Genomic DNA, 288,358 nt, shown 5'->3' with positions numbered 1-288,358 from the left:
AGAAGACAATTAAGTCTGATTTGTGAATTACCTCTTACTCCAAAATAAATTCCAATGTATCAAAGAGGTACCAAAAAAGACACCAAAAGAATTAATGGGAATTTTCTCTTGTTGTTGTTAATCATCTCAGAGTGGGAACTGTCTTTTAGAGTTTGACACAAAACCCAGTAGCCTTAAAAAAAAAAAAAAAAAAAAAAAAGACTAGAAAATGGGGCTATACAAATAAAACAAATTTCTTCATGGAAAAAATACAACAAATAAGATTAAAACATGACAGAGAAGAAAATACTTGTGACATATCACATACATAATGTGTACCTAAACACCAAGAAGAAAAACAAACCTTAGTCGTCCAAGTTGAATATGAGGAAGAGCTATGAAGAGCTCACATAAAAGGAAATACAAATGATTCCTCAATATTAAAATATGCTGATTCTCACAGCATCAGAAGAAAAAATCAAATTAAAGTTATAATAAGATACCTATGATATTGACAAAAATAAAAGTTTGAGGATGCAAAGTATCAGGCAGGTTTTAAGTAATGGGGATTCCTAACTATTGCTCATGGAAATTTAATTCATACACTCTTTATCAAAAGTAAATGCACATGCCCTTTCACTCACTGATTCCACTTCTAGGAATTTATCCTGCAACTGCGTTTGCACATATGCACAATGTTGTTTGCATCAGGTTATTTAATATCATTGCATACAATAAGGAAAGATCATGTGTAACTCAAATCTACAATAGGGGCCTGGTTAAATAATCAAGATCACCATATAGCGGAATGATCTGTTTGCATTTGGAGGGATGTGGAAGGCTTCAGGCATTGATATGGGAGTGTCTCCATAAAATACTGCAACACAGGGTTACCACTTAAAAAATGAGGAATTTCTCCATTCATCTATCCGTCTGTCTTTGCATCATCTATCTACCCATCTATCCATATATCTCTCTATCTGCTTATAAATGCCAAGGATATCTCTAGAAAGACACAAAAGAAACAGCTAACAGTAGTGCTTTGGGGGAAGAAAACTGGGGGACTAGAATAGGAGAGACACTCACTTTCATATTTTGTACCATTGGAATCTATAAAGCTGATATAAAATGGCACTTATTTCTATATATAAATGCTTGTCAATGACCATGCTATGAGTCCTCATGAAGTAGTCAGATGCTTACTTCTACTGAGAATAAGTTTGGATTTAAGAACTGATCAGAGGGAATTATGTACAAAAAGGAAAAGAAAATGAAAGATCACAGATATGAGTAAATGCTAAAATGAAAACCACCATTTGGATAAGAATGAACAGACCTTTGTACAGGATAAGAAATAGCAAAAACATGACCTTGAGTAAAATAGAGATAGTAGTCTAAGACAAAGTTTAGATTATCCCAGTAGAAAAATGAGAAAGTGTCTATTTTTTTAGATGAGCAATGGGTCCTACATAAATGTCTGCATGGCATTAGAAGACCATACAAGGTATGGGGTAATGCTCTGTGTTGTGTAGGACTGTCCCCTCACTGCAGAGCATCTGTCACGCCTGGCCCTGCCCTCCAAATGCCAGTAGCCCAGTGGCATTACTCAGTTATGGCAGCTGAAGACACCCCATGAATTTGCAAAAGCACCCTAGTAAGGACCAGCTGCTTGCTCTATGTCTAAGATGCTCAAATTGCCTTCCACGTTTCTCCCTTCCTCCCTTAGGGGCTTCTTCTGTAGACGACGAGGTGGGCTTGTCAGAGCTGGCCTTGGAGGATGCCTGTGTATTCTGCTCTTCCACACCCAACTCTGCCTTATAAAGGCCCAAGGGTTGGGACAAAGAGAAGAGCATGGAGGGAGGGAAACAGAGGCACAGAGGATGGGTTTGCTCTTGCTGGAGTATGGGTGCATCTGAAAAGGGAGGATGTAAGCAGAGGGAGATGAGGGAGCTGGGTTACCCCGACCCACTGGGCACACTCAGTCTCCACCTGACCCCTGGGCTGGGATCTCTGAGCAGCAGACACGGGGTCTAGGGGGCACACCTGGAGGAGGGGCATCCTGAGCAGGCCATGTTTGAGAAAAGGGGTGCTTAGTTTGAAAGGCTGACAGAAAGTCAATCCAAGAAGGGATGTGTTTCCCCCGCCAAAAGAGGGACACTGTCTCATTGTCTGAAGGACTCCTGCTTCCTCTGTTGGAAGATTTTCCTTTCCTTGTCTGCTGATAAAGAAGGCTTGCAGAGCCCACTTCCTTTCCTTGTTTGCTGATAAAGAAGGCTTGCAGAGCTGCTGCCTGGATGGGCCCAATGTCAGGGACCCTAGTCTGAAAGGATGTGGTCATGCAGTCAGTCCAATAATGGGAAAGCCCTTACCTGGAAACACAGCCTCTGTTTCCTGTGCTTAGGGATCCTGTGACACACCAAGGCCCTTCCTGTTGCCACAGCAGGCTGGAGTTGGCCACATTCAAATGGGGACCTCTGTGTTCATCTGGCTGCCACGTCGTCTATACCTCTTATACCAGGTGACTGTATTGCCAGTTGAAATGAAGTCACAAAAACGAAGTCTAAACTCCAGTGGTTTTAGTTAAATTCCAGTTTCATATCCAAGATCAATCTCATTTCTTTTCCTTACCTTCAGTAGGCTTTTCCTGTGGATTGAGGAAGCTGCAGGGTATGTTTGGGTGGGGGATGAATGCCCACTCTGATTTTTCGCTTCCTCTTCTTTTGGCTCCTCCAGGGTTGAAATCTAAGGACATGGAAGCACAGGGAAAGAGGCAAACATTTTCTTCATTAATCGAGCCTGTTGTTGGCTGTGGCTGTCTGGCCATCACACCCTTCTCTGCAGGAGTCCAGATACTGTTCCCTGTGGGGCACAGGTGTGCATCTTGGGAATTCTGAGGGGCTTCTCTTGCTCCCTGCTTCAGCTCCCTGAATGGGTGTCCAGCCCATGGCTTCCTGTTGTTGGGTCCTCTCACCTAGTGGCCCTTTGCTGTATTAGATAATGGCAAGGCAGTGTGTCTCAGGGCACACCTGGGTCCACAGTAGCTGCTGCCTACTTGACAGGCTGTGTGTTGGAGTGTCAGCTGCCTCACTACCACTCTCCTCTGGCTCTCCTCTCTTCCATGCAAGTATCATTTCTTCTGCTCAGGAGGGGATGCAGCAGTTTAACAAGTTCTTTGCAGAAATAAACATCCATCCTGGAATTGAGTACTAATAGATCAAAGCAAACATTTACAGTGCCCTTCCTATGTGCCAGGCTTTGCTCAAAATTACCATCCATGTGTGTTCGTCTGCTCAGGCTGCCGTAATGGAATACCATGGGCTGGGTAGCTTAAAAGCAGAAATAGACCTCACGTAACCCTAATTACCCTCCAAAGGCCTTTCTCTAATTACCATTACATTGGGTGTTAGGGCTTCAACATATGAATTTGGGGAGATACAAATATTCAGTCCATAGCAACATGTAATCCTCACAATAACCACACGAAGTATCTACTGTTATCTCAGTTTTACAGATGGGAAAATGAAGTATGGGAAGGTTAAGTAACTTGGTCAAGGCTACACAGCTGAGGCAGCATAACTGGGATTTGGACCTGGACAGGCTAGCGTCCCTCGGTTTTGCTGGAAACATCTGTGCTATGCTGTCTCAGCGGCAGGTGCTGTGTCTGTAATCACAGTCAGTCTCAGCCAGTGCTCCCCTTGGATCCTAACCCCTCACTGGAGGGGATAAAAAGGCTACTGTACAACTGTGCACCTCAGTAACTCAGAGCTCCAAAGATACTCTCCCTCCAGCCATGGTTATCCTACAGAGATTGGGGGAAGGGAAGGGACGCGGGGGGTTGGGAGTGGCTGGTGGCAGTAGAGCCTGCTCTGCCACCTTGCATTAGATCTGGGTAGAAGTAGGGTCTGAGTCTAACTTTGAAAGCTTTCTTTATGTATGTATTTGTATCATTTTCTAGGGGGTACATGTGCAATTTTGTTGCATGCGTAGATTGTGTAGTTGTCAAGTCACTGCTGTTAGGGTATCCATCACCTGAATAAGATACACTGTACCTATTCAGTAATTTCTCATCAGCCATCCCTTCACCCCCTCACCCTTCTGAGTGAGTCTCCGTCGTCCATCATCCCACTCTCTACATCCGTGTGTACACGTTATTTAGCTCCCACTTATGAATCAGGATGTGCGGTATTTGTCTTTCTGTGGAGGCTCTCTTTAGAACATGGCATTCTCAGTGCCTTTTTGTTGCCAGATAGGGGTTCTGGTTGTCAATTCTGGGGTACCAGGAAAAGTCTCTTCCAGTATCCTGTTACATCTGTGTGGGAGAGAGACAGATGGATGTTAAACCCCAAGAACTGGCTGTCTTTACTTGAGGGAATGGAGACAGAAGAACAAGTCAACTTGACAAGATTCAGCAAATCCAATTACCTGTCACTGCTCTGCTCAAGTCTCCTACGTATCCCATTACCAGCACTGTGGAGCCGAAACTCTTAGGCTGGCTTCACCCTATTGTTCCCAAGTACTTCCTGCTTCAGCCCAGAGCTTTTGCTCCAACCCAGCAGCTCCATGCAACTCCTTCAAAACCACCATTTTCTGCTCCTCCTTTAGGGATATAAACTTGAGAGGAGATAATGGATTTGAACTGCTTTGTAAGCCACAGGTTGCTACACTAACAATAGCCAGGAACCCAGGTGGAGCAGGGTTCAGTTTACAAAGTCTTTTAAATCAGTCCTTAAAGCAGCCCTCTGAGTAAGGAATGACTGTTCCCATTTTCCAATTGAGGGCACTGAGGCTCAGAGGGCTGAGGTGGTTTCTCCAGCCCCCCTGGCCAAGAGTTGCTGAGCTGTTGTCAGATCAGGGCCTCTGACTCCAGACCTTGCGCTTTTCCTCTTAATCTCTGGAGAAGCAGGAGAAGGAGGGGGAGGAAAAGGGAGGAGGACGAGGAGGAGGAGGGGAAGGGAGGAAGAGGGGAAAAGGAGGAGGAGAAGGAGGAGAAGGGAATAAGAAGGAAGAGGGGAGGAGGAAGAAGAGAAAAACATAGGGAGGAGAGGAGAAGGGGGGAGAGGAGGAGAGGAAGGGGAGGAGGAAGAAAATGAGGGGAGGAAGGGAGGAGAGGAGAAAAAGGAAGAGGGGAAGAGGGAGAGAAGGAGGAGAAGGAAGGGGAGGAGGAGGAAAAGGGGAAAGGGAGGAGGGGGAGGACGAGGAGGAAGAGGAGGGGAGGAGAGGAGAAGAAGTGTTAGGGGAGGAGGAGGACCGGAGGAGGAGGGAGAGTCAGTGGCCGTCTCTGATTTTTTGGCGAGCCTGAAGCTTCTAGGATTGGTTGACTGCTTCGTGGGGTGAGCCATCCAGTCTCTTTTATGAATGTCGTGTTGGAAACTCATGTTGGAAACTCATGACTCTTTAAATTTCTAGGTCAGGGAATTTTTATTTCTATTAACAAATACAGTGAAAAAGGAAGTCCAGAAAGGGGGCCGGGTGGAATCTCTCAGGTTCACAGTGCAGGGAAGATAAAAGCTTGCCAGACACCTAATCACCATGTCAGAATGGCAGCCCCACACCTATACCATTAGATTAGGTTTCCTCAGGCCCAAGGAGAAGAGCAATAGCGAACATTGATCGGGCTAATCACTTTACATGGATTATCTCAATTAATCCTCACAACAACCCTACAAGGTAGGTGTTCATATCAGTCACACTGTACCAGAGGAGAAAAGCTTCATTCATTCGTCCTTGTCATCCAGTCTGTAATCACTCGGGGTCTACCTGGGAACAATGAAGCTGGTTGTGCAGCTCTGCTCACAGTCAACTCCTGTTTTATGCAGAGAGAAGGGAACAGTGGATCAGGTACTGATGAGAAATGCAAACATCACTTCAATTTAGCATTGGGACATATGCCTCGCCCTGGCATTTGAAAATAGCTGTGTATGACGTTTGGAGAATTCCCAGTGCGGTAAGAAGAAGCCAAATGAGGAAGCTACTCGGTGACGTTCTGACCGGAAAAGGATGAGGTCACTGGCTTCCCTCAGTGCTGGCAGTGGTCTAAATCACCTCCCAGTACCCACTTCCCCCTCTTTCTCCGCTTCCCTTCTCCCCACTCTCTTTTTTTTTTTTGGAAATGGAGTTTCCCTCTTGTTGCCCAAGCTGGAGTGCAATGGCGTGATCTCAGCTTACTGCAACTTCCACCTCCCAGGTTCAAGCAATTCTCCTGTCTCAGCCTCCCTAGTAGCTGAGATTACAGGCATGTGCCACCATGCCCCACTAATTTTGTATTTTTAGTAGAGATGGTGTTTCTCCACGTTGGTCAGACTGGTCTCAAACTCCCAACCTCAGGTGATTCACCCGCCTCGGCCTCCCAAAGTGCTGGGATTACAGGCGTGAGCCACCGTCCCCAGCCTTCTACCCACTCTTATTATTAAGGTTGATAATATCATTATTAAGGTTGACAAAATTATTGTCGCTAAGGTTGCCAGGCCTTAGTGCATACGTGTGAGCCCTCAGTGACTGGTCCTTCACAGCCACACTCTGTGGGATGCAGAGTCTGTGCTGGGGCCAGCTCGGGAGAGCTGACTGTTAAATTTCAGAAATGCTGTGAGTCACTTGTTAAACCTGTTACTAAAAATAAAATTATATAAACTTACAATGAAATAGATTACGGTAAAAACAAAGGTAATAAACACAATAGGGGCATTAAATATTTACCAGCACACCACTGGAAGTACTATTATCCTTTTTGTGAATAAGGGAACTGAGGTTTTGGATAACGCCCATGTCACACAGCTGGGAAGTAGCAAAGGCAGACCCGGATCAAGCTGTCTCCAAGACCCTGTCTTGAGTTAGCTGCTCTTCCCTCTGACTGTGCTGTCTGCCACATTTTGGTTTCATCCAGTTCTGAGGGGTGGGACTGGTGACTGAGAGACTTCGTTTATAGAAACTAGTGCTAGGTCTTGATTTGTCTCATAGGGGAAACCACCACCACCACAAAAATACACTGTGGCAATAGCATTCTAGTCTTCTCTACCTATGATGTAAAAATGTGTCTAGGGCCAGAGGTCCCCAACTGCTGTGCCAGGAGAGAGGGCAAGGGGTCAGCTCTCCTACTTATAAGCATCCATTCATTTTCCATGGCGTCTCTGCCTCTCAGCACTAAGATCCCGGGAACGTTTGGGGCCACAAAGCTTCATTCCCAGAGATAAAACTTACCCATGGGGACAAAGGGGTCACACTCCAGGTCTTTTGCATAGAACAAGAACAAGAGAGGACTATCTCCAGAGGCCACGGAAATGTTAAGAGATGGGAATGAGGAGGTGCATGGTGCCTCTTCATGGCAAAGCTTCAGATCCATAAATATATCCACTGGAATGCAGGACAAAACATAATGTATAAAAGATTGAATAGAAGATATATTATGCTATTGCATAGCAATACTGTCTGCAGGAATTTATAGCTTCGATATATTCCCCATTAAAAGTGGTTCAGCTAGCTGGTAGAGAAGCTCAATTCATCTTCCATCTGTTGCAAACCATCAATATTATGGTTTACCCATTTAAACTGGAAATGGGACCAAATATTTGGGCTATTTATAATGAAAATATGAAAATCTTTGTATTCGTGTTCATCGCCTAACTTCTCCAGTTTAATCAGAAGTCTGCTTATAGAGAGCTCAGAGAAGATTTCTCACCTTTGAAATCTCGAGGATCCAAGAGGCAGGAATGAGGAGGAACACTGGATCTCAGGTTTCTTTCTCAAAGAGCGAGGCAGGGTGCCCCTAGCATGGTGAGCAGTGGTGGCAGTGAAAACCTTTAGTCACAGGAAAGCCAGGAGGGCGTTTCCACCTGCCAGTGTTTACATGTTCAAGGTCAGGAGGGATGGAGAAGCTAGAAGGTACGAGTATGGAGAGCCAGTTAGCATCAAAGTGCAGTTAGGCTGAGCCGGGTGGTGTGTGCCTATAGTCTCATCTAGTTGGGAGGTTGAGACAGAACAATTGCTTGAGGCCAGGAGTTCAAGACTGCAGAGAGTTATGATCTCAACACTGAAGATCCCCTCTGTAAAAAAAAAAACAAAAAAAAAAAAAATACAAAACCAAAGTGTAATTAGCTGAGCCTAGCACATTCCCCATATATTAGGCTACATTCATAGGGAAAATGCCAGCTCCAGGGAGCTATCTTTGACAGTGGTGTTGAACCCATTGTGGTGAACTGTGGTAATTGTGTTATCAGAATTCCCATGGATCAGACTATTGATCCTCAGGATAGGCAATACTGATAGTTGGCAAATGTGTGAGAGGACTTTGGTTGTCTCAACGTGGGGCCCAAGGCTGCAATGCCTACGGCAGTTCTATGCAACAAAAAGTTGTATGCCTCATTTCGCTTTTTTCCTAGAACAGCTCTTCCCATTCCCCTCTCCTAGACTCTTCCACTCCTCGGTTTTGCTCCGGTTTCCACTATCTGCCTTAAACCTGCCTCTTGGTTTCTGATTCCCTTAAATCTATCACACTTGGGCTGTTCTCTGCTCTGGCGTCTTGTCTCTGCACCTGCACTCCAGGGCATACCCACAGCTCTGAAGGAGACCCCACTGTCAGCTGGGGTTGTCTGAGCTGCACAAAGGCCCTGTGAGCCCCCGCCCAGCAAGGGGATTGAAATGAAGGGTCACCTCTTTAGTCATTCCTGCCTTGGCTTCGTTCCCTTGGTTGCCTGCTCTCCCTCTGTACTCCCTTGCTTTTACCATCACATAGCTGTCCAATCTCACACCAGCAGGATTTCCTTCATGAGCTTAGACATAAGTAGGATCAGGCCCTTCACTATATTTGAATCCAGGAAGGCCCCTATCTGGGCAGCACCTTCTTGCCAAAGGCTGCTTGTTACATACATACACACACACACACACACACACACACACACACACACACACACACACGTAGGCAGAGGGCCCTTCTGTGGCCTTGCACTCCACACTGGCCTCAGCAGCTCCTGCAAGCCTTGTGGTATGGGAAAAGGTCACTCTGGCTCAGCACTGGCATTCCTTGTGTCTCCCTCTTTGAAATACTCAGAGTGTCATTCTGCCCTTTTGATGTGTGCCCAGGGCTTTCTGGGCTATTTTTGAACGCTTCTAGCACTTACTCTCTCTACCACTTGTTAGGATGGTTAGTCATCACTGTCTATGAGTGTCGCCTCCTGACAGTGTGGAGTGCAGACAAGCCAAGCAGCAGCCGGTGGGCCTGGGAGGAAGAGACTCAGGCTATTCTGATGAGCAGCTTGGGACCGCTGGAAAGAGCCCGGATTAGCATGCAGACCCAGCATGATCCAGGACATGCAGTGGGGTAAGGAGAAGAGCAGAGCATTCGTGGTTGGGTTTCAAAAAATTAGCTCTGCCAGTTTAACATCCTATTCAAGTCCTTTGACCTCTCTGAACACCACTCTCCACATCCTCGACAGAGAATAGCCACATTTTTAGGACAGATATTGACTGTCAGCTTGCATAGTTTCTCAGGAGGATACAGGATTGGAAATATACCATTGATTTTTCTGTCTACACTTACTGTTCCCCTGGATGGAGAGATTAGGAGAAAGACTCTTGCTCAATATATGACCAACCTCCCCCTTTTGAGTTCAGCTTTCTCAGTAAAGAAACCCATTCTCTTTTTTTGATCCCTGTTCCCAAGCAATGAGCCACCTGGTCCCCTGCCCAGGGCCTCCCTGCTTGTACAGGTCTGGGGACCCTTTGCCTGCTGCTGTGGGGCCCTAAGAGACTGGCCAAGAGTCTGCAGGGAAGACAGTTTTATTGGATGGGAAGAACTAACAAGAGACTCCATTTTGGTCCCAGGTCCAAGTCCAACTCAGCCTGACTGTTAATAAGGCTGATACTGTGATTTTCTGTGGCTCTATTTCTTAAGTGGCCAGTGTCTAGAAGGCAGGAGTCCATATCTCTCACAGCTCAATGCATACTACCCTGACAGGATGGTGGTGTGAATTAGAGTGTCTACAACATTTCTTTTACCAAGTGGTGTCCATTATTTAAACACATGGACAAACTGAGTAACTTCATGAGGTCATCTAGGCCAAACATTTTATTTTTGACCCTCCTCTCCTAAAGAAAGGTGATCCTTGGGGTACCCGTATTCTGAGAGTAAATAGTTTTCAACCCTTTATTTCTTAAAGTTGTTTTTATTGCAGGGTATGCATTTAATTATTTTATAGATAATAAACAATTAACATTTATTGAGTAATTATATATAAGACATTTTCCAGATGACAAAAATGAAGCACAGGAAGGGTGTGCAACTTCCTCCAGACAACCAGTTGAGAAAGAGGCAGAGCTCGTAATCAAACCCAGGCAGGCAACTCCAGCATTGATGCTCTTAACCATGCTTCTCTACTGCCTACCATATATGAAAGACTCAGGCTGAGAGCGATTACTTAAGATGCCCAAGCTCAAGAAGGTAACATTGAAAGAGCTAGGGTTTGAATTCAGCCCTCTGTGTGACTCCAAAGCTTGGCTGTGCCTGGCCTCAGCAAGTCCCTTCCATCCTGGGCTGTTCCCATCCTGGTGCACAGCGGGGAGCCTTCGGTCCTGGCCTCTTGCTTCTCCCTGCCCTGCCACGCGGCCAGAGGCCACTCACACCCCCTCCTTGGAGACTGCAAGGCTCTGCCTTGTTGGACCACAGGACAAAGGAAAAAGAAATGGATTTTCATTTTTTTAAACCAACATCACCCACCCTCCAGTAGTCCCTGCATTCCCCTCCCACGCAGATGGAAATGAACTAGAAACTCAGTTCCCAGAGACTACAAGCAGCACATTTTCTTCCCATAACTTGTTATCAGCACTTTGAGCCAGTCAGAGATGATTTACTGGTATTCTCTTCTGCAACTTCCCTCGAAAAAGCTTGCACTATAGTCCAGTCCCCATGCTTGGCCCATCCACGGTAGCGAAGCAGCTGATGGAGGTGAAGATGTAGGAAACAAAGATGAATAAGCTCACCTGCTCCAGCAGCGAGGGCCCAGCTGGCAAGGAAGGGTGGGTGCCAAGATCCCTCACAGCAGCTTGTGAGGGTCTTCAGGGTTGGATTACCGGCTTTAGCTTGTGTAGCTTGTGCAACACACACGTATATATCCACGGCATATATTCATGGGCATCTGTGTATTGACAATGGAGATCAGCTTGCACCTCCATGTGAACATGTCTGTAAACCCATGGGGAATATTGGGTGAGGGCACAGACCTCTGTAACCACAAACATGTACATGCATAGGAGGAGGCAGGTGGCCAGGTGTGCAAGGACTTGACCTCTTCACCTTTCTTTGCTGCTACAAGATCTTGGCACAAGGAGCCTCCTGTGGCTTTGGGTAGGGCTGGGGTCTAGGCAGAGGGACTGGGCTAGAATCTCTCGTGGAGATGGGCAGAGGGGCTGAGTCCTGCAGCGACCTTTGTTCTCCTGCTTGTTGAATCTAGTTTTAGCTCTGCTCTCTTGTGGAATGAATAGGCTCAAAAAGTATTTAAGAGCAGGGGTCCCCAACCCTCAGGCCACAGAGTGGTGCTGGTCTGTGGCCTGTTAGGACCTGGGCTGCCCAGCAGGAGGTGGGTGCAGGTCTGTGGCCTGTTAGGAACTAGGCTGCACAGCAGGAGGTGGGTGCAGGTCTGTGGCCTGTTAGGAACTAGGCTGCACAGCAGGAGGTGGAGGTGAGCCACGGGCATGTGAGTGAACCTTCATCTGTGTTTACAGTTGCTCCCCATTGCTGGCATTACCGCCTGAGCTCCGCCTCCTGTCAGGTCAGCAGCAGCATTAGATTCTCATAAGAGCACGAACCCTATTGTGAACCGTGCGTGTGAGGGATCTAGGCTGCACGTTCCTTAGGAGAATCGAATGCCTGATGATCTGTCACTGCCTCCCCACCCCCAGATGGGACTGTCTAGTTGCAGGAAAACGAGCTCAGGGCTCCCACTGATTTTACATTATGGCCAGTTGCGTAATTATTTCATTATATATTACAATGTAATAATAATACAAATAAAATGCACAATAAATGTAATATGCTAGAATCATCCTGAAACCATCCCTCTCTACTCCCACCCTGTCTGTGGAAAAATTACCTTTCACAAAACTGGTCCCTGGTGCCAAAAGGCTGGAGACCACTGCTTAAGAGGATGCGTCTTCATATTTCTGAATCACACAGTGCCTCCACCCAGCCTTGACTATTCCCAGATCACTTTCTCCAACCACAGTGAGGTGGCACCGCCACCGACTGGCCCAAGACATGCATGCTCATTCATGCTCCTGCCTTTGCGCCTGCCATTCCCCTCACCTAGGGTGCTTTCCCCATTCCCAACCTCCGCTCCAAACACTATTGGCCTTGCCATGACCACCGCAGTTTAAGGTGTCTTCCCCCAGTGGGGCTTTGTCTGAGCCCACTAACTCTGTCCAGCTTTTCCTCCTCGAATTTAGTGGCTTCCTGTTGCTTGCTTTAGACTTCTAAATGTATTGTCTTACAGTATTGGCTGTTTGTTTTTATCTGGGTAAGTCTTGTCTTCTGCAAATGGGGAAATGCAGCTAATGACAAAGGAGGAAAAAGAGTAGCTTGACAGTGGAGAAACTTGGACCACACTCCCTCAGCCTTGCGTGGAGGTCAACATTGACAGGGATAAGGTACACACATCAATTGTGTGTACCCTTGATAGGATGTGCCAAGAATGGCTCTTCAGCTGTGATCTTCCACCCCCAAACTCATACCCTCAGTCTGATCATGAAGAAAACATTAGAAAAATTTCAGTTGAGGAACATTCGGTAAAATATCTGACCAGTATTTCTCAAAAATGTCCACATCATCAAAAACGAGGAAAGTCTGAGAAATTGTCACAGTCAAGAAAGGCCTAAGAAGATGTGATGATTAACTGTAATGTGGTGTCCTGGATGGGGTAATACCAGAAAAACGAGGACATTAGGTAAAAACTAATGAAATCTGAATGAATGGTGGACTTTGGTTAGTAATCATGTATCAATATTGGTTCACTAGTTATGATTAATGGACGATAAGATTTTAATAATAGGGGAAACTGGGTGTGGAGTAAATGGGAGTTCTGTATTGTTTTTCCAATATTTTTGTAAATCTAAAACCATTCTAAAATAAAACGTTTATTTTAAAAACATACAGCTCACCTGTGATCCCAGAGCTTTGGGAGTCTGAGGTGGGAGAATCACTTGAGTCCAGGAGTTCAAGACCAGCTTGAGCAAAAGAGTGAGACCGTGTCTCTAGAAAAAAAAACAATAAAAAATTAGCCAGACATGGTCACATGCACCTCTTGTCTGAGCTACGTGGGAGGCTGAGGTGGGAGGATCGCTTGAGCCCAGGAGGTCGAGGCTGCAGTGAGCCATGATCACGCCACTGCACTGCAGCCTGGGTAACAGAGCAAGACCCTGTCTCTAAAATTAATTAATTAATTAAAAGATAGAGTAAAAGGCTACTTAAAAATATTTGTCATCATAGGTGGGATAAAAATCCCATCAAAAGAAATAAATGCATATAAGAAAAAAAGAAAAGAAACTGCAACCCAGCCAATGATGATGACACATGTGCTATGTGAGATGCTGTGTTGGGTACTTCAACACATCTTAATTTACTCAACCCTCAACCGCCCTCCAAGATAGATCTCAGGGTCTGTTTTTTTTTTTTTCTTTTTCTTTTTTTTTTTTTTTTTTAAATATAGATAGGGTAGCTGAGACTCAAGTTGGGACTTGTCTGAGCTCAGGTGGTGAGTGGCAAGGCTGAGATGTGAGCTCAGGTCTGTACGATTGTAAAACCAAGCCTTTTCCCACTTCTGCAAGGCACATCTAGTTTTGAATCGTTACAGCTGGGTGTTCCTTGACAGCAAAATCCACGCCCTGTACTTTTTCTCAGTCCTCTGATTCTCCTACATTATTGGACACTTAATCCATGCTGAGTTAATATTGATAATTAAATTAGATTAAATGTATTAAAAACACCTAGTACATTGCAAACCCTCAGAGGGAAAAAGGCTTGTTGGTTTTTATTTATTCTAAAGAAATGGAAATGAGCTTGGAGGCATCATCTCATATTGAGGCACTTGGTCTCAGATCAGTTTCCTATTGCTATGCCCTGAATGTTTATGTCTTTCCAATATTGTTATAATGAAAGCTAATTTTTAATGGGATGGTATTAAGAGGTGGAGACTTTAGGAGATAATTAAGTAATGGAGGTGGAACCCTCAGGAATGGGATTAGAGCCCTTATAAAAGAGAACCCAGGGATCCTGTTGACCTCTTCTATCATGTGTGGAAGCAGTCAGAAGGTGCCATCCATGAGAAATGAGCCCTTGCCAGCCCCAGGATAAGCTGGTGCTTTAATCTTGGACTCCTCAGCCTTCAAATCAGGGTCTAGTACAGTTCCATGTGTATAACAAGGCTCATTTTATGCATTAACCTGCTGGTGAGACCTTGGCACAGATGGTAGGGCCAGGGATTATGATGACAATATTTAACAATTGGCTCAGCATAGATATCCACCCATCAGAATCAATACTAGTCTTTAAAAGGAAAAGATGGAGAAATTCTGGCAGCTGCTGGCTAAATGCCAGGCCTGGGTCATCTGAGGCTGTCTGTTCAGGAGCTGTTTAGTCTTTTTGTGCTGTTATAACACATGCCATAGACTTGGTGGCTTACAAATAATAGGAATGTACTTCTCATAGTTCTGAAGGTTGGGAAGTCCAAGGTCAAGGCACTGGCAGATTCCATGTGCCATGAAGATCCACTTTCTGCTTCATAGTCAATGCCTTCTTGGTGAGTCCTCATATGGCCAAAATGGCAAGGGAGCTCTCTGGGTTCTTTTTTATAAGGACACTAATATCACTTATGAGGGCTCCACCCTTATGGCCTAATGACCTCCCAAAGGCCCTCTCTCCTAATACCATCTCCCTGGGGGCTGGGATTTCAACATATGAATTTTATAGGGACAGACATTCAGTTCACAGCAGGAGCCACGATTGGGAGGAGCCCTGAGCTGAGAGGCTACACCTACCTTCACCTTTACTCTGTGCTGGTGGAGGCAATGGCAATGCCATATAGTGATATCAAAATAGCACAGTCTTTGGAGGCAGGCAGATAGTCTGGAGCCTCACTGTAATATAAATCATTGATTAAATAATGCCTGGTTTCTTCCCTAAAGGATGGAGTAGGAGGAAAAAAATGTTATAGAAGGTGAAAAAGTATGCCTTGGAACCAAAATGATATGCACTTTGAGGTAAACACATACCAGTTTCTTTGCTGCGGAAATGGATAATACCACCTCACATGGCAATGGTGAGGATTAGCCAGGAGCTTGCAAATTATTTTCCTACTTCGTAGAATATAAGTGAAAAGTCCACCACACAGTAGGTGCTCACCTCTGCTGGTGGGGTGAAGTCTGCTGCCCCCCACCTTAGGGCGCTTTGGTCTCTGCCTACTCGTCCTGGGGGCTCAGCCCTCTGCTCTCTCTCCTTTGACCCCACTCCTCTCTGTTCCCATTTTCTGGGTGCACAGAAGTTAGAAGGATGATGTGTGGAGAGGGTAATGATGGCCTCTTCTCAGGGAAGGATGGTTACTGGAAGTAAGAATGTGACTTTTGACTCTTAAATTTCTATGTCCTGACTGAGAAGGGTCCCCTTGGCCTTCTCTTCCTGCCCCACACCTGCAATTACAGCAAGTGCTGGAAGAGAAAACTCAGGCCAGTCCTTCATCTAACAGAAGGTAACACTGAGGGCTGAAAGGGAGAGCATCCTCTTCCCCGTCAAACAGCTGATGACCACCAGAGCCCTGACCCTCTGACCCCCTGCCCTGTAACTTCTCCTGTGAGCCACACCTCCTTCCTCTTCCTGGCTTTAGACAGGAATGACATTGATGGCAACAAGATGTCAAGTGGGATTCTCCTGCTGTCTGGGAATGGGGACTAAGGCCCAAATCTCAGCACAAAGGACACTAAGTTCCCCACCTTCTAAGTGCAGGGAGTCCCTGCAGCTGGGCCAGCAGAATCCCGCAGGGCTTACCGTGGAGCTGATGCCTCTACCGTGCCCACCTCTGCCTCCCTAGTGCATGCAAGGGGAAGACGGTGAGAAGGGAAGTTGACTCTGGGGAAGAGGAAAATGATTTTTTCCTCCATGATGAGAGACGGAAGCTGTGAGAGAATCATTCATATTGACCAGGGTTCCTACGAAGAGGCAAGACAAGCATTGTGTGCCCAGCCAGTGTCTGCCTATCCTGCAGGCTGGCTGATCGGTCCCCGTGTGACACAAACAGGCAGAAACAGAATGAGAGATGGCCTGTGGTTTCCCCATCTGATAAGGATGACAGAGTCTCTGGAGTTCCCCACCCTAGACAGGTGGGGTCAGCAGCAGGAGGTGAGAGGAGATGGCAGAACTGAAGCCTCCCGCTGGGGGAATTGGGCAGTGGAGCTGGGTCCACGGCACCACAGTGTGTACTCCCTGGGAGCTGATGTGGTGATGCCCGCTGCACAGAGGGAGGTGGGTAATAGCCGGAGACTCAAAGGCAGCCCCTGGAGGAGGTCTGCCAGCTGGGTGTGTCTCTGTTGAGGCCATCCCTGGGGCTGAGAAGAGGCAGGGATGCCCAGGAGCCAAAAAAGCACTACCTCACCCCAGGGTCCCCGGGTAAAATACAGGATGCCCAGTTCAAGTTGAATTTCAGATAACAATGAATATTTTTCAGCATAAATATGTCCTAAATATTGCCTAGGAAATACCCTAAAAATGCATTTGGATATTTTCATTCAATATTCAATATTCATCAGAAATTCAAATTTCACCGGGCACCCTATATTTTTATTTGCAAAATCTAGTAACACAATCCTCTCCATCCCTATCACACACACACTCACACACACACACACACACCCGAGGCTGCTATAGCCGCAGGAGGGGAGCTTTGATCTGAGTTTGAGATTGAAGTTTTAAATGAACAAGACCGAATCTTAAGGACCACTGTGATACTGTTCTAATAAATGAAAGTGGCTGGTAGGCGATGGAATTGGGCCAAGATGCCATTCAGGAAGCTGCTGTCCAGTGAGAGAGTCAGGGCTCTGAGAGAGAAGTGTGGAGGGAGATTTGTAAGAAAAATAAAACTGTTTCCTAGTCATGGCCCCCAGGGCTGGCTGGCTACCCTCTCCTGCAACAGGACTCTGCTTTTGTAGCCCTTATGACCTCCCTGGAAGATGCCATTTTCTCTTAAGTTCCTGTTCCTGCAGTGGATGGCATGTAGCTCTTTTGTTTTGTAGGACCGGGGGCCCTTTAAGGCTCCCTGTATTCCCCTCTCCCAGGTGAGAGGACCTACACTTCCGTCAGGGCAAGACTGGAGTTGCAGAAGATGGACAGGAAGTTGCTAAGGGCACACGTGGCTGACTTGACCATTTTGCTCTGAATTTAACTTATTCAAGGCTTAAATGCTAAAAATATGAGGCTCACAGGTGCTTCCTCCCAATCCTGGACTGGAAAATGTGGCCATGCCTCCTCTGCCCACTGATGTCACCCTCAATCTAACACCTGGGCCATTTATCTCCCCTTGGCCTGTGCTCTCCCTACCTTCTTACTGCGACCACTACTGTTGTCCCGCCAGAACCATCACTGCTCATAGCCTCTTCACCTGCCAGACTGGTTCCGTGTTCTGGGTGCTTGTCCTTGTGAGCAGGTTGCTGTCATGCACCCCAGGAGCCGCCCTCTCCTCTGGGGCCCCCGTGTGGTCTTATGGGTGCCCCCTCCCCATTTTTTCCAGCCTCCTTGCCGCAATGCCTATGCGCATGTCCGTGCGTCTGCTCTCTGCCTGGCCCCGTGGACATCCTGCAGAGGGGATGGGGCCTCTGGGCTCAGAGCTGAACCTTGTTGCCCTCACCTCCCTGTGCAGCACCTGTTATCAATCACTCCTTCCACTGAGCGTTTGGTGACAGTCAATGGGCTATGGGATGCTGGTGGACCTGATTTCTAGAGGGCAGCCCCCAGGGTGGGGAGTTGAAGAGGGCAGCGGGGGCTGGGTCCAGTGGGCCTGAGCTAGGCTGGGCTGGAGTGAACCCAGACAGCAGGACTGACAGGAACTTCACTAGGGAGAAGAGGCCCCAAGGAGAGCCAGAGGAGGTGTCTGGGAGAGAAAATGTGGTGGGAGTGCCCAGAGGGAGGGAAATCCAGACACGGAGGGAAAAGGGAAGGAGGACGGATGTGTGTGGAAACAGAGGGGAGAGTACAGAGAACGCAGGGTAGACAGGTGTGCAGAGACGGAGGGACAGAGAGAAAGTCCAGCTGGAGGAGCTGCATTTTCAGCAAGCAGAGGTAATTTAGCTGAGCAGGGTATTTTTAAGGGAGAACGTGCCGGCCGTGGCCCCAGACTGTGTGTCGAACACACATGGCGCCATCCTATCAATCCCTCACACATCACTGACTTCCTCCTTCCGAGCCATTGCAGGGGGCATTGCAGTGTCCTCCCCGCTCTCCCACCCCTAAACTCAGCCAGACGGTAACACCATATGGGCTTCCTGATGTTCCTGTGTGAGGAAGTACAAAGAATCAGCTCTCCCCCACTCTCGCCCCCTCGCTTGTCTTTCCAGGGCCGCTCCTGGAGCTGGAGGCAAATGGCCTAGAGGCGCCTCCCTTGCCCCGCGGTTGCTTCCAGCGCAGCTACCGGCAGTCAGCCTCGGGAGAGGGTAGAGCAATGGAAAGGTGCAAAGGGCAGAAGGAGAGGGTCATGAGGAGTGACTGTACGCATGTCAGGTGTGGGGAGGGAGGTAGGGCTGTGGGTGGGGCGGCATGATTGACGTCATGAGCCCAGGAGATGCAAGGCTCTGAGGAGTCACCCAGTTTATCAGCTCCAGGGGTGTTCCTGCTCCTGCCATTGGAGCTTCTGGGGCGAGGAGGGTCAGAGCCTGAGTCCATCCCTCCATCCCCAGGAGGTCAGCAGTGTCTGAGGCCTCGGTGAAGCCTACTGGGAGTCTGCCATTCTAGACTCTTCACTTGAAGGCAGCCTGCTTTGGCATCGTGAGACTGTGATGAATGTCTTCTATATAACCGTGATGATGTTGATGACAAGGGTGGTGATGGTGATGAGCTCCCATTTCTTGAGAACTTACTCTGTGCTGACAGTTTTACATATAGGAACCCAGATAATTCTTACATGCTCCTATGAGGTTGCTACTATTATATACATAGTTATATAAATTATACACACACACACACACACACACACACATATATATATACATTGTATATATTTATAAGGAAATTGAGGTAGTGGAGATATTGAGTTACTTGCCCAAAGTCACACAGCTAGAATGGAGGAACGCATGATACTATATGCATAGTGTCCACATGTGGAAAGCTCCAATGACCAAGGTCGTCTTCACCATCATGTGCACTCCTCCAGCCTGGCAGCCCTGAGCACCTGGGCAATGGGATGCATTCTCATGGGGACACGAGGACGCATGAACTGTGGTGCCTTCCTGTGGGCCCTGGACAGCAGCACATCCTCTCTGACTGGAGCCCAGGCTCACAGTCTCCCTACCTGGGAGAAAAAGGACTTTGACCAACATTTGGATTTTGTCCCGAGGCTGGCTGGATGAAGGAGAAAAAAGGCAAGTGGCTGGTGGAGAGCCAAACAGATGAGCACCAGTTAGTTGGAGAGCCAGGTGAGAAGCCAAGTCCACCAGGTCTAGGGAAGCTGGGCCCTCTTTAGCACATGCTGCTGATTGTCTATGCAATTCACACCCTGCCTTCTCCTTTCCTAATGGAGCCTGCACTGAGTTTAGACATCCACCATTCTCCACTTAGTTACCTAATTTAGGGCTGCACAGCCATACCCTGTCCTAAGTGCAGACGATGGGTTTTGGCAAGGCATAACTTGTGTGTGTCAGGCATCCCGGGCTGATGAGAGCTGCAGGGATTGGAGAGCCCCTGGGGAAGTTCTGTTTTTTAAAAAGATGGCAAGAATGAATGACTCCATGTCTATCTCAATGAATGGCAGCTGTCTTGTGACCCTGATGGGAGAGACCTGGAGAAGATACCCTCATCTTGAACATTCTGAATGTGGCAGAGCATCGGAAACAAAACAAAGAACAACCTCGTCCTGTGAGGACTTGAAGCCAACAGAGCCACCTGTCTTTGGATTTTCCATGCTGTGAGATTGTAAAATTCCTGGTTGTTTGAGTGAGTTGAGGTGTACTGCCCATGATTGTGTTTTGCCTTGTTTTTGGTTTTGTTGTTTGCAATGGACGCCCCAGCCTGGGATGAAGTGGGTGTGAACTGAGGAAGGGCGAATCTCTGCTGGACCCTTCTCTAAAAGGCTGGTGAGCAGCTCCACTTCCACAAACCAGAGTTCAAAAGGTCCTGCTGCTCAAATTAGAGTTTGAGAATCATCGCAGGGGATCGCCTGGACTCCACTGGGGGGGCAAAAAGACAACAAAATCTGTGGCTTTCTGAAGGTGCGTGTCTTTGCTTTCTTGAAAGGGGGATAACAAGTATGTTTTCTCTTGGGGAGACTCTAGAACTCCCTATACTCCCAGACCACAGAGAACATTCCCAGAAGAAAGCCTGTAGGATTTTTTCTGTGCTTTGACTCCTCCTTCCAAACCCACCTTTAATTTGACCTTCTCCCCTGTCCTAGCCCAAAGCCTGGAGCATGCACTCCAGGCAAATCTCCTAGGATGTGGGCAGCCTGAATCTCTCATCTGGTGCTTAATAATGTTGCAAGTCCCGCAGGACCCTGTCTTAAAATCTTGGTGCTGCCATGTTGTGGGTGAGACTGGGCAGCCATGGGAAAGTGAAGCCCAGATTGCTTCCTCAGAGAGAACTGTGGTCCAAGAGGAATGTTTTGGACATCCTCCTGCAGTGGAGGGGACTTTCCTAGGGACCATGCATTATTCTGAGAGTGAAAAAGAAGTGGAATAGAACTCAGAGGTCATTAAGTCCAGCTCTCTCATACTCAGATGAGAAAGTCAAGGACAAAAGAGGGAGGCATGTTCCCAAGATCCAGTGCTACCCCAGCAACACTGTTGCCAGACTGAGCTGTTACTATTCCCCATGTCCCCACCCCCATTTCCTGTGTCTTCGTCTCTTCTCATGCTCTTTCCTCACCTGTGAAATGGGTGTTTGGACTTTGTAAACTTGTGATGAAGATTAACTGAGAGCCACTCCTAGTTCAAACTCCTGCACAGGGTCTGGTGCTCACAATAAATGCTTGATGAATGGCTGTTGGCTTTCCTTCCCTTGAGAGGTCTTCAGTGAGGGAGCTGAACATACATGGCTTAGAGACAGGCATTGGCTCTTCTGCTGACTGCTTGGGTGACCTGGGAACGCTTCTCCGAACTGGACCACAATTTTCTCAAGAGCAAGGAGTGAGCCAGGGATCCTCACTTAAATAGCCACGTTCCTGGATCAGAGAGTGCTCGAGCCACAACTTAATAACAACATTAAGGTTGTTTAAGAACCTTAAGAGTTCTAAGAACCCATTTATTGGGTCTAAGAACACATTTATTAGAGCAAAAGAGAAGAATAGGGTTTTTGCTGTTTTAAGAGGATTGGCAGAAGGCAGGAATCAAGGAAGAAAGTGGAGCAGGAAAGCCCAGTTTCACAGTCCTGCCTCCAACTGAGCCAGTCCCTCAGCAAGGTCACTGGCCCCCCATTGTGTCCTTCATTGCCACCAAGCAGCCTTATTAAGTGACTATTGTGTATCAAGAAAGTGCAGTAGGAACTGGTCAGCTCTGGATGGACAGAGGCAAAAGTATGTAGGCATGAGAGGCAGATGGATATCTAATATCATAGCCGAGTATTGGAGCCAGGGCAGAGGTGGGACAGATCAATTACAATTGGGGCAGACAGAAAAAAGCCTGGCCACTGGCCCCTGGATTCTCCTGGTGGGAACAGGGTTTCAACCTCCCTGGCAAGCCCAGTGTGCAGAGTGCATCAAGGCATTCTCGCAAAAGGATGAAGCTTAGGAACACACTTCCAGGAGGGATGAAACCCAGATAACCAACCTGCAGGCAGTCAGCCTCAAATACCCTGCTGAGTTGCTTGCAGGGTGTGGCACCCTAGCCACTAGTCGTCTCCCCCAGGGCTAGGACTGAGTGGCATGCAAAGGCTAACTGGAATCCTAAGAAACGCACGACGAAAAGATAGTGTATCAGAGCAGGAACTTGGTACGGGGATCTAGGCAGGACACAAAGGTGACTGGAGAGCAGGTTTGGGTCGCAGGGATGCTGTCACATAAAAGGAAGGGTTCATTTCTCAGCACTGGAGCACCGCCTCCTCCTAACATGGAAAGTAAATGTAGGCTCTGTCTAAGATAGCCTGCATCACAGTTGGTCATGGAACCTTGGGATAGCATGAGCCTGCAGTAGCTCTGCTAAGAGGAGGAGGATGGCTGCAGAGGCCCCAAAGGACCCAACTGAGGAGCATCTCCCTCCTAAGAGCTTCCAGAAGCCAGGTAGCCAGCACAGGCACAGCCCCATGACTGAGTCTTTCTTTTTGGACTTGGGGGTGTTTAAGTCTCTTGTGGGGGGCCCACAGGGATTTACGCAGGAAATGTCCATAATTAATTTGAAAGGAGGCCCCCTATTCTCTCTTCTCTTTTTCTCTATTAAATGTATTCTTACACCCTGTATTGTCATTAAGCTGTGACTCCAGCACTCTCTGATCCAGGAACATGGCTATTTAAATGAGGGTCCCTGGCTCAGTCCTTGCTCTTAAGAAAGTTGTGGTCCAGTTATGGACCTTTCTAATATCTTTCTAGTTCATTATGGATATTTCCTGCTTGAATCCTTGCCTGCTTCTCTTTCTACTCTACGAAAGTTCTAAGGGAGATTGCATCTACCCCCAGGGCTTTGGGTGGCCCCTGCCAACCACATGTCAGGCTGTCCCTGCCAGGCCTCGCTCCTGTGCTGTGGAGCCACCTCCTGGAGCTGCTTTCTCAGCTTCCTCTCTTTTGCAGCTCCCAAGCCCTGGAGACTCAACCGCTCTGAAAGTGAGCCTGTCATTTCCCCCTTGCAAATCTGCTTCTCACACTGAATATTTTTATTCAGCAAATGTCATTGTCATCCACCCAGTCACCAAACTGAGTAATTCAGGATTATCCCCTCCTTTTATTTTCTCTTCCCTTCCTCTTACCTCTATCATGGAATCATTTCCAAGACCTGCAAATTCCACCTTGTAAACATGCTCCACTCCCAGACCACCCACTACCCCTCCGGCCCCCATCATTACGGTAACAACCTTCTGCATGGATTCTTCTCTCATCCTCGGTCTTGGATGACTTCCCAACCACAATTCCATCTCTCCTCCTTGCGATGGGAGTCCTGTTTCTAAAGCACAGACCTGATCATGTCACACCCTTACATCATATCTTTCAGTGGCATCCCAGGCTCTCTGGGAGAAAATCCAGACTCTTTAGCATGATGCGGAAGGTCCCACTCCTCTCTTTAATCATCTCTCACTTCTTCCCCATGGAAACAGTTCTTTTGGCCATATGGAAGTACATGTGATTGCAGAAATGTACTTTGTCTTTTAAGTGGCCTAACCTGTGTATATTTTATTCCCTGTTCTTAACCTTCAGAAGTCCACCCAGGCATCGCTTCTGTTGATCAGCATTCCTTGGCTCTGAGCAGGATGCGGTACTGTCGCCACTATCCTCCTCCACCAAGGCTGGGAGAAACTGGCCCTTCCTGCCCCACTCTCCGAGCAGAGCTTGGTGTCCTCTGTGCTTTCCACTATCAGAGCATTAAAAGTGCTAATTTCAATGCTTGTCGTCTAATTGTATGCTTCCAGGCTGTGCCGTTTATCTCTGCACCCTGGAGCCTAGCACGGTGCCTGGCACTTAGGAGGCACTTAGTCAAAAGCAGATGAATGAATAAATGAGTTCACTGGACACACTTCTATTTTGATTTCTGTGTTTGTCCTTGGGAAACAGATCAAGGAAGGGAGATTTCCAAGTGTCTTCCCTTTGGAGGCTCCTATACGGCAGACACACACACCTTCCCCTCCTCTCCTTGGGGAGAAGGCCTGGGGCCTCACACAGCTGCGTCCTTAGCTAGTTAACTCAGAGGACACTCCTTCTGCCAGATGCTGCTTGGGTGAGAGGAACGGCTTCTAGCCTCCTCCATTGCAGCAGAGAAGGTTCTAAAACTCCACAAAGAGAAAAGGTTGGCTTGTTGCTTCCAGACAAGAATTAATAGGTGCAACCCATAATCCTGTCTTGAGGGAGATGAACGGAAAAAGGAGAGGGAACATAATGGCCAAATCCACCCGTCTTGCTGCCTGAGTGCCTCTCTGGTGTTTGAAGTTCAATGCATAGAAAATGAGCAGAGAGGCTCAGGAGTCAGCACTTTGGGGGAGTCCGGCACGCGGCAGCCTCCAGGGAAGCTCCAGCTCACCCCTGCCGGCCAGCGGAGGCGCAGAGGAGATTAAGGGAGCAGAGCTCAGCCTCGCTTTCATCCCATCCACTGGGATGGCAGCCGCTGGGGATATTTAGCCTGTTCTGGTACCTCTGACCAGAGGAGTCAGACAGCCACTCGGTGCTGAAGGAGATTGCTGGGATGCTGTGGTACAATCCCCTTCACCTTTTCAGGTGAGGAACCAGAGGCCAGGCCAGGGCAAGGGACTCTTCCTCTGGAGTCACACGAGGAGAGGAGGCTGACATGGGCGGGGTTAGTGGAAGGGCCGGTTAGCGCACAGAAACATACAGGAGCCTCCCCATCTCGACAGCTTCAAAGTGACTTGCTCCCCTAGGCCCGTGCTGGTGGGTTTGCCCATCCCACTGGGGACTTATCCTGAATGCTTGCCCATCTATCTGGGCACAGAGCAACTGTCTCAAGCTCCTAAAGTGGTGTGGGGTGTGCTCCTCCCAGAGTTACAGGCCCTCACCTGAGCTGATCTGGGGGCCCTTTTCAAGTAGGCCTTGCTGCTTCTCCAACCAACCCCAGCATCAACCCCTGATGCCCAGAACAGCGATGGCCGTGAGGGAAGGGCTCAGCACAGGAGTGTGGATGACTTGGATGATATTGATCATAGTAGCAATTGTCAGCATTTATTGAGAGTTTACTATGAACCTTGTACTTTGGAGACATGACCTCATTTGTTCTTCCCAGCAAGTCATGACAGGCTCCTGCTCTTATGTCATGGGGATCACAAAAACACCTGCCCCTCAGTCAGGGTGAAGATAGAAGGGGTTAATACCTGGAAAGCACTTTCACAATGCCTGATACCTAGGGAGTATTTAATTAATATCGCTGACTTATTCACCCCCTACACATTCATACATTCATTCAACAATTCATTCAACAAAGGCTTACTGTGTGCTCCGTGTTGGGAAATGTTCTCATCTCTGGGGATCTGTCTGAAACTAAACACTGTGCCCACATAAGGATCAGTGCAAGCAAAGGGAGACAGACAAATAAGTGAAAGGAAGACAATAGGCTAGATGGCAATAAGGACCACAGAGAAAGATGAAATAGGGAGGTCAGAGGGGAAGTGCCAGGGCTGGGGTCGGAGAAGGTCTCGCTGAGAAGGTAACATTTGAGCGAAGTCGTGGAGCAGGTGAGGGATGTGTCCTCACATGTATATCTGGGGTAAAGGCTTTCCAGGTCAAAGGTACTAGAAGGGCAAAGGTCTTGAATCTGGAGTTGCACGGTCAGTTCAAAAAATAGGATTAGGCTGGTGTGGTCTGGGCAGAGAGGACAAGTGAGATGAGGCTTGAATGGGGGCCAAACTGTGAGGGCAGAGCCTGTGAGGCCTTGTAGGCTCCAGGGAAGGTTTTGGCTTTTTCTTTGAGACGGAGACCCTTTACAGGATTTGACGGGTGCAAATGACTTACATTATAGTAGGATCACTCCACAACCTTCCTGCAGCCGTACACTGGGACCTAGGGAAGCTTAGTGATAAGCCAGGAGCTAATGCAGTAGAGGGGTTGGTAGCTTGGAGCGAGGTGGTGGAGATTTAGGTGGAAAGTGGTGGTTTCCTTGATACATTTTGAAGATATATTTTGAGACTGGGTTATTGGGCAGGAAGGACAAATCTGAGAACTCTGGCTTGAGCAAGCAGGAGAATGGAGCTGATGTTCACTGAGATGGGGAGACCAGGAGAGGCCTGGTTTGGAGTGAGAAATCAGAAGTTGAGCTTCAGCCTGCTAAGTTTGAGACTCCTATTTGATATTCAAGCAGAGATATCAAGTAGCACTGGATATAGTATTCTGCCATCCAAGGGAAAGGTATGTGCTGGAGTTGTAAATTTGAGAGTTACACACTCGCTTTACAGTAAACAAAACTGAGCGTGGCAGCAGGTAAATAACCTGCCAAGGGCTAGTAAGTGTAGTCGGGGGTGAAGCTGGAGTTCGTATCCACTCAGCTTTATTTTCTACCCTGAGGCATCCCGAGGACAAGGGCTGAGTCTTCTTAAGGATGGGGAGGAAATAGTAAATGTGACTCAAAGGCTGTCCACGCAGGATGAGAGCAGGGGAGACAGGGTGACCTAGAACTTGGCAGGCCAAAGACAAGGCACTGTCCTAAGAGCAGTCCAGTAGTGCTAACTGGATGGGGGCACAGAGCCCTGTTGGTCTATGTTTGGTCTGTGTGAGATGGTTACAGCTAAAGGATGGGAGAGTATTATTTTTTGGTCTTGCACGCCCCGTGTGCTGAGGACATGTACCACCTATCCAGCATAGTTTTAAGTCCAACAGGAGAATGCAAAGTGATCTATATGCCTGGCTCTGCCCTAGTATATGCACCATCTTAGGAAACACTTATTCTCTGAAAGGTTAGGGGGTCAAGGGAATGCTTTCTATTGTATGGAGTCTCTGGAGCTAGGAGACCTTCTGGGCACACCCTGCAACCTCTTCTGGTGGAGTGAGCATGGATGAGATCCCTCCTAGGTCTGGTGGTTAGGATCCTTCTTTCAGAAGTCTGAAAATTCCCAAGGGGGCGTCCAGTGGAGTCACCCCTCCATGGCCAAGGTCATGATTGATGGAATGCTTGACATGATTTGAAAGGCAGGAACTCACCCACACTCCTCTTCCTGCAGCCATCTCTGCATCACTCTGCTCTTGAGGCCTGGTGCTCCACCACTGCGGCTGCAATCCCAGGCACTAAGGCCTGTCTCACTTTGAGTTAAGATCTCACTAAGATCTTCTGCTTGTGAAGCTGTTATTAGCTGTTATTGCCTCGGCTTAAGGGATTATTGCAGCCAGCTGTGGGCAGGCATGTGAGGGGAGGTGGGGAGAAGCTCCAGAGCAGGGGCAGTGAGGAAACTTGACCTGAATCAAGGCTTAGGGCCTGCAGGAAATGGGCAGACTGGGCAGGGATGCTGCGGGGCAGGGTCCTGGGAGTTGGAAGGAGGAACATGCCAGAAACCCTAGTGAAGGAGTCATATGGAAGCCCCTGTTGATCGTGTTGCACAGACAATCTTGTCAAAACTGATCCCCTGTGCATATGTTAGTGTGTGAATGTGGGTGGTGTGTGTGCAAACATATGTCAGATTGTGTGGGTGTGAATATGTGAGTATGGATGTGAGATTGACTGTGTGTGTGTGTGTGAGGGAGTGTGGATGAGTGTGGAGGTCTGTAAACGTGTGTGTAGGACTGTGTCATAGTGTGAGTGTGTGTGAAATAGTGGGGATGAGAGTGGGCATGTGAACTTATGAATGCATGAATAACTGAGATAATGTGAGTGTGTGTGAATGTGTGAGTGGGTACATGGGTGGGTATGACTGTGAGATAATAGTGTGCAAGGGATGTGAACATGTATGTGTATTACTGACATAATGTGAATGTGAATTCTGAGGGTGTCTATGACTATCAAGATAGTATGTGTGAATGGTGTGTGTATATGACTGTGAGACTGTGAACGTGAACGTTGGGTGTGTGTATGCCTATGTGTGAGATTGAATGTGTATGACTGAGTGTGAATTTGGAGTGTGAATTCAGAGTATGAGATCGTAAATGTTGAGTGTGTTAGTGTGTATGACTGAGTGAGATAATGTGTAAGTATGAATTCTGAGTGTGTGTTTGACAGTGTGAATGTGTGAGTGTGAATGTCAAATATGTGTACGACTGTGAGATACAGTGGTGTGTGAATTGAGTGTGTATGAGTGTGGGATAGTGTATGTATGTTAATGGTGAGTGCGTGTGTATGTGTGAGACTGAGTGAATTCTTAGTGTGTATGACTGTGTGTGAATTCTGAGTGTGTGCCTGACCGTGTTAGTGTGTGTAAGTGTGAATTCTGAATGTATGTACGACTGTGAGATTGTGTGTGAGCTAGTGTGTGGCTGAATTCTGAGGGTGCATGATAACTGCGTGTGATAGCATGTGAGTGAATTTGTGTGTGAATGATTGTGTGTATGACTGTATGTGAGATAGTGTGAGTGAATGCGGTAGGAATGTGAAAGCATGGATGTTTGAGGAAGGAGGGGTGGACATGGGAAGAGGTTCCTCCCAGGACAGCCCTTGACTAACCTGCTCTGGGTGATGCCCCATGGGAACAGACAGGAGGCGTCCCTGGCACCTGTGTCTGCATCTATAATTTTGAGAGCTTGCACCCTGCCTCCCTTCCTTAAGCATTTACTTCACACCCTTGCAGAAAGCTTTCCTCATCCCAACAATGAAATAAAACACAAAAGGCACAGGCTTGTGTGGGGAGATCAAAGCCTGCCCTCCTAGCCTGGGCTCCCCACTCACCTCCCGCCCCCTCCCCACCCCCGCTCCCTCTCTTTATTCTGATCACTCGTCTTTTCTTCAAAGGCCTCCTTTCTGGAAGAGGAATTGTGCACACTTTGTCTCAAACATGCTGTATTTTTTGTTAACAGCAGCATTGCACCAAAAGAGATCAAATGAGGGGCAGGGAAAAAAGAAAAAAAAATCCACCCCCCAAATAAATAATTTCACCATCCCCAACCTGGGAAAGGGGGGCTTGAGGAGAGAGTACAGAGACTTCAGTCCCCCTTAGTTCTCCCCGTGCAGTGGTCTGGAGGAGCCAGTGAGGGTCTCTCGGCATCCGAACACCATCTACTATTTTACTGACACTTTCTAATTCTGCCTCTCCTCTGATTCTTGCCTAAAATTTTTGGCTGCCCTGTTTGTGGGTGAGGGAGTGGCGATTAAGGAAGGAAACAGCATCCCGCCTAACTGGTCTCTGCCAGGCCTGAGCCCCCAGCCTCTAGACCCTGCCGTATTCACACATACTGATCCAGACAGAATTGCATTTTGTTTTTAAACTAACCTGTCAGGTCTGGTTATATTGCTGGTATGTATTCTTTTCTCTTGCATTCTCCCTGAATTCCCTTGTGTCCTTCAGGCTGAAAGTGTGGTGCATCTAGGTTGCAGAGTAAATTCAGCAGAAAGAGTAATTTCCAACTCTGTTAGGATGTAGAGTCTGGGATTCTAGGACCCTCGGAATTCCTCGCAAGTGAGCACAGATGAGATGGGCCCGCGCAATGAGAGTCAGACTACCAGGGATGCTCAAAGGCACGTGGCCCTGCCCAGCCAGCCCTCTGCTCAGCACAGCAGGAGCAGCTCTGTAGTTCCCTGTGGGGTCTGAATTTGCACCAGATCCCAAAGGTTATCAGATGAGTGAGCTGACCAATGAAGGCAGGAGAAGTAAATAATCAATATCCTCTCTTTCACTGAGCACTTGATACTTTTAAGTCACCATAGAGGCTGGGCATGGTGGCTCACGCCTGTAATCCCAGCACTTTTGGAGGCTGAGGCAAGTGGATCGCCTGAGGTCAGGAGTTTGAGACCAGCCTGGCCAACATGGTGAAACCCTATTCTACTAAAAATACAAAAAAATAGGCTGGGCATAGTGGCTCATGCCTGTAATCCCAGCACTTTGGGAGGCCAGGTGGGCAGATCACCTGAGGTCGGGAGTTTGAGACTCCCGAGACAACATGGAGAAATCCCATCTCTACAAAAAATACAAAATTAACCAGGTGTGGTGGTGTGTGCCTGTAATCCCAGCTACTTGGGAGGCTAAAGCAGGAGAATCACTTGCACCTGGGAGGCAGAGGTTGCAGTGAGCTGAGATTGCGCCATAGGACTCCAGCCTGGGCAACAAGAGTGAAACTTGGTCTCAAAAAAAAAAAAAAAAAAAAAAAAAAAATTAGCTGGGCATGGTGATGTGAGCCTGTAATCCCAACTACTTGGGAGGCTGAGGCAGCAGAATTGCTTGAGCCCAGGAGGTGGAGATTGCAGTGAACAGAGTGGCACTACTGTCCTCTAGCCTGGGTGACAGAGAGAGACTCTGTCTCAAAAACAACAACAACAACAAAGTCACCGTAGAATTACAGAGATGTGTATGACCAGTGTCTTAGTCCATTCCAGCTGCCATAACAAAATACCCTAGACCAGGTAATTTATAAACCACAGAAATTAATTGCTCCCAGCTCTGGAGGCTCAGAAGTCCAAAATTAAGGCACCAGCAGATTCAGTGTCTGGTGATGGCCTGGACTTCTTAGATGGCTCCTTCTGTGTGTCCCACATGGCAGCAGGGTAAGGGAGACAAGCCTCTATTATAAGGACATTAATCCCATTCGTGAACCCTCCTGATCTCATCACCTCCCAAGAATCCTTTCTCTTGATATTATCACAGTGATGATAAAGTTTCAACACGTCAAACAGCAACGTTAAGACCACAGCAATTGGTCTATGCAAGTTAGGCATGTGTATTTTAGCAGAAATCTTGAGAATGGCAGCAGGGAACAAGCCAGGAAGGGACTGTAGATCCAGAAGCAGTGGGGTCCTGGGGTAATAGACAGGGAAAACCCCAGGGAGGTTGTGTCTGCCCCTGGTGTTGAAGGCCTGGCAGGATGTGAAGGTGCATGGGTAGGCAGAGAGTTGGCAGGAAGCATAAAGAAAGGCCTGAGTTGAGAAGAAAACAAAGTATGGTGAAAGGCTCCACTGGAGTGGATTCCTTGCAGAGGAGTTAGGAACTGAATGGCGGATTCTGGCACAGGCAACTGAGCATCCTTCAAATAAATATCACTCTGGGTACTGGAAATCAATGGACATTCAGTGTTTTGAATAAAGACCATTTCCAAGGTCATATAGGTTTTGTCCTGTTTCCTTCTAGGAGTTTTATAGTTTTTCATTCTACATTTAGGCTTTTGGTCTATTTTGAGTTAATTTTTGTGGAGGATATAAGTTCTGTGCCTAGATTCAATTTTTTGCATGTGGATGTTCAGTTGTTCGAGCACCATTTGTTGAAAAGACATTTTTCTCCATTGTATTGCCTTTGCTGCTTTGTCAAAGATCAATGGGCATTTAGTGTTTTGTACATGGTATGACACTCAAATAGTCGAAAACGGTATGTGGAAGTTGGTGAGTCTCATGTGCACCCTGTCTCTCAGCTGCTCAGTTCTCTCTAATGGTAACCTGCTTTATGCTTCTTGCATGTCTCAGAGCAATTCTTTGCATATCCAAGAACTTATGAACACTATTGGTTAATTTATTTGTGGATATAAATGGGTATTAAACACATTGCTATGCATCATTCTTTTTTTAAACTTAAGACTCTATTTTTATTTTTTATTTCCATAGGTTTTTGGGGAACAGGTGGTATTTGGTTACATAAATAAGTTCTTTTTTTTTTTTTTTTTTTGAGTTGGAGTCTCACTCTATCACCCAGGCTGGAGTGCAGTGGCACAATCTTGGCTCACTGCAACCTCTGCTTCTTAGGTTTAAGTGATTCCCCTGCCTCAGCCTCCTGAATAGCTGGGATTACAGGCATGCACCATCACACCCAGCTAATTTTTGTGTCTTTAGTAGAGATAGGGTCTCATCATGTTGGCCAGGCTGGTCTCGAACTCCTGACCTCAAGTGATCTGCCCATCTCAACCTCCAGGAATAAGTTCTTTAGTGGTGATTTCTGAGATTTTGGTGTACCCATCACCTAGCAGTATACACTGTACCCAATTGGTAGTCTTTTATTCCTCACCCTCCCTTTCCCTGCAAGTCCCCAAAGTCTGTTGTATCATTCTTATGCCTTTGCATCCTCAAAGCTTAGCTCCCACTTATAAGCGAGAACATAAGATGTTTGGTTTTCCATTTCTGAGTTACTTCACTTAGAATACTGGTCTACAGTTCCATCCAGGTTGCTGCAAATGCCATTATTTCATTCCTTTTTATGGCCAGTAGTATTCCACGGTGTGTGTGTGTGTATGTGTATGTATATGTATATGTATATGTATATGTATATGTATATGTATATGTATATGTGTGTGTGTATATATACACACACACACACACATATATATAGTATTGAGAAATTTTGATTATATATACACCAAAATTTCATTATCCACTGGTTGATTAATGGGCATTAGGGCTGGTTCCATATTTTTGCAATTGTAAATTGTGCTGCTGTAAACATGCATGTGCAAGTATCTTTTTCTTATAATGACTTTAAAGAGTCTACTTCTAAAGAGAAATTTCAAGTTCACTGCAAAATTGAGAGGAGGATACAGAGAGTTCCCATATAATCCCTGCCACCACACATACACAGCCTTCCACACTATCAACATCCCCCAGTAGAAGAGCACATTTGTTACAATCAATGAATCTCCATTGACACACCATTATCACCCAAAGTCCATAGATTATATTACATTAGGATTCGCTCTTGGTATTGTACATTTTATGGGTTTAGACAAATGTATAATGACATATATCTGCCATTTGATATCGAACATTATGATACATCATCACACAGAGCATTTTCGGTTCTGTAAAAATTCTCCATGCTGCTGCTATTCATTCCTTCCCTACCCCTAACCCTTGGCGACCACTGATCTTTTCACTATCCCCGTAAGTTTTGCCTTATCCAGGATTTCATATAGTTGGAAACATACAGTATGTAGTCTTTTCAGATTGGCTTCTTTCACTTCATAATATGCATTTAAGGTTTCTCAATGTCTTTTCATGACTTGATAGCCATTTCTTTTTAGCACTGAATTCTATTGTGTGAATGTATCACAGTTTATCTATTCACCTACCGAAAGAAATCTTGCTTGCTTCCAAGTTTGGCAGTTATGAAAAAAGCTGCTATTAACATCTGTGTGCAGGTTTTTTTGTGGATGTAAGACTTCACCTCCTTTGGGTGGATACCAAGGAGTGCGATTGCTGATCATATGGTAAAAGTATGTTTAGCTTTATGAGAAACTGCCAACCTGTCTTCCAAAGTGGCTGTCCCATTTTGCATTCTCACCAGCAGGGAATGAAAGTTACTGGGCCAGCCGCGGTGGCTCACTCCTGTAATCCCAGCACTTTGAGAGGCCAAGGTGGGTGGATCACGAGGTCAGGAGATCGAGACCATCCTGGCTAACATGGTGAAACCCCGTCCCTTCCAAAAGTACAAAAAATTAGCCGGGCGTGATGGCGGGTTCCTGTAGTCCCAGCTGCTCAGGAGGCTGAGGCAGGAGAATGACGTGAACCCGGGAGGCGGAGTTTGCAGTGAGCCGAGGTCGCGCCACTGCACTCCAGCCTAGGCAATAGAGCAAGACTCCATCTCAAAAAAAAAGAAAAAAAAAAAAAGTTATTCTTGTTCCAAATTCTCATCATCATTTGGTCTTGTCAGTGTTCTGGATTTTGGCCACTCTAATACGTGTGAAGTGGTATCTCATTGTTGTTTTAATTTGCATTTCCCTGATGATGTATGATGTGCAACATCTTTTCCTATCCTTATTTACCATCTGTATGTCTTCTTTGGTGAGGTGAAGTATTTGCTAAGATCCTGGCTCCTTTTAAAAAGTGTTGTTTTCTTATTTTTGAGTTTTGAGAGCTATTTGTATATTTTGACAATAATCCATTATCATATGTATCTTTTGCATATATTTTCTCCCAGTCTGTAGTTCGTCTTCTCATTCTCCTGACATTGTCTTTTCAAGAGCGGAAGTTTATAATTTTAATAAAGTCCATCTTATCAATTATTTCTCTCATGGATCACGCCTTTGGCATTGTATCTAAAAAATTATGACCATATCCAAGGGGTCACGTAGGTTTAGTCCTTTTACCTAGTAAGGTTTTAAAGTTTTTTAATATGCATTTAAGTTTATGATCCATTTTGAGTTAATTTTTGTGAAGGATATAAGATCCGTGCCTAGATTCAATTATTTGCATGTGGATGTTCAGTTGTTCCAGCACCATTTGTTAAAAAGACATTTTTCTTCATTGTATTGCCTTTGCCCCTTTGTCAAAAATTGGTTGACCATGGTTATGTGTGTCTATTTCTGGGTTCTCTATTCTGTTCCATTAATCAGTTTCTCTTTTCTTTCACCAATACTACACTGTCTTCATTCCTGTAATTTTATAGTAAGTCTCAAAGTCTGGTAGTGTCAATCCTTCAACTTTGTTCTCCTTCAATATTTTTTTCTTTTTAAGTTTTTATAGGTTTAGAAGGGTACAAGTGTGGCTTTGTTAAATGGATATATTGCATAGTTGTAAAATTTGGGGTTTTAGTGTAGACTTCACTCCAGTAGTGTGCATTGTACCCATTAAGTCATTTCTTATCCTTCATCCACCTCCCACCCTCCCACACTTCCAAGTCTCTAATGTTTATTATTCCACTTTGTGTGTCCATGTGTACACATTATTTAGCTCCTACTTATACATGAGAACATGCAGTATTTGACTTTGTTTCTGAGCCGTTTCACTTATGATAATGGCCTTCAGTTTCATCCATGTTGTTGCACAAGTCATGGTTTTACTTTTTATGTCTGAATTTTCTGTCATATATACATGCATACATACATACACATATATACACACATACTGTATTTTAGAAAATCTAATCATTCATTGATGGGCACTTACATTCATTCCATATCTTTGCTGTTGCAAATAGTACTATAATAAACATAGGAGTGCAGGTGCTATTCTGGGTCTTGCCTCTCTCTAAAATTTTAAATCAACTTTTTAATATGTATAAAATAACTTGCTTGTATTTGGATTAGGATTGCATTGAATCTATATGTAAAGTTGGAAAAAACTGACATCTTGACTAGATTGAGTCTTCCTATTAATGAACATGGAACATCTCTACTTAGTTCTTTTATTTCTTTCATTAGAGTTTTGTAGTTTTTTTAAATGCAGATCTAGTACATATTTTGTCAGATTTATACCGAAGTATTTAATTTTTTGGAGTGCCAATGTAAATGGCATTGTGTTTTTAATTTTAAATTCTACTTATTCATTGCTGGTACATAGGGAAGCAATTGATTTTGTATATTAACCTTGCTTCTTGTAATGTTGCTATAATCACTTAATAGTTTCAAATATTTTTGTTGTTGATTCTTTCTGATTTTCTACATAGAAAACCTATCATCTAAGATCAGAAAGTTTTATTTCTTACTACCAATCTGTATATCTTTATTTTTGTTTCTTTATACATAATAAGTTTACATACTTATGGGGTACATGTGATATTTTGTCACATGCATGGGATATGTAATGTTCAAGGTGATGTGTTTAGGGTATTCATCTACTCAATGTAATTATCATTTCTATGTGTTGGGGCCATTTCAAGAGCTCTTCTGAAACATTAGAATGTATTCCTTCTATTTAGCTGTGTATTTGTACCCATTAACCAATCTCTCTTCATCCCTTTCCATCCCCACCTACCCACACTTCCCATACTCTGGTATCTATCATTCTACTCTCTACCTCAATGAGACTCACTTTACTAGCACCTACATATAACTGAGAATATGTGATATTTGTCTTTCTGTGCCTGGCTTATTTCACTTATGATGACCTCCAGTTCCAGTCATTTTCCTGCAAATGACATGGTTTTATTCTTTTTTATGGCTGAATAATATTCCATTGTGTGTATTATCATATTTTCTTTATTTGTCTGTTGATGAACACTTAGTTCGAGTCCACCATATCTTTGGTATTGTGAATAGTCCTGCAATAAACATGAGGGTGTAGTTATCTTTCTGAACAGGCTGATTTCTTTTTCTTTGGATAAATAACCACTCTTGGGATTACTGGATTATATGGTAGTTTTATTTTTAGTTTTTGGAGAAATGGTCATACTGTTTTCCATAGTTGCTGTACTAATTTACATTCCCACCAGTGGTGTGTAAGAGTTCCTTTTTCTCCTTATCCTTGCCAGCATCTGTTAATGTTTGTCTTTTCAGTAATAGCCATTTAACTGGGGTAAGATGATATCTCATGGTAGTTTTCACTTGCATTCTGTGATGAATAGTGATAGTGAACATTTTTTCATACACGTGTTGACCATTTGTATGTCTTCTTTTGAGAAATGTCTGCTTATGTCCTTTGCTTTATTTTTAGTGGGATTATTTGTTTTTGACTGTTGAGACATTTGAATTCCTCATATATTCTTGGTATTATAATGTCCCTTCTCAGATAAATAGTTTGAAAATATTTTCTCTTATTCAACGAGTTGTCTCTTCACTCTGTCGATTGTTTCCTTTGCCTTGGATAAGCTTTTTAGTTTAATATAGTTTTATTTGTCTATTTTTGTTTTGTTGCCTGTGGTTTGGAGGTCTTAGCTGTAACATCTTTACCTTGACCAATGTCCTGAGGTGTTTCTTCTATGTTTTCTTCTAGTCGGGGTTTGGGAGCTTATGTTTAGTTTTTTAATCCATCTTGATTTTACTTTTGCCTATGGTGGGAGATAGGGGTCCAGGTTCACTCCCTGCATATGGATATCCAGTTTTCCTAGCACTGGTTATGGAAGAGACTATCCTTTTCCCTATATATGTTCTTGGCACCTTTGTTGAAAATCAGTTGGTTGTTAAGTACATGGATTTATTTTCAAGTCCCTATGCTGTTCCACTGGGCTGTGTGTCTGTTTTTATGCCAAATACCCTGCTGCTTTGGTTACTATAGCCTTGCAATATATTTTGAAGTCAGATAGTGTTATGCCTCCAGCTTTATTTTGTTTCTTTGTTTAGGGTTGCTTTGGCTACTCAGTCTCTTTTTTGGTTCCATATTACTTTTTGATATTCTTTCTATTCCTGTGAAAAATGACATTGGTATTTTGATAGGGATTGCATTGAATCTGTAGATTAATTTGGATAGTATGGTCATTTTAATGACATTAATTCTTCTAATTTATGAGCATGAGATGTTCTTCAATTTGTGACATCTAAAATTTCCTTTATCAGAGTTTTGTAGCTTTTCTTTCACCTTCTCAGTTAAATTTATTCCTAGGCTTCTTTATGTAGCAATTGTAAATGGAATTCCTTCTTGATTTGTTTCTTAGATAGTTCATTATTAGTGTACAGCCATGCTACTAATTTTTGTATATTGTTTTTGTATCCTGCAAGTTTACTGGATTTATTTATCAGATCTAAGATTTTCTGTTTGGTGGAGTCTTTAGATTTTTCTAGATAAAAGATCATGTCATCTGCAAAGAGGAACACGTTGACATCCTCTTTTCCAATTTGGATGCCACTTATTTCTTTCTCTTATTTGATTGCTCTGGCTAGGACTTCCAGTACTATGTTGAATACAAGTGGTAAAAGTGGGCATTCTTACCTTGTTCCAGTTCTTAGAAGACAGACTTTCGGTTTTTGTCCCTTCAGTATGACATTAGAGGTGGGCTTATTATATACGGCCCTTATTATGTTAAGGTATGTTCATTCTATCCTGTTTGTTGAGAGTTTTTATCATGAAGGGATATTGATTTTATCAAATGCTTTTTTTCTGCATCTATTGAGATGATCCTATGGTCTTTGTCTTTCATTCTGTTGATGTGATGTATTGTGTTTATGGATTTGCATATGTTGAACCATCTTTGTATCCTTGGGATAAATCCTACTTTTTCGTGGTGCATTATCTTTCTGATAAACTGATTTTGTGTCTGTGTTCATTGGGGACCTTGGCCTGTAGGTATCTTTTTTTGTTGTTGTATCCTTGTCTGGTTTTGGCATTTGGGTAATGCTCACCTCATGGAATGAGTTAGGGAGAAGTTCTTCATCTACAAATTTTGGAAATAGTTTGAGGAGACTCATTGTTAATTCATCTTTGTAACTTTGGTAGAATTTGGCAATGAAGCCATCCATTTCTGGACTTTTCTTTGTTGGAAGGCTTTTTGTTACTGATTAAATCTCATTACTTGTCATTGCTCTGTTCAGGTTCTCTATTTCTTCCTGATTCAATCTTCATAGGATGTATGTGCCCAAGAATGTATTCATTTCTTCTGTCCCTAGGCCCCCCAGTGGTATGTGTGGACACTGGCTGTGTTGTGGTAGGCAGGAGCAGGGTGATCCCCAGGCCCCTGAGGGAATGCCTGGGTGGGAGCAGCAGCAGCTACACTAAGGCCCTGTTGCTGAGAGGGCAGGGTTGTTTCTTTGCCAACAGCCATAAATAGATGGCTTGGAAGTGCACACTTCAGCCCCCAGTGGTGGCTATAAGCAGGTTAATATTTCCTCAGAATACTTTTAAATGCATAGTAGTCCTGCTACTGTGAGTGGTGGGGTTGCTACCAATGACTCACTCTTCAGCCCTGGTAGCAGCCAGCAGTGGTGTCCAGCTTGGGGGCGGGGGATGTCAATGAGTCTCCAGGGATTTGAAGATGCAGAGACTATTGGGCCGTAGGGCAGATGCAGTTTGTTGAGTGCTAGGCTCTCAAAATGGTGCTGTGCTGTAGCTGCTTTGGACTTGGAGGAGTGTAGGACCCAGTTTGAGCTCCCTTAAATGCTGTTGTGTTGTCTCCAGGCAGCTGCCTATGTTAGTCTTAGGGCCCACATGTATTGAGCCTCCCCTGTGGCTAGGACTGTAGGAGTCCACGGTGGAAATGTAGAGTACTGGAGGTCATTCATTTCCTCCTTTTCTGCACTGGGGAGCCTCTCTAGGCTCCCAGCAGATCCTGGTAGAGTAGGCCATCTCACTTTCCTCACCTTTCTCACCTTACTTATTTTCTTTTACTTCTCTGTGAGTTATCTGTTGACTAGACCATGCTTTAGATGATCTAGTTGAAGTCTTAGTATCTACTTGCTATTTTAATTCTTCTTTATGGAGGAGGTGAGTACCAGATGTCTAGTCAGGCATCTTGAAGCCTCTCCTTCCAATCTGTATCTCTTTTAGATCCTTTTCTTGTGTTATTGCATTAGCTAGGATTTATAGGACAATAATGAAAAAGATACACCTTGTTTTTTAAAACTAAAAATGTATCTTAAGTTTTTATCGTATAGTTAATTATAAAAGTGTCCTGTTATTTTAATGGCTACATAATAGTTCATTGTAATATTGTACTGTTTATTTAGCCAATGCCCTTCTTGTGGGTGTTTAGATTTTTTTTTTCAATCTTTGCCTTTTGCAAAAGATGCTATAATTAATCATCCTACATATTCATTAATTTTGCATGAGCATGTTACTCTGCAGAGTAGGTTTAGTAATGAATCACTGGCTCAAAAGATAAATACATTTTAACTTTTATAAATATCATAAAATTGCCATTCAAAATGTCATAAAGTTGCATGATGACTTACAATTCATGAAAACAGCTGGTTTGTCCTAATCTTGCCAAATAGTGTTATTATATGTTTTATTTGTGGCTAATACGATACATGTAAACATGGTTTATTATTGAGATTCCATTGTACTAACCTTATTAGGAGTGGGGCTGAATACTTTCTATTTAGGAGCTATTTGCAATTTTTTCCTATACATCGATCTTTGCATATTCTCATATTGAGTTTTTGGTGCTTTACTGATTTGTGGGAGTTCATTATATATTTTTTGGATAAATATTTGGATATTTTGCGTGTCATCTTTCTTTTGATTTTTTATGGTACTTTTGTTACCGAGAAAAAGTTGAAATTAATGTAGCAAAATTTATCTTGATAAATTATAATTGTACTAGAGTCTTTTTAAATGGCTTTGCCAAGTTGAGATTATTTTTTAAAAACATGTTTTCTTCTGGTACATTTGTAATTCCATATTTTGTATTTAATGTGCTGATTAATCTATAGGGTATAAGGTAGAGATTCTAATTTTAATTTTTTGTTGGATGGCTATTCTGTGAATACAGTTGATTGAATCATACATCTTTTCTCTACTAATATGTGAAACCACATTTATTACATACTACATTTTTAAGTGTATTTGGATATATTTCTGGATTCTATACTCTGTTTTATTGATATGCTTATTCTTTTTTGTTTGTTTGTTTGAGTCAGAGTCTCCCTCTTGCCCAGGCTGGAGTGCAGTGACACAATCTCGGCTCACTGCAACCTCTGCCTCCTGGGCTCAAGCGATTCTTGTACCTCAGTCTCCCAAGTAGTTGGGATTATAGGGCATGTGCCACCATGCCCAGCTAATTTTTGTATTTTTAGTAGAAACCGGGTTTCATCATGTTGGCCAGGCTGGACTTGAATTCCTGACCTCACTTGATCTGCCCATCTCGGCCTCCCAAATTGCTGGGATTACAGGCGTGAACCACTGTGTCCAGCCTGATATGCTTATTTTTGATTTAGTACCATACTGTATTAATTGCCATAGCTTTGTAATATGTTTTAATATCTGATAGATATTTATGGAGGTTCTCTTTTGATCTAATATGGCCAATTGGTAGAGTCCAACTATCTTTTCATTTTTGGAATATACATCATTTATTCATGGATAATTATTCTTTTGGTCTTTTGCCTGATTCTCTACGTTACTATTTCATGTAGAACGTACACACTGATATTCATCAAATGAAAGTAGTTTGCAGGTTTATTTTGTATTTGATTTGTCAGGTTTTACTATCAATGCTATTCTAACTTTATAAAAGTAATTTGGAAGTGATCTTTTGTTCTTAAGATATTGAGCAATTTAAAATAGTATTGGAGATATGTGTTAGTTACATGTTAGACAATTATTTTGTGAAACTTTTGGCATTACTTTTTTCTTGCAAGAGCTTCTTGACATTAAAAAAAAAAAATCAATTTCTGCCAGGCCTACCCTCCTAGCTACTCAGGAGGGTGAGGCAGGAGGATCGCTTCAGACCAGGAGTTCAAAGTTGCAGTGCATTATGAGCAGACCTGTGAATAGCCACTGCACTCAAGCCTGGGAAACATAGTAAGACTGCCATCTCTCTTTCTTTTCTTTTCTTTTCTTTTTTTTTTTTTTTTTGAGACGCAGTCTCACTCTGTCACCCAGGTTGGAGTGCACTGGCGTGATCTTGGCTCATTGCAACCTCTCCCTCCCAGGTTCAAGCCATTCTCCTGCCTTAGCCTCCTGTGTAGCTGGGACTACAGGTGTGTGCCACCACACCTGGCTGATTTTTGTAGTTTTGGTAGAGATGGGGTTTCACCATGTTGGTCAGGCTATTCTCAAACTCCTCACCTCAAGTGATCCACCTGCCTCAGCCTCCCAAAATGCTGGGATTACGGGCATGAGCCACGGCATCCGGCAAGATCCCCATCTCTTAAAAAAATAATAATAATCAAATTTCTTCTTTGGTAAATGATGTGTTTAAGTTGTGTATCTCCTCTGTGATCTACTTTGGCAATCTACGTTTTTCTAGAAAATGAACCATTTTTTTTCAGGTTTTCACATCTATACACATATAATTGGATAAGATTATATGAATCTTTAATTTCCTCTATATCAGTTTGGTAGGCTTTTCTTAAAAGTAACCTCATGGAATATTTTAATATGATTAATTAGATGTTTTATGCAAAAGGAAAAGTTAAAATGTGAGATATTTGCAAATGGCAAACTTTATGATCATCAAATGAAGGATACAGTGGTGGTTCCATACTACTACCTTGACAAGTTTTTGAGATCTCATCATTTAATGATCAAATGTCAAGGATAGATAGTGGTTTGTTGTGCCAGTTGAGAAGAATCCTCACCTCCTTTGCGGGTTTCATCATTCCCATTTTATTGATGGTCAGTGAATAGGCTAAAGGAGTCTAACCTAATTTCTCCCACTGAGATGATCTCTTTCCTGAGAGCCACTTATTCCCATGCCCGGTCTAGAGTCTCACTTGGTCCTTTACAGTCTCAGGCTGGTCTTTTTCTGATCCTTCAAACCAACCCAGGTACGAGTATGAAGATCCCCCTCATCTGGCTCCTTTACTGTACCCATAGCTTCCCTGTGGATCTAAGATAGATAAACAGATATGTATCCAAGAACCTCCATTCAGCCTTCTCCCAGGGAAGAGAAATGTGAAATGTCAAAAAATTCTCTTGTTCTTACAATCTGCTGGGACCTTCTGGACAACACAGATGGTCCTTGCTCTTGATTTACTGAGTTGGGAGGTGTTTCCTTCCCCGGCAGATTCATCTTCTCACTCTATGAGGGAGAATGCACAGAATGCTATCCTGAATTCAAGTAGAATTTGGTCTGTAAGCTCCCAGAGAGAGACAGGGCCAGGATTTTTATCTGTGTGCATTGAAAATAACTGTGTGTTCTAATATCTGAACAGTCCTATATATAAATATGGTAATTTATTTGTGTAAGGGTGTGTGTGTGTGTGTGTGTGTGTGAGACAAAAGCTGATGGTTCCCAGAGAAAGGTACCCCTCTCTTACCTATAAATATAAGCCAGTGAATATGATAAACAATTTTATCTAAAATTTAACTAAAATTTCATTATTTTTAAAAATAATTTCAACTAAAACGTGGAGCCGCTAATACACGCTACACATTGTGCTGGGTGCTTTGCTACTTATTGCTGGGTGTCTCTGACCTAAAAAGGTACAAAGAGTATTAAGAGACCTTTCTTGTAGAGAGAGATAGCAATGAGACGTCAGAAAGCTTTCAGGAAGCTGGAGGTGGGCCCCAGACTGAGGCACACTGGAAAAGGGTGTGAGACATTGACAAGGCGTCATTCCCAAGGCTGCACTCTCCATCGATTTGGTTGGCCCATCTTCACTGACTAGAGCAAAGCAGTGTTTCTAAAGCCCTTAAGGAGCCAGGGACAAAGTGTAAGTAGCTGGTAAATGGTATTGGGATGAAGGTGGAAAGAATGCTCTGGTGCCATGAGGCACCACCACCCCCAACATATCACTGTGTATTGCTAGTGTGTAGGGGAAGGCACGATACATTCATCTATTGCAAGCCAGTTTTTCCACTCAGGTTTCATAATGGCTGCCCAGATTCTATCCTTCAAGACTGCTTTCTTATGGTTCTTTCTTTGACTGCTCATCTTTTCCTTCTTTCTTAGTGATGGTCCTGACCTCTGTATATTTCTATAGAAATGGGCAAATAACCTCTACAGTAGCACCCACCACAGTGTGTGGCAATGACCTCTTTCTATGACTTTCTCTTCCCCCACATCCTCAGTGCCTAATCCAGTGCTTGGCACATTGTAGACATTTAGCAAATGTTTGCTCGAGAAGTGAACCAAATAACTTCATAATGAATTCTGTGCCTGAACCTAACTGTATCCTCAACACTATCTGAATGGTTGAGACCAAGCCTTAAACACTGAGTCCATTCACAGAAATATGATGAGTATATTTGGGACCAGCATTGCCTCTGCCTCTCCTGTTGTCCCAGGATTTGCTGGAGATGCATGACAAAACAGATGTGCCAGGGCAGCTTTGCCTCATGCCTTATTAGGGAATCTGTTATGTGAATCGACTTGCAGATGAGGGAGTTTACTTTTGCTTGTCTGGGAGCACCAGTCAGTTGCCTGGAATCCTTAATCAGGCTGCAGTGGGGAGGGATGGAGTGAGCCAGGCACACCCTGAGCAGTTGATTCCAATTTGTAATTTGGAAGAGCAGCAGTGGATTTAATTATTCCAACATTCTAGGTCAGACTTTCTCTTTTTTTCCAAGCTCTGGGCACACCTCCTTGGCTTTTGTTTTACAGCTGATTAAGGTATTCTTTTAAATGAGAAGTCATGCGTGAAAGACAAGAGTTGAGGCTAGAGCCACAGGCATTATAATCTATGGCTACTTCCTTATCAGATGCTAGACTCATAAAGACCATCACATAGATTTTTAAAAATTGTACTGGATTACTCTGACGAGGCTGTGTGTGTAGATGAGGTAGGGTTAGGTGGGTGGGTGTTATCTTGAGGTCTCTTGGATTACTGAGGCTCCTCAGGTGGCTCACAGCTCTGTCCTTCTGCGCTCACTGACCTGGCTCTTCCCTCATTGGAGGAGAGAAGGAAAGCATCTCAATCATGAATTTCCCCAGCACATGACCGACCAGTGACAAAGAACCCTTGGGAAGATGGATGGAGCTGGAGTAACTGGGTTCTGGCATACATGAATTAGAAGAGTTGTTCAGACAGAGGATTCACAGGGTGGGGTGCCTGTCAAAGTCAGCACATAGAGCTGGAATGATGGAGACATTTAAGAGCAGCGGGTGTACCAGGGCGCTCATGAGAACAGCATGCTGAGCAGCAGGACACGTGCATGTGTTCTGGGGTATAAATAATGTCTAATTAGTAACTAAGCTTTGGAAGAAAGCTTTCAAGATGGGATGGCAAGCATGGGCATTACCTTCTGGGGGTAGAGGCTAGGGAGAGGCGGGAGGCTTAAAAAAAAAAAAAACAACTCATTTCTGCCTAAATGAACAGGAGATCCCTAGAAAAGGATCCCCTGAATCTTAAAAATCTGAAAAGGAATGTTAACCAGTCTCTGGGTCCAGTCTTCTGTCTCCAAGCCGCTGATTGGCAAGGGGCTGAAGCCTAGCAGAAATCAATAAGGAAAAGCTTCCCAAAGGGGCACTAATGACTCAACTGCCAAGACCATGACTCATCCTAGTAAAGTGATGAGCAACTAATTCCTGGAAATGCTACCCGCTTGGTAGCTAGTTATTTCCCTTGGTTTTACTTTTTCCCCTATGTTTATCCATGTCTCAAGATGGGAATGACTTCATGAAGCCACCTGGTTAGATCCTCACAATGCCAGTCTCCAAACCAAAGATGTAGGTGTGAAAAGCACAGACATCAGGCCCCCCGCTCAACCTGTAAACTCCCACAGTGAAAATTCCATCACCCATTACTAGGCAAATGACTTCTTGTTCTCTGGGAATATCTCCTTGATTCTTTTGAGATAAACATATCCAGTAGGTTCATCTCTCTATCTAAACATTCTTACTTTCATTTATGCATATGAATATATAAGTGTGTCTCTATATATGTATATGTACATGCTTATATGTATATATATTTAGTAGAATATATGTAAATTTAGTGGACTTACATATAATACAATATTATATGTATATATTTTACATACACCCACATATACCCTATTACAAAAAGGTAGCCATAAAACTGCCCTGCCCTCCTAGTAGAGAAGTTAAAAGGTATACTCAAGGATAAATTATTAGATAACTGGATAAGGTAAATTACAAGGGAAACCATAAAGTTCCACGTTCTAAAAAGTGAGAACGACTGGGGTCTGAGGAGGAGGCTCCCTGGTGCCTGGGTGATTTTGGAGGCATCACAGAGGGAGGAGCATGAGCTGGGTTTTGAAGGATGGGCAGAATCTGTCTATTTGGAGAGCAGGTGGGAGGCATTCATTTGAGTGTTTTGTATTTTGGAGATTCTCACGCTTTTCAGAAGCATTGTTCTTCCCCCTCTACCCTCTACCACCATCTTTGAAACAGCTTCTTTTGTTCTTTCCTTCCCAAGAGGACATGTAGCACATGAGAATGTTTCTCCTGCTGCCTGCTTCTCATCTGGAATAGGCTCCTCTGTGATTGCATCTGAGCACAAAGATAGCTTCCCCACCAAGATAGCAATCTCAACTTAAGGGTTGGTAGAATTGGGTTTGAAGATGAGGGCGCATTGCCTGGATGGTCCAGGCAACACTTCCTTTCACTCTTAAAAGGATTCTTATTTAGATAATAAGTTAAATGTGCCTGCCACCTACAACAGAGAGTGGGAGGAAAAGGAGGGTGAGTGGTATTTGTCTTTGACAGAAACCTTCCTGGAAAAGTATTCAGCCTTGGGGTACAGCAGTGATGGTCAATACCCCGTTGGGCTAAAGACGTAGCACCAACTCCTTCAAAAATTCAAAGATGATTCCATCAGAATCCAAGTGACTGCCAGAGGTTCTCAAACCTATCTTTCTGTCCTTGGGCCAATGACACCTGCCTCAGAGATGGCTGTGCTCTGACTTGGTGACATCTGGGCATGGAATATGCCAACTGTGCTCACCTGCAGGCTCTGCCCAGCCAAGGCCAAGGCAGGCCCCTGAGTTAGCCTCATTGAGCCGCAAACAGAAGCATTCCCCCATATCCCCCTCCATGTCCTGCTAGGATCTACACTTATACTTCAGAAACCAGATGGAAGTCTAAGAGAAACTATACCAACAGTTAGATGCCTGGCATTCTGTCCCTCATTGGCCATGCATTGTTAGGAAAGGTCACTTCCTTCCTATGTTCCTCAGTTTTCTCACTGTAAGTAACATGAGATAATGCTGCCAGACAGGCAATCTTTTTTTTTTTTTTTTTTTTTTTTTTTTTTTTTTTTTTTTTTTTTTTTTTTTTGAGACTGAGTTACGCTCTGCAAAAGGCTGGAGGGCAGCTGTGAGATCTTGGCTCACTGCAACCTCCACCTCTGGGGTTCAAGATATTCTCTTGCCTCAGCCTCCCGAGTAGCTTGGATTACAGGCATGCACCACCACACCGAGCTAATTTTGTATTTTTAGCAGAGATTGGGTTTTACCATGTTGGCCAGGCTGGTCTTAAACTCCTGACCTCAGGTGATCTGTCTGCTTTGGCCTCCCAAAGTGCTGGGATTACAGATGTGAGCCACCGTGCCCAGCTAGCCAGGCAACTTTTGACAGTTGTTTGTAATGTCTGAAATGTTTTTTGGTCGTCAATTGCTATTTGGGGTAAGGGCTTTATGTTGCTGGATTTCTATGAGGGAGCTTAGCAAAGAAACTTTCTCCTTTCTAAATCCTGCTCTGGCCTCTGGCAGGTTCTGGAATTATCTCCCTTCCTGATTCAGACCTGATTTGGGGAAAGTCTCTTCCACCAGCAACCACTACTGAGCAGGAAGGAAAACTTCCCAAGGGATGGGGTCATCCTCTTAGAAGTCAGTAAAAGCCTGTAGTTCTAGATTCTTGTGCTTATCTCAAAGGAGACCTGAGAATCATCTTAGGTAAATGCATTCATTAGTAATTTTTTTGTTTTGCATTTTAGGCTAATATTTATTCAGCATCTTTCTGTGCCAGGCACTGTGCTAAGATCTTAGCATTTATGATTTTATTTCATCCCCCTGGTATCCTGTGAGGCAAGGTATTGTTATTATCCCGATTTTACAGATAAAGAAACTGAAGCCACACCCATAATAACTGGAGAAGTTAAGGTTCTAACCCAGTTTCATTTGCCCCACAACCTTTCTGTTTTTCACGTTTGGTACGGTATTCATAAATTACATGAGCTTCTGAACACTTTATTATAAAATAGGCTTTGCGTTAGATGATTTTGCCTAACTGTTGGTGAATGTCAGTGTTAAAAGCACGTTTAAGGTAGGCTAGGCTAAGTTATGATGCTTAGTTGGTTAGGCATATTAAATGCATTTTGGTGTAAATATGTTCAGCTTACAATGGGCTAATCAGGATGCAATCCCACTGTAAGTCAAGGAGCATCTGTATATGTTTAGGCTCACTCAGACTGAGCTACTGGTACATTAATCATGATTCCAGGCAAGAGAGTGAGGACCCATGACTATTACCATTCCCTCCAGCATCTTCCTTACCACAGGCTTCCCGAACTATCTAGTTTGGTGAATCACCAGCCCTTTTAGGTGGATTGCCCAGAGATGATCTCATTGATTATCCCCAAAAGACACTCTTGAGAGAGAAAGATGCTCTGGAGAGACAGGAAGGCTCTGATCAGTGAGGTGGCTGGCTCAAAGCTAACAGGCAGTGGTTGTTTTGAGATTTTAATGAATCCTAGGGAAGAAGGAACTTGGAAACTATCTGGGCCAGGAAAGACCTTTCCACTCCACCTGAATATTCAGTCATTGAGTCAGGGGGTGTCAGCTCTGTCTCAACCCTTCCCACCTCAATTCTTGCTGCTTCTCCAGATGCCAAATTCTATTCCAGCCATTCAGAACTGCTCATCTGTCTTCAAACAGGTCACTGTTCCTTGGCCTCCATGCATTTGCAGATGCTTTTTCTCTTCCTTTCTTCCCTTTGCTAAATCTTGTCATTCTTTCAGGACTCTGCTCAGAAGTCCTCTTGCCCTGAGAAATGGGCCCCGCTCTGTTCCTCCCTCCTGCCCTTCACCTTGAGCACTCCCCACTGGCACACACACACACACACACACACACTCAGTGCTGGGTGTGTGGGGTTATTATCCCCTTCCACACTAGATCAGGAGGTGCCATGCCACCATCCCTGCATTGCACTTACCCGTTGCTCAGTGTCTGGCTCTTGAGATGTAGATATACATCCATGCCTGAGGATGCGTGTTTACCTCCAGGATGTCTACCCCTCTTTTCCCACATGCTAGTGCTACCAAGGTATGAAGAGTTACTCCTCTAGGGAATATTTGCTCTATAAAGGAGGAAATAGAGGGAGAGAGCCCAGTGTGACCCAAAAGTTGCACTGGAAAAGCTAAAGTGATAGCATCATTTTGGAAAATGACAAGCAGGTGGGAAAATGTGTCCAGGTGTGAAGAGACTTAGGGTGACTCCCAGCTCCTTCATGGCTAACACCTATCCCGTCGCTCTGAGCCTATCTCCTTTCCTGCAAAGGAGGACAAAGGACAAACTCTGACCCTCCAGGGCTGAGCTGTGCCTCTAGCCAAGGTCTATCCAGTGACAAGCTCAGATGTCAGAGCAGCTTGTCTCTGTCCACAGAGCAGACCTTCACTCCTGTCCGTCATCTGTGTTCATCTCTGCAGCCCTCTCACCCTGCTTGCCCTCTTTTTATTTATGCCTCCTCTCTCTTGTTCCCTCTCTGTCCTCAAAGCTTTAATTTCCATTTTTCTTGGCGGGGGAAGAGGTTGAAGACTGGGGGGGCCTGAATCAGGGAGTGCCTCCTCACTCGTGAGCCCAACTCCTCCCCACCACACCTCCAGACTGGCATGGTGCCTGCTCACCCCTCCACTGCGGTCTGCTCACTTGGAAGCTAGCATGTTTCCTGCTGCAGCCTGATTAGATGATGCCACGCAGCCCTGTACTGCTGAGCCACTTCTTAAATCAGATGCTCACTTAGCACAATCACCTCGTTATGGAAAGCTTAGCACTGTTGTAATTTTATGTGTACTTTGACAATTGATTTTGGGGTAGAGAAGAATTCAATTGTTGTGGGGTTTTACATGTTGAGTTTGCATGCATATTATATTTTTAGAGAAACAATTTCTGGCCATGGAGGTATTTATGAGGTTGGAGCTCTAACAAGAAACCCACAGCTGGTGCGACAAGGTGGGAGGCTTGCTAAGAGAAAAAAAACGAGAGAGCAGGTTGGAAAAGTTGCTAGAAGAAAATTTCTCCTCAGTTTCCATCCTTGGGACCACATGCAGGGTCTGTAAGTTTGGGAGAGGACTTTTGAGGTTTTCACATGTCCCTGTTTTACAGATGAGGCCATGGAGGCTCAAGCTAGTGGTATAGGCCCAGAACTATACAGCCCCCAGCTAATGCTGTTTCCTCTGACCTGTGTTAAAGGTGACTCTTCCTGGATGGGTCTCTTGGTCGCTATTACTAGAATTTCCCTGGTAATGATCTGCCTGGCTACAGGGCCACTTTGATGTTCCACAGTTTTCAACATTTTTAGAACTGAGCACTTAGCTGCTCTTACCATGGTCTTTTCATTCAAATACCATGGAGGAAAGTTGTGTCCCAGCTGGTGAGGCTCATGATGCAGAAGCTGGTGGATTTTATCCCCCACTTCTTCATGGGTATCCCCCAGTGTGGATGGTTGTCATTGACTCTCTTTCATCCTTGTTCTCTCAAAATCAGCCTCTTAAGAGTTTATCCCACTGATTTTTCCTAGGGGGGGTTATTTGTTTCTGTGACAAGGTCAACCTTCCTCACTGCCCCAGCATAGCTTCCTGGGACCTCCTTCAATTCCTTCTCCTCCTCCGTTTATCCCATCATTTACACATTGTCCACTTCAGGGCAGTTAGAAGTTTGGCATAATATCCTAACTTTAACATGCATGGTAAAACTAGGGTCCCTTTCTGATTTAAGTGAGTCTGAGGGTCCTAGAAGGCCAAAAAAAAAAAAAAAAAGAAATCTGACCACATTGTGCTGCTGGAACAAGGCTTGCATTTTCTTGTAGGCTTTTATCATCAAACCAAACAAAACTCCTTCATAGTGTCAGAGGGAGCATAGCTCGCTGGCTCTCATTCTATAGATGCAGGCCATGGGTGGTTCCAGGGGATCTGGGGAGGAGAGGATGGATAGAGCTGTGAAAAGCACTGCACCTGCTGCAGAAAAACAACTCCAGTGCATATGGTGGGGCAGCAGTACTATCCCATGGGTACAAATTGATGGAAGGGATGGCGGAACATATGGGGTTCTTGGGTTACAGAGGGGTGATCTCTGTTGGCTCCATTCCTTCTGGGATTAGCACGGAGTAGTATTCCTGAAGAGTACAGGTTTGGGAGGAGAGAAGATCATCCAGGAGATCGTGAGATCTCACAGAGACGTTATTGTTATGAGTTGAACTGTGTCTCACAAAAAGACCTGATGAAGACTTGACACTCGGTACCTCAGAAAGAGACCTTAGTTGGAAATAGGGTCATTGCAGATGTAATTAGTCAAGATGGAGTTATAATGGAAGAGGGTGAGCCTTTAATCCAATATGACTGTTGTCCTTATAAGAAGAGGAGAAGAGACACAAGGAGATGCCATGTGACAGCAAAGGCAGGGATTGGGGTCATGCAGCTGCAAGTCAAAGCCTGCTGAGGATTGCCAGCAACCAACGGGAGGGGAGGAGGGTGGTGTGGCTCTTCCATCAGGTTCTCATTCAGAGCCCTTGGAGAGAACCAACCCTGCTGATGCCTCTATTTTGGGCTTCTGGCCTCCAGAACTGAGAGAGAATGTGTTTGTTGTTTTAAGCCACCCAGTTGTTTTAAGCCACCCACTTCACTATGGCAGCTCTGGGAAACTAATACAGTTGGCCCTGCATATCTGTGCATTCATAAACCATACCAAACTAGCCACAGATAAAAAATATTTGGAAAAAAGGAATAAAAATAACAACACAACAATAAATATAATAGGAACCAAAACCACAAAATAACAACTGCTCATATCATTTACATTTTATGAGGTATTATAAGTAATCTAGAGATGATTGAAAGTATGCAAGTAGAACGCACTCAGGTAACCACCAACTGCTCCCCAATAACCCATGGAAATACAAATTTCTTTAAAAAATAAAGTATATGGGAAATGTGCATAGGGTATATGCAAATACTACTAAACGGAAGTAAAACACTCCTCAACAAATGGAAAAGAACTGAAATCATAACAAATAGTCTCTCAGACCACAGTGCAATCAAATTAGAACTCAGGATTAATAAACTCGCTCAAAACCACACTAATACATGGAGATTGAACAACTTGCTCCTGAATGACTCATGGATAAATATTGAAATTAAGGCAGAAATCTAGAAGTTCTTTGAAACCAATGAGAACAGAGACAATGGACCAGAATCTCTGAGACAAAGCTAAAGCAATGTTAACAGGGAAATTTATAGCACCAAATGGCCACATCAGAAAGCTAGAAAGATCTCAAATCAACACCCTAACATCACAATTAAAAGAGCTAGAGAGGCAAGAGCAAACTAATCCAAAAGCTAGCAGAAGACAAGAAATAACTAAGATCAGAGAAGAATTGAAGGAGATAGAGACACAAAGCACCCTCCAAAAAAATCAACAAATCCGGGAGCTGGTTTTTTGAAAAAAATAGCAAAATAGACCGCTAGCTAGACTAATAAAGAAGAAAACAAGAATCAAATAGGTACAATAAAAAATTATAACAGGGTTATTACCACTGACCCCACAGAAATACAAACTACCATCAGAGAATACAATAAACACCTCTATGCAAATAAACTAGAAAATCTAGAAAAACTTGGATAAATTCCTGGACACATACACCCTACCAAGACTAAATCAGGAAGAAGTTGAATACCTGAATAGACTAATAACAATTTCTGAAATTGAGGCAGTAATTAATAGCCTACCAACCAAAAGAAGCCCCAGACCAGACGGATTCACGGCTGAACTCTAGCAGAAATACAAAGAGGAGCTGGTATCATTCCTTCTGAAACTATTCCAAACAACTGAAAAGGAGAGACCCCCCCCAACTCATTTTATGAAGTCAGCATCATTATGATACCAAAACCGGGAGGAGACACAACAACAAAAAGAAAACTTCACGCCAGTTTCCTGATGAGTATCGATGTGAAAATCCTCAAAAAAATACTGGCAAACCGAATCCAGCAGCACATTGAAAAACTTACCCACCACGATCAAGTTGGCTTCATCCCTGGGATGCAAGGCTAGTTCAACATACAGCAATCAATAAATGTAACCCATCACATAAACAGAACCAAAGACAAAAACCACATGATTATCTCAATAGATGCAGAAAAGATCTTTGATAAAATTCAACATCCCTTCATGTGAAAAACTCTCAATAAACGAGGTATTGATGGAACGTATCTCACAATAAAGCTATTTATGACAAACCCACAGTCAATATCATATTGAATGGACAAAAGCTTGGAAGCATTCCCTTTGAAAACAAGTACAAGGCAAGGATGCTCTCTCTCACCACTCCTATTCAACATAGTATTGGAAGTTCTGGCCAGGGCAATCAGGCAAGAGAAAGAAATAAAGAGTTTTCAAATAGGAAGAGAGCAAGCAGACGACATTATTTTATATTTAGAAAATCCCATTATCTCAGCCCAAAATCTCCTTGAACTGATCAGCAACTTCCGCAAAGTCTCAGGATACAAAATCAGTGTGGAAAAAATCACAAGCATTCCTTTACACCAACAATAGGCAAACAAAGAGCCAAATGATGAATGAACTCCCATTCACAATTGCTACAGAGAGAACAAAATGCCTAGGAATACAGCTAACAAGGGACGTGAAGAACCTTTTCAAGGAGAACTATAAACCACTGCTCAGGGAAATAAGAGAGGACTCAAGCAAATGGAAGAACATTCCATCCTCATAGATAGGAAGAATCAATATTGTGAAAATGGCCATATTGCCCAAAGTAATTTATAGATTCAATGCTATTGCCATCAAACTATCATTGACATTCTACACAGAATTAGAGAAAACTATGTTAAATTTCATATGGAATTAAAGAAGATCCTGTATAGCCAAGACAATCCTAAACCAAAAAGAACAAAGCTGGAGGAATCACACTACCTGACTTCAAACTATACTACAAGGCTACAGTAACCAAAACAGCATGATACTGCCACCAAAGTAGACATATAGACCAATGGAACAGAACAGAGACCTCCGCAATAACAAATCTACCCACATCTACAACCATTTGATATTCTACCAACCTGACAAAAACAAGTAATGGAGAAAGGATCTCCTATTCAGTTAATGGTGCTGGGAAAACTGGCTAGCCATATGCAGAAAACTGAAACTGGACCCCTTCCTTAGATCTTATGCAAAAATTAACTCAAGATGGATTAAAGACTTACATGTAAAACCCAAAACCATAAAAACCCTAGAAGAAAACCTAGGCAATACCATTCAGGATGTAGCCATGGGGAAAGACTTCATGACAAAAACGCCAAAAGCAATTGCAACAAAAGCCAAAATTGACAAATTAGATCTAATGAAACTAAAGAGCTTCTGTACAGCAAAAGAACCTATCATCAGCATGAAAGGCAACCTACAGAATGGGAGAATATTTTTGCAATCTACCAATCTAACAAAGGTCTAATATCCAGAATTTACAAGGAACTTAAACATATTTACAAGACAAATAAACAACTCCATCAGAAATTGGGCAAAGGATATGAACAGACATTTGTCAACAGAAGATATTTACATGGCCAACAAACATGAAAAAAAAGATCAATGTCGTTGATCATCAGAGACATGCAAATCAAAACCACAATGAGATACCATCTCATGCCAGTCAGAATGGTGATTATTAAGTCAGGAAGCAACAGATGCTGGAAAGGATGTGGATATATAGGAATGCCTTTACACTGTTGGTGGGAATGTAAATTAGTTCAACCATTGTAGAAGATGGCATGGCTATTTTTCAAGGATCTGGAACCAGAAGTATTATTTGACCCAGCAATCCCATTAGTGGGTATATATCCAAAGGATTATAAATAATTCTACTATATGGACGCATGCACACATGTGCTTATTGCAGCACTATTTACAATAGCAAAGACATGGAAGCAACCCAAATGCCCATCAATGATAGACTGGAAAAAGAAGGTGTGGTACATATACACCATGGAATACTATGCAGCCATAAAAAAGAATGAGATCATGTCCTTTGCAGGGACATAGATGAAGCTAGAAGCCATCATTGTCAGCAAACTAACACAGGAACATAAAACCAAACACTGCAAGTTCTCATTCATAAGTGGGAGTTGAACATTGAGATGATATGGACACAGGGAGGGAACAGCACACACCAGGGCCTGTTAGGGGGTGAGGGTTGAGGGGAGGGAACTAAGAGGATGGGTCAATAGGTGCAGCAAACCTCCATGGCACATGTATACCTAGGTAATAAACCTGCATGTTCTGCACATGTAGCTCGGGTTTTTTTTTTTTTTTTTTTTAAGAAGAAATACAAAAAGTTCTCCCTTAATTTATTTTTAAGATTTTTAAATGGTTCTTGAAATTTAAGGATGGGAACTGCTATGTAAGCTCTTACCAGGACCTCAAAGCCTGCCTTCTGCTTGAAGCCTTCCCTGATACTTCCACAACATTGGGTCTCAGGAAACATTTGACAATGTCAGGAGACAGCTTTTGGTGGTCACCACTTGCAGGGGAGGTGCTACTGGCATCTAGCGGGTGAGAGGCCAGGGATGCTGCTAAACATCTTAGAGTGCACAGGCTGGTCCTTGTATGACAAAGAATTATCCAGTCCAGAATGTCAGGAGTGTCAGTTGTCAAAACTCTGCTCCGTATCAATATAGGTTTACTCTTTTATGGTATTTTCAGCATTTACTGTGTGTCCAAAATCTGAATATGCACTTGTCCTGCATCTTGTTTTATATTGTTTAATTATTTCCAGGGTTAAACAGACATGAGTTTCAATCCTAGCTCTCCCACGTATCTGGCTGTGTAATTTTGGCCACATCACTTAAGTAGTCTGTGCTTCAATATTCCATCTGTAAAATGAGATAATGATATTTAACTTGAGGATTGTTTTAATGATTAAAATTAATGCATGTAAATAATGCAAAAAAAATGACATTTATTTAGTGCTTGTCATGGGCCAAAAACTGTGGGCCAAGATTAAGTGGGATAATAAACTTAAATCTTTAAAAAAGAAATAAACTTTATCATCTCACTTAATCTTCAAAACAACTCTGTAAGATGAATATAATCATTATCCCTTTGTTTAGCATAAGTTCAGTAAATCATAGCCATTTATGTAATTATTGTTTCTTCTTCATGGGTGCTGTGTGTTGGAGATGCTGACAGTGAGAGGAAGTACGTGATCCAGGCTCTTGACCTTGGGCATCTAATCTGCCTGTTTGGATCCTGGGTCCATGTCTAGCGGGCATGGAGCTGGCTCAGCCCCATGTGTCTCCTCTTTCTGGGACCAGTGAGCTTACCCAGGGATGTCCTTCTCATGGAGCAAGAAACATGCTTCTGTAAGCAAGTTCATTTAAAGCCTGTATGTGTCAGGATTCTCCAGAGAAACAAAACCAGTAAGATATAGATATATAGAAAGAGACTTCTTAGGAGGGATTGGCTCACGTGATTATAGAGGCCGAGAAGTTCCGTGATCTGCCGTCTGCATGCTGCAGACCCAGGAAAACTGGTGGTGTAGTTCCAGGCCAAACCAAAAGGCCTGAGAACTAGGGGGAGTCAATAGGGTAAGTCCCAGTCCAAGGCCAAAGGCCCGAAACTCAGAGAACTCAAGTCTTGAGAGCAGGAGAAGATAGATGTCCCAGCTCAAGCAGAGAGCAAAATGCCCTCCTCCCACCTTTTTGTTTTATGTGGGCCCTCAGTGGGTTAGTTGATGCCCACCTGTATGAGGAGGGCAACCTGCTTTACTCAGCCCACCAATTCAAATGTTAATGTCTTCCAGAAACACCCACACAGCCACACTCAAATATAAGGTATTGCAGGTATCTGGGCATCCTTTCGCCCAGTCAAATGGACACATGAAATTAACCATCACAAATTCTTAGCCTGCTTTATGTCTGCTAATATCCCATTGGCCAAAGTAAGTCGCATGCCAAGTTCAGCGTCAAGGTGCACTGAAAAGTGATACGGCAAGGGAATGGATCAGGAAAAGGTAAAACATTAGTTCAGTCTGCTGCACTGCTTGCAGCTTGAACCCATTCAATCCACCCCACTCTGGCCACTCAGAAGGAAGCTCTCAGCAGAAAGAAGAGAACCTCTTGCCCTGCCAGAGAAGTCAGGGGCAGCTTTGCAAGAGGTTCTCCGTCCTTTTTCCTCTCCGTGAGTTATGCTGCACTCTAGGAATACAATGCTGAATGAAGGTTCTTGGCCAGGGCCCAGTGCTGTTGTGCTAATGCGTTCCTAGCCAGGGCAGGCCTGCCTGGTATTTTCTAGGGAACCAGAGAAAGAGACTCAGGGAAGGTTCTCTCTCACCCCCAGCTAATAAAGCATTTGTAGACATAGAGAGAGATATTAAGCCAGGAGGGGGTGAAGAAAAAGGCCACTTTGAAGAGCCTTTAGAAAGCCTTCTCTCCCATCTGTTCAGCTTGTGGGAAGGCTCTGTTTTCCATACTTAAAGGATTTGTAAATTCATTACCAACAAGTAAAATGTATAAAGCGCACACAGAGACATCGAGGTCTGATTCACCATCTGCTGGGGAGTTGCATCCATGCAAACAGAGCCGTGCTATTCCCCATCAGTGAGTGGCATGGACTCAGGCCCACCCAGGACCCAGAGGTGCCAACAGGAAGGGCTCTTTCATCAAGTTTTACTGCATGTGGGGAAGGCGCTGCGTTCACAGGTGGGGGGACCTTTCTTCTGTTCTTCCTTCTCCACATTTAACCCTCCAGAGATGGAAGGTGTCTATGGTTTGCCCTTAAAGAACATCATCTTAGCTTCTGCAGACTCTGGGAGCAGAGATAGAATAGAATGCATTTTAAGCTGCTGCAGTTCCTGAGCTCTGTGTTTCAATGCAGACAGCTTGGCTGGATGTTGGTGGGAAGGGCTGCTGGCACCATTCTCTCTCCTGCTAAAGAGATCTGCTCCCAAAGCCCTATTCCAGCCTCTTTTCTTGCTGGTTCCAGAGAAGTCCATTCAGGTCTGGTCCCTAGGAAAAGTGTGAATGAGGCAAGTTCATGCTTGGCTCTGTAGTTTAATGGCCTCCTGGCTCCCTGTTCCTGCTACTCTACCGCCTAACAGCTACAGCTGTGGCCACTTGACAGCAATGTGCCAACTCCTGCTGCCTGGGCCTCTGACATCAACCACAAGCTTCCTCCTGGATGAAAGGAGTAGCAAGAGGATTACAGAATCTTGCTCTCTTGAACACCATTGTATAGTTTCTTCAACTGTCCCAGCCATGTTGTACATAGATATGTAATTTTATTATATATATAAATATATATATAGTTTTGTACTAAAAATAAAAAAGAAAGGAGCAGCTCCCTATCAAGTCCATCCTTGCTCCTCACACCCAAGCTCAGGTACCCCATCTTTGGTCATGCCCAGAATTCCACCAAATGCACCCTATGCAGATCGGGAGGTTCTGAACTGCCACTCTGGTGGGTGTCCCAGTTCTTCCAGGGTTAGGCCAGCTTTACTCTTGCCAGTTCTCCCAAGGGAGTGAGTTGTGACCTTAAAGCCCAGATTAGCAGCTAGTGCCTGGCTACCACACCTGACATTACCTGCCAGCCTCTGTTTCCCTCATTGCTTTGCTTCTCTGCTGTCAATCAGAACACCCGTGTGTCTGGATGATCTTTCTGCACTCGCTTGGAATTCATGTGCCATTTCTCTCTTTCCTCTTAAGACTGCTGGCTCAGCTTGCCCCCTGCATTGCCTGTAGATGGACTGGCCACAGTCCCCTCTTCTGCCCCAGCAAGCATGCTGGTGAGTCTCCTCAGGGCCCATTGTCCTTCTGTCCACTGGCTGCCCAGGTCTCCTCACTATGTCATATCCCCCACGTATTTCTTCTTCATCTCCCTGCTGGAGGGATTTGAATGCTCTGTGTCCCAAGATGGGCAGAAGAGAAGGTCTAAGGTTCTCTGTTAATGCCCCGGTCCAACCACCTGCTAGCCAAGAAACATTTCCTTCATTTGATCATATACTTGTTGAACAAGATGCCAGGCAAGCTAGGTAAGACCTCTGGCATCAGGAAATTTACTTTGCCATTGATGGGAGACAGACAATAAAATCCAAATGGGGGAAGAATCCAGATGGGGATAAATAGTTACATAAGGAAAATAACAGTGAGTCATAGAGGAGGGTGGGGGTGGGGGGGATGAAGGGAGAGCTTGAGATACAGAAGCTGAGAGAGTTTTCTGCAGAGCTGCTTTTCAGCGGAGACCTGCAGCATCAGAAAGAGCCAGTGAGCTGGTGACCTGGGAAAAAAGAGTTGCAGGCAAAGGGAACAGCCACTGTAGAGGCCCTGGGGTAAGAATGAGCTTGGTGTGTTCCAGGGACAGAAAGAAGACCAGGACACCTAGTCCACTGAGTGGAAGGAAGAGAGATATGCCAAGGGTGGAAAGGTAAGCAGGGGACAGATTACTGGGGCATTAGGCATTGGTAAGCAGTATTGACCTTTTAGCAAATGCAATGGGGTCAGTATTTGTAAGGCTTTACAGGACAGAGATATTACCTGGTTTAATTTACTCTTGCTGCTGCTTAGGAAGGAGGTATGCTGGTCTCTAGGGCTCCTAGGATAGCAGTGAAGATGGTGAGAGGGGGTCTGATGGGGGATAGGTTTGGAGGTACAGACAGCAGCACTTGCCAACACATTAGATGTGAGTTAGAGAATCAAGGATAACCACGGGAATGAGAACATCTCTTAACAGTTATGAACTCTGGTGTCTTTGCTATAAAATACAGTAAGCCCTCACTTACCATCATCCAAAGGTCCTGGAAACTGCAACTTTAGGTGGAGCAAGAGACAACAAAACCAATTTTCCCATAGGCTCATTGGTATAAACAAGAGTTAAGGTCCTACAGTGTATTTCTTGTCATGAAAACATCACTAAACTTCTAAATGAAGACCTGAACACCTCTAATATTAAACAATGAAATAAATGTGGGCCAAACATACACTTTAGAAAGATTAATAAAAGGATAATTACTCATCAGATTTTTGGTGAATTGGTGAATGACAATGGTCATAGTGGTGGTGGGTTACATCAAGGAATAAATGTTTGTAAAGTGAGAATTTTCAGGGGCACCTCCTCCCACCACACAGTTTGAAACCATCACAAATCTTGTGGGCTCACCGAGCATTTTCATACTGCATAATTGATTGTCTTGCGTTTATATCATTATCATATACTTTACAAGCTTTTATTTTCCAGTAATTCATTTTCCAAACTGCTTATTCCAGTTCAGGGTCATGAGCAACCAGAGCCTATCCCAGCAGCTCGGGTGCCAGGCGAGAGCCAGCCCTGGACATGACGTCATCCCCCTACAAGGCACGATCACATGCACACCCACACTCGCCCAGTCTCAGAAAATCGAGCAGGTTAGTTTGTCTAACATGCTCAACTTTTGGATGTGGGATGAAAACAAGAGCACCAGGAGAAAACTCATACAGACATGGGGGGGAACATGCCAACTCTACACAGACAGTGGCCCTGGCTGCAGATGGATTCTTTTTTTTTTTTTTTTTTTTTTTTTTTTTTTTTTTTTTTTTTGAGACGGAGTCTCGCTCTGTCGCCCAGGCTGGAGTGCAGTGGCGCGATCTCGGCTCACTGCAATCTCCGCCTCCCGGGTTCACGCCATTCTCCTGCCTCAGCCTCTCCAAGTAGCTGAGACTACAGGCGCCCGCCACCACGCCCGGCTAATTTTTTGTATTTTTAGTAGAGACGGGGTTTCACCGTGGTCTCGATCTCCTGACCTCGTGATCCGCCCGCCTCGGCCTCCCAAAGTGCTGGGATTACAAGCGTGAGCCACAGCGCCCGGCCAGATGGATTCTTTTTCATCAATATTACAACGAAATGAGATTGAATGAAACAGTGTTATTCAAGGACCTGCTGTAGTTGCATATTTGATGGACATTCAACAATATAAGCAGCTACATAATTAAATGTGGACCTGCCCTGCTGATCTGAATCTCATTTAGCAGCAAAACAGAACAAACGTGCAAAAGACACACACATACTGCCCTAGCCTGCCCAGGAGCAGCAATTTGGAATAGAAGGTTGGACTCACCATGTTCTCTCTCCTCTAGGCCTCTGCATGTGCAGTCTTGGAGAACCATTCTCCCTGTTGTCCATCTTCACCCAGCAAATCCTCATACCTCAGGTCTCAGCACGATTTGAATGTTCCAGAGCTTCTTGAGATGTGGCTGGGTTCTTCTTCTTTGACCCTGCTCCTGAAATGCTGGGCTATTTGTCTATTTCCCTTCTTGGTTTATAATTCTCTAAGGACTGGATCTAAGTTCTCACTGCCTAGCAGAGTTTCCAACTTATAGCAAATACTGCATTTATGTTTGATGAATAAGTAGAGAATCCTGTTCTGCCTCTCTTTGTCCCTCCTTGCTACCCTGCTTAATCTCCCTTTGAGCTAAGCTTCTTTCTCTCCACTGCTAGCACCCTGTGCCTTCTCAAATGCACTGCTAGCCCCCTGTGCCTTCTCAAATGCCAGTCATCCTTCAAGACTCAGTTCAATAGCCCTCTTCCCAGTTCGGGCTCATATTTCTCTTTCTAGAACTGCTCGCCTCTCCTTGCCACTCTGTGCAGAGAAGAGTTAATGGAACAAACCTGACACCAGTCTCTTTACAAAGGCCTGATGGCAAGGTTGCCCTTCATTGACATCTGGGAATGTAACCAGTTTCCTATACTTATATAATACATTCCCTAATTGATAAGCGTGGCTCACAGTGCCTAGGTGGTGTTTATGCTGAACACCTGCTTCCATTCTGGGAAGCTGGAGTTTTGGTACATGCTAGGCAAATTGTGCCTATGCAGTCACTCTCAATAAAATCCCTGGCACTGAGTCCTTACTGGGCTGCCCTGGGCAGAAATATCACACACATGTTGCTGCATTTTTGTTGCTGAGTGTTGGAGACAGTGTGAAGAATCTTGCACGTGGTTTCCACCAGATTCTGCCTGGCCCTTTTCCCCTTATGCTTTAGCTAAGCATCCTTACCACGTCATTGTAATGAATATTAGGTGTGAGGACAATTATATACTGAGTCTCAGGAGTGCCTCCAGTGAATACCCAAACATGGTCTCGGCGACCCCAATGCACGCTCATTTGAGCACTTAGCATTATTGTACCATTATATAACTGTCTTTGACTATTATATAACTGATTTGTGTATGAAGGCCTTATATTCCCATGAGATCCTGAGAGACAGAAACAAGTCTGAAATGCGTTTGTATCCTATTCAACTCATTGCAGAGGTCTAGACACAGCAGGAACTCAAGAAATACCTGTTGACAGAATGAATGAATAAATCAATGAAACATCAAGGCCACCTAGTAGGTGGGGCAGTGGCTGTGTGGCAGAGTGTGGGCAGGTAGTTGAGATGCTTTAATGCTATTAGTGGTGTCCCAGCTCCTGGGGCAAAGGGAAGCTGAATTGATCAGGATTTAGTAGGGTTTTCAGGTAATACCTGGCATCGTAAGGTAGCCAAGGAAGGCTCTGCTAAGACACCCAGGAGGTAGAGACTGCTGTGCACAAAAGCAGGAAGAAGCAGTTGTAAGACACCTGGAGCTTCTTGCAGACTCTATATCTGGAACCCAGAGGCTCACATCCCGAATGTTGTACACTGTACCAGAGGGCTACAGAGTAGCTGTTTTTTTGCATATTTTTACCACCATAATTTCGGGGATGTGGTTACTTGTGTATACGTACATAGACATGTCTTCATATTATTTGCAACATTATGAAAATGGGTAGAAGTTTACATGTGCATGAAGAGATATGTCCTACACACGACTGTGCATGTGCAGGCTCATATGATTTGCTTAGGCTTACAAGCATTATTACATGAGTTCATGCATTGGAGTGTGCAGGCACGTGTGTTTGCATGCACCCATGCATGCCAGAGCAAACCTGTATATATATGTGCACGTGCATACCAATCTCTGCTTAGCTCTTCTGTGCTGAGAACACACAGCTGCTTTAATAACATCTGCAACTGAGTGAATGCACTAAATGTGTGGCCCCATCGTGCTATCAGAATTGCTTCAGCCCTTTCAGGATTACCAGTGCTCAATGCAGTTTAAATATATCTCTAGTCCTAATCCCTAAACAAAGACGCAATGATTTCTGCTAAATATGATGGGTTATTTATTAAGATAAAGTCAAGGATATGAGAAGCCATGTCTGGTGGAACACTGATTACCATTCAAGATGGGAGATCATGAAAACAGATGCACCCCCTCACCCCTGGGGAGAAAGGAAGGAAGTTAAAGAGAAGCCAGCGAATGATAAAATCAGCCCGTGTCCTAGAGGCAGAAAGGCTAGAAGTGAAGTGACAGCCACTCTTGCAGACACACGGAGGTAGGAAAGAGAACAACCAGACTTCTCACTAGCTAGGATACAGTTCGGGGTATTCAATAAGGATCAGGGACCATGAGCCAGGCCTGAGGGAGAATCTCCTGTGACAGTACCCTAAAGAGGAAAGTACCTCTTGCTTTAAAAATATTGCCAGTCAAGGAATGGGCCAGGGGAACAGAAAGAGCCATTATTAGCCCATAGGACATTTGGGGGTAAATAAAGAGGGTGACTTCTCTTCTCCAAGTGCACCCAGTCCTGGACCAGGAAGCATAGCTTCGTAAATAGGTCTGGGAGGATGTCAGCTCACTCAGGAATCTTTGTTAGTAAGTGTGCATGAGCAGATGTAGTACCCTCAGTGCAGAAAAGAAAGGGCAGGGGGTGAAGATGAGCAAAGGATTGCTCACTCCAGGGAGCAAAGAGGCCATATAAAGGAAGCTAAATGCATTGCCTTTTATCTTGGGCCCTCCAGCTCTGGAGACATGGTACTTTTTCCTCCTCTACCTCATTCTCTCCAGATGGCCTGCTGCTCTCAACAAGATTTTGGTACACAAAAAAAGCTCAGTCTTGAAATATCGAGAGGAAGTTATAGTCAAAACAAAAGCCAGAGCTTTCTGTGTTAGCTTGGGTGAGTAACTTAACCTTGTTATACTTCAGCCTCTTACGTAGCATAGGAATTAAAACATTTTGTTGTAAAGTCCAAATGAGATAACATAGTCACACATTATTCAGCCTTGTCAACAAATAGTGTTAGAACATTTGGATATCGATATGCAAGAAAATAAACACTGGAGTTGGGCACAGTGACTCACACCTGTAATCCCAGCACTTTGGGAGGCCGAGGCGGGTGGATCACGAGGTCAGGAGTTTGAGACCAGCCTGAGCAACATGGTCAAACCCCACCTCTACTAAAAATACAAAAAAAAAAAAAAAATTAGGGATGGTGAGGCATGCCTATAATCCCAGCTACTCGAGAGGCTGAGGCAGGAGAATCGCTTGAACCCGGGAGGCAGAGGTTGCAGTGAGCCGAGATCACAGTGAGCCAAGATCACATCACTGCACTCCAGCCTGGGTGACAAGAGCAAGACTCTGTCTCAAAAAAAAAAAAAAAAAAAAGAAGGAAAAAGAAAAGAAACATTGATCCATACCTCTCACTGTATTAAAAATTTAAGTCAAAATGGATCATAAACCTAAATGTAAGCCCTAAAACTGTTAAACTTCTACAGAAAACCTAGGGAAAGTCTTTGTGACTTAGCGTTAATCAATAATTTCTTAGGTATGACATCAAAAGCCTGATCCATAAAATAACAAACTGATAAACTTTGTCAAAAGTTACTTCATAGGTCATTTACAAGACTCAGTTAAATGAATAAAAAGGCAAGCCATAGACTTGTTGAAAATATTTACAAAGTATATATCTAATAAAGGACTTATATTCAGAATATATAAAGTACTCCCCAAACTTAATAAGAAAACAAATGAATTTTTAAAAATAGGCAAGAGATTTTAAGAGACACTTAACCAAAGAAATAAACAGATAGCAGGAAAATAAAGCAACTGAAAAGCTCCTGAACAATATTAATCATTAGAAAAATGCAAATTAAAAGCATGATGAAAATCCATTACTTACCTACAAACGTTGCATACTAACTACAAGTTAAAACCAAAATGAAATCCTAATACACATCCGTTACAATAGCTAAAATTTGAAAGACTAATTTTACCAAGTATTGGAGAGAATATGGGTCAACTGGAACTCTCATAATTTGCTCTTGGGGATATAAAATGGCAAAATCTCTGGAAAACAGTTGAGAAGTTTAACACAATTAAACATACATAGGGCATATGATCTAGCCATTTTGTTCTTGGATATTCACCCATAAGAAAGGAAATGACGTATTCATATAAAGACTCATGCACACATGTTCTTAGTAGCTCTAATAGCCTCAAGCTGGCAACTATCTAAATGTCCATCAACAGGGGAAGGGATAATCCAACTGTGGTATATCCACATAGTGGACTATTACTCGGCAACTAAAAGGAATGACAGATACACACATAAACATGAATGAACCTGAAAATAATTACGCTGAGTGAAAAAAAATCAGACCCAAAAACTACATAATGTGTGCTCTCATCTATATAAAATTATAGAATATGCAATGTAATCTATAGCAATAGAAAGCATGTATTCCTTGGGGTTAGTGGGATGGGGGTAGTGAGTAGGAGCAAGAAGGAAGAAAAGTGTCATAAGAAAAATCTGGAGTGGGTAATATTAATGTTCGTTATCTTGATTATGGTGACATGTTTCAATGGTGTACCACATATAAATCTTATGTCAGTTATACCTCAATAAAGCTATTGAAGAAATTAAAAATAAAATGATAGGTTTTAAAAATTAATAAATTTTTATTTTTTATTTTTTGAGACAGAGTCTTGCTCTGTTGCCCAGGCTGGAGTGCAGTGGTGCAATCTCAGCTCACTGCAACCTCTGCCTCCTGGGTTCAAGCGGTTCTCGTGCCTCAGCCTCCTAAGTAGCTGGAATTACAGGTGCCTTCCACTAAGCCTGGCTAATTTTTGTATTTTTAGTAGAGATGGGAGTTCTCCACGTTGGCCAGGCTGGTCTTGAACTCCTGATCACAAGTGATCTGCCTGCCTCGGCCTCTCAAAGTGCTGAGATTATAAGTGTGAGCCACTGCATGTGGCCGATTGATAGGTTTTGATTAATTGATAGCAAAGACCAGGAGGCTGATTATAATAAGCATCTAGAGAGATACTCTATCCAGCAAAATCATTGCTTGATTCACTCAACATGATATTTAAATAATAAACTGATGCTTTAAAACATTCATTTATCTATGCTCTTAGATTGGATGCATTTATTGCACATAAATTAAACCTCTTGTGAGGGAACAAGCCCAACCAGATGTGAGATTCCAGGATAAGAGAAGCCACAGATGATCATTATCAAGACTGAGGTAGATTCAGCAAATTGAGAAATCTTGAAAAGGTCACTGATTATTAAGCTTTAAAAAGACGTTAAATGCTTGTTACAAATAATCCTCGGTATTGAGTGTGGGTTGAATGTTGCCCTGCCCTCTCTGGCTGGCCTTTTATCCATAGGACAGATGCAGAAAGCCATATGTAATAAAAGGGCTATGAAGCTCTACTAGAAGAACATCATCCACTTAGGCAGGCTCTTTCCTGCTCTATGGGGAAACTGTATATATCCTAGAAAAACATGACTGAGGGTTGGGGCTCTGTCATTGGAGAGCAGATCCCTAAAATGGCATGGGAATGGTAGATGCTGGTGGAGACGACTTTATAGTGTGAACATAAGAGGACAGTTCCCAGCCTTTGGATACTGTTTCCTTCTCAGCAAACCTGAAAATGGAAGACTTGGGCTACCTAGTAAAGAAGAATATGTTTTCCAGTGTTTTGGGTTTAGATGGGTTTTCAAACCAAACTAAGGAGATTCAAAACATGGAGCTATCTAGATCTCCCCGCTGTGCGTTTTTATCACTTTGTTTTCTTGACCCTTTCTGGTCCTTCCTGGCATCCATAGGGTTTGGCTCTGGTCATCGCCATGGTTCACTTCTCAGTCCCTGCCTGGGCATATGCAAGTTCTCCTTATTTTGGTTCATCTCAGAAGAGCTTGGGGTTTTTGAGAAAGAATTTTGTTAGAGGACCCAGAGAAAAAGAAAACAAGTCAAAGGCAGAAAATAAAAATGCAAACCCAAAGAAATTATATAATAACAGAGCAGAGAGCTTTACCTTTTTATAGTCAGGCCATGGTAGCTACCATTTTTTTTTTTTTTTTTTTTTTTTTTTTGAGACTGACTTTCACTCTTGTCGCCCAGGCTGGAGTGCAGTGACTGCAACCTCCACCTCCCGGGTTCAAGCTTCAAGCGATTCTCCTGCCTCAGCCCCCTAAGTTGCTGGGATTACAGGCACCCGCCACTACGACCAGCTAATTTTTTGTATTTTTAGTAGAGACAGGGTTTCACTATGTTGGGCAGCCTGGTCTTGAGCTCCCGACCTCATGTTATCCGCCCTCCTCGGCCTCCCAAAGTGCTGGGATTACAGGTGTGAGCCACCGTGCCTGGCCAGGCTACCGCCGTTTAATGAGCACCTAAGGCCAATCTGAGTTGGGGCTGATTCTGCATCTTGAATCACCTCTTGGGATGTGAGTCCAGAAATATCCCTGCACGTCCCAGGGGGTGCACATACATCACCTCTGTGGCTGATTCCCTCTCTAAAGAGCCTCTTGATTGCTAGACACTTCCCATTTTGCTTTACAAGGCAGGGGTCATGTCTGTTCACGGTTCTATCCCCAGCGTGCAACACAGCCTGTAGTATGCAGTAGGTGCTCAGTAAGTGCTTGTTAGACTGAAGAAGTGTCCCTGAGCTTCCACTGCTGCACTCCTCAGTCCATCTGCCTATTCACCTCTCCTGGAGTCATTAATGGCTATGGCTGCAAGAGTGTCTCACCTGACCTGTTGGGTATATTTTTTTAAACCTGATTTCAAATATTTGCTGGAAATCTGGTTTGATTTCCAGCTCTGCCGTGCACTGACTGGGGGATGAGGGTCCTCCGACCCCGTATTTTGAGTCTCATTTTTCTTATTGATAGAGTGGGCATGAAAATCATAATTTGATTCACTTAGAGGGTTACTTCAAAGACTCCTTTTGCAAATGCACGGTGGTGTTTTGTAGTCTGTAAAGGACTACACAGATGTCAGGTGTTGGGGCACAGGACACTTACTCTCCATTTGTCCTCTTCCAGGTGGGGAAGCTTCCACAAAGGGAGCTCTTGGGCCTTCATGACTTCTCAGTTGGGCATGTTTGAGAGAAGGAGTAGAGCTTGTGTGGACCTGCTCCGTCCTCTCACCTTTCTCGAGCCAGCCTACCTGCAGCTGCTTCAGCTCCTTTCTCTCCTCTTAGTGTGTTTTCTAGAGGCAGGCTTGAATTTCAGAGGGGTCTGAGGATGGGTGGACAAGCAATAACAAGGGTATAGTGAAATTAAGCCACTTAGACAACCTGTTTATGATACAGTCTCTAGCCTCGCCTTTACTGGTAATAACGACATTGTTTTCACACATCTTCATCTGTCCAATTCCTGAGCCTCTCTCTCAGTTCTGAATTCAGTTGATTCTCTCCAATCCCAACATTTGTCTTTTTTTTTTTTTTTTTTTTTTGAGACGGTGTCTCACTCTGTCACCCAGGCTGGAATACAGTGGCACAATCTCAGCTCACTGCAACTTCCGCCTCCCAGGTTCAAGCAATTCTTACTCTCCTGCCTCAGCCTCCCTAGTAGCTGGGATTACAGGCACCCACCACCCTGTCTGGCTAATTTTTCTATTTTTACTAGAGATGGGATTTCACCATGTTGGTCAGGCTGGTCTCGAACTCCTGACCTCAGGTAATCCACCCTCCTCAGCCTCCAGCTGGGATTAGAGCCATGAGCCACCACAACTGGCCTGCCATTTTTTATTGTAATTATTAAGAATCTTTCCAGGATTCCTTCTATTCAGAATTCCTAGGAGTGGTATTAAGTAGTTCCCACTCCTGGGTGACAGAACTTGAATTAAAGCCTCTAGAAACTCAGTGCCAAGGGCAAACAGCTGCTTGGTGCAGTGGGGAGGGGCTGGAATAGTTCAGTTCTCTGCTCTCTCTTCCCCAGGCCCAACTTCATCCTCCTTCCACAGCCCATGGCCTCCCGGGTCTCATCTCAGGGTCCAGTCAGGGTCTTCTCTTGCACCAGGGCCATCTCTCTTTTCTTCTGCTCTCACCCCCCTCACCTTGAATCTAAGCCTCCCTTTAAATCTCCCCAAAGGAACCTTCCCTTTCTCTTGGCACCTGGTGATTGACTCTCGGGGTAAAGTAAGCAGTGCTGATGTGTATGAAGGGCGCTCTGCAGAAATAAATTGTGCGGAGGTGAGAGCTTGGAGAAGAAATGCTGGCCCTGGCAAAAGACATAAGAACCCTGGAGGCTGCACCCACCACTCTGTGAGTGATGGACCCATCTAGTCTGAGTTACTACCGCATGCCAGATTATCATTTTGAATAGTTCCACGTGGCTGCAGGAGGCGCAGGCAGGAGCTTACCACAGCCACTTTCATAATCACTCAGGGTTGATTTTGGCCTGCGGTGCTTGCTGGCATCTAGACACCAGAGGACAATTATTATTGTTATTTTTTATCTGGATAACCGAAGTCCACAGGGATTAGTGGAATTAATCATACCTTGAGCATGTTTGAGATCTTAGCAATAGAGAGGCCAGAGAGAGAACCAGAAAGTCGGTCCCCAGGTCCTCAGGTCCCTGGGGGGTGCTCCCTTACATCTCCATACTTTGTACCCATTGTAAAAAGCCAGTTGTATGCTAGGTTTGTAGGATGTTTGCCAGACTTACAGAGAGACTTGCTTCTGAAAAGCCACGTTCAGAGGCATGGTGGTGTGGTACTAAGATCGCCCAGCTGGAGGTCAGAAGACAGGTTTGAAATCCAGGATTAGCCTCTGACTAGCTCTTTGACTGTAAGTGAGTCAGGCCCCACCAAGCCTCAGTTTCCCCACCTATGAAATGAAAAAAAAAAAAAATTACAGCTGCTTGCTCTAACCCACCATGGTGGTGTTAGGATCAAAAGACATAATACATTTGAAATTACTTTCCAAGTCGTGAAACCTTTTTATAAACATGAGACAATGTCGGTGTCTGTGTCAATCTCCTTCCCTTCTCTTCTTTTTTCCTCTCTCCTCTTTCCCTTCCTCGGGCCTGCTTTGCATCGGCCTAGGTCGCTCACAGGGTGTCTACAGAGGAGTCCTCTGTATTCTGTTTATATTTTCCATGCCTCAACTCAAACATGTTTATTCTATTCCTTTTCCTAGAGGTGGTGGGTTCTCCCCCAACCAGGGTGAAGAGCTCCTTCAGAGTCAGGCAGTCATGACATAATTGTCACTTTGGGGTACGTGCCACTTGACAGCATGTGTTCCTATGAAGAAATGGAGCTGTCAGTGTGGGAATTTGGGGCAGGAGGACGAAGGTCAGAGCCCCTGAAGTCCCCATGCCTGCAGGTCGGGTTAGGTGGGGTGAACATAAAGCCCTGGAATCCACAGAGCTTAGTTTTTTTCTGGAGCCTGTCTCCCAGCACCTTCCCACTCTGGAGAGCCAAGGATGCTGACTTGTGTATTAAGCATTTTGGTCCAGGAGTATAGTCTTGGAGCAGCCTTCTAAATATTACATTCAGGTTTGATCTGGCTTTGAACTTGCTAGTGTTTCCCCATCCCTGGAATTTCAAACTGAGGGCTCAGAGCACCATGCTGTAGCCCAACCTGTAGTTGATCTTACATGCCCTGAGCCAAAGTGCCTGCAACAAAAACTAGCCAAATCCTGTATTTAACTTGGTGCATCATTCATACTTTAGAAGATGTTGGAGATCGATCAGAACAGTCAGGCTCTGGGGAAGCTCAGCCCGGGCAAGAAGAAATGGCTTGGAATGTAAGTGAATACCTCAAAGACCAGGCAAGAAATCCATCTTTTATTAATCGCTTTATTCATTGATTGCTTGAATCATTCATCCCTTCATCGAAATGCATTGTGGTTTACTGTGTTCTAGGCACACTCCAGCAGGGTTTCAAGGAGAAGGACAAAACGTTTGAACTGAGCCTGGAAGGAAAAACAAGTATCTCAGGAAGTGATACAGAAGAGTAATAGAATGTGCATGCTGGCTAAAGGAACACCATCAGTAAAGGCTAAGGAAGTAGATGAAGTGATGTGTTAGTTATTAAACAGGGAAAATGAGGAGAAGGAGTGAGAGGTGGGGCCAAACATGTGGATAGAGTGAGAATTCAGAGGGCTTAATGGTGCAGACTAAGGGGTCTAAACACTTTGCTACAGGCATTGGGGATCCATCTGTATTTTTTGTTTTTTTGAGATGGAGTATCCCTCTGTCACCCAGGTTGGAGTGCAATGTTACAATCTTGGCTAACTGCAACCTCCAACTCCTGGGTTCAAGTGATTCTCCTTCCTCAGCCTCCTGAGTAGCTGGATTACAGGCACGAACCACCATACCTGGCTAATTTCTCTATTTTTAGTAGACATGGGGCTTCACCATGTTTGCCAGGCTGGTCTTGAACTCCTGACCTCAAGTGATCCGCCCACCTCAGCCTCCCAGAATGCTGGGATTATAGACATGAGCCACCATGTCTGGCCCCTTCATTTGTGTTTTGAAACCTGAGACAGGATATCATCAGACCTGTGGCACTAGAAAGGCAACCTCAGCCACAGCATCAAGGGAGTGGTGAAGGAGGCAGGGAAGAGGATGAAGGCAGGGAGAACAGTTAGAAGACTTCTGCCAGGGAGGCCACAAGGGGCAGGCATGGACAGTGACAATGGGAATAAAAAAGGGGGAATAGCATTTCTCTGATGGCCAGTGATGATGAGCATTTTTTCATGTGTTTTTTGGCTGCATAAATGTCTTCTTTTGAGAAGTGTCTGTTCATGTCCTTCGCCCACTTTTTGATGGGGTTGTTTGATTTTTTCTTGTAAATTTGTTTAAGTTCTTTGTAGATTCTGGATATTAGCCCTTTGTCAGATGAGTAGGTTGCAAAAATTTTCTCCCATTTTGTAGGTTGCCTGTTCACTCTGATAGTGGTTTCTTTTTTTCTGCGCAGAAGCTCTTTAGTTTAATTAGATCCCATTTGTCAATTTTGGCTTTTGTTGCCATTGCTTTTGGTGTTTTAGACATGAAGTCCTTGAGCACGCCTATGTCCTGAATGGTATTGCCTAGGTTTTCTTGTAGGATTTTAATGGTTTTAGGTCTAACATGTAAGTCTTTAATCCATCTTGAATTAATTTTTGTATAAGGTGTAAGGAAGGGATCCAGTTTCAGCTTTCTACATATGGCTAGCCAGTTTTCCCAGCACCATTTATTAAATAGGGAATCCTTTCCCCATTTCTTGTTTTTGTCAGGTTTGTCAAAGATCAGATAGTTGTAGATAAGAGGCATCATTTCTGAGGGCTCTGTTCTGTTCCATTGATCTATGTCTCTGTTGTGGTACCAGTACCATGCTGTTTTAGTTACTGTAGCCTTGTAGTATAGTTTGAAGTCAGGTAGTGTGATGCCTCCAGCTTTGTTCTTTTGGCTTAAGATTGACTTGGTGATGCGGGCTCTTTTTTGGTTCCATATGAACTTTAAAGTAGTTTTTTTCCAATTCTATGAAGAAAGTCATTGGCCATCAGAGAAATGCAAATCAAAACCACAGTGAGATACCATCTCACACCAGTTAGAATGGCCATCATTAAAAAGTCAGGAAACAACAGGTGCTGGAGAGGATGTGGAGAAATAGGAATACTTTTACACTGTTGGTGGGACTGTAAACTAGTTCAACCATTGTGGAAGTCAGTGTGGCGATTCCTCAGGGATCTAGAACTAGAAATACCATTTGACCCAGCCATCCCATTACTGGGTATATGCCCAAAGGACTATAAATCATGCCGCTATAAAGACACATGCAGACGTATGTTTATTGGGGCACTATTCACAATAGCAAAGAGTTGGAACCAACCCAAATGTCCAACAGTGATAGACTGGATTAAGCGTATGTGGCACATATACACCATGGAATACTACACAGCCATAAAAAATGATGAGTTCATGTCCTTTGTAGGGACATGGATGAAACTGGAAAACATAATTCTCAGTAAACTATCGCAAGGACAAAAAACCAAACACCGCATGTTCTCACTCACAGGTGGGAATTGAACAATGAGAACTCATGGACACAGGAAGGGGAACATCACACTCCAGGGGCTGTTGTGGGGTGGGGGGAGGGGGGAGGGACAGCATTAGGAGATATACCTAATGCTAAATGACGAGTTAATGGGTGCAGCAAACCAACATGGCACATGGATACATATGTAACAAACCTGCACATTGTGCACATGTACCCTAAAACCTAAGTATAATAATAAAAAAAATAAAAAAAAGAATTAAAAAAAAGGGGGAATAGCATGAAGAGATGCTCTGGAGGTGGTGCTGCCATAACCAGACAGCTGCCTGGATGTGTGGGATTTGAAGGAGAAGGAGGGGACCAGCTGGAAAGACCAGAGGAGGATGATAAGAAAACATACCCAAGAGCAGAAGCAGGTGGTGAGTGGGAAGATGGACTCTGTTTTGGCCACGCTGAGCTTGACGCAAAATCCTATGAGACATTCAAGGGAAGCTCCAAATCAGGCATTTGGAGAGGCAAGCCTGGAGCCCTAGAGAGCCGGCGGCTTCAGGATAGGTGGCTGTGTCTGTACGCCGCACTGTTTGGTGATGCTGGAGCCTTCTGTCGACCATTAGAAGCTCCAAGCTGCCGGGAAAAGGTTGGGGGAAAGGGGAGAGCTGATTTCCTCCTTCTCCTTTCTTCTCCTTTTCCTACATGGCTTTTCCTTTCTGCTCCACAGTATTTCATTTCATAGAGAGACAAACCCATGTTGCCCTCTCCACTCCAGCATCTATCTCCTTTCTTTCTCTCTCTCTTTTTCTCTTTCTCTCTCTCTTTTCCTCTTTTTTCTCTCTCTCTTTTTCTCTTTCTCTCTGTCTCTCTCTCTCTCCTTTCTGTCTCTTTCTCTCTGTTTTTCTCTTTCTGTCTTTCTCCCTTCCTTTTCTTTTCTTCTTCCTTTTTTTTTTTTTTTTTTTTTTTTTTTTGACGGGCTCACTCTGTCACCCAGGCTGGAGTGCAGTGGCTCGATCTTGGCTCACTGCAACTTCTGCCTCCCAGGTTCAAGTGATTCTCCTGCCTCAGCCTCCCGAATAGCTGGGACTACAGGCGCCTACCACCACGCCTGGCTAAATTTTGTATTTTTAGTAGAGACACAGGATTTTACCATGTTGGCTAGGGTGGTCTCGAACTCTTGACCTCAGGTGATCCACCCCCCACCCCTTGGTCTCCACTCCAACATCTTTGTATCCTCGTGGGGTAAATGACAGGAGGCCAGGAACTGATACAGCAGTCAGAAGATGGGTAGAGCCCTCAGACTGGAGGAGACAAGGAAATGATGATTCTTCCACTGCCAAATGGAGGCAGGACCCTATAATTAGTATATGTTTCTGCATATTTACTAAGGTCATGCTACCACCCAAGACCATGTATACTAGTTGATGAACTTCTCTTGATTTACCCGGTTCAACACACCTTTTCTGTTCTCCCTGGCAGGGATGTGGTTTCTACTCCTGGATCTAGAGTCTGGCAAACCATGTCCACCTCTGCACTTTGCTGATGGTATTTCTCTCACAGGGAAGTCTCTTCTTCCTTTCTCTCCTCATTATAAGTAAATTTTACCTTCTTTTGGATTCAGCATAAGCCCCAGCTTTTCCAGGCCACCTTCCCCAATTAATCCAGCCCACTGGGTAAATTCACCTCCTGTGCTAAATAAAGAGCATGCCCATTTGAACACTGAATGCTGTACCTCCTGTCTCTTAATGATTTTAATCAATTGCCCTCTCCTTCATGGGAGAGCATAGCCATCACTAAACTGTCAAGCTGGAAGAACACTTGGAGATCCCTGGCCCTTATTTTCTCCTCTTTCCTCTGTTGTGTGGATCTAGGTAATTGGTAGAAGAATGACAAGTTCTAGAAAGTTCATAACCTGTTCTTTTGAAAAGGCGAAGTGCTGCTCAGGAAAGATTTAGAAGAATACTAGCTTGAAAAAATCCAGAGAATGGGGTGGGAGAAACTGGGACTGCCAGAGCTACAGTGGATCAGAGGTTTTGAGAATCTGGGGGACAAGTTTTAGAATAGCTGCTCTCCTTCAATGAGAACAGAGGTGAAAAATAGGTGGTGATGACTTGGCTTTTGTGGCTTGTCATGACATGCAAAGCTTTGGGGCATTTTAAAACTATTTAAACTGTTTTTTTCTTTTATTGCTATTAATATTAAAAAGAGATTCAATTGTATTTCTACTGTAATTAATAAGGTATAAAATACAAGTAACTTTGTGTCAAGAATATTTTAAACTCTTACTGTCATTGAGAACGGTGAACAATCCCTGGGACATTTTAGAAAAAAAAAAAAAATCAATGAAATTTTTAATGAACATGGATTATGTGTCTTGCTTATGCTAGATACTGTGGGCAATTTCAAAAAACAAATCAATAAAAATATTCAAAGCATTGTTTAGGAGAAATTTAAAATATACAGAGGAAGATGGTAGCCACCATCCATATGGCGCCATCCAAAAAATAACATCTTAGTCTTTGTTTTTAAGAAAAATTATCTTCTTTTAAAAAAAGTGAATGATTTAAGTTTTAAACAATATAGGAAAACACAGACACGACTAAAAGTCACCCTCAAATCACACCACCCAATAGCAATCATGATTTTAACTAGGTAAACATCATTTTGAATGTTTCTATACAAATATAAAGATAGAAGGGGTAGGCTAGGCTGCGCTTTTAGGGAAACAGTTACATAACAGGCCCCTATTTTAAATTTAACATAATTTTATTATAATTTAACAGAAGGGAGAAAACTCATATCAAACTGTAAGAATCTCTGAACTTCAAATAATTGTATTGTCACCACAGGGGAGAGCTTTTCTTAAAAGATCACTTTCTATTTAAAAAGGGAGATTAAAACACATTAAGAGGTGAGAGTTTTTTTCTTAAGTGGTGTTTGCCTATGTAATCTCTCTGTCTCTCTTTTTAAAATTTAATTTAATTTAATTTTTTGGTCATCTACATTGACAGTGATTATCTAGGCTACTTTTCTATGGGAGTAATTTGGTTTCCAGAGATGTCTGTTGTGTTCCTTGCTTTTCAACTTTATTTATTGGTGACAAATGTTGTTTTGGTTCCTAGTTTTTTTTCCCCTTTTAGAATTTCAGTCTCAATTTTTATGTCATTTTGCTGTTTTATCATCTTATCCATGAATTCTCATTTTACTGACAATTTCTTACTAGGTTATTTTATATCAAGGGTTGATGAATGATTTATATACATGGCTAGATATTCAAATATTTTAGGCCTTGTGTGCCATAGCTGCAACTACTCAACTCTGCCATTATAGCCTTAAAGCAGTGGCAGAGAATACATCAACCAATCAGTGTGGCTGTGTTCCAGTAAAGCTTTATTTACAAAAATGATTGGTGAACCATTTATGTATGTTTCCCTTGTTTAGCATCTGCTAATGATTTTTTATGTGGGGGAAGGGGATTGCTATAGTTTGGATATTTGTCCCCCTAAAACCTCACATTGAAATTTGATCCCCTATTTTGGCAGTGGGCTCAATGGGAGGTGTTTGGGTCATGGGGGAATATCCCTCATGCATGACTTGGTGCTGTTTCCACAGTAATGAGTGAATTCTTGCTCTACGGGTTCCTATGAAATCTGGTTGTCAAAAAGAGCCTGACACCTGTGCTATCACTCCCTCTTGCTTCCTGTCTCACCATGTGATCTCTGCACTGCACATACCAAGTCCACTTCCCCTTCTCCATGAGCAGAAACAACCAGAGGCCCTCACCAGAAGCAGATGCTGGTGCACTCTTCTTGTACAGCCTACAGAACCATGAGCCAAATAAACCTCTCTTCTTTATACATTACTCAGCCTCAGGTGTTCTTTTATAGCAACACAAATGGACTAAGACAAGAATATTCCTCTTTAAAAATGTTTATTGTAGAATAGGAGATAGAAAAAGTTAGATGTAGTTTCAAGTGATTGTTTTAACTCAAAAATACTAAGGTTATTTATTTATTTATTTATTTTCTAATTGTTTTCTGGGATGTCAGTCTCGTGGTTATTGTGGTCATGGCTGAGACTGGTCACCGGTAGAGCAGTTCTACTTGGGTTCCATTTAAATGGAAAAAGTGAGGCCCAGAAAAGTACAAAAACTTGCTCAAAACACATGGGAGATCAGTCTTAAAGGTGAGACTTGAACATAGATAATATTTTTTTTTTTTTTGAGATGGAGTTTCACTCTTGTTGCCCAGACTGTAGTGCTGTGGTGTAATCTCGGCTCACTGCAACCTCCGCCTCCCAGGTTCCAGTGATTCTCTTGCCTCGGCCTCCCAAGTAGCTGGGATTACAGGCATGTGCCACCATACCCAGCTAATTTTGTATTTTTAGTAGAGATGGGGTTTCACCATGTTGGTTAGGCTGGTCTCGAACACCTGACCTCAGGTGATCCACCAGCATTGGCCTCTGAAAGTGCTGGGATTACAGATGTGAGCCACTACACCCAGCCAAACATAGAGCATTTTTTAAAAAAGTTTCACTGAGGCAAAGTTCATAGAACATAACATCAAGTATTTTAAAAAGAACAATTAAGTGGTGTTTTGTACATCCGCAGTGTCTGACCGTCACGTCTATTTAGCTCAAAAACATTTTTATTGCCCCCAAAGGAAGCTATGCCCCTTGAAGCAATCACTCTCTATTTTCCCCTCACCCCAACCTGTGGCAGTCGCCAATCTGCTTTCTGGTTCTATGGATTTGACAATTCTAGATATTTTATACAAATGGATTTATGCAATACACACAGTTTTGTGTCTGGCTTCATCCACTTAGCATAATACTCTTGAAGTCCATCCACATTTTTGCATGTATTAGTACTTCATTCTCTTTATGGCTGAAAATATTTCATGCTATGTATATACCACAGTTTGTTTCTTCATCCGTTGAGGGACATTTGGGCTGTTTCCACCTTTTTCCTTTTTCAAGTGGTGGTGCTATAAAGGTGTATGTAGATGGATTTGTCTAGTCCCTGTTTTCAATTCTTCGGGGTATATTCGAGGTGTGGAATTGTTGAACCATATGGTAATTCTATGTTGAGCTTCTTGAGGAACTGCCAAACTTTTCCTCAGAGGCTGAACCATTTTATATTCAATGTGCAAGTTTTCCAATTTTGCCACATCCTTGCCAACACTTGTCATTTTCCGGGGTTTTGTTTTGTTTTGTTTTATGAACACAGATTTTGACTTTCAGTGTTCTTATCTTAAGAGGTTACAGGATTTGTCTTACATTGTCCATTTGTAATTTTTTTTATAATTATACTTGGCATATTTCAAGGCACATAACTCATATCATTAAATGCTTTATTGATATGTTTTCTCCAGAAAGTTTAAATTCTCATGAAGTGCTCACAGATCTTAATAACAATAAAATTTCAAAATATTGTTTAAACAAAGTTAGTTGTAATTCATTTTCAAGTTTAAGAATCACAGTTGAAATAACAGCTGAATCTCTTTATAATTCTCGTTCTAGGAGAAATAGGAAGGCTGGAGTGCCCATCTGCGAGGGTTGATGTGGAGGTGTTTACTTCCTTGGGTAGGATATTGGACAAGATGGTTGCTAACGTCCTTTCCAACTATGTTTTTAAAATTAGAATTTGAATATTTATGGAGGCCTTTCTGAGAAAGTACAAAGCCCTGAGAATATTGTAATGCATATGGATTTTCTATCTTGTTACATAGAGGAGAATGGGAGCTGATGTCCCCAAATCCAACCAAGATGGGGTGTTGCAAGTCAGAAGGTTGAGGGTCACTGCTCTGTGTGTTACCAGTGGAGGGTGTCCAGATTCTTGGCATCTTGAACAAAGAACTGGACAGAATGCACAAACAAAACAAAGAATGAAGCAACAAAAGCAGAGATTTATTGAAAATGAAAGTACACTCCACAGGGTGGGAGCAGGCCTGAGCATAGGGGGTCAAGAGCCTGGTTACAGAGTTTTCCGGTTTGAATACCCTCTAAAGGTTTCCCAGTGGCCACTTGGTGTACGCTTCATGCAAATGAAGTAGTAGACTGCAGTCAGTTTGGTTGGTTGGGGAGAGCAACCAATAAGAGGCTAAAGTGAAGTTACAAAGTTACACTTCTATGCAAACGAAGACTTGGCCCCAATCAGTCTGATTGGTTGCAGAAGGCAACCAATTAGAGGTACTTTCAATTTTCCATCTGCCATGCAGAAAAGGTGGGGGCGGTTTGCAAAGGGAATAGCCTCTGGTCCTTTTGTTACTTAGGTGTGGAAAGTTGGGGTTTTCCTTATGATTTAGTTCTAAGAAGTCAGTGTGAATTAGCCATAGGTTTCCTGCCTCCAGAACCTATACTCCTGCCTCATGTGGAGAGCCTGAGAGTATAACAGGCAAGCGACTCTCCTAGTTTGACTCCCCATATTGGCAGCAGCACTCCAGATTAGCCCTAGGCTCTGGCTGTGGTTAGCTGGCCCATTTCCTTGGAATCTGCAGTTTCATAAATCTGCTGCAAAATTGGCCAGATGCATGGAGCCCAGGCCGAGTATTCCCCCAGCAAGGAGAGGCGTAAACCCCTTGCATCTTAGCCTCCAGCTTGGCTGCACTTGGACCCATCATGAAAGTCACTCCTGGCTCTTGGGAAGGAGATGCCACTTTTCTATTTCTCTATCTCATCTTCTCTATCTTTGGCAGACAGACTTATGTCCCCATTGAGGACATTTTATTGTATCGTATTGTATTTTTGAGACAGAGTCTTGCTCTGTCACCCAGGCTGGAGTGCAGTGGTGAGATCTCAGCTGATTGCAACCTCTGCCTGTTGGGTTCCAACAATTCTCCCTGCCTCAGCCTCCCAAGTAGCTGAGATTACAGACATGTGCCACCATGCCTGGCTAATTTTTCTATTTTTTGGTAGAGAGAGGGTTTCACCATGTTGGCCAGACTGGTCTTGAACTCCTGACCTCAGGCGACCCACCTGCCTTGGCCTCCCATAATGTTGGGATTACAGGTGTGAGCCACCATGCCTGGCAGAGGACATTCTAAAACGAAACCTTCTTCTTTGAGGCTCACTCTGCCCCAAGGAAGGTAACATGCTATCTGAAAGAGATGACCACAGAAAAGCCCCTTTATAATATGGGGCTGGAACCTACTTGTCCTTATGTGCAGAGCTGCAAATCAAGTGGGCCTTTTGCAACATATACATATGGAATGCGGTTTATTTATGAGAGGGAAGAAACCTATAAAGAAGAGTTATTAAGTCCAGGAGGGACTGATTTATTTCATAGTAAAATTTAGACTATACTTCAGCTAGAGGAATGACAGTCCCTGACAGGTGTCCATGAATAAATCCTCATTATTCTAAAGCATTCTCTTCTCTTCACTAGCCACTGGCCAAATTTTTCAACTGGCTTAGAAATTTGCTCGGCCTCCTTTTCTCCTCCTTTCCTTCCCTGTTATGCTCTTCATAGGAGATGAGCAGGAGGGAGCCATACACCCAGCCAGCTTTGAGAAATCTTTGAGTTTTCATCACCCCATGCAGGTTTGCAGAGCCTAGAAACAGAGCTGTTTCCCCATGGGCTGGTGGACACTGGCTAAAAGATCTGAGGCATCCAGAGTAGGTGTCAGCAGAGATACCTGGCTTCTGTCAATAAACACGCAGAATCACAGCATCCCCCTGGGCTGGAGTCCACGGAGTCCTGCCTTTTAAGACTGTTGGTAGGAACTGTTAATGAGATCCTGGCCTCCAGCAGCCATGGCTTCTAAGAAGCTCAGCACACTCAGATCTTGGGCCAAGAGTTCTGCACCCAAGGATGCAACAGTGACTATCCTCTGTGGACACAGACAACTGGGGCTTCCTTGGACTACAGAACTTACCTGCATTCAGGTGGGATGCAACATCTTTTCGGCATCTTTTGCAGCGGTTTGTGTCGGCATGTATAATTGTCCAGAAAGCACAGGCTGGCTCTATTAACAGAGTTGGGATGCTGACTGCATAAATATGGCTAGAAGTCATCTATCTATCTATCTTACCAATAGCTATTGTCTAACTTTGTATTTGTCTATTAGCGTACAAAGTAATACAGCGTCCATGACCAAAATCTTACTAGGAAACCTGATCAAATGGACACTTTATGATTAACTACATTCTTTTCTTTCTTAAAATAACCTGATGTAGCTATCTTCATTGTAGGAATGAATATCATACATATGGAAACTCTTTGAGACACCCCTTTTAGCTTACTGTGATATCAGCCTGCTGAAGCCTTCCATCAGCATTCTCAAAGTAAAGGATTAAAAACATTTCCCTCCATTTTCCACTTGTGGTCCCAAGGCTTTTGTGTGTGTGTGTGTGTGTGTGTGTGTGCAGATGAGGGGGTAGGGGGTGGGGGAATGGAGTCTTGCTCTCTTGCCCAGGCTGGAGTGCAGTGGTGTAATCTCAGCTCACTGCAACCTCTGCCTCCCGAGTTCAGGTGATTCTCCTGCCTCAGCTTCCTGAGTAGCTGGGACTACAGGCGCATGCCACCATGCCTGGTTAATTTTTTGTATTTTAGTGGAGACGGGGTTTCATCGTGTTGCCCATACTGGTCTCAAACTCTTGAGCTCAGGCAATCTGCCTGCTTCAGCCTCCCAAAGTGCTAGGATTACAGGCATGAGCCACCAAGGGTTTTGTGTGCAAGAGTGAGAGGTGGTTTGAATGACACTGAATGCCTGATCTCAGTGCTCTCATTCATCAGTCAGGCAATCATGACCCATCTGGAAAGGAGGGGAGATCTTGCTTTCTGATGTATGGGTGGAGAAGAGCTGACCACAAGACCTTGTCCTGGCCCTCGGGTCAACCATTCTATTGCCTCTTCTTCTCAATCCCAGAAAGCTGGCATATCACTGCAAATTCTGTTACTGGTATTACCCAGAGCTGGGGAAGGGGGAAGCTTATCCTACTCTCAGCTGTGAGATTAGCCCTGGAGCAGAAAATGTGTGTGGCCTCAATGTGAGAGGTTCTTCCCCAGGAAGGAAGTGAAAGAGGACGTGGTCCTCTGCATAAAACAAGATGGACAAATCCACAGAATTTTAGGTCAGAACACAGTGTCAGGTCTGCCTGGCTACTTGATATCCTCTTTCCCATCTGTGAAATGGGGAAAAATCAAGCAACATTTGCCTGATCTTTTTTTTTTTCTTTTTTGAGACAGAGTCTCACTCTGTTACCCAGGCTGGAGTGCAGTGGCACAATCTCAGCTCGCTGCAGCCTCTGCCTCCCAGGTTCAAGCAATTCTCTTGCCTCAGCCTCCCGAGTAGCTGGGATGACATGCACGTGCCACCATGCCTGACTAATTTTTGTATTTTTAGTGGAGACAGATGGGGTTTCACTATGTTGGCCAGGCTGGTCTTGAATTCCTGACCTTAGGTGTTCCACCCGCCTCAGCCTCCCACAGTGCTGGGATTATAGACGGGAGCCTGCACACCCAGCCATACCTGATCTTATAATAGCATTCTAGATATTCCTTTACCTAAATCCTACCCATGTTTAATGGGTCATTTTCACTTATCAGTCTTCCATTTATCTCTCCCTGATTCGCTAGGGAAAACAAAACTCAAGATCTCTCATGATCTGTTCTAGAACACATTATATCTATATCTGTAGATATATATTTCTCTTAAAATTTCCCATGTTTAAGTCTCAATATTCAAGAAAAGTTTTGAGCAGACCCTTTGTCACATATACATATCTTGGGGTCTTCTGGGGATCCTAAGTTAGAGGTGGCAGTGGAATAAATGAGGGCTATAGAAACACCTGTTGATGAGCATCGATCCTGAAAACTCTTTCCAGACTCTTAGATAACTAAATTTCATCAACCAGACCCCATTGTTCTCATGACAGCCCTTGGAACTTCCTGATGTGCCCAGAAGTCATCATGGAAGATGGCATTAAAAATAGACATGTTTGTCCTAAGACAGATGCCTGTCTTGACTATAGTCCCTGAGATAGCCTCTTGCTTGGAGGCTTCGAGTCATATCAGAAAGGCCAGGGAGGCTGGAGTGCAGTGAACGGGCGGAAGGACTGTGGAAGATGAGGTCAGACAGTTACCAGGAACCAAGCCACCACGGGCTTGGGTTCAGATTCTAAGTGGTTGAAAGCCGTTGGAAGACTAAGCAGAGGAGTGATAGGATCAAACTTAGATTTTAGAAATCTCAGGTTCTTTTGCCCCTGCTCCTTCTCAGCCCTCTCTGGCTCTGGCTGCCCATGGTGGGCAGCAGCCCCTTCACCCCACAGTCCCAACCTTTGCATTCTTCTCCCCACACTGCAGGGGTCTGTCACGCACAAAAGCGCCACTCAGTGGATACAGTCAGTCCCAGTAAAACTGTGCTGTTAACCCAGTGTGTTTTCTATCTCGTTTTTGGTTCGTCTGCGGATTTTGTTGTTGTTAGTATTCACTGATCCCCTTCAAATATATGGGGTCCTCGAACAGTTTTGGATGATGTCCTTTAGAAAGGGAAGCCCTTGATAAAGTCATCTACGCTGTGTTATTAGAGACAACATGGATAATCAACTAGGTAGATGGAGGAAAGAATGGAGTGTTCGGATTTTAACAGAGGATGGCTGAAAAGGTCAGAGAGGAATACAAAGAAATGTATCTTATAAGAAGAAATTCCAAGCAGCAGTGGGGTGAGGAGATGCAGGTCTACCTTTGCTCTGATGGAATGGTGAGGGTGGCCGTGGACTCTGCACATGAGCCTGTGCCATACCAGGAAGGTGGACGATGACCAGATCTCCCCACCAGGCCCCACAGAGGCTTCTGCATCTCCACTCTCAGCACTCGATAACCCAGTGGCCTGGCAGTCTCTCCCCTTCAGCACACTGGCAGGGACAACATTCTTTAGAGGTGAAAGTACAGTTTAATTTCTAGGCTCACCCAGGCGTGGACTGGGCTGCATAAGACCTGATAATGAAATATTGGTGGTGTATATTTGATAATGTTCCGAGCATGTCTGCCATGCAGCTTGGATGGAGTGAATGCATTCCTATGGAGGTCTGCACCCCTGCCTGCCTGGAGGTGGGGAGAGTTCAGAAAAGCCAGGACTTGGTTGCTTGCATTCTTCGTGTCCTCTTAGCAGTGAGAGACCTTCACTCCTCTCCACCTCTCCTCCCTGAACAAATGTGGAGGGAGCGGGAGGAGAGAACAGAAGAGCCAAAAAGAACCACTTCTTCCCGCATTTTCTCTGCCCTAAACTGAGATCCTACAGAGAATGGTATTTTTCTCACTGCAGTTTCCCAGTGACAATGGGGTCAAAGAAAGCATTTTTCAAAAAGAGCTTCTTTTCTCAATTTATGGCAGAGCATCCAGTAGCAAGAAGGAAAATGAAATAGGTCTCTGTTATCTCTCCCCCAAAAAGAGACAGCCAGTACAAGGGAAGGAGATTATTCCTGTCTGGCTTTTATATGTCTCATAAAATGCATTGTGCAGGCATGTAAAATATACAGGGCTGGGCAGACACAGGAGGTGGAGAAAGGTACAGCCCTGGCTCCTTGTGCGTTTTGGGTTGGCAGACAGCAAAGTGGAGGGATTTTTTAAAAGTCTCTTTTTTTGTGAGAACAAGGATGACAGCAACAGAGAAGCCCGCACATGTAGCGCTTGCTCGGACATTTCATGGCAGATGAGCGCATGGGTGTGAAGAGTAATAATAATAATATGGAGAAATAGGCTGGGTGCTGTGGCTCATGTCTATAATCCAGCAGTTTGGGAAGCTGAGGCTAGTGGATCACCTGAGATCAGGAGTTTGAGACTAGCCTGGCCAACATGGTGAAACCCCGTCTCTACTAAAAATACAAAAAAAAAAAAAAAAAATTAGCCAGGCATGGGAGCCGGCGCCTATAATTCTAGCTACTAGGGAGGCTGAGGCAGGAGAGTCGCTTGAACCTGGGAGGCAGAGGCTGCAGTGAGCTGAGATCACACCACTGCACTCCAGCCTGGGCAACAAGAGCAAAACTCTATCTCTAAATAAATAAATAAATAAAATAATAATATGGAGAAACAATCATATTAAGAATGCTTCTTTTTTCACTTTGTGGATCCACGACTGGGCTTTCAGCTTGCTGGGATCCAGCTTCCAACGTGGGTGAGGGCACAGGAGATGGGGCCACCTCTCCCTTAGAGTCTTGTAGTGTTCAGTCTGTCTGGTTGCATATCTCCTCACAATATTTAGCCCAAGTCACGTGTGCTAATTTGCACATGCACACACACGTGTATAGTGTCACCTCAGCCCCAGCCCTCCAAAATTTACTGTGGGTGCTCTTGCTGGAGGCGGCCTTATGAAAATGTATGCCAAGTTCACAGCCTTCTTCCAGGAGGGAGGATTGGGGCGTACTGCAGGCGCCTGGTCCCTATGTGAGGTGCATTGTCCTTAGAAAATCTCCCACCCTGTCCTCTACTCTTTGGTCAAAGGGAATTCAGGAAGCTTAAATGGCAATGTATATCAAACTGTTCCTAAGAACTAGCTGAGAAGCAGGTCATGGAATGAGGGATGGAGGACAGACAGCATCTGTTCTCTGAAGACAAGACCATTTAGATTTGGGCCTGGAATGTAATCTTTTCTTAGTTCTAAATCTCAAGGACGCTGGGCACAGTGGCTGAGTTCTATAATCCTGGCACTTTGGGAAGCCAAGGCAGAAGGATTCCTTGAGTCTAGGAATTTGAGACTAGCTTGGACAATATAGTGAGGCTCTGTTTCTACAAAAAATTTAAAAATTAACAGGCATGGTGACACATACCTGTGGTCCCAGCTACTTGGTTGGGTGTGGGGCGGGGGGCTGAGGTTGGAGGATGGCTTGAGTCCTGAGGTCAAGGCTACAGTGAGCTGTGATCATGCCACTGTACTCCAGCCTGGGCAACAGCAGGAGACTCTATCTCAAAAATAAAATAGCCTAGGGATGAGGACTTCTGGGTTCTTGAGTCAAAACAGAATAGTGTGGTGAAGGTCAGTGAGATTATTTATGCTTCTTTTTTGAGACAGAGTCTCGCTCTGTCCCCCAGGCTGGAGTGCTGTGGTGCGATCTCGGCCCACTGCAAGCTCCGCCTCCCAGGTTCACACAATTCTCCTGCCTCAGCCTCCAGAGTAGCTGGGACTACAGGCGCCTGCCACCATGCCCGGCTAATTTTTTGTATTTTTAGTAGAGATGGGGTTTCACCATGTTAGCCAGGATGGTCTCGATCTCGTGACCTCGTCATCCGCCCGCCTCGGCCTCCCAAAGTGCTGGGATTACAGGCATGAGCCACTGCGCCCAGCGATTGTTTATGCTTCTTCCCCTCTCTCCTTCTCTTCCTTTCTGTTTCCTTCTAGCCCTTCACAAGTAATTCTGGGAATTTCACATGCGTGGGGTACCGTGCTAAGGTTTAAAGGCCGCAGAGTTAGAGTCTCCTAAGAATCAGTGTTCATTGATTCTCTAGTTCTCTAAACCAAAGTAGAGGCTTTTAGCAATCCAAGTTTACAGTGCCTGCCCAGGTCAATAGCATCAGAACAGCAAAGGGATGGGGTCCAGGACTCTGTATTTTTAAAAGTTGCACAGAGATCCTCACAGTAAGCCAGTGTAGGAACCACCACTCTTCTCCACTTCCTTTTTCCTAGAAAGCAGTCAGCTGCCCCAACCCTGTACAATGAAAGGGCACAGGATTTGAGAACAGGCAGAGCTTGGTTTCACATGAGTGCTATGATTTTCTAGTGTGAACCTTCACAAAATTCAAGCTCATTACCTCTGAAGTGGAGATGATGATAGCATCCAACTTCTAAAGTTTGGGTGGGACCAAATATGATCATGTATGCCAACATGTTTTCTAAATGACACAGGGCTGTGCCTGTGCCTTCCCTCCTCTCCAGCCCAAAATCTTTCTTCAGGGCTACCAACTGCTTCTCTTTCCCTCAAGCTCTGAGTAGGACCTGTCCCTCCATCTGTTGTGCTCTTACCACTGAGCAGAAGCTCCCATCCCCTTTATACTCAGGGGCTCCACCAGCTCCTTTTCCTGCCTACACACATGTGTATATCATGTCATCCTTAAGATCTCTTTCCTCAGAACCACTATTCTCTTAAGCTATCATTTTACTTCTCTCCTTTCCTTCTTCAATAGACTTTTGAAAATATAGGATTTCTTTGCTGCACCATTTTATCTCTATCCCTTCATCCCAACTCCTTAATTATTGCAATGTGCTGTCTATACCTTGCAGTAAAGCTACTCCCCAAAAGGTAACCAGTGGCCACCTACCATTGGCTAACTGACAGGTCTCCTGCAGACCCCCTGCAGTGTTCAGCACCATTGCTCCATCTTCCTAGAGGTGTTCATGCAGTACGATGTGTGGTCTGTGTCACCTTTTCACCACCTGCGGTTTCAGATGACACCTCTGTAAAGGTGCTCTCAGGTCTATGTATGTGGAGCTCCCATTCCGTATGAATCACTGCTCACTCTGTGTATCTACCCATTTATTTACCATGAGGGAACTTCCCACTCAACATGCTTGGCTGGAGCTATAATCCTCTTCTCCTCCTTTTTTGTATCAGTTGGGATGCTTCTGGCTGCAGGTAATGGAAGGCTGAACTAAAAATAGCTTTAATGATAATAAAATTGCATGCTTTCACATCCCAGTAAGTGTGGGAACATAATAGTTCTGGGTCCTGTTGATTCAGTGGCATCAAGGGACTAGGTTGTTTCCATGCTTACTTTTCCATCCTGAGGGTATTAAGTTGATTTTTTTGGATGGGTTCTCCTTTGGATCCCAAGACAACTATAGCATTTCCAGATGATATATGAAGATGCAGTATCAAGAGGCAGGAAAAGAGACTGTTCTTGAAACAACTCTTTTCAAGAGCTGGGAAAATCCATTCCAGTTGACTTCCGGGATAGCTCATTGGGAAGGGGACTGGAAAGACCTTGATTGCCTGGGCCTCAAGTCAAGCACTTGGTAGCTCTAGAATGTTCATGAAAAAGAAATGGAGGAGTGAGACGAAGTTGGATAGTCAACAAGTCAGCTGCCCATCCTCACCACCCCCTTAAACAGCAACCCCTCCCAGTTTTCCCATCCCTAGTATTGGGGTTCCATAAACCCCACCCCAATCCACACCTACCACCTTTCTCTCTCTTTATTCCAATCATGCAATGATATTTCCATTTTCTGATCTCAATACAAAGTACTGTGCCTCTATTCTTATACTGTCCTTTAAACCTGGAATCTGGTACTTTCATTTGTTATGTGCCAACATTTTATTAGAGACTTAACCTGGCAGGGGAGGGAGTGGGAGGCAGGCATCACAGCTAGGGCAACCTCTTTTGTATCTCCACTGTACACTGGACGTCTTTGTAGCCTCACTCCATTGCACTCTGTACGATTGTTACTGTTGGACTGTGTTTCCTTTGAGGGCGGAAAACCTGCTGATTGACTTCTATATGCCTGGTGCTTAGCATAGTGGCAGCATGTAATAGGTTTCAATAAGTGTAGGTCAGGTCAAAGAATGAGTAAACTGTTAATAGAGATAGTTATACCTGATGAAATTATGCCTCTGTGATTGCAGTGAGCCCACTTCCCATCCCCAATACACATACAGAGTTCTTTCCTGATGCTTCAAAGGCCATTGAGATCACTGGGCCCAGGGAAGATGCCCGGCCTTTCCAAAGCCCATCTTAGGAACACAATAGTATTTGAACAAGATATATTTGGAAAGAAGATTCTAAGTGAAATACAGACCAGAAGGTAGCCTGGCAAGGTTGTATTTATCTTCCACAAAGTTCACACTCATCATATTCTCTGAGGTCAGAATCCTTAAGAAAACCCTACCAACTGCTACAGTCCATGACATAAGCCACAGAGTATCTTAAGCATAAGATAACCTATAAGAACAAGTGGATTTTTTCCCAAGCAGCGTTAACATTAATGATACAATTTGGGGTGCTTCAGAAGAGCAGTGCCTTGATGTAGGGCTGGACTCTGTCCAAGTGTCTGGGAAAGGTGCCTGCAGAATGCATATGTCTCTGTGGCTCATTACTGCCGAAGGCTGAACCCCTAAGTGGAACATGGGCTCTTGGGCTCCTGGCAGGGATAGGTTGGAATGTGAAGCAGGACAGAAGTCTGTCAGTAACCCAGCAGGTACCTTGGAGAGCAGCCTGCCTTTATTTATTCAGCGAGATTGATCAGAGCTCCTGCAGGTCAGGCTGGAAGCACCTGGGAGGCCCCCCTCTGCCCTGGTGTGGCTATCTTCAGTTTGCACACTGTCCCCAGGCCAGCCAGCCATGGCTGCTGTGACAGGGCTGTTAGTACTAATAAAGCCATTGCAGCAGCTTATATAAGAAAAAGTGCTGGGACCACTTTGCGTTTAAAGTTGGTTGCCCCCTTGGTGGGTACTTGAAGGTTTACGCCACACTGCCTCCCCCAGCTTTCCAGCACACTGTTTGGCTAATATGGGTCAGAAAATCTGAGAACCAGTCAGGCGGCAACCAAACAATTCTGTAGGCAGGGAATTTTGTCTTCAGATGGCCTTCCCACACCTGCCATTTCTGTACTCTTTATCTCTCCTGAAACGCCATCTTTCCTCCCCACCGAGACAGATACTGTTGTCTCACCCAGCCAGCACACTGCTATCAGCACAGGACCTGATCTTTGTCATCATGCCTGAACGTGAATTGAAGCCCCCCATTACATCCCCCAGGAATAAATACTTGCCAGTTAAACCTGCTACTACTTGTGGTATGAAAGACCTTGTTACCTGTTCAGATTTCAAGCCTCAGTGAGTAGACATACTCTGTGAGCGTGCATGGACACACACACACACACACACATACCTGCAACATTTAAACTTGGGTGTTGTATAGTATTTGATCCTCACGACACCCCCATGAGACAGAAGCAATATTGTTAGCATCTTCATTTTACAGGAAAAGAAACTGAGGTTCAGAAAGGCTAAGTAATCTGAGTCACAGAGGGAATCCAGCGAAGATTCCTACAATTCCAGACTTGGCATTTCATAGTTTTGCAACTTTGAGTGGGGATGACCGTATTGGGAAGACAGTCCTATAGCCTTGGGATGGTAGATGTCTCCACCTCTTCATCCTGAGGCCAGGATCCTCCAAGTGACAAATCTGCATATGACCTTACCCTCCAAAGATACTACTAATTGCGGTGGCCAGACAGTTCTAAATGATTTTTTTCTCTCTAAACCAGCCAATCTCTTAACCTTTTAAGGTAAAGGGATTTCCCTTGCCCCTTTATATCCTTTGGTTTCTCAATGTCAGAATTCAATATTCTCACTTGCCCCCAGTTTAAAAGACCCTCTTACTATCTTTGCTGTCTTTGTGCAGCCTCCCCAGAGACCAGGTGAGGAAGGGGTGTGGATAGGAGCATCTGCCATCATCACTGGGCGTGAGTAATTTGTGCTTGCAAATTGCTGGAGACAACTGGGAAAGGCAAAGAAAAAGTCCTTTTGGAAGCAGAAACAACTGGAGAAATATTGTGCTCTGTGAAACAGATAAGCAGAAGAGCTGTTTATTCCCTTGGTGGTGTGATGCTCGGCTTTGAGGCAGATAAATCTTTGCTGGTAATACAGTACTTAAACCAGAACTGACACCTTTTTATATCAACTGCAGAGAATTGCTTTTGTGAGGCTCTGATACAAAGGCTGCCGCGGCTGTCTCTTGCATATCAATTGTGTGGTAGCCTGTTGCTTTTCTCAGTCCCACCCTTTAGGCAGTTGCCTCTGGTCTCCATGTGGCATCAAAGTCTGAAAAGTGCAGGGAAGGAGGGATACCAAAAGGTAAGGGACCACTGACTGGAGCAGGCAGGTACTGGATAGAGTTGAGGTGTAAGTCTGTTGCAGGGATCCTCCTCTGGGCACCCCTCCCAGCAGGAGTGTGCTAGAGCCAGCTGGCAGAGCTGAGCAGATGGGGCTAAGTACAGCCACTGTGCACGCATCTTTGCCAGGTACCAGGGCCCGAAGCAAATGGGCTAAAATGATTTTCAAGTTTGTTCTTTAATCGACCATTAAAATATACTCACTGCAGATGAGTTAGATAACACCAATAAGCAAAGAGGACATAAGAACTGCTCATATTTTTGTCTCTCCTTCCCATGGCAAATAGATACAATATATAGAGACATACACACTTTTGAGACAGAGTCTTGCTCTGTCACTCAGGCTGGAGTACAGTGGTACAATTATGGCTCACAGCCGCCTCCACTTCCTGGCATCAAGTAATCCTCCCGCCTCAGCTTCCCATGTAACTGTGACTACAGGTGTGCACCACCATGCCTGGCTAATTTTTTTAAATTTTTTCGTACAGATGAGGTCTCACTTTGTTGCCCAGGCTGGTCTCGAACACTTGGACTCAAGCAAATCTCCTGCCTCAGCCTCCCAATCCTCCTGCCTTGGCCTCCCAAAGTGCTGGGATTATAGCCGTGTGACATTGTGCCTGGCATCATATACATTTTCAATAAAAATAAAATTGTACTGTTATGGACTGAATGTTTGTGTCCCTCCCAGATTCCTATGTTGAATTCTACAGCTTCCAGTGTGACTGAATTTGGAGACAGGGACTTTATGAGAGTAATCGAGGTTAAATGAGGTCACAAGGATGGGGCTCTGATGTGATAGCATTGGTGTCCTGTTAGAAGGAGACACCAGATCTCTCTCTCTCTCTCTCTCTCTCTCTCTTTTTTTTTTTTTTTTGAGACAGAGTCTCACTTTGTTGCCCAGGTTAAAATGCAGTGGCATGAACTCAGCTCACTGCAACCTCTGCCTCCTGGGTTCAAGGGATTCTCTTGCCTCAACCTCCTGACTAGCTGGGATTACCTTCGTGCACCACCACACCCAGCTAATTTTTGTTGTTGTTGAGATGGAGTCTCACTCTGTTGCCCAGGCTGGAGTGCAGTGGCGCTATCTCGTCTCACTGCAGGCTCCACCTCCCGGGTTCATGCCATTCTCCTGCCTCAGCTTCCCGAGTAGCTGGGACCTCAGGCACCCGCCACCACGCCCAGCTAATTTTTTGTATTTTTAGTAGAGATGAGGTTTCACCATGTTGGCCTGCTGGTCTCAAACTCCTGACTTCAGGTGATCCACCCACCTCAGCCTTCCAAGGTGCTGGAATTATAGGTGTGAGCCACTGTACCTGGCCCTCTTTCTCGCTTTCTCTCTGCACCATGTGGATAGACCAACAAGAAGGAGACCATCTATAAGCCAGGAAGAAAGCCCTTACCAGCAACTGAATAGCTGGCCCATTGATCTGGGACCTCTATGCCTTCTAAATGGTGAGAAATGAACATCTATAGTTTAAGCACCCCAGGCTATGGTGTCTGTTAAGGCAGCCCAAGCTGACTAATACACATTCTGCATAGAATTCTGCTACTTTTGCTACCATTTTCTACTTTCATGTATCATACGTGTCTCTCTAGTATGCATACTTCATCACGCTGTTTCTGCACTCACAAATGTCTGACTCTCAGCTTTCTGCTTCTCTGCCTAGCTAGAGGCCTGCCTTCATCTTTCCCTCTCCACCTAACTCAGCTCTCCACTGGAGGTAACGTGGAATCTGCAGACACGATGTTGGCATGGCCAGTTATTCTGTGACTTTACCAAGTTAATATTACTGAGACTCAGTCTCCTCACTTTTAAAATAGGCTAATAATTTTGACATTATATGAATAAGGTGCAGATTAAATAGGAGAAGACTTACCAGCACAGTGGCTGGGAAATAGAAGTTCAGTTTTTTAAAAAAGGTGGCTTTCTGGCCTCCAGAATAACCTCTCTGCACTGGTGTCTTTAGCATCCTGTGATCCACCATGCTGGGCCTCACCTGGGGTCCCTGGCTGGCTGAGACCTGGTCTGGCCCATTCCTCCTTCTCCAGTATGTTTGCAGTGCACCTTCCTTTGTTCCCTGGGCTTGTTTCTCCCTGGCCACTGCTGTCCTTGCTGCCTTCCAGAGCTCTTCAGCTTCCAAGGCTGTTGAACAGACAATGACCTTGTTTTTACATATTTCTTACAGTTCCTTAAATTCACAGGCCCCTTTTGATTTTGAGGGTTCACTGCCAATTGCTGTAGGATAGCTGGAAGTGGGTGACAATAGTGTCCCACATGAAGGGGGACATTTTGCTTTTAAAGACACGGGTCTGGGCTTGACTAGATCAAGATCGTTCCCTGACTCTTTTTTTCAGTGGCCCTTAGGAAAGATCTCTGTGGCTGTTGTCCTGGTAATCAATGTCAGTCTTTCCCAGCCCAGATTATGGCACCTATCCCATTCCTAACCTCTCTGCTTTCTTCTGAAGCACTGGCTTATTCCCAGGATAATGTACCACTTGTAGCATAGAACCTGTAGCTGTGGGTTCTTGGCTAAGCTAGAAACCCACATCCCTGCCAATCCATAGCTTCCTTCCCAAGCAGCTGCCGCCACACAATAGAATTAACATAAAACACAACTCGGCAGAGGCACATTTAATTTACAGTGATTATACTATCTATTATACAACACAATTTTAAGCACTACAAGCACCCTGGAGAACGGGGGGCGGGGGGGAAAACACATGTAAAAAGAACCCAACCCTCTGTAAAATCACATAATGACAGAAGAATCTCAGTAACAAAATACAATTCACGGCAATAATAAATAGTGTATTTTAAAGTACTTAACATTTCTCAATTCTCTATTTCATGCCCATCAGAAACTCAGTTTATTTCTAGTGGAGGGAAAAAAAAATATACATATATATATATATATATATATATATATATATATATATCGACAATTTTAAATTCTGAGAGACAATTAGAGCCAAATGGGGGCTTTTAGAGGAGAATATTCCAGGGTGGGTATTGGGCAGTTTCCAACCCACCAGTGCTCAGTCAGCAGAGACCTGGGCACCATGTCCTTGCCCTGGGAGAGCTCTGACCCTCAGAAAGACAGAGCCTCACACTTCCTGGGTCCTGACCTCCAACTTCTGGGTCATGGAGCAGGAGCTCATGCTGTCGGTCCCCCCGCACTCTCAAGCCTCCTCCGTGTGAGGGAGTCAGTAGGGATGACACAAAGAACAGGAGCTCTGATGCTGGTCCAGTCCTGATTCCACTTCTCACTAACCCTGGGACTATGGTGGCCCTCTGTTATCTCATCTGTAGAATGGGAATAACATTAGCTACCTGAGAGTTGCTACGAGAATTTGATGAGATTTCATAAAATAGCTAGTCAGGTGCAAAACATGTAACAGGTGCTTAGTCACTTTTTATTGCCTTCCTGTTTTCCACTGTCTTCCCTTCTAAAGTAAATGGAGAGGCAACGCCTTTCCCAGAGGAATGGGTCATGAAAAGGAGGCTGCCAGGTAGTTCTGGGAGGACCTTAGGCACAAGAGAATCTCTTAGGCAACTTTCAATAGCCCCTGAACCTTGAAGGTACTCTTCAGCCTGGAGGCATATGGATGCCTGATCCCATCTGGAAACAGAAGAGTAGATTGAGTGGCCTCTGGGATGGAAAAGTCACACCCCCCAACCTGTGGGGCTACAGCCTAGTAGGAGTGTTAAGTGTATAAGCAGTATGGTGGGTCAGCCTTAAATGAGAAGGCAGAACAGACTGCAGTGAGGTCTCCAAGGAAAGAGTTGCCGGCCCTCTGGCTCCTAAAGGTGGCAATGTGTGGCCTGTGCGTGTGAGTTACAGACAGTCACATCTGAACTCCACTCTTCCCAGCACACATTGCAAGGACAGCATGTCACTCCAGGCCTCAAGGAAGGGAGGAGTTTCCGCCCCTCTTCATAGCTTGTTTAGCAGACTTCATTCCCAAGAAAACTTTTATTTCTTTCAATGCCACACTTATGGACTGGGGCCCTGTGCTGCTGTAGCACACCCCAGGCCAGACACAGAGTCAATGCAAAGAAGAACAAGAGCCCGCCCTTCCTTTGTAGAGAGCACATAACAGAAAATGTGCAGGATTTTCAAACACTGCAGAGGACGGCGTGTGCCCTCAGAGAGCTGGAGGTAAACTGCGACATGGGGCAAAAACAGGAGTTCTTGTGCCTCTGACTCTGAGCTTTCTGCTTTTCTGCTTAGCTAGAGGCCTTCCTTCACCTTTCCCTCTCCACCTAACTCAGCACTCCAGTGGAGGTAACATGGAATCCGCAGACACGATGTTGGCCTGGCCAATTATTAGTTCTGTGACTTTGCCAAGTTAATCTTACTGAGACTCAGTCTTCTCACTCTTAAAACAGGCTAATAATTTTGACATTATATGAATAAGGTGCAGATTAAATAGGACAAGACTTGACATGGAGTGGGGATATTTCAGCTGAATGAGTTAGGTCAAGGTGGGGTTGCTGCAGGCAGAGGTGTGCCTAGCCCTAATTCTCATGCTGTACACTCATTTTCTCAGAGCCACGCTTTAGGGGGGGATCCAGACCTTTTCATCATTGTCTATGGGATGTAAGCTTAACGAGAGTAGACAGTTACTTGATCCATAATGATTCTTTTTTGTATTATGTGAGAGAAGTAGGTATCAATCAGTCCACACTTACTCATTATGCACTTTATATGTGCCCAGTGCTTGGAGCGCTGAGCTCTGTAGGGGATCCAATATGATTGCTGACATGTACAATAATTAAGAGTTTTCGGAACATTTTAGTCCATAGTTTATTATGCAATCCTCATAACAAACCCATAAGGTCAGGCAAAATCTAGATATTAATATGAATATAATCTTACATATTATTTTAATCTTCCTTACTATAACCTTCATTTTACAGAATAATCCATGAGCCACATTAACTAGTAATGTCATGAAGCCAGGTCTTTGGATTCTAAATCCTGTGCTTTTTTCACAATTCTATTCTGCCTCTTAGAAATACACGCGAGCAGAGGTGTGCTGTTTGAAGATTATTGCTGAAATATCTAGAATGGTATGTAATGTGAATTCCAAAAATCTTGCTGACCCCTGGGTTGCATATATAAGTCAAAGAGGAAATAAATCATCCTTTCTGCTATGAAAGCACCAAACTCCAAACGTTTACTCATCTTAATGAAGTGCCAGCACAGTCTTGTAGGTTAACCTTCTTATTGGCCAAATTTTACCCCTCTTTCTCTCTGTTCCTTCTTGTCCACCATTGTTTGTTACAGAGTTATGTAAGAGTGAAATGTCTAAGAGTGAAACTTGACCCCTTTGATTGATTCCTTCCTTCCTTTGTTCTTTCTCCCCTCTCCCTCCTTCTTCCTCCCTCCTCCTCCCTCCCTCCTCCTCCCTCCCTCCTTCTTCGTCCCTCCTCCTCCTCCCTCTTCCTCCCTCCTCCTCCTCCTCCCTCCCTCTCCCCTCCCCCCTCCCTCCCTCTCCCTCCGTCTCCCCTCCCCCCTCCCTCTCCCTCCCTCTCCCCTCCTCCTCCCCTCTCTCTCCCCTCCCCCCTCCCCCTCCCCTCCCCCTCCCTCTCCCTCCCTCTCCCCTCCCCCTCCCTCCCTCTCTGCTCCCCCTCCCTCTCTCCCTCCCTCTCTCTCTGTCTCTCTCCTTCCTTCCTTCCTTCTTTCCTTTCTTTCTCTTTCTCTTTTTTTCTCTCTCTTTTCTCTTTCTCTTTTCTTTCTTTTCCTTTCTCTTTCTTCTTGATTTCTTCCTTTCTCTTTCTCTCTCCCTTCCCTTCTCTCTTTTTCTTCCTTTCTTCCTTTCCTTTCTCTTCTCTTCCCTCTCTCTCTTTCTCTCTCTCTTTCTTTCTTTCTCTCTCTCTCTCGCTCTCTTTCTTTCTCCCTTTCTCTCTCTCTCTCCTTCATTCCCTCCCTCCCTCTCTTCCTTCCTTCCTTCCTTTTTGAAACAGCCTGTGTAACCCCGGCTGTTTTTTTTTTTTCTTTCTTTCTAGTGGATCCCTTTCTGCCCCACCAATTGCTACCCTTACACACCTAATAAAATTATTCTCAGGTTCTCAGGGCATGTCTGGGTATGAGTCTGGAGATGGGGCCAGATTACAAAGATTATAATCCATGTCACTGTTGTGGTGGTAAACTGGAATAGATTGCATTTAAAAGTATGCCATTTGGCTTTGTGTAATAACAATGACACTGTTCTGGAGTTTTCTTCAGAGTGAGCAGAAAAAAAAACCCAACAACTATCAATCATCTCACCTGCATTGAGCACAGAGTCCCACCCTATGGATTTCTCAGAACTTGGCTGGCCATTCTGGCTCTCAGGTCAGTGCTAGGATTTGGGTCTCTGGTCTCCAGGAACCTATTGGTAGAATACAGGTCTGAAGTGGATGAGACTGGCTTGGTTAGTGGACACGAGGCTGGAGAGAATGGGAATATTAGAAAGATTTCAAATGAAAATCGAAGTATTGTGGTCTAGCTTGTTGACAATTTCTACCTAGGAAATGAGAAGACTTCAATGTGTAAAGCCCACTGGGGTGTCTGAACCACTTATCTTAGTGATCTGGCGGGACCTGGTTTAGCTTCGTGGGCTTCCATTTTCATATTTACATGTGCCTGGTATACCTTAGGGATTCAGTACATGTTGGAAGTTAAAACAGGAAGAAAGAAAGGAAGGGAGGGAGGGTGGAAGGGATAGAGGGAGGGAGGAAGGAAAAAAGGGAGGAAGGGAGGAAAGGAAGGAAGGGAAAGTCATTTCATAAAGACTTAGAGATGTCATGTTAGGGTAGAAACATTAAGAGATATGCTAAAGTGGTACCCAAAGGAAAGAAAGTCCTACAGAGGAGGACATCATATCACATTTTTTTTTCTAGTGCAAATGCTAAAAGGGGACCAGGGACAAGAAAAGCCCTTTGGAGAGGAGATTGGTACTGAAGACTGGTGCAGGTGTCTGCCTGGTCTTTACATAAGAAATGCAAAGGATGAAGAGGAAAATGAAGAGGGAGGAGAGAGAAACTCAAAGAAATAGAGAATGAGGAGGTGAAAAGAAAAGGAAGATGAAGAAAGGGATGTTGAAGAAGAGATAGGTGGTAAGAGAAAAGAAATACGGGGAAATCAAGGACAATAAAGAAAGGAAAGTAATTCAGGGGGAGAGAAAACATGGTTCCATTCTAACAATATTGTCACTGCAGGCATGCGGGTGTTGTCAGAGAAGAGGAGGGGGTCCAGGCCATTGTGCAACTATTATTATATAATTAAGTCTAATAACAGTAATTCTCTGGGAGAGGTCATTGCCTGCCTTGTGGATGGAATCTGATTTGATGAGACTGTCCCTTCTTGTATTCATGCTGCTTGTCAGGGGCCAGGGTGGTGGGGAGCCCGTTAGGAAAAATGAAAGGAATAGAGGGTGAGTCGACTTGTTCCCCCTCCAGCTTTCCTGAATAGAGGCTGCTCCAGATTCAACTGCATTTGATTATTCCCATGTATAATTTTTCCAGTCACAGCCTTGTCTCTCCATTAATTATGGCGATTAGCTTGAACTATTGTTGATGCTAATTAGACTTTGAGAAACGTGTTTGGGCTGCTCATTGGTTGGCGTTCAGAAGGGGAGAAGCGAGTGGGGGGAAATGGGGGAAGTGCCAGGCTTCATCTGTCCAGACTAGGCAAACACAGTGGTGAGAGCTGCACTAGCTCAGCCACAGAAGGAAAGAAGATCCCTGGCAATGACCCTCCTTCCGTGGGTTACCCTTCTGCATCCGTTCCAACTTTGCTTACAGTTTACTCCTCTCCTCTCATTTTCCCCTATACACTGTGCACAGTTTTGATGGGACAAGAAAGTCTTACTGAAGGTTGGCCCCTTGCCACCTCTAAGCTGTTGGATTCTTGCCATTGCTTTGGCCTCTGAGTTCATAAATGCAAAGAGAGAAAAGGACAATAAGAGGAATAGAAACTTCCTTATAGATTATGGTGGAAGACGGAGATAATCACTAAAATGATGATTTAGGAACTGTAATTTATTGAACATCTATGTGACTAGCCTTGTGATAGGTTTTGTGGAGGAGGCAAGAGAAGAAGTCTGTGCATTTGTTCATGGGATGATATCCTCCTTTGAAACACCCTCCTCCTGCCTTTCTACCAATCCCAAACCCAAAGATCTCCAGAGTCTAGCTGATGACCCCACTTCCTCCAGGAAGCCTTTCCTGACTACCCTAATTTCAACTACAATCTCTTTACTGGAATTCTATTGTTACTACAGTGGAGTAGCTTCATTAAGAACACAGACAGGATTTGGAGTTAGTAAAACCTGCCTTCAAGTTCCAATTCTGCTGCAGCTAGCTGTTTGACCTTAGACCAGTTACTGAATTTTAAAAGCCTGTTTTCTCGTCTTTATAATCTTGGAATAATAATATTCTCTGCAAGTGAAGTTGTGAGCAGGACTCATGTCTGAAGTTTCTTCTATCCAATTTTTCTCAATCCTAAGAACATAGATTATGCTTAATAAGTCCTTGGAGATTGATCAAACAACAGAGATTTCAGTACCTAACTGTAAGGAACTTTTGGAAAAATAAGTTTAGATATGAGAAGAGTTGAGATAGAAAAAAATATATAGGCAATGCAAGATGGGAATTGCTATTTCTTTGTTATTAGGATATTCTGGAGTCGTGTTTCCTCTATTATTGTTATTGTCAATATCTACACAGGAGAAAAGAGTGGTCCAGAAGTTAGGATAAGTTATGCTGGGACAAGAAAGTCTTACTCAAGGTTGGCCTCTCGCAACACTAAGCTGCCGGATTCTTGCTGTTTCTTTGGACTCTGAGTTCATAATTAAAGAGGAAGGGACAATAAGAGGAATAGAAACTTAATTATAGATTATGATGGAAGAGGGAGATAATCACTAAAAGGATGATATTTAGGAATTGTAATTTATTGGACATCTATATGACTAGCCTTGTGACAGGTTTTGTGGAGGAAGAAAGAGAAGAACAGGGTGGCTGGGTCTCTGTCCTGGATTTGTTTTTGTGGCTTTCTTTTGATTCATTTGATAAACATTTAATGGGTACCTACCATGTGTTGTCAGCTAGGCTTGAAAGTTCAAAGTCTCATAGGAAATCCTCTTACCCTCATGGGCTCAGTTTGGAGAGAATTTGAGCTTACATAATAGGGTGTGCACAGGTAGGGGGTAGTCTCTTCTGTGACTTGCTACCCTCCTTAGTCATGTGGTCAAGTGGCTTTGCCCCTGAGGCTGTCAGAGGCAGGTCCTGGATCTCCAAAGGAGACTCTGTCCTGGTGGCTCTGGACCCAATGAGGTCATGTGGTCTGTTGTGGTCTTGCTCCAGGACCCTCACACTTTTCTGGCAATCACTCCTTGGTCTCAGGCAGTGACTTATGCCTCTAATCTCAGCATTTTGGGAGGCCGAGGGGGGTGGATCACCTGAGGTCAGGAGTTCGAGACCAGCCTGGCCAACTTGGCAAAACCCCATCTCTACTAAAAATACAAAAATTAGCTGGGCGTGGTGGATGGCGCATGTAGTCCCAGCTACTTGGGAGGCTGAGGCAGGAGAATCGCTTGAATTCAGGAGGTGGAGTTTGCAGTGAGCCAAGATTGTGCCATTGCACTCCAGCCTGGGTGACAGAGTGAGATTCCATCTCAAAGAAAAAAAAAAAAAAAAGAATATGGCCACAGACTTTGATTCTTGCAATTGCCCAACCCAGGTTAATGGTCCTGATGGATTATTTCACCCTGCTTAGTCCATAGATTCGCTTCCCCTTTACGGGTTTTTACATCTAACTCTCCCTTTCCCAAGCAACTAATCCCATCAATTCATCCAGTAAGCACTCACTAAGTGCCTATTATAGGCTTGGCATTGGTAGTAAAATATAGTGGTCTAAATCACAGGCTTTGGAGTCAGGCAGTCACAGTCCGAAGCCTGTCTCTTCCACTTACTGGTTGTGTGACCTTGAGTGATATACTATATCACCAAGTGATATAAATACTTTGTGCCTCAGTTTCCTCAACTTTAAAATCAGGCTCCCTCATAGGGTTACTGTGAGGATTGAGTTAATACCTGTAAAGTGTTTTAAACAGCTCTTGGGACATACTATTTGATACATGTTTACTATTACTACCATCGTTATTTCTAAGGATGCGAAGAAAATTAAGATGTGATTCTATAAACTAAAACATGTAATAAAATGTTGTAAGTACTGCAGCGGGCCGGGCACGGTGGCTCACGCTTGTAATCCCAGCACTTTGGGAGGCCGAGGCGGGCGGATCACGAGGTCAGGAGATCGAGACCACGGTGAAACCCTGTCTCTACTAAAAATATAAAAAAATTAGCCGGGCGTGGTGGCGGGTGCCTGTAGTCCCAGCTACTCGGAGAGGCTGAGGCAGGAGAATGGCGTGAACCCTGGAGGCGGAGCTTGCAGTGAGCCGAGATCGCACCACTGCACTCTAGCCTGGGTGACAGAGCGAGACTCCATCTCAAAAAAAAAAAAAAAAAAAAAAAAAAAAAGTACTGCAGCGGAAGCCTACATAGGATATGCTGGGCTTACAAAGGAGAAATGTAGTATTGCACCTGGAGGGAGTGATGTAATGAAAAGATTCAAGGGGGAGGTACAGGAAAAGAGTAATGGCCAGTTGGAGGATGGGGTCAGCCAAGGAAGAAGCATAAGTAAAAATAAAGGCTTAAGGGCACAAAACATCAAGGCAGTTTGGAAATTGCAAACTGGTTGGCGTGACAGGAGCTTAAAAGATGATGCTGAGGGGGTGGGGGTGGGGAGATCTGCAGAAATTGGGGAGAGCCCTGAAACCGAAATGGGGGATTTGAGTTTTGCTTCACAGTATCAGGAAGCCACTAAAGGGTTCCAACTGTGGCAATATCAGGATCATGTTTGTGTTCTGGTGCAATCACTCTGGGAAGGTCAGTTGGAAAGTAGGGAGACAAGGTATGAGACTCTTAAAGCAGAGCAGACAAGGCAAAGCTGGGGGTTAACCTGGGCAAGGGCTGTGCAACTATGACAGTTAGAAGGAAGGTGAATTAGTCTGTTTTCACATTGCTGATAAAGACCTACCCGAGACTGGGTAATTCATAAAGAAAAAGAGGTTTAATGGACTCACAGTTTCATGTGGCTGGGGAGACCTCACAATCATGGCAGAAGGTAAAAGGCACATCTTACATGGAGGCAGACAAGAGAGAAGTGAGAACCAAGCGAAAGGGGTTTTCCCTTATAAAACCATCAGATCTCATGAGACCTTATTCACTATCACAAGAACAGCATAGGAAAGACCCACTCCCATGATTAAATTACCTCCCACTAGGTCCCTCCCATGACACGTGAGAATTGTGGGAGCTATAATTCAAGATGAGATTTGGGAGGGGACACAGCCAAATTGTATCAGAAGGCAAAGACTGAAAATGGGGATTGTGGAAGAGAGTGTATCTGGGTGCTGCCAATCACTTGGAAACAGGGGGAAGAGTAGAGGTTTTAGGGAGAAATCTGAGTTGTTCTGGACAGAATAGGTTTGAAATGACTATGGGATCTCATTGGCAATGTCAAGTAGAGTGACATATTCTATCTGGAGTTCCAGACTGGTCTGAGTTATTTAAAGTAATGTTTTGGGAGTCAATACCCTATAGGGGTAGTGGAAACCAAGGAAAGAATGAAATTGCATAGTAAGAGCATGTTGGATTGATTTTTATAAAAGGCCAAAAATAGAAAATTGGAGAGGATAACTGTTAATCAGTGGAGAAGATGTGTGAAAACAAGACCGAGAAAGAAAAGTTGGTCAGAGAAGTGAAAGAAGATCCAACAGAGATTGGATTTGAGAAGCTGGAAGTTGGTATCAAGAAGGATGTGGTTAGTGGTGTCAAATGCCACATAAATAATGTAATAGGAGGACTGAGAAAGTTGTCCATTGTCCTGGTCTAGGTCCCAGGCCAATGAGAAAATTGTAAACGACTCTGAAAAATTTACCTCAGCTGTAGAGTCAGGTATTATGGCTCAATAACGGAGTCAGTCCTGCAGCTTGACAACAAATTTGGGAACACAGAAGTCACCATGGCCCCTGACCTTTGTCCCTCTTACCCCTGAAGCACAGACTGCTCTCAGCCTCTGAGATTTCCATTTCCTTCCTCTGGCAAGTGCTGGAGGAAGACGGATAATAAACTTTTGCTTTGGGTTGGGCAGAACACTGGAGTGCTTCATGTATTAATATAACTCAGGGTATGAGAGAAGCATGGCTATCAGGCTGTAGCTGTTGGTGCTAGATAACAACTGAAGTTTGGAAAAGGAAATCCTGACCTTGAATGTATATGAAAAAGAACTTTGTCCATGGAAAAGCACACGACTAGTGTTGTTACTCCTGTTAATGTTGTTTCTGATTGAGCCAAGACAGCCTGTACCACAACACGGACCCAAGGCACCAGAAAAAGTGCAGACTTCTTGTTTCTCAGGACTTCTTCAAGTAATTAGACTTCTTCCCCTCTTTGAGTCTGGCCGTACCAAACCAAGGTGTTAAATGGTATGCCAGTGCCGGAGACCACACTCCCAGAAGGGGTGAAGATAGCACATGGCCTGAAGGAGAGAACAGGGTGAAATGCAAGCAGCATGTCTGGCCTGTCTGAAATGAGCCCAGCTGCTGAGCAAATCCAAGACACCAGTCTGTCTTCATACAACATCTTTCTTATTAATAATGTAAGCATGATGGAGGCTGTTATTGATCTTCGATACCTAAATCTTACTTCTCTATGAATAAAAAATGTAATAAGATCTCAGAAATAAGCTAAAGACCACTGCCTGGGTCTAAATGACAGGGATAAATTACAGTACACTGCAAAAGACTGAAAAACGTTAATGGATGGCAGTCCCAGTTTGCTTACTAGCTGGCTTAGAGCTGCTCAAAGCTGGAGCGATTAGAAAATCCGCAGAGAAGATCACTGACCCCAGGCCCTCTGTGGCCTGCAGGATAGCACCAGATCCATCACTGTCAAGGGCCCTGCAATGGAAATAGTCAAGCTCCCTTGGTTTGACACACTTTCTCACTTTTGCTTTTACAAGTGTGGGTGTGTTGGGGGTGGGGATGGGGAAGAGATTAAAGCTTTACTACTTTCCATAGGATTTAAGGTGTCATATAAAATTAGTTATGGTATAAAATGGGACAATTAAATAATAAAATATCAAAAAGAATGTTAAAATAGACATTGCCAACCACTTAAGATCAGTTACCTATTCTAGCTGGAAGTGAGTTTAGCTCTGTGTTCCATTGCATCTAACACATATATATTTAATATATATTGTTCACCGAAGGTTGCTTCTCTGTGTTCTGACCCTGCTTTCTCTCTGAGTCTTCAGTCGCACTCCTTTTTCTTCGTGTGTCCCACTGTGGTCCAATCCACAGTTTAGGTGCATTGCTTGGTTTAGACGGCAGGAGACAGCTTTTCAGGACGTGTATCTTATATCCAGTGGAGGATGCAATGCATAGATCAGAAACAGTCTGCTCAGTACTGGCTGAAACTTTTCAGTGTTACCACTGCTTCCACGGGTAAGGGCACATATTTAAAGTATAAAGTGGCCTTTTTCCAGGTACAGGCTGTTTTTATGTTCCTTTTCTGCTTTCCAGGAAAGCAATTTATAGCCTCCATTTGACCTTCGCAAAGTGAAGCCATGTCCATTTTGGTAGGCTCTTTTGAGACTCTTTTGTGTGTGTCTCTGAGCTAAAGTCTGCAAGACATGCTCAGCTTTCCAGATTTTTCCTTTCTTTCTCTTTCCTCTCTCTCCTCATGCCCATCTCTCTGACTTTTGCCCACCCATTTCCTTCAAAGATTCACACCTACTGGACTCACGCTTTTCAGCTACTCTTCATCATGACCTCCTTCCCCGGACCAGATCATTTTGCCTCTATTCTCCATTTCTGGTATTGTCACAGATAAAGAGCACTGAGTCAGGAGGGTCTATTACTCTGTACTCATGGTATCTATTACTGGTGTCGTTAACTAACTTTATTACCTTGGACAAGTCACTTCTCTTAAGTTCTGGACAGGAAGTTGAAGACTTTAGATTTCATACTCTCTAAGGCCCTTCCAAGCTCAGAGAAACAGGCTGTTACTTTCACTGTCTTCCTGAAATTGCTCTTTCAAAGGTTACAATTATTTTCTAATTGCAAATCCAATAACTTTTCTCAATGATCAACCTACTTGACCTTTGGGGCAACATTTAATTATTGATTTAGTTTTTCTTCTTGAAATTCTGTGCTTCCTTTCATTTCTTGGCACTTAGTGCTCTTGCTTACTTAAGAATTCTCATCTGACACTCTTTCCATATCCTCAGTTTTCTCTTCCACATCACCAAATATCAGAAAATCATAGAGTGCCTGCAGAATATTAAAACCAAGAACAAAACAAGAGAGAAAACAGAGACCTAAGAATTCCATATCTTGAAGAGTTAGCATTCACATGTGAGAGTCACAAAAAGTTATTTTTAGATGTGGTTCAGAAATGTTACCACCAATTTATCTCTTATGAACTAAAATTACTCAATGAATTGAGGAAATAATGAATAATAATAAACGAAATGATTAAAAATGATAGTTGTTTTACAATAGAATTACCAATGAACAATAAAACTAAGTAAATATAGAATTATATAATTATTATAACTGTGAAATATATGAATGTCAAAAAGTCTATTATAAAATAAGATGCATAATATGAATAATAATTTAGTGGGGAGAGAAAAAATCAGAGCAGGCTGAGTTTTATATAGAACAAAGTTAATAGATTTAGTTTCATTATTAATCTTGATAATTAAGAAAATTCATTTAATTATTTTAAACATTACAACTATGTATTCCAAATGTAAAATGTATATAAGCCAAATCATAGGAGGGAGAAAAGAGAGGAAAAATATAAAAGGAACTTAAAGGAAGTAAATATAATGAAGTATAAAGCAAGATAACAAAGATAAAATATATTAGTCTTCATAATAATTATTAGCAATAGTGGATTTACATGTAAAGCATACAATCATGAAACTTTCATAATTAATATATCATATTAATTATAACAACAGTTCTTGGATACAAAGAGTTCTTCGATAAAATGCCAAAAAATGATGCATAAAAAATTGATAAATTGGATTTCTTCACATTAGAAACTTTCACTCTGTGAAGTGTCCTATGAAGGGGATGAAAAGCAAAGCTACAGATGGGGGGAAAATATTACTAAAACGCTCATCTTACAGTGGACTAGAATACACAAAGAAAGCTCACAACTCAGCTATAAAAAACACAAATAGTAAAGAGCTACGGATGGCACACGAAAAGCTGTTCAACATCGTGAATCTCTAGGGAAATACAAATTAAAGCCACAAAATATCACTACATACCTATTAGAATGGCTAGAGTTAAAAAAATTTAAAAAGATACCATGAAATACTGTAAAGGATGAAGAAAAGGAGGATCTGGTGAGAATTGCTGGTGGGGATGTAAAATGCTACAGCCACTTTGGAATATAGTGTGGGAGTTGCTTATAAAACTAAACATGCACTTACAATACAACCCAGCAATTGCACTCATAGACATTTATCCAAGAGAAGTGAAAACTTATGCTTACACAAAAACAGGGCATGAATGTGCATAGCAACTTTATTGGCAATAGCAAAAAAGCTGGAAATGATATAAACGCCCTTCAATGAGTGAGTGGTTGAACAAACTTTGGTACATCCATACTGTGGAATACTACTCAGCAATAAAAAGGAACAAACTATTGATATATGCAATCACTTGAATGAATCTTAAAGGTATTATGCTTAGCGAAAAAAAAAAAAAACACCGCAATCTCCAAAGGTTACAGGATATGTGATTCCTTCTATACAACATCCTCAAATTGACAAAACTCTAGAGATGGAGAACCAATTAGTGGTTGCCAGGGATAAGGATGGAGTTGGGAGGTATGAATGTGATTATCAAGGGTGGTACAAAGGAGTTCCTTTGTGGGGATGGGACAGTTCTGCTTCCTGATTGTGGTGGTGGTTTCACAAATCTATATATGAGGGCAATTAGCATAGATCTCTGTCACTCTCTCTCTCTTTCTCTCTCTCTCTCTCTCTCACACACACACACACACACACACACACGCACACACACATAAATGCATGCAAAAATGGGTAAAATTTAAATAAGTTTTGAGGTCTAGTTAGTAGTATTGTGCCAGTACAAATTTCCTGGGTTTTGCTGTCCTACTGTTGTAGAGGTTGTCCCCATTGGAGCAAGCCAGATAAAAATTGAAAAGATTTCCTGTGATTCTATAATTATTTCAGAATTATTGAAAAATTAAAAATAAATAAATGGCATGTATTTCCTTGCTCCTTCAGCTGAGAGGTTCAAGAAGCAATGATACCCCACTAGCAACAATTGTGCAGATGTTCTGTTCTAACACCATTCTTCAGTTGAAAGAACCAAGGCTCCTTGGAGAAATGGTTGGCTTTAGGACTGGGATAGGAAATATGCAAAATGAGTCTGTAGCATCTTATGCCAGAAAGTAAGGAAGTGCTGAACTAACACACAAAACAATGGAAAGATGATGTCAGAGGGACACAGGGCCAACTGAAAGAGCTCTAAATAGGCAAAACTGCAAAAACCAGAGCAACAATATAAGTAAAATGATATTCTATTTAGCCCAAAGTATAAAATAAATAACCTATGAGTTTATCTTGGTAGAAAGAAATAACTGAATAAATAAGTGGAGAAGAATAGACAAATCACTGGCATAGAATTCTAAATAATCTGAGTAGATGTTCCACCCTTAAGGAGGTGAAGCATACCTACCAAATCTTTAAGTGTGGGCTGCTCATACAGACTTATTTCCAAAGCGAACACTATGGAAAGAGGAGCAGAAGAGTAACTTCACAGTGGAGAAGGTTGGGAAACACTACCTCAGCTGGGTGATCCAGGTCAGTATCAACAGTGACAAGTCATGGTGGTGGTGCCCACCCTTGATGTGATGTGACGAGAATGGCATTTTCCTTCTGTGGTCTTCCTCCCTCAAACCCATAATCTAAGTTTAAGAGAAAACATCAAACAAATTCTTGTTGAGGAACACTGTACAAAAAACCTGACTAGTACTACTCAGAATCATCAAGGTCACTGTCACAGCCAAGATGAGCCTAAGAAGATGAGACAACTTAACATAATGTGGTTCCTGGATGGGGACCGGAACAGAAAATGGACATCAGGTAAAAACTAAAGAAATCTGAAAACTTGTTTAACTTTAGCTTATAATAACATCTCAATATTGGCTCATTAGTTGTGACAAATACACTGATGTTAGATGTTGTTAATAGAGGAAAATGAGGGTAAGGGGAAAGGAAATCAGTATTAGTTTTGCAAATTTTCTGTCATCTAAAACCATTTTAAGATAAAAAGTTTATATAAAACAGTGACGAGGAAATATCCACATCAAAATACAAGGATTCTTAGATACATTGAAAAACCAAACCCATGAAACTGTAGAGTCCACCTATATATATCTTACATATATATAATATACAGATATATCTTATTTATATCTTATATATATCTTTATGTATATCTTATATATCTCATGTATATATGTTATACACAGAGATATCTCTGTATATATGTTATATACAGATATATATCTTATGTATATCTTATACATAAGATATAACTATGACAAACATTACATATAAAATTAAAAAACAAAAGTATGTGAAATGATACATCAAGTAAATACAAATGAGAAAAAGTCATTACTGAAAACAGGCAGAGGAGAATTCAAGACAAAAGCAGTTAGGTTAATGAGATCGTTCATCATGATAAAGATATAATAGTCATTAATGTTTCTGTTGTAAATATCATAGTATTGAAAATTTAAAAATGACTTTGGAGCACATGAATAATTCCATCACAGAGAAAGGGAAGCTTTAACATAGCACTCTCAGTCTTTTAATAGATCAAAATGACTCCAATAAATGGGGATAGTAATGATTGAATAATATAACAAGCAAGATTAATTTTACATATTGTGTATCAAAATGTGTCACCCGAGGAAACACACTTATTTCAAATAGTTATGACATGTTTACAAAAAATTGTTCATAGTCAAGGTCACAAAATCTATAGTAAATTCTTAAAAGTAGATTTGTATGATCATATCTTTGAATTGCCAAGTTGTAAAGGTAAACTCGAATCTCAATTGCTTTTATAAAATAAGAAACAGTAAAAATAAAGAATAAAGAATCCCAGAATTAAGAAAATAGAAAAAATAAAAAATCAGTAGAAAAACAGGAAGTTATACACAATAATGGTAGCATGGGAATTAATGAGTTAGAAAATGAAGAAGTAATGGAAATTGGAAATAAAAATCCGAGAGCCATTCTTAAAATATCTGACAAATATCTGGCAATTATAATAAAGAACAAGAAAAAATGGGGTTAAACATAAACACACTCAAGATGTATCATGACATTCTAAGAGTAATTCTTGAAACTCAAAAAGATATAATTTTCAACCTATGTTATTTCATTAGAAAATTTCTTTTTTTTTTTTTATTATACTTTAGGGTTTTAGGGTACATGTGCACAATGTGCAGGTTTGTTACATATGTATCCATGTGCCATGTTGATTTCCTGCACCCATTAACTCGTCATTTAGCATTAGGTGTATCTCCAAATGCTGTCCCTCCCCCTCCCCCCACCCCACAACAGTCCCCAGAGTGTGATGTTCCCCTTCCTGTGTCCATGAGTTCTCATTGTTCAATTCCCACCTATGAGTGAGAACATGCGGTGTTTGGTTTTTTGTCCTTGCGATAGTTTACTGAGAATGATGTTTTCCAGTTTCATCCATGTCCCTACAAAGGACACGAACTCATCATTTTTTATGGCTGCATAGTATTCCATGGTGTATATGTGCCACATTTTCTTAATCCAGTCTATCGTTGTTGGACATTTGGGTTGGTTCCAACTCTTTGCTATTGTGAATAGTGCCGCAATAAACATACGTGTGCATGAGTCTTTATAGCAGCATGATTTATAGTCCTTTGGGTATATACCCAGTAATGGGATGGCTGGGTCAAATGGTATTTCTAGTTCTAGATCCCTGAGGAATCTCCACACTGACTTCCACAATGGTTGAACTAGTTTACAGTCCCACCAACAGTGTAAAAGTGTTCCTATTTCTCCACATCCTCTCCAGCACCTGTTGTTTCCTGATTTTTTAATGATGGCCATTCTAACTGGTGTGAGATGGTATCTCACTGTGGTTTTGATTTGCATTTCTCTGATGGCCAGTGATGATGAGCATTTCTTCATGTGTTTTCTGGCTGCATAAATGTCTTCTTTTGAGAAGTGTCTGTTCATGTCCTTTGCCCACTTTTTGATGGGGTTGTTTGTTTTTTTCTTGTAAATTTGTTTGAGTTCATTGTAGATTCTGGATATTAGCCCTTTGTCAGATGAGTAGGTTGCAAAAATTTTCTCCCATTCTGTAGGTTGCCTGTTCACTCTGATGGTAGTTTCTTTTGCTGTGCAGAAGCTCTTTAGTTTAATGAGATCCCATTTGTCGATTTTGGCTTTTGTTGCCATTGCTTTTGGTGTTTTAGACATGAAGTCCTTGCCCACGCCTATGTCCTGAACGGTATTGCCTAGCTTTTCTTGTAGGATTTTAATGGCTTTAGGTCTAACATATAAGTCTTTAATCCATCTTGAATTAATTTTTGTATAAGGTGTAAGGAAGGGATCCAGTTTCAGCTTTCTACATATGGCTAGCCAGTTTTCCCAGCACCATTTATTAAATAGGGAATCCTTTCCCCATTTCTTGTTTTTGTCAGGTTTGTCAAAGATCAGATAGTTGTAGATATGCGGCATCATTTCTGAGGGCTCTGTTCTGTTCCATTGATCTATGTCTCTGTTGTGGTACCAGTACCGTGCTGTTTTGGTTACTGTAGCCTTGTAGTATAGTTTAAAGTCAGGTAGTGTGATGCCTCCAGCTTTGTTCTTTTGGCTTAGGATTGACTTGGCGATGCGGGCTCTTTTTTGGTTCCATATGAACTTTAAAGTAGTTTTTTCCAGTTCTGTGAAGAAAGTCATTGGTAGCTTGATGGGGATGGCATTGAATCTATAAATTACCTTGGGCAGTATGGCCATTTTCACGATATTGATTCCTCCAACCCATGAGCATGGAATGTTCTTCCATTTGTTTGTATCCTCTTTTATTTCATTGAGCAGTGGTTTGTAGTTCTCCTTGAAGAGGTCCTTCACATCCCTTGTAAGTTGGATTCCTAGGTATTTTATTCTCTTTGAAGCAATTGTGAATGGGAGTTCACTCATGATTTAGATCTCTGTTTGTCTGTTATTGGTGTACAAGAATGCTTGTGATTTTTGTACATTAATTTTGTATCCTGAGACTTTGCTGAAGTTGTTAATCAGCTTAAGGAGATTTTGGGCTGAGACAATGGGGTTTTCTAGATATACAATCATGTCATCTGCAAACAGGGACAATTTGACTTCCTCTTTTCCTAATTGAATACCCTTTATTTCCTTCTCCTGCCTGATTGCTCTGGCCAGAACTTCCAGCACTATGTTGAATAGGAGCGGTGAGAGAGGGCATCCCTGTCTTGTGCCAGTTTTCAGAGGGAATGCTTCCAGTTTTTGCCCATTCAGTATGATATTGGCTGTGGGTTTGTCATAGATAGCTCTTATTATTTTGAGATGCGTCCCATCAATACCTAATTTATTGAGAGTTTTTAGCATGAAGGTTGTTGAATTTTGTCAAAGGCCTTTTCTGCATCTATTGAGATAATCATGTGGTTTTTGTCTTTGGTTCTGTTTATATGCTGGATTACATTTATTGATTTGCGTATGTTGAACCAGCCTTGCATCCCAGGGATGAAGCCCACTTGATTATGGTGGATAAGCTTTTTGATGTGCTGCTGGATTCGGTTTGCCAGTATTTTATTGAGGATTTTTGCATCAATGTTCATCAAGGATATTGGTCTGAAATTCTCTTTTTTGGTTATGTCTCTGCCAGGCTTTGGTATCAGGATGATGCTGGCTTCGTAAAATGTGTTAGGGAGATTCCCTCTTTTTCTATTGATTGGAATAGTTTCAGAAGGAATGGTACCAGTTCCTGCTTGTACCTCTGGTAGAATTCAGCTGTGAATTCATCAGGTCCTGGACTCTTTTTGGTTGGTAAGCTATTGATTATTGCCACAATTTCAGAACCTGTTATTGGTCTATTCAGAGATTCAACTTCTTCCTGGTTTAGATTTGGGAGGATGTATTTGTCGAGGAATTTATCCATTTCTTCTAGATTTTCTAGTTTATTTGCATAGAGGTGTGTGTAGTATTCTCTGATGGTAGATTGTATTTCTGTGGGATCAGTGGTGATATCCCCTCTTTCGTGTTTTATTGCATCTATTTGATTCTTCTCTCTTTTCTTCTTTATTAGTCTTGCTAGCGGTCTATCAATTTTGTTGATCTTTTCAAAAAACCAGCTCCTGGATTCATTAATTTTTTGAAGGGTTTTTTGTGTCTCTATTTCCTTCAGTTATGCTCTGATTTTAGTTATTTCTAGCCTTGTACTAGCTTTTGAATGTGTTTGCTCTTGCTTTTCTATTTCTTTTAATTGTGATGTTAGGGTGTCAATTTTGGATCTTTCCCGCTTTCTCTTGTGGGCATTTAGTGCTATAAATTTCCCTCTACACACTGCTTTGAACGTGTCCCAGAGATTCTGGTATGTTGTGTCTTTGTTCTCATTGGTTTCAAAGAACAACTTTATTTCTGCCTTCATTTCATTATGTACCCAATAGTCATTCAGGAGCAGGTTGTTCAGTTTCCATGTAGTTGAGTGGTTTTGAGTGATTTTCTTAATCCTGAGTTCTAGTTTGATTGCACTGTGGTCTGAGAGACAGTTTGTTATAATTTCTGTTCTTTTACATTTGCTGAGGAGAGCTTTACTTCCAACTATGTGGTCAATTTTGGAATAGGTGTGGTATGGTGCTGAAAAAAATGTATATTCTGTTGACTTGGGGTGGAGAGTTCTGTAGATGTCTATTAGGTCCACTTTATGTAGAGCTGAGTTCAATTCCTGGATATCCTTGTTAACTTTCTGTCTCGTTGATCTGTCTAATGTTGACAGTGGGGTGTTAAAATCTCCCATTATTATTGTGTGGGGGTTTAAGTCCCTTTGTAGGTCACTGAAGACTTGCTTTATGAATCTGGGTGCTCCTGTGTTGGGTGCATATATATTTAGGATAGTTAGCTCTTCTTGTTGGATTGATCCCTTTACCATTATGTAATGGCCTTCTTTGTCTCTTTTGATCTTTGTTGGTTTAAAGTCTATTTTATCAGAGACTAGGATTGCAACCCCTGCCGTTTTTTGTTTTCCAGTTGCTTGATAGATCTTCCTCCATCCCTTTATTTCGAGTCTATGTGTGTCTCTGCACGTGAGATGGGTTTCCTGAATACAGCACACTGATGGGTCCTGACTCCTTATCCAATTTGCCAGTCTGTGTCTTTTGATTGGAGCATTTAGCCCATTTACATTTAACGTTAATATTGTTATGTGTGAATCTGATCCTGTCATTATGATGTTAGTTGGTTATTTTGCTCGTTAGTTGATGCAGTTTCTTCCTAGCCTCGATGGTCTTTACAATTTGGCATGTTTTTGCGGTGGCTGGTACCTGTTTTTCCTTTCCATGTTTAGTGCTTCCTTCAGGAGCTCTTTTAGGGCAGGCCTGGTGGTGACAAAATCACTCAGCGTTTGCTTGTCTGTAAAGTATTTTATTTCTCCTTCACTTATGAAGCTTAGTTTGGCGGGATAGGAAATTCTGGGTTGAAGATTCTTTTCTTTAAGAATGTTGAATATCAGCCCCCACTCTCTTCTGGCTTGTAGAGTTTCTGCTGAGAGATCAGCTGTTAGTCTGATGGGCTTCCCTTTGTGGGTAACCCGACCTTTCTCTCTGGCTGCCCTTAACATTTTTTCCTTCATTTCAACTTTGGTGAATCTGACAATTATATGTCTTGGAGTTGCTCTTCTCGAGGAGTATCTTTGTGGCGTTCTCTGTATTTCCTGAATCTGAATGTTGGCCTGCCTTGCTAGATTGGGGAAGTTCTCCTGGATAATATCTTGCAGAGTGTTTTCCAACTTGGTTCCATTCTCCCCATCATTTTCAGGTACACCAATCAGACGTAGATTTGGTCTTTTCACATAGTCCCAAATTTCTTGGAGGCTTTGTTCATTTCTTTTTATTCTTTTTTCTCTAAACTTCCCTTCTCTCTTCATTTCATTCATTTCATCTTCCATCAGCGATACCCTTTCTTCTAGTTGATCACATCTGCTACTGAGGCTTCTGCAATCTTCACGTAGTTCTCGAAACTTGGCTTTCAGCTCCATCAGCTCCTTTAAGCCCTTCTCTCCATTGGTTATTCTAGTTATCCATTCTTCTAATTTTTTTTCAAAGTTTTTAACTTCTTTGCTATTGTTTTGAATTTCCTCTCGTAGCTCAGAGTAGTTTGATCGTCTGAAGCCTTCTTCTCTCAACTCGTCAAAGTCATCCTCCATCCAGCTTTGTTCCATTGCTGGTGAGGAACTGCGTTCCTTTGGAGGAGGAGAGGGGCTCTGTTTTTTAGAGTTTCCAGTTTTTTTGCTCTATTTTTTCCCCATCTTTGTGGTTTTATCTACTTTTTGTCTTTGATGATGGTGATGTACAGATGGGTTTTTGGTGTAGATGTCCTTTCTGTTTGTTAGTTTTCCTTCTACCAGACAGGACCTTCAGCTGCAGGTCTGTTGGAGTTTACTAGAGGTCCACTCCAGACCCTGTTTGGCTGGGTGTCAGCAGTGGTGGCTGCAGAACAGCGGATTTTCGTGAGACCACAAATTCAGCTGTCTGATAGTTCCTCTGAAAGTTTTGTCTCAGAGGAGTACGCGGCTGAATGAGGTGTCAGTCTGTCCCTACTGGTGGGGTGCCTCCCAGTTAGGCTGCTCAGGGGTGAGGGACCCACTTTAGGAGGCAGTCTGTCCGTTCTCAGATCTCTAGCTGCGTGCTGGGAGAACCACTACTCTCTTCAAAGCTATCAGTCAGACAGGGACATTTAAGTCTGTGGAGGTTCTTGCTGAGTTTTTGTTTGTCTGTGCCCTGCCCCCAGAGGTGGAGCCTACAGAGGCAGGCAGGCCTCCTTGAGCTGTGGTGGGCTCCACCCAGTTGGAGCTTCCTGGCTGCTTTGTTTACCTAAGCAAGCCTGGGCAATGGCGGGCGCCCCTCCCCCAGCCTCGCTGCCGCCTTGCAGCTTGATCTCAAACTGCTGTGCTAGCAATCAGCAAGACTCCGTGGGCATAGGACCCTCCGAGCCAGGTGCGGGACACAATCTCCTAGTGTGCCGTTTTCTGGGCCCGTTGGAAAAGCGCAGTATTAGGATGGGACTGACCCGATATTCCAGGTGCCGTCTGTTTCCCCTTTCTTTGACTAGGAAAGGGAACTCCCTGACCCCTTGCGCTTCCCGAGTGAGGCAATGCCTCGCCCTGCTTCGGTTCACGCACAGTGTGCTTCACCGACTGTCCTGCACCCACTGTTAGGCACTCCCTAGTGAGATGAAACCGGTACCTCAAGCAGAAATGCAGAAATCACCCGTCTTCTGTGTCGCTGGGGCTGGGAGCTGGAGACCGGAGCTGTTCCTATTCGGCCATCTTGGCTCCACCCCCTAGAAAATTTCAATGAACTGAATGACTTTCTAATAAACACTGATCAAAATGAACTTGAAAAGAAAAGACAACCTTCATAGTCTTATTCAAAGGAATGGAGAAAATTTAAGTTACTTTCTGAAATTATCTTATCATCTCATACATGAACCAAATCCTCTCATTGCTTTTGTTTCTTTTTATTTGTCTCCATCTGGGCTGCCCTGGTTGAGCCTATTCTCCAGCAGCTGAAGCTGGGTCAGTCTCCTGCTGGAACTATCATAGCTCTTTCAGCATTTCCAAAGCTAGGTTATTCTAAAACAAAGTCTTGCATGTGCTCCGTCTGTCCAAGTTTTAGAGTCATTGCAACATAAAACTCTAGAGTATTTAAAAGATATAACTGAAGAAGGGTCAGGAACTCTACCAGAAACCAAAATCATGGTGTTTTTTTGTTTGTTTGGGTTTTTTTTTTTTTTGACAGAGTCTCACTCTATCATCCAGGCTGGAGCACAGTGGTGATCTCTGCTCACTGCAACTTCCACCTCCCAGGTTCAAGTGAGTCTCCTGGCTCAGCCTCCCAAGTAGCTGGGACCACAGGCACGTGCCACCAAGCCTGGCTAAATTTTGTATTTTTATTAGAGATGGAGTCTCTCCATGTTGGTCAGGCTGGTCTCAAACTTCTGACCTCAGGTGATTTACCCACCTCGGCCTCCCATAGTGCTGGGATTACAGGTGTGAGCTCCCATACCTGGCCCAAAATCATGCTTTTATTCAATGGGCAAGTCTGATTCCCAATCTAGAATATTTTTCTATTCAAGTTTATAAGGCTCTTTCTATCCCTGATGTATGGGGTTAAAACATTATTCATGATTAGGAACCAGAAGAAACAGTCAGAGGGCATACAAATATGGAAAGGTAGGAAAACATATGAGCAGGATGTAAAGTCACCATTGGTTAATATGCAAAACAAATGAAACAAGTAGAAAGCATCTTTGTAGAACCTATTCCAAATACATAATTTACTTGATTTTTTTTCCCCCTTGAGACGGGGTCTCACCTGTTGCCAAGGCTGGAGTGCAGTAACATGATCTCAGCTCACTGCAGCCTCTGCCTCCTGGGTTCAAGCAATTCTCGCACTCCAGTCTCCTGAGTAGCTGGGATGTCCGCTACTATGCCCAGCTAATTTTTGCATTTTTAGTAGACATGAGGTTTCACCATGTTGGCCAGGCTGGTCTCGAACTCCTGACCTCAGGTGATCCACCCTCCTTGGCCTCCCAAACTGCTGGAATTACATGCATGAGCCATCGCGCCTGGCCTGATTTTTTAATATCCAAACATACAGCAATTAAGAACAGAGGTTGGAAATATCTGAAATTAGCAAAAAGGGATTTGAAAAAGGAAATATAGAGGCTCAGACCAATGTAAGATAACAACAGATCACAGAAACATCAGAATAAGAAGGAGATAAAGTTTTACACGTTAGAGATTTTTCGTTCCAGTACATATTGATAAAAATTTTATTTATTTTTTATTTTTATTTTTTGTAGAGATGGGGTCTGACTATGTTGCCCAGACTGGTGTTGATCTCCTGGGCTCAAACAATCCTCCTGCCTCAGCTTCCCAAAGTGCTGGGATTACAGGCATGAGCCACTGCACCTGGATGCTAAAAAAATTTTGTGACTTCTTAGAGATAAATAATTTAAAATCTATTTCAGAACATTTGCAAGTTCAGAACATGCAGACATCTTCTGTAGAGATATGTAATTTGTTTTATGTAATTTTATTAGATAAATAGTGGGGTAGGGTAATGTATGCCTCTATCTTATTGCAAAGTATGGGTTTAATCATTCTCTAATCATCATATTATTAACATTTTAAAATCTAGAGAATAAAAGCCCTCCAGATATTGTTATTGATTATAATCTTGACTGGGTTTACCCACCCTGAGAATTTCAGTCATAATATAGACTTATTTCAGAATGAGACCTAAATCAGTGTTAACCTGTCTGGCAGTTCCACAAATTCAAATATAGTCTGACTTATCCTCTTCCTAAGTTTCATTTCTTTTCCGGAGTACAGAGAAATAATGCATTTCTCAGCATCTCTTGCAGTTAGGTTGAGACATGGGACTGGTTCTGGCCAATGAGCTTTAGCATAAGTGACATGATTCACTCTGGGCCAAAGGATAAAGCAACAGTGTTAAGTTTGCTACGTATTCTCTCTTCTGATGTTCTGCTTTATTATGGAAGCACCTATATCAAGATCGGAGAGCCACAAACTGAAAGAGCCTGAGTCCCTAAGCCAGTATTTAAAGGGAGCTGTCCTGGAGAGATGGAACCATCTGCTTTGCATGAAGAAGAAATATTTTTTTTTCACAGGAAGCTACTGAGATTTCTGGATTTGTTTATTACTGCAACCTCACCTAGCCTATTCTGACTAAGAGCTTTTCCTTCCCAGCTGGACATCACAGTCAATATTATTCTTCATTGAAAATATACAGCTCCACATTTTAAACAACCCATTGTTTTACTAACAATGTAGAAATGTTTATTATTCCACATTTTTGTATGCCTTGTACCTCTGTCTATACTGTCATCTCTAACACTAGCCCCAATAAATCACAATTATTTGGGGGCTAGGGAATGTTCAATGAATGTATATATATCCTGTCTTGAAGCCTAAGTTGTTTCCTCTGCTTAAAATATTCTTTCCCTAGATATCTGCTTGGTTAACTCCCTTACTGTCTTTAACTCTTTGTTTACATCTCACTTTCTCAATGAAATCTATACTGACTATCCTGGTTAATACTACCACCTGCACTACACACACACACACACTTCAAATCCCTCTTATTTCATTTTTTTCCACAGTATTTCATTTTTTCCGCAGTATTTCATTTTTTTCCACAGTAAGTGTTACATAATTGTTTATTCCAGACATTGTCTGTCTTATATTCATCTCTGTCCTGATTGTAAATTCCATTAAGGGTAAAAATTTAAATGTTTTGTTGATTGCCGTAAGAGTGTCTAGCAGCTAGTAGGCATTCAATAAATATTTATAGAGTGAAAAAACATTCATTTAGAGCAAGATCTGGTGCTGGGCACTAGGAGAAATACAAAGATCCACAAAATGCCATTTTGTGCTTGGTATGGATGAACTTAAAATCTAGCAAGAGAAAAAATGAAATTCAGACATCACTACAATGTTACATATGAAATGTGGCATGTTCAGGAGATGGTAAGATTATTTACATATGAAATGTGGCATGTTCAGGGGATGGTAAGATTATTTACATATGAAATGTGGCATGTTCAGGGGATGGTAAGATTATTTACATATGAAATGTGGCATGTTCAGGGGATGGTAAGATTATTTACATATGAAATGTGGCATGTTCAGGGGATGGTAAGATTATTTACATATGAAATGTGGCATGTTCAGGGGATGGTAAGATTATTTACATGGGAAATGTATGTCCAGGAGATGGTAAGATTATTTACATATGAAATGTGGCATGTTCAGGAGATGGTAATATTATTTACATGGGAAACATATGTTCAGGATATGTTAAGATTATTTACATATGAAATGTGGCATGTTCAGGAGATAAGATTATTTACATGAGAAATGTGGCATATGCTGGAGATGGTAAGATTCTTTCTAGCTTCATCCGTGTGTGTGTGTGCGCACGCATGCTGAGTGTTTGTTTATACCCTATAATGTTTTAGGAGCAATTTCCCTCCTAAATTTGTCCCGCTCTCTCATACCTTGTAAATTTACAGATTCACGCTGCAGTTAAATGGTGCGGTTGTCCCATAACCCTCAAGATTAACAAAATAGGAGTAGTCCCAGATGATGGAGAGTGTGTGTGGAGCTAACAGACCCGTGAAACTCAGGACTGAGCCTGTTCTCCAAGGCCCCTCCAGGGTGTTTCTCATGACATCCCAACATGTCTGCCTGACGGGGGCCCTGGGGAGAAATTCATGGAAGGCTTAAGTGTCTGGAATAGTTTTGTATCTGCAGAATGATTGGTCTGTTTTTGTCATACGGAGAGTATGAATTGCGTAATTAATCAGGTTTTTCTTTTCAAATAGTCCATTCAAAAGCTTAGAGCCAAATTTGTGGTTCATCAGTTGTGAAGGCATGGTCTTTTGTGGCTTGTTTTTTATTCTGTGTTCCTCATTCCTAGCTCCATTTTCTGTCTCTACCCTTGTTTTGCTTTTTTCCTTGCCACCTTTGTTTAAAGTGTGTTTATTATTTATTTATTTTATATCCCTTTAAGCTACTTGAAATCCTTTATGAAAAGTTAAGGGAAATACAAAGAGAGCAGTTCTTACATATCTCTTTTGGGCACATCACTGTACTGGGTCTATGGAAAGGAAGATGAAGAAGAGAGGCAAGGAAGAAAGAAAAATAGAAAAGGAAAAGATGCCACAGTCCCTGACCTCAAGGAACTTGGGGAGTGATGGCCCAGAGCTCTCCATGGCTGCATTTCTCATTGATTTCTCCCCTCTCTGAACTCTAACAGCACTTAGAGTCAATAACACCCAATTTAGGACTTGATGATATACTGCCTGGTACTGTCTGCTTATTGTTTCATGTGACTAAGTGTTGCCTTTTGGGCAGGGACCTTGTGTTAACTTCTCCTGTCTTCCCATACTGAATAGTGCAGTTGCTCAGTGGATTGATTGATCGAGAAGCCATCCTTACCAGGAGGAGGATCTATGCCCCTTGGAAGACAGAGACTGGTGCAGAGACACCCTTAGACCCGCTAGTCAGACAGTGACATTGACTGCCTCATCCATCCTTTCTGGGCTGCTGGGGTCTCTGAAGAAGTGGACACTATGTATAGCTCTATATGTCAGGTTTGGGTCTAAATGTGTTATTGTAAGGGGAATTGAAATGGTTTAATAATTATTATTGCATTCAGCAGAGATGTGCTGTTTGCTTACCCTGTGCCAGACACTGTGTTATGCTTTTGCAATATGTCAGTAAACAAAACACTCCTGCACTGATGGTGTTTACATGCAGGCAGCGTGGGAATGGGGGAGTCAGATGTTAAGCATGAGATCTAAAAAAGGTAAATTATATAGCATGTTAGAAAGAGATAAGAGTTATAGAAAAATGTAAGAAGGTAGACATGAGAATCAGAGATTGAAAGTGCTACATGTGGACAGGGCATTGCAATCACAAATACAAAACAGCTGTAGGTGCTACGACCTGTAGCCAGATTCTAGAAATATTTTTTGAAGCTGGAAGATACAGTATTTCTGGGTTTGGATGGAAGATGTGAGAGAATGGAGTCAAGGATTACTCCAAGGTCTTTGGCCTGAATAAATGAAAGGGCAGAATTGCTGTTTCCAGAGCTGAAGAAGACTCTGGGAGGTACAGATGTGGAAGTGAAGATAAGGGGTTTAATTTTGGACATGCTAATTTTTACGTATCTGTAGACATCCAAGTGTAGATTGGATATACCAGTCTGCTAGTGGAATGCTAGTTGGAAAGAAGTCTGGAACGGAAATGTAAACTTGGGATCCATTGGAATACAGATGTTATTTAAAGCCCTAAGACTGTAGATCACAGATGATGAGAGCTGATAGGTGAAGAGGACCAAGGAGGGAACTGTGACCTTCCTTCAGTAACAGGTACAGGTAAAGAGAAAGGATCGGCCAAGGGAGCCTGAGAAGGTGTGGCCAGTGGAGCAGAAATTCAGGAGAGAGTGGTATCCTAAAAACCAAGTAAAGAAAATGTATGAATGAGAAGGGCGTTATCAACCAGGTCAGAGTCTGCCATAGGGTCAATTTAGAGGAGGACAGAGAATTGATTTAGCAATGCTGAAGTCATTGGCGACCTTGATATGAACAGTTTCAATGGATTGGTGTGGCCAAAGGATTGACTGGAGTGAGTTTAGGAGAGAATGCTAAAAGGGGAATTGAAGACAGTGAATGAGGATAACTCTTGCAAGGATTTTGCTGCAAAGAGGAGCAAAGAAATAGGTTAGTCACTGGGAGGGAAGTGAGAATCATAAGCTATTTTTTTTTAACATGAGAGAAATAGCAATATAGGGATATTTTGTATGCTGATGAAACTGTTTTAGTAGAAAATGAAAAAAAAAATGATGATGCAAGGGAGGGTAGAGAAGGGCGGTATTGCTGAAGTAATGTCCTTGAATATGCAAGAGGGAAATGGGAAGGAGTGCAGAGAGCCTGGCTTGAGGTGGGGCAGAGATCTTGGTAGGAGGCAGGAAGACAGTATGTGGAGACAGATACATGCTGCTGGTGAGTAGAACGTTGTCATATGAGAACCACCATTTTTTATTAAATAAATAGAATGTGCTAATATCAAAATCCCAATGAGGTGGTAGTTATCCTCCATATCAAAAATCCCAATGAAGTGGTTATTATCCTCCGTATTTTACCTGTAAGGAAACCGAGGCTAAGAGAATGAAAATAACTTGCCCCAGGTCATACCATGGCTGGCAACTGGTAAATGCCAGAATCCAAGCCCACATTTTTCCTACTCCAGAACCCATAATAGTGACCATTGCTCTCTGTGGCTTCTGTGGGGGATGAGCCTGTGGTCCCTTAGGCTGGGGTCTCTGGGAGAGTAACTGGGTATCTCATCAAAGATCCTGCAGATTCCCCAAGGGCCACAAGAGAAATGGGACTTAGAAGGGCTAGAGTCAGGACAATTTGTCACCTTTTCTCTCTTTCTGTCTAAATACTGGATTCCACGTAGCCCCAAAAGAGAAGTCCAAGGGAAAAGCCTCCCCCAAGGAAGTCATTGGCATTTAATGTTACCCTCCGAGAATGGCAGAGATAGGGACATGGTCTAAACCAACTAAGAAGATCGGAGGAGGAGATAGGAGATGAGGAGGGAGGTCTGACACAGATCCTCCGATATTAAGCTCTGTGCCATCTTCACGCAGACCTGAGTTTAGTACAGGAACTGAGTCCAGTCCGTTCTATCCTCTGTATTACCTCCTGTAGAAGATAAGAGTCAAAAGATGCTTGAAATAGAGACCACTTAGTCTGATTTCCCACCCAGGGGAGAGTGCTCTCAGGAATGACTCTACCAGACTCCTTTTAAACACCTCCATTGATGGGGATCTCACTGCCTTATTGGACAATTGGCTCTATTATTAGGCAGCTACAATCATTAGGGTTTTTCCTTAAGCATTGCTGAAACCTGCTTTTTTTTTTTTTTTTTTTTTTTTTTTTTTTATGCTTCCCACTAACTGGCTGTAGTGATGTAGTCACACCTGCTGTGAAAGTCAGGCTTTTGAACTTTCTGAATGATTCATCCTAAGTAGCTTCAGTGGAGGCAGAGGAGAATACTTCTTTCTACTAGCTTGTAAGCTCATGTGGTAGTCATAAGAGAAGGAACAGACAACAGCTGAGGGGTTCTCTGCTTTACTGAGCACTTGGCTGTGATGCTTTTGACCTTCTGAGTAGGTAGAGGAAGACTAGATTTGGTGCAAGCTCTGACTCTACCTCAATGTCGTGTAACTTGAACACCTGAATTTCCTTCATCTGCATGGGCCTGCTTTGCCATGATTCTCTTAGCAGTGCTTGTCTGGAAGACGGTGGGCCAAGAGGCTCCCTGACTGCCCCTTCCCTTCCCACCAGACTTCTTTGATTTACCGTGAGTACTCCTTGCTTGTAATGCCCCGTCCTTGGGGGAACCCTGACTTTCTCACCTATCAAAGTGACACATAGCTTGAAAGAGAAGCTGTCAACTCTGAAATGCCATCTTTCTTGCAGAAAGAAGAAGATCTGTGAGGTGCCAGGGGCAATGGTGGTGAATGGTCTGGACATGGCATGTGTTATTCCTGCCTTGTCACAGAGTAGACAGGAAAAAGCTATTGTATAGAGCTCCCCAAAAGTGCGCTACCACTCCAGGCCCCAGGTATGCCCAGGAAGACCCATTGCTACACTGAGGTAAAAAAAAGGGACATATTTTCTCCCTCTTTTACTTCCTGGAATCTCTAATTTGTTTCTACCCATTATAATGTTTTTTCTCCCTTAGAACAGCTCTGTGAATAAGCCATGAATTAACAGAACATAATGTTCAAGGCATGTCCGTTGTGGGCATGAAGTTCTGCCTTCGAAGGGGACACCAGGAGCGGGGAGAAATTCAAATGCTCTGCCCAGCTGGTTGCTCCCTTGCCTCTCCCACAGCCATGTCCCAGACGTTATAGCCCAGAAGGCAACACTGACAGGGAGAGCCATAGGTAGCTGGGCTGCCAGTGGCCAAAGGATGGTCCACCCGAGTTTGGAAAGTAGAGGACAGGGTAAGTTGTTTGGGCATGAAAATGTGGAAGGAACATTTCCATTTAAGCCCATTCTGTGATACCTTAGTGAAAATATTTCCAGGCTGACAAACTCTTCTGTGCCTCTGAAAAGACCTCGGTATTTAGTATTCAGTCTTGACCCCACCACACAATATGGAGCAGCCACTGATGGTGGCTGGCACCATGTTTTTGGTGCTTCTTGCTGGGTGATGAATCACAAGGAAGAAACTGAAACATGTCCTGAACAAGTACCATAGCCCAGGTACCATGCTAAATACTTTCACATATGCTAGCATGTTTAATCCTCCTCCTTGTGAAAAGCAAGATATTAGTAAATCTCCCAGATAAGGCAACCAAAGCTTAGAAATGTTGTATAACTTAGTAAGGGTCTGAGCTTTGGTTAATTTAAGGTTTATAATTTAAGGTTGTTTAATCCTAGATTAAAACATAAGGTATTTCCCTACATACGTCAAATTATGTTTGTGATAAATTCTAGAGGGGTATCTTGATTCTTTTCCAGATTTTGATTGTACATTGCACTGTTTGCAATAAGTGGGCTAATAGGGATTTGATACCTATAATTTGTTTTAAGAGTTATAGGATGTTTTTCTTTGGAGTCAGTATTATCTTTTGAAGGGTGTGTCATGGAGGAATTGTCAATAAATCCTAGCCTGGAGACAAAGTGGACCTAAACTTTGCTTTCAACTCAGTTGAATGGGAATGTGTTAGGCACACATTGTGGTCTAGCTATCTATGATTGGAGACCAAAGTACAGACATAATCTTTTTCATTAAGCAATTTACAAATTGCTTGAAAGGACACAGGATTCAGCTGTACAGATACACAGAGCAATGCAGGTAAGTTATAACAAAGGCTCAAGTGAGTCTTGGAGACAGAGTTATAGGAGGCCAGAGGAGTGAGTGATGAAACAGCTGTGGTATTCAGTAAACATTTGATTCAAGAGGGAAGCTTGAGGTGAGCTTGAAAATGCATAGAGTTGCTCTTGGGAAGAAAGAAGGAGAGATTTTCTAAATGAGAGGAGGGGGAATTGCTTAAGTGTGGAGGTAAGAATGCTACTAGTGTGTTTAGGGGATGAGGAGAAGCCCATTTTTGTTGGAACCACACAGGAAGCAGTTGAAGATATGATAGGAAAGGCAGTGAGACCTTGAACGCTAACTAGAATGTAAACCTTATTCCAATAGCTATACAAAGCCACAGCAGGTTCTTGAGCAGAGAAAGGCTGTAAGAAAAGGAGTTTTCAGAAACTGAATCTACAAATGGCAAGCATAGGAAGCAGTGGAGCAATAGTAAGAGAAAGGAGATCATTTAGGAAGGCATTGTCATGATTTTGGAGTGAAGTCATGAGCACTTAACCATGAGGGAGAGGGAAGAATCAAGGGAGACATCGTGGGTTAAGCTTGGATAGAGTCAAAGTTATTCTCATTTGGGACCAGGCTCCATGTGAAGGGCTGTCTTGTTTGGGAGCTCCAGAAGCCTTGGGCTGAAGCCTTTTCTCTGTACTAGTTATAGCCAAGTCACCTTCCCACCCACAGGCTTCACGTTCTTTCTATGTAAGGCAAAGATAGTTGGCAAAATGCACTTCAGAAAAGTCTCTTCCAGCATCTTCATATAGAACTTTGTATGACAAAGGCCTGAGATGTATGCATCTCTCTGATCCTTCCTTATCCCCATGTCTAGCATAGATTAATCTCCAAAAGGACAGAGGCTCCAGCGACCCGACTTCCATGTGCAAGAGGAACTGTGTTCCATTCTGCACCACCATGGGCTGACTGAGCATTTATGTTGCAGACGTTGAAGTTAACTAATATTCAGAGGGTAAGACTGAGCTGGGGTGTGCCAAGCCTCATTAACTTTGTGGTTAGGTCATGGTGCCTGCCCATGAGGATGTTAAATGGCAGCATTGTCGGGATGAGACAATGTAACTGTCTCACTGCATTAACAATCCATCAATCCCTACAGCCACACTGCATGGCCCCTTTCCCCCAGCTGCAGCCTCCTTGGTGAGATGGTGTCTGAAGGCAGCTGGCTGTGCAGGAGGGGATGCTCATCTGTTCTGTCTCCAGCTTTTGCTGATCACAGATATGGTGCAGAATGAAGGATGCTGAGACCCTGGGCCTCACCCCATGATAGGATATGGCAGTGCCCATGTCATAAACATAAATAAGCATACAATGAAAGTGACCCCAGGTGGAACCTAATTTCTGCAGCCTTAAGAAGCTTCTTTTGTCATTTCAAGGGATACAGTGACTGTGGAGAAGCAAAGAGAAGAGCAGGTCTCAAACGCAGATGGACGTGCTAAGATCTCAAGGCAACAATAAATGTCTGACCTGCTCAAACGTAAATCCTCTCTGTTCTTAAGTGGACCTAAAATTCCCACTAGCACATGTCCATTGCTCTGAGAAATTGCATTTTTGGTCACTAGGTGACAAGTGACCTCTTTTCAAGTTCCTCCAGGTGGGATAACACATTAAGTCTTTTAAACTATCCTATATATATATATTTTTCTGGTCTGCTATTAGTTAATGTCACTTAATATCCACATTGTCCTTTGCATACACACAGTAAGTTTTAATATTAAAACAGTCCTAAGAAATGTTAACATTAGTCTCAAATTTTAAAAAAGAACAGATCAAACTTACTAAACGCCTTATTTCCTCCAACAAAGTACTCTTTGTTTGCACATGTTAGAGTCATAAATTAGATGTCTTACAGTTGTTATATATATTACATATATAATACAGTTCCTCTCCCATTTAAAAAACAAGTGGCTATTAAATAGATAGCCACATCAAATTGAGGAAATCCAGTGTTAGCTGGCTTGTCCACTGGCAATACCCCAAGATATGGACTTTGGCCAGTTCAGTGTTGATGGGATGCATCAAAAGAAAGACTCAAACTGGAGTGCTATGAAGAGGAGGCATCACTGTACGGGAACCAGAGTGGGTGACCCTGGGCAAGCAGTCTGAAGGCTCTTTGCTGCTTGAGAGTGGGGATAGAGAATAGAAAAAGAGGTCTAAGGTTGATGACAGTGATGCATGTTTTTGAGGTTGAGGCCTTGAACTGTTTACTTATTTTGTGTAGTATTTGATCTGTCCTCTCTGTGATGCCAAGCCCCTGTCATCTATGCAGTAGTGTCTTTTTCTGAATCCCTGGCACAACAGCTTGTGTCAACATGTCTCAAACATATTTGACTATCATGCACTTAGAAAAGTGGACTTAATTGATGAGCGTCAACAAGAGCTGAATATAATGTATATATTTTGTTGATATTTCCCTTCTGTGACACACCTATTGTGAGGCACTCTAGCATGGAGGTTTAGAGTATGAGCTCTGGAGGCAGATAGATGCTCTGGGATTGAATCCTGATTCTATCACAGTCTATATGATTCTGCACAAGTTATTTAACCTATATGTTTCAGTTCTTCCTATTCCTGCTGTAGCCAAAATTTGGCAGACTTTTATCAAATCTAGATCTTTATCCTTGCTACCCTTGTATCTCAGAGTTGGGAGGTATGAAAAGTATTCTCTTGGCCACCCATTGCCTTTTCTCCCTCCCTTTTTAAAAAGCATATAGGGTCTTTAAGGCTCAGACCAGATCAGCCTACCTCTTCCTCCCCCTTCTCCTAATAATCATTTGAGGAGCATCTTGCCATGTGTCCCTATGCATTACGACTTGGTGCTGATTAACTGTCTTCTACTTTTCAACTCCAGTCCTCATCCTAGGCAAAGTCAACATCTTTATGGACCCCACATTAGAGTCCTGGCTTCTTGGTTCCTTGAATTTTTCACTTTCAATGACCTTCTTTACTTCAGCTGAGCCATTCACTCCATGATGAGATGCTAAACCACGTCATCCGCAGAAACATCTCCACCTCCAAATCATGAACTTCCATGTTTGTACTAAAAGCTTCTATCCTTCTACCTCAGTTGTCCAAATACTTCCACTGCATGAATATGCTGACCTCAAAACTTTCAACTCATTGAACCCCATTTCCATCCATCAATAACCCCATCTTCACTTCCCACTTTATCCATCTTTGCTTGCTTATTACATAACTTTAGTCAATCTATTTTAAAATAACTTCAAATCAGTTGTTGCTTACTTTTGTTCCATTTCACTTACCTTCAAAAGTCTTAATTCTGACAGAAACAACCCACTTTCTCTTGTCCACACCTGAGCAGCTGGGCATAGAAGGAAAACATCATAGAAGTAGGAAGATAGATAGAGCTATAAAATAATGAACACTGTCTTAGGTCAAGTTTCCTGGAAACTGATTCTGAGCTGGAGATTTGTGTGTAGGAGGATTATTGGAGAATGGTCTCTGGAATATCTCAGAGAGAGAAAGGCAGGAGTGAGCAGAGGGAGAATTTGACCTATGACACAATTGCAACAAAGGCCTTGGCCAACCTCACAAGAAGCTCAGGAACCAAGATGGCTCTTCACAATTGTCCCTGATTGAGGCAAGAGGGCTGGGCCTTTGAGGATATGGGATGCCTCTGGGAAGGGAGAGTAGTTACCTTAAACCCTTGGCTGAAAGCAATTCTTGGGAAGTGACTCATCTTGAAGCCACCAGCAGCCAACAGTCATATGGCTGGGGGATCCTGAGGCAGGGTCTTGATGAAGCAGCATAGAACCCACTTCGTTATAAACATTATAGTGCCTGGCTCTGCGTTCTTCCTGCAGTACCCGTATATGTGAACAGCTTCTCCAAGATTCTGGCTGTTCTCATTTCCTGAAAAAGCTTATGCCTTCCTGACTTCCTACTTTATATCTATTTTAGATTTTCCTTTCCCTGAGCTAGCACCTCTGCTAGCCTGTGTGACTTACCTCGTGATGTGACTCATACGCTTAACCTCGAGGGGTCTGAGCCCATGGTCACCAAATTCCTCTTGGGCTGTAGCTGCTACACATATACCAAGTTACTATCAAAATTGAGTAGAAAAGTGCCAATAAAAACTCCAGTGCATCACTGGAGAAACAAATGTATTTCTCTCTGCCCACGTTGTGTAAAGAATAGCCCAAACTCCATCTGATTGTTAAGGGAAATTTACCTGCCAGGAGGGTGAGTGCGTTCTGTGCCTGCTGCTCTCAAGATACAGCTAGCCCAAAGTGGCCATAGGCAGCAATAGCATGCATTTTTTTTTTTTTTTCTTCAGATGGAGTCCCAGTTTGTCACTGTCACCCAGGCTGAAGTGCAGTGGCGAAATCTTGTCTCACTGCAACCTCCACCTCCCGGGTTCAAGCGATTCTCCTACCTCAGCCTCCCTAGTAGCTGGGACTGCAGATGTGTGCCACCATGCCCGGCAATTTTTTTTTGTTTTGTTTTTGTATTTTTAGTAGAGATGGGATTTCGCCTTGTTGGCCAGGGTGCTCTCAAACTCCTGACCTCAGACAATCTGCCTGCCTCGGCCTCCCAAAGTGCTGGGATTACAGGTGTTGAGCCAATGTGTCCAGCCAACAATAGCATAAGTTTTAATGACATTCTTGGTCTGTTCCCAGTAGAAAATTTACATTGGGAAACATAAAGGGTCACTGAGAGTGTTGGTAAAGAGGGATGCCCCAACTGCCAATCTTCAGTATCTGAATTTATTTCTATATAAATACATGTAGTATATGTACAATGGTCTTGAATTTAGGAAGCATGGCAGTGTTTTGCATCCTAGAAGAGAGGCTCCCCATTCTTTCAGAGAATCATATTGAAACTGGCACCTCACCTGTATCCTCAAAATACCATTCCATTGCTCTATCAGGCTGTCAGTTTCTTAGCAGTCATTGCATGTAATAAGATGAGTGAATTTCATGGTCATGTGCTCCATCTCCCCTCCCTTGCTGTAAAGTAGGTTTCCTGGTCTAATGTGATGTTGTGCAGGATCTCATGTTGCTGGATTAAACACTGATGAAGCCTTTAGATAGTGTGCTGGCTGAGGGCCTGTGGGCAGGGAAGGTAAGCCCATATCTGGAATATGTGTTAATATTATCAAAATGAACCTCTGCTGCTTCTGGGGTGGAAGAAGTTCCATGTAACCCATTTGCCATCAAACGTCAGATTGGTCTCCTCTAGGGATGCTGCCATATGGGAGACATAGCATTTGTCTCTGCTGGTAGGTTGGGCATCTGACAGGGTTAAGAGCTAGAGCAGCCATGATAAGCAGGAGCTCATGTCGGTGAGTCTGTATCGTATCCATTGCTGCCACTGTGGCCACTCCATTTCATAAACCCATTGTGCAAGTCAAGGTTCTGTTATTAGAGCCTGGCTGGTGTCAGCTGGCTTAGTTGTTCTCTTTAAATGCTTATTTAGTCCTCTTCTGGGGCGGGTGCTCTCTGGAGGGTATTAACACATGATGTAAAGATCTTCACACTTTGGGCCAGTTCCATAGGCCAATCCATTAGCCTCTTCTCCATTCTTTCTTGTCCCAATCTCCTAATCTGTTTTCTTACAGGCCCCTGATCAACTGGCGAAGACACTTATCACTTCCAATGAGGCCATATAGAGCCTTACTTCAGGCCACTTCTACTTCCACTCAATGTGGACAACCAGATGTCTCACCTGCTGGTAGGGCTTCTCTTCAATGCTCTTTGAGGATCACCCCCAAGAGGGGATATAGTGCAGCAAAAGTTCACTTTCAGTTTCTGCTCACACATCAAACGAACTCATCCATTCCCATGTTGAATCTCTTTCTCCTGTATCAGGTAGTTATTGTCCAGAGGTGAGTTGAAAGAGAGATGCCAGTGTAACTGTGGTACAAACAGAAGGGTCTGGACCACCTGCTGATGTGGCTTATTTAAACCCTTGGGGTCTACTTGTGCCTGGCCCTGGGGTTACTTTCTCTGAACAGTGGGTCATTGCTAAGCCTGCCTGGATATATTAGTTGGTGGATCTGGTAGAATTCATCTTATAAAGGGCTGTTCTGGCTGCATAGCCACTTGACGTCTTCTGGTCAGATGTTCAGTTTCTATCGTGCTTTTTAGCTGCTAGTAGTCATTTTCTGAATGGTGTATTAGTCTCTGCTGTACATGGCATGGCCCTGCTACAGAATCCTAGTTGTCTACATTTTGATTCTTCTATTAGGATTTGCTATAATCTCCACATGGTATATTTTCCCTTCACAGATATCTCTAGTACCATAGGGTCTGCCAGGTCAATGGCACAAGCATTAAGGCTCCTTGCATACCTGACTGACCTGCTGAACTACCTTTCCTGCTCTGGGCCCCATTCAAAGCTGGTGCCTTCCATTTTAGCCATGCAATGGACTGGCACAGTATTCTCAAGTGTGACATATGCTTCCTTTAGCATCAGAAGAAATATATTAAGAACTGTGCTTCCTTTTTATTGCCGGGATATGGGAAAAGCCATAATTTGCCCTTTACTTTGGAGGAAATGTCCTAGCATGCCCCAGACACTTGGACCCCTAACATTTTCACTAATGTTACAAGTCCCTTAATCTTCCTAGCTTTCTGCAGGTCAGGCTGCTTCTACCCGGCTGCCACATTGACTTTGTCAATCATTATGACATTGCATACACCTTGCTTTGAATGGTTAAATGCCACCACCTGGCTTCTGTTATTTCATGACTCTGTCATCTGTTATTACTAGGGAATTTAGTACTAGAACAGCCTCTCCTCTTATAAACTCTAGCCTGCAGAGGACAGCCACCACTGAATTTTTGAAGAATTTTGGTAATACTGTGTATTAGTCAGTTCCAGACTGCCATAACAAAATACCACAGACTGGGTGGCTTAAACAACAGACATTTATTTTCTCATAGTTTTGGAGGCTGAAAGTCCAAGGTCAAGACTCTTGTCAATTTAGTTTCTGGTGAGGGCTCTCTTCCCGGCTTGTAAATACCTGCCTTCTCACTATGTGTTTACCTGGCAGGAAGGGACAGAGAGAGAGAGACAGACAGAGAGAATGGGCTCTCTTGCATTTTTTTCTCTTATAAGGACAATAATCCTATGGGATTAAGGCCTCCTTCTTATGACCTCATGTAACCTCAATTACCTACTAAAGACTCTGGCTCCAAATACAGTCACACTGGGGATTATGGCTTCAACATATGAATTTTGGAGGGATACAGTTTAGTCTATAGTATCCCCTCACCTATGCATTCCTTATCGCTTTGATAAATGAAGAGTCATTCATGTCCCATAGAACATGGTCAGCTGATCAGGTTTTCTGGCTTTGTGCAGTATATCCATTCTAGCATGGCAAATTATCTAAGCTTTGATATCTGTTCGTCCATCATCTGCCACTTCAGTTTTGGCATTTCTGCTTCATTTAGCAGAGCCATCCCTTTATCTCAGCTTCCAAGAGATACACTTTTAGCATATCAGCACCCTTTCTCACAATACTTGCCAGGGTGTTCATCGTATGTCCTGGAATGGTGTTCCCATGCCAATAAACTCTCACTTACCCAGGCTTGTACCCTGCCACCCTTGACCCAACACCCTCAGGAGCCGGTCTAGTGCTTGCTCTCTCATCTCCTGCTGCTGCACAGGAGCTACAGCCCATAGCCCCTGGCATATGTCCCTCTCCCTTGGTAGACCCAGCACTTCTCCAGTTGATGTTACACTAACTAGGGATCTTGTGTCAAACAGGATACAAGTTAGGGTAGCGTTTCTTTTTATGTATTTATTTTTTTATTATACTTTAAATTTTAGGGTACATGTGCACAACGTACAGGTTTGTTACATATGTATACATGTGCCATGTTGGTGTGCTGAGCCCATTAACTCGTCATTTAACATTAGGTATATCTCCTAAAGCTATCCCTCCCCCCTCCCCCCACCCCACAACAGGCCCCGGTGTGTGATGTTCCCCTTGCTGTGTCCATGTGTTCTCATTGTTCAATTCCCACCTATGAGTGAGAACATGCAGTGTTTGGTTTTTGGTCTTTGTGATAGTTTGCTGAGAATGATGGTTTCCAGCTTCATCCATGTTCCTACAAAGGACATGAACTCATCATTTTTATGGCTGCATAGTATTCCATGGTGTATATGTGCCACATTTTGTTAATCCAGTCTATGATTATTGGACATTTGGGTTGGATTCAAGTCTTTGCTGTTGTGAATAGTGCCTCAATAAACATACGTGTGCATGTGTCTTTATAGCAGCATGATTTATAATCCTTTGGGTATATACCCAGTAATGGGATGGCTTGGTCAAATGGTATTTCTAATTCTGGATCCCTGAGGAATCGCTACACTGACTTCCACAATGGTTGAACTAGTTTACAGTCCCACTAACTGTGTAAAAGTGTTCCTATTTCTCCATATCCTCTCCAGCACCTGTTGTTTCCTGACTTTTTAATGATGGCCATTCTAACTGGTGTGAGATGATATCTCATTGTGGTTTTGATTTGCATTTCTCTGATGGCCAGTGATGATTAACATTTTTCATGTGTCTTTTGGCTGCATAAATGTCTTCTTTTGAGAAGTGTCTGTTCATATCCTTTGCCCACTCTTTGATGGGGTTGTTTGTTTTTTTCTTGTAAATTTGTTGGAGTTCATTGTAGATTCTGGATATTAGCCCTTTGTCAGATAAGTAGATAACAAAAATTTTCTCCCATTCTGTAGGTTGCCTGTTCACTCTGATGGTAGTTTCTTTTGCTGTGCAGAAGCTCTTAGTTTAACTAGATCCCATTTGTCAATTTTGGCTTTTGTTGCCATTGCTTTTGGTGTTTTAGACATGAAGTCCTTGCCCATGCCTATGTCCTGAATGGTATTGCCTAGGTTTTCTTCTAGGGTTTTTATGGTTTTAGGTCTAACATATAAGTCTTTAATCCATCTTGAATTAATTTTTGTATAACATGTAAGCAAGGGATCCAGTTTCAGCTTTCTCTCCTATGGCTAGCCAGTTTTCCCAGCACCATTTATTAAATAGGGAATCCTTTCCCCATTGCTTGTTTTTGTCAGGTTTGTCAAAGATCAGATGGTTGTAGATAAGCAGCATTATTTCTGAGGGATCTGTTCTGTTCCATTGGTCTATATCTCTCTTTTGGTACCAGTACTATGCTGTTTTGATTACTATAGCCTTGTAGTATAGTTTGAAGTCAGGTAGCGTGATGCCTCCAGCTTTGTTCTTTTGGCTTAGGATTGACTTGGCAATGCGGGCTCTTTTTTGGTTCCATATGAACTTTAAAGTAGTTTTTTCCAATTCTGTGAAGAAAGTCATTGGTAGCTTGATGGGGATGGCATTGAATGTATAAATTACCTTGGGCAGTATGGCCATGTTCACGATATTGATTCTTTCTATCCATGAGCATGGAATGTTGTTCCATTTGTTTGTATCCTCTTTTATTTCATTGAGCAGTGGTTTGTAGTTCTCCTTGAAGAGGTCCTTCACATCCCTTGTAAGTTGGATTCCTAGGTATTTTATTCTTTTTGAAGCAATTGTGAATGGGAGTTCACTCATGATTTGGCTCTCTGTTTGTCTGTTATTGGTGTATAAGAATGCTTGTGATTTTTGCACATTGTTTTTGTATCCTGAGACTTTGCTGCAGTTGCCTATCAGCTTAAGGAGATTTTGGGCTGAGACAATGGGGTTTTCTAGATATCCAATCATACAATCATGTCATCTGCAAACAGACACAATTTGACTTCCTCTTTTCCTGATTGAATACCCTTTATTTCCTTCTCCTGCCTGATATCCCTGGCCAGAACTTCCAACACTATGTTGAATAGGAGTGGTGAGAGAGGGTATCCCTGTCTTATGCCAGTTTTCAAAGGGAATGCTTCCAGTTTTTGCCTATTCTGTATGATATTGGCTGTGGGTTTGTCATAGATAGCTCTTATTATTTTGAGATACATGCCATCAATACCTAATTTATTGAGAATTTTTAGCATGAAGGGTTGTTGAATTTTGTCAAAGGCCTTTTCTGCATCTATTGAGATAATCATGTGGTTTTTGTCATTGGTTCTGTTTATATGCTGGATTATGTTTATAGTTTTGCGTATGTTGAATCAGCCTTGCCTCCCAGGGATGAAGCCCACTTGATCATGGTGGATAAGCTTTTTGATGTGCTGCTGGATTCGGTTTGCCAGTATTTTATTGAGGATTTTTGCATCAATGTTCATTAGGGATATTGGTCTAAAATTCTCTTTTTTGATTGTGTCTCTTCCAGGCTTTGGTATCAGGATGATGCTGGCCTCATAAAATGAGTTAGGGAGGATTCCCTATTTTTCTATTGATTGGAATAGTTTCAGAGGGAATGGTACCAGCTCCTCCTTGTACCTCTGGTAGAATTCGGCTGTGAATCCGTCTGGTCCTGGACTTTTTTTGGTTGGTAAGCTATTAATTATTGCCTCAATTTCAGAGCCTCTTATTGGTCTATTCAGAGATTCAACGTCTTCCTTGTTTAGTCTTGGGAGGGTGTATGTGTCAAGGAATTTATCCATTTCTTCTAGATTTTCTACTTTATTTGCATAGAGGTGTTTATAGTATTCTCTGATGGTAGTTTGTGTTTCCGTGGGATCAGTGGTGATATCCCCTTTATCATTTTTTATTGCATCTATTTGATTCTTCTCTCTTTTCTTCTTTATTATTCTTGCTAGCGGTCTAACAATTTTGTTGATCTTTTCAAAGAATCACCTCCTGGATTCATTGATTTTTTGAAGGGTTTTTTGTGTCTCTATTTCCTTCAGTTCTGCTCTGATCTTAGTTATTTCTTGCCTTCTGCTAGCTTTTGAATGTGTTTGCTCTTGCTTCTCTAGTTCTTTTAATTGTGATGTTAGGGTGTCAATTTTAGATCTTTCCTGCTTTCTCTTGTGGGCATTTAGTGCTATAAATTTCCCTCTACACACTGCTTTGAATGTGTCCCAGAGATTCTTGTATGTTGTATCTTTGTTCTTGTTGGTTTCAAAGAACATCTTTATTTCTGCCTTCATTTCTTTATGTACCCAGTAGTCATTCAGGAGCAGGTTGTTCAGTTTCCATGTAGTTGAGCAGTTTTGAGTGAGTTTCTTAATCCTGAGTTCTAGTTTGATTGCACTGTGGTCTGAGAGACAGTTTGTTATAATTTCTGTTCTTTTACATTTGCTGAGGAGTGCTTTACTTCCAACTATGTGGTCAATTTTGGAATAGGTGTGGTGTGGTGCTGAAAAGAATCTATGTTCTGTTGGTTTGGGGTGGAGAGTTCTGTAGATGTCTCTTAGGTCTGCCTGGTGCAGAGCTGAGTTCAAGTCCTGAATATCCTTGTTAATTTTCTGTCTTGTTGATCTGTCTAATGTTGACAGTGGGATGTTAAAGTTTCCCATTATTATTGTGTGGGAGTCTAAGTCTCTTTGTAGCCCTCTAAGGACTTGCTTAACAATCTGGGTGCTCCTGTATTGGGTGCATATATATTTAAGATAGTTAGCTCTTCTTGTTGAATTGATCCCTTTACCATTATATAATGGCCTTCTTTGTCTCTTTTGATCTTTGTTGGTTTAAAGTGTGTTTTATCAGAGACTAGGATTGCAACCCCTGCCGTTTTTTGTTTTCCATTTGCTTGGTAGATCTTCCTCCATCCCTTTATTTTGAGCCTATGTGTGTCTCTGCACGTGAGATGGGTTTCCTGAATACAGCACACTGATGGGTCCTGACTCCTTATCCAATTTGCCAGTCTGTGTCTTTTAATTGGAGCATTTAGCCTATTTACATTTAAGGTTGATATTGTTATGTGTGAATTTGATCCTGTCATTATGATGTTAGCTGGTTATTTTGCTCGTTAGTTGATGCAGTTTCTTCTTAGCCTTGATGGTCTTTACAATTTGGCATGTTTTTGCAGTGGCTGGTAGCAGTTGTTCCTTTCCATGTTTAGTGCTTCCTTCAGGAGCTCTTTTAGGGCAGGCCTGGTGGTGACAAAATCTCTCAGCATTTGCTTGTCTGTAAAGTATTTTATTTCTCCTTCACTTATGAAGCTTAGTTTGGCTGGATATGAAATTCTGGGTTGAAAATTCTTTTAAGAATGTTGAATATTGGCCCCCACTCTCTTCTGGCTTGTAGAGTTTCTGCCTAGAGATCAGCTGTTAGTCTGATGGGCTTCCCTTTGTGGGTAACCCGACCTTTCTCTCTGGTTGCCCTTTACAGTTTTTCCTTCATTTCAACTTTGGTGAATCTGACAATTATGTGTCTTGGAATTGCTCTTCTCGAGGAGTATCTTTGTGGCGTTCTCTGTGTTTCCTGAATTTGAATGTTGGCCTGCCTTGCTAGATTGGGGAAGTTCTCCTGGATAATATCCTGCAGAGTGTTTTCCAACTTGGTTCCATTCTCCCCGTCACTTTCAGGTGTACCAATCGGATGTGGATTTGGTCTTTTCACATATCCCATATTTCTTGGAGGCTTTGTTATTTCTTTTTATTCTTTTTTCTCTAAACTTCTCTTCTTGCTTCATTTCATTCATTTGATCTTCCATCGCTGATACCCTTTTTTTCCAGTTGATCGAATCAGCTCCTGAGGCTTGTGCATTCATCACATAGTTCTTGTGCTATGGTTTTCAGCTCCATCTGGTCCTTTAAACACTTCTCTGCATTGGTTATTCTAGTTAGCCATTCGTCTAGTTTTTCTTTCAGGGCTTTTAACTTCTTTGCCATGGGTTCAAACTTCCTCCTTTTGCTTTGAGTAGTTTGATTGTCTGAAGCCTTTTTTTCTCAACTCTTCAAAGTCATTTTCCTTCCAGCTTTGTTCTGTTGCCGGTGAGGAGCTGTTTTCCTTTGGAGGAGGAGAGGCACTCTGATTTTTGGAGTTTCCGGTTTTTTTGCTCTGTTTTTTCCCCATCTTTGTGGTTTTATCTACCTTTGTTCTTTGATGATGGCGATGTAGAGATGGGGTTTTGGTGTGGATGTCCTATCTGTTAATTTTCCTTCTAACAGTCAGGACCCTCAGCTGCAGGTCTGGTGGAGTTTGCTGGAGGTCCACTCCAGACCCCTGTTTGCCTGGGTATCAGCAGCAGGGGCTGCAGAACAGCAGATATTGGTGAACAGCAAATGTTGCTGCCTGATGGTTCCTCTGGAAGTTTTGTCTTAGAGGAGTACCCAGCAGTGTTTGGTGTCAGTCTGCCCCTACTTGGGGGTGCCTTCCAGTTAGGCTACTCGGGGGTCAGGGACCCACTTGAGGAGGCAGTCTGCCTGTTCTCAGATCTCCAGCTGCATGCTGGGAGAACCACTACTCTCTTCAAAGTTGTCAGACAGGGACATTTCAGTCTGCAGAGGTTTCTGCTGCCTTTTGTTTGGCTATGCCCTGCCCTCAGAGGTGGAGTCTACTGAGGCAGGCAGGCCTTGAGCTGCAGTGGGCTCCACCCAGTTTGAGCTTCCAGGCCACTTTGTTTTCCTACTCAAGCCTCTGCAATGGTGGGTGCCCCTCCCCCAGCCTTGCTGCTGCCATGCAGTTTGGTCTCAGACTGCTGTGCTAGCAATGAGCGAGGCCTCGTGGGCACAGGACCCTCCGAGCCAGGAGCGGGATATAATCTCCTGGTCTGCCATTTCCTAAGACCGTTGGAAAAGTGCAGTATTAGGGTGGGAGTGACCCAATTTTCCAGGTGCCGTCTGTCACCCCTTTCTTTGACTAGGAAAGGGAATTCCCTGACCCCTTGCACTTCCCAGGTGAGGTGATGCCTTGCCCTGCTTTGGCTCATGCTCGGTGCACTGCACCCACTGTCCTGCACCCACTGACTGACACTCCCCAGTGAGATGAACCCGGTATCTCAGTTGGAAATGCAGAAATCACCTGTCTTCTGCGTCACTCACGCTGGGAGCTGTAGACTGGAGCTGTTCTTACTCGGCCATCTTGGCTCCACTATCTAGGGTAGCATTTCATATGCAGGGTAGTATGCATGTTTTTCAAACAAGAGGCCTTTGCAACACTTTTAAGCAAGAGGAGATGGAGCATCAGCTTCTAAGAAGGAGGACGGGGCACCTCCATAGAGAGTTCATGGACATCTGGGCTTTCAAGGTCCTTGAGTTTATCAACATATATGTCCCCATTGTGATAGTCCTGTTCCCTCCTTCTCAGTCACAGCCCTGACCTTGGTGGAGCAGACTTGCTGAAGTTGAGAATTCAAACTCCTCTCAGGCTTTGCTGCCCTTGTAACTCAGCTTTTGGCCTGACCGTCAGTCTTTCTTGCCTCCTGCTGCAAGAGAGGGGATTCTTGTTCTATGCTGCTAAGGAGGCCCTCTGACTTTCACATTTAGCTTTAACTTCATGAATAATCCCCCTCAGCCTTTATTTTCTTTCTCTAATGCATCAATTGCACTCAGCAATGGCATTCAATTCCATAAATTTGAAACTTACTATTTACCGACACTTCTGAAATGCTTGAGATATCTTACCTGCCCATACTTGCCCTTCCACTGGTATCTTATCCCAGTTCAACACAAATAAACATTCTAGCAACCATGACAATACAGTGTGCCAGAGACTAACGGGGACTCCACCAGTCTCCAGTGATAAAGCCCTCACTTACAGCTGACTCTACAGAGAGTGGTACTGCTCCAAAATCCCATTTGAAAAAACTGCTTCTTGATACCAACTGTTTTAGGTCAGGTTCTCTGGAAACAGACTTTGGAGATTTGCGTGGAGGTTTATTACATACACCATCAAGAGCCACACTTGTAAGGAACTGAGGGATGTGGGACTGGGCTGAAAGAAGGGGTTGAACTGCAATGCATCTGCAGCAAAACCTCAGCCAACCCCACGGAGAGCGTGGAGATGAGATAGATGACCCTGCGGAGTTGTCCCAAATTAATTTTAATGTAGTAATTATCCATCAGCCTCTTGATTTCTGCTTTTTGTGCCTTTAGAATTATAGTGAAGACATTATTCCAAACCAAAGGAAACAGATTTATTTTCTAACATTATCTTTTATTTGTTTATATATTTACTTCTTTCAGCTCCTGATGGGCAAAATCACCTTACATTTCACGGTTATTCCTCTTTCACTCCCCAGGTTGCTGTTGTGATCTTTGGGGAATCCCAGATTGTCAATAATTGTCAGGAGACCAGAAGGCCAGTGTCAGGCCTATTTTTGTCAAGAGAATAAGAAATAAAATAAAACTCCAAAATGAATTATAAGAAGAGATAATTTGAGAATATCCAGAAAAAGAAGATGAGAATCCTAAGACCTAGAATTCTCTAAGAGCATGCCATGTCAGATTTGTCTATTTTTTTCCTTAAGTAAAAGTATTAGATTGCTAGATTAGAAAGTATGTTTCTGATTTTCATTAAGGCATCCTGAAAAAAATCATATCATATTACATCATATCTTAAGATGTATTCAGAAAGGATCAAAGGACTGTTAGGCAGGTAACTTAGTGAAGGATCTAAAGATCTGAACTGATGATGAACTGGAGAGAAGTTTCTAGTGAATTTCTCCAGGGTTTGACTTCAGCTGGATGCTAGTCAAAGTTTTAATGAATGACTTTTATAAAGACAGAAGCCAGAGTCATCAAATTTGTGGATTACAAGAATTTGGGACTATTAGCAAATATTCTAGATGACAGAATCAGGTCCCCCCAAGTTCCTGACAAGCTGAAAGAATGAAATGATTCCAAAATGATGAAATTTAACCAAGGAGAATATAACATTCTATATTGGGTTTTAAGAAAACCCCAAAAATTACAGAATAAGATCATTATAAAGTAGAAGTAGTACTTGTGAAGGAATATATACCTTCCTTCCTGGGATTTAGTTGGGAGTAAATTGCTGGTGGCCACCCAGAGCAAATAGACTCTTGGCAACATGAATAAAACTGCAACGTCTAAAGTGGTAGAGATGGTCATTTTGCTATATCTTGAGTAAGTGAAATCATACAAGAAGAAATGTGTTCTAGACCCCACACTTGGCCAGACCAAATTTAGAAGAGGGGAACTAGAACGATGAAAGGCCGTAAAACTTTGCATATTGGTAATTGTTTTGGGAGTTGATGGTATCTAGCTTGGAGAAGACAAAGCTGAGAGGAATACATGGTCCCTGGCTGCAAATATTTGAAAGAATGCCATCAGAGGAAAGGGCTTTCTTGTTCTTTCTTTGCAAGCATTAGAAATGGGACCTTAAGTAGAGACCTACAGAGAGATAGATTTAGGTTCAACATAAGGAAGAACCTCTATTCGGATTTAACTTTTTGAGTGCCCTGCCATGGCATGAGCTGTCCGAGGAGGTGTGAGTTCCTGGTAACTTGAGACAACAGAGCATAGACCAGATTATGACTTCACGTGTGTGTTTAGGGAGATATTCAAAATCTATCATTTGGACATTGGACTCTATGAGGATTGAGGTTACTTTCAGCCCTCAGATTCAGTTTTAATGAACTGAAAACTATTGTTTCTATTGATTTTAAGCAGGTCATTATTAAAATATGGTCTTGTGCTCAGGGCACAGCAAAGCTAGAATGAAGGATTCCCTTTTAAACAAGAGCCCTTTTGAAAGATTGTGACCTGTTCATATGCTGCGCCCATGTCTGTAAATATTTTTGAGATGCAGGCAACAGAACAGAATACTCCACCTCAGATGATCCCCTCTTCATCTTCTCTGAGCTGCTGAAACCTGCTCTTATGTCCTTAATTCAAAGCCAAGTATACAAGACTAAAAATACAAGACTCAAACTGTTATTTCCTCCAAGAAATAAGGTTGTCCAGGGTTAATAACAATTCCTATTTGTTAAATACTATATGCCAAGCACTATACTAAGCACTTGATTATTTTTAGCCATTTAGTCTTCAATACAATCCTATTAATGGATACTACCATTGTTGTTGTCCATTTCCAGATGGGGAAAGCAAGGCTTGGATAGTCAGTAGACACAGTAAGTGGCAGAGAGGAAACTCAAACCCAAGTTGTCACTCTAGTAATAAAATAATGCATACTGTTAACCACTATACATCACTGCCTCTCCATGGCAAAGAGAAGATTCTAGTTGCATGTAATAATTCAGATGGCGACGGCATCCATGATGCTTTCTGGAACAGCTAAGCTGACCTAAGTGTGGAGCAGGGCACAGTGGAGAATATGGTGCATTTCAGACAAGTAAAGGAGCAGTTGCTTAGTGCTGACAACATTTTTTGGACGACCAACAGCCACAGTCTGCTTGCATAAATGGAGTCTTATTTCAATTGGCTCATTTGCTCAGAATAACAAGTACATATGCCAATGTGGATAAAAACAGAAAGGCCAGAGACAGAGAAGATGGAAAGGGCATTTTACTGGTGTCTCAAGGAAACACACACACACACACACACACACACACAAACACGCACACTTACTATGTTTTTTTCTCATCTCAAAGGTAATATTTCCTCATTGTAAAACAAATTATAAAATATATAAAGCTCAAGGAAGAAGATATCATTTGTAATCATCACACTACCCAGATGCTTGGATAACCACTGAGAATATTTAGGCTCATATACTCTTAGTCACATAGGAATAAATCCACACATGTTTTTAAATAAAAATGCAAGCATTCCCTGCACACTGTTTTGTAGCTTGTTTTTCTCTCTGAATATATTGTTGTGAACATTTTTCCACCTCATTAAATTTTCTTCTACCCTATCATTTTAAGTGGCTACATAGCATTCCACTATATGGATATGCCATAATTGGAACTTCATTTTTCACAAATAAATAAATAAATCTTGGGGAAGTTCTCCTGCCGGTCAAGCATAATTGCTGCAAGAGGTGGTGGAGCAATGCTGAGGCCAGGATGGGAGGGAAGGAGGAGGGCAGGGAGTGGGAACATTGGTTGGAGTTTTGATTTGAGGATATACCAGGGACTTTAAGAAATGGGAGCTGGTGAGAGACATTTAAAAGAGAAAAACTGCCCAAGAGGGAAGGAGGGAGGGGAGGTGATAGACTGGATAAGGTTGTTGAAATGGGTTACATGGCTTGGCTGTGTCCCCATCCAAATCTCTTCTTGAATTATAGCTTCCATAATTCCCACATGTTGTGGGAGGGACCCAGCAGGGGATAATTGAATCATGAGGGTGCTTTCCCCCCTACTGTTCTCCTGGTATTAAATAAGTCTCATGAGATTTGATGGTTTTTTAAGGGGAAGCCTCTTTCACTTAGTTCTCATTCTCTCTTGCAGCCACCATGTAAGAAGTACCTTTCACCTTCCACCACGATTGTGAGTCCTCCCCAGCCACGTGGAACTGTGAGTACATTAAACCTCTTTTTCTTTATAAATTATCCAGACTTGCATATGTCTTTATCAGCAGTGTGAAAATGGACTAATACAATGAGAGGAGATACAGGTTTCAGAGACTCTTCTGGGGAGAGAAAGGCTGTTTGGGGAGGGGAATGAGAATCTTGGTCTGAATAAAGAACAGATTAGGGTCTGGAGAGGACCATGACCAAGAGGGAGAAGTTGGAAGGCACAAATGTGTGTCTGTTCTACTGCATAAAATCCTATGCCTATGTTGCCCCCACAGGCACTGTGATGGAGTCCCCTGGCCCTCGGAAGGCCTGGACTGTGGCTACAATCCCTATGGGCTAATTATGCAAGAGAAGAGCCACAGGGAATGGGGAAGGATATGACTCAGTGGTTGTATCTCCCTGGGAGATTCCCCAGAGGTCCCCCTCAGCCAGTGGCAAGAAGGAGAAGGGCGGATTTGCTTCTTAGACCACAGAGTGCATGGGAGCCACTGGATGGCCTTCCTCCTCCCTGACCATCCTCCACTACAGCCCAGGGACCACAGCATTGTACTGTTCTCTACAGACGGGGCTCGGGGTCTGTCGGTGAAAATGAATGTTTATGGGAGTCCACCCAGGTGGAGCAGACTCATTTCTCTCGTGGCCATGCCTCTTAGTCCTCAGCAAGAGGAACCCAATGCCAAGGGTCTGAAGAGTGACCCAGAAAGGAAGGCGGAGGCTACGGCAGCCAGCAAATGGAATAGGGAAGTGCAGTGGGGTGGGATCAAAAGTACCTCCTTTTGATCTCTGTCTTTACAAAGACAATCTGACCCTACGCTAGCCAGCCCTTTCACATAGGATTGAGGGGAGCACATGTCTAGCCTTTTCAGACTTGGGGGGGATTTTTGGAAATCTTCCGTGATTCTTTTTATGTTGCTGAAGGAGCCTCAGGATTGTGTAAAGTCAAAACACCGCATGCTCTGTGACCTTGAGCCATTGGATCTCAGCTTCCTTATTGATAAATAGAAGGGGTAATAAAAAAAATCTATGTCATACATGTGGGGATTAAATGCCTGAGTGCCGCCTTTCTGAAGAAGAAGTCAATACCTACTTTTCCCTGGGAGGGTGGTCTGTGAAGGCAGGGTCTCGGGCATCTGACTGCTACTTTTCTAGACAAACCTCCCCTTTTCTGGGTCCCGGACCTCAGCGTTGTGTCCTGGACCTCAGACCTGTCCTGTCAGTTGAACTCGGACCCACTCATTTACATTAACAAAAGCATCAAGAGGCATATGTTGGAACGGTATTATGAGATGGACTGTATGTAAGTTGCTCTGGCCTGTCCAGTCTATTCTTTCTCTGCAAGCAAGCCATATGGGTCCAAAACTTATCAGAGCGATGTATGAGTATCATAGAATCAGAACTAGAGAAAAGAATTCTATGATTCCATTGTCAATTGGCTTTGTCAGACTGAAGCATGTATCTTTATGGCAGGTGCCTGCCTGTCAGACAAACAGATACTCACAGCACCCTGGAGGGGCAGGCTTGGAAGAGGACTTTCTCCTAGGAAGGCACAATACGATTGATTAGAGTTCTGCTTACCAAATTACAATCTCACTGAAATATTATCTCTCTGACTTTGCTGCCAAATCACCTTGACTGGAGTTTTGTTTATTTATAAATCCTCAAGTCACCAAATTACAGATAATCTCTGCATTGACTTTTTCACTTGCCAAATGACTTCCATTGTGTGTGGGTTTTGCTAGGTTTCTCTCACAGGGGAAGATGGTATTCCCCATCACTGAATTATTGGGGTTCTCTGTATCTCATGATTACCCTACTGTAGACTACAAATGTAGAAGTAGAGCTGAACAACCAAGGGTTATTGTTACTGAAACATTGGGTTGTGTCATCATTTTGTGTTGTTAATAACAAAAGTCAGACTTCAGATCTCGGCTTCCAGACTGGGGACTCTCTCTCCTGGGTATAAGGACAGTAAACTAATTTGCAAATTGCCGGGAACACTTACCGGCCTATCAGTGTCCAATATTCTCTGTCTTGATTTTGTTTGGTCTCACATAAGCCTCTTATGAAGCTGATATCTGGACATATGTTAACTGCTCATTGCTTTCAGCTTCAATGCAGTGGGTTTATTCCAACCGAGGAGTTGTCTTCTCCTCAATTGGTACAGAACATCAGTCAGTGAATTGTTTAAATAATTCTTTGATGCCTACTCATTAAACAGATAAACACAGAAGGCCATAGACCAGAAGTCATGATCTTTGAAGAGAAAACCCCTGAGTGTTTGGTCAGCAGACATTGCAGGTGACAGTAGGCCACAGAGTCGTCTTAGGGGGCTGTGGGGCAAGCTCCTAGGTTGCCAGGGGCCCTCCTCTTTTCATCTCTACTGAGTAGGCTTCTTGCCTCTGATAACAGATTATCACCAGCAAAACCTCAAAGACAAACTCTCTTTGAGTCGGTTCTCATGGTTTGGAGGCAGCTTAGGTTGGGCATTGATGGCAAGGCCCATTAGCAGGTCTTGCCCTTGCTCTTGGCCCCATTTATTGTCCTCTGTGCCTGCCCTGGCCCAGTGGCAGCTGTCTGAAGACTTCCAGGAGGTGATGTGTTGGCTCCTCCCTCCCCAGTCCCAGCAAGGAATTGTGATCCGCTTCTCTAGTCCTTCCCACCTTTGGGGGTTCCAAGTTTCATGACTCAGTGTTTTTTCTGAACTGGGAGTCTCTTGGGGCCCAGTCTGTTTGGAAGAATCTCCCTGAGTCCATTCCCGAACCTTCCATTGCCACTCCCTTCCTGGTGCTTCTGCCTGGACACTTAACAAAACCGGGGCATCTATTTCCACCAAATAGTGTCCAGGGGAGGGTGTGGAGGGGGAGAGCTCAGTGCTGTTTGTTTCTATCACGCACATTAAAATCGATGGTGTTTGCTCATCTGGCGGAATGACAACTCATTCCTCTGGACAGGTTGGCTTCACAATTGCTCATTCAAGGGGAAATCTGATAAGAAACGATAGTCTGGTCTTTGGGAGCATTAAACCGTTGTATTCTAATTTAAACTTGAGGCGCACTGACTGTCTGCTTCTCTTCTCCTTTATTTATTTTTTTGTTTGTTTTTTTTTTTTGCATTATTGATTTTTTGATTCTTGCTTTTTTAAGAAAGAAAAAAAAATCCTCAAAACCAAATGGCCAGATGAGAAAATTCAGTTAAGGTCATCACAGACTATCTGCAAAAACAAGATCCCATCCACTCAGCCCAGGCAATATTCGGAGGGCAGGAATGAAAGGATCCTCACACATTTTCCAAGGCTGTTGTGAAGAAAGAGAAAAGGGGGGTCAGACCCATCCATAGCCCTGCTGCAATACTGCTGTTGACCTATGGGGCAGTCTTGGGCAAGGCCAATCTTTTGGCTGCGGGAGGAAGGCTGCATTTATTCTGAGGCATGAGCTGCCAGGATGCACAGATCGGGAAAACCATGTGGAATAATAATAGTAACGTTAAATACAATCCTTATGTTGGTTAAAGTGCTACAGTTTTCCATGTTCTTTCAATGCATTACCTTATTTAGAATCACAGAATTACAGATTATTGTGCAGGAAAGAATGATAGAGAACAGCTAGTTCAAACCATGCTTTTTAAAGAGGAGGAAATTGAAGCGAGGAGACATGAAGTGGCTTGCTGAAAGACTCACTCCCCATAGCAGCTCCATGAAGGGGCAGGACAGACAGGCTTATTCTGTGCTTTTTCATACCTACTATGTGCCAGCCACTCTGTTAGGCTCTGGATATACAGTGATGAACAAGGAGAGTGAGATACCCTCACAGAGCTTAGAGGTTGGTGGATGAGACCGACAGAGAAACAATTACACCACATGGTGATGGTTATGATGGGATGCGCTGAGACTCCTTAAGAAGGGCACCTAAGCAAGACTGCCTGCGACCAGGGAAGTTTCCTAGAGAAAGTGACTTCTGCAGAGGACCAGGATATGAAGAGCTAGAGTTAGCCAAGTGAAGGGTGGGGCTGGAGGCTGGTATGTGTAACTAGCCATGGAAAATTAGAGTGATCAAGTGAGTTCCTCCCCAGGGTTGCCTTTTGAGGGATGAAGAAGAGTCTAATCCCAAGTGCCCCTCTCAGCACAGTGACCAAAATGGACAAGGATGGTGTGGTCACTATGGGGCATCTTTAACATCGTTGTCACGGCAGCTGCGGGAAGGACATAGAGCAGTGATGAAGAGCAAACTGAGTCACAGAGAAGGCTCAATCATGTGCTCAAAGTCAGACAGTTGAATGGCAATAGAATTAAAGAGAGGTTGCTCTATTTTAGGGACTCTCGGGCAGACAAATAAAGGTACAAATGAGCTCTCAGGAATCTGGGTTGGAAGAAAAATGTTGGGCAAGAAAAATGTCAAGTTCTGGGTTTTGTCCCAAGCATTAAGCAATTGTGGGCCTCTATGCCATTCACAAAGTGCAGAAGATGAGAACCAGGACTTGATTGAATATGGAATTCTAGAGTTGAAAAGAGCAGCCTTTATGACCTGGAAGGAGCTGTATGTGAGTTCAATATAGGCTCCAAAGTCTGTTTTGAACACACAGAAAGGCTGCAGTTATCCCACGAGGCATTGTGAAACCTTTAAAATAAAAGAAAATTTAAATAGAATCAATTTAAATCAATTTTACTTTTAAAAATTCATGTGCAGTACTTTTAAGAAGTGGGAAGAATTCAAAAATGAGCCATCTGCAGCTTCCCAGAGAGACGACAAAACCCTGTTCTTCCTTACACAGGGTAGGGTTGAGGTGGAATCTAGACTGGCAGGTAAAAGAGAGCTTTTGTTGGTCTGCAGGAGGTGTGGGGTGTCCACCCTTCCCTCACTCTCATCTGCAGAAGCTCTGGAACATGGGCTGTCTAGGATCCATACTTTCAGAGTGTAGTCTTTGCCCTGGGACGTCAGAAAAGGAGAACCAAGGAGAATGGCATGTATCACTGGGCCTATCTCCAAATGCTGGGTTCTTTCCTGTTTGTTTTCATGTCATCTGATTTTTTTAAAGAGGAATGTTTAGAGCATGTTAGGATGTATTCTCTTACTTGTCATCACAGCAAAGTGGAAAAAGCTGAAGTTTGCATCCCAGTTCTACCCTTGATTTACTGCCTGGTGAGCATCCTACTTAACTATTCTAAGTTTTGGTTTAGTTGTTACTTAAGTAGAGAAAATGCCTACTTCATAGCATTGCTGTGAAACTTAAATGAGTTAAGAGCTGCAAAGTGCCTAATATAGCATGTGGCACATCCTAGGTGTTTGGTACATGATGAGTATGATGTTTATTCACCTTCTCCCTGATCTCATGATTTTAATACAGAAAGGAGGATGACTGTGTTTCTATAGAGAGAAGCACTGTACCCCAAAGAGGTTCAGTGCTGCTACTGTGATGAGAGTTGGAATTCGAAAAAAAAGGTCTTCTGACACTCAGTCCAGGAGCTTTTCAGCTCCACGGGCTTACAATAATATACGGCTTTAGCGTCTCTAGAAATCCTTTCTGATTTCCCTTGGAAGCAGTCACGTAGGCATTTACTGGCACTCAGCTTTATTCTAAATTTTGGTCCCAAAATTGTTTTTTTAAGATAACATCAAGAGCTATTTCTGGATGCTAGGGAAAGAGGTTATTTTTCAGACAATCTCTCCAAGCAAACACCATCATGGCTCTTGCAGGAAGTCTGCAGTATGTGCGTGCAACTAACGGGTAAGTGGCATTAGCTTGTACTAATAAGGAGAGAGAACACCAAACCAAGGCACACCCTATACCCAGACTCTGTGTCATCATAGCCCAAGGTGGTCCAGGGTGGCCCAGGGTGACTGAGCTTCCAGCCTTGGAAAGAGAGAAGGGTAGCCAGGCAGGAAAGTCTTATAAGTGTGAATGATTGTCTGCATTCTTATCTTGAAATAGGAAGCTGGGCTCCTTCAGAAGCCCCCAATGATGGGTCTTTAGAGAGATAAGCAGCTGAAGCATCTACAATATCCAGCTCACCTATCCAAGAAAGGGTGGTATAAGGGACACTGAATTGAGCTCCTAGGAAAATTGGGAAAGTCTAGGAAAATTGGGACTCTTTGACAAACTGGGACGAGAAACTTAACCTGTTTTATGTAAAATATGCTTAATCATACCTGCTCTGCCAACCTCAGAACGTCATTGTAGGAATGAACAGGCAGGTAAAAGGTCTTTTGCAAACTGCAAATACGATGTAGAGCCCTGTAGAGTATGGGGGGGGGTATGGTACAGATTGCTGCTAAAGGAAGCTACAGTAAAGAATCAAGTAGTTGAACAAGGAGAAATATAAACCAGATCTTTACGGCTTTAAAAAATTAATTACTAATTAATAAGTTAGACAAGGATTTATTTATAGCCTTCTTTTTTTGCATCATGCAGTTTGCTAGACACTATAGATTTGGAGGAGAAAGACATATGCCCATGGTTTCAAAGATGCTGACAGATTGTACAGAGAAGCCTATAAAAAGATACACTTTAATGCAATAGAGTAAAAGCTGTTGTTCATATTATCTAATGCCTTGTAACAAAGTGCCCCACAACCTAATGGCTTAAAACACCAATGGGCATTTATTATCTCTCACAGTTTCTATGGATCCAAAATAGGAACCACTTAGCTTGGTGGCTCTGGCTCAGGGTCTCTCATGGGTTGCAGTCAAGATGTTGACTGGGAACACCGTCATCTGAAGGTTTGACTGTGGCTGAAGGATGCACTTGAGACAATGGCTCACTTGCATGCTGGAAAGTTGATGTGGTTAATATGGTTTGGATCTGTGTCCTCACCAACTCTCTTGTTGAATTGTAGTCCCCAGTGTTGGAGGTGGTGCCTAGTGGTAGGTGGTTGGATCATGGGGGTAGGTTTTTCATGAATGGTTTAGCATCATCCTCTTGGTGCTGTTCTCGTGATAGTGAGTGAGTTCTCATGAGATCTGGTTGTTTAAAAAGTGTACAGCACCTCCCAGCTCACTCTCCCTTGCTCCCGCTCCCTGCAGGTGAGATGCCTTGCTCCCCCTTTGCCTTCCATCATGATTGGAAACTTCCTGAGGTCACCCCAGAAGCAGAAGTCACTATGTGTTGTGTACAGCCTGCAGAACCGTGAGCCAATTAAACCTCTTTATACACACACACACACACACACAAATGACCCAGTCGCAGGTATTCTTTTATAGTGGTGCAAAAACAGACTAATACCTGAGTGTTGGTAGGAGGCCTCAGCTTTGTCCCCTTGGTCTTGGTCTTCCCCATAGGCTATTTGCAGGTTCTATGGCTGCTGGATTCCCCAGAGTGAGCCATGAAGGGAAAGGTAGAAGTTGCAATGTATTTTATAATCGAATCCTGGAAGTCACATATTGTCACAGCTCTATCATACTGGCTACATAGGTTATCTTCATTCAGTGTAGACAGGACCAGACAAGAGCAGAAATTCCAGGACATGAGTAGGACTGAGGACTGACTTGTAGGATGGCATTATGAAAGCATGAACAGTGTGCTTCAGGGGGGCAGAGGAAGAATAGATTTATTACCCCTAGCCTGTTAACCAGACTTTGAGTATACATAGGAGTTTGCTAATTGATTAAGACAGGGAGCAGATTTTCAAGTTGACGGGGAGGCATATCCAGGGGTGCAGAGTTGAAATGAACTCTCACGTCTGGGGAACTGTGAGACAGGCATTGCAGCAGGAGCAGTTCCATGGTGGCAGAGAGCAGGAAGAAGAAGGTATATTGGGGCCGATTATAAAATATCTTGAATATATCTGAAGCCAAGATGTGTGGATTTCTCCTGGAGGCAGCAAGGAATCTTGATAACATGATGAGCAGGATTTTAAGGAAGCCAGCTAGCAGAGTGAGCAGGTGGGCTCAATGGAGAAGAGGCCAGAGGCTATGGAGAAGCAAGGGGAAGGTGACCCATGGCATCTTTTTAGAAGGTGCAGTGAGGATAGGGGGAGAGGCCTCCCTGAGAGCCAATCTGCTGTAGAACCAACAAGATTGGGGAGTTCTAGAAATCACTGAGCTTTATCCTTTTCTTTCTACAGCTGGGGAAACATTGAGGCAGAGGGACAGGGTTCATTCAAGGATAACGCAGCTTTTTACTAAAAAAAAAAATTTAGATTGCTGATTTCAGGCAACAGGGACATACTCACAGAAAGAAGTACGTGTGTCAAGAACTCAGAAAGGGAAAGGATGACACTTTGGGAGGTAGTGAGTTCCTCTAAATGTGGAATAATCAATAATGAAAGGATTGCAGGAAGCCTTTGCTGATACCTTTGGCTGAGTTAGGGTCCTCCTTTCCAACTCTATCTTAAATTTGTCACAGGGCATTATAGTTGGGTCTCCACCTCCCACACTAGATGTGAGGTCCTTCCAGCTTCTTCCTATTTATCCCTGTTATTTCCGAATCTCTGGTACCTAGCCCAGTGCCGGGCACATGGAAGGAATGCGGGGTGGATAACTGAAGGAGCATTTAAGCCATAGCTCCATGGTTGGGCTAGATGATCACTAGGATTCATCAAGAAGCTTATGATGAAGGCAGGTTGGTCAATGTGGAGCGAGACAGATAAAATAAGTTCAGTGGGAGATGATGGTAGTGGGAAGGGACAATCTGAAAAAGCTTCGGAGTCCATTTTAAGAACTTTTAATTGTATTCTTACCTTGACTTCTCATTAAGGAAGAAATTATAGTTCTAGAATATCGATCAATATTACATTGCCAGAAGGAAGAAAGGGTGACTTGGGATGAGGCAAGCAAAGGTGAGAGGGAGCTCTGAGGTCCTGCTGTCCAGACTTGTGTCCCCTGAGTGGGTAGGGTGGCACCAGTGCTTAGGCAACAGCAACCCAGCACCATCCTGCTGGGATGACAGATGCTCAGTGGCCCTGGGACTTAGACTGAGGCCGGAAGAGCCAGTGACAACTATGGGACCATAGGAGGTAGCTAATATGTATGTTAAACATATGGAAATGAGAGCAAATAGCAGAGCCGGGGAAACAAATATTGAACAGGGTCTGGGCCTGAGACTAAACCAACACAGGGAAATGAAAGGCTGTTGCAAGCAAACGAGCTGCCCAGGGGAAGAGGGGGATGGGCAGAGGGAAAGAGAGACTGAAATGGGACCTCAGGGAGCACCCTGCCGGCTTTGGCTGCAGGCTGGCCAGCCTTGCTGGGCGGCCCCAGAAAGACACTGTGCATGCCAAGACAGGTCCAGGCAAGCTGCAAGGGACTGAGTTTGTCCCCTTTGTTGAAGTTTCCCTTTCTTTGCACATTTCATCCCTCCTTAGCACCTTGTCCCCATTTTCAGGCAACCCTCTTATATGCCCTGACCAAGACTGTCTCAGGTTGGAAATACACACCCTACTCACCTTCCTGATGTTGCCATTTGGTTGCAATGACTCGAGGGCTGGCTCCAGAATGTCCCTATAACAAGCTTAGGGACAGACATCTGCATGGGAGTATGGGAAGACTGTGGCTAAGGGACTTTTCTTGAGGCTCAGTTTGCAAAGCAGACATGCTCTTTTACCTAGGGGGTGATGTTTAGGCTGTCACTGTCTGAAGACAAGTGGGTGGGATTCATAACCAACTTTCTTCTCTTCTATAAAACAGTCATGGCAGCTGAAATGGTAGTTCCATCCAACCCATGGGAGAGGGCCAGTGCACCAGCTGAGAAAGGAAGCCAGAGGCTGAGTGCCTGTCTGTCTGAGAGCACAAGACTGTGCCCCAGCTGCTTTTTGGGACACTGGGGAACAGAAGAATCTGTGTCACAGTGAGCAGGACAAAGCCCTGTCCTGAACATGTAGGGAGGCTCTGCCATCCAAATACAGGGACTGTCCCCTCTTGTTGTTCCAATGTGGAAGTTACTGTGACCCCTTGAGGAGAGCTTGGAGATGAGGGAACACTGTGAGAGGGAGCCCAGGTCCCTCCAAGGTGTTTCTTGCAGGAGTGTTATATGTCCAGAGTGCTCCATCTAGACAGTAGATGCCACCTGGCTGGCCTCATTTATCAGATCCAGTTCTGTATGAAATAATGCCTGAGGACACACAACTCAGAACAGATCAGTCTTCAGTAAATTGTGCAGTTGGAAAGCTTCTGGGAAGAGGTGCTTTAGAATAAGGTGGTGGCAGGGGCCCTGGAGTCAGAAACATGGACCTAGAAAGGAGGGCGGAGCCTCCCAATGATGAGTCCACTCCACTGATAGCCCAAAGCCAACCTGGGAGAGAGTATCTTTGGCCTTTATCTCCCAGAAGAAGCAGTGGACCTGCAAAGGCTCCCAGGTCCCTGTCCCTCCAGTCCTGGGGCCTTACAAAAGTACTCCCTTCCTCCATCTCTAGCTTCTATGACCTGTCAGGAGACCTGAGGGACTGAACTTAACTAACTGCACAAAATGTGTTGTAACTTCTGATAGGTTCCTTTCATAGGGGTGGGGTTAGGGTAAAAGGATAAGTAAGGCACTACTTACTCTAATCAGAACCTAACCCATGAGATGAAGGTTGAGTCTGAGAGGCGGATTCATCCACAAATGGCTGAGATAAGACCAAATTGGATAAGAACTAAAACACAAGCTCAAAATGAATCAAGAGAGCAGGAGAGGAAGGAGTTAACAGGGTTCTGGCCAGGAACAGGCCCCAGGAAAGCACATGAATTAAGGAAGACCTCAACATTGGGAAAGACTTCCAGATAGAGAAAGGGAAGGGCCTTCAGGCTTTGTAAACAATATGGATGGAGTGACAAATGGGATAAGGCAGTGAATACTCATTCCTGGAGACCGGTGGAAGCTAGGAATGAAAAGACAATCCAAACAAGCTCACAGTGGTCTTTGTGTGGCTGGATGAGGAATTAGGGTCCATGTTTAAGGCACAGTGCATTTCCTGAAGATTTCTGAAACTCAGAAAAATAATTTTCCCCTGCTTGACATCATACCTGGGTTTCTTGAAGAGAATCAGATTTGCCATACCAGCAGCCCTTTAGGGGCTGTTCATTTCTTCAAGGAAACAATACCTGCAATTGTGTCGCTATTAACTGGTGAGCCCAGGTGCCAATTTATGGCCCAACAGGCAGAGGAAACTAAGGAACTGAAATGAAGCCTAAGCTCCATTTAGATAATTTATGTAAGTCACTTGCACAGTGCATGGAATACAGTAAGTGCTCAATAAATGTTGTCATTATTACTGAATCTTTATTAAAACTCAATGAAATAGGTTTTATTATCCCCATTATATAATATACTGAGGCTCAGACAGGTTATATTATTCCAAGAGTTTACAACTAGTCGGTGGAGCATTAGCATTTGGACCTGGGTCTGAATCTAAAGCCCATGTTTTGCCCACCATGCCTGTTGCCAGAGTAGATAAGCTGCCAGGTGAGGACAAGGGTTATTGGATCATAGCCAAGAGACATTAGAAAGTTTGAGGTGCCAGGACTAGAGAGTGTGGGGAGGAGTTGCTCATCCAGTCCTTACTCCTGCAATCAGAACCTAATTGTAAGCACGTTGTGATGGTTAATATTGAGTGTCGACTTGATTGGATTGAAGGATGCAAAGTGGACTTCCACTCACCAAGGCTGATCTGGCTATAGCCACCACTGGGTGCCTGATTTGCCAGTAGCAGAGACCAACACTGAGTCCTTGATATGGCACCATTCCTCTGGGTGATCGGCCACCTACTTTGTGGCAGGTTGATTATATTGCATCATGGAAAGGGCAGCAGTTTGTCCTCACCAGAATAGACACTCCAGATCTGAGTTTGCCTATCCTGTACACATTGTTTCTGCCAAGACTACCATCTGTGGACTCACAGAATGCCTTATCCACCATATGGTATTCCACACAGCTTTGCCTCTGACCAAGGCACTCACTTTATGGCTAAAGGAGTGTGACAGTGGGATCACACTCATGGAATTCACTGGTCTTACCTTGTTCTCCACCATCCTGAAGCAGCTGGACTGATAGAATGGTGGAATGGCCTTTTGAAGTCACAATTACAACACCAACTAGGCGACAGTACTTTGCAGTAGTGGGGCAAAGTTCTCCAGAAGGCTGTGTATGCTCTGAATCAGTATCCAGTATATGGTACTGTTTCTCCCATAGCCAGGATTAATGGGTCCAGGAATCAAGGGGTGGAAGTGGAAGTGGCACTACTCACCATCACCCATAGTGACGCACTAGCAAAAATCTTGCTTTCTGTTCCCACAACATTACATTCCACTGGCCTAGAGGTCCCAGTTCCAGAGGGAGGAATGCTGCCACCAGGAGACACAAAAATGATTCCACTGAACTGGAAGTCACTTGGCCATTTTGGGCTCCTCCTACCTGTGAGTCAACAGGCTAAGAAGGGAGTTACAGTGTTGGCTAGGGTGATTGACCTGGACTATCAAGAAGAAATCAGTCTACTACTCCACAATGGAGGTAAGGAAGAGTACGCATGGAACACAAAAGATCCATTAGGGCATCAATCCCATGCCCTGTGATTAAGGTCAACAGGAAACTACAAAAACTCAATCCAAGCAGGACTGTAAATGGCCCACAACCTTCAGGAATGAAGGTTTGTGTCCGTCCACCAGGTTAAAAACCACAACCTGCTGAGGTGCTTGCTGAAGGCAAAGGAAATACAGAATGAGTAGTTAAAAGAAGGTAGTCATCAAAACCAGCTATGACCACATGACCAGTTGCAGAAATGAGGACTGTAATTTTCATGAGTATTTCTTCCTTATGTTAAGAACATGTTTGTGCATTATACACTTGTAAGAAAATATCTTCGTTTTATTTCCTTTATTTTTCCTTTATCATGTGACATAGGATTTCTTGACTTCATATCAGCATTTAAGTGCTATTGACTTTCTATAACAGCATTTGGGTTAAGAATTACTGCACTTCTGGTTGTATGAAAGATAGCTGTATTATGTTAGGCATAATTATGACATTATTGTCTTTATTTGAAGATTATGTATGGTTTCAGGTGATGTGTGTGGGTTCAAGTTGACAAGGGGTGGATGTGTGTTCGTTAATATTGAGTGTCAACTTGATTGGATTGAAGGATGCAAAGTATTATTCCTGGTATGTCTGTGAGGGTGTTGCCAAAGGAGATTAACGTTTGAGTCAGTGGGCTGGGAGAGGCAGATCCACCCTCAGTCTTGGTGGGCACCATCTAATCAGCTGCCAGCGCAGCTACCATAAAGCAGGCAGGGGAAGATGGAAAAACAGACTTGCTGAGTCTTCCAGCCTCCATCTTTCTCCTGTGCTAGATGCTTCCTGCCCTTGAATATCAGACTCCAAGTTCTTCAGCTTTTGGACCCTTGGACTTACACCAGTGATTTGCCAGGGGCTGTCAGTCCTTCAGTCGCAGACTGAAAGCTGTACTGTTGGCTTCCCTACTTTTGAGGTTTTGGAACTCAGACTGATCCAACACTGTCTTCCTTGCTCCTCAGCAGGCAGATGGCCTATTGTGGGACTTTACCTTGTGATTGTTTGAGTCAATTCTCCTTAATAAACTCCCTGTCATATATACATATATTCTATTAGTTCTGTCCCTGTAGAGAACCCTAATACACACCTTCATTAGGAAGTCATCACCATATTGGCTGAGAAGGCCACCATGGGTTGGGGAGCTCTTTGGGAAGACAGCAGATTCAATCAGATACAGCCAGGCCCCTCTACCCCTGTGCGGCAGGTACCTCTTGGGTCAGCCTGGCCCTGGCTGACATCAGAACGGACCAAATGAGAGCTCCCCATTCTTACTTGTGGAATCAATATCTGCAGCATCTCTGGGGCTTGATACTTGTAGTGTCTCCCTTTGGGGAGAGAAAGTCTGTGTTTTCCAGTAACCCTTCACACACCAGGGCATCGTGGAGGGCATCTTTGTCAGGCTTTCTTGATAATCTGGCTCTAGCCATGTCGGAGTCAGAATGGCCCACAAAATAACTGCACTGGATTCTATCTTCATGTTTAACAAGCAGGTGTTCACTTTGTTTTCTTTTTCCTTGCACAGTGCTCTTGCATCTACTTCCCTCCTCATCCTCAATCTGAGGCTACAGGACCACCCTCAGGAGCCATCTGTGCCCTACCTATAGTTTAACACCCAACTTAGATTCAGGACTGTCCTGCCTTTGGAGTCAATTAAGAGAATTTAGCTTCAAGGTAGACTTGCTGCCAGCATTGCTCAGACCTTCTACCTCGGTTCAGGACTGCTTTTTATTCTGATTTCTAAGGCTAAGCCTCCACTGGTATATGTGAGCTCCAGCATCGGGACTGGAGCTTTGTCTGGATTATTTGCCCAGTCAGTACTCCATTGCCTCTGGGCTGAGTTTCCACCTTGCTTTCTTTTTTTAATTTTCCTTGTTTTTTTTTGTTTTTGTTTTTGTTTTTTTTTGAGATGGAGTCTTGCTGTCTTGCTCTGTCACCCAGGCTGGAGTACAGTGGTGCAATCTCGGCTCACTGCAAGCTCTGCCTGCTGGGTTCACGCCATTCTGCTGCCTCAGCCTCCCGAGTAGCTGGGACTACAGGTGCCCACCACCACGCCTGGCTAATTTTTTGTATTTTTAGTAGAGACGGGGTTAGCCAGGGTGGTCTTGATCTCCTGACCTCATGATCCGCCCGCCTCGGCCTCCTAAAGTGCTGGGATTACAGGCGTGAGCCACCGCACCGGGCCCCCAACTTTGCTTTCTTTACCAATCTTTGGAGTTGATGGTTGATATAGTTTGGATGTTTGTCCCCTCCAAATCTCATGTTGAAATGTGATTTCCAGTGTTGGAGGTGAGGCCTGGTGGGAAGTTTCAGTTATGGGGGTGGATCTCATGGATGCCTTGGTGCCGTCCTCACAGTAATGAGTAAATTCTCAGTCTATTAGTTACCACAAGATCTGAATGTTAAAAAGAGCCTGGCACCTCCTCTTGTCTCTCTTGCTCTCTCTCTTGCCGTATGACAAGCCTGCTCCCCCTTCACCTTCGACCATGAGTAAAAGTTTCCTGAGACCCTCACCAGAAGCAGATGCTGGTGCCATGCTTCTTGGACAGCCTGCAGAACTATGAACCAAATAAACCAAACAAAGAAAAGGTGTTTATAAATTATTCAGCCTCAGGTATCCCTTTATGGCAACGCAAAATGGACTGACACAGTGATGGTCACCTATTTGTCTTCTCACCTTTCCATATCACTGTCTCTGAATCCCATCACCTACCTTTTTTGTGGGTCACTGCTTATTGACCCTGGCAGTGCCTTCCTGCTACCATATACTGTCTGTTTCCTTTCATCACACCCTTTAGGATCAAACCCTCTCTCCTTGCCTGCTTAATCCTGGGTGGACTCTGAAGCTTCAGAGCATGTCTACAGATCCCTAAATCTCATGTTCTCAACATCAGCCAACCACATAAGCTAGCCAGACGGGGCTCCCTGGACTGCTGGGCATTGGCTGAAATGGAGACCTATTAAGAATTTCAATTTCAAATCCCAGGTGATCTCGACACACATTTTAGGAAAACTTGAGCAAATTTCATGTTCTACTAGTATTTGCAAAGTAAGAAAGTCAAGTCATTATGAAATGATATCCTATTAACTTACATTAATGAAAGTGACACAGCATAAAGTCATTCCTCCTGGTCCAGACATTGCCCCAGCCTGCCTGGTGGCACTACCTGGTACCCAAGCACATCTCCAGATCCCACTCTGTGCTTGGAGGGGTGCAGTGGAGACATGGCACAGGTTCCGGGTACCATCAGCTGAAGATTCCAACCAGGTGGGAGGCAGGAGGAGGTGGGATGGTGGAAGGTGGGCTTGGATGATGGTGGGGAGGAGGTGGGCTTGGTGGATGGTGGGAAGGAGATGGGGTGGTGGAAGGTGGGGAGGAGGTGGGGTGATGGAAGGTGGAGGGGAGGTGGCATGGTGGAAGGTTGGGGGGAGGTGGGTGGGGTGGTGGAAGGTGGGGGGGAGGTGGGGTGGTGGAAGGTGGGGAGGTGGGGTGGTGGAAGGTTGGGGGTGGTGGGGTGGTGGAAGGTGGTGGGTAGGTGGGGTAGTGGAAGGTGGGGTGGTGGAAGATGGGGGGGAGGTGGGGTGGTGGAAGGTCGGGGGGAGGTGGGGTGGTGGGAGGTTGGGGGGAGGTGGGGTGGTAGGAGGTGAGGTGGTGGGAGGTGGAGAGGTGGGGAGGGAGGTGGGGTGGTGGGAGGTGGGGTGGTGGGAGGTGGGGTGGTGGAAGGTGGGGAGGGAGGTGGGGTGGTGGGAGGTGGGGTGGTGGAAGGTGGGGAGGGAGGTGGGGTGGTGGAAGGTGGGGAGGTGGTGGGATGGTGGAAGGTGGGGAGGAGGTGTGGTGGTGGTAGGTGGGGAGGTGGTGGGGTGGTGGAAGGTGGGGAGGGAGGTGGGGTGGTGGATGGTGGGGAGGTGGGGTGGTGGATGGCGGGGAGGTGGGGTGGTGGAAGGTGGGGTGGTGGAAGGTGGGGAGGGAGGTGGGGTGGTGGAAGGTGGGGAGGGAGGTGGGGTGGTGGATTGGGGGAAGGTGGGGTGGTGGAAGGTGGGGGAGGTGGGGTGGTGGATGGCGGGGAGGTGGGGTGGTGGAAGGTGGGGAGGGAGGTGGGGTGGTGGAAGGTGGGGAGGGAGGTGGGGTGGTGGATGGTGGGGAGGTGGGGTGGTGGATGGCGGGGAGGTGGGGTGGTGGAAGGTGGGGAGGGAGGTGGGGTGGTGGAAGGTGGGGAGGGAGGTGGGGTGGTGGATGGTGGGGAGGTGGGGTGGTGGATGGCGGGGAGGTGGGGTGGTGGAAGGTGGGGAGGGAGGTGGGGTGGTGGAAGGTGGGGAGGGAGGTGGGGTGGTGGAAGGTGGGGAGGGAGGTGGGGTGGTGGAAGGTGGGGAGGGAGGTGGGGTGGTGGATTGGGGGAAGGTGGGGTGGTGGAAGGTGGGGGAGGTGGGGTGGTGGATGGCGGGGAGGTGGGGTGGTGGAAGGTGGGGAGGGAGGTGGGGTGGTGGAAGGTGGGGAGGGAGGTGGGGTGGTGGAAGGTGGGGAGGGAGGTGGGGTGGTGGAAGGTGGGGAGGGAGGTGGGGTGGTGGAAGGTGGGGAGGGAGGTGGGGTGGTGGATTGGGGGAAGGTGGGGTGGTGGAAGGTGGGGGAGGTGGGGTGGTGGATGGCGGGGAGGTGGGGTGGTGGAAGGTGGGGAGGGAGGTGGGGTGGTGGAAGGTGGGGAGGGAGGTGGGGTGGTGGAAGGTGGGGAGGGAGGTGGGGTGGTGGAAGGTGGGGAGGGAGGTGGGGTGGTGGATGGTGGGGAGGTGGGGTGGTGGATGGCGGGGAGGTGGGGTGGTGGAAGGTGGGGAGGGAGGTGGGGTGGTGGAAGGTGGGGAGGGAGGTGGGGTGGTGGATGGTGGGGAGGTGGGGTGGTGGATGGCGGGGAGGTGGGGTGGTGGAAGGTGGGGAGGGAGGTGGGGTGGTGGAAGGTGGGGAGGGAGGTGGGGTGGTGGAAGGTGGGGGAGGTGGGGTGGTGGATTGGGGGAAGGTGGGGTGGTGGAAGGTGGGGGAGGTGGGGTGGTGGATGGCAGGGAGGTGGGGTGGTGGAAGGTGGGGAGGGAGGTGGGGTGGTGGATGGCGGGGAGGTGGGGTGGTGGAAGGTGGGGAGGGAGGTGGGATGGTGGATGGCGGGGAGGTCGGGTGGTGGAAGGTGGGCTATCTTGCTGGGGCTTTGAATCACCAGGTTTCTGACAATGACTAGGGATGCAGTCTGGGATGAAGAGCGTAGTTTTGCCAGCCAATCCAAATACATCTGAGACTCTTAGACTTGGAACCAACCCTGAACATCCTCATTGTCACGGTGCAAGGCAGACGGAAGTCCTTTCCTTCCATGACTACTTCTTACCCTCTTACAGCTTGTAATGTTAATTTATGACAACTCCCTCTTCTTTCTCATCAGGGAGAAAGATGGTGGCTATTTTAACCTGATCTGACCTTAGAACAGACATATGGACAATAAGAACCAAATGTGATAAACAAGAGTAAGATTTTCCTCCCTCTCACCCAGCAGAGTGTGGTTTTCGGGTTCTCCAAGAAGGCCTGGGCCGATTTTCCAGCGCTGGCTGCAACTTCTAAAGAGGACCCTGTCACTATGCGTAGAGACCTAGCTAGAGGAAGCCCTGGCTTGGTTCAGGGAGATTGACAGTTAAAGTGACGCCTGGTGACATGATCAGTGAAATACGACCCCAGGGGCCGAGTTTGGGGAGTCTCCAGGGCCTCCTTTCACCAGAGTCACCTACAGGCAGTCCTTTCTCCTGGTATTTTAACCATACAAACCTGCATAAGAATACCTGTCATCAGGTAAGAAGCAGGAAGGCTCAGAGATACAAATGAGCCCCTGAGACCATGGCTCTCTCCACAGCTGTCCCAAAGATCACTTGCATAAACGTCATGGTTTCAGTCCTGAAATATTTTCTTTAGAGGGTCAGTCATCTGTCTCAGAATGTCAGAGCTGGAAGTGACTTAGAGGTCATCGGGTACAGCCATTCTCAAACGTTCTCTGCTCACAGACCCCATTGAGAATCTGATGAAAATTGTGACTGTTTTCTCAGGTAAATACACACGTACATAACACCCATTCACAGGAGTTCTCATATATAATTTTTAGGGAATTTGTCGGCCCTACAAGCCCATTCATGGGCCCTGGATAAGATTCTTTGATGTGTCTCTAGCTCTACATTTCTTAGACAAGGCACAGAGATGACATGCAACTTGCTCAGTGTCACACAGTCTAGTAATGGCCGAGCCAGAGTTAGGACAGTTTCCTTTCTGCCGTTCCAGTGTTTCTCCAAGGCCTCCTTAAATGCTTAGGTCTTGAACCCTTTACAGGCCTCCTGTGTTTCCTCTGAAAATGAGAATACCTGAAGGGGTCACCCCTTTGACTATGCTGCAAGCTAGCAGAGTGCTAGGGGGCTGGCTGAGGGCCATGGGCCAGGAAGACATCTCAGGTCATCACAGGGAAGGCAGCATAGCTGTAGCTGAGCAGGGAGTCTGCAGTCAGCCAGTTCTAGATCAAATCATTTCTCTGCCACGTGACTCTCTGCAGGTTAATTAACTTGTCTGCACCTTAGTTTTCTCATCTCCAAAATAGTAATGATAGCAATGCCAATGACATTTGTGGTGGGAGGTCAAGCACCTAGGGGGTATTGGACTGAATGGTAGCACTGTCCTTTTCACTTTGCTGTTTATCTGGGGTGGCCTCAGCAGCCCCGGCCACACTGCAGCCTGCCACTGCACCCAGAGCCAGGTTGTGTGAATTTTGTGCTTCCCCTTTAATCATTCTTCCCTAGCTCAGCCTTCTTCCTGGCTGGCCCTGAGTCTTAGGGCTCCTGCTCAGGAAATACGATGCCAGCAGCAGAGAAGTTTGGGCCTTAAATAACTGCCTCCCCTGCAAGGTTAGCTGCTGCCACTCCCCCGCCCCTCCCCGCTGCCTGTCACTGGCTGGGCTGCCAGCTGCGAGGACAGTGTGCCCCCTGCTGGCCACCTGGCCCTGGAAAGCTGTGGGCCATGGCCAGGCAGTCTCCAGGCTGAAGGGCTGGAGGAGTTGGAGGTCGGCCTCCTGCAGGGACTGAAGTGGGGGCAGATCTAGGACGAGGGGGGTGGGCAGAGCTGCGGTCACATTCCTAGGTAGAGCTAGTGTTGGGGGGGAACGGAGCTCCTGGTGGCCGGCCTGCAGATCCCCTGCCCCCCACATATTATCCAGCAGAAAAGAGCCCCAGGGGCGGCGTGGTACCTTCGGAGAGGGGAGAGGGCGGGGAGGTGGAGGCCAAGGTGAAGGGTGGTGGCAGGAGAGGCCAAGGTTACATCAGGGCCTCAGGCTCACAGGCTTGTGGGTGTGTGTTGTGTGTGCATGAGAGAGAGGGAGAGACAGAGACAGAGATGAGAGACAGAAGTAGAGACAGAGACAAAAAGAGACAGAGACAAAAAGAGACAGAGACAAAAAGAGACAGAGATGAGAGAGACAGAGGCAGAGACAGAGACAAAAAGAGAGAGGCAGAGATAGAGACAAAAAGATACAGAGAAAGACAGAGACAGAGATGAGGGAGGGAGAGACAGACAAGTAGAGACAGAGACAAAGACAGAAACAGAGATAGAGACAGAGACAAAAAGAGACACAGGCAGAGACAGAGACAAAAGGAGACAGGCAGAGACAGAGAAAAAGAGACAGAGACAAAGAGACAGATGGAGAGAGAAGAGGCAGAGTTAGAAACAGGCAGAGACAGAGAAGCAGAGACAGAGAGAGGCAGAGTTAGAAACAGGCAGAGACAGAGAAGCAGAGACAGAGAGAGGCAGAGTTAGAAACAGGCAGAGACAGAGGCAGAGAGGCACAGAATGAGAGGGAGATAGAGATAGAAAAACTGGAATAGAGAGAGACAGAAACAGAGAGGGAGGGAGGGAGGGAGAATATCTGTACTTGTTTGGCACACACCAGCCCCTCCCCTTTGGGCGCGGGCATCCATGGTCTGAGAGGCAGCCTGTGGCTTTGGGGATCCTGCCTGGTTCCCGCCACAGGACACAAAAGCCAGACCAGCTGAGGCAGGAGGCTGAGCAGGTGAACAACAGAGACGGCCCAGGGCAGCAGTGCCCCCTCCAAGTCAGAGCTCCCTGATGAAGGGACGAAGCAAGCGCATCTCTTATCTTTTGTGAACAGTTAAATTCCCCCACATCAAGCACAAATAGAATCCATCCCTGCAAGGCTGGGCTGGCCCGTTCCCATTTAGAGCTGCTGCTTGCCTTTCAATTTAGTCTTAAGATGCGATGGATACAGATTGCAAAGGTTTGGTCAGCTTTTGAGCAGAAAGCAAGTTTTACAGCAAGGAAAGGGGAGGTGGGAGGTGGCAGGAGGCAGAGGGGAAAATAGCTGAAATAGAAAAATTGCTGAAAAGCCTCCTGCAGCCTGTCAGGAGTATTAACTTAGGATGATGTAGGAGAAACGACTAAGTGGTTTTTGTGTCAGCTACACTGAATCAAACTTGTTCAAATATATGCGTGTGAGTGTGCGTGGCAGCCAGCGGAACCCACCTCAGAAACGGGAAACAGCTTTTTAGTTTTAAGGGTTTCTTATGGTTTGCAAATATGAGAAAAGCTATGGATAAATTAGATTTGAAAGGGAAAGATGGATGGGGATGGCAGCTGTCTTGGGTTTCTGCTGGAGGGATGGCAAGGGCTGAGAAGCCAGGTCCTGGCTCCCCAGAACACCCCATCTTCCTCCAGAAGTAAAGAGAGCCAGGGAGCAGGAAGTGGGCGTGGGGGCTGCTGCAGGGTCCAGTGGGCCAGGGAGAGCCAAGACCTTGATTGTGAGGGAGAGTTCAGGGCCGGAAGGAAGTGGGGATGCACTCTGAGACCTGCAGGAAGGAAGAGTCTTTTTCCTGAACCTTTCTCATCCCCCAATTCCAGACGCCTTCACCCAGAGCATAAACTGCCATCTCTCTGCTCCCTAAGGGAGGTACAGCACAGAGAGAAAGAGCACCCTCAGGTCCAGGCCGGGCGTGGTGGCTCACACCTGTAATCCCAGCACTTTGGGAGGCCAAGGTTGGAAGATCACTTGAGGTCAGAAGTTTGAGACCAGACTGGCCAACATGGTCAAACCCCGTCTCTACTAAAAATGCAAAAATTAGCCGGGCGTAATGGCGTGCACCAATGATCTCAGCTACTCAGGAGGCTGAAACAGGAGAATCGCTTGAACCTGGGAGGTGGAGGTTGAGGTGAGCTGAGATTGTGCACTGCACTCCAGCCTGGGTGACAGAGTGAGAATCCATCTCAAACAACAACAACAAAACCCAGCACCTTCAGGTCCAGGGTGGCAGTTCCTGGGCCTGCCTTTAGCACTAACCAGTCAACTTCAGACATTTGCTCCTTTATTCAGTGCTTGCTGCATGACAGGTTTTTTTCAAATTCATTCATTTATTTAAAACACTGTCATAAACACATATGATATGTACTATGGACCAGACATTATTCTAAGTGCCTTACAGTTATTAATTGATTAATTCAACCATCATAACTGCTGTTATGGAGGAAGCATTGTTGCAAATAATCATTTTACAGAGAAGGAAAGTGAAGACCAAGGAGACCCATTTGCCCAGGGACATACCCTAGGGTGACAGTGAAAGGAGTCAAGCCCTTGTATAATCCTCTCTCCTTGAGGGCAGGGGAACCTCTGACTTGCTTCTAAGCAATAAAATGTAGCAAAGCTGAGGAGATGTCCCTCCGTGATCACATTACACTGTATTAGAGTGTGTCCGAGCAAACTGGAGAGAGACATACTCTCCTGCATGGCCCTGGCATATGTGGGAAGGGCCACATGGCAGGGAGCTGTGGGCGGCTGGAGCTGAGGGCCTCAGACCTGCAACCACTGGGTGTTAAATTCTGCCAGCACCTGGAGAGCTTGGAAGAGCACCCCCAGCTTCAGATGAGATCATTGCCCCAGCTGACACCTTATTGTAGCCCAGTGAGACCCTAAGCAGGGGACTCAGTGTATGGCCTGGGCTTTTGACCCACAGGAACTGTGACATAAGGAATGGGGGTTGCTTTAATCCACTAAGTGTGCAGCGATTTGTTAGGTGGCACCAGAAGCCTAATACAATGGCCGGGCCGAGTTTGAGCCCCTGCCTTTATGTTGCCCTGTGCTACTGCTTGCATAGACATTGTTTCTCACATTCCTTATGGCAACTCTGAAAACCAGGTTCTTTGATTTCCATCTTATGGTTAAGGAAACTGAGGCTTGGAGGGTTAGTGGACCGTAGCCCCACAGCTGTGAAGGCCCCATTTGGAATTCACACATCTGTCCTTTCTCCACTACCTGACATTCTCTCTTCATGTGTTCACAGCTTTAGGCTGGAGTACACCCTTCTGTAAGGTTAAAGGCTAGACTTGCTCTGTGAGTCTACTTATGTCTGCTCACCTATTGGGTGATTGCATTAGCCTGTTCTTGCACTATTAGAAGGAAATGCTTCAGACTGGGTAATTTATAAAGAAAAGAGGTGCAATTGGCTCGCAGTTCTGCAGGTGGTAAGGAAGCATAGCGGCTTCTGGGGAGGCCACAGGAAACTTTCAATCATGGCGGATGGGGAAGGGGAAACAGGCAGGCCTTACATGGCTAAAGCAGGAGGGAGAGGGGGACGCGCCACACCCTTTCAAACAACCAGATCTTGTGAGAACTCTATCATAAGAACAGCACTAGGGGGCACTCTAGGGGACTGGAACTAAACCATTAGGAACTGTACCCATGATCCAATCACTTCCCACTAGTCCCCACTTCAGCATTGAAGATTACATTTCAACAGGAGATTTGGGTGGGGACACAGATGCAAACCATATCAGTGACATTCTTACTCCCCTTTCTCCACTGCTTCCTTGCTTTTCCTTCAATCTTTTCAACGTCTTCCCTCTTCTCTCCTTTCCCTGCCTTTCTTCCTTTGTATCCTGCATCCTCCTTCCTGTAGTTTCCCTGATACCCAACTCACTGCCTTTTATTCCCAGCTTCACTAAGTGCCTCACAAATGCTGGATGATGAGATGGAGCTAGAAGGTACAAGACAGTCCTTCAGTCCCATGTTTCTCTTTATCTCTCCACTTCTTTCCTTTTCCTGTCACTCAAATCATCTCTTGTGTTTTGCATCCCCACGGCTGGTCCTGAAGGTCAGCAATCTGGCACTAGAAGGTTCTGACCCATCCTGGGAATGCTGTAGGAGAAGATACCTGATTCCAGGGTGGTTCAGGAGCAGGTGTCATCCTCACTGCTGGCCTGCCACTCCGGGACGCCCCTCCCAGCCCTTGGACCCACCTTCACATGGTGACCAGCACCCCTGTCAAAGCAGGGCCTAGGCCTGCCCACCACTCCTCCCCATCTAGTTCCTCTCCATGGTCACCGTTCTATTCCTGCTCCTGACATCACCTTAGCTAAACTGCTCTCTATGTGCTGATCATTGCGGGTTGACAGCCTGGAGGAGAGCCCAGGGAATGGCTGCCCCTCCACTGACCTCCTCCATCTGGCCTGTCCCTTGGACAGAAACTGGGAAGACGGTCAGTGAAGAAGCAGTTCCTGGCACCTTCACCAGAAGGTGGGTAAACCATGCCAAGATTGCTTGTCCCCAGGCCAGAGGATGGGTGGCACAGCGCCCAGGAGCTTTCGAGGGCCCTTGTTACAATACGAGACAATGAAACCACTCTCAGCCCTGGGTTCTTTGCAATTTGCCTTCTCCATTCCCAGCCTGGACCAGCAAGAGAGCATTGCAGTCAGTTCTCAATGCCTGTGATTGTGTGCACACACATGCATGTACACCCACACACATATACACAAACGCACATGGGCACACACACAAGCATATGAACACACGTGCATGCACACACATTCACATGCATGTGTAAGCACATACGTGTCAGGCCCAGGAGCCAAACGCTTTGTTTCCTTGCTGATATTTCTGCATAAGCATTAGACTTTTCCAGCTTCCGCTCTAAGATGTGTCCTCTGTACCTGAAGCTCCTTAATTTGAAACTTTTTCTATGCTCTGAAAAACATACATAGGATAAAAACTCTGAGCTCAACATGCAGTTTTTATCAGGATCAACTGAGATAATATATGAGAATGTGTTTTCTGGTGTGTAAAGGGCTAAATTTTTACAGCCAAGTGTCCTAGCTGAGCCCCAGTTCATTTGATCTTTGTGTAAATCTTGAGATGAGGATCCAGGGAGCCTGCCATTTGCACACCTGTTCTGTATTAAGGCTTTTTATAAAATATGCATTTTACCCTCTTTTAGATCCTGGGAGGTAGGTTTGTTTGCATCTCTTATTGCTGTTGTGACTGAGCTGGAGACTGATCAGAAGTGATGAGGAGAGCAGTCAGCATTTTCCTCCTGCCCTCGCTGAGTGACTGATTTCCAGCAAGTGAGGAAGGAGTAGGCAGATTCAGAAGCTGAAGGGCTGAATTTGGTCAGTCTGGATCCAAATGGTTCTGCTTAGGGGCCAAGGGTTTTGATGTGAGGCATCCCTACCTGGTCCTCTCAAATCAAAAGTGGCTTTGGCAACCTGAGGGTTCAGTGTGGATGCTGTGGACAGAGAGACCCTCTGACGCACCAGGCAGAGCTGCATGGGGCCCCTCGGGCAGCTTTCTCAGGAACCCAGGCTCTCGAGCAGTGCCTTTTCCAGGAGGCCTGAAACTGTGCTCCTGTGACGTGGGCAGTATGCCTAGAAATTCTCAGATGGGACCGGGAGGATGTTCAGGGGGCATTTAGCAGGGCTGGTGCTGCCCTGCACTCAGGATCCAATCACCATGGCCATTCGGGGATTGTTACTGATAGGACCCAGTCACTTATACCCGTAAGTGGTGATACCCCAGGCACTCAGTTATAGATTATTATTGTTCGTAGACATCATACCTAAGGAAGGATGTGCTGAGCCTGCACCCTCACTGTCAGTTCACGAGGTTCTTGGTTTCTCCTAAGGGAATGCCAAACTCAGACTCAGAAATGGTAGAATCCATCTTCAGATATGTGTTAAGCACCACCAGGGTTCCCAACACCGTCTACACTGAAGGGTGCAAAGGAGGTTGTCTTGGGTGCCATGGATAGGTGCACATTAGAACAAGGTGCTCCCTTGGGCCAGAAAAAAATGGCAAAATGATGCCTTCGATTACAAAAGGGGCTCCTTATTGGACCAACCAACTAGAAACAGATCTCATGGTTTGTGGGTTTCAGTTGCTATATTGCATTTTATTAGGCTCAAATTGCGCACCACAGGTGAAAATTCCATCCCTTTCACAGGGAACTCACAATCTAACTGGAGAAACAAGACAGACACAAAGGAAAGCACACTTGATTGTACACTGCTTACAAAGATTCCGTATGTGACGAGGGATGAGGCTGTGCTGTCAGCCTTCTTGTTGGAGGATGGATGCTTTGGGATGGAAAAATAGACTAGGAATATGGCTTGCTGGACATTCCTTCTTTGACTCACAGTGAAAACAACAGCCTTCCTAACGATTTCAGAAATACCAAACTGATTCAAATATATGACTCAAAGAGCCCAGGATTCTGTCTTCTGTAGATACCTGTTTAGAAAGTGGGTTTGTTGGCTGGGTGTGGTAGCTCACGTCTGTAATGCCAGCACTTTGGGAGGCCGAGGAGGGTGGATCACCTGAGGTCATGAGTTCGAGACCGGCCTTACCAATATGGTGAAACCCCGTCTCTACTAAAATTACCCAAATTAGCCGAGCATGATGGCATGCACCTGTAGTTCCAGCTACTCGGGAGGCTGAGACAGGAGAATTGTTTGAATGTGGGAGGCGGAGGTTGCAGTGAGCTGAGATTGCACCACTTTACTCCAACCTGGGTGACAGAGTGAGACTTCATCTCAAAAAAAAAAAAGAAAATGGATGTGTTACGGCTCAGTAAACAACACCCCACAATGAAAGCCTCAGAAGCAGCCCCTGAAGCGACATTTTTCTCTGCCCTCCTCCTGCCCTACTGTCTCCCAGCCCACTCTCCCCTGAGGGTACCCACAGAAACCAGAATCCCTTTCTCCAGTGGTGGCTCCTAGAAACTAGAGCCCCTTTTGTTCAAAGCCAGCCAGAAAACCTAAAAATATGACTCTAACTTTCCCTGTGCCTTTCTGTGTAAAAACTGGATGCAAAGAAATTATCTGGCCGAGCGTGGTGGCTCATGCTTGTAATCCTAGCACTGTGGGAGGCCGAGGTGGGTGGATCACCTGAGGTCCGGAGTTTGAGACTAGCCTGGCCAACATGGCAAAATCCTGTCTACTAAAAATACAAAAATTAGCTGGGCATGGTGGCGGGTGCCTGTAATCCCAGCTACTTGGGAGGCTGAGGCAGGAGAATTGCTTGAACCCGGGAGGCAGAGGTTGCAGTGAGCTGAGAGCACACCATTGCACTCCAGCCTGGGCAAAAGAGCAAAACTCTATCTCAAAAAAGGAAAAAAAAAAAAAAAAAAAAGAAAAGGAAATCATCTGACCTGTCTGTTTGGCTGTAGATCATGAAACCCTCCCCATTCCAGAGAGGGCCTGCCCCACACCCAGAAAGAAGGAACGCTTCTCAGAGTAGCCAAGAAGAATCCAGACAGACAGGCCTCTCTGGGTTTCCCCACTCAGTCTATTAATACTAGATCACCCCCTTTTTGTTCAATCATATCTCTACACAGCTGTCCATATTTTGTTGAACCTAAGCATAGAAATGAACAATTTCCCCTTTATCTTTGGGTCTTCATTCTGAAGGCTCCTGTGTACACCCATTAAATAAATGTGTATGCCTTTGCTCTAATTAACCTGCCTTTTGCAAGTTGATTTTTCAGCAAAACTTCAGAGGGCCCTTGGCCTCCATAGGTAAAATTGAAGTAGAAATGCATGAAACTGGCATCAACAGATTAAGATCATAACTTGAACTTCTCCTGGGAATGGTGTCATGATGCCATAGCCACAATGCTGATATAATAACTACCAGTATATGTAGTATTTGTGGAGTACTTACTACCTGCCAGGCACTGTGTTGTGTATGTAACATTTCATGTAATGCCCATGACACCCTTACAAGGTATGTATTAGTATATATAACATATACTTATGTATATAGTATATACAAGGTATATAGATAATATTTTACAATTTTATAGATAAACAGGCTCAGAGTAAATAATGATCAGATAAAGAACCCTTGTAGAGTTCTTACTATGTGCCTGGCACAACTATAAATCCTTTATGTTTATTACTTATTTAATCTTCATAGTAACTGTATAAAATAGGTATGCTATTTTTTTTCCTAATTTGCAGACAAGAAACATGAGGCCCAGATGTGTTAAATCACTTGCCTAAGGAAAAAGAAAAAGCTCAAATTCCCATGGCTGGCAAGTGAGAACCAGAATTCAGACCCAGGCTGGTAGGTCTCCAAAGCCCAAGATCGCATGCCCAAATATAGGACAGCATGGCTGAGCTTTCCTTGGATGGAGTCTCAACAGCAGAGGCAGGAATACCTACCCCAGGGGTCTGGGAGTGTTGCCTAAGGCAGCTAGCTGTCAGTGTGAAATTTCTTTGAAGCCGTGTGCTTTATCTTAGAAAATGTTTGTGAAGTTTGCATTCTACTTCATAATGTATATTTTTAACATAAAAATAATGTTTTGATTTTGGCTGTTTTTCTCAAAATTTTGCAGAAAAAAAGATGCTCCTTGAAGCCATGCTATGCTCACCCCATGGCTTGGCCTACCTCCCGGCCCACAGCTTGGTGCTCCTGGGTTTCTACGTAGGTGTCCCACAGTGAAAATGGTTGAAGTTGAAAGTATGTGGGTTCAGAACCAGCCAGATTAGAGCTCAGATCCTGACTCCATTTGCCAGCAAGTTCTGTGACTTTGTCTCAGAGCTGCAGTTTCTCAACGTCTATGAATCAGAGATAATAATGCATGCTTGTCAGAGTCAGGCGAGGCACCTGTCACTTAACAGGACTTGGGTAACTAGCACTCTTCCAATTGTCTCCTTATGGCTTGTCATGCCCTCATCATCCAGCAGCTACTACGGGTCCACTGCTGTGCTGAGCAGATCATCTCCATGGCCCTACAGTTTTTGGGTCTTGGTGGTTTTGGAGCTGCTGTTCATTCTCCTTGGGGAGGAGCTCTGGTGTATTTGATGTTCCTGATAAGCCTATGGCATCTGTGGTGCTTAGGCGAGAGTTGGGGGCTTTCTGTCTCTCCTTTGCTCACACTTAGATCTCCCCTTGACTTGGAAAAGGTCATGTTTCCTGTTGACTGGTAGCTTTGCTCAGAAGGATCAGCTTGAGGTGTATTAGTAATACACTTATTATCTTTGTATCATATTCACAGCACATGCATATTGTATTCAAACCTCTGCTTTAAACACTTTCCAAGACCCTCTAAACCTCCAACCAAGGCTTATGTAAAGAGAATCAACTAGTCAGGTGGGATCTGGGAGGGGGCACAAGGAGCTCTTGTCATTTAGGCAACTTTACATTTGCAGAAAAAGTTAACCTTGGTGAGCCTCACTTTTCTGATTTGTAAGATGATGTTAGCGTGGCAAAATAGGACCATTAGGAACACTTTATCACATTCATTACAATGGCTATAAGAAAAAAAAATAGTAACAAGTGTTGGTGAGGATGTGGAGAAATTGGAACCCTTTTGCATTGCTGGTGAGAATGTAAAATGGTACAGCCACTGTGGAAAACAATATGGTGATTTCGCTAGAATTACCATATGATCTAGCAATTCTACTTTTTATTTTTGTATTTTTTATTTTATTTTATTGAGACAGAGTTTCTCTCATGTTGCCCAGGCTGGAGTGCAATGGTGAGATCTCAGCTCACTGCAACCTCTGCCTCCCGGGTTCAAGTGATTCTTCTGCCTCAGCCTCGCGAGTAGCTGGGATTACAGGCATCCGCCAATGTGACCGGCTAATTTTTTGTATTTTTAGTAGAGATGGGGTTTCACCATGTTGGCCAGGCTGATCTTTAACTCCCAACCTCAAGTGATCTGCCCATCTCGGGCTCCCAAAGTGCTAAGATTACAGGCATAAGCCACCGCGCCCAGCCCACTGTTCTACTTCTAAGTATGTACCAAAAATAATTGAAAGCAGAGACTGAAACAGATAACCTGCACACCAATTCATAGCAGCATTATTCACAATAGGTAAAAGGTGGAAGCAACCCAAATGCCCATGGACAGATGAATGAATAAACAAAATGTAGTATATGCATGCAATGAAATATTGTTTGGCCTCAAAAACAAATTCTGACACATGCTGCAACATGGATGAACCTTGAAAACATGATGCTAAGTGAAATAAGCTAAACACAAAAAGATGAGTATTATGTAATTCCACTTATATGAAGTGTCCAGAATGTTGAAATTCATAGAGACATAAAGAGAATAGTCATTACCAGGGCCTGGGGGGAGGGTCTATGAGGAGTTCCAGTTTAATGGGTATAGAATTTCAGTTTGGGGGCTGGGCATGGTTGCTCACGCCTGTAATCCCAGCACTTTGGGAGGCCAAGGTGGGAGGATCATGAGGTCAGGAGATTTAGACAATCCTCGCTAACATGGCGAAATCCTGTCTGTACTCAAAATACAAAAAATTAGGCATTGTGGCAGGCGCCTGTAGTCCCAGCAACTCAGGAGGCTGAGGCAGGAGAATGGCGTGAACCCAGCAGGCAGAGCTTGCAGTGAGCCGAGATAATGCCACTGCACTCCAGCCTGGGCAACACAGCGAGATTCCATCTCAAAAAAAAAAAAAAAAAATCAGGGATGATCAAAAATTTCTGAAAATGGGTGGTAGCAACAGCTGAATGTTATTGAACTCTATACATTGAAAATTAGTTAAAATGCTAAATTGCATTTTATGTATATTTTACTGGAACAAAGAAAAAGAATGCTTTAAAAATAAAAAAACATGATTGGGCTTTTTTTTGTTTTTTTCCCCAGAAGATTTGGAAGTTAAATTCTTCCTTGCCTTTGAAGAAAAGGGAAAAGTAGCTTTAGGCTTAGTAGAGCCCTGGGCTTCATATCAGAAAGCTGGAGCTGGGGTCTGCAGGGTAGGGAAGGCGGCCTGGAAATTGAGCTTGGAAAACTGGCCTGTGACCTGCCCAGTCTCTTGGTTAGGGCTCTCGTTGCTTGTCCCTGGAGAGTGGTCAGGCAGACAGCCAGAGTCTGCAGAAGCCATGGCAAGGCCCATGGGATAAAAGCTCTGAAAAATGAGTAGAGGAAGCTTCTTCCCTGTGATACTGGCACCTGATATCCACAGCAGCAGCATGGCTTTGCGGAAATCTGAAGGCTGGGGTTGTGTACCCTCCACCAGCAGGTGTCATGACTAAGTATTCTCCATGAGAAACCCTCTGTGAGGTGTAATATGTAGACTCAGACTTTGAAGTATTCTTGCCTTCATCTTCTGATGCCTTTGCTGAGTCACTATTGCCAGTGAAACATTTCACCAAAGGTCAACTGAGAACAAATGAGAAGGGAGAAGGAGGGTTTTGCCAAGGAAACAATAGGGATGGGATTGGTGGGTACAAACCAGTGTCCTGGAGAAGTGCCGGGGAGAGTAGACCTAGCCTTCTTTCTACAGCTTCCCAGGCTGCAGGAAGGATGGAAGAGGGAATAAATGTATGTGGTAAGACCCTGGGGTCTACAGGCTGTGAGGTCATCAATAGAAATAGAGACAGCCAGAAGGGGCACAGTGGCTTATGCCTGTAATCCCAGCACTTTGGGAAGCTGAGGTGGGCAGATCACTTGAGATTGGGAGTTTAAGACCAGCCTGGCCAATATGTTTAAACCCCTTCTCTACTAAAATACAAGAAAATTAGCTCAGTGTGATGGCACACATGCCTGTAATCTCAGCTACTTAGGAGGCTGAGGCAGGAGAATCGCTGGAACCAGAAGGCAGAGGTTGCAGTGAGCCAAGATGGCGCCTGGGCGCCAGAGTGAGACAGAAACAAAAGAGAAAAAAGAGAGACAGCCTCTGGCCCGCTCCAAGTGCCCAGCAAGACCTAAAGGCCACAGAGACCACCATAAGGTTCCCACAAGCCTTTGGGGAGCCTGTTATCTGCCCCAGAGCCTGGCTGTCTTTTCCCTTGGGGTCCTGTGTGGCCAGCTGGTCATTTCTTGGCAGCCAGAACCTCCTTTGATGGCTGCTCACGGGAGTGACTGATCGGAGATTAGCACGAGATTTTGTTCAGTCCTTCAATGAATTACCCATATGGACATCTTCTCCCAGCTTCATGATGCTGCAGGACATGCACTCAGCCCATGGCAAAGGCCACTGGGACAATGGACTTCACACTGGGTGAGGTAGTGCCGGAATTAAACCTGCTGGAGACCTTCTGCAGGAAAGAGTGGTTAAGAATGCCCCTAGGATGATACTAATAGTAATGACGACAATAACAACAAAAATGACTTCAGAGATATTGAGAGAATTAAGCAAAATGAGAAAAGGGGTCTTGGCACATAATAGTTACTCAACAGATGTTAATTCACTCTTTCTTTCCCTCTGGGAGGGTGCACACTTCATCAAAACACTCCCCCTCTTTATTGTTGTTCATAATGCTCCTTCTTTCCTTTGAAAAAGGGTCAGCATCTTTTTCCCTTCTCCCTCTTTCCTTTCTGTCTGCCAACCCCTCAAGGTCATATCCCACTCACTGTGAGCACAGCTGCCCCCTCCTACCAGGACATTCAAATTCGAGCAGCTCCACTTCCCTGCATAGAAGAGAAAGAGTAGAGTTCATTACCCCTATTCATCTTCACGACTTTTCTCTTTGTTGTTAGAAAGATTTTTCTGTGTGGCACAAGAAAAATTCCTAAGGAAAATACTCCCTCACCCTCAGAAACAGTTTCTCTTTGCTCCGCTGGCCCTTACACATTTCCGTTTGGATTGATTGCCTACTACAGCCTGTGAGCTTTTGAACATCAAATTTCAAAACAGAAACATAAAAGGGTCAACATGAAATGAGCAGCTCGATCCTTCCCTCCATGCTGGGGGACACATGTTCTTGAAGTGAAGGAGATGGGGGCGTCTTGTCTCTCCCGCCTACACCATCTCCTAGAGTTCGGATGCTGGCTCTTCCTGTGGCGTTGACAGCAGGGTGAGGATAGCATTTTCTATGATCTGAACACAGTGCTGGGCACCAGAGTGTGCCCAAAAGTAGAGGACTTGGGGCATAAACGGATTTTGAACTCTCCAATAAGATTCAAGATGCACAGGCCGGGCGTGGTAGCTCATGCCTGTAATCCCAGCACTGTGGGAGGCGGAGAGAGGTGGATCACCTGAGGTCAGGAGTTTGAGACGAGTCTGACGAATATGGTGAAACCCTGTCTCTACTAAAAATACAAAAATTAGCTGGGCATGGTGGTGGGCACCTGTTATCCCAACTACTCAGGAGGCTGAGGCAGGAGGATTACTTGAATCTGGGAGGTGGAGGTTGCAGTGAGCCGAGATTACACCACTGCACTCCAGCCTGGGGGTGACAGAGCAGGACTCCATCTCAAAAAAAAAAAAAAAAAAGAAAACAAGATTCAAGATGCACGTACATAGGGGATTAAAATCAAGGGAAATACTGAACAAAAAATCACACTGAAATGCTAAAGGAATAGACATAAGGATATTTACCACAGCGTGGCCATAAAATGACAGTCAGAGACTATGAAATAAGAGACAGGAAGGCTTACAGGCAGGGAAATGTACCTGAAATGTAACATGGTTGAGTCTGACCTCAACCCTTTCCACTCAAATTGATAGACGTTATTCTGTAACAATCCATGTCTCTGTTAAAGGCAGTTTCCATTTATTTAGTGACTCCAGCCAGAAACCTAATTTCTCCTTCTACCTCACCCTAAGTCAAGTGGTCACCATGTTCTATCGATTCTTTCTCAAATATCACTAGAAGTGGATCTTTCTCTCTGATTCCCCGGCCACTGTCTCCGCCCAGACTTTGATCACAGTTACTTGGATTACTGCAAACATCTTCTAGCTGCTCTCTTTGATTCTTGCCTCATATACCTCCGATTCCTTCTTCTCACTGCTGTTGAAGCCATCTTTTTGGAAAGCAAATGTGTTTTTGTTAGTCTCTTATTTTAAATCCCTTAAACATTCCCATTCTCTGTAAGTTGATAAGTAAACTCTTCAAAGTGACATTCAAGGATCTTCATGATCTGACCCCTCCGTACCTCCTGAACATCACTATCGGCTGTGTACCTACACCCACCTCCTGCCTTAGCCTTTCTGTTCTACTGGAGGTTCTTTAAATAGTCTATGTTCTCTTGTGCCTGTCCTGTACCACTGTCTTTTCTGCTTGGAACAACATCTCCATACGCCTTACTTAGTTCTCTTTGACATAGTCTTCAAGGTGCAGCTTGGGCATCTCTGGAGAAGGCCACCCAGACGCCTTCTGCTCCATCCTTTTCCTAACAGGTGTTCCTACCCTTGTCAGAGCCCTCATTGCACTGCATGGCACTAGTGGCTGATTGGATTGGTGAGTTCCCTCAGAGCAAGAACTATGTCCTGTGTATCTTTCCCTATCCAGGACCTGACACAGCACTTGGTTCAGGGCAGGGACCTCATAAAAATGGACTGAGCAGTGTACATCAGAAAGTAGCATGAGCAAGGCCATGAAGGTGGGAATGAGACATAAGATCTCAGAATGCCAGGAACAGGAGAGACCTTGTACGTTTTCAAGTCCAACACTCTTGTCCTAGATGATGGAGAATGTGAAATGTAGAAAGAGGAAGTGGCTTCCCAAGTGTACATAGGCAGAATTAATGTTAACAGGTGGTTTATGATAGGACAGCCTTGAAAGCAAGAGGAATCAAAGTGGGTCATGAAAGTAAAAATAAAGATCAAAGTATAGAACTGGTTAAACAATTTAGGATTAGAGTGGGATGCAGGAGAAATGATGACATCTTAGAGATGGGGAGAAAATGGGGAACTAGTTCAATCCCAGCTGAGGAGCCAAGAGTGCTGAAGCTGGATGACTCCATAGACCAGGTAAGTCCTACTGGCAGCCAAGGAGTGAGAGGCAGCTGGGCATATAGTGAACGGGGTCGGGGGATAGACAGACACAGTGAGAGAGGAACTGGATCCCATGTCAATTATTGACACAGATTCCTCCTATGGCATTGTTTGTTGATGACCCAATCTCTGTCCCTTATATTGGAGCCCAACTCTATGTTAACATATCATGCTTCATGATAGGCATTGGGTTGAACCTAGTAGCCACCTGGAGATGGAATGAGCTTAGCACAGGGAATATTAGTGAACCTGGTCTAGTTACTTCAGAGGAACTGTGCTAGGGAGGTAGGATAGTGAGGCTGATTATTTTGGGAAAACATGGAATGTTGGGTTGAATAATTTAGATTTGTTGCCATAGAGCATAGGGACTCATTATAGACTTTTGACCTTAAGAAGGGCTGGTTCCAACCCAGATCTTTCTCATAGAAGATCATTCCTTGGGTACTTCATTTACGCTTGCTATTCTTTGTGTTTAGAATACTCTTTTCCCTAGATGTTCTGCGAATTGCTCTCTTACCTCCTCAGGTCCCTGTTCAGAAGTCATGCCATTGGTACAGCCTGCCCTGACCACTCTATTTTAATTTGCACACTATCTATTCCAAGTCTACGTGATACAGGAGCTGTTTCTTTATTGCACCCATCACCCTCTCACCTATTGTAAATATTTCCTTTGTTTATTTGTTCATTGTCTGTCACCACTTGCTAGAATGTAAGCTCCAGGAAGGCAGGCATTTTTGCCTGTCTGTTCATGCCTGTATTTCTAGCTTCCAGAATATTACTATACATGGCACATCATAGCTGTTCATGAAACATATGCTGAATAAACACAAGACTATACACAGGAATTGTTGGAATAAAGAGACAGTTTGTCGCATTCTCCTTCCCTGCTCTGTGATGGGATTACAGCAGGAAGACCCAGAGTACCATGTGAGATTGCCACTTTGTGCCTGTGAGTAAACACCACTCACTTCATCTTGATTTCACGGTCTCCCATCCTGGGTCTACCCTAAAATCTAGGGCCTTCCCTTCCCATTCTAATGTTTGTTATAAATTCTGACCAAACAGGAATTGTCACTAGCGGGTTCTTTCTCACAAATTATACCTACTCAGACCCAGCCTCTGTTTAACTAATGGAGAAGGTATCAGTAAGAGGAGACTCCCTTTCTTCTTGTTCCACTGTAAGTGACATTCTGATAGTAAGAGGTCCTTTTTTTGTTTGTCTGATATAGATAGATTATGGCCAAGTAAGGGGTTTATAAGCAATTTAAAGGACCACCCCCTTCCTCTTTATCCCTGTGATGTCTCACAATGCTAGGTACCCACAGAGTCATTTAATATATATTTGATATCATTTGACTGTGTCCTCTCCCAAATCTCATTTTGAACTGCGGTTCTCACAATCCCACATGCCATGGGAGGGAACTTACGGGAGGTAATTGAATCGTGAGGGCAGTTACCTCCATGCTGTTCTTGTGATACTGAGTGAGTTCTCACAAGATCTGATGGTCTTATGAGGGGAATTTTCCACCCATCTTTGCTCTGCACTTCTCCTCGCTGTGGCCATGTGAAGAAGGACATGCCTTGCCTCCCCTTCTACCACCATAGTAAGTTTCCTGAGGTCTCCCCAGCCTTGCAGAACTGTGAGCCAATTAAACCTCTTTCCTTTATAAGTTACACAGTGTCAGGTATGTCTATTAGCAGCATGTGAATGGACTAATACAATATGTATGCATTGACGTAAAGAAGAGAGCACTAGCCAGGCGCAGGGTCTCAGACCTGTAATCCCAGCGCTTTGGGAGGCCGAGGCAAGTGGATCACGAGGTCAGGAGATAGAAACCATCCTGGCTAACACAGTGAAACCCCGTCTCCACTAAAAATGCAAAAAATTCTCCTAGTGTGGTGGCCGGTGCCAGTAGTCCCAGCTACTCCGGAGGCTGAGGCAGGAGAATGGTGTGAGCCCGGGAGGTGGAGCTTGCAGTGAGCCGAGATTGCGCCACTGCACTCCCGCCTGGGTGACAGAGTGAGACTCCGTCTCAAACAAAAACAAAAACAGAGCAGTGACCACGTTCTGGGAGAAAGAGATGCTTGAGACAGGCATGTCCTCTCAAATGATACTGTTTGGGTGACACCTGCTTTCTCACCTGAGCCCTGGAAAAATGGACCAACTCTTCCCTTCTAGCACATCTTTTCCAGACTTTGAGTGGTGTTCTTACTGCCTGCCAACCTTTAAGGCAGAGATTTGGACAGAGATTCTCTGACCTTGGTCTTTCCTTTTTTTTTTTTAGATTCCCTCTTTTTTCCCCCTTTTAGTTATTGTTACTTTCCTTGAAAGCTAGTCTGGATAATTCCCAAGAATGCCCAGTGTGAAATACTGCCTGCCTCAGTTTCCCTAACCCAAAGCCTTTCCCCAAACACACCCCTCAACCCCTGAGCTGCCTTTCCTCTCCCAGCCTTGCCTGTTGGGGAGACCCCATACTCTTTTTCTTGGCTCTCTTAGCCTTGGCTATTCACTGGAGGTCCCCTAAATTCCTCTGATCAATTTAACAGGCATGCACTGAATAGCTCCACTGTGCCAGACACTGGGGATGTGAAGGCAGATTAGCCCTGGCGTCTGCTCTTGAGGCTCTTACCTTCTGGTGGAGGAGTAGACCTGGGGTCAGGTGTTCATCAACCAGTATGCTGCGTGCTGTGGTCCAGGCAGGAAGAGTCAGTTTCAGAGCCTGCGGGCACTGAGGCAACAGCGACTCACTCTGAGGCCTGAAAGTTGTCACAAAGGAGGTCATCTTTGAACAGGGTCTCCAGTCATCTAAGTTTCTTTCCTGTATTTGACTTCTGAGCACATTTTTGGCCCTGAGAATCTCTAAACATATTTCTCAACTCCTGGATCTTCAACAGGTTCCCCGACAAGACTATTCTGTCTCTTTCTGTCAATTTCAGAGACTTAACACATCTCAGTTCCTCTTTTACTTCGTTTCTCTCTGTGATACTTCACTTGTCCCTTGATACATTCAGCCTGGCACTTGAGAGCCTGTTTATTTTCTCCCGGGTACTCCACTCACTAGCAGGATATGTGGCCGTCTCCTTCACATTTCATTTTCTTTGATTACCCTCTCTCTGAGGAGAGGAGCTACAAAGTAGACACGGAGTGCATTTTGCCAATTACAGATGGATAAAATAAAGTCCAAGGTGTTCAGTCACTTTCCCAGTCTTCTAATCATTAAGGAGTTCAGGACTCTAGCGCTTGTTTCTCTGTGAACTCCTGGTTGGACATCTGCTCCCTGTGGAATTGAGGAGTAGAGATGATTCCTTCCTGTTAAGAGATCCCCAGAAAGCAGTCCTGTAGTTAGGGAGGAATGGAGTAAAGTCTTCAGTCTAGCCCTGAATGGTAATTTTCAATGGTAGAAAAGGTAACACTGGTATAAGAGGTGAGGCTTCTGTTTTCAGGAGGTTTCTGTGAGAGGTGTTCTTGGAGGAAGGACAGAAGTCAACAAGACACCATCTTCTGCCCTAGTCAACGAGGGAGCAGTAGTCCTAGAAAGACAACCGATACATCGAGTCTTGGTAGCATAAAACCAAGGTTGCTTTGGGAACTAAAATAGGACTCATCAGAATGGAGACCATTTAAAATTTAAATCCTTGAATTTGTGAGGTTCTGGCTTGTCAGAAGTTCCTGGAGCTTGTGGAGAAGTCTTTTAAGTTCCCACCACATCTTGCCATGGGTAGGTGGAGGGTATCATCTGTGTTCTTTTCAGAGCATCCAGATGCCCTGGAGCCAGGCAAAGGTTTAGGTCAAAGGGTGCTGGCTCCTTGCCCCTTTGTCAGAATGTCCTCTCAGCCATGGCAGGCTGGTGACCTGTGGACCACACCAGCACACACATCAGAATCTCACTGTATGCGTGAAGGTGGCCTGCTTTATCCCTCTACTCCATGCTAAGTAAGGGAGCTTGGGAGGAAGGTGTGGATATGTTGGTAGAAGGAGAGAGAAAGAGCTATAATTCTGGACAGATGCACTAAACCTGAGGCATGAGATTGGGCTTTTCTGGAGCCCCAGGGCAATGAGGACATTTGATCCTTGCTGGGAACAGCTTAGAGCTATGTTCTGCTGTGGAATCACTGTAGAGAGGAAGTTAAGATCAGAGTTTCTAACAGGAAGGAAATCCTATGTCTGGGGAAAAGAGCACAGGTTCAGAAATCAGAAAATGTGTGCCCCAATGCAGGTCTGACCCTCAGGGAGTCTGTGGTCTTGAGCAAGGCTCTCAGTGCCTCTGGGCCTCAGTCTCCTCTTTTTAAAATATTTTATTTCATTTTTTCAGAGACAGGGTCTCCCTTTGTTGCTCAGGCTGGAGTTCAGTGGCAGCCTCTTACTCCTGGACTCACACAATCCTCCCACCTCAGCCTCCAGAGTAGCTAGAACTACAGGTGCACCCTACCATGCCTGGTTGAGTTTTTAATGTTTTTTTATAGAAATGGGGGTCTCACTATGTTGTCCAGACTGGTCTGAACTCCTGGCATCAAGCAGTCCTCCCACCTCAGTCCCCAGTTTCCTTTTTTAGTGGGATATAGGGGATTATTCCATGCAGATCACAAGGTTGTCACATAGATTTAAAATGGGCTCCTCAGGCATGCCCACTCCATTCTGGGGAGGTCTCACAACTGCTTTCTTAGCAACTGGGTAGAAGTATCTGAAAACAGTACCATCCAGTAGAAATATGCCAGCTATAGAGGCAAGCTACACATGTACCTTTAAATTTATTTTTAAATATTTATTTATCTTTTAATTGAATAAAAATATGTACATTCATGGTGTATAACATGGTATTTTGAAACATGTATATATTGTGAGATGGCTAAATCAAGCTAACATATGCATTACATCACTGGCTTATCTTTATTTGGGTGTGGGGTGAGAACACTTAAAATCTACTCTTCTTAAATTTTTGAAATGCCACATTTTAAAATGTAAAAAGGGAGAGGTGAAGTTAATTTTATTAATAGTATTACATTCTATTTAACTTGATATATTCAGAATATCATTTCAGGATGTAATCAGTATGAAAAAAGTCAATGAGATATTTTACATCTTTTTTTCTTTTCACACAAACTCTTTGGAGTCTGGTGTGTCTTGCACACTTACAGCACATCTCATTTCAAATTTGCCTCATTTCGTTTGGTTTAGAGCTACCTGTGGCTACTGGCCCCTGTGGTGGATGGCACAAGCTCATAGGATTGGGTGGCAGCTGTTCAGGCAGCTACACAGTTGGCCAGTGCTCCCCACTTCTTTTGAAGAGGGCCTCCCAGAAGCGGTGAAGCTTGGATTGAGTTTTGAAGTCCAATAAACAAGGAGAGCAGGCAGAGCATGGTGGCTCACACCTGTGATCCCAGAAATGTTTGAGATCAGCCTGGCCAACATTGCGAAACTCCGTCTCTACTAAAAATACAACATTAGCCTGGTGTGGTGGCACGTGCCTGTAATCCCAGCTACTCGGGAGGCTGAGGCATGAGAATTGCTTCAACCCAGGAGGCAGAGGTTGCACTGAGCTGAGATCGCACCACTGCATTCCAGCCTGGGTGACAGAGCGAAACCATGTTTCAAAAATAAAACAAATAAGCAAAGAGAGGATCTTTGCTTATTTGGCCCTCTAAGACCAACTATAAGAGGAAAAATGGCTAAAACAAGGGGGGAGAGGCAGCAAGCACGCCTGCCTCCTTGGGACATTTCCTACTCATGGAGGAAGGAAGCCCTCATTCATTGCTTTTAGAGGCTAGTGTCCAACTCCACTCCTCACTTAGGGTTCACAAACAATTTGCACTTGTTTGCATTGTGTATTTACGTTTTTTTCCTCTCCCTAGCCAAATGCATACAGCCCTAAAAAGGGTCCATCCATTTGGCCCTGCTTTCTGGTTAGCTCCCTGTTGGTTCCCTGCAGTCCCTCTGCTACCCTACTTTGTGCCTCGGTCTCTCCTATAAAATAGAGTTAATAATATCTATTCTTGCCTCTCCTCCACTCCAACGAAAAGTACAGACTCAAGGGAGCATTAACACGTATGAAAAGTGTTTGAAGCAATGCAGAACAAGGAGCTTGAATACAAAGTGTTTAATTATTCATTTGGTTTTTCAAATCTACACACTACCTTCAAAAGGTCTGTGGGATGAAGAATTCTGGGGTCCCCATGGAACTGACCTTACACATAATTTGGGATGCCCTCATTCCATATGCGTCTGCTCCATGGAGGTCGATGCCTGAGGTGTAAATGGGGCGGGGCTATGTCTGATTGAGGAGAGGTGCTGATTCCACCCCCACTGTCTCAGGGCCGTATCGGCCATGCATTTTCCTGTAGCCTCCAGGTACCTACCTCCCTTCCCTGTAACAGAAACAACCTGTGACCTTTACAGTATCAGCCTCCTGGAAGAATAGTGCCTGTTACCCTTCAAAGCTGTGGTGTGCCAAGCCTCCACATGGAAACCTATAGCCATAGCCTTTTTAAAAAATAGCATTTCATACAGTAGACATGCTTCATTCTTCGCAATTACATTTCTCACCTAGCAGCTTAACTGGATATTTGTTTAGTTACTTGTACTGGAGAGCACTACCAGATTCTGAGAGGGAGCCAGCAAGATCTGAGATGATGAAAACAGAGATATACAAGGGGTAGGACTCCTGTTAAAAAAAAAAAAAAAAGAATGGTTTGGGTCCTCAGACTGGGGAATGGGACCCCAGATTTTTAATTTCCATAAAAACTGATGGGACCTTTCATATGCCTTCCCCTAACTTGCACAAATACCTTATGCTTCCTATTCATTAGTTTCTTTGCTTGTTTCTCCTCTTAGAAGAGAGATCCCTCTGGGTATAACTGAGGAGGAGGCTCTTCTTGCTGCAGTTTCAGAAAGCAGGATTCCTGGTCCCTGATGGGAAGTCACTGGCTTTAGGAGAGGCCAACTCTCTGATCTAGGAGGCTCATAGAGACGAAGATACCTAAGGATTGGTAATCTCTCCTGAGTTCCTCATGCTGCAATTGTAAGTCACAAGAAATTATTGAGACCTAATTGTGCCTCCATGGAAGAGCTGTGTGGGTACATGTGCAGGAGTTCAGGCTGCCCTTTCTCTCATGATTCATCATGAACAGAGCACATTTGTGTGTAATTTATTCATCACCACAGTCCTACAAGGTAGAGTCTCAGCCCCATTTTACAGGTAAGGTCACAGAAGTTGAAGAAAAATAAGGAAATGGCCCCAGTTCCATGGTTACCTCGTGGTTCCACTGGAGTTATCTCCCAAAAACTTAAAGGAGGCATTTTGGGGTATTAATAAAGGAGAGTTAACTTTGCAAGGTGGAAAATGGGCATAGGGAATCATTTCTTGATGAAAAACAACACACACAACTGGAATCTGCATCCTTCCATTGAGAACCCAGTGTTTTTTTTTTTTCCACTCTTACACACACGTGTGTGTGTTCTCATACACATGCACACGTACATACACATGTAGACACACAGTTTACCCATGAATATAAATACATTTGTGATATCTCAGTCCTATTGTTATTCACATTATCTATACACAAATCTGAGAACAGGAGGCCCTGAGTCCATGAAACAGATCCAGGTGGTTTGTACGCATCTTAGGTTGTATTCTGGGTGTCTTCCCTGAGGCATCCAGGAACTGTCCTGAGATCTTTGGGTGGGCCTTGGTGAAGCCCCTTCTAGTGTTAAAGATTTCGGCTGCAGGTGGAGATGATCTGAGCTTCTCAAACATAAGAGCATGGTCTCTGCCAGTGTTAAAGAGCAAAGGGGGCTCCCTGTCTGATGTGCTAAAAACCAATACTATGACACCAGGTTTTTGAGAAAAGAAGCTTTTTGTTCAATGTCAATTTCCAAGGAGATAGGTGTCAAGCTCAACTCTGTCTCCCCTGACTGGCTTCAAGGCAATATTTATATCAGAAAAGATTCAAGGGGTGGATTTTGAGATGGGTAGGTAATTCGTGGAGGGAAGGAGGAGGTCTGGACAGTCCTCGGGCATGCACAGTTATTTCTTCATCCTAACCCATGGGTGGCTTCTGCAAATTCGGGAGAGTTGGCATGAAACACGCAGTGGAAATTCAGGCTGTGACACCAGCAAGCTCGTGCTGTGCAAACTCCAGTCAGCCATCTTGGTTCCAACTCATTTTAGCCAAATCCTTTTTTCTTATGAGCAAGGGAGTGTACGTGTTTCAGCAAGTTGCTACTTTTCTTATCTACCATCCTGCAAACTCAATTTCTGTTAGTCATTGTTTTCTTTCACTTTTTGGGACACAGTTTCACTAGGGACAGAATGAAGGACACCTCTTGCGTAACTGAAAGAGGCAACTTTGGAACTAATGAAAGAAGAGTTGACTTTACAAGTTAAGAAATGGTGAAAGGAGATAATTACCATGAAAAGAAAGAAGATCCTAGGAGGGGCCTGAGGTTGCATCCAGCCCTCTGACTGCAAACTTAGGGCTAGCACCATGCCAATTCTTGGGTTTCAGAGGCAGACACTGGGGCAGGCTGTGGACTTTGGGAGTTTTAAACCCTTATGCTTTGCTTTTCGATTGTGGTAGTAAAAATTGCATCCAGTTTTTCTTCTGCTTATCTGTCACGCCTCAAAGAGAGTTTGGGGATCCCAGGGAGCCCGTTTGCTGGACATCAGGAAAGGGCTGAAAAATGGCTTCAGTGCTTTCATTCATGAGGAGCTCCCTGGTTGGTAGAATGGGAGTCATGGGCAGACACTGGCCCTTGACAACCAGTTGCTTCATTTATTTTCACAAGATCCTGGAAGGCATCCCCCAAGCAGAGAGCTTGCATCATTATTTTTTGACACTGCTGGAAATGAAAGCTTGAGAGGCCAAAGGATTTTCTCTAGACACATAATTTCAGTTAGAGGGATGGGCACACAGGCAGCTGCGTCTCAGGCCTATCCACACACCAGCAAAGGAAGGAGGAGAAACTGTGATTGCCACTGGGCAAGGATCCCCACTCTTTGCATTGCCAGCTCACTGGAAATCTAATGTCACTGAAGAGCTGCCACCTGGGACCCTCATGCCCTGCAGCAGCTGAGTTTAGGACCTCAAAGGAAAGCTGGAGCTGGTAAGATTCTTCTGAGAGATCCAGGAGACAAGGACTTTGTGACATACACTCCACCGTCAACACTCTCCTGACACCTCATTACCTGGCACTAAACTCGCTGTCTTCAGAACAAAAGTGTCTTGCCTTTTCAATACATTTTCAATCAAGGCAGAAATGGCAGCAAAATCTAAACCCGAGTGCCTGACCTGTTTTTCCACAGATGGTCTCAGGGAGGAGAGCTGTATATGAGAACTTGTTTAACAGAGATAACCATTACATGGCACCGCGAAAATATAGACAGTTGAAGGAAATGCTGACAGATCCCAGTTGAGTTTGAGAAACATCCTAGTTGGACACAGCTTTTTGCCAATTTGTCATATATTTCCTCTACTTCTCCCCTGCTTATTACTGTTTCTAGCAAGGGGAAGATAAGGAGAGGGGAGACACACACAAAGAAAGAAATGAAAGGAGGGAGTGAGGAGGTGAGGAAGAGGGTGGGGGGAAGAGAGAGCAAGGCAGAGAGAGAGGGGCAGAGGTGGAGAGAATGAAGGAGAGAGAGTGAGAAAGGGTAAGAGAGAAAAAGAAAGTGGAGGAGAGGAAGGGAGGGAGAGAGGGAAAAGGAGAAAGGGAGTGACAGAGAGGAAGAGAGACATACAGATGGGGAAGGACAGACAGAGAAAGGCAGAGAGATGAGAGCAGAAAGAGAAAGGGAGAGAGAGGGAGAAGGGAGGAAAAGAGACAGACAGAATGAGGCAGAGAGACAGAGATCAGGAGAGGGAGGCTTTGTTACTTCTGCCTGCCCCAGTGTTGACCCCCAGCCTGTGTTTGCAGACTGCTGTCAGCAGGAGGGACCATGTTTTCAATCTCCCTGTTTCCCTGTTAGAACCTCTCAAAGGGTCCTTTCCAGACTTTTATTTCCAGGCTCTGGAGCCAGATGCCTTGGTTTTGCTCCCAGGTAGCATCACCACCTCCTTCTATGACCCTGGGCAAATTGCATGACCACTCTGTGCTCAGCTTCCTCACCTATGCAAATGTAAATGCATAACCCTCTGTGTCCAGGCTCCTTGCCCTACAGGACTTGCATCCCACGCTTGGCCTGGGCTTCCTTCCCTGGACACTGGCTGTCACTTCCCAGGTATACAGTCCATTTGGTCAGAGGAAACCAAACTGTGCCTTCCTATTTCAGGTCTTCAAAAAGCTAAGTGCCGAATTCTTTGGGGGCTCTGGGAGGGAATGCATAAAGAACTCCTCAGCCAGCACAATGTTTGTCCTAGGCTCAAGTCCCCTTGGTCACCTGTGTGGTCTTGGCCTACCTGTCTTTTCCTGCTGGTCAGACCTCATTTCCTTTCCTTCCTCTGAGCTTTATACTCTCAGGATCTCTTTTCTGCAGAGAAATTTCTGCCTGTGTGATTCTTGACAAATTGCTTATCTGGACTCATCTATCCTTGTGTACAGCAATCTTTTTACATTTCCCTGGATTCTGATCTATTTGTCTTAACCCAAACTTGTTTTCCCCCTTGCAGTGAGGGTCTCTGGCATCTGAAGACCCACCAGCTTGCATGTCCAACGTCTTCCTGGCCACAGAGTCTTAGCCTTTGTTGTGCCAGTGTGATCCCATCCCTGCCCCATCACAAACACAGTCATCAAAGCTGCACACAGACGAGATATTATAAAAGACTCTTAGTAGACTCTGATGCAGGATTTATTCAGGAGGCATTATTATCCCTTTAAGGATCCTGTGAGAAGTCTTGGTGTCAGAGGTTGGTCTGTTTCCTGCCTGCTCTTAATAAAGTTTTCCATTAATTAAGCAGGGCAGTATGGGCTTGCAGCTCTGGCCACATTATTTGTCTTTTTATTTGGTAGTTACATGGCAGTATCTTCATCACAGGTGCCCTGGAATTATACACTGGGCCCTAATATTTCAAGACTCAACAGGAACAAATATGCAATTATATAGTTCAGTGGTGCAGCGCCACAGCAGCGTAGGGAGGGATGAGAGGCGCCACTCCAGCTCTGGGAAAGTTCTTTCGAAAGGAAACTTGAGCCCTTGGACTTGACTCTTTTCCAAGGCAAGGACCCTGCTCCCAAAGTCAGCAGGATACTCCACCTGTCTCTGGCCTAAGTGCAGGGCATCCGTCCAGATCCTTCAGGGCAAAGGAGGTGTGGATGGGGGGACTCACCTTGTCTGATGCCATGCACATCTCCTGCCATCTTCATAGCAATTCACTGGTAAGGAGGCGGTAGTGCAAAGAAGTGGTCTCTGGTGGGAAACCACCTGGGTTCATTTATGTACCTTTAGGGAAGTTTGTCATTCTTTCTGAACCAGGGGTTTCTCGTCATCTAGCATATGAGGATAGAAATGACCCCTGCTTCAAGGGTGGCTCAGAGGATCAAATAAGATCATCCAAATAAAAGGCGTTTCTGCTGTTATGATCCCCATTTGACAGATGAGGAAATTATGGGTCAGAGAGGCTAAGGAACTTGTCCAAGGTCACACAGACAGCAAGCGATGTTAGTCATGTTTCTAGTCCCTTGTGTGTCTGGCCTGCTATTTCTCCTAAGCCTTGTGGTGGACTCTGAGCAAAGTCAGTTAGTGACCCCACCTGTTCATAATGGCGCTTGACTATAATTTAGAAGGGGAGACACACTGTGCCTGGTTCCACGTACAAAGGGCAGCAGCCTGCTTAGAATCAAAGGGGCTGGAAGGGATGACCCAGGACATCTTGCTCAAGTCCTAGGGCAGTCTCTGAGCACCTCATGGATAGTGAGAGCAGGAAAATATGAGGGCTCCAACAGAGTCCTGTGTGTTTGAGAGAGAGTGAATGTGAATGTATTCGTCTGAGTGTATATAAGTGTGTGTTTGCATTTGTGTGAGTGTGAATGCATGTGAATGTGTGTGACCATTTGTGTGTGTATGTGAATGTGAGTGTGAAAATGTATATAAGCATGTGAATGTGTACAAATGTGAGCATATGTGTGGCCATTTATATGTATAAGTGAATGTCTCTGTGACTGTATGTGTGCAGATGCATGTGTGTGAATGTGTGTGACCATATGTGTATGAGTGTACCTACGTGAGTGTAGGTGTGTAAATGTGCATGAGAGTGTGTGTTTGCGTTTGTGAATGTGTATGTGTTGCAGGGAGGTGTCTGAGGGTTCCAGGAAGGAATCACATAACCAGAGGTTTCCATGGCAGCTGAGATACCCGCTGGTTCTTAAATAATTAACCAGCCAGAGCTTTTAAATACATTTCAAAACAAATACTCATTTCCCTTTAATGCAGTGCTGATTCCCCTTTTACGCACTGCCTGAGGCTAATGCTAGCCTGACTGTAATTCTCCCTCTGATGCAGCAGCAGCTTCTTAGGTTGTCATGGAAAGTGGCTCCTGTTGTCAGGGGGCCAGACAATGACCTCACCTTATCCAGAGGAAGGAGGGGGTGCAGGGAGGGAGGTGGTCTTCCATGCCTCTTCTGAAGGTGGCGTTCAGGATGTCTAAGGGGTCAGCTGTATCTCCGCTCCCGCACTCCTGTTCACTTGCTAAGGGTCTAGCAGGCAGACTCCTCTGAAGAATTTTCTCCTGCATACACCTCCTAAAAGAGAAGTCTCCCCTGGTGCACAGCCTTTCCAGTCATTGTGTTCGCTGGTGACAGTTCACTGTGACCAGGACGAGTGAACCCAGCTTCTCCTCTCTCCTCTGCATACCACAGTGTATGCACCATCTTGACATATGTAGTCTCTACCTAAAATCCATCTGCCGATTTGCCTCCTTAGGAGGGAATCAGCCATCTGACATGGCCATTACATTATTTTCTGTTCTTATATATCTGATCTTCTCATACCCGCATCCCAGAGGCCTGGAGCTCCATAGAACTGGGTGTCTGTGTGTGTTTGTGGGTGGGGTGGGGAAAGGGTGTGCTAAATATTTTGAATTATGCCTTGTCTGAGTCTGATGCCTGACTTTTTCAGCCTCAGTGTCATTTGGGTCAGCAAGTGACATTTGGGGAATCTGGAAACCACAGCATCAGTGGAGAGGCCCATAAGCCAGAGTTCGCATCACTGGGGAGGTTGTCCTGGCGTGATGCATTCCTCCTAGGTGACAGCTGGGTCGTCAACTCTGCCATGTTAATCACCATCCCAACAGGACTCCAGTCAAGGCAGGTGGTGGTGATGGTTCTGGACTATATGCCAATTAACAATAACAATGAAAATAATGCAGCCAGTATTTGTCGAATACTTACTAGCTCACAAGCTCTGGATTAGGTATTTCACCTGTATGACCTCATGGCCTCCTGACCTTATTATATATGACCAGGTATTATGATTAGGCCCATGTCACAGAGGAGGGAAGCAGGCCCACAAAGTTCACTTAATTTGCCTGAGGTCCCAAGATGGCCAGTGCTTGAGCCAGGATTTGAAACTCGAACTGTATGGTCAGTGCCTTTAGCCGCTATGCTCACTCATGTGAGCAGACCCATAGCTTGGGGAAGAGCAACCCAACCCAGTTCCTAAAAAAGAATCTGAATGAACATGGGTGAGGACTGAGCATCCCCAGTGGAAGAACTGTGTCCTAACTGAACTGGGATCCACTGGCCCACACAGTAAGATCAAACACCCATACTGATGTTTGCAGTGGGAAAAATGAAGGTGTTCCTTTGCAGGACACCAAGCAAGGAGAATTGAGCATCTGACACCTAAGACTCGACCTTTCTGATGGCATACCAGCAAGAGTTCTTATAGGCAGGGAAAATTTCAGGAAAGCAGAAATTACAGGCAAAATCATAAATCCATACATGGAGGTTTCACATTGGTTTGGCCTCAACAAGTGGGATATCTTGAAGTAAGACCTTACAGGTTATAGGTAGATTAAAATATTTTCTGATTTGCAATTCATTAAGGAAGAGAAGTTTTGCTTCAAAATTGGGATCAGCAGAAAGGAAGGTTAGCTGTGGCTTGTGGGTGTGACTTCCCCCGGGCCCTTTTTGGAAGAAATTTAGAACAAAGAATGATGATGAGAGTTCAGGGCTCAGTTCCTCTATCTGAGGTCTGTGTGCCAGCAGGTCCACTTCGTGGGGTTTAGGGTTTCTGAAAAACAACTCAGGAACATGTTAAGATGTTGTCTTTAGTTCCTATAAGGAACCAAACATCCTGTGATTCTAACTTCCTTGGCTATTGTTTTAAGGTACTATTGCCTTCTTACTTATTATGTTGCCCATTTACTTCCCAGGGCTAGCTAGGTGTCTGGAATTTCCCTTGAATGAACTCAAGATTTTACTTAACTTCCATGCTTGCAAAGAGGTGTATGGGGTGGGGAGGGTTAGCAGAGGGCCCTTAAGAGGAATTCCCACTCTGTCTCCAGACCAGGAGCCTCAGGCATGGAGTGACAGTTACAAGTACAAAGGGAGGAGACCTGAGGTGCCAGGCTGGAGGGTGACCCCACAGCAGGACAGGTAGGGAGGACACGACACCTTGAGGAAAGAGCACAGCAAAGAGCAGGTGGGGTGGAAGCAAGTGGACACTCAGGGTTTGTGAATGGCTGTTTTCCAAACCTCAGATGTGAGAAATGAGCAGTTGCAGCTGTTAATGATGGTCTCAGTCTGTCCAGTATGATGGTTGTCCAATCGATCCCACAGCTCTCTGCCTGCAGGTGAGGGACACCATTACCTGCCTGTGGGGAGCTGAAGAGGAAGCAATAGCTGAGATGAGGAGAAGCTGCCAGAACCCAGCTGCACTGCCCTCCATGGCCTGTCCACCCTCCACAGCCCTGCCCTGCAGCTCTCTGCACTCCTCTTTGCTGCCTTTGTTTCTCTTTCCTCTGCTGCCCTTTTCTTCACTTAGTCATCCATACACTCATTCAACAGACATCTGTGGAGCACCCATTATGTTCCAGGTAAGGGAGATGCAGACTTGAAAGCTACAGCCTCTGCCCTCGAGGCACTTATAAAGTAAAGCACAGAAAGATACAGATGCACAGCGTGGTCAGTTCTGCAACCCGGAGAAGCAAGGGGCCATGACAGAGAGAAAGGAAGGAGGAGGGAGACAGGCAATAGTTGACCTTGCTTTCAATGGAGGAAAGCAGAAGGGAATGTGATTGTTAATTGTATATGTTAACTTGACTGAGCTAAAAGAAGCCCAGATGGCCAGTAAAATATTATTTCTGCCTGTGTCAGTGAGGGTGTTTCCAGAAGAGATTGGCATTTGAATCGGCAGACTGAGTAAAGAAGGTGGCCCTCCTCGATGCCAGTGGGCACCTGCCAATCTATTGAGGGCCTGATTAGAACAAAAAGGCTGGGGAAGGGCAAATTCACTGTCTCTACTTGATCTGGGGAAACCATTTTTTCTTGCCCTTGGACATTGGTGTTCCTCACTCTCTGGCCTTCAGACTCAGACTTGGACCTAAACCATCAGTGCCCTGGTTCTCAGCCCACTGGGCTTGGATAAGAGCTACACCACTATTTCCCTGGACCTCCAGCTTGCAGATGGCAGACTTGGGACTTCTCAGCCTGCATAAGCATATGAGTCAATCCCTCATAATAAATCTCTTTTTATATATCTGTACATATTCTGATGCTTTTGTGACTCTGTAGAACCCTGATGAGTACAGTGGATGAGGTATCTGAGAAATGTCTCCTGAGTCTCTCTCACTCCTACTGCCTAAGCCCAGGGGCACAAACAGGACTTCCACTAAGAATTAACTCTCTGAGTATTGCTCCAAACTCACCGTTTCTCTCCTGAGAGCATCTTCTTCTTCCTAGCTTTGTCCACTGCCTGAGCACCTCATCCTGGACTTTCTTTGTTCACTTGTGTAAGTCCTGAGGTCCCTGGAAGGTCATCGCTCACTTCTCCCAGGCTGGCATGGTCTGAAATCCTTCTTTTAACTTCTAAGCATGTCTTGGAGGAGGATGTGCTTTGCCAAAGTCAAATCAAGCATGCAACATCCACCAAATGACCCAAAGTTAAATAAATACTGTGCAAGCAATCTACTTGTCCTAAGAGAATCAGTGCTAAAGAGCTTTTTTGAAGAGTCAGGAGAAGGACCTAATAGTAATCACAGTCTGCATTTGCATGACACAATGTGGTTAATAAATTCCTTAACATGCCCTCTCGTTGGTTTCTCAATGGGATCATCTGTGGTGGTTGTACAGTAATCCTCATTTGATGGGTGAGGGAACAAGGGCTCTGTAAGGGCCAGTGACTTGCCCAAATCTGGACTCAGCTGTGAGGCTTGGTGCAGAGTTCACACCTTTGGGCTCCAAGTGCTGAGATCCTTTCCCCCTTACTCAGATAAATCAGTGAGAAGAGAAGGGAAGCAAATCTAAGAAAGAAAACAAGCATAAGAACAGCACCAAATGGGAGTGATCATAGCCAAGTGAGGCCCCCAAGCAAGTTCCCTTCCAACCTGAGCTTACTTAGGCAGTGGGGCTCCTGCCCAGGCTGAGGAAGCCTTGAGGTTTAATATGTGATCAAGTCAGATGAAATATCAAAATGTCAGTGATACCAAGGGGTAAACACACAAAGTCCCAGATTGCCTGTCTTCATGCAGTGTCTATAATACCAAGCAAATGGGGAAAATACAAACAGGAATCTGTAAAGGAGCAGAATTTATGCGAATTTCTCATCCATCGTTCAAAATGTTTTACTATGGAAAATTTCAAAAATATGTAAAAGTAAGAATACTTTTATTTTTTTTTAATTTTTATTTTGATATAATTGTAGATTCACATGAAGCTATAAGAAGTAACACAGAGAGGTGCTGTATAGTCTTCATCCAGGCTCTCCGAAGAGTAACATCTTGCAAAGCTGTAGAATAAAACTAAAATCAGGAAATTAACATTGATATCTAACCACCCAACAGGTTCACCTTGGCTGCTGCCTAGATAGAGCTGTTGTATCAAGACAGGGGAGTTACCGTAGAGAAAGAGTAATTCACACAGAGCTGTCTGTATGGGAGATTGGAGTTTTATTATTACTCAGATCAGTCTCCCTGAAAACTCAGGGATCGGGGGTTTTAAGGACAATTTGGTGGGTAGGGGCCAGTGAGTTGGGAGTACTGATTGGTTGGGTCAGAGATGAAATAATAGGCAGTCAAAGCTGTCTTTTTGCACTGAGTCAGTACCTGGGCAGGGGTCACAAGACCAGATGAGGCAGTTTATGGATCTGGGTGGTGCCAGCTGATCTAGCAGGGCCAGCAAAATATCTCAAGCACTGATCTTAGGTTTTTACAATAGAAATGATAACCCCAGGAGCAATTTGGGAAGGGTCAGAATCTTGTAGCCTCCAGCTGCATGACTCCTAAATCATAATTTCTAATCGTGTGCTAATTTGTTAATCCTGCAAAGGCAGTCTAGTCTCCGGGAAGGTTTGTTTTGGGAAAGACTGTTTTCCTGTTTGTTTCCAAGTTGAAGTATAATCTAAGTTCCTCTCAAAGTTAGTTCAGCTTACACCCAGGAATGAACAAGAACAGCTTAGAGATTAGAAGGAGGATGAAGCTGGTTATGTCAGATCTTTTTCACTGTAACAATTGTCTCAGCTATAATTTTGCAATGGCAGTTTCAGATATAACCCACCACACTTACTCAGAGGTCACTAGTTTTTTGTATGATCATTTGTGTGTGTGCATGTTAGTTCTATGCAATTTTTTTTTTTTTTTTTTTTTTGAAACTGAGTCTCGCTCTGTCGCCCAGGCTGGAGTGCAGTGGCGCGATCTCGGCTCACTGCAAGCTCCACCTCCCAGGTTCACGCCATTCTCCTGCCTCAGCCTCTCCGAGTAGCTGGGACTACAGGCGCCCGCCACCACGCCTGGCTAATTTTTTGTATTTTTAGTAGAGACGGGGTTTCACCGTGGTCTCGATCTCCTGACCTCGTGATCCACCCGCCTCGGCCTCCCAAAGTGTGCAATTTATAATGCATATTAATTCTATATACATAGATTTATGTAAGCACCACCAGAACCAAGGTACAGAACAGTTCTATCCCAAGGATCCCCTATACCACCCTTTTATATCCACATCAACCTCCCTTGTCCTCCCTAATCCCTGGCAACCACTGATCTATGATCCATCTCTATAATTATAATATTTTAAGAATGTTATATAAATTTACATGTTAATATGTAAATATATACAATATGTAAATATATACATTATGTAAATGTATTGGTATATTATATAAAATATTAAAAGTAGATAAAGTAAACTTCAAATAAAATTACTAGAGACAAAGAGGGACATTATATATTAATAAAAGGATCAATTCTTATTTATAAGGAATTCTTTGAAATCAAATCCTTTGAAATCTAATTCCTGGGACTTCCAGGTTTTTATAGTTAACATATTAATTTATTTCTGACTTCAATAAATTGTTAACTTCAAGGTTTTAATAAATTTATATCTTTAAAATAAATAAAAGGATCAATCCACCAGGAAGACATAAAAATATTAAATGTGTATGCACCAAACAACAGAGCCTCATGATACATGAAGCAAAAACTTGATAGAAAAGAAAGGAGAAACATAAAAATCTACAATTATAGTTGAGGATTTCTAGAGAGAATATTAGCAAGGATATAGAAGAAATTAACAACACCTTTTGTAATGCAAACAACCTTTTGTAATGCAAAAAGTATGTAAGACAAGTCTCAATCAATTTAGATGTTTATTTTGCCAAGGTTAAGGACATGCCTGTGACATGGCCTCAGGAGGTCCTGATGACATGTGCCAAAACAGCTTGGTGGTATACATTTCAGGGAGACCTAAGACATCAACCAGTACATTTAAGATATACATTGATTTGGTCCAGAAAGGTGGGACAACTTGAAGTGGAGGGTTGGGAGGGATTGGGCTTCTAGATCATGGGTGCATATGTGGATTCAAAAATTTTACAATTGGCAGTTGGTTGAAAGAGTGCATCTAAAGACCTAGAATCTGTTAAAGGGAGTGTCTGGGTTAAAATAAGGGATTGTGGAGACAAAGGTTCTTATTATGTTGATGAAGCCTCCAGGTGTCAAGCTTCAGAAAGAATAGATTATAAACGTTTCTTATCAGACTTAAAAAGGTGCCAGACTCTTAGTTAGTCCTCTCCTGGATGAGGGAAAAGACCTGGGAAGGGAAAGGGGTTCTCTATGGAATGTAGATTTTTCCCACAAGAGACAGCTTTGCAGGGCCATTTCAAAATATGTCAAAGAAATATATTTTAGGGTAAAATACTTTGATTTCTTTCAGGGTCAGCTATCTATCATGTGAATGCCGTACTCATGTCACATCAGAATTTGATGTCTTATTGCTACAAAAAGCCTTAAGAGCTCTGTTTTAATGTTAATCCTGGTCCATTGTGCCTGAATTTCAAAGGGAAGAGGGTATAATGAGGCATGTCAAACCCCAACTTCCCACCATGGCCTGAACTAGTTTTTCAGGTTAACTTTGGAATGCCCTTGGCCAAGAGCAGGGGTCCATTCAGATAGTTGTGGTACTTAGAATTTTATTTTCAGTGTACACAACCAATCAACATGATCTAATTGGTGTATGTAGAACTCTGTCTAACAACAGCAGAATACAGTTGACTCAAACAACATGGTGAACAATTGCACAAGTCAACTTCTACAAGGATATTTTTTTTCTAAAATACAGTATTCATGGGATGTGAAACCTGTGTATACGCAGGGCTGACTTTTCTTATATGTCAGTTACACAGGGCTGACTGTAGCACTTGAATATGAATGGATTTTGTTAGCAGAAGTTGGGGATTGGGGAGTAGGTCCTGGAACCAATCCCCAATTTGTATCAAGGGACGACTATAAATTTTTTTCAAGCAACCATGGAAAATTCGTCATGATAAATTATATCCTGGGCCAAAAAAAAGTTAACAACGCTAAAATAATTGAAATCAGCAAAGATATTTAACATCATTAAACATTAGGAAAATGCAAATTAAAATCACAATGAGATATCACCACATACCTATCAGAGTGACTAACACCAAATACTGGTGATGATGTGGAGAAACTGGATTACTCACACATTTCTGGTAGGAATTTAAAATGACACAGCCACTCTGGAAAATGGTTTTGGCAGTTTCTTTCAATGCTGAACATGTACTTATCATATGACCCATAAATTGCACTCCTGGGCATTTATCCCACAAAATGCCAAACTTATGTTCCTGCAAACACCTGTATAAAAATGTGTATAACATGTTTCTTTATAACAGTCAAAAACTGGAACTGACTTCAATTTTTTCAGTGGGCAAGTTTAATCAAATTGTGTACATGCCTATCATGGAATACTACTCAGCAATCAAAAGGAACAGACTTTTGATGCGTGCATCACTAGGATGGATTTCAAAAAATATTACACTGAGTGAGTAAAACCAACCTCAAAATGTTAGAGTGTGATTTCATTTATAAAAAATCTCAACCGCTTTTAGGAGGAAATACTAAAAAAGTTTGCTCTAAGCATGCCAACCCATCATGTCCAGCTTTTTATAGGAACCATGGCTCTGAAACAGATGGAATCCACTGCTCCAGCACCTGGCTTGCCCTTCTGTGCCCCCCTTTCATTGTTATTTGGGGGACGTTTCCCCTTAAGGTAGAAATGGCTCTGGATCAAAGCCAGTATGTTTCATGCAATTATAAAACAAATTATAGAGTCACAGAATGTTAGAGGGAAAGGACCCTTAGAGATCATCCAGTTCAGCAGTTCACAACTCTGGCTGAACGACAGCATCACCTGAGGAGCTTTAAAATAGACTGATGTCTGGGGCCTAACCCCAGAGGTTCCAGTGTAATTAATTTGAGGAAGTTTCCAGGCATCACTATTTTTAAAAAGCTCCCCAAGTGATTCTGAAGTGCAGCCAGGTTTGAGAACCACTGACAAATCCAAGCTCCTCATTTTACAGATGAGGAAACTTTAGGCCTCCAGAGGTGAAATATTAGCCCACAGTAGGCCACATGGCCAGACTGTGTTAGAGGTGACTCTTGAATCCCTCCCCATTGTGTGTGTGGGGTGTGGCACTTTCACATTCATTGTCACATCCATCCCCCTTACAAGACTTTGAGGCAAGATTCACAGTTATAATTACTTCCATTGTAGAGATAACACAAGTGAGGCACACAGAGAGAAAATGGTGTGCTTAAGATACTGAAGATTGCAACAGAGAAAAACCACAAGTTTGGCCTCAGCTTCTAGCCCAGTAAGAGGACCTAAAAGGGGAGCTGAGCATTCATTTATCAAGATGACGTGATTGAGAGACAAACTACAAACCCAAGCATATGGAGGACTACAGAGCTTTCCAAGGGCACCCTCCTGGACCAATTTCTCTTGCATCTGTTCAACATAACTCATTAAAGTATCCCCAATTTTCATAGATCTTCATCTGTTACTGTCAGCACCTATTGGATCTCCATTTGCACCCAATTTATCTCTGCTTCTTACTGGGAATGAGAACAAACAGCCCCTGCCCTTCTCTTCTGAGGTTGCTTATTTACAATTGCGTTTTAGTGCAAATTGGCCCATTTATTCATTAGTTTTAATGGGTCCCTTTCAATATCTAGTTACCATCAGAGATGTTACAATCATTCACTGTAGCATCCTGGGTGTCTACGTTTTATTAAATATGGTTTATAACAGTGGGAGTGGGGGTATGGATGTGGAGAGAAGGGCACAAAGAAGGCAAAATGAGGAAGCTAAGCTGGCAACAGACACCGTGGTCCCTTGGGGATCTTGGTGTTTCAGGAGGTCCCTGGCAGTGACTGGTGGAGGGCAAGCAAGTCCAAGGGCTGTCTCTCAGGGATTCTCGCTGAGGCAGAAGATGCCCAAAACATCCAAAGAGAAATGAAAACCAACTCTTGTCTTCATGCCGAGTGCACTTTTTGCCAGTTGTCTTGGTGCCATCACTGCTTGGAAAATAAATGCCTTCATTGTTTTTTCTCAGCTAAATCATTTTACAAGAAGCATCTGTGAAATTTAAGATATGTATCAGAAAATGTCAGTGGTGTTTCTGGTTTATGTGTTACTGCTTTTCTTTCATTCTTTTTATATTTTTTAAATTTTATGTATGTATGTATGTATTTATTTATTTATTTGGAGATAGAGTCTCGCTCTGTCGCCCAGGCTGGAGTGCAGTGGCGCGCTCTCGGCTCACTGCAAGCTCCGCCTCCCTGGTTCACGCCATTCTCCCACCTCAGCCTCCCGAGTAGCTGGGACTACAGGTGCCCACCACCACACCCGGCTAATTTTTTCTATTTTTAGTAGAGACGGGGTTTCACCGTGTTAGCCAGGATGGCTTGATCTCCTGACCTCGTGATCCACCCACCTTGGCCTCCCAAAGTGCTGGGATTACAGGCGTGAGCCACCGTGCCCAGCCTATTTTTTATTTTTTTAAGTTGAAACTGGTTCTTGTCTTTAAGCCAAGTGAAATGGTGTGTAGTATTAAAGAAAGAAAACTTTAGCAGACAATATCTCCCAAATGGCAGCCCATGGTTCTGGAAAAACTTGGCACTTGAGCCACAGCCCTGGGTTTGGATATGGCACTTACTACATTAAGGGCTAATCCTTTGCATTTGAGTTACTGTTACACAGAAAACCCAGTTAAATCACTCAATGGGAGTTGTATGTGTGCTTTAAATACCAACCTTACAGTAAGATTTTTAAAGTCCGGTTAAAAAGGATAAAGTAAGACTCATGGGATCCTTTTTAGCTGGGCCTAGGCAGAACACAAGGCCAATTCTCCCTCTCAATTTGCAGAGCACTAAGTTTCCTCCACTTCTGGTCCTGATAACTTATTCATCTTTGCACCTTCATAAATATCTGTTCTTTAATCCATCTGCCTGTCCATCCATCCATCCATCCGTCATTCATCCATCCTCCATCCATCCATCCGCCCAGTCATTCTGTGGCCTACATGTCCCTTTCATTCGCAGGAAGCCTTGCATTCGAGGTTTTAGGGACTCATTCCTGTAGCTGGCCACTCTGCTAACCACAACGTAGTTGAAAGCTCCAGCTCTGAAATGACATTGGCTCAGGGCTGTACTGACTTTTGTGGGCCTTAAGCATTTGTGTTCATAGACCCTTTTAGTCCATTAAAAACTGTGCAAGTTTGTGTGTGTGTGTAAAATATTTTATAACTGTGATGGTATAGATAAAAATATAAACCAGGATGGAGTATTTTTTTTCTGATTAAAAATAACACATTTTGGGGGGCCCCCAAAAGTATTGTGGGCCTTTGCCTTTGTGCTTATAGTAGAAATACAGTCCTAAAGCTGATCTCTGCTCTCAGATCCAAACAATACACCCACTCACCTTTCTAGAAGGGTTGTCTTTGTCTAGCTAGGAGAAACTGCTGAACCTAAAGGTGATTTCAGCTTGAAAACTAAAATGTAATGTATTCTGGGTGAGTAGAGAAATGTCCAGCCTAGGACAATCCCATTGGGAGCCAGAAGCCCGATAAAATATTCATAGAGTGAATGAATGAATGAGTGAATGGTTTAAATAGGACTGTATATCTCACCTTTGCTTCAAGAGAAGATAATTAAAAAATTATAATCAAAGGCTGTGTTTACTTAAAAAATGCCAACTGATGCCAGCTAATCAACCAAGTTTAGAAAATATAGCACATTCACATCCAAAGAAAGGATGGGTGAGCACCTAAGGCCAAATGCCAGATTTTTTTTTATAGAACCACACAGCAATTTTGTTAGGTTAAAAACAATAATGAGCTAGTGCCACCATTTAATGGATCACCTACAAAATTTAGGCACTTTAAATGCATTATCTTTCACTCTCACCAAGCTAAATATTTTAACTCCATTTTATAGTTGAGAAAAGGGAGGAAGAGTGATTAAGTGACCCGCTCAAGACCAGGGACCCCTATAATGTTGTTGCTGTATGGCCTTGAATAACTTCTTTACCTTGCAGAGTTTTTCCAGGTATTAAGTGCAGCTTGTATGCTACACATTACTAGGCAAATGCAAATAATCTTTGTTGTTTTCAATCGTAATTTAAGAATAAATTAATGGTAATGATTATATTTTTGAAACTTGACTCCCCAAGGCTTTGTGAAGTTTCTAAGCAAGTCATAAGCAAAAGAACAAAATTTGGAACTGGGATTCTACCTCACCTGTGGAGGGCCTACCTTACCTTACCTGCCTTACCTGTGAAGTGCCTACCTTGCCTTGCCTTACCTATACACCTGTGAAGTGCCACTAAAGAGACCTTGGAGAGAAGACATATTTAGGGTGACCAGCTTCTTCCTGTTTGCCCAGGGCTTTCCAACTTTTAGCTTTGAAAGTCTTATGTCCCTGGAAACCCCTCTGGTGATCCTAGATTTATCTTCCTAACCTGCTCCTGGTTCCTACCGAAAGCAAAATGTGGCTTATTAGGAGGCAGATGCATCGTCCTCACAGCACTATGCATGCTGTATGTAATTGTCCCCTTATTATAGATGAGGAAAGTGAGGCTCAGACAGATGCCCTAGGTGACCCAGCTGTGAAACAGGGATGATCTGAATCCGTGTGTCTCATTCTCAGAGTCATGGTCTTCCCTTTACATTGTGCTCTGGGAAAGACCTCCTGCCCTGAGTGGCCTCTGTGCTCAAGTAGCATCTGTCACAGAAGACCCTAGATCAGTTTCCTCTGAAGGGATTCCCAGCAGCAACTATGATACAATCAGGAGGTGGTTAATTTGGTGCAGACAGGACATGGTTAATGTGGCAAAGGGTTTCCAACTGCAGGATGAAGCCATCATGGTCTGTTATTTTGGGGGAGGAGGGTGGGAAGCTTGGCTGGAAGTGGGTGGGAGGGGAAGATGCTTTGGAGCCTGCCTGCCCCACTTTATTATTAGGTTAATTGAAACCATAAAAGCAAACTCCGATTTGCATTAAAGCCCTGCATAGCAGATGGCGACAAGTTCCGAGGATCATAAAAAGAGGATTGAAAGTTATAAAGCATCTTGGGCTCATCTGTGCCAGAGTGCTAGAGGAAAGGCATTGTGGGAGATGGGCTGCACCCCTCTCCAACCCGCGAGTCAGCGCCCGGGACTATATGACCCCAGTCCTGCACCCTGCACCCCCTCCTCGTGTGGCACACGACTTCCCCACCTGGGGTAGGTTGTTTTCCCCGGGGCTCACAAGTCCCAGAAATGTCAAATATCTTTCCCTTTACTCTCTCTTAAAGCCTGTTTTCACATCAACTTTCTTTGGAAAAAACAAGGTTTGCCTTTAGTGCCTCTTTACTCATGGGTATGAGTCAGTTGGCGCTGCTATAAAAAATACCGGGGACTGGGTGGCTTCAACAATGTGCATGCACTTCCCGCAGTTCTAGAGGCTGGAAGGTCTAAGATCCAGGTGCCAGCTGATTCTAGTCCTGGTTGAGGGTTCTCTACCTTGTTTGCAGATGGCCACCTTCTCGCTGTGTCCTTACATGGCAGAAGGGGTGAAGGATCTCTCTAGAATCCTTTTTTTGAAGGCACTAATCCCATTTATGAGGGCACCACCTTCATGGCTTAACAATGTCCCAGAGGCCCCACCTCCAAATACCCTCACACGAGAGATTAGGGCTTCAACATCTAAATATGAATATTCAACTTATAGATATGAAAATTCAACATATGAATTTTGGAATGGGAAACAAATATTCAGTCCATAGCACCATCTTTCTTTCAACCTAGTACTATTCTTGCCCCCCATCCCCAACAGTGTCCAGTTTGTCATTCTCCCCTAAATACCTTTCCTTGGGAGGTTTCAGGCTCCTAACATACCTTTTTTGTCTTAGTTTGTGCTGCTCTAACAAAGTGCCATAGACTGGGTGGCTTATAAACAACAGAAACTTATGTCTTATAGTTCTGGAGGCTGAAAGTCCTAGATCAAGGATCCAGCATGATAGGACTTTGGTGGGTCTTCTTTCAGGTTGCAGACTGCCTACTTTTCATTGTAGGCTCACATGACAGAGAATAGAGAGGAGAAGCAAGTTCTCCCATGCCTCTTATAAGGGCACTAATCTCAATCAGGAGGGCTCTATCCTCATGACCTCATCTAAGACTTCTTACCTCCCAAAGCCCCACCTGCAAATATCATCACACTGGGGTAATCCCCGGTTTTGACAATGAATTTTGAGAGGGCACAAACATTCAGTGTATTATGTCTTTCTTTTTCCTTGTCCACTGAATCTGCCACTTCTCTCTGCCACTTCTCTTTGCCCATTCTCTCCCAGAAGAATGGAACCTAACGAAGTGATTCACATTCTCTGTTTATGGTGAGTACTTCTCTGTGATATTCCCACCCTTCCCCAACCCCCTCCTCACTTTCAGTAATCGAGAAAACAATTATTTAGACAAGAAGCTCTAAAGATCTCAATGCTGCCAGTGATCCTTCCACCCATCTCAGAGAAGAGGACCCCTGCTCTGCCACACCTCACACCTCATCCCAACTTGTCACATGCCCTCTGAACTTGGCTCTGTCAGTTACTTTCTTTCTCCTGCATCTTTGAACTTTTCTGTCTCCTCTGGTCTTTCTCTGTGTAGGCACCGTCCTAGAAATAAGTCCCCACCCTGTCCCAGCTCCCTGTTATTTGATCGTCACCACAGCCTCTAGCCTTTCCATGGAGTAGTTTTTGTCTACTGTCTCTGCTTTCCTGTTTCCATCCCTGCCATGTCACTAAAATGCCATCTGCTTTGCCCCCTCTCAACCTCCATGGGGCTATTTGGACAGCCCTTATCTGCTTGTTGACCTGCAGACACTTTCCGTAGAAGGTCAAATGTTCCATATGCCTTCAAAGTGTATCAATAAAGACTATTTCTCCCCCCACCACCCATACATGTGATTGGAGATCTTACAGGACTTTGTATGCACCTCTATAATTCAACAACAAAAAAAGTGCTATCATGGTTACTAAAGTGTGGTTCTACCCTCTAGGATGTTGTGTTCTTGAAGGCAAGGGACCCTACCCTGGTCACCCTTGTATTTAGTTCTGGTAAGACAGGCATTCAGAAAATGTGTTGTTACTTAATGAAGGGAAGATCAGAAGAATGGCATTTCCATGGTAATTTCCTGCTGATCCCTACATAAGGAGTCTGAACAAAATCTTCGTGCCAAGCCCTTGCCATCATGTCATTGTAAGGTCGTCTTCACCAACCTGTGATTTAATGGGTCACATCTTTAAGCCACAGTACAAACTGAGTTTTCTAAGATGTGAAAGGAAGGAAAGGCAAGAGTAGACATTCATCAATCTTGTACTGTGTAGGAGCCACCGTACCAGTCACTCTGTATGTATTTACTCAGGCAATCACTGATAGACAAATGTTTTAAGCCATATTATTTTAGAGATGAGGAAATAGAGGCCAAGGAAGGTTAAGCAATTTGGACATTGGGGACAGAGATAAAACAAGACTGACTATGGGTGCATAATTGTTGAAACTAGGTGATGGGCACATGGGGGTTTGTATTAATCAGGGTTCTCTATAGGCACAGAACTAATAAGATAGATGTATATATGAAATGGAGTTTATTAAGGAGTATTGACCCACAAGATTACAAGGTGAATTCCCACAATAGATTATCTGCAAGCTGAGAAGCAAGGAAGCCAGTCTGAGTTTCAAAACCTCAAAAGTGGGGAAGCCGACTGTGTAGCCTTTGGTCTGTGGCCAAAGGCCTGAGAGCCCCTGGCAAACCACTGGTGTAGTCTTAAGAGTCTAAAAGCTGAAGAACTTGGAGTCTGATGTTCAGGGGCAGGAAGCATCCAGCACGGGAAAAAGATAGAGGCCAGAAGACTTAGCCAGTCTCATCTTTCCACCTTCTGCCTGCTTTTATTCTGGCCTTGCTGGCAGCCTATTAGATTGTGCCCACCCAGATTGAGGGTGGGTCTACCTCTCCCAGTCCACTGACTGAAATGTTGATCTCCTTGGGCAGCACCTTCACAGACACACCCAGGAACAATACTTTGCATCCTTCAACTCGATCAAGTTGACACTTAATATTAACCATCACAGGATTTATTATACTATTCCCTATTTTTAAATATGTTTCAGTTCTATAGTAAAGTGAGGAAAAAAGCTGTTCACTATCACTCAGCTAGTGTATTAGTTACCTATTTCTGCATGACAAATTACCCCAAAGCTCAGCAGCTTAAAACACTGCACTTTTATTATCTCACTGTTTCTGTGGATCAGAAATCTGGGCTCAGCAGGTGCAGGGTCTCTCACAGGCTGCATTCAGGGTCCTGGCTGGGGCTGCAGTCATCTCCAGGTTCACTTGGGGTGGTGAGGATCAGCTTGTAAACTCATGCATGTCAGGGCCTCCCTGGCTTTTGTCCAGAGATATCAGTTATTTGCCCCATGGTCATTGCCATAATGTTACAGCATAGCAGCTAACTTCCTCTAACGTGGGGGCTCTTACAGACAAGGAAACAGAGTGCCTGAGATAAAAGCCACAGCTTTTTTATAACCTAATCTTGGAAGTAACACCTCATTACTCTACTGAATTCCACCCATTAAAGCAAGTTAAGGGAAAGTCTACACTCCAGGGGAAGGGGCTACAGATGGGTGTGAATACCAATGGGGGCCCTCTTAGAGGCTGCCTATCTGAGCACCAGAGCTAGGAAGTGCCTTCACTAGCCTTTAAACTTTCTTCCATTTAACACCAAATTATGTGTTTTTCTACTGCTCTCAGCACCCTCATGGATTCACCATTGACAGGTAACACTTCAGTTCCAATTAGCTTATCAAGTTGACCCAGCAGAGTGCAGGTCTGTTTTCTGAGTGTGACTTGGAATTTGGTTCTGGTTGGAAATAGGGCTCCAGCATCACCTGACTCTAGAGGAGCATCACCTGACTCTAGAGGAGCATCATCGCCACTTGAGAAATGGAAAGTACCAGATGAGAAGCATGAAAGCCACCTCTGAGAAGTGGTCCAGTGGGAGCTCTGGGCGGCAGAGTGTAGGAAGAGAAGCTTTTGACAGGGGTATCCACTGAGGGAAGAAAACTGCATTATCTTTTTACCATCAGCCCCCAGCAGACTGTCTAGTAGCTGGTGCTTCCATGTTTGTGGAGCAAACACAAATGCATAAAATGAGATAGGGGTGTAGGTATGTTAGAAAAGGAGGTGGAGCCCATTGGGAGCAGACCAAAGTCTGGCCCACACTGAAGGTGTGGCCCTGGTGGGCCAGATCCATGGGAGGGGGCAGGAATCCTTCCCCAAGGGCAGGCCTCTGCAGGAACTAGAGCAGGCTGAGCAGCTTCCCAGGGTCCCTGACCATTCATTCATGGTTTCCTGTGTCTCCAGAGATGTCATTGACCCTGGGACCCAGCTCTGGGCCCTGCCAACATGACCAGCAGAGGGCTTTCTACCAGAGTTTGCAGTGTGTGTGCCTCATAGCCCCAGGGTTTGTAGAGGTGACTCAGGTGCTGCTGGAGTCACCCCTACAAAGGGAAGTTGAAAGACAGGTCTCTGGACTCCCAACTTCTGCTCCCACAGTGGCATGGTTTTGTGAGTTGGTTGAGAGCATGGGGATACCTGAGCTTATAGGCTTTCTTCTTTGAGCCTGCATGGTTTTCAAATTTCATCTCCATTACTAACAAGCTGTGTGACTGGGGCCAAGTGATGTAACCTCTTTGTTCCTCCCTTACTGGTCTATAAGAGAGGAATGGTAATATATTACTTAGGCTTTGTGCATATGAAATAATTTAATTCATGTAAAACACTTAGAAATCAAATGTTAGCATAAAAATTATAACATTATTATTATTATTATCATCATATAGATGGTTTGCTTTCTCGGGTTGTGTTTTGCCTGTGGGTTGGAATGACAGGCATCTTGTCCCTTCTCAGCAAAGCTTTGAAACCCTCCCAACCCAGAGGAGCCCCAGGAAAGTGGCACTTTTTGCTTGCATCTCAGAGAGATGAGAGGCAGGCACAATTCCAATCCCAGGAGGCGCTGGGGCTGGAGAAGGGGGATGGATTTCTTCTAGTTTTTGTTGTTGTTTTAATTTCCAAAAGCATTTCTCCAAGGTTTGGGGGAGGCTGTGGAGTGCGGGGAAGTCTGAGCACCCAGGAGCCTGTGCGGCTGTGATTAGATGGCTTAGGCCCAGCAGCAGCAGCTGTTAATCCTGGCTATTAATTAGAAGATATGGGGAGAGAATACCAGCCTGCAAGCTCAGTTAAGCCTGAGCAGCAGTCTGCCTTCTTCTGCAGTGTAATCCCTTTGAGACTTGGGAAAGCATGGGCCCCAAGAGAAGAACCAGGAGGGCCGGCACAGGCAGATACCTGCCATCAAAGGCCCAGATGTCTCTGCTCCCAGAAGTTGCCAGCTCTTCCGGGGGAACAGCACTTTACAGTTTCCTAAGCCCATTCAAATGTGCTTCAAAGGCACCTCTTTTTATTCCTGTTTGGAAGGCCAGTAGGGGAGCCTTGGAGAGCCTGTGGGAAATGCAACAATGAATGTAGCGGTCAGGGCTCTCCACGTGTCTTCACTTCCATGTCTTGCTCTCCATGAGGACCTAGGAGGAGAACTGCTGGTGCTTCCCTGGCTTGGAAATCAAAGCCTTTAGGACCCGCCGATGACTTTGCAGGTCATTGTGTTTGACCTGATGTCTTTCTTCTTGCTGGCAGGAATGGAGCTGGCCATGCCTAGAGGGAGCAGTTTCCTCTGCCAGCTCTAGAGGTTGCTTTCCAAATTCCACAGCCTGGTCCTCAAGATTCCCTAAACTTACCTCCTGAGGTTCCCCACTGCCTCCAGTGACCCTGTACCTGGACCTATCTCCTTACAGTTTATAGAGAACCCTAGTCCTGATCGCACCCCGTCTTCAGCACCACCATGAGAGAAGTCACGCTAGGAATTCAAGTCTCTGATTCTAAAGATGGGAAAGCTCAAGGGGCGACACTGCTCAGGTCAGTTCGTCAGAATAAGAGCAGGGAGCAGGCTTGAGACGCATGTCTGCTGATTCTTTTGTTTGATCCTGAGCATAGGTATCTCCATTTCCATACTTTCCCTCCAGTGACTCCTTGGCCTGAATGGTTTTCCTCACTCCCCTCCCCCTACAGACATCCTCTGTTCATTCAGGACCTAACTCAAGTCTTTTTTTCCGAAAGGTCTTCCCCAACTACATGATGTCCATTTATCTTCCTTTCTCCCGAACTCTCCTGAACATCATTGATACCATGGGCACATTCTGCACAAGGAGAGGATGTGTCTGGGTACCAGTTCCTGGTTGAGGGAAGGAACATGGAAATGAAATGGAAGGCTGGGGCTCCAGTCCTGGGTTTCACTTCTGACCAGCTCTGTAACCTGTATCAAGCTCTCCATTCCACCGGTCCTGTTTTCCCATCTGTGAAATAAGCAGATTTGTCTGTGGTGGGGGATGACTGAGAGTCAGGGATGTAGGTGAAGGAGGTATAGGAGAAGGTATGCAAAACTGCTGATTTCTAGGATTACATTGTCTCTGAGGTGAGTTAAAACAACTGCTGAGAACTGATACAGCTAGAGCTGGGCTTTCTTTTCTACCTTCTCCTTTCCCATCTTATCAGAAAGGGCTTCATGGAGTTGCCCAGGGAGAATGCAGCAATGGCCAGGACTGAAAGTCCAGAATGTGAACTTTGAAAACAGAACATCCAGGCTGAAACTCTGTCGATGATGATGATGATGATGATCTCAAAAAATGTTTGAATATTCATCATGTAGTAAATTTTATGTTAAGGCTTTACATGCATAATCCTAACTACCCTTCACAGAAAAACAGGAACTGTTTTATTTGTTTTACAAGTAAGGAAACAGAGGCTTACAGAGGTTAAATAATTTACCATTCTGCTAGCAGGCAGCATTTTGGGTTTTTAATTCACATTTTGTAATTACTAGTGCTTGCACTCACTGAAAAGTTACACAATCTCTTCAAGACTCAGTTTCCTCCCTGAAAAAATGGAAATAAAAATATGTACATGTTTATTATTGGTGCTTTGTCTAAGTAATATCACATGTGTGGCATGCTTACTGTTGTACCTGGTCCATTTCAGGGTCTCAGTCACAGGCAGCTTCCTTCCTTACTCAATGAGATGTGTATGGCTTCATAGGGAAGTGTTGCAGTGCCATAAAGCACCTTGCACTCTGGCCATTTGGGGATCAATCTCCATCAGTTATTCTCTGTCCCATCTACACAGTTCTACATTAAATAGAAAAGCATTTACAGATGATCTAGCTCAAATATCTCACTTAACAGATGAGAAAACTGAGACCCAAAAAAGCCAGGGCTCTGCTTAAGATAGCATGGCCTGTTGTAGACACAGAAGGAATTTATACTCATGCCTCGTCCCCTCCAGGCAAGGTTCTTTCAGTAATCATCACATTAGATGCATTACACATCAAATTGACCATATCTTTTTGCTGTTTTAAACTTTTTATTTTGGGATTGTTATAGAGTGACATGCAGTTGAGAACTAATACAGAGATTCCCTTTACTCAGTTTCCTCGAATGATAACATTGCATGTAACTATAGTACATAGCACAACCAGGGTATTGACATTGGTACAGGCAGAATACAGAGTTTTTGCATCACCCCAAGGATCCATCATGCCTTTGTATAGACACACTCACTTCCTTCCAATGACCCTCTCTTAACTCCTGGCAACCACTAATCTGTTCTCCATTTCCATAATGTTTTTCAAGAATGTTCCATAATGAGGTTGCCTTTTTTGACTCAACAGAATTCTTTGGAAATTCATTCAGATTGTTGTATGTATTAATGGTTTGTTCCTTTCTATTGCTGAGGAGTATTTCATGATATGTATATACCACAGTTTGTTTAAGCAATCATTTGCAGATGTCATTCACATCTGTGTTGTTTCCAGTTATTGACTATTATGGCTACGGCTGCTATGAACATTCATGTACAAGTTTTTGTGTCAACAGAAGTCTTCATTTCTTTGGGATAAATGTCCAGGAGTATGGTAGTTGCATGTTTACTTTTATTTTAAGAAACTGCCTAAATATTTCCCAGAGTGGTTGTATATTACTTTTTATACTCTCATTACCAATGTGTGCGTAATCCAGTTTCTCTGTGTCATGGTCAACACTTGGTGGTGTCTCTATTTTTCACTTTAGCCATTCTGTTAGGTATCTAGTGACGTCTCATTGTGGTTTTAATTTTTATTCCCCATTGCCTAATGATGTTGAACATCTCATGTGGTTATTTGTGGTTATTTGCAACCTGTATACTTTCTTTGGTGAAATGTTTCTTCATGACTTTTTTTTTTTTTTTTTTTTTGAGACTGAGTCTCACTCTCACCCAGGCTGGAGTGCAGTGGTGCAATCTCAGCTCACTGCAACCTCCATTTCCAGGGTTCAAGCCATTATCCTGCCTCAGCCTCCTGAGTAGCTGTGATTACAGTTGTATGAAACCAAGTCCAGCTAATTTTTGTATTTTTAGTAGAGACAGGGTTTCACCATGTTGGCCAGGCTGGTCTTGGATTCCTGACCTCAGGTGATCCACCCGCCTTGGCCTCCCAAAGTGCGGGGATTACAGGTGTGAGCCAAGGTGCCTGGCCTATGACTTTTGCCCATTTTGTAATTGGATTTTTTTTTTTTTTTTACCATGGAGTTTTGAGATGTTTTCATATAATGTGGACATCCCTTGTTGGAAGTGTGGTTTGCAAATATTCTTGTCCAGTCACTAGCCCATATTTTTGTTGTATTAACAGGGCGTATTGCAGAGCAAAACTTTTCACTTTAATAATGTTCGATTTATTATTATGTTTTGCCTATGGAAGTCCAATTTTTCTAGCACCATTTGTTGAAAAGGCTATAATTCCTCCACTGAATTGCTCTTGTACTTTTGTCAAAAATCAATTGGCTTTATCTGGGTAGGTCTATTTCTGCATTCTGTATTCTGTTTCATTTACTTATACATCTATTCTGCCACAAGTCTTAGTTACTACAGCCATATAAAAATTCTTGAAATTGAGTAGACTAATTTCTTCCCATGCTCAAAATTGTTTTAGTTATTCTAGCTCTTCTGTCTTTCCTTATAAATCTTAGAATAATCTTAACTACAACTACAAAAATCTTGCTAGGATTTTGATAGGAATTGAATTAAACCTGTATATCATTTTGCAGAGGATTAATATCCTTACATTGTGAAGTCTTCTGACCCATGAACATTGTATGTCCTTATTTATTTAGACCTCCTTTGATTTCTTTCATCAGCATTTTGTTGTTTTCAGCATACAAGTCTTCAATATTATTGGCTAGATTTACACTTAAGGGCTTCATGTTTTCTGAGAGATTGTAAAGGATGGTGCATTTTTAATTTTGTTCATGTGTTTATTGATAGTATATGAAATATAATTGATGTGTGTTTATCTTGTATTCTGGGACCTTCTGTAAGATTTTCTGTCATTGTTTTGAAGGGGGAATTGGGAATTACTGTGTAGATAGTCGTGTCATCTGCAAATAGGGTCAGTCTTTTCCCCTAAGATTGGGAACAAGATAAAAATGTCTTCTCTCACCATTCTTGTTTGACATAATGCTAGATGTTCTAGCCAGTACAGTAAGGTAAGAAAAAACAAGACATACAGATTAGAAAGGAAGAAATAAAACTGACCTTATTTGCAGATGTCAGTCTTTCACCACTAATATAATGTTACCTGTGGATTTTTGTAGATACTGATTATGAAGTTGAGAAAGTCTCCTTCTATTCCTATTTTTCTGAGAAATTTTATCAGATGGTTTTATTAAAATATTCTATTAAATTCTTTTTCTGCATTGATTTATGTGATAATGTGATTTTTCTTCTTTATCTGGCTAATAATGTAGTTCCTTTTTAGCTGGCTTAGAAGGCTGGTTCAAAGTACTGAACCAGTCTTGTATCCTTGAAATAAACCCCACTTGGCCATGGTGTAGCATTAACTTTTTATATTGCTGAACTCTATATGCTAATATTTTGATAGGAATTTTTTGTCAATATTTCTAAAAGATATTATTCTATAGTTCTCGCTCTCTTTCTTGTACTGTCTTTGTATGGTTTTGCTATCAGGATAAAACTGTCCTCATAAAATTAATTGGGATGACTCCCCCTCACTGTTTCACTCCTGTTTTCTGGAAAATATTTTGTAGAATTTATGTTGATTCTTTCTTAAGTATTTGGTAGAATATTTTAATAAAACCACCTAGGCCTAGAGATTTTATTTTTAAGAGCTTTTAAATTAAGAATTTGATTTATTTAATAGTTATAGGATATTCAGATTTCCTATTATTAGATGAGTAGTGGTAATTTGTGTTTTTACAGGAGTCAGTTTCATCTAAATTATCAAAATAATGTGTGTAGAGTTGGACACAGTATTTCTGTATTATTTTCTGAGGTCTGCAGAGTCTATAGTGATAGCCCATGTTTCACTCCTGATATTGACACTGAGTCTTCACTGTTTTTTGTCAGTCAAGCTAGAGGTTTGTCAATTTTATTCATTTTGTCAAAGAATCACTTCTTTGTTTTATTGATTTTTCTTATTTTTTTCTGTTTTTATTGATTTCTACTCTTTGTTATTTCATTTTCTTCTGCTTGCTTTGGTTTTCTTTTGCTCTTCCTTTTCTAAGTTCTTATGGTGGGAGCTTAAATGATAGATTCGAGAGCTTTCTTCTTTGCCAAAATATATATTTAGTGCCATAAATTTCCTCTCAGAACTGCTTTAGTTATGTACCAAAAATTTTGGTATGTTGTATTTTGATTTTCATTTAGCTCAACATATTTTTTCAATTTCATGTGACAGTTCCTCTTTGACTCATGGGTTACTTAAAAGTGCATTGTTTAGAAAACTGGAGGAATCACATTACCTGACTTCAAACTGTACTACAGAGCTGTAGTAACCTAAACAGCATGGTACTGGACCAATGGAACAGAACAGAAAATCCAGAAACAAATCCACAAACCTACAGTGAATTCAGTTTTGAAAAAAGGTGCCAAGAATATACACTGGGGAAAAGAAAGGCTCTTCAATTAACAGTGCTGGGAAAACTGGATATCTACATGCAGAAGAATGAAACTAGACTCCTATCTCTTGCCATATATAAAAATCAAACCAAAATGGATTAAATAATTAAATCTAAGACTCCAAACTATGAAACTACTACAAGAAAACACTGGGGACACTCTCCAGGACATCAGTGTGGGCAACAATTTCCTAAGTAATACCCCATAAGCACAGGCAACCAAAGCAAAAATGGACAGATGGGATTATATCAAGTCAAAAAGCTTCTGCACAGGGCCGGGCACAGTGGCTCACACCTGTAATCTCAGCACTTTGGATGGCCAAAGTGGGTGGATCACAAGGTCGGCAGATCGAGACCATCCTGGCCAACATGGTGAGAGCTCGTCTCTACTAAAATACCAAAAAAAAAAAAAAAAAAATTAGCCGGGTGTGGTGATTTGTGCCTGTTGTCCCAGCTACTTGGGAGGCTGAGGCAGGGGAATTGCTTGAACCCAGAAGGCGGAGGTTGAAGTGAGCCAAGATGGCACCACTGTACTCCAGCCTGGTGACACAGAGAGACTCCATCTCAAAAATAAAATAAAATAAAATAAAATAAAATAAAATAAAATATAATATAAAATAAAATAAAATCTTCTGCATAGCAAAGGAAACAGTCAACAAAGTGAAGAGACAAGCCACAGAATGAGGGAAAATATTTGCAATGTACCCATCTGACAAGGGATTCATAGCCAGAATATATAAGGAGCTCAGACAACTCTGTAGGAAAAAAATCAAATAATTCGATCAAAAAAATGGCAAAAGATTTCAGTATACATTTCTCTAAAAAAGACAAATGACAAATAGGCATATGAAAAGGGGCTCAACATCAATGGTCAATAGAGAAATGCAAATCAAAATTATAATAAGAAATGAGATACCATCTCAGCCTAGTTAAAATGGCTTATATCCAAAAGATGAGCAATAACAAATGCTGGTGAGGATGTGGAGAGAAAAGACCCATTGTACACAGTTGGTGTTGATGGGAATGTAAATTAGGATAACCACTATGAAGAACAGTTTGGAGGTTGCTTAAAAAGTTAGAAATAAAGCTACCATGCAATCCAGCAATCCCAGTGCTGGGTATGTATGCAAAAGGAAGAAAATACGCATATTGAAGAGATACCTGCAATACCATATTTGTTGCATCACTGTTCACAATAGCTAAGATTTGGAAGTGGCTTTAAGTGTCCATCAACAGATAAATAGATAAAGAAAATCTGGTACATATATACAGTGGAATGCTATTCAGCCATACAAAATAATAAGATTCAATCATTTGCAACAACATGGATGGAACTGGAGGTCATTATGTTAAATAAAATCAGCTAGGCACAGAAAGGCAAACATTGCATGTTCTCACTTATTTGTGGAATCAAAATCAAAACAATTGAATTTACAGAGATAGAGAGCAGAAGGTTGGTTAACAGAGGCTGCGAAGGGGAGTTCAGGGTGGTGGGGAGGTAGGAATGGTTAGTGGGCACAAAAAAATAGAACAAATGAATAGACCTAGTATTTGATAGCTTAGTAGGGTAACTATAGTCAGTAATAATTGCACATTTTAAAATAACTAAAAGTATAATTGGATTGTTTGTAACAAAGGATAAATGCTTCAAAGGATGGATACACCATATTCCATGATGTGATTATTATACATCATACATTTGTATCAAAATATCACATGTACCCCCCAAATATATACATGTCCTATGTACCCACAAAGATGAAAAATAAAAAATTACAAAAAGACACAATAAAATAAAACTTTTCTTAACACTATCTTTTATTTTTATTATTATACTTTAGGTTTTAGAGTACATGTGCACAACATGCAGGTTTGTTACATATGTATCCATGTGCCATGTTGGTTTGCTGCACCCATTAACTCATCATTTAGAGTTAGGTATATCTCCTAGTGCTGTCCCTCCGCCCTCCCCCCACCCCACAACAGTCCCCAGTGTGTGATGTTCCCCATCCTGAGTCCATGTGTTCTCATTGTTCAATTCTCGCCTATGAGTGAGAACATGCGGTGTTTGGTTTTTTGTCCTTGCGATAGTTTGCTGAGAATGATGGTTTCTAGCTTCATCCATGTTCCTACAAAGGACATGAACTCATCATTTTTTATGGCTGCATAGTATTCCATGGTGTATATGTGCCACATTCTCTTAATCCCGTCTATCATTGTTGGACATTTGGGTTGGATCCAAGTCTTTGCTATTGTGAATAGTGCCACAAGAAACATACGTGTGCATGTGTCTTTATAGCAGCATGATTTATAATCCTTTGGGTATATACCCAGTAATGGGATGGCTGGGTCAAATGGTATTTCTAATTCTAGATCCCTGAGGAATCAGCACACTGACTTCCACAATGGTTGAACTAGTTTACAGTCCCAGCAACAGTGTAAAAGTGTTCCTATTTCTCCACATCCTCTCCAGCACCTGTTGTTTCCTGACTTTTTAATGATGGCCATTCTAACTGGTGTGAGATGGTATCTCACTGTGGTTTTGATTTGCATTTCTCTGATGGCCAGTGATGATGAGCATTTTTTCATGTGTTTTTTGGCTCCATAAATGTCTTCTTTTGAGAAGTGTCTGTTCATATCCTTCGCCCACTTTTTGATGAGGTTGTTTGTTTTTTTCTTGTAAATTTGTTGGAGTTCATTGTAGATTCTGGATATTGGCCCTTTGTTAGATGAGTAGGTTGCAAAAATTTTCTCCCATTCTGTAGGTTGCCTGTTCACTTTGATGGTGGTTTCTTTTGCTGTGCAGAAGCTCTTTAGTTTAATGAGATCCCATTTGTCAATTTTGGCTTTTGTTGCCTTTGCTTTTGGTGTTTTAGACATGATGTCCTTGCCCATGCCTATGTCCTGAATGGTATTCCCTAGGTTTTCTTCTAGGGTTTTTATGGTTTTAGGTCTAACCTGTAAGTCTTTAATCCATCTTGAATTAATTTTTGTATAAGGTGTAAGGAAGGGATCCAGTTTCAGCTTTCTACATATGGCTAGCCAGTTTTCCCAGCACCATTTATTAAATAGAGAATCCTTTCCCTATTGCTTGTTTTTGTCAGGTTTGTCAAAGATCAGATAGTTGTAGATAAGCAGCATTATTTCTGAGGGCTCTGTTCTGTTCCATTGGTCTGTATCTCTGTTTTGGTACCAGTACCATGCTGTTTTGGTTACTGTAGCCTTGTAATATAGTTTGAAGTCAGGTAGCGTGATGCCTCCAGCTTTGTTCTTTTGGCTTAGGATTGACTTGGCAATGTGGGCTCTTTTTTGGTTCCATATGAACTTTAAAGTAGTTTTTTCCAATTCTGTGAAGAAAGTCATTGGTAGCTTGATGGGGATGGCATTGAATGTATAAATTACCTTGGGCAATGTGGCCATTTTCACGATATTGATTCTTCCTACCCATGAGCATGGAATGTTCTTCCATTTGTTTGTATCCTCTTTTATTTCATTGAGCAGTGGTTTGTAGTTCTCCTTGAAGAGGTCCTTCACATCCCTTTAAGTTGAATTCCTAGGTATTTTATTCTCTTTGAAGCAATTGTGAATGGGAATTCACTCATGATTTGGCTCTCTGTTTGTCTGTTATTGGTGTATAAGAATGCCTGTGATTTTTGCGTATTGATTTTGTATCCTGAGACTTTGCTGAAGTTGCCTATCAGCTTAAGGAGATTTTGGGCTGCGATGATGGGGTTTTCTAGATATATAATCATGTCATCTGCAAACAGGGACAATTTGACTTCCTCTTTTCCTAATTGAATGCCCTTTATTCCCTTCTCCTGCCTGATGGCCCTGGCCAGAACCTCCAACTCTATGTTGAATAGGAGTGGTGAGAGAGGGCATCCCTGTCTTGTGCCAGTTTTCAAAGGGAATGCTTCCAGTTTTTGTCCATTCAGTATGATATTGGCTGTGGGTTTGTCATAGATAGCTCTTATTATTTTCAGATACATCCCAATCAATACCTAATTTATTGAGAGTTTTTAGCATGAAGGTTGTTGAATTTTGTCAAAGGCCTTTTCTGCATCTATTGAGATAATCATGTGGTTTTTGTCTTTGGTTCTGTTTATATGCTGGATTACGTTTATTGATCTGCATAAGTTGAACCAGCCTTGCATCCCAGGATGAAGCCCACTTGATCATGGTGCATAAGCTTGATGTGTTGCTGGATTCGGTTTGCCAGTATTTTGTTGAGGATTTTTGCATCAATGTTCATCAAGGATATTGGTCTAAAATTCTCTTTTTTTGTTGTGTCTCTGCTAGGCTTTGGTATCAGGATGATGCTGGCCTCATAAAATGAGTTAGGGAGGATTCCCTCTTTTTCTATCGATTGGAATAGTTTCAGAAGGAGTGGTACCAGCTCCTCCTTGTACCTCTGGTAGAATTCAGCTGTCAATCCATCTGGTCCTGGACTTTTTTTTGGTTGGTAAGCTATTAATTATTGCCTCAATTTCAGAGCCTGTTATTGGTCTATTCAGAGATTCAGCTTCTTCCTGGTTTAGTCTTGGGAGGGTGTATATGTCGAGGAATTTATCCATTTATTCTAGATTTTCTAGTTTATTTGCATAGAGGTATTTATAGTATTCTCTGATGGTAGTTTGTATTTCTGTGGGATCGATGGTGATATCCCCTTTATCATTTTTTATTGTGTGTATTTGATTCTTCTCTCTTTTCTTCTTTATTAGTTTTGCTAGTGGTCTATCAATTTTGTTGATCTTTTCAAAAAACCAGCTCCTGGATTCATTGATTTTTTTGGAGGGTTTTTGTGTCTCTATTTCCTTCAATTCTGCTCTGATCTTAGTTATTTCTTGCCTTCTGCTAGCTTTTGAATGTGTTTGCTGTTGCTTCTCTAGTTGTTTTAATTGTGATGTTAGGGTGTCAATTTTAGATCTTTCCTGCTTTCTCTTGTGGGCATTTAGTGCTATACATTTCCCTCTATACGCTGCTTTGAATGTGTCCGAGAGATTCTAGTATGTTGTGTCTTTGTTCTTGTTGGTTTCAAAGAACATCTTTATTTCTGCCTTCATTTTGTTATGTACCCAGTAGTCATTCAGGAGCAGGTTGTTCAGTTTCCATGTAGTTGAGCAGTTTTGAGTGAGTTTCTTAATCCTGAGTTCTAGTTTGATTGCACTGTGGTCTGAGAGACAGTTTGTCATAATTTCTGTTCTTTTACATTTGTTGAGGAGTGCTTTACTTCCAACTATGTGGTCAATTTTGGAATAGGTGTGGTGTGGTGCTGAAAAGAATGTATATTCTGTTGATTTGGGGTGGAGAGTTCTGTAGATGTCTATTAGGTCGGCTTGGTGCATAGCTGAGTTCAATTCCTGGATATCCTTGTTAACTTTCTGTCTTGTTGATCTGTCTGATGTTGACAGTGGGGTGTTAAAGTCTCCCATTATTATTGTGTGGGACTCTAAGTCTCTTTGTAGGTCTCTAAGGACTTGCTTTATGAATCTGGGTGCTCCTGTATTGAGTGCATATGTATTTAGGGTAGTTAGTTCTTCTTGTTGAATTGATTTCTTTACCATTATGTAATGGCCTTCTTTTCTCTTTTGACCTTTGTTGGTTTAAAATCTGTTTTATCCGAGACTAGGATTGCAACCCCTGCCTTTCTTTGTTTTCCATTTGCTTGGTAGATCTTCCTCCATCCCTTTATTTTGAGCCTATGTGTGTCTCTGCACGTGAGATGGGTTTCCTGAGTACAGCACACTGAGGGGTCTTGACTCTTTATCCAATTTGCCACTCTGTGCCTTTTAATTGGAGCATTTAGCCCATTTACATTTAAGGTTAGTATTGTTATGTATGAATTTGATCCTGTCATTATGATGTTAGCTGGTTATTTTGCTCGTTAGCTGATGCAGTTTCTTCCTAGCCTTGATGGTCTTTACAACTTGGCATGTTTTTGCAGTGGCTGGTAGCAGTTGTTCCTTTCCATGTTTAGTGCTTCCTTCAGGAGCTCTTTTAGGGCAGGCCTGGTGGTGACAAAATCTCTCAGCATTTGCTTGTCTGTAAAGTATTTTATTTCTCCTTCACTTATGAAGCTTAGTTTGGCTGGATATGAAATTCTGGGTTGAAAATTCTTTAAGAATGTTGAATATCGGCCCCCACTCTCTTCTGGCTTGTAGAGTTTCTGCCGAGATATCAGCTGTTAGTCTGATGGGTTTCCCTTTGTGGGTAACCCGACCTTTCTCTCTGGCTGCCCTTAACATTTTTTCCTTCATTTCACCTTTGGTGAATCTGTCAATTATGTGTCTTGGAGTTGCTCTTCTCGAGGAGTATCTTTGTGGCATTCTCTGTATTTCCTGAATTTGAATGTTGTCCTGCCTTGCTAGATTGGGGAAGTTCTCCTGGATAATATCCTGCAGAGTGTTTTCCAACTTGGTTCCATTCTCCCCGTCACTTTCAGGTGCACCAATCAGACGTAGATTTGGTCTTTTCACATAGTCCCATATTTCTTGGAGGCTTTATTTATTTTTATTCTTTTTTCTCTAAACTTCTCTTCACGCTTCATTTCATTCATTTCGTCTTCTGTCGCTGATACCCATTCTTTTTTTTTTTTTTTTTTTTTTTTTGAGACGGAGTCTCACTCTGTCGCCCAGGCTGGAGTGCAGTGGCGCAATCTCGGCTCACTGCAAGCTCCGCCTCCCGGGTTCACGCCATTCTCCTGTCTCAGCCTCTCCGAGTAGCTGGGACTACAGGTGCCCACCACCACGCCCGGCTAATTTTTTTGTATTTTCAGTAGAGACGGGGTTTCACCGTGGTCTCGATCTCCTGACCTCGTGATCCGCCTGCCTCGGCCTCCCAAAGTGTGATACCCTTTCTTGCAGTTGACCGCATCGGTTACTGAGGCTTGCGCATTCGTCACATAGTTCTCGTGCTGTGATTTTCAGCTCCATCAGGTCCTTTAAGGACTTCTCTGCATTGGTTATTCTAGTTATCCATTCATCTAATTTTTTTTTCAAAGTTTTTAACTTCTTTGCCATTGGTTCGAACCTCCTCCTTTAGCTTGGAGTAGTTTGATGTTCTGCAGCCTTCTTCTCTCAACTCGTCAAAGTCATTCTCCTTCCACCTTTGTTCTGTTGCTGGTGAGGAGCTGCATTCCTTTGGAGGAGGAGAGGCACTATGATTTTTAGAGTTTCTGGTTTTTCGGCTCTTTTTTTCCCCCCATCTTTGTGGTTTTTATCTACCTTTGGTCTTTGATGATGATGTACAGATGGGTTTTTGGTGTGGATGTCCTTTCTGTTTGTTACTTTTCCTTCTAACAGTCAGGACCCTCAGCTGCAGGTGTTTTGGAGTTTACTGGAGGTCCACTCCAGACGCTGTTTGCCTGGGTATCAGCAGCAGTGGATGCAGAACAGCAGATATTGGTGAACTGCAAATGCTGCTGCCTGATTGTTCCTCTGGAATTTTTGTCTCAGAGGAGTACCCAGCCGTGTGAGGTGTCAGTCTGCCCCTACTGGGGGATGCCTCCCATTTAGGCTACTGGGAGGTCAGGGACCCACTTGAGGGGGCAGTCTGCCCGTTCTCAGATCTCAAGCTGCGTGCTGGGAGAACCACTACTCTCTTCAAAGCTGTCAGACAGGGCCATTTAAGTCTGCAGAGGTTATTGCTGTCTTTTGTTTGTCTGTGCCCTGCCCCCAGAGGTGTAGCCTACAGAGACAGGCAGGTCTCCTTGAGCTGTGGTGGGCTCTACCCAGTTCGAGCTTCCAGGCCACTTTGTTTACCTACTCAAGCCTGAGCAATGGTGAGTGCCCCTCCCCCAGCCTCACTGCTGCCTTGCAGTTTGATCTCAGACTGCTGTGCTAGCAATGAGTGAGGCTCCATGGGTGTAGGACCCTCTGAGCCAGGTGCAGGATATAGTCTCCTGGTGTGTTGTTTGTTAAGCCGGTTGGAAAAGCGCAGTACTAGGGTGGGAGTGACCCGGTTTTCCAGGTGCCATCTGTCACCCCTTTCTTTGACTAGGAAAGGGAATTCCCTGACCCCTTGTGCTTCCCGGGCGAGGCGATGCCTCGCCTTGCTTCAGCTCATGCACGTGCGCTGCACCCACAGTCCTGCACCCACTGTCCGGCACTCCCCAGTGAGATGAACCCGGTACATCAGTTGGAAATGCAGAGATCACCCGTCTTCTGCATCGCTCATGCTAGGAGCTGTAGACTGGAGCTGTTCCTAATTGGCAGTCTTTTAAAATAAAATTTTTTAAGTGCATTGTTTAGTTTCCAAGTGTTTGGAGATTTTCTGGTTGTAATTTTACTACTGATTTCTAGTTTGATTCCATTGTAGCAGAAGGTACTCTTTACAATCCAAATATTTAAAGTTTGTTAAAGTTTGCCTTATAACCCAGGATATGATTTACATTGGTGTATATTCCATGAGAACTTGAAAAGAATGCATATTCTACGGTTGTTGGGTGGAATGTTATAAATGTTGATTATATTTTGTTGGTTGATGACATCGTTGACTTATTTTATATCCTTGCTGATTTTCTGTCTAGTTTTTAAATCACTTGTTAAAAGAGGAGCACTGAAGTCTCAGACTATAATGTGGGTTTACCTAGTTCTATTTTTAATTGTATAAGTTGTTGCTTCACATATTTTACAGCTCTGTTGTTGGTACATACACATGTAGGATTGATATGTCTTCTTGCAGGATTGACCCTTTTATTATTATATATATCAGACTCTGTCTCCAGTAATTTTCTTTGCTCTGAATCCTATTTCATTGGATATTAATATAGTCATCCTTCCTTTCTGTTGGTTAATGCTTTCATGATATGTCTTTTTCCATCCTTTTACATTCTACTTATTTATGTAGTGATATTTGAAGTAAATTTTATAGATAACCTATAGTTGGATCATGTTTTAATACATTTTACCAATCTCTGTCTTTTAACTGGTATGTTTAGATCATTTACATTTAATGTAATTATTTATATGCTAGGGCTCAAGCCTGCATTTTTGCTTGTATTCTATGTTTTCTTCTTGTGTTCCTTGTTTTTATTTCTCTGTTTTGTTTTTCTTGTCTTCTTGTGTGTTAATTGAACGTTTTATGGAATTCATTTTTCATTTATCTATGGTGCTTTTAAATGTATGGGCTCTTTGGAGGTTACCTTAGGTAATAAGTTAAATAGACTGTTCTCAGTCTACTTGAATCATTTTATCAGTCCAAATGAAAAAGTTTTATCTCCCTTTATATCCTTGTACCCTCCCTTGTTTGTAACATAATTTAAATATTTTCTCTACATTTAGAACTACTTCAGATGGTATTATAATTTTTCATTCAACAATCAAATATAGTTTAGAAAACTTAAGAAGAAAATGAAACTGTTGTATTTACTCATATTTTTTTTTGCTTACCATGTTCTTTCTTCCTCCCTACATAAATGTAGGTTATTGCTACAGTCCCACAAGTTCCTGAGTATCTGTAGGTTTTTTGTTTGCTTGCTAGATTTTTTTCTTCCAGTATACTTTTTTTCTTTGTTGTTAAGATTGGGTGATTTTTTTTTTTTTTTTTTTTGTGAGACAGAGTCTTGCTCTGTCACCTAGGCTGGAGTGCAGTGGTGCAATCTCAGCATGCTGCAACCTCCACCTCCTGGGTTCAAACAATTCTCCTGCCTCAGCCTCCCAAGTAGCTGGGATTACAGGTGCACACCACCATGCCTGGCTAATTTGTAGTTTTGTATTTTTAGTAGAGACAGGGTTTCACCATGTTGGCCAGGCTGGTTTTGAACTCCTCACCTCAAGTGATCTGCCCATCTTGGCCTCCCAAAGTGTTGTGATTACAGGCATGAGTCACCGTGAATGGTCAAGATTGGGTGATTTCTATTGTTTTATTTTTCACTTCATGAATTCCTTCCTTGGACTCTTTCACTCTTTTGAGCCCATTTATTAAGCTTATTTCAGTTATTGTATTTTGCATTTCTGAAATTTCAATTTGGTTCCCTTTGATAGCTCTTATTTCTTTACTGAGACATTTTATATATATTTCATTTCCAGTGGGCTCATGATTGCTTATTTGAGTATTTTTATGATGGCTGCTTTAACGTCATTGTCAGATAATTCTAACATCTCTGCCACATTTGCTGTTGGCATCTATTGGTTGCCTTTTTTCATTTAATTACAGGTTTTCCTGATGCTTGGTATGACAAGCAATTTTCCATTGAAACCTAGATATTTTGGGTTATGAGACTATGAATTTTGTTTAAACGTCCTACTTTAGCTAGCTTTCTTTAATACCATCCAGGTAGGGAAGGGGTTGTGCCATCTTGCTGCTGCCAACTACAAATAAAAGTCCAGGTTTCCAACTTGGGTTCTGTTGCTACACCCAATGAGTGTGCTTCTTGTTACAGAGATGGAAGTTCTGCTCCCTGCTAGGCCTCCATTGATAAGTTTCTGGTTGGGAGGGGTTGGAGCAGCTCGTTACTATTCCTTCTGTGTTCTATACTGACACTAAGTGGGAGGCAGAGTGTGACTTACTATCCCCTGGTAGGTAATGCTGACTTGATGTTCAGGCCCCCTACTTGCTCTTCTCTGCTACTACCCCAGCAGAAAAGCTGGGGTTCCTCACTATACCTAACAAGACTGTAAGCCTAGGCTCCCTACTCTACTTTTGCTGGCATGAGTGGAGGTGGGATTACAGTCTTTTCTGTAGCGTTTGACTGAAGTAAAGCAGTTATTGTCTAAAAGTTTTATGTCTTTCTAGGTTGTTCTTTTCCTACTTGTTTGGCTAGAAAAAGCAGGCTTTTGTTTAATCCTCGCCTACCTATTGGTATTTCTGGGTTGCTGGTTTTTCCATTCCAAATAGGAGTGTACAAAGCAAAAAGGAAATTCACGAAACTTACCCCCATGTTGTTCCTTAGGTTTTGAAGTCCCTAGCCAGTTTCCTTCTTTTCTTCATTTTTCAGAGTTTTCTTACATCTGTTTTATATATAACATGCAGGATTTTTAGTTACTTTGTGGGAGGAATAAGGAAAAGTATGTCTTGTCCATGGAAATCCCAGATATATATTTTGTCATTGCTGTTGTTGTATCAGAGGGAAATTCCATTTAGGTAAGTGAATTTTCAAAGGAAAACTTTGTTAGGAATACATAAAGTAGTGTCAGGAAATATGGGACCAAATCTATCATTCCAGCAACATTTTCAATTGTCTTCCTGGCATCATCTTTTTAGGCAGTCCTCATTTTTCAGTGCCTCTTAACTCATGCCCCATAAATGGTCTTCTTCTGGAGTGTGAGTTGTCTGTAACCTCCCTCTGAAATTATATATAAAGTTTTGTAATTCGTGCATAATCGTGTTTATCTGTACAGGTTATAAACTTTTCAAAAGAGTCTCTAAGGTTGTATAGCTTCTCAAAGTTAAGACTCTCTGCTCTAGGAACTGTAAGTATTACCCTTTTTCAAAACACAATCATCATGCTTCCCATGCAGGCTGCTTTGCCCCTCTTGTAGTATGCTTTGGCATTATGCCATTGAGAGGCTCAGATTAATAGTCTTACGAATGTCATTATGGGGATTTTGCTAAGAATGTTTTCCTCTAGAGCACGGTGTCCTCTTCATGAGGGCCCATGGGAGAAATTCCTCTTGGGCCTCATCATCAGGAAGAGCTGAGTTCTGCTTTTCTGCTTACAACTGGCATTCTTTAAAAAAATTTCTTCCTATTTCAGGCAATTTGCTTCTTGTAACCATGTGTTTTATCCTGTCTTTGTTTTGGCTGTTGGGAAACCCAGATTCACAGTTTGAAGCACTCAATTGCTACAGTACCAGATCTAATGGTCTGCATTCGATGGTCTGTATGTTAGTTTTTCCTTTATTTTTATTGCCATATTTTCCTCTCATAGTCTCCTTAACCAATAACCCCCTTGAGTATTTATTTCATTCTTTTATATTGTGGGCATTTTATACACAGTGTCAAATACTTATAGTAAGGAGCAAGAATAGATAGATGGATAGACAAATAGAAAGACAAGTAGACTTATCCCTTGAGCAGTGTTGGGGTCTATTCTGTCCAAATGCCATGATTTCAGCACAGTGACCAGGGTGCCTCGTGCCCAGTCATCATTCCCCAGTTGCCTTTTTACTGTTGCACATACCTGCAAAGGAAGAATGCTTGTCCCTAAGCTGAAGTCCTGCCTTACCCCCAGGTTCCCAAGTGGGCTTGTTTGAAGGTGGTAAGAAAAGAGGTACCTCCCTAATGAGGTAGAAAGAGTGATAAGTCCTGGAACCTCCTTCCTATCTCTTTTCATCAGCACCACCTGCTTGATGGGCTCTCTTCACTATAGACCCTTTGAAAATAGGTCCAAACTATACAAGTGGAAGAGAGGAAGCTAGCCTCTTCCCATGTTTCCTATCTTCTGTCTAGCCAATCACTCTCTCAAGAGATCATTTTATAGGATTATTTTATTCTGTTCTCCACTCCATTGTCAAGTCAGGCAGAGCTGCAGGTGCTTTAGGGAATCATGGCTTCTGGCCATTTGCAGCATGAAGTGGAGTCACGCTCACATCAGGGCTTCCTGGTTGTCCCCAAAATACTAAGGCGAACTTGACAACTAGCATATACTGTTTCTAGTATGTAGACTTGGTGTCTTCCCCTGCAGAGTGGAGATAATAAAATATTAACTTCCTCACAGGGTTGAGGTGACCTGTAACTTCCTTGGTAATCTCCACCTGTAATCCTTACCTGTAAATCTCACCTTACAGGTGAAGATTTAAATTAGATAATATAATTAAAATTGCTATGTAAGTTGTAAGACATCATGAAGATGCTAGTTGATACTACTATCATTATTATTATTATCATTACCACCAAACACACCTATTTCTTTCCCACCTTGGAGTTTTAGCCCATATCGTTCCTCTGAAGTGTCTGTCTCTCCTGGTCTCAGGTCAATCTTAGTCTGTCTCTCAAATACTTCTTACTCCCCAGCCTGTCAATAGAGTGTCAACTTCTCCTCTATCTCATTCGTGTTCTGTAAGACCTTAAAGAACTAAACTAGTGATTCTCAAACTATAGAGCACTTAAGAATCACCAGAGAAACTTGTTAAAATAAAGATTCCTGAACCCTACCCTATTTTTTAACAGGAATCTCAGGCATTTCTAATACAGGTGGTCCAAATGCTAAGCCCCTTCCTGACCATGGAGGATCCCATTATCAGGAAATATAGGTCTTTATGTTAGTTTGCCAGGGCTGCCATAATAAAGTACAATGGAGGGTGTGGCTTAAACAACAGAAGTTTACCTTCCTTGTGATTCTGGAGGCTGGAAGTCAGAGATCAAGGTGTTGGCAGGGTTGATTTCTTCTGAGGGCCATAAGGTCAGGATCTATTCCAGGCCTCTCTCCTTGGCTTACAGAAGACTATCTTCTCCCTATGTCTGTTTGTATCATTTTCCCTCTGTGGATGTGTCTCTGTCCCAATTTCCTCATTTTATAAGGACACCAATCACACTTGATTAGGAACCACCCTCATGAGCTCATTTCAATGTAATTTCCTTTTTAAAGACCCTATTTCCAAACATGCTAACATTCCCTTATGAGGGGTTAGGACTTCAACATATGAATTCTAAAGGGGCACAATTCAGTCAGTAATAGTTAGACACCCAAGGCAGTATTTCTGAAGACATTTGGAAAAATGAACAGGATTTATATATCTTTTAGGACTGAGTTTAGCTGCAAATAACAGAAAGCAAACAGCAGTAGCTTAACAAAATAGAGGCTATTTTTTCACCTGACAATAAATCTCAGGTGAAAGTCCAGGACTGATTGAACAATTCATGATGCCCTGTAGGGGCCTGGCTCCTTTTGTTATTCTGCCCTGGCATGCTTTTCATGTGACTCTCTTTGGAGGCCAGAATATGAGTGCTGCATCCATGGGAATCTCTTGTCCATTCTGGTCAGGAAGAAGGGGTAAGAATAAGGCAAAAGCTATGTGTCAGCTGAGTCAGCTGTTGTACACCTATTTGTATATACAAATATATTGATATGTACATATATAATACAACAGAGTTTCAGGAAGTGCAGCTTGGAGGTACTCACTTCTACCTCATAGACCAGCACTAGTTCACATGTCCATGACAGGGAGGAGGGAGAAAATATGCCAAGGGACTCAATGAGACAGAGATGCAGAAGGTAGCACAGACAAGGTCAGATGTTAGAAATCAGGAAAAGCAAAACTAGGAGAATGGGGAGAGAAAGAGAACTGCGTCCCACACAAGAGATGTAGGCAATCAATGTTCTTTGAGAAAGACCTTGCAGCAAGAACCGTGTGTGGCACTGTGGAGCAGCCTTTCCTGTAGATCTAACCCTGGAGCAGGGATGACCTTCACCTTCCTATGGGGCTGGATCTGCTTTCCCAGGTGGAATTAATTAGTCACTCTCAGCCAGAATGTAATTGCTAATACCACTCCCACTTATTCATAAATTGTCCTATAGTTAACCTTCATCTGGGCTCCAGCTGGAAGCCCGCTCCTACTGTGCAGAAGGCACACCCAGCAGTGCTGAAATCTCCCCAGGATTTGTCTCTGGAATTGCTGCTCCTGACAAGATGGTGCTAGACAGGAAGAAAAAGAGATTCCCACTTCCAGAACGTATTCTTTTCCCTGATGCACGGGGCTAAGATGAGTGAGCAATTATGCTTTGACAGATTTATTTCTCAAAATATCCTAGGATGACTTTGTTGCACACAGCCTCCTCTTCAGGAATCATGGGAAGTACTGCTGATGTCTGTCATGATGTTTGGGTGGAGACAGAATGAGAGTGCACAGCAAAGAGGTTAAGTCAGCCCAGTGGCTCCTCTCTGAGTCAGCACCAGGAGCTGAGACAACCTATCCTTCTAGTGGATCACTTCTTTTCAGGTCTCAGACCCATAATCTCCACTACATAGAGGAAACTCTGATACTATAACTGCAGGTCTGTAAACATACACCTTTTAGATTACCCATCAATTTCTTGAAAGATGCAAAAAAAGATGAGATGGGTCAGTCCTGCAAGTCCCTCTCAATGGCTCCACGTATGGTAAAACATAGAATTGTCCTGGACACCATCATTGCTAGCTAAAGAGCCTTTCCTACAAGGTGGGCTCTGTGATGTGAGGTTCAAGAGCAGCAGATGGTCTTGTTAAAAATGCTTTGCACAAATATTGTCTGCATGAGCACAGATGGATGCCAGATAATAGAGAGAGCACCATAAAGAGAGGCAGGAAGTTTGAGCTCTGCAGGTTACCTGTGAGAGTCTCCATACCAGTAACTTTGCCTCTCTGGTTTGACCTTGATGCTTCCTTCAGTCTCCAGGAGATTGCCCTTCTTTCCCTCACTGAATTTCTGCCTTACATAATTTTTTGGCAATGCCCAACAGGTAGAGGAATGGAGGCACAGTGAACTAGGACAGGCTAAGAGGTTAAATGTGCAATATTAGCTCTGTAATGACCCAGAAGGCAAGAATGCAGGGTTTTGAATCCAAGAGGAAGTGATGAGTACCAATCCAAGGGTGTCGCCAAATGAAAGAGATAGGAATAACTAAACTGTTTTTCCTACTTTTGCACTCAACACTCAAAACGATACTTCACGTCTGACACCGGATGTGTCAGGGTTTACCAAGCAGTTCTCTAATGGACCTCAACTGGGTGTCCTAAAAGTTAGCCCAATTCTAACACTACCTACCAGCAGTCAGCATCCATTCCCATAAGTTAAGGGCTCAGTTCCACAAGACTGCCTCCACTTCACATGCCTGTTGTGAGTCTCAGGTTGACCAGCTATAAATCAGAGTTCTCTTTTTTTTTTTTTTTTTTGTGAAAGAGCGTGCTTTATTGGGAAGCAGACTGCTGCACAGTGACCAACAGACAGGCCACCCAATGGGTACTTACACATCGTACTCCAAAAGACACAGGATGTTTTGCTAATAAAAATCAATGAGAACAGGGATTCCTCTGGGCAACTCCCCCAACCTCATCCCTTTCAGGGATTGAGAAATCTCCCAACCATTTTCCTGATGGCAGCCATGGTTCATTAGAGATACAGCCCCTCAGGGGTGCCTTCCTGTTTCTTATAAAGAACATTTTCTTTAGATTTTTTGAAGTCTTCATTTGTTACTTTCATTCTACATTCTCTTAAGGCCATCAGACCAGCTTCTGTACAGATTGCCTTGATGTCAGCACCAGAGAGGTCATCTTTAGCCATGATCAAGTCGTCCAGGGTTACATCATCAGCCAGCATCATCCTGCTTGTGTGAATCTGAAAGATGCGCTTCTTCGTCTTTTCATCAGGCAGGAGGAACTCAATCTTCCTGTCAATGCGGCCTGGTCTGATTAGTTCTGGATCCAAAGTTTCTATTCAGTTTTTGGCCATGATAACTTTCACATCTCCCCTAGAATCAAATCCATCCAACTGGTTCAGCAGTTCCAACATTGTTCGCTGAATTTCTCTCTCACCACCAGAATTGGATCATATCTTTTTGTCCCAATGGCATCAATTTCATCAGTAAACACAATGGACGGTGCATGTTCTTCAGCAACTCGAAACAATTCCTGTACGAGTTTGGGCCCATCACCTAGGTACTTCTGAGTAAGTTCAGAGCCAACCACTCTCAAGAAAGTGGCTGAGGTTTGGTTTGCTACTGCTTTGGCTAACAAGGTTTTATCTGTGCCAGGTGGACCATAGAGAATGACCCCCTTAGGAGGCTTTATACCCATCTCTTCATAATATTCAGGATGGGTGAGAAGAAGCTCAACAGATTCCTTAATTTCCTGAATTTGGTGTCCAACCCCCCAATATCCGCATAGGTCTCCTGGGGGGCCTTTTCCAGCTTCATCACTGTGACCAGGGGATCCGTGTCATCCATCAGCACCCCTATCACGGCATGCACCTTGTGGTTGAGCAGGACTGAGCGGCCAGGTTCCAGCAGATCCTTGTCTACAAATGAAAGAATGCTGATGTAGTGTTTAGGTTCAATTAATTTACTAGGATGGCTCACACAATGTAAAGAAACACCTTACTTCTGTGTACTCATTTATTATAAAGGATACCACAAAGGATACAGATGGACAGTCAGATGAAAGAGATGCACAGGGCAAGGTAGGGCAGAAGGGGCGTGGAGCTTCCATGGATACATGGATAGTTCCTTGCACACCTTGGACTATCCAAAGTGTGCCACCCTCTAGGAACTTCCATGCATTCAGCAATCCAGAAACCTTCTGAACTTTGTTCTTTTAGGTTTGATGGAGGCTTTATTATGTAAGCATGATTGCTTAAATCATTGGCCATTGGTGAGCAATTCAACCTTCAGCCCTTCTTCCCTCCTCAGAGGTTGGAGGAGTGGGACCGAAAGGTCCAACACTCTAATCACATGGCTGGTTCCTGAAGCTATCCAGGAGCCCACCAGGAGTCACCTCATTGAAACAAAAGATGTTTCTATCACCCAGGAAATTCCAAGGGAGGCAGGGGCTCTGTGTTAGAAGCTCCTGTCTCTGGGGAAATTACAAAGGTCTTAGGAGCTCTGTGTCAGGATGTGGGGCCAAAGGCCAAATATTAGAATAAAAGATCTCGAAGTTTCCCTACATAAGAGTTTTAGGAGCTCTATGTCAAGAACTGGACAGCAACATATATATATTTCTTATTATTTCACACCAAGGGACTCAGGGGTGAGGCAGACAAGTCGTTATAGACAGCGAAGGCCCAGATCTCAGCCTGACGTCAAGCACTGGTGCATCCGGACTTAGGGAAGTGGAAGTGCCAAAGCAGCCAGAGAGCATCAAAGGAGTGGGGCACAGGCTCCCAGGTCTGGAAGGGTGGCTGACACTGAGACCCCCAGATGGGGAGCCACACCAGGTTGAAAGGGCCTGCCTGATAAAGGGTTTCCCTAAAAACCACCAAGGTCAAGGGGTCTAAAATTCAAATGTCTCTAGGGGCAAGGCAAGTAATAAAACAATAGCTAGGATGTCCTTACAGTAAAGCAAGCTAGGTTCAGGAAAAATTCCTGAATACTCTATTTGGAAATTAAGCAGCAACATTGCTTCACTTCCTTCAAAAAAAAATATTCTTGTCCCTGGATTGAGATCTTTGCTTTCTAGGTCTATTTTTGTTTTCCCACTTTTAATGGAGATTGTGGAGACAAAAGTATACATGTTCTTTGAAAAAATGGCAAATCCTGTTGGGCCTCTTTCCACAAGTGGTGAGGATCAAATTGTAGAGTATGTCCCCTGACATACACTGTTTAAAGGAAGCTGACTGCTGTTACTCCACACCTGTAGACTGCCATCATGTTGAACATCGGCTCAATTCTGTCAGACCTTCAGATGTTTTTAAGAAAGTCAAAATTTGGATTTTTAGGTGAAATCTCCAAATATTTAAATGTTGGCTTTTAAGAAAAAAAGTCATAAAATACATACAAAATATGTCAGTCATCTACAAGTGTGTGACTTCTATCGTGGATGGAGGCAGTGGCTTTGGCTTTTAGGAACTGGGGAGTGGCCAAGGTAGAGGTTGAAGCTGATTGCTGATTTGTCCTAAAAGAACAGATTGCATAAAAATACCTAGATTCTATAGCATCCATTGCTTGATATATTCAGAAGGCATAGCTTTTTGCAGGCACCCCTCAGTACAGCAGGCAGTATTGACAGGTGCCTGCAGACATAAGCTGCCTGGCATCCACAAGAATTTCCCAAGTGTATGTAAGGCTTGGGCGGGAGAAAGTAAAACATTTTGACATTAGGCTGAGCTTCTCTATTTTCCAATATACTATGCATACTATTCCCCCTAGGAATCAATGCTTATGAATTCATTAAGTCCTGGAGACTGTGATATTTGGCTGAATACAAAAAACAATCGGCTCCAACAAGAACATAAATTGCAATGTAGAAAAACTTTTGTAATTTAATTTTCAGGTGAATATAAAGAGGTTGTATGTGACTACAGCTTCAATGCACTAATAATAGGATGCAAATGAGATAGGAACATATTCATTCTCAGGAGGTGGGCAGGAGGGGTGGTGAGGGAGAGACAGCTTGCTGGTTGGAAGAAAGGCCACCTCTGTCCATTCTGTATCTATGTAAAGCCAATAAAAGGAAAGTGAACCAAGTGTCTAGGCTACTAATTACTGATTTAATATTAAAATGCAGGTTTCCCACTGCTGAGATCCAACTTGGCTAATTTAATAGTAAGAAACTGTGCCTGTGTTTGTGTACGTTCACAGGTGCACTGTGATTTGTGGAGACATCCAGCCACCTTTGCAGGCAGCTGAGCAAACTCTGCTCTGCTGGCTCAGCCTGTGTCTACATGGGCAACCCCGCTTGCTCATTTATATTGAAGACTCATTAGAGCAGTCAAACAACTCTGGATTTGCTTTTCCTGAGCAATTGAACTGAGCAGATACATTAAATCTGTATTTTGGCTCAGTGTAGGATTAGCCATCCCTTCCCTTCTCTTAAGGACTGTCTAAGAAAAGACAGTCCTTAAAAAAATAAGAACACAGCACTCTGAGGTCCTTGGAGAATCTGCTGGGTATCCCACTGTGCAAGGCAAGTCATGCTGAGCGCCCGATGGTGAGGACACTACCTTCCTACTCTGCTCTCTCTCAGACATCTCTGCACCCTGGTTCTTGGGCATCCAGGCTCCCAGGGGATATGGTCATGCTTTGTCCTTTTAAGGAAAAATCCATGTTACAGGAACACAGGCTTGGTAGAAGCCTTCAGGGCCATGCTCTCACTTTATGCTGCAAAAAACTGAGGGGAGAGAGCGAGAGAACGAGAGCGAGCAAGCTTGTCCAACATCAACTCCTCAATCTAAGGCTTCTGATTTCAAGCTAGCTCTGTTTCCCAAGCTACTGTCCCTTAAGAAATCTGTTCCTGGCATGCCTCACTTTGGCTCTCTAGGGTCAAGTCCACTCTAGGTTGAAATGTTTGGACTTTTGGGGGACTTTTCAGTCTCCTCTAGTCTTTGGAGAACATATGCTTCCAACCTTTCTAAGAATCATCCAGGAGGCTGGGTCTTCTGAGCCGCTTTAGGGGGCATGCAGAGTGTGGGGTAGGCTCAGTCCTACCATGGGGCCCAGCGGGGTGACACATGAGCCCCTCCCCTCCAGAGTCGTTTAGAGGAGATGACGCTGTTGCTGGGGAAGATGTTTCTTGCACCTCTGTCCAGTGACCCCTTCTTTACCCACCCACAACTTCACCACTTTTAGCTCCCCTTCTTTCTGGAAGAGCAAGGTGCTTTCTTCTTTGTGGATAAATCTAGTGTCCCTTGATTAATAATACATCAGGAATTGACCAGGATGACAGATGTACATAGTGGCTAAAGATGCAGCTGCTGGTGTCAGACCCAGTTTGAGTTCTAGCTCTGATACTTATTAGCTGTGTGATCCCAGCTAATTTTCTTAGTGTCTTTGAATCTATTTTTCTAGACATAACATTGGAAGTAATAATATTCTTGGTTGCTATGAGGATTAAATGCGATAATGCATGTAAAGTACTTAGAATAGTGCCTGGCACATAGTAAGCATCCTGTAAACATTCCTTACAAATAGTATATCGTATTAGTATACTGTCCTCTGCAGAAGCGCCTGCATTTTCAGAGAGACCTGGCTGTGAGAAGGTGATGCTTAACAGGATGCCGCACCCGATCATGAGCATTTGGGTATCGGGCACCATCAGAAGGTCTTTATTTTGGAGGAGAGACTTATTGGAGCACCTCAACATTCTCCCACACTGGATCCCTGGCATTACTCTGTGCATAAAGCCAGGCAAGCCAAGGCGGCAGATGCCTAGTGAATGGGCCAGAGTTGTCTTTGTGAACCACAAACAAAGTAGCCCAAAAGGGAGAAGTCACAGCAACAGAGAGCTCAGCTGGGAGTTTCTCGGGAAGCTGGAGGCAGCCCAGGTCCTCGTGTTCCTAGAGCTTTCCATCCCTCTTTCCTGGATTTTTTCCAGCCCTAAGCGGTTCTATTTTTCAGCTTTGGCTCTTGCCTGACATTCGAAGGATGAGCTATTAACGATACTAAATTAATAACGGTTATAGAGTATATTTGAGAAGATCATAAAAAAATCAGTAATGTCATCATGTCAAGCAAAGTTTCTGATGGTTTTTTTAAAATTATGCATGTCTTTTATTTTTTTCCCTTCCAACATTGATCCAGAGCTTTCAGAGGGACATTAATCTACCTGACTACATCAGAATCCTTAATTATTCACATCCAGCAATATATCTAATTCTACAGAAATTCCCCATGGTCTTGCCATTGTTGACGTGGAACCCAGCAGCTCAGCTCTGTCCATCTGCTCACCAAGCCCAGCCCCTCACACCCCTCAAAGACACAAGCTACCTCCCTGACTTCTTCTCTGCTTTGACACACAGATGCCCAAGCTTACAATTCAGGGAAGTATAATTTCTCCTAGTGTGATAACTGTAGAGGCGATTTCCCCCTTGGGGAAGGACAAGATGGGGCTGAGGAAAGGATAGTGAACTTAGCGAGTGTGAGCCCTCATCTGCAGGACTCTGGAGCTGGAGAACCTGAGCAACTAGTTCAGACTTCCGCCTCTGCTTGTGCCTTGGTCAAATGAACTCTGTGACTGCCTCACTGAGCTCAGTGCTGATGATAGCCAATTAAAGTCACAGAAAGCCCATTTTAGACCAGCAGAGCCAGGGAAATGCGAAAGAATAAAGAAAATACTAACGCTGGTAATGACAGTCATGACAATATGAGATAGTGTCACTCAGTGGCCGGCGAGTCCTTTGCTGGAGAGAGTGGAAGACTCTCCCAGTTGCTGAGAGGGGCAGACAAGAGTGCAGAGCTTCATTGCATAGGCATCTTTTAGTGGAGAAAACAGTTACTATGGTGTTGCTTTGTATAAAGCCTTCATGGGGCAGCTTCTCAATGCTCTCAAGTAGGCAGGGAGGGAGGCTAGGGCAGAACAGTTCAAATTGGCAGTGTGAGTGAGCTCAGATGCCCCATTCCTCTGTCCTCCACAAGGCGATGGGCAGGACAGGTAGGATCTCAAAATCGGTTCCATTCTGTGTCTCTTTGTCTCTCTCCTCTCTAGCTTACTCCCCATCTCCTCCCTTTTCCTCTCCCTCCTGTTCTCTTTTCTTTTCTTCCTCCCTCCTTTTCTCCAATCAACACATGATCTGCTAAATGTCACTCAACAAGCATCTAGTAAGAGTTTTGACTGTGTCATTTGAGGACTGGAAATCACTGCTGCCGTTAGGGAGGCTTGGAGTCTAGTTCAGAAGACAGGACTCATTCAGGGCTACTAGGGAGGGCCGAAGGATTCACCTCCTCAGTTTCAGGAACTCAGACTTATCAAGGCATGTTTCTAAAATTATTTTTTACTATGACCTCAAAAAAAACCTCTGCGAAACAAACAAGAGGTTTTGGGAATTGGTAGTTAACTCTAGAAGAGTTGTATTTGGACCCTCTGATACGGTTTGGCTGTGTCCCACCCAAATCTCATCTTGAACTGTAGCTCCCATAATTCCCATATGCTGTGGGAGGGACCTTATGGGAGATAATTGAATCTTGAGGGCAGTGTCCCCCATACTGCCCTCGTAGTAGTGAATAAGTCTGACGAGATCTGATGGTTTTGTAAGGGATTTCCCCTTTCACTTGGCTTTCTCTCTTGCCTGCTGCCATGTAAGGCATGACTTTGCTCCTCCTCCCCTTCCGCCATGATTGTGAGGCCTCCCTAACCATGTGGAACTGTGAGTCCATTAAACCTCTTTTTCTTTATAAATTACCCAGTCTGGGGTACGTCTTCTCAGCAGCGTGAAAACAGACTAACACACCCTCCAACAGGAGGGGAAGGCAGGCATTACTTGGTAGGCGGGGAACTGAATACAAGCAAGGAAATGGTTGGTGCTGCCTGGGCCCATGCATCAGTGGACTGGAAGGAAGGAGCGAGGCTTTTATTGGGGCAGGGGAAGTGAGTCACCATGAAGAACCATTCAAATGTTCTCACCCTAGCCCAAGGTCAACAACTCATTCCTAGTTCTTAGAATCCATATTCAGTATATTCTTGTAAGTAAATGAATAAATGCATGCATGAAAGGCTTCCTTGAATAAAAGAGGTAGAACAGTGGAAGTACAAGAGTTCAAAAAGCATAGCTATCCAAGGGCCTAAAAGTATTGTAGCTCTAGTAGGAGAAGTTTAATGGGGAGAGATGGCAATGCTAGCCCCACAATCGCACCCATATCAACCCATGTTCGTAGCAGAAACTGACCCGCAGTTGAAATTCCAATTCTGACTGGGGAGCTTAAAAAATATTGATCTTAGCCTCAGTGACTGATTTAATTGGTCTGGGGTGTGGCCTGGACTTTGGACATTTTAATAGGTCTCCAGTGATCCTAATGAACCGATAGATAGATTTGGAACCATCAGTTCAGGAAGAAAATAAGATTAGTTGAAACTAGGGTTTGTACTGGGAAGCCATGGTAGGGTGTTTTATTGAGTGACTTAAAATAAACCCATTTTCTCAAGAAAATTATAGGTCTGGGAATGTAGGTTTGTTCTGAAAGGAAATGAGAAGTGTCCGCAAATAAATGGGTTCCACGTTTACAGCTACAGTTCCCGTGGAATCCTCTAAGGTCACTCACATCCTTACATAACCCTAGGCTGGAGTCACAAGGTCACGTCTCAGCCCTATAAGCAGCCATAAGACTCCAAGTTAGCAAGCGTTAACTTCTACTGCACACCTACTCTCTCGGACTCAGAGAGGGCCAAATCCACTCACACTATATATTTTAATGTTCCCAGAAACCCTTAAAGGTGGGAACTCCAGGGTAGACATACAAGAGGCAGTGGAGTTCCAGTTTAGACGCCGCTTCCTTAGAGGGACTTCCCTGAAGTCCAGAGAAGGCTTGGTTGAGAATTCTCACTGCTTTCCACTTGCTGAGAGCAATCTATCTGCTAATGACTTCTAATTACCATGTCGTTGCCATCCTCGTTGGAGTCCATGAGAAGAGAAACCCGTGTGTTTTCTTCAACCTCATCTTGGTATCTCTGCTGCCTGACGTAAGGCTTGGATTCGATTAGTGGCTCTCTAAGCCTATATAAAGAGGATGGCTACAAATAAATGAATTAATGAATGATTATATAGTTCCAGGCACTGGCATGAATAGGAAGAGAAGCTATTTGGTTGGTATGGAACACAATTCTGGTGTCACAAATGACACTACAGGGGCAGCCACAGTGTAAAACTAAGCTGAATGAGTTTGTAGCAAATGTGCCATTCTTTCCCATGAGTCCCTGACAGCCCCATCTCCCATTCAGCACTACAGGGCCTTGTGGGTAAATAAATGCACTTTGCTGCCACAGGGGAGTGAGTCTGAGGCTCTTCAGGCAGCAGCTGGATTTGAAGGCTTTCTTTTCTGCTCTGGGATTAGGGGACCGAAGGACCCTGGACCACGGGCTTTAAGGAAGCCCTCACTCTCATGTGCTCATCCTGCCCTCACATGCCCCTGAGGGTCTGTGCCTCCTTTAAGTCCTGCCTCATAGGCACCTGTCCTTTCTCACCCTAGTCCAGGCCTTGCTATGACTTCATAAAGAGCACACAGGACTTGGAGCCAAATGAACCTGGTTGCAGTGAGAGGGTTCAGCCCCAGCAGCCAAATGCCCTTGAGCAGGCCTCATCTGGAAAATAATGACTGGGTCTCAAAGGATGACGAAGGGGAATAAATGAGCAATGTGTTTCAATGAGACAGTATCGGTGAGTGAGTCTAATGCTATTTGAACCAATTTATCAGTTCCATCACATGCAGCGTCCCTCTCGCTCCAGCCATTCAAAAGGAGAAGCCATTGTGATGGGTGGCAGGTGAGGGAGGGTCTGGGAGAGTAGCTGTTCATAGTGGTGGCTGCGCCCATTACTGTAGCAGTGCTCCATGTCCAGCCAGCACTTCTGACCAAAAGACCAACCACCTTCCTTTCTCTCGCGGCTTTCTGTAGTTCTGTCTGTCTGCTTGCCAGGAACCTCCTGTCCTACCCACTTTGCCAGGTCTCTGGTTTCTAATGTAGGCTCCATCCTTTCTCCATCTAGCAGCAGAAGGGGGGCACAGCTTGGCGGCAGGGGTGGGTGCTGTGGCACTTCCAGTTCCACAGTCAGCTGTGGACCTGAGCTTTGCAAACTGCCAGGGGAGAGCTCATTCACCAGCATTGAGTGGAACCATGACTGGCCACTCATCTGGTCACCATTGTCCGACTGCAGGCCCAGGCCGGCGCTGCAAGATCATCATCACCCCAGAACAAGAGGCATTTCCCTCTCTAACACCTCCCACCATCAGTGGTGTCCAGCAGCTCCACACTGCTGCCCATTTTCCCCTCTTAGAGTTTCCTTGCTGCCCTTCATATATTTGGTGATTTTTGTGGATAGTCCCAATTTCAAATACTCTCTCCCTCTGGAGCAAAGCCTGGCAAGCTCCTCACTCAACCCATCTTCTTCTTCGTTTTGTTCATGCTGTTCCTTAGCATGGAGTGGCCCTAGCTCCCATCTGCCAAAGCTAGCAGATGCTATCAGTGTCCCATTCATATCCCCTCAGCCTACCTGCCCACAGTCCTCAGCTCTCTGTGTCTCTTGGCCTGAGAACATTCTCTGGCCAAGGGAATGTCAGAAAGTTCCTGACAGGAAGCACTATCAATTCTATGGGGCACTGGAATGAGCAGATATACACCGCAGCTTCCTGGCCCTTCCGCAGGGTTAAGCCCAGCTGCAAACAGGGGTGGCTTGCACAACAATGGACATTTTCTGGGCCTCGTTGCCTGTCCTGACTCAAATTCTCACTCTCTCCCTTGTGCTTGATGAGAACATCTGCGCATCTCTCAGGCAAACTCCTTTTGCCCAGCCTTTGTCTGCCTCTGGAGGCATTGAGGCTGGGACACCCAGGATGCTCATTCTCCTGGACCCATCGCAGCCTCAGCTCCTCCATGGCCTCATCTACAGGCCTTTCCCACATCCTGTGCCTCCTCCTTACCCCAGCATGTCACTGAGACAGTGCAGTCTAAACTGTCCTTACATCCTGCTCAGGGTTACCTTGATGTTATTCTCCAGCTGGCAGAGGCCCACAACTTCTGCTCCTTTGTAATCCCCCAGCACTGGCACTGGCAGTGCATACCTGGGGCCTGGGAACACGTTGATTGTAGGTGTTCACGGAGGCACAATGCCCTGCTTAGGAGAAAGGCAATGGTTTATCTTTTCATCTGAATAGCACTTGACAGTTTAACAGCATTATTACATTTACTTGTTACCGCATTTGATTCCAACAAAGCACAAGTTTGTTACTTTTCTCATGTGAAAAGTGAGTGGATGAGGCTGGAGGGGTGGTGAGTTTCTGATGGTCACGTAGCTAAGTGTTTAGAGGCATGTCCTGAGCTCTTTCCCTCCAAACCTTGCCTCATTCCACGGTGCTGGCTGCTCCCATCTCATGTTCAGATGGTTACACTGGGTCCTCACGATGACTCTGCAAGGCTGCTATTATTACACTCATTCTGCAGATGAGAAAATTGTGACTCAGAGTATAAATTGCTAAAAGACACTCAATCAGAAAGTGGCAGCAGTAAGACTTAAAACTCGGGGACCATGCTCCTATGTGGGAGAGAGAGTATGAGAGAAGCCTTCCCCTGATTCCTTCACCAGCTCTGCTTGTTGCTTTTTTAATGGTTTTGCATATGCATGGAGGGGACTGGAAAAGAAAAAAGTGAATGTGACAATGTAGACACTCTTTTTTTGGAGACAAAGTCTCGCTCTGTCACCCAGGCTGGAGTGCAGTGGCATGATCTCGGCTCAATGCAGCCTCCGCCTCCCGGGTTCAAGCAATTATCCTGCCTCAGTCTCCTGAGCAGCTGAGACTACAGGCGTGTGCCACCACACTCGGCTAATTTTTGTATTTTTAATAGAGATAGGGTTTCACCATGGTGGTCAGGCTGGTCTTGAACTCCTGACCTCGTGATCTGCCCACCTCAGCCTCCCAAAGTGCTGGGATTACAGGCATGAGCCACTGTCTCCAGCCAACAATGTAGTCACTCTTAATCCCCAAAATCAGTTCTTCTGGCTGGCTTTATGACGCCACGGTGTTTCAGACTTTTATTTTCTCTCTTCCAACACAACATGGTTTGTGGGTTCTGCATTTCTCCCTCCCCCACAAATTTCTACCATGCCTAAGACTGAACAGGTGCTTTCCATTATTGCTGAGTTTGCAAAAGCAGACCTTCACTGTGGGACTGGCAGCAAGTGTTCTAGCCCCACCCCTGCAAGACATGATACTCACAATTCTATTTCACGATGGAGGAGCATTTCAAGCTTTTTTTCTTTTTTGAGATGGAGCCTCACTCTCTTGCCCAGGCTGGAATGCAGTGGTGTGATCTCGGCTCACTGCACCTCTGCCTTTCAGGTTCAAGAGATTCTCCTGCCTCAGCGTCCTGAGTAGCTGGGATTACAGGCACCTGCCACCACACCCAGCTAATTTTTGCATTTTTAGTAAAGACGGAGTTTCACCATGTTGGCCAGGTTGGTCTTGATCAAGGTATTTTTGTTGCTTATACCTCTGTGTAAGTATCAGAGCCTTTCTTGGAAAGAGTGACTGGAGCAGGCATTGAGGAAAGACAAAGGACTTGACTTCACGTTTTTGTTTTGTTTGGTTCCTGGTAGGGTAGATAGGCAATGAATGTAATTTGCCAATGAACTCTTTGATGAAAGCACTTAGCCACTATTTGCTTGAATTTATTCTTTTTTTTTTTTCCATAAAACTCCATATGGAATAATCCAGAGACTAATCAATTAGAAAAGTGTTTTCCACTGTAGTGGAAAAAGTATTTGAAGTCAGCTCAGCTGACTTGATCTCTACAATTTGTTCATTGACTTTATTATTTACTCAGTGTGTGACTCAAAGTAGGTCACCTAACCTTTCTATCCACACCCTCATTGATAAGATAACAACAGCATAATAAAGCTTACAGCTGGTATAGAGTTGGTTCTTGACACATATTTGTTATAGGAATGAATGAATGAATTTCAAGGTCCAGAGTATTAAATGAGATAAATGTGGGTGAAATGCTGTAGACTGGCAACTCATCAACGTTTTTCTTTCAGTCTGGTTTAGAAAGCTAAAAGTCGGTAGGTACCACTGAAGGAGATATTTATGTGGGGAGAGGATGTATGTGGGTTGGGGGTGGGGTGGAAGGGACTGCTCCAAGTGCTAGGTTCTGGAGGAAGAAGCCAGGTGGGAAATCACCTCTCATGGCCTTTCATGGCCTCTCCAGCCAGTGTCCCCAGCTCTGGCTGTCACTTCTTGACAGCCCCAAAAAAATCCTGGGGTGAAAAGTTGTTTACATGACAACATTCCATCCCAAATAAGAGATCCAGGCAGTCACCTTCTCTTCTTCCCTCCCCTTTCAAGCATCAAGTGAGGAGAAATCAGGTTTCTGTATTCTCTCTCCCAGGAGGCAGCTGAGTGGCACAGGAAGGAGAGAGAGGGGATGCAGAGATCCTGAGTGGAGGCATTTCTTTGAGCTACTGACCTCCTGATTGATTCCATTGCACAGGAGGCACTTGGTCTCTGTCGGGCTGGGTCTGAAGTAGCCATGGACACACTGTCTTCTCCATCTTCCACCCATATGGCAGCTGCTGTGAGGAGGGGGGTACCATGTCACTCGCATCTCATCTATTTGGTCTTATCCCAAGTGTCACTTCCTCTTGGAAGTCTTTCCTCACAGCCCCACCTCCAACAGACTAAGGGGCTCTGGTCATGAGCATCCATAGCTGCTGATGGCCCCTTTCCATGGTTTGTAAGGACACTTTGACTGCACTTTTAAGCAAGAAACTTATCTGCCTAATTTACAGCTGAAATCCTGGTGTCCAGCACAGTGCCTGGTACCTAGTAAGTTCTTAGAGCATGCTTGTGGAGCAACGAGATCTGTAAATGCATCTACCACTCCTTCCCTGGCCCTTCCCATCACTCAGGATCACAGAAGGGACCATGTATGAGGAGTTAACAACAGTCTCCAAATGAACCTACAACCCACTCACTTGTACAGACTACTTACGCTCTTGGTGACCTCACAAGAATATTAGGGGAGTAACGTGGTACAGTGTTTCTACAACATGAAGCTCTTGGGTATTATTGCTACAGAATGAAAGTTTTCTCATGGTGTTTCTTTCAATCCAGTTCTCAAGATCAATGAGTAGCTAACATCAATTAATATTTATTAAGCATTTATAATGGACCAGGCAGTGTGATAAATGCCTTCTGTGCATCATCCTCATTACACTGTCACAGTGACAATGACAGGGAAGCACTACAGTATTTTCCCATTTTACAGATGAAGCTCCCAGGGCTTAGAGAGGTTAAATAACTTGCCTTCTCCCACCAGACCTTATATTCACGGAGCTTTCCCCTATCCAGAGGCACAGTGACCCAGATTGCCTTTTGAGTATCTTCAATGGCTGTACCTCTGTTCAAAGCAAGATTTACTGACAGAGCTAATCAATTAAGCAATCGTTATTTATTGAGTCCCTCGTGAATTATTCAATATTTATTGAGCAGTCTCCATGTAGCTAGCACTTGTTCAATGAGCCACGGAGGATACAAGCGAGGTGTAGGATTCAGCCTTCATCTTCAGGGAGCTTGAAATCTAGCAGGGTGTCGGAGGGGGGAGGTTGACAATGTTAAATTACATGAAGAAATAAGTACTCGCATTTTACATCGATCAGCGCAAATGGCATGTTATATTCAAAGAAAGAGAGGAGACAGAGCCTCTCTAATATTCAATATAGTGTAAGATTCATGAAAACGGTGGGGCTTAGTATCCTTCAGAAGCAGGTAGCAGTAGGCTAGGAAAAGGGTGGAGAAGGAGGTATTTCAGATGGGAAAAAGCAGCACAGGCAAAAACACAGAATGCGCATGGGATGTTTCAGCACTTAGCTCAGAGAGATCCCACTAAATGGAGGGTGCTAGCCAGAGTGTTGTTCTTACAGAAAACATTAAATACAAGAACCCCAGGCTTGCTTCCTCAGCACCCAGCATGGTGAGTAAGCACTCCTTATGTGTTTGTTGAACTGAGCTCATAAAAAAAAATTAAATAAATAAAGGAGATAGTCCCTGACCTGCACTAGGAACTTAGCATCTTGTAGAATGGAAAACACATGTATGTATCTACTTATGGCACAAATGAAAAGTGCTAAGTGCTGATGGTACTATGATAAAAAAAATTTTCCCAGAGTAGGCAATATAATTCCCCCTCTTTGTAAAGCATCTAGAAGTGCTGATAAAATTCAGAAAAGTAACTATATTTTTTAATGCATGCACTGAATTGACAGGAGAACAAGAGAAATCCCAAGAAGTGAAAACACAAATCTGAGAATTGGAAGGAGGACAGTTTGATCAATTTGGATGAATTCAAGTACAATGACGCTCCCTCCCTAAAAAATTCCGCTTGCCAGCAGAGACAGCCCATTCTCCTCTACGCAAAACACCAGCTTATCCTTGCTTAAAGACGAGCTAAAGATCTCACCTACAGCAGTCATGAAGCTATGATAAAGTCTTGGGCTTCTGCTAATCCCCAGTGATTGGAATCTCTATTTCCATAGTTGTACAGAGGCAAGAGACAAAATCTGGATCCGTGCAAGGGGCTGGGGGAGTTGAGTTACAGACTTCCACACAAAGCCAAGACATTGAGTGATCTCACCCTCAATGTAAGATGGGCTACACCCATGATGTGTTGGGTGGCCTCTGATCTCCATCAGGCCTTGCTCTAATTGGTGGACCATAGTACTGTCTGTGATCTTTGGGGATTACTGTCAGCTCTCAGCGAATATTTAGTAATCTGCCCCACCAAAGACTGGTTAGTTCCCTTTCTTCCATGCACACGAATCCTAATAAATGGCTATAGGTCTCTGTGGGTGAAGTTTAGGAAATCAAATATGCAGCATAAACTTGCCTCAGGGTTGTAGAGTCCTTCCTTAGAGCTACCTAGTCTTTCCTTTAATCAACAGTCTCTGGGTTGATGAACTGCCTCAGTTCTTAGAATTAGGCGAAGGGCCACAACTTTTGGTGCCAAGATTTGGGTCATCGGTCTTAGAACTTTTTCAGTTCTTTATATCAAGTAAAACATCGCTTTCAGCCCTAGAGACTGAGTTAGTAACAAACTAATTTCATTACTAAGCATTCCACAAATGAATTACGTTCTACCAAAGACTCTTTTGAAGTCTACCCATTATGATTACCATAAGTCAACCTTAGAGATGTTAAATAATTTGACCTCTCCCATCAAAGAAGTTTATTTAAAGTCTCTGAGCCCCAAGAGCTTCATCTGTAAAATGGGAAAATACTGTAGCGCTTCCCTCTGATTGTCACTGTGACAATGCAATGAGGTGGATGCACAGAAAGCATTTTTCATAATGCTTAGTGCATTATAAATGCTTAACAAATATTCATTGATATTAGCTGCTCATTAGGCCCTATTGCATTTTTTTCAGCAAAGGTACCCACTGTGGTTTTGTTGGTTAAGGGCTGCCCCTCGGCTTCTGCCATTGCTGGGTACCATCATCTCCATCAAAATTACAGAACCATCTACCATGACCCATCCTTCCTACAGAGAACAGACCCTATAGAGCTTTTCAAGGAGGCTGGCTTCCCCTTCACCAATCTATTTCCCAGTGTGTTTGTTTTGTTTTGTTTCATTGCTGCTATTTGGTTTTTATTTATTTGTTTGCTTTTTGGTGAAGAAAGTGTCCTCTGAGTCCTCCAGGGAGATATTACAGTGAGGATGAGTGGGTCTCACATGCGACACATCCACTCCAGTTTGCCCATGTCTTTTCAGAGGTTGGATTTCTTCCTCTATATTATACTGAAGAAATGTCGCTTCATCATTTACTGTAGTTCCACTGATTTCAAGTTGCAATCAACATTCCAAGCACACTGTTAGGGCACTTCTCAGCTGTTCTAGCTAACACACCAAATCTAGAATCTTCATTAAGTGCACTCATATCAATAACAGTGTTTCTTTCTCTCTGATCTGGCACTCCTGAAATCTATTGCCACACAAACTCCTCTGTTTTTTTTTTATTTTTATTTTTCATTTTATTGTTTGAATTAGCTCGACCTTGCCATTCTTTCACTATATAAAATAACAACCATTTCCCTGAGCCCTGTAGGCAATGGGGAGTGGTGAAGGTGGGTCTTAAAAGACATCAATATACTATGCAAGGTTACTGCTTCAGTGGGGGTTTTTAGCTGACCTTTAAGCAAGGATTGGCTGATGTTTTCGGTAGAGGAAGATGGGCTGCTTCTGCTGGTAAGTGGAATTTTTTAAGCAGGGAGCATCTTGGTACTTAAGTTCATCCAAATTGACCAAAATATCCACCTGCCAAAGCTCATGTCCCATTCTTCCTTAATCAGTGCCCTCACTTTTACATAAGAAAATTAGGACAGTCATAAATTCAATTTGTGCAGTAATTCTCAAACTACAAGATCAAATTTTGCAATGAATTTTTAGGTACCTTGGTTATATAACTATGGTAGATGAGATAATATTTTAGTACAATTATAGAAACATCTGGTTTCCTGACATTACCTTGAATGAGAATTTAAAGGACTGAGCTTATCATTTTCTTTCTCTAAGCTTTTCAGGACAGTCATATGTATTCAGCCCACCCTACCATCCTTGAAGTTCTCATTTATTATCAAAGTCTATTAAGTAACCAAGAAGTTGGGTCTTCATAGCCTTGCCTTAAATAGTAATTCATTTCAAGAATTACAGGTGTTCATCAAGAGACCATAAGGAAATTCAAAAAGCAAGCCAGAACTGTGAGAAGATGTTTGCTACACAAACAGAAAGGGTTAGTATTCAGAATATATAAAGAACTTTTATGAATCAATAAGAAATCAGGACAAAGATATGATGAGGCATTTAACATAAAAACACTGGTACAGCCAAGACAATTATAATAAAGATACTTATTCACAATAGTTATTAGAGGAATGGAAATCAAAACATCTTCTATTTAGTGCCATCAAAATCACACACAGAATTTCCTGAGTCTGACAATATCAAATATCAGCAAGGCAATGGAATTTTCATACACCAGAGATGACAGTGTAAATTAGTCCAAGTACTTGGAAAATAATGTGGTTTTCCGACAAAGCATAAAATGCAAATACTCTACCAGCCAGCAAATCCACTTCAAGAGAAACTCTTGAACATCTGCAAGTATGATTATAACAGAAATATTTATAATAGTAAATATTTGGGGGGAAAAATCTACCAACAGAAGAAGGTATAAATACAGTGTGGCAATGTATAATAAGTGCAAAAGAATTAACCAGAGCTCCACGATATACTTGGGAGGGAAAAATATTGCAAAGTGTGATTCAATTAATAAGACATTCATAGATATGAAAATCCAACAATACATACTTTTAAAATAAATACCTATGGTGCTCATGATGAGCTTGGAGCATTGTGGACTATTTGCCTGACCTAGGCACTTGTACCCACATGAACTTAAATAAACCTCCATTGTGTTGGTAACCACACCTGCAGCATAAATGTTGTGATCCCTATTTTTGCAAATGAGAGACGTTAATCATTCACCCAACAGTGTGCAGAAGGTGGTAGTGAGAACTAAAACCCAGATGGTCTGGGTCCAACGTCCCAGTTTTTCCCACCTGACCACAGCCAACACATGTGGCAACCTGGTAACCCACATCTCACTCATCTCTCCTCTTCTGACACGTAACGTCTCTATGTCTGACTGACTTTTATGCTGTCATTTACTCTCAGCCCTCAAGCTGTCTCTTGTCTCCAAGCCCAGATCTTAAGGGGGTCTTTGGGGGTGGAACTGTGCCTTAAGTAATTGCTATATTTATTGTGGTGTCTAGTACTGGCCTAGACACCAAAGAAGTTCTTATCAATCAATTAATCAATTCATTGAGGGTGAGTTAGAAGAGTAGCTTATGGAAAATCCTCCAGGACTAGAAACGATTGGGCGGGACATTAAGTTTCAGAATGAAGTTGGTCATGGGCTGGCGGCAAGCACATGTAGTGAAGGCAGCTGAGTTGCTTATGTCGGAGAGCACAAAGCTCCCTTTGATTATATAATAAAAGCTATGAACCACCTTCCCAAGAACACACACATCTGCAAACACACAGACACAAAATTCTGTACACACATTAACCTCAGGATAAGGATCTTGGGATACAGCACTGTCCTGGAATTACAAAGTGTCCACTGATGTCAATCTGCTTTAGGGACCAACTCCATCCTAATGAGAGTGTCTTACCAGTGGCATTCAGGGAGAATTCCGCCTGAAACTCGCCTCTGACAGTCCTGGATCTTCTTAGTCTCTGGTTATCTCACTTTCTCTTTGTATTAGCTTTTCATATTCATGTTTATCTCTAATCAGGCCTTCGTGTATTCTCCCCACCTCACCAACTTTGGCCAGCTCTTCTCACTCTGGTTTCCTAGACACAGCTTCTTGGACTTAGAGCGCTAACCTCTGGCACTCCCTGTAGGTGGACACTTGGCCAGGCTCAGCCTGGGATTCCAGATTCTCAGCTTCCTTCCCTGATTCAAGCCTAGCCCTGCTCCAATGAGACCTCCCTGGGTGTCCCAACATCAGCACTTTCTCAGTCTCTGATCATCTCAGTAATCTCTGTCATCACCCCGAGGCTCAGGTGACTTGCCTGAGAATTAGGAAAATGACAAGTATCTCACAGCATTACTGAGAACACTAAATGTGAGCTCTGTGTGTGTGTTGTATGTGTGAAAGTGTGGGGCTCTGACGGAAAAAAAAAAAAAGAGTGTGACACATTTGCTGATTGAAGGCACTATTTTCTGTTTGTAGCTTATGCTGAATAAAAGTGCCATAAAATTATTATTATTATTTCCATCATCAATAAGAAAAGTGGCTGCTGGGTGCCAGAATTCTTTTCACTATATGGCAATGGATACAGCTTTATTAGTAGAGGAAACGCCAGCCCTGAGCATACCTTACCTGGGAGGAATGGATGTGTCAAAGAGAAAGACTAAGGCCCATATGCATGGCTAGTTCACCTATAGGTGGCCCTTAAGCTGCTCCACACTGCATTTGGCAGGTGTGAGGATTCCAAAGCTTAGAAGGACCCAGGGGCTGGCAGTGCCCAGGAGGCCTGCCTTTGAGCCCTCTCCCTCTATCAGATCTTGACAAAGGCAGGGACTGTGCACTGGTCCTGGGTGGCCTATTTTTGGGATAATTGCCATGCTGCTTTTTTGGGTGACTTGCATCAAAGATACGGGGATGAAAGTCAAAAATGGGGAGGCTTGGGCTGGGTGTGGCAGCTAACGCCTGTAATTCCAGCATTTTGGGAAGCTGAAGGAGGAGAATTGCTTGAGGCCAGAAGCTCAAGTCTAGCCTGGGCAACATAGTGAGGCCTTGTGTTTACAAAAGAAAAAAGAATTTAAAAATTACCTGAGCATGATGGTTCATTCCTGTAATTCCAGCTACTCAGAAAGTTGAGGTGGGAGGACCTCTGAACCCAGGAGTTCATGCCACTGCACTCTAGTCTAGGTGCCCGAGTAAGATCCTGTCACTAAAAAACATTTTTTAAAATGGTGAGTCTTGTCTTACCTCTATACCCCAGGCTTCCCCACAGATACTCTAGCAGCTTCTACTTGAGTGCCTTAGCCCTCAGCTCTGGGCCTGGCCTGACTCCACCCTGCCATTGCTGGCCTAATCACAGGCCCTCCTCCTGTTTCTCCAAAGGTCTTCCTGCCTCCTGATCCTGATTGCTTGTTCCACAGTCAACCCCTTCCTTGCTAGCTAACTCCTTCTTTTCCCTCATCCCCTGCCTGATTACTCCATACGTTACTCTCTAGGCAATAATCCTTTAGGTTATTGTTAGTAACAATTTAATTGTAGCTATCACTGATGAGTTAATATTAGCCATCATTTATAGAGCAAATGCTAGATGCCAAGTCATCTGCTGAGCATCTTAGATGCATTATCTAAACCTTATCTTCCTAAGAGTTGGATTCATTATCTTTATTTTTATTTATTAATTATACTTTAAGTTCTGGGGTACATATGCAGAACGTGCAGGTTTGTTACATAGGTACACACGTGCCATGGTGGTTTGCTGCACCCATCAACCTGTCACCTACATTAAGTATTTCTCCTAATGCTATCCCTCCCCTAGCCATCCCCCAACCGGCCCTAGTGTGTGATGTTCCCCTCCCTGTGTCCATGTCTTCTCATTGTTCAACTCCCACTTATCAGTGAGAACATGTGGTGTTTGTTTGGTTTTCTGTTCTTGTGTTAGTTTGCTGAGAATGATGGTTTCTAGCTTTATCCATATCCCTGCAAAGGACATGAACTCATCCTTTTTTACAGCTGCATAGTACTCCATGGTGTATATGTGCCATATTTTCTTTATCTAGTCTATCATTGATGGACATTTGGGTTGGTTCCAAATTTTTGCTATTGTGAATAGTGCCGCAATAAACATACATGTGCATGTGTCTTTATAGTAGAATAATTTATAATCCTTTGGCCCAGTAATGGGATTGCTGGGTCAAATGGTATTTTGAGGAATTGCCACACTGTCTTCCACAATGGTTGAACTACTTTACACTCCCACCAACAGTGTAAAAGCGTTCCTATTTCTTCACATCCTCTCCAGCATCTGTTGTTTCCTGACTTAATGATTACCATTCTAACTGGCAGGAGATGGTATCTCATTGTGGTTTTGATTTGCATTTCTCTAGTGATAATGAGCATTTTTCATATGTTTGTTGGCTGCATAAATGTCTTCTTTTGAAAAGCATCTGTCCATATCCTTTGCCCACTTTTTGATGGGGTTGTTTTTTTCTTGAAAATTTGTTTAAGTTCTTTGTAGATTTTAGATATTAGCCCTTTGTCAGATGGATAGATTGCAAAAATTTTCTCCCATTCTGTAGGTTGTCTGTTCACTCTGATGATAGTTTCTTTTGCTGTGTAGAAGCTCTTTAGTTTAATTAGATCCCATTTGTCAATTTTGGCTTTTGTTGACATTGCTTTTGGTGTTTTAGACATGAAGTCCTTGCCCGTGCCTATGTCCTGAATGGTGTTGCCTAGGTTTTTTCCTAGGATTTTTATGATTTTAGGTCTTAACATTTAAATCTTGAATCCATCTTGAGTTGATTTTTGTATAGGGTGTAAGGAAGGGGTCCAGTTTCAGTTTTCTTCACATGACTAGCCAGTTTTGCCTACACCATTTATTAAATAGAGAATCTTTTCCCAATTGTTTGTTTGTGTCAGGTTTGTCAAAGATCAGATGGTTGTAGATGTGTAGTGTTACTTCTGAGGCCTCTGTTCTGTTACATTGGTCTATATATCTGTTTTGGCACCAGTACCATGCTGTTTTGGTTACTGTAGCCTTGTAGTATAGTTTGAAGTCAGGTAGCATGATGCCCCCAGCTTTGTTCTTTTTGCTTAGGATTGGCTTGGCTCTGTGGGCTCTTTTTTGGTTACATATGAACTTTAAAGTAGTTTTTTCCAATTCTGTGAAGAAAGTCAATGGTAGCATAATGGGGATAGCATTGAATCTATAAATTACTTTGGGCAGTATGGCCATTTTCATGATATTGATTTTTCCTGTCCGTGAGCATGGAATGTTTTTCCATTTGTTTGTGTCCTCTCTTATTTCCTTGAGCAGTGGTTTGTAGTTCTCCTTGAAAAGATCCTTCACCTCCCTTGTAAATTGGATTCCTAGGTATTTTATTCTCTTTGTAGCAATTGTGAATAGGAGTTCACTCATGGTTTGGCTGTTTGTCTGTTATTCGTGTATAGGAATGCTTGTGATTTCTACACATTGATTTTGTATCCTGAGACTTTGCTGAAGTTGCTTATCAGCTTAAGGAGATTTTGTGCTGAGACAATGGGGTTTTCTAAATATACAATCATGTCATCTGCAAACAGACACAATTTGACTTCCTCTCTTCCTATTTGAATACGCTTTATTTCCTTCTCCTGCCTGATTGCCCTGGCCAGAACTTCCAACACTATGTTGAATAGGAGTGGTGAGAGAGGGTATCCCTGTCTTGTGCCAGTTTTCAAAGGGAATGCTTCCAGTTTTTGCCCATTCAGTATGATATTGGCTGTGGATTTGTCATAAATAGCTCTTATTATTTTGAGATACTTTCCATTGATACCTAGTTTATTGAGAGTTTTTAGCATGAAGCAGTGTTGAATTTTGTCAGAGGCCTTTTCTGCATCTATTGAGATAATCATGTGGTTTTTGTGATTGGTTCTGTTTATGTGATGGATTACATTTATTGATTTGCATATGTTGAACCAGCCTTGCATCCCAGGTATAAAGCCAACTTGATTGTGGTGGGCAAGCTTTTTGATGTGTTGCTGGATTCGGTTTGCCTGCATTATATTAAGGATTTTCACATTCATGTTCATCAGGATATTGGCCTGAAATTTTCTTTTTTTGTTGCTTCTCTGCCAGGTTTTGGTATCAGGATGATGCTGGCCTCATAAAATGAATTAGGGAGGATTCCCTCTTTTTCTATTGTTTGGAATAGTTTCAGAAGGAATGGTACCAGCTCCTCTTTGAACCTCTGCAAGAATTCAGCTGTGAATCCGTCTGGTCCTGGACTTTTTTTGGTTGGTAGGCTATTAAATTACTGCCTCAATTTCAGAACTTGTTATTGGTCTATTCAGGGGTTTGACTTCTTCCTGGTTTAGTCCTGGGAGGGTGTATGTCCAGGAATTCATCCATTTCTTCTAGATTTTCTAGTTTATTTGCGTAGAGGTGTTTATAGTATTCTCTGATGGTAGTATGTATTTCTAGAAGATCAGTCAGTGGTAATATCCCCTATATCATTTTTTATTGCATCTATTTGATTCTTGTCTCTTGTCTTATTAGTCTGGCTAGTGGTCTATCTATCTATTTTGTTTATTTTTTCAAAACACCATCTCCTGGATGCATTGATTTTTTGAAGGGTTTTCCATGTCTCTGTGTCCTTCACTTCTGCTCTGATCTTAGTTACTTCTTGTCTTCTGCTGGCTTTTGAATTTGTTTGCTGTTGCTTCTCTAGTTCTTTTAATTTTGGTGTTAGGGTGTCAATTTTAGATCTTTCCTGCTTTCTCTTGTGGGCATTTAGTGCTATAAATTTCACTCTACACACTGCTTTAAACGTGTCCTAGAGATTCTGGTACGTTGTGGCTTCATTCTCATTGGTTTCAAAGAACATCTTTATTTCTGCCTTCATTTTGTTATTTATTTACCCAGTAGTCATTCAGGAGCATGTTGTTCAGTTTCCATGTAGTTGTGTGGTTTTGAGTGAGTTTCTTAATCCTGAGTTCTAATTTGATTGCATTGTGGTCTGAGAGACTGTTTATGATTTCTGTTCTTTCTTTTACATTTGCTGAGGAGTGCTTTACTTCCAACTATGTGGTCAATTTTGGAATAAGTGCTATGTGGTGCTGAGAAGAATGTATCTTCTGTTGATTTGGGGTGGAGAGTTCTATAGATGTCTATTAGGTCTTCTTGGTCCAGAGCTGAGTTCAAGTCCTGAATATCCTTGTTAATTTTCTGTCTTGTTGATTTGTCTAATGTTGACAGTGGGGTGTTAAGGTCTCCCATTATTATTGTGTGGGAGTCTAAGTCTCTTTGTAGGTCTCTAAGGACTTGCTTTATGATTCTGGGTGCTCCTGTATTGGGTGCATATATATTTAGGATAGTTAGCTCTTCTTGTTGCACTGATCCCTTTACCATTATGTAATGGACTTCTTTGTCTGTTTTATCAGAGATTAGGATTGCAACTCCTGCTTTTTTTTTTTTTTTTTTGCTTTCCATTTGCTTGGTAGATATTCCTCCATCCCTTTATTTTGAGCCTATGTGTGTCTTTGCATGTGAGATGGGTCTCCTGAATACAGCACACTGATGGGTCTTGACTCTTTATCCAATTTGCCAGTCTGCATCTTTTCATTGGGGCATTTAGCCCATTTACACTTAAGGCTAATATTGTTATGTGTGAATTTGATCCTGTCATTATGATGGTAGCTGGTTATTTTGCCCATTAGTTGACGCAGTTTCTTCATAGTGTCGATGGTTTTTACAATTTGGTATGTTTTTGCAGTGGCAAAACTGCATGTTGAGTGCTTCCTTCAGGAGCTCTTGTAAGATGAGCCTGGTGGTGACAAAATCTCTCAGAATTTGCTTGTCTATAAAGGATTTTATTTCTCCTTCACTTCTGAAGCTTACTTTGGCTAGATATGAAATTAGGGGTTGAAAATTCTTTTCGTTAAGAATGTTGAATATTGGCCCCGACTGTCTTTTGGCTTGTAGGGTTTCTGCAGAGAGATCCACTGTCAGCCTGATGGGCTTCCCTTTGTGGGTAGCCCGACTGCCCTTAACATTTTTTCTTTTATTTCAACCTTGGTGAATCTGACAATTATGTGTCTTGGAGTTGCTCTTCTCGAGGAGTATCTTTGTGGCATTATCTGTATTTCCTGAATTTGAATGTCGGCCTGCCTTGCTAGGTTGGGGAAGTTCTCCTGGATAATATCCTGCAGAGTGTTTTCCAACTTGGTTCCATTCTCCCTGTCACTTTCAGGTACACCAATCAAACCTAGATTTGGTCTTTTCACAGTCCCATATTTCTTGGAGGCTTTATTAGTTCCTTTTTATTCTTTTTCCTCTAATCTTGTCTTCTCGCTTTATTTCATTAACTTGATTTTGATTGATTTGGCTATTGATCCTTACATATGCTTCACGAAGTCCATGTGCTGTGTTTTTCAGCTACATCAGGTCATTTATGTTTTTCTCTAAACTGGTTATTCTAGTTAGCAATTTGTCTAACCTTTTTTCAAGGTTCTTAGCTTCCTTGCAGTAGGTTAGAACATGCTCCTTTAGCTCAGAGGAGTTTGTTATTACCCACCTTCTGAAGCCTGCTTCTGTCAGTTTATCAAATGCATTCTCCATCCAGTTTTATTCCTTTGCTGGCAAGGAGTTGTGATCCTTTGGCAGAGAAGAGGCATTCTGGTTTTTGGAATTTTCAGCCTTCTTGCTCTGGTTTCTTCCCATCTTTGTGGATTTATGTTGGTGACCTTCAGATGGGGTCTTTGAGTGGACCTGCTATTCCTTTCTGTTTGTTAGTTTTCCTTCTAATAATCAGGCCCCTCTGCTGCAGGTCTGCTGGAGTTTCCTGGAGGTCCACTCCAAATCCTGTTTGCCTGGGTATCACCAGCAGAGGCTGCAAAACAGCAAAGATTACTGCCTGTTCTTTCCTTTGGAAGCTTCATCCTGGAGGGGCATCTGCCAGATGCCAGCCAGAGCTTTCCTGTATGAGGTGTCTGTCAGCCACTACTGGGAGGTGTCTCCCAGTCAGGATACAGGCGCATCAGGTACCCAACTTCAGGAGGTAGTCTGACCCTTAGCAGAGCTTGAACACTGTGCTGGAAGGTCCGCTGCTCTCTTCAGAGCCATCAGGCAGGACGTTTAAGTCTACTGAAGCTGCGCCCACAGCTGCTGCTTCCCCTAGGTGTTCTGTCCCAGGGAGATGGGGGTTTTAATCTATACGTTGACGGGGGCTGCTGCCTTTTTTTCAAAGATGCCCTACCCAGAGAGGAGAAATCTGGCAGTCTGGCCACATCAGCCTTGCTGAGCTGCAGTGGGCTCCACCCAGTTTGAACTTCCAGGTGGTTTTGTTTACACTGTGGGGGTAAAACCACCTACTCAAGCCTTAGCAATGGCAGATGCCCCTCCCCTCACCAAGCTCGAGTGTCCCAGGTTGATCTCAGGCTGCTGCTGTGCTGGCAGTGAGAATTTCAAGCCAGTGGATCTTAGTTTGCTGGCTCCGTGGGAGTAGGACCTGCCTAGCCAGACCACTTGGCTCCTTGGCTTCAGCACCCTTTCCAGGGGAGTGAATGGTTCTGTCATGCTGGTGTTCCAGGCGCCACTAGGGTATGAACAAAAAAACAGCTCTTGCAGCTAGTTCAGTGTCTGCCCAGACAGCTTCCCAGTTTTATACTTGAAACCTAGGGTCCTGATGGGGTAGGCACCTCTGCGGGTTGTGAACGCCATGGGAAAAGCACAGTATCTGGGCCAGAATGCGCAGTTCCTCATGCTCAATGCCCCACCCTGTTTTGGCTTGCCCTCTGTGGGCTGCACCCAGTGTCTAACCAGTCCCAGTGATACGAACTGGGTACCTCAGTTGGAAATGCAGAAATCACCTGCCTTCTGCATCAGTCTCACTGGGAGCTGCAGACTGGAGCTGTTCCTATTTGGTCATCTTACCAGCTGAGATCTTATCTTTCTTTTATAGATGCATTGTCTGAAGTAAATTGCAGCACCTGTACACCACATCAAGTTGGTTGACTTCAAAGTCTTTTACCAGTGTTTCTCCACGTGAGAGAGATGTGCCCTCTTTTAAGGGAACAACATTTTGCATAGATCCCCTTAAATAGATTTAAGCCATCTGAAAACATAAAACTAGGTATTAATTTATTATACTTACCTCCTTAAATAGTCGTAGCACCTGAATCTGACAGGATAGGCAGTAATAACAAAAGTCCCCAAATCTTAGTGGCTGCAAACATTTATTGTTTCTTGGAGTAGCAGGGAGCTCATCTGACCCAGAAGCCACCAATAGTCCTGGCAAGAGACAAAGAGGACACCTAAACTAAAGGCTTTGAGGAGAAGTTTATTATTCACTTGTACTACTTACAAGGCAAAGAGGGGTGTTATGGAAAGTGGTAAGTTATAGTTTAGTACTAGTGGGCTAGAAATGCCTAGCCACCCTTACCCTGAAGGGACAAGGTGGGGAAGCAGAGTGACTGACAGAGGGGTGCAGCCAACCCAGATGGACCTGGCACATGGAGCCAAGGGACTTATTCCTACTCTTTTGACCCCATTTGCCTCCTGCCCTGCAGTCTCCTGCCAGAAAGCCCCATTGGCCAAATCCAACTGGAAGTTAGAATGGAAGGGGTACCATGGACCCAGTTTCTACAGACCTGCTTCCAGAGAAGGCACAGAGGACTTGGGGTACAATGGACCCAGTTTCTACAGACCTGCTTCCAGAGAAGGCACAGAGGACTTGGGACACACCTAGAGCAGCACACGGGGAGATACTTAGTGCAATCTCAAACATTGCTAGAGGCAGTGCTGGAGAGACTCACACTGCAGCTAAATACTGTGAAGCGTCACTTTGCACTCCATGTGTCCTGCTCAACATAAGGGGGCCCCACCGTGGCATTTTACCACATGTCCAGAAAGGGAAGAATGGGCTGTCTGTGGCAGCCACAAACCCAAAACAGACTTACTTAAAGATTAAATACAAAGAAGATGACAGAATCCAAACAATTCAAATTAACAAAATTAACTCAATGTTACAGTCGGTATTGCTTTGCTAAAACTCAGTCAACCACCCAGGACATGAGCACATCCAACAGGTCCTCTGAGTTTGGCTTGCCTCTGCTTCCACGTGCCTTGTGGCAGTTCAATTCTCCCATGAACACACCAGCATCCATGAAGTCATTTGGTTTTCACTTGGCAGGAGTGTGCCATTTACATTGCAATTTCCCCTCTGTTCTTTTCTACCTAGACTGCGTCAATTATTGTAGTGCTAATTGTTACAGACATGACCACAATGCCAAGGCAAATCGGGACAATGAAATCAATGGCTGGTTTTAAGGTAGTTATCTATATGGTCTGGAAAAATGCTTATATTAATTTTTTTTGGATTGCCATTGAATCGAAAACAAAGTTAAGCAATTCTCATGGAGAAGCCAGAGAAGCCAGAGATCCCTTAGAAACAGCTTCTACTAGTCCTTTCTTTCTCCTCCTCCTCACCCCAGCACAGGGAAGGTGGAGGTGCTAATACCCTAGTCCACCTGGAAGGTGTATCTCTTGGTCCTTCCACCCTCATTCCTCTGCTCTCTCACCTTCTCCTCTTTGCAGTGCATCAGTGCCCTCCTTAAATCAAGAGCCCTGGCTTTTCTGTATCCCAAGCTGCTTCCTGACTCAGGCTGATCCAGAAGGCTCTGTCTCCATCCTTGCCCATAAGCCCTGATGCCTGGGATACTCCCTTCATTCTTTCCAGCCCCAACTATTTTAAGTAATCCCTGAGTCACACATCTGAACATGTTTCTGCCATATAACGACAAGCTGAGGTTTCCCGAGAACATTTTCTTACTCACTACAACTCTCTGCTGATATCACCCTCTCACATCTACGTGACCGGAGCAGTCCAGGTCTCCAAGCCCTGTATAGTACATACTTACTTACCTTAGAGGCCTGTGGATAGGCTTCAAGTGATCTCTTCACATTCTAAAACTGAATGCAACATTTTATGTGTAGGTATTCAAGTACATCTTGTTTGTGAGAGGAGAGGTTGTCCAGAATTTCTTCAGATTCTCAAAGAGGTCTGGGACCTAATGAATGCTGATGTCTTCTGTTTTACACTCTTCATTTAAAACTTCATGATACTCATTTCCCTCTTAAAGAAAACTTATCTGTACTTCTCTTAAAATAAGATCCTCCATTTATATATGTAAAAACATATATATATATAGTAGAATGCAGACACTGTGTCAAATACTGTCTGTGGTCTACATATAGCCAAGTGTCCCTTGTCCTTCCTGTAAGAACCTGAATGGGTGTTCATTCTCCAGTACATCAGATACTTTGGCTTCCTTCTTCTTCCAGTGGTTAATCATGATTTAGCTAAGCTATATGAGTATTCTATTATTGCACAACAAATTACCACCAACTTAGTAGCTTAAAATAACACATGTGTGATGTCACAATTTCTGTCAGTCAGGAGTCTAGCCATGGCTTACCTGGGCCCTCTTCTCTGGGTTCCACAAGGCTGGACTCAAGAGTCAGCCTGCCTGTGTTCTCATCTGGGAGTTTAGAGAAGAATCTGCTTCCAAGCTTACTCAGGTTGTCGGAAGAATTTATTTTCTTAGGTTGTGGAATATAGGGCTTTTATTCATTGCTGGCTATTGGCTTGAGGCTGCCCACTTAAAGAAAACCTTTCCACCTGGCTTAATTCATCGAGCCAGCAAGCAGAAATCCTAGGGAGACAGAGCCTTATATAAAGTGACATAATGTAATCACAAACGTGACATTATAACAAAACATACTCAAGGATGTGATTCACACACCTTTGCCATCTTCCATTGGTTAGAAAAAGTCTCATATCTCACTCACACTCAAGGCAGAAGACAGGCAACATTGGGGGCCACCTTAGGGTTTGTGCACAACATAAACCAGTCTGATGATTTTCACTCTCTTAACAGTGACTCATTTATTCATAAGCTTGGGACTCACACATCACCAATGAGAACTGAGAGGATGTCTTACGTTTCCTTCCATCCACAGGGCAGGTGCAGAGGATCCAGCATGTTATTCTGAAACCCCAGAAGATGCTGAAGCTACTAAACAGAAGGATCCTGGATCCCTGAATGTCTTCATGGAACAGAACATTCTCCTCACTGCAGTCTGTTTGAACCAGAATATGACCTGAGCAAGAAATAAGCCTTAATTATATTTGGCCATAGAATTCTGGTGATATTTGTATGGCTGTAAGTCCATGTTGATTAATACAAAGGGATTCTGTAAAGGCTCTTGTCTCTGTTAGAAAAAGTTGCCCAAGGAGTGAAAGGAGAGATATTTTCTGTAATTAAGATTTTCATATTTGCATAGTACATAGAACAGCTACAGCACCTTGCAATCATATGGGGTACAACAGAAAGAGGAAACATTCCTGCTATTGAATTAGCCAAACTGGAGTTCTTGTTGTTATATAATATAGTACAATTTCCTCAATTTTAGTTCTGTAATCTATTATTTCTGGTTAAAAGCATACCATTTGATACACAATCCAAACCCAATTCTTAATAACGTGTATCCACTGTATCTTACCACATCCCAAATCATCTAATACTTAACCACCTAGTTTCTATGATCCACTTACATCAAACATAGTCATGTTTGGAAAATTGAGCCAGCATCTACTTCCTTATCAGCTGATGCATAACAATTTACTTTGTGCTCTATAATAATGCAAGTCTGCTTGGAAAGATAACACATTAAGGGGTTATCAGACCCTAACACCTTCGTATAGATGAATTTATCATCAAATCCTCTGTTTAACCACTTTCGAATCCTTGGCCAGTTCTCTACATTTCATGAAGAGAAGAGTTAGCATAACCAGTTGAGGAGATACTATCTATCTTCAGGATGTGGTCAGTTGTGGAAAAGAAGATAGCTCTGAGGATCTCTTTCCAGGGAAAACACATGTGGATTGCTCCAAAGATCCTCTTTCTGGGGGAAAACGCACATACTACAGAAAGGCTACAGAAAATAAAAGCACTCCCTCATTAATGTATTCACAATCTATTTTGTTGGAATTACAGGCCAATCTTTTTCAGACAGACAGTTGAGTCCAGAGAGGACTGGGAGACTGCCTGACCCCACGGGGTGCTTGACAAGGTCAGATTCCAGGGCCTGATGGGCTGTTAAAACCAAAGGGGGCCAGTGCTCATGGACAGCGAGTTAAGAGGTTCCTGACACTGGGGATCCTTTCAGAGCACATACAGAGGGAGGAGTGTCCTTCTGTTACACAACCTGAATTACTGGAGAAGGGCCCGCTGGTGTCGTTCTCCTCAATAAAATGCACCTCCACTTCTGGGAGAGGGGAAGGGGGAAAAAGAGATAGAGGAGGGAGAGAGAAAGAGAACGCTGTCTCCCTCCCTTCCTTCTTCCTTCCCTTCCTCTTATCTCTCTGTGGATCTCTTTCAAGCACTCCTGGAAGAATGTGGAGCTAAAATGAGCCTCCATCTGAATTTTACTCCTGGCTCTGCAACTGATAAGCTATGTAATCAAGTCCCTTCCTTGCTTCTTTCTTTCTTACACACACACACACACAGTCTCTCATCAAATGCTTTGTGGGTTCTTACTCTGACAAGCCAGGCATTGTGCTAGTTACAGGAGACAATCTGAAAAGAAAATAGCTCCTTCTTATAAAAGGATGATAGACCAGGTGATCTCACAGGTATATGTTGATGACTAGTTTCGTCTTGCTAGATCTGCTCATGCACCTCCCTCCTTCAAATCAGTATCCTCACCTGCTTTCCCAAAGCCCTCTTGCTATTCCTTCTCCCTCTGAGGTACCATTTTTGGCCTAATATCAAAAGGCATCACAGCCCTTTCCCTCCCCCACGCCACCCATCCTCTTCCCCAGCATCAACACCAAGCTGCCCTGAATGTTGTGCTTTCACTCTTTCCATCAGCATGCAGTTACTAATCCCTTAATGTGACCGGAGCGGAAGTCTAAATAACTGCTCCATAATCCCCTAGTATTTGAGCATCCAAAATAACATTTGCATTTTCATTAGGGTCTTAAATGGTCTGGTGGCTTTCTTTTTAAAAATTAGTAAGTAATTTAAGTATTTGTTTTTTAAAAATTCAAACACAGCTATGGATACATTTATGTAGGACTACATAAAGATTTATAATTTTATAGAATTACATAAACATGATTATATTATACATAGCTTTTTATTTTCTTTCTCTCTTTCTTTTCTTTGTATCTTCTTCCTCTCTCCAACCTCCTCCATACTAATAATTCTCAGCCACAAATCCTCCACAAAACCATGGAACCCATGTTAACCTTTTATGTATCCTTCCATATTTTTCTCTATTTATTTGTTTAGACTCACACCAGTGTCTAATGATATATGTGAAAGGATGTTCTTGGAGTACTCTTATTAGTGGCAAAGAATGATTGAATGAATTCTGGTACAATAATATATTTCAGTTAGGCTAGGCTGCTTGTTGATATGGAATAAACAACTCCAAAACTTAATAACTTAAAACAATAACAATGGATTGATTGCTCATACTATATGTCCAAGTCAAGCCAATAAAGTACTCTGTTCCTCAGGGTCATTCAGGGACCCAGGCTGATGGAACAACCATTACCTTAAATATTTCCAGTTGCTGTGCCACAGGGAAATGAGTTCTGGAGGGCCTCTAACCAGATGATTAAATGCTTCAATGCAGAAGTCATAATTCCTTGGCTATGACTAGTCACATGGCCCCATTCAGCCAAAGGTGAGCCAGGAAGTGCAATTCTACCATGTGCCTGGAAGAGAAGAAAATAAGAAGTATTGGTGAATAGCACTAACAACCACCACACACCCTGCACTGTATCTTGTATCGATTAATAAAGAGGAAAGAATAATAGCATGTCAAGCAACTTAGAGGGATTCTACAAGGAATTGTTGAGTGAGAAGATAAATGAGTAAAAGGAATTGCATTTTTTGAAATGATGGCTCAAAAATCTCTACATATGGATTTGCAAGTGTTTATAGGAATACACACATATATATATATATATGCTATAGCTATATATGCTTACCTAGTTATTATCATACATTCTTACATCATAATTACCCTGAGGTCCTTGTTAAATGTTAGAATTCCTGGGCCCCAACCCCGACCTAGTGAATCCAATCTGTTCTATGCATTAGTGAGAGAGCCAGGGCCTGATACCCAAGGCTGAGTCCTTTATTCCACCACATGTAGCCCGCACCATAGTGATCCACTGATTCCTAACAACTTCCTAAAGAAAAATATTGATTCATTGATTTATCCATTTGTCCATCCTTTTATCTACCAAATATTTATGGAGACTTGACTATCTGCAGGGACATTGCTAGATGCTAGGGATTCAGTAGGGGACAAAGCAAACTTGGTCCTGTTTTGATCTTACAGTCTAGGATAGAAAAAAACATTTAAAAAGAGGATACCACATTAATTCACATGTATGTATAAATTGTGATAAGGCCTAGGTAGGAAGAGAGTGTCATGGACAAATATAGTAGAGGGACAACATTTAAACTGGGGAGCTAATGATGATGACTCAGAGTAAAGGCTAAGTAGAGAACTATCGGGATGGAGACCCTACAGGCAAGGGACACAGAGCTGAGCCTAGAGCAGTCTAGTCAGGGGGGCTACCTGTGGGGAGGGCCACAGAAGGGAATAACAGCAGGCCAGTGTGCCTGCAAGACAATGACCTTGGAAACAGTGGTGAGAGATGGCATCAGACCATGCAGGGCCCTGTAGAATGAGGTAAGAAGTCTAGGCTTTAAGTGCAGTGGGAACTGTAATGGTTAGAAGCAAGCACGTCAGAAAGACTTGATATATGTTGTCTTTTTACAGAAACTTTAGTGAGTTACAGCTTATGTACAATAAAATGCATGCACTTTAAATGTTCATTTTGATGAGTACATAATACAAATATATATTCAGATATATGTGTATATGTGTATACTCACACAAATGTATATACCTTCATATCCACCACTACAATCAAGATATATAAAATATCAGGGCTGGGTACAGTGGCTTACCTCTGTAATCTTAACACTTTGGGAGGTCCAGGTGGGAGGATTGCTTGATCCTAGGAGTTTGAGGCCAGCCTGAGCAATACAGTGAGACCTTGTCTCTATTAAAAATAAAAATAAATTTAAAAAAAGTGTTGGATATTTTGATTATCTCAAAATGTTTTCTTATGCCTTTACACAATCAGTTTCCACTCCTGGCTCTAGACAACCCTGATGTGTTTGCTGTGACTTTATGTTCCAGGGTATATGTGCAGGATGTGCAGGTTTGTTACATAGGTAAACGTGTGCCACTGTGGTTTGCTGCACTTATCAACACATCACCTAGGTATTAAGCCCAGTATACGTTAGCTATTTTTTTCTAATGCTCTCCCTCCCCTCCCCCACCCCCCAACAGACTTCAGTGTGTGTTGTTCCCCTCCCTGTGTCCATGTGTTCTCATTGTTCAGCTCCCACTTATAAGTGAGAACATGTGGTGTATGGTTTTCTGTTCCTGCATTTAGTTTGCTGAGGATAATGGCTTCCAGCTCCATCCACATCCCTGCAAAGAATATGATCTCATTCCTTTTCATGGCTGCATAGTATTCCATGTATATGTGTACCACAGAGTGGGAGAAAATTTTTGCAATCTATCAGACAAGGATCTAATATCCAGAATCTACAAGGAAGTTAAACAAATTTACAAGAACAGAAAAACGGTCCTATCAAAAAGTGGGCAAAGGACATGAACAGACACTTCTCAAAAGAAGACATTCATGCAGCCAACAAACATGAAAAAAAGCTCAACATCACTGATCATTAGAGTAATGCAAATCAAAACCACAATGAGTTACCATCTCACACCAGACATAATGGCCATTACTAAAAAGTCAAGAAGCAACAGATGCTGGTGAGGTTGCAGAGAAATAAGAATGCTTTTACACTATTGGTGGGAATGTAAATTAGTTCAACCATTGTGGAAGACAGTATGGCGATTCCTCAAACATCTACAACCAGAAATAACATTTGATCCAGCAATCCCATTCCTGGGTATATACCCAAAGAAATAGAAATCATTCTATTACAAAGATACATGCACACGTATGTTCATTGCAGCACTATTTATAATTGCTGTAATGGTTGATCAGTCTTTTCTAGAGATTGATATGAACAGAATCTTATGATGTGTACTGTTTTATGCCTGGCTTATTTCACACAGCAGAATGTGGTGTGAGTAATCCATATTGCTGAATGCATCATGAGCTCATCTTTCTAAATTGCTGAGAAGTATCACATTACACACCTATGTTTGTAATTTAAAAAGATGATTCCTGACATGGCTGAATTTAAGTCAAGCTGTGAAGCTCCAGGTTACAGCTTGTTTATTCATTCACCTGTTGATTGGCATGTGTTTGAAGCTATTATGACACAGCAGTTTGGAGCTACTGTGTGCTTTGTACTCCCTAAGTCTTTGTGGGGACATTTGTTTTCCTTTTACTTTGCTAAATACTTAAGTGTCCAGTTGGCATCTCATATGGTAAATTTATGTTTAACCTTATTAGAACCTATCAAACTGTTTTCAAAAGTAGTTGTACCATTTTACATTCATAGCAGCATCATTTGTGTGATTATTGCTCCGGATACTAAGTAATACTAAGGATTATTAGTCTTTTTAACTTTTCCAGGGTGTGTGTAATAATATCCATAGTTTTAACTGACACTTCTTCTGATGAATTAATGATGTTGAACATCTTTTCATGGGCTTATTCAGCATTTCTATATCCTCTTTTGGGAGGTGTCTGAAATCGTGTGCTAATTTTTTTATTAAGTTGTCTTATTAAGTTGTAAGAGTCCTTGGCCGGGCGCGGTGGCTCACGCTTGTAATCCCAGCACTTTGGGAGGCCGAGGCGGGCGGATCACGAGGTCAGGAGATCGAGACCACGGTGAAACCCCGTCTCTACTAAAAATACAAAAAAATTAGCCGGGCGTGGTGGCGGGCGCCTGTAGGCCCAGCTACTCGGAGAGGCTGAGGCAGGAGAATGGCGTGAACCCAGGAGGCAGAGCTTGCAGTGAGCCGAGATTGTGCCACTGCACTCCAGCCTGGGCGACAGAGTGAGACTCCGTCTCAAAAAAAAAAAAAAAAAAAAAAAAAAAAGTTGTAAGAGTCCTTTATATATTTCAGATATAAGTTCTTTGTCAGATATATGTATTATAAATATTTTCTTCTGATCTGCAGCTTGTCTTTTCCTAATGGTAGTTTTCAAAGAGCGAAAGTTCTAAATTTTGATAAAGTTCAATTTATCACTGTTTTTTGTTAACAGTTGATGCTCTTTGTGTCCTAAGAAATATCTGCCTAACTCAAGATTGTGAAGGTTTTCTCCTACAGCTTTTTCTAAAAGTCTACAGTTGGCTTTCATATTTAGGTTTTAATCTACTTCGAGTCAAATTTTCAGTATGGTGAGGATAAAGTAAGGATAAAGGTTCATGGTTCTTTTTTCTTTTTTCTTTTCTGTATGGACTTTTAGTTGTTCCAGCACAGTTTGTTGAAAAGATTTTCCTTTCATTCATCAAATTGTCTTGCCTCCTCTGTTGAGAATAAATTAGACATACATATACGGGTCTATTTCTTGACTCTTTATTCTGCCTCATTGATATATAAGTCAACCCTATGCCAGCGCTATGCAGTCTTGAGTAAAATAGCTCTTCAGTAGGTCTTAAAATCAGCGAGGGTGGGTTCTCCAACCCAGTTCTTTTTCAAAATCATTTGGGCTATTTTAGATGTTTTGCATTGCTATACACATTTTAGTACCAGCTTGTCAAATTCTATTTTTAAAAAAAGTCTGCTTGAATTTTGATTGTGATTGTGAGGAATCCATAGACAAATTTGAGAGAATTTACATCCTAGCCGTACTGGTCTTTCAATCTTGGAATGATACGTAGTTGCTCTTGATGGTTTTAAAGAGATTGCCCTTCTGCCCGTCCTTATGGCCCACGGTACCTCAAACAACAGGAATGGCGTATGTCTTGGAGGTTCAGAGGAGTCCATGGTTATTGATTCTGCAGTACTCCTGGGCACATCACACACAAAAGGTTCCTCCTCTCCCGGATAGGGTAGAGGACCTTGCCCATCCAGACCACTTTGCTTCTTAAACGCCAGCCTCACCTTTAAGGGAAAGTGGAATTATGAGTTTGAGACCGGGGCAGCAGTCTTGGAAGGACAAATTTAGATAAGGCCCAGTGGCAAGATCTTCCAGAGTGTACCACAGGTGCAGTGTGCATAATAGCAGAACAACTGGAGCTTCCCTGTCAGGAAACTGCATGCACATCCAGGCTCTGCACTTCCCAGGCAGAGTGGTCTTCAACAACCCAGAGCCTGTTTCCTTATCTTTCCAAAGGAAATGAACATCTTAGCCAAGCGTGGTGGTACATGCCTGTAATCCCAGCTACTGGGGAGGCTGAGGCAGGAGGACAGCTTGAACCCGGGAGGCAGAGGTTACAGTGAGCTGAGATCATGCCACTGTACTCTAGCCTGGGCGACAGAGCGAGATCCTGTCTCAAAAAAAAAAAAAAAAAATACTAAAAAGGAAATAAATGTCTCTAGCTTTCAGTCACTGTGGGGAATAAATAAGCTGGCAGAGGTAGGGAGGAAGCTGAGGCTGGGGGAAAGTTAGGTGCAGAAAGCAAAGGCGGGAACAGGAGAGACACCCTCCTCTCAGCCAGAAACACCAAGGACAGCATCGACAGACTGGACTAGAACCACATAGAAAGGAATGGGTGAGGAAATGACAGCTGCCCTCCCTCCTGAGCCCCCCTGGCTCTGTGTGCTTCCCTTGCACTTTTCTTTGGCTCATCTGCTGTGGAGGAGCCCCATCCTGGGCCTTACTGGGGGCGACGCTGCACAGAGTGTGGACAGACCAGGACAATGCCCATGGCCAACTCAGATTTCACCCAGATCTTCCCAGCTACCAGCATCCTTTCCCACCAACCACCCTCCTCAGTGCCCAGGGACTCAGCATGACACAGCTGGACATTGCCAACCCCATCTTGGAACATCCATGAGCTTTTCCTTATCATGTCCTCAGCTAGGCTTATGTGTGCATGTGTCTTCCATGTGAAGAAAGGAGAATTCCTTCTCTTTGTCTTCAAACTTGTCTGGCTTTGTGCAGCCCCAGAACTGCGGGATGTGGTGCTGGGTGCGAGGCCTCTCTCAGGCTGTGATGGAAAGGCTAGGTTTCCAACTGGCTGAGATGGGGAATTTCCCACAAGCCTGGAGTCAGGGTAACTCATGATTCTTGCATGAGGGTGAGACTCAGCCTACTGTCTGGGAAGGTCTGGCAGAGTTAGACTTGGGTGATTTGGGATGGCAGCCAGGCTGGACACATTCATGTTACTTTAAGGATTTTTCTCTCCCATACAAGGGACCCACCCAGGATTCCTTCCCCTCCATGACTCCTCCAGATGAGGATTCCATTGACCAGACATTTATTTTTCATAGCCCTTTATAGGAATGACACCAAGTGGATGGGACCACACAGGAAAGCCACCTGATGAAGACGGGAGGGGTGTTGGAGGAGAATCAGCGGCTCATCTAGGTCTACTCCCCAGAACCAGGACAGCGGCCTAGATTGGACTTACCTGAAGACCCCTTGGGGAGAAAAAAGCAAGCAAGTTCTTAGTATCAGCCCTCAGGACTTCTATTCTCTGTCCCCAGCTCCTTCTCCTCTTTTCTCTCTTCCTTGGGCCTGTTCTGGAGCAAGCTTCAGGTCCCTGAGCAGGCTGAGGGGTTCCGGGGTGAGGTTTGGTGTCTGCCTTCCTCAGGCTAGGTGGAGGAGCAGCCTCCAGCTCCCTCCCTTCCTCTTCCTCTTAGTGCTGCCTTCTCTTTCCCCTCTTTGGCCTCCTTTTTCCAATCAAGGAACTCTCGGATCTGAACAACCCCCCTTAAAGAAGACAGAGCGATTCCATGCATTACTTTTCCCAGGAGTATGTGCATGTCAGAAGAGGAACCCAGGGTCTCCTGGGCTTAAGCCAGATGCATGATGCACCCCTGCAGAGACGCTGGCATCCATGGGCAGACATTCCTCCCCAGAATCCCCTTGAGTGAGGCCAGGTGGCTTTTCTCCTGGACGTGTCAGGTGTTGCTATCTCTGCATAATACAAAGCTCATGGGGTCAAAAAGGATAGCACAACATGTGCCACTGTGTGCACAGCTCAGGCCCTGCCCTGTCCTCTCTACATGGGGTTCCACCATGCACCAGGCCTCCCTCCTGTAGTGAAGCAGCCCCATCCCTTACACGGAGGCTGGGCGACACGTCAGGCCACTGAGACACGTGCCCTCTCTCCTGAGACTGGGAGACTCAGAAGTCAGATTCTACAGTTGTCTGCCCCTCCTCCCAGAGCCTGTTCAAAGTGCTTAATTAACAAATCTTGGGTATCAGGAAGTTATTTACTTGGCTTCCTCAGGAACTGTTCTCTAAGGAGCTCAAAGCACTGCTAATAGATTTTTTTGTTCTTTCCATCCATCAAACAGCCTCCCCTCCTTCCAAACTTTACTTCATCCTGAGCCCTGAGGGATCTGACTCTAATTTGAAGAACTCAGGAGAGACCTTCTAGCTTCACTATAAGCATCTCTACCCAACAGCTACTATGCCCCACCTCCACAAAGTTCCTGGCTCCACTTTAATGAAAGAATGATGGGGAAAGAGCAGCATCTGCAGACCCAGGTTTGCAGGACAATCAGGTCCTCTCCCCTCTTGGAAGTGCTGCTTAGCTGCCCACACCATTTGCATTGCTTTTACTTTGGCTACCCCACCCACTGCCCTGCTGAGAAGTAATCACAGCACCTGCGAACCGGAAGCAATCAAGAATAGAACTCACCTGCTGGTCTCTGGCTCCTCTTGGGCCACAATCAGCACTTGGGGACCGTGGGGTGCTATAAATTAGGCAGCCTCCCTTGTACCATTGTCCCAGCTCCTGCTGGACTCTGCTGCCTGCCTGCCCCTTGTTCCTCTAAACCACATGTCTGCTGTCCTTGCAAGATCCTCTGGGCCTCCAGTGGCTTGACTGGACTCCTAGTTTTTCTCTTCTTGGATCTATCTGTTCCCATTGAGGCCTCCAAATTCAGGAATCCTCCCTCCACACTGCACTTTGGGCAAACTTGAGGGTGTGCTCATAATCAGAGGCATCGCCTGGCGGAGACAAGAGGTGAACCGAGAACATTAGCCCAGGACACTGATCTGCATGGCACAGAGATAAACATTATGATAATCATTATTATTGGTAACATTTATTGGCACACGCATTGTGCCAGGGAATTTGTATTCATCATTGCATAGAATCTTCTAAACCACCCTCTAATGTAGATGCTACTAGGAAGTGGCTATGCAATCTAAACACACAGTTCGTGTTATTTTATCACAGACTGTAATGTACTATCTACAAATGGCTCATTATGTATTCACCTGTGTTTTCAGACATAGAGTCACCCTGCATTATTATGCCAATTTCACAGATGAAGAGACTAAGACTTACAGACATCACTGTAATCAGAGAGTTCAGATTCCAATTCAGGTCTAACTCCACAAGCTGTGCCCTCAACCTTGTACTATGTGAATCCACCACGTGGGTGCCAGCCCCGATGATCTCTCCACCCCTGAAGGCTGCCCCACTGTGCATGCAGAGAGACTCGGACAGCCCCGTCCATGACATAACTCAAGGAGCGAGTTCCATGGGGTGTGGGAGTTTTAGAACTACAGGATCTCAGAATTTGAAAGAACCTTGGGGCTGCATGCAGTGATTCTGAACTGTTTCTGAGCTACTTAAGAATAATGAATGCTATATGCACACATATGCTGTGGCCTACACTTTGTGGGTTCTTGGACCCCAAGAAGCCTGGCCTTGGACCAAAATGCCTTGGCTGGCCCTCCCCTCCCCCTTGCTCCTTTTCTCCATGCATCTACACATCCTGGGTCTGGCTTCTTCAAGCCATTCAGGTTAGATTAGGACAAGCTAATGACTCCTATCTAGCCCAAATCCCTGCTTGTGCAAAAATGGAATCAGGCCAGGGAAGGAAAGTTCTTTGCCCAACATCACAGAGTTAGTGGGGCTGGCAGAGCAGGCCTAGAGTCAGAGTGGATCACTTAGGCCAGAAAGTGTCATGGGTGCTGAGGATCAGTGCCTGGCCCACCCAGGGAGAGCAGCTGCCCCTAAGGGCCCTAGGTCAACCACTTCGAGAGAGGACCCAAGCCTCAGTGTGCAGCCACTAAGCTCGCTCAGGGTTCTTCTCACTGTCTCCCTTGCTGCCTCCTCTCCAGCCAGCCCATTCTCACCAGCTTTGAGGGCTTCAAATTGGAGCTCCTGGTCCAGGAGAGAACTGGAAAAGAGCTCAGGGAGGCTCTTTAGGGAAGAATGAGACAGTCTTTCAGGAGAGACACTGAGCCCCCCAGTCCTGGGAGCCACGTTCTCTATGTAAAGATGACCCTAGCTTCCCAGAGCTGAGGCTGTTCATCTAGGAAGCCATATCCTTCTACTCGGGGATCTAACCCAGGGATGAGGGGCCAACTCCAGCTTGAACCTCAACCCTCTGGTAGCACTCATCCCTCTGGTTACTCAGTGGTTTCCTAGAAGCCCTTACATCTTCAGCACTGGCTCAATGATCTGTGCACAGCGGGTGCTCAGCAGTCACTTCTACATCTTGCATGGATTCTGAGATCCAGATCAGGAAGGCTTTGGGTACCGCTAGGCATGTATCACCCATCCGACCACCCGACTCCTCCCTCCCGCTCTCTGCATCTGCTGGAAGGTGGTAGCGACTCCAGCTCAGGGGTTGATGGGCTCATTATTGTGTCACTAGGAGCCACCAGTGTCAGCCATAAATATTAACAGCCCTTGTTATGAACCTCGCTCAGTGCGGCTGCTTCAGTCCAAGTTTACACAGTAAACAGTGCAGTTCATTTATTTGATCGAGGGAGCACTCTTCAGACGAGCTAATAGCTCTGCGCCCCATCCCCTGCTTCTCTGTTAGCTCAGCGGGCATAGCTCTGCAGGCAAGGGAGGCTCACTGCTGCTCAAGGCCAGCATTGGCTCTGTGCCGACCGGAGGCCGGGCCCTTGGGGACAGCAGGCCAGGAGGCACAGGGCTAGGGCCAGGGCCTCCTGCCCTGAGAGCTGTGGGACAGCTCTCCTGGGAAGCAGCAGCCTCCACAGCTCCTCCGGAGCAGCCAATTATCAGCACTTATCCGCTCTCTGTGGCTGAATCCAGTTTCTAAAGTATGAGCTGACATGGACACTGGGTCCTCTCACTGGTTTCATGGCGAGTAATGGAGAGAGAGGAGTTAAACACTAATGATATTCCAGCTTCTTGCTTTATTTTTTTCCAAAGCTGACCTCAGAGACTCTTCCATTCCACGTCACTCCAGGATATTGAGACAGCACTCCTCACTGTGAAGGGTGCACGTGCACAGGGGCAGGCTCGGTCCTGCCAGGAGCTCAGTGAGGGCTTGGCCCAAAAGTACAGCGTCAGGGGCTCAGTTTCCAGATTTCCCCAGACTGATACTTGCGCGGAGCTGGCTGTGGACAGGAGGGGATTCACATGCACAGCTGCGGGGCAATCGCAGTGTCTGACTTTGGAAAATTAAAAGTTGAGATGTACAATGCCAGCCATGATGTGGGCAAGAGGAAAAAGGTGGGGTGGGGTGTGGCAGTTGCACAGAGGCCTGGCTGGGGGAAGAGAGAGATGTAGAAGCAGCCAAAACTACTAGACTACCCAGAAGCGTGGGTTTTGCCAGCATTTTTTTTTTTTTTTTTTTTTTTTTTTTGAGACTGAGTCCTACTCTGTCATTCAGGCTGAGGTGCAGTGGCACGATCTCAGCTCACTGCAACCTCCACCTCCCTGGTTTAAGCAATTCTTCTGCCTCAGCCTCCCGAGTAGCTGAGATTACAGGTACACGCCACCACGGCCGGCTAATTTTTGTATTTTTTAGTAGAGACAGTTTCATCATGTTGACCAAGTTGGTCTAGAACCCCTGACCTCAAGTGATCCGTCCACCTTGGCTTCTCAAAGTGCTGAGATTACAGGCAGGAGCCACCACGCCCAGCCTGCCTGCTCCTTTTGACTGCACTGTGAATTTTTTTCTTGTTGCTTTCTTCTGTCAGTCCCTTTTTTTCTCAGCCTTCCTAACAGGAGCTGCTGTGTATGTGTGTGTGTAGTTAGAGGGAGAGTCTGGAATGAGTCTGGTTGTTACTTTCCTGTTCAGTACATCGGGGTGCGCTCTGGGCACCCACTGACAGACAACCCATGGCGTTGTCCTACCATGCTGCCTCTGCCTCAGCGGTCTTGCCCGGCACCTCAGCTTCTCACTGACATTGGCCACTCCTACTTGGACCCCAGCTGACTTGGCTGGGGCCTGGTCACCATGCCTGAGTCCTATTCATGTGGCTAGAATCCTGCTCTCAAATAACTCCTTTGCTCCAAAAACGCCTCCATCAACCTGATATCTAGTGTCACCAGCTGTCCCATCCTCCTCCCTATGTCACTTGGATCCTGACAGTTACCTGGACTACTTCTAAATCCAACAGGGGCCCCAGATGCCATGCCCTGGCCTGCCTGGCACTTCCTCAGGAGACCAGGGCAGGTTTCCCCAGGATTGGTTCCAATTTTTTTCCCCATCCTCCATCTCCTGCCCGGCTTGCCTCCCACCTGAGCTGGTCTCATCTGCTGCACTTTTCTTTCTTTCTCAGAGACAAGGAAGGGCTCTATTGGACAGGCCTTCATGTGGAGACTGGATCTGGCTGCAAAATGCAAACCTGTGATGATCAGGGAGCCCATGGCACTGCGCATCAGGGGGCAATTCCATGGGGTGCAAGGAGGGAGAAGCAGGCCAGACAACCCTGAGGTCAAATCCCCTCCTTCTGCCGGTTCTTTCATCCTGCGAAGCCTTATAAAATGGGCTTCATAATAGCAGGAAGCTCACTTTCACTCAGCACATATTGGAGGATCTGCTATGAGCCAGGTCCTATTCCAGCTACCATGGATACAGTGTGAAACACACCCAGAGCCCTGCCTCACTGAGCTTGTTAAATGTTAGTGTTGGCCTGAGGATTACATGAAATGATGCATTCCAATACTTCAGTGAACATCCATTGTTTTACATTTGTGGGGCTCATGTTCCCGTTTTTCTGAGTGCTATTACCCCCAATTCCTCCTGTGTATAAATCCACCTCCACTCTCATTATTGCTTGCAAAGTTGCCCATCCAACACCCCATTCCCTCAGCTGCAGACTGGGGCGGGGACCCACATACTTGACTCATCCTGGTCTTTGGCTGTGATGCTGGTCCAGGATAAAGCATATGGTCCATGTCTAGCCTCTTGGAGTCCTTCCCTAAGATTTTCATTCTGAAGCTGGGCTGACAACCTATCCCCTTTTCTCTTTGTTTACCACTCCTAAAACCAGGGCCTCCAGAACAGCTGGTGGCTCCAGCTCTCCCTGCAAAGGAACCCAAGAGAATGAGCCCCAACCTGGACTCAGGTGTGAGGACAGATGCAGAGCCAGGAGGCTGCAATCTCTCCTGCTTTTCAAGCTTTAGTTAAGGGATCAATGTTTATCTTTTTTGTTTCTGAGCTATTTTGAGTTAGTATTTCACTTATAACAAGACATCTGATGAATACAAGCGGTTTCACATAGTAAGCATTCAAAATGTTCCTCTCCCCTAGGAATGGTGAATGTGAATGTGCCAAGGACAAAGTGGGATGGAAAAGTATGAAAGATTTGGAAAGGGGGAGCTCTTGGAAGTTTCTAAGTAGCTGGGCTTGTGTAGTCTGCATTCTGTACTGTGGCTAGTCTTTAGTTAAATTAGACTGAAGCACCAGCACCTCATCAACTTGCTCATTTTTATGTATCTGTAGACATTGACTGTTTATATCTATCTATCTATCTATCTATCTATCTATCTATCTATCTATCTATCTAATCTGTCTGTCTGTCTATCTATCTACCTAATCTAATGTTCTTTTGAGGGTTTCACCAATTCCAGCTGAGCTGAGAGGGAAGGGATTTTGTAATTCTTCAGGATTGCTCAAGAGAGTGAGAGCTGGGCACTAGTGTGCCTCTGTGAATTTGGTAGTAGTTACTACAGCCATGGGCCATCTGTAGGGGGAAAAGAACTCAAAGGGGATGGAAACTGGACAGCTGAAAAAAAAATTGTATGTTCTTCACACACCGGGGACTGATGTGGGGTGGAGGGACGGGGGAGGGATAGCATTAGGAGATATACCTAATGCTAAACGATGAGTTAATGGGTGTAGCACACCAACATGGCACATGGATACATATGTAACAAACCTGCACGTTGTGCACATGTACCCTAAAACTTAAAGTATAATAACAATAAAATTTTTAAAAAATTGTATATTCCCTCCTACAAGTCTCTTTCCTTTTTTTTTTTTTTTGTTCTTACTTTGTTTCTCTCTAACCTCACTTGGGTCCTTTTCTTCTCTGCCCACCACCTCCCAGGAGGACATACAAGGGAACACATCAGGCTCTAGTAACCACCATTCTGAACAAACACCTGTTCTTATGAGTTAATGTTTCTCCACTTTTGCCTGCAGAAACAATTTCCATTGTAGGGAATTCTAACACCAGCTTTCAGCCCTGGGGTAGCCGGTATCAGTCACATGATGGTCTCAGCATGTCAAAAAACAAGCAGAAGAAGAACAGAAAATCACCGATACTCACTCAGAAGCCTCCTGCTCCCATTTCTCTGGATCTGCAGCCAAATCCGTGGAAGGAAAAGCCAAGGCCCTTACTCAGGGCAGAACCGTAGCCTTCCTCCCATTCCCATCCCCGAGCAATGAGCGAATATACTATTTCAATGGCCTGGGTCCTGTTGGTCAGGACTAGACTTCATGGTAATAAGAAAAGAATCAGGCTGCAGCTCACAGGGACATGCTGATAAAACATCCATCCAGGAGGAAGCAGTGTGACCCATAATCTCATGGACTCTATGGTGGGGGAGGGGAAAAGGAGGTATGTCACCATCAAATGTCGAGTCGCAGCCTGAGTTTCAATTCTTTGTCTGGAAAAATGAAGACGATAGTATTCACTTCGAGGGATTCAAATTCAATAAAAACAACCCATGTGAAAACACTCAACACAGTGCAGGTACTGGGTGTAAACTGAAACTGGATATGTCCTATTGACTCATTACAGATACACACACATGGGCTCATGTGCACATACGTCTTCTAGGTGTGACCTGGATTCTGTTCAGATATTCTCCAATCTCTTTTTAGTTGTTGGAGAAACAGACAGCATGAGCTACTCCTCAGATGATGTGATTCACCCCTGCCCAAACACCAGTGCTCAGAGAAAAGCTCAGGCTTGTTCACAGGAGCCCCAGAGCTCAGGGGAGTGGACCCCACACAGTCTGAAGTTTTCAGCATAGGAGCTGGAACAACATGAAGTCTTTTGTCCACTCTGAGTTGATTGGAAAGTCTAAACATGGCCTCTTGTTCTTAATTTTTTTTTTTTTTTTTTTGAGACGGAGTCTCACTCTGTCACCTAGGCTGGAGTGCAGTGGCACCATCTCGGCTCACTGCAAGCTCTGCCTCCCGGGTTCACACCATTCTCCTGCCTCAGCCTCCTGAGTAGCTGGGACTACAGGCACCCACCACCATGCCCGGCTAATTTTTTGTATTTTTAGTAGAGATGGGGTTTCACTGTGTTAGCCAGGATGGTCTCGATCTCCTGACTTCGTGATCTGCCCGCCTTAGCCTCCCAAAGTGCTGGGATTACAGGCATGAGCCACCGCACCCAGCTGTTCTTGAGCATTTTATTTCCGGTAACATGTGATACAGGTGAACAGAAAGGACTACAAAAAACAACTTAATTCAAAATGCAATTGTGCTACACACAAAGCAGAAAGGGAGGTGAGGACAGAGGCAAGGTGATGTAATGGTTTGTGACACAGGGGATTTGAAGCCAAATCTGAGCTCAAACCCTGCAATGCCACCAGAACCCAAGTGACCATGCATATGCTTCAGTTTACTCATCTGCAAAATGAGAATGTCAATAACCCCTTCTTTGTCTATTTTATAAGGTTGAGGTGAGGATCAAGTGAGATAGCATCATTGAAATCACTTTGCAAAATATTATGTAGCTAGTAGTTATGACAGTTGTTATTAATGTGGAATGTGCACAAGAGAGTTGGAAATCTCAAAGAGCCGACCTATTACCATAGTCAAACCATTTTTTCTTGAAAATCTCAGACATAAAAGGTTAGGTGCATAATGGCAGATATCTTGCCCACAGGAACCCATTTTCATGAAAGAACAAAACTTTGAAGGATTCCTTCTTTTCCACCTGTATTCTACAAATAAAGATAGGAAGGAAGGCAAGGCTGTCTTGCTGGCTTCTCGGGTGGAGGACGCTGGGCTGGAGCGGTGCCTACAACTTTGATCCTGGTGGGAGTCAGGAGCCTCTGGTGAGGCTTGTATATTTCACCCAAAGTGACAGGGACCTTGTTAGCCATTCTTGCATTGAGGAGCTTGATGGATTGAACTCCTGGGGAGAATGTGGCGGCTATGATCTGCCATAAAGATGATGAATAACTTTTTTTTCTTAAATGATTACTGAAAACTCTACAGCTAGCCAAAGCTGACTTTCTCAAAGCCCCTGGAGGAGAGCTTTTATAAAGTGTCATTTAATTAATTAGGAGGTTATTGATTGCTGTCATGCATGGAGTACTGCACAAGGGCCAGGTGAGAAAAAGGGGTGGAGGACCACAGGCACAGAGAGGAAGACAGGGGTGGGCCTGGGCCTGGACTGCAGCCTGGATAAAAACCAGGCTTCTGAAAACACTCTAGATTGCCAGTTAGGGGCAAAGCAGTTACTGTTTACCAGAGATGGTTAAGAAGTGAAAGAGATGTTCTTATTTATAGCCTGATTTAGAAAATTCACTGTCATTTTGAGATAAAAAGAGAGGCAGTGTGCTGTGATGGGAGGTTTTCCTGGCTAAAAATTCAGGGACAAGAACCCTCTAGTAACCTATGGTGCAGGCTAAAGAGATGCTTAACTTCTTGGGTTTTAGCATCCTCATCTCTAAAATTATAGAACTGGACTAAATGATCTCCAGGATTCCAACTCAAATATGAGGGGTTTTCAAAAACTTCATGAAAAATGTGTATTAAGAAAACACTATCTCTTCTCATATCAGCGGGTCCAGGCCTGACAAACAGACAATGCCACTGCATGGAGTGGCTGCCGGGTCTCTGCTTCCTCAGCCACACCTCCATCACCCTGTTCATGGACCTGCAGGCGGTGCTGCCGTGCGAGCTCTACCCAGTAGAGTTTAGAAACCTGCTGAAGTGGTATGCTAAGGAGTTCAAAGACACGCTGCTACAGGAGCCACCAGCCTGGTTTAAGTCCTTTCTGTTTTGCGAGCGTGGGTTTCAGGTGCCTTTCTTTCCCATTGCAACCTATGCCTTCCTCAAAGGAAGCTGCAAGTGGATTCGAACCCCTGCAAATCATCTACTCAGTTCACACCATGATGACTTTAATTCCATTATTCTCCACATTTCTGTTTGAGGATTTCTCCAAAGCCAGTGGTTTCAAAGGATAAAGACCTGAGACTGCATGAACGGTTAACCCCTGTATCTGTCTATGCCCCCTACTTATTCATCCCATTCATACTTTTAATTTTCATGTTGCAGAGCCCCCACTACAAATATGAGGAGAAAAGAAAAAAAAAATGAGAGAAACAACCACTGGCCCAGGATAGAGATGCCTGCAGGGCGGTTGTTTGTTGGACACAATACAAGGAACACTGCTCAGAACCCACGTCTTCAGCAGCATTTGAAACACTGGCAGCAATGCACAAGAGCAAGATGGTGTCAGAAACCACGTCAAATCCTCACCTGTTTTTTGTTTTATTTTTTTAAGACTGTCTCACTCTGTTGCCAAGGCTGAAGTAAAGGGCAGTTGCATGATCTCGGCCCACCGCAACCTCTGCGTCCTGGGCTCAAACGATCTTCCCTAGCCACCCAAGTAGCTAGGACTATAGGCGTACACCATCAAGCGTGGCTAATTTTTTGTTTTTGTTTTTGTTTTGTGGAGATGGGGTTCCACCATGTTGCCCAGGTTGGTCTCGAATGCCTAGCTCAAGTGATCCACCCACCTCAGTCTTCCTAAGTGCTGGGATTACAGACATGAGCCCCTGGGCCCAGCCCAAACCTTCACCTTCTAAGGGCACTGGGATGAACAGATTGACCAGCTTCAGAGTGGGTAAAGAGGTGTGGGCTGGGTTATAGGGAAGTGGTACCAAATACTTGACTATGTGCCTAAGTTCCACTGCAACATTACTAAAAGCAGGACCAAACCAGAAACTGCTAAAGAACTTGGCCTGCTTGACATGTTCATGAGTCACCTGACCCACAGCATATATGCTTATTATGACTAAACCCTCTATTCCTGATTCTCTAAATTATCGCCTATCAGCAAAATGAACACTGGGATGTTTTCAGCCATTTTAAAACGTCAAATTTTGCCTCTTTCATATTAATTCAAAACTATGTCATGTTTTCTTGTCCTCACCTCTAACCCAAGGAAAAAAGACAAAATACTATGAAAAGGAAGTTTAAACTTAGTTTTCCTTAAGGTTCAGCCCTACAGTGACTTTCAGTCAGAAATGGGTTAAACTGGAAAATGTTTTTGTTTCTGTTGTAAACAGATCATCCTAGGAGAAGGGTTTTTTTTGTTTGTTTGTTTGTTTTAAGTTACTTTGCTGGCCGGGCACAGTGGCTCACGCCTCTAATCCCAGCACTCTAGGAGGTCAAGGTGGGTGGATCACCTGAGGTCAGGAGTTCAAGACTAGTCTGACCAACGTGGTGAAACCCCCGTCTCTACTAAAAAATACAAAAATTAGCCGGGCATGGTGGGAGGTGCCTGTAATCCCAGCTACTCGGGAGGCTGAAGCAGGAGAATCACTTGAACCCAGAAGGCAGAGGTTGCAGTGAACCGAGATCACACCATTGCACTCCAGCCTGGGTGACACAGCAAGACTCCATCTCAAGAAGAAAGAAAGAAAAAAAAAGTTGCTTTGTTTATTCTATTTCTAAATCTTAGTCTTCCTCATTTGTAGAGGCTACCTGACATAAGCATCTCAAGCCGGATCTGCAAGTGTGCTCCCTAGTGGCTAACTTCATCCTTATAATATAGTTCAATCATTCCCATCTTGTTCTCAGAAGAAGGGAAGGTGGGAGCAGCCAGGCATAACATAGCCACCGTGTGCATATAGGGTCTCTTCACGTTGGTACTTGGCATTCCATCAGCTTTCTCTAAGTTTGTACTCAAGTCCAACCTTAAGATGATGTTAGACAATAGGTCCCAGTCAGTTTCCTCTATTTTCACCCATTTTGCTCACAAGCCATATTGGTCTGACTCACGTGTCTGATCCAAATAAAGGCAGCTGCTGACCACTTAAAACAACAACAACAACAACACAACAAAACACTATGCATGGATTTAAAAAAATTTTTGGCACCCAAACTCATACTAACTTGTTATAATGTGTCTGAACGGGATCTAGTTTGAGGCACCAAGGAAGAGAAAATATCAGTTTGAAATAACCTCTATCAAAGCAACATGAATTTTGCTAAAATTGAAGAAAGAAGAAACCTCAAATTTATGGTGAAGCTTGGGTAAAAGAATGGTGCAATCACTGATGCTTTATGAAAAGTTTCTGGGGGCAAATCTCAAAAGAAATCAGCAGTTTACAAATGAGTAACTCATTTTAAGAAGAGATGATGTTGAAAATGAAGCCCGCAGCAATAGACCATCCTCAGCTATTTGCGAGGAAAAAATTCATCTTATTCATGCCCTAATTAAAGAAGACCAATAATTAACAGCGCAAACAATAGCCAACACCATAGATGCCTCAGTTTGTTCAGCTTACACAATTCTGACTGGAAAATTAAGGTTGAACAAGCTTTCCACTTGATGAATGCCAACGTCATTGTGCCCAGGTCAGTTGCCAAGAAGAGCAGAGCTTTCAATGGAAATGTTAAACAAGTGGGATCATGACCGTGAAGCATTTCTTCAAAGAATTGTCACAGGGGATAAAACATGGCTGTACCAGTACCATGCTGAAAAGAAAGCACAGTCAAAGCAATGGCTACCAAGAGGTGGAATGGTCCAGTCAAAGCAAAAGTGGACCAGTTTCTTGGGATACTCAGGCACTTTGATCACTGACTTTCTGGAGGGCCAAAGAATAACAACGTCTGCTTAGAAATAGAGTGCTTTGAAAAAGTTAGCCAAAGCTTTCACAGAAAACCCTCTGGGAAGCTCTACCAGAGAGTCCTTCTCCGCCGTAACAATGCTTCTGCTGATTCCTTTCATCAAATAAAGGCAATTTTGTGAGAGCTTTCATGGGAAATCATTAGTCATCTTCCTTATAGTCCTGATTTGGCTCTTTCTGACTTCATTTTGTTTCCTAAAATTAGAAGAAGTATGTAAAGCATACCGGGTTTTCTTAATAATGTAAAATAATTACATTATTAATAATCATTACATTGTTAATAATAATTAATAATGTAAAAGACTACTGACATGATTAAATTCCCAGAAGCCTCCATTCTCTAGGAATGGGCTAAATAGCTGATATCATCACTTACAAAAAAAACTGTCTTGAACTTGATAGAGGCTGTGTTGAAAAATTGTTTATATCTTCAGTTTTATCTTTTAATTCCACTTTTCCACAAAATTTTTGAAGTTCCCTCATATTCTATTTTACTCTGAATTGCTCACAAGGGAATGGGATAAGGCAAAAAATAAAAAAATCCCATTTTGTCTATGGCTTTCTCTGGCTGAGTTCCTCAAAGATGGAACATAGATAAATACTGGCATGAGTTCAACCATAACAATTATAGAGAAAAGAATAAAGTTGAACTCAAAATAGGCATCAGGGGGATGTACTGACATTGGCAAACCTTAAGTTGTGTGTTCTACAGTTTGGGGGCCCATCTTTTTCTTGAGCTGGTGAGCATCTCTGGTTATGGAAATCCAATTTGGGGCTTCCTGATCCTAGTGACATTAAACATTCCCATACCAAGAACACTAGGTTATGCCAGAGAGCTCTCATCCTGGTCGGTGAGGCATTGTACAGAATGACTTCAGGGACTTCAAGTTGAAAGATGAAACAACTTGGTATTTAAGATAAATGGGATTGGGTCTGAATCTTGGCTTTGCAACTTATTAGCTGTACAATTTTGAGCAAGTTGGTGTCTGTGAGCTTAATGGTACTAATGCATATCTGCGTGGGTTACTATAAGGATTTAAAAGAATGATGTATGTAAAAGTACAGTGTCTGGAAGAGAGTAGATTCAGTAAAATATTGCCTTTCCTTCTCCTTCCGTGCAAAACTGTAGAAAACAGGATATCCACCTGGTGAATGATGCCAGTCAGCAGATAACAGTACACTGATGGATAACCTCATGCTACTTGTAAGGCCTCAATCAGCAGCATTAAGGACTAAAATAAACCTACTTGGTTTTAACAGCAATTAATGCATGGTTCATATTTGGCATCAGATTCAGAAGACTTGAAGTGAACAACACTTTTCAAGAAAAAAACAACCTGAGGTTTTGGTGGACCGCAAGCTCAGCATGGGCCAACAGTGTGATAAGCTGCTCAAAAAAGTTACTGGAACTTTTACTAATGAATAGTAACTTATGGATCAAGGGAATGTGAGTGTATCATTGATTTCTGGTAGATTGTAGCCAATTCTGGCTGTCACACACATTTAGGTACCACACTGATAAAACTGAAGTTTCCTAAGAGGATAACATCACAGAGAGAGTTCAGCACATCATAGGTGTTGAAAAATAGTTATCGGATCCAAAAATACTGAGATTGGAGTACCATAAAATCCATGCCGTTTGCTAGTTCATATATAGCCTTTGTGCAAAAAAAGAGAAAAGCCGCTCTCCACAAGCGGGGGAAGCCCCATACGTGGTTTCCCACTCACACTACTCTGCACAGCCATATTCCCTTGTTCAATGCACAACTTACACAATTGTATGTGGCAACCCTGATAATAGCAAGACTTGAATTCTTGATGAGCTGCCTTGTGGAAGATGGTGTAGATTTTTTCTGTGTATCCATGCAGAGCAGAACCTGGGCGACTGGTGGGAAGGAGTTATAGAGAGACGGTGTTAAGCTTAAGAGAATTCCCTAATGATGATAGGCTAATGACCGTTGTAACTCTAGTGGAGGCCTGAACAAATCAAAAGAAAGAGTATGTTGCTCTGAAGAAAATTAGTCACAGATAAAGCAGATCCCTTAAATCCAGCAGTGGCACTGCCAGTCCCGCGAATGGGACAGAAGATTCTAGGCCAACAGAGTATCCCATCCCAATGGCAAGGCCATCCTAACGTGGAAATGGGTGCCAGGAGCTGAGGTCAATGAATTCTGTATTCCCCGAGGCATTGGCCTGATTAAGCTTAACATGTGAAAGTGATCAGATTGCGGTCGCCTGACCACTGAATGGGCCATCCTGTTGATGAACTTCTCTCTTCTGGTTCTAAGCTCTCAAGACACTTTTATTTTGATTTGACTCCACATGCAGGTTTACTAACAGGTGTAGTTTCTGGAACAACTATATTTCTGACTGTAAACGAATACAATTTCAGTCTCATTGTAATTTGGTGTCCCCTGAAACGTGACTGTTCATACTACTGTAAGTCAATCATTTAGGATTCTGGTTATAAACATCAGCTTATTGGATGCAATTGCTTTTCAAACGAGGGTGATGTGAAAGCCTATGGCATATTAGAAAGAATCCTTCTTCCTCGGCTCACACCTGACTCACTCACCCTGTGATGGGAAACAGGCAACCCATGCTGGTTCAGGAGCACAGGGATGAGGACAGCATCTGTGCACGCTGGGTGAAGGGACTGCATCTGAAAGGCCTTGTCTTCCAAAGCTGGCTGCTTTTTTTTCCTCTTTGCAATCTTCTGTTGTTACCCTGAGAACCCCTAACAAGTCAGTAATGGGATCCTTCATTGACTACAGTTAAGGCCTCTGTTAAGGCATCCTCTCTTGACTTAAATATTCATTCAATTCCTCTTTTCTTTTTCTTCACAATGAATTTCAGTTCTACTCTCAGACACATGCCCAGGCACTTTATCCTTCAATCAGTGCTTATTAGGTCACATTGGAGAAAGAGAAAGTGTCCAGCCCTGTAGGCCTCCTGAGTTCCAGGTAGAAGGTGACTCTTCCCCACTATTCTCCAAAACACAACTGAGTCTACATAGCAGCCCCAAGAAGATTCCACTTCAACCCCTCGGAGAAACGCTGCAAAGACTCAGCCAATACGTGAATCCCAGTGGTAAATGCTAGGGGCTTATGGATTTCCTGGATAAACCTGCTTCCAGTTTCATCACTGTGTTTACTTCCCAGCAGCCTATGAGCAGCAGGGGTAGGCAAAGAGTGCAGTCACAAATAAGAGTCAGAAAGAGCAGGATGCAGTCTTGAACTGGAAAGGAGGGCTTCTCACATCCTGTGGCTTCAGGATTGAACAGAAGAACCCAGCCAGTGGTACTTACAAAAGATTTATTCATGATAAAATATCAGTGCCTATACTGTGAAGATGCTAAACCTTTACAAGGAAGAAAATACTTGCCATCTGAGCTAAAATAGAAAAATACCCTGTCTGAGGTGGTGGCAGGGAATGATCATGGTTCTGGACTCCGCCGATAAGAGCTGAGGCAGTTTCAGTCATGTGTGAGTCCTTGACTCTGGAAAATCACAAGTGCCCTTGGGCTATGGAATGCTGGCCCTAGGCTCCAGAACAGTTTGTGGCTACGGAACTGGCGAAGGAGGTGCCAGGAGGAGACCTTTCATGTGCGTCCACCAAAGCAGGTAAGATTCTGGTGCAAGTCACTCGGGGTCATTGCAGCTACTCTTGCAGTAAGATCCCAAAGAGTGTTCTGGCAAGAGCACAATGCCTGTCTAGGTGAGGACCAATGGCCTGTCCTCAGAAACCAGCAGAAAAAGACACTTGGAGCAAGGCACTTTTCAGAGCCTCTCCTACTTGGATGACCACAGCTCAATGAGGAGGTAAACATAATAAGATAACTAGCCAGGAAAGAGAGTTCCAGGGGCTCAGTAGCCTCTTCGCACCAGTGCATTTCTGTGAATTCTGGATTTAAAATATTTCTTAAACAGTTGATTGTCAGGAAATGAAGGGAATTCCTTGGAGGCCGGAGGTTGAAAAGAAAGCATGAAGGTATTTGTGCCCTGGCGTTGGCCTTTCCTCCTGCAGATCCCTGCTGTCTCAGAGCATCTATTTTATTTTTTATTTCTATTTATCATTTTTTTTGAGACAAGACTCTCACTCTGTTGCCCAGGCTGGAGTGTAGTGGCATGACCTCAGCTCACTGCAACCTCCACCTCCTGGGTTCAAGCGATTCTCCCACCTCAGCCTCCCAAATAGCTGGGATTACAGGCATGCGCCACAACACCTGACTGATTTTTGTATTCTTAGTAGAGACAGGGTTTCACCAAGTTGCCCAGGCTGGTCTCGAACTCCCGATCTCAGGTGATCTGCCCACCTGGGCCTCCCAAAGTGCCAGGATTACAGGTGTGAGCCATGGTGCCCATCCTCAGAGCATCTATTTTAATAGGCACTGGAGCACCAGGGGACAGGAGACGAAGCCTAGGGCCTGGGCATGGTGGGAGATTCAATAGGTGACCCCTCATAAACCCAGGACCCTCAAAAAGACACCCAATCAGCAGGAGTGTCAGGTATCTATTGCCACAGCACTACTGTGTGGGAAACAACCACAGCTCCTCAGTGACATGCAAGACTAGCTGCTCCTTACTCACACATCTAGCCAGGCAGCCAGGTAGTTCTGCTGATCATGGCTGGGCTCACCTGCACCTGTGCAGGTCATCTGGCTATCCACTTGAACACTGATGGATGGAATGATGCGATGACTCTGTTCAGTTCCATGTTTCTTTCAGCCTCTGCCTGAAACTGGGGCAGGTCCCTCTCAGGGCAGTGGCAGAGGGCAAGAACAGCAAGCGGAGATGCCCTTGCTCTTCTTCAAGTCTCTGTTTGTACCATAGCGAGAGACATTCTATTGCTTAAAGAAAGTCACATGGCTGGGATGAACATCAGACGGGGAGGTCACTACAAAGTTTCAGGGCGTAGAGTATGTATATGGAAAGGTGTGAGGGGTTGATGAGCACCCCTCAAAATTCATGTCCACCTACAACCTCAGACCGCAACCTTATGTGGAAGCAGGATCTTTGCAGATATAATTAGTGAGGGATTGCAAGGTGAAATTATCCCAGATTTGGGGGAGGGAGAGGCTAAAGCCAATGACTGAGAAGAGGATTCAGAGAGACACATAGGGAAAAAAATGAGGCAGAGGTAAGAGTGATGAAGTCACAAGCCTAAGGATGCCGAGAGCCACCAGGAGAGGCATCCACTAGAAGAGGCAAGGAAGGGTTCTCCCCTGAGTCTGTGGAGGGAGCGCAGCTCTCCCAGTGCCTCGATTCAGAGTACCAGCCCCCAGAACTGTAAGAAAACACATTTCTGTTGTTTTCACCCACCAGCTTTGTGATAATTTGTTGCCGCAGTTCCAGGAAAACTAATTCAGTAAGGATGAAGAACTGGGGCCCTGAATACAATCAATTGGCCACAGAGGGTAAACTTCAAAAACTAAGTAGAAACAATGGTTGGGATCAGGGGCTTTCCTGGCCTTGTACTTGGCTAGAACAAAAAATAAAATTTCCTCAGAGAATTTTTAACTACCAACTTGTCCTCCTACGAGTTAAGGGCTGAAATTCATGCAAACTCTGTTCACTATAACCCCCTCCACCCCCACCAAAGAAACCCCACAAAATCCAAACTCACAGTTTAATTAAGTGGCCACAAATTAGAAACACCCCAGATGCCTCCCAGAAGCAAAGGAAAATTGTCTCTAGAGGGATGTATGTTAGACACAGGCCACAAAGAATCGCTATATGTAAGTTCTAAAGAACATACTTTCCCAACAGAAAAACACTCATTTTGCAAGACAACAAGAATCAGCAGAAACATTCCAACTGCAGAGTCAGACAAGAACATAGTTATAAGAAAAAGAAATATACAATTTAAATTGTGTTATGAACTGAATGTGTCCCCCAAAATTCATATCTTGAAGCCAGATCCACTAGTCCTTCAGAATATGACTGCATTTGGAGTCATATTAAAATATGACTGTATTTGTTTTTGTTGTTGCTTTTTGAGACAGAGTTTTGCTCTTGTCACCCAGGCTGGAATGCAATGGCGCAACCTCGGCTCACTACAACTTCCACCTCCCAGGTTCAAGTGATTGTCCTGCCTCAGCCTCCTGAATAGCTGGGATTACAGATGCCTGCCACCATGCCCAGCTAATTTTTGTATTTTTCGTAGAGATGGGGTTTCGCCACGTTGGGCAGGCTGGTCTCAAACTGTTGACCTCAGGTAATCCGCCCACCTCGGCTTCCCAAAGTGCTGGGATTACAGGCGTGAGCTACCACACCTGGCCAAAATATGACTGTATTTGGAGTCATCTTTAAAGAGATGATAAATGTAAAATGAGGCTGTTATGGTGGAATGTAATCCAATCTGACTGGTGTCTCTATAAGAATAGGAAATGTAGACTCACACAGACCCAGGGGATGCATGTGCACCAAGGAAAGACTGTGTGAGGACACAGAGAGCAGAAGACAATCTGCAAGCTGAGGAGAGAACTCAGGAGAAACCAACCCTGCCTCCACCTTGATCTTGAACTTCCAGCCTCCAGAACTCTGAGAAAATAAATGTCTAATATTTAAGTCCATAGTCTGTTGTATTTTGCTATGGCAGCTCTGGGAAACCAGTAACAACATGTTTAAACAAATAAAAGTGGGGTTTGTAGGTGTGACTTATTAAGCAAGATATTATTAAAATCAACCCCTCATTTTTACTAGAAGAACCAAAAAATTCTGAAAATTAAAACCATCCTAATTAGAAACAAAATAAATAGCAGATTCCACTTAATCATAAACCTGGAGCTAGATCTAAAGAATACCAGAATATAGCACAGAGAGACAGAGAGACAAAAAATAGAAAAGGCTTCGTGACATGAAGGTAGAATGAGGAAGTCTAACATGCATATGGTGAGAGTCATAGGGGAAGAGATAAGAAAGAATGAAGGATCTATAATTAATCATCCCTGGTTGAGAGGGTGGCCCATCTCTCCTGGATGTTGCTAGAGTAGGCACGACACAGGTGGCAATGTTTGATATAGACCTGCCTCGTGACAAAGAAAGGACAGTAATGGAAGCAGAGGAAAAATATACCTAAAGATACAGAGGCTTGAGAAAGCAGAATATCTCCCGGATGCGAGGAGTCATGACAGTACTGTAGAGTGTGTGGGCATGTGGCACCTCTGTGGCCATCTGGGGACCAGGGATTTGGAGGCAGGCAGTGGCAAGTGGTCAGATGGAAGGGCTTTTCCTACCAACTATGAGACTCAGGCTGTGTCCTGTAAGTGATGGGAAGTCAATGGACACCTCTAAGCAAGGAAGTGACATGATCGGCTTTACATCTAGGAAGATAAAGCACTTAGAACAAACTCAGTAAGTGCTTGTGGTTTGATCAATGTAGGCTGCTGATTACTGATCCCTTTGTGCTTGGAAGACTGTGGCTAGGATAAGCATAAGGCCTTTTTGATCCATCTTCTTCTGCAGAGGGGATTCCTGAGGGAGTCTCTGCCTTTGAGCACACTGGGGTTCAGGCTGGCAAATTAAAAACGATGACCTCAGGTGCTCTGGGTCTGCAAGGCACCTCTGTAAGTCGTTGCTCAATTCTTCCCAAGCTTTCCTTCCAAGACAGAAGCTTGGACTAGAGAAGCTCTGTTTCTCCCACCTAATGCCAGGCTCTGCCTGACTTGACTTTAGGACCACACTGTCCAATTCCAGGCCAGGCACAAAATGGCTCTCAGAATCCCTTATTCTCATTTTTCCAGGCAATTTTGGTCTCTTCTGGTTTGGTAATTTCCTCTCCTATTACTTGGCCTTTTGTTGGTGGAGTTGGTAGGTGGACAGAACTAATATTTACTGAGTATGTGCAACTTGCTAGAGCCGTCAGAATTCTCCAAAGTGCATCATCCCAACTGCTCACCTGGCAGCCTCAGAGCGTTCACATTATTATTCTCATTTTATGAAAAATGTGGAGCTATTTGCTTACATTCCCGGCTGTAGGAAAGAGTGAGTCTGGGATTCCAACCCAAGTGAGCCAGTCTCAATTGCTCCCCACTGCTACAGGCACCTTTCTGTGCTCATCTCTTCAGCAGTACCTAAAAAGCCAGTTACCACTGGCAAAATCGCACGCTGTGGGCAAGCTTCATTCCTCGCAAGCTGCCTTCTTCCATCTTTCTGTCTGGTTAAAAGTGGATCCATGTCACCATCTCTCCCACATGTAGACACATTTGTGATGGATGCATCTTATCTTTTACTTTTTAATGACTAGCATTTATAATTTACTTCTATAACTGATCTTTGTTGCTTATTAAATGACACATCACTATTTTGGGGGACCTGGTAGCTGACACAAGCAAACAGCCCTGTGTGTGAGATCAGGACACTGCTGTGTTCTGCCCAGTTAAGCACATGTGTGGCCTCAACTGATTCCAAATCCAGCCCCAGATGTTCATTCGCTGGAGAGCAGTTTTCTGTAACTGTTCTTGCACCAAGGCTGCATTATTTGACTCTGGTATTTTTCCAAGTGAATAATTTGGACATCTTCTAGGTGCAATGTCTGGCTGAAATTATCTCCAGATATAGACTCCAAAACAGAGAGTCCTTCTCTAAAAATGAGCTGACAACAGGTGCCCACTTCTGTTGTGTCGTGTCTGAGAAAAGCATTTGTGTGAATACCATAGACCTTCCAAATCTGAGCCTCTGGGAGCAGTAGTCACCAATCAAGATGTGAACCCAATCCCTGGTCGTTCTTATTTAACCAGCCTAATGTTTAGGAAACACTTGGCAAGAGAAACAAAAGACAAAAGAAGAAAAAGG

At 43.8% G+C, this 288,358-nt stretch overlaps 3 long non-coding RNA genes and 2 pseudogenes across 4 annotated transcripts; 2 read left to right on the top strand and 3 right to left on the bottom strand.

Moving 5' to 3' along the window:
* Window positions 1-58,571: 58,571 nt before the first annotated feature.
* LOC134731660 (uncharacterized) lies at window positions 58,572-258,717 on the top strand. The gene is made up of 3 exons (XR_010114124.1): window positions 58,572-58,751; window positions 142,330-142,395; window positions 258,271-258,717. It is a non-coding gene; the product is annotated as an uncharacterized lncRNA (long non-coding RNA).
* LOC129491363 (uncharacterized) lies at window positions 87,002-93,361 on the bottom strand. 2 transcript variants are annotated; one of them, XR_008660530.2, is made up of 3 exons: window positions 93,285-93,361; window positions 92,132-92,397; window positions 87,002-87,383 (listed from the first exon to the last, which is right to left on the bottom strand). It is a non-coding gene; the product is annotated as an uncharacterized lncRNA (long non-coding RNA). The 2 variants fall into 2 exon arrangements; XR_008660529.2 differs by lacking the exon at window positions 87,002-87,383 and adding an exon at window positions 89,969-90,183.
* Window positions 208,765-237,385, bottom strand: LOC134731602 (uncharacterized). The gene is made up of 5 exons (XR_010114017.1): window positions 236,722-237,385; window positions 226,191-226,839; window positions 223,797-223,872; window positions 208,945-209,104; window positions 208,765-208,855 (listed from the first exon to the last, which is right to left on the bottom strand). It is a non-coding gene; the product is annotated as an uncharacterized lncRNA (long non-coding RNA).
* Window positions 228,713-232,546, bottom strand: LOC129491661 (26S proteasome regulatory subunit 4-like; annotated as a pseudogene).
* Window positions 258,718-276,522: 17,805 nt separating the features above from the next.
* On the top strand, window positions 276,523-277,179 carry LOC129491788 (sigma intracellular receptor 2-like; annotated as a pseudogene).
* The last annotated feature ends 11,179 nt before the right edge of the window (window positions 277,180-288,358 follow it).

The sequence above is a fragment of the Symphalangus syndactylus genome, chromosome 10, assembly GCF_028878055.3.
Source record: "Symphalangus syndactylus isolate Jambi chromosome 10, NHGRI_mSymSyn1-v2.1_pri, whole genome shotgun sequence".
Classification (NCBI taxonomy): domain Eukaryota; kingdom Metazoa; phylum Chordata; class Mammalia; order Primates; family Hylobatidae; genus Symphalangus; species Symphalangus syndactylus.
Note: the sequence above shows the minus strand (reverse complement) of the source record. Positions and strands in the feature narration are given on the sequence as shown.